The sequence below is a fragment of the Xyrauchen texanus genome, chromosome 16, assembly GCF_025860055.1.
Source record: "Xyrauchen texanus isolate HMW12.3.18 chromosome 16, RBS_HiC_50CHRs, whole genome shotgun sequence".
In the NCBI taxonomy this organism is placed as follows: domain Eukaryota; kingdom Metazoa; phylum Chordata; class Actinopteri; order Cypriniformes; family Catostomidae; genus Xyrauchen; species Xyrauchen texanus.
In genome coordinates, this window is record NC_068291.1 from 15,634,413 (window position 1) to 15,854,403 (window position 219,991).

Here is a 219,991-nt window from a genome sequence, read left to right on the forward strand (position 1 = left end):
ACAATTCATTAATTTTTTATTCCCGCAACAATTCATTTTTTTTATGACAGGTTCTGTAATGATACCTATATTTTTAGCATTATATGGACTCTTAACTTCACTTGGAGAAAATCGACCACAATAAAAGGCTTGTAGCTCCATACAAGGAAATGTAATCATCCAGCCGACAACTGCGCATTTTTCTAATAAATGTGGTATTTCGACGCAAAGTTGGGTGGGCGGAGTTTTTGCACCAGTAATTATATTAGCGCGTGCAATTATAACAATTAGACTCATAACTATGGGGCGACCGCTGTTGCCTTCAAGGTGTTCGGGCTACTTGATTCAGTTTACAAAAGGCTCTCTTTATTATATTAATCAGACTCGCTCCTCTCTGCTGGAGCACGGTTATCATGGTCAATTAACGCTAATTAGTAAGCGTTTCATGTTCCTCATATCTTTTTCTACTGACCAAGTTTTGTTTTTTTTTCAGCGCTATCTGGGTTGCTTGCAGTAGGACCTAATGAAAATATGGTAGGCCTAATAGTTTCTTGGATTTTTCTTTAGCATACCTGTTCATTTTATATATTTTTCATATTTTTTATGGAGGCTTATTTGTATTCATTTATTACGTTTATGCATGTTTATTTGATGAAACGTGTGAGCGACTGGAGTATATTTATGCAGCCTTACGCTTCAAGGTGCTCTTATGACATCTAGCGGGCAGTGGTAAGCATGAAGTTTGTGCAGGGACCGCTCAAAGAGCTAAACACAAATTGGTTTCCTTCTGAGCCCTAGATCACCAACCTAAATAAGCTGTCCTCAAGGTGGTGTACATATATATATATGTATGTATGTGTTTGAATAAAATGTAAATTTTTGTTTTATTCTATAAACTACTGGTAACATTTCTCCCAAATTCCAAATACAAATATTGCCATTTAGAGCATTTATTTGCAGAAAATGACAACTGGTCAAAATAACAAAAAAAGATGTAGTGTTTTCAGACCTTGAATAATACAAAGAAAACAAGCTCATATTTATTTATAAACAACACAATACTAATATTTTAACTTAAGAGTTCAGACTTGGTTTTATCAATATTTGGTGGAATTACACTGATTTTCAATCATAGCTTTCATGCGCCTTGGCTGCTCTCTACCAGTCTATCACAAAAATTCCAGCATCTTGGTTTTGTTTGATGGCTTGTGGCCATTTATCTTCCTCTTTATCACATTCCAGAGATTTTTTTTATGGAGTTCAGGTCTGGAGATTGACCTGGCCATGACAGGGTCTTGATCAAGTGGTCCTCCATCCACACCTTGATTTACCTGGCTGTGTTGCATGGAGCATTGTCCTGCTGGAAAAACCAATCCTCAGAGTTGGGGAACAATGTCAGAGCAGAAGGAAGCAAGTTTTCTTCCAGGATAACCTTGTACATGGCTTGATTCTTGTGTCCTTCACAAGGACGAATCTGCCCGATTCCAACATTGCTGAAGCACCCCCAGATCATCACCGTAGACTTTGTCAGTTCAAACTAGTCTGGGCATTCTCTGCTGACCTCCACAGAACTGCCGCTCACTGAATGTTTTTTGTTTTTTGCACCATTCGTAGTAAACTCTAGAGACTGTTGTGCGTGAAAATACCATCTGACCAGCAGTTACAGAAATACTCAAACAGCCCGTCTGGCACCAACAATCAAGCCATGGTCAAAATCACTGACATCATATTTTTCTCCATTCTGATGGTTGATGTGAACATTAAATGAAGCTCCTGACCCATATCTGCTGCCACACGATTGGCTGATTAGATAATCACATTGATGATTGTTGGTGCCAGATGGGCTGTTTTGAGTATTTCTGTAACTGCTGATCTCCTGAGATTTTCATGCACAACAGTCTTTAGAATTTACTCAGAATGATGCCAAAAACAAAAAATCATCCAGTGAGTTGCAGTTCTGCTGATGGAAATGCCTTGTTAATGAGAGAGGTCAACAGAGAATGGCCAGACTGGTTTGAATTAACAAAGTCTATGGTAACTCAGATAATCACTCTCTACAATTGTGGTTGGCACTGTTTTGGCAGCACGAGGGGGACCTACACAATATTAGGCAGGTGGTTTAATGTTGGGGCTGATCAGTGTATTATATATATATATATATATATAATACAAACAAAACACTTTGTGAAGGCAACTGACACACATTCATGTACATCCCAGTCTCAAACATCCACCAATTCCTTTCTTCCTCATGGATGGAAACATTTGACTCATTGGTATTAAAAAAAACAAAAACAAATAAACTTCCCCATGAAATTCAGTAAATTTAAGTTTCAATAGAAAGGAGTGATATCATTGCTATACACCACACTCACTACCACCCACCGTCCAAACAGAAACAAAATATTCACATATTTTAAACAAGCACTCCTTGATAAAGGCCCTATAGTCCTCCTTGAGGTATTAACACATGCCTTTATTCACCATTTCTCTCTTTAGGTAAATGCTGTTGCACAAAAAAACAAAAAACTAAAGGTTCTGCATCCTGCTCTAGAGCATATAAGTACTTTAAAAGAAAGTCACTGACAGAAGGAAAGGGAGAAGACAGGAGAAAAAGAAAATAGTAAGTCTGGGATTAAGAGGATATAGAAGTGCAAACAATGAATAGAAGGGAGGGAAGAGTTGGGGAAAAAGGGACAACCAGGAGAAAGGAAGCAGAGGAGGAAATAATGGAGAGAAGACTGGAAGGGAAAAGGGAAGGACAGAAGAAATAGAAGAGAAGAAAGCAGAAAGTAGGGAAGACAAGTATGTAAGGAGGGCATGGAGGCAGGATAAAAGAGGAGAAAGAGGAGATGACTGACACAGCATTCATAAAGACTGGGAGGAGGACAGAAAGGGTGTAAGGAGAAAAGAATCACAAAGAATTAATTAGGAGGACAAATATTAAAGAGAGACACATTGAAAGAAAGAATGGGTCAATAAGAATGAAGGAAGAGTTGACTATTTTGAAAGGTATGAAAAGTATGATACAGTTAAATTAACCATTTTTTTATGTAAACAAGCAGAACTTTTGCAAATTTGTTCTTACTGAAAGTATAAGTAACAATAAAGGGTTCCTTTTGCATCTACAGACAATCTTTAACATGTTGTTATTCAACATATCTAATATTCCATAAAAAATGAAAATTTTAATGAAATGCTAAGCTTTATGAATTTGACAGTATTAACATGCCCCACAAAAAACTTTGTAATAATAATAATTGTTGTGAAGGGCAGGTCTGGAGGAGGAGCTGTCTAAGGAGTAGCAGGGAGGAGGAGGAGACTGACTTGATCAAAACTTATATATATATATATATATATATACAGTGGGTACGGAAAGTATTATATATATATCAACCCTATAACTTGGCATTCCCTTGCACAAAGACTACAATCAACCACAAATGGATTGGGTTGGATACACCTGGTGTTTCATTGTGCCTGACCACACACCCACAGGAAGATGTCTACTATACCATATTTACCTCTGTATGGTACTTCATTTGTTAACCTGGAACAGGGATGACCATCATCTTTGGAAATCTGCTATTGCTGGCTCTTGGACCACCTCTTCCTTTCTGTAAGAGAATGTGCACTCCATTTTTTTGTGAAAATGTTCTGCATTTATTTTCAGACTATTTAATGTACAGTTGAAGTCAGACGTTTACGTACACTTAGGTTGAAGTCATTAAAACACATTTTTTAACCACTCCAGAGATTTCACATGAGCAAGCTATAGTTTTGGCAAGTCATTTAGGACATCTACTTTGTGCACAAGTAATTTTTCCAACAATTGTTTACAGACAGATGTTTTTCACTTTTAATTGATGATATAACAATTCTAGTGGGTAAGAAGTTTACATACACTAAGTTAACTGTGCTTTTAAGCTGCTTTAGAAAAAGTCTTTAGGCAGTTAGACAATTAGCTTCTGATAGGCTAAAAGGAGGTGTACCTGTGGACAGTGGTCGATTTGTAAAAACAAATTCAAGGGGGATGATGTTGTCAAATACTAGTATAAATGTAGTTTAAAATGTATCAAGTTCTTATAAATGAAATCTTTGTGTCCAATTTAGTTTCAATAAAAAAAAAAACCTTTTTGGCATTTTCTACAATAAATAAATAAATACATAAATGAAAAATTCAACTTTAAAATTGTCATGTGGTGTAACCATCAAATAAAAAGTATTATAACACTTTCTTTACATATTGAATACATGAGAGAATAACAACTTGTCCAAGGTAAAAAATATTTTTATAAATATTATGATTTTTTTTAAGTAAAAACTATCAAGAAGTTTTCTCAGGGATACACCACATGACTAGAAAAAAGGTGCCTTTTCGTAAATATTTCTAAATAAATAGATGTTTTTTTCTTGTTTTTTTTTTTACTTCACACTCAGTCTTGAGGTTCTAAAGATGTCCGCTCTGTTTTATAGTGTTTATGGTCAACATAAACAACAAAATTGCTATACATGGTAACACCACATGACTTTGATTTGGTGGACAAAATGTTTTTTTTAAATATAATCATATTTTAAAACTCAACTGATTTTTTAATTGAGTTATTAAGAAATAACAGTAAAAGATTATTCTGCCCTAGTCATGCCTCTGGACGCCACATTAATATTTTTACTTTAAGCTTCAGAAAAAAAAAATATTACTTTAAACTCAGAAATTTAAAATATGCTCATCATAGAAAATGAATTTTTTATTTAATAGATCTGGACAAAAATGAGCATCACTTCATTGACCCTTACACCTGGTCATAATATGCACCTTTTACCCTCTGTTGTTGTACTTTATGATGAATCATGTGAAAAGAATCCATGTTATGATCATGAAAAAGTTTTTTATCTAGATCACTCAACTATAGAATCAACTATAACCTCCGTTATTCCCTTCCCCCCTCCCAAACGCACCATAACCCTCAAAATATATATGCCTGTAGTCACAACTTTTTGATGAATATCCCTGTGGTCACAAAAGTTACAGGATCCAGCTGCACAGTGAGCTGTTTAAGCCCAGAGCCCGGAGATTCTCATCAAGCTTGGAGGGCACTATGGTGTTGAATGCTGACCTGTAGTCTACAAACAGCATTCTCACATATGTGTTCCTTTTTTCCAGGTGGGAGAGAGCAGTGTGTATTGTAGATGCAATGGCATGATCAGTGGAGTGGTTGTTGCGGGAAGCAAACTGCAATGGGTCCAAAGAGGTGGGCAGCACAGAGCAGATGTGATCTCTGTTTGACCTCTCAAAGCATTTGCTGATGATGGGGGTCAGAGCAACAGGATGCCAGGCATTTAGGCAAGTGATTTTGGCTTGCTTCGGTACAGGCACAATGGTTGATGTTTTTGTAGCACCCTCTACCCTCTCAGGAATGACGTACCTGAGCTCTTAGGGCGGGTACTCGGGTTCAAACTTTGCAGTCTCTCGACTAATTATAAGGGAACTTTCTTAACACCCTTTAACACAATACCCAATTTCCTCTCCTGAACTAGAACCATGCATTTAAAGTGAATGTGAATTAACCCAATGGAAATATTCAGGTTAATCTTCAACCAAACCAATTAGTAAAATTAATGAAATCACATCAAGTAAACAATTACAGTGTTTATTAAAAACAAATATGAATTTAAATGAAATGGGAAAAAATGAAACTAGAAAGATGATAAATAAACAGTAAACTACAATTACCTGTCTATTCTAGAGTGATGTCACATAAATGTAGTTGGAATATTTTAGAAATACACAATCTCTATGATTAATGTACTTTTAGAATGGTATGACAACCCACAGATGAATATGAATATTAACAATTAAGTATAACTTATGATAAATAAAATGCCTCTCAATATGGTTTTAACACTTTTTTAACAACCATCCAATCTATTTACATATATATGAACTGCCCTTTACAGAAAATAAATAACAATAAATCGAACGCTTCTTATGAAAATGCTATGGCAGTTATAAATGAAAATATAAACACATTAACTGACGTGGGCACACACACACACACACACACACACACACACACACACACACACACACACACACACACACACACACACACACACACACACACACACAGACGCTCACCCCTCGTTGCAGGCCTGTATCGTTGCTCGCGTGCGTTGTGGCCACAAAATAAAGAGATAATTGGCCGCTTCACTCCGAAGAGCCAAATAAACATTAAATGGGATACCTTCAATCCGTAAGTAATGAGTCCTCCCGTGTTAGGAAACTCCGATCACTCACTTCGTCCCTGATATGCGCGTCCTGGACTCTTTACGATCCCTCGTTGCCAGGGGAACCCTGAACCCCTCGGCGATTCAGGGCGCTACCTGGATGTGCAGTCGTGCAGCTCCTCCTTATCACCGTTATTCACGTTGATAAAGTAGCCAGCGAACCCTTGGTAAAACAAAATCTCTGCTGAATATAATAATCAGAAATAAATCAACCAATCCTGGTCGGATTAATCACTATTCTCTCACACATTCAGCACGGCGCGTTTCAACACACACCTTCATCCATCCATCCATCCTCTCTCCTTTCTCCTCTCTTTTTTTCCCTTCCCAACTTCCAAGACCCAATCATACATACATTACATAGGTATACGGCGGGCTTAATAACTTATGCTCCAATGAATAAAGGACAAACCCTAACTTGTTTGTAAAACCCACGTTTTGCACATGTACATTACAACCAAACTCTACCACAGAACGATGCTCTTAAAGGCGCAGATCCCATTTACACATCGTAAAGAAATATAAACTTAGTACCCAAGAAACATTATTTGAAAGGGTCTTAAATACTCCAGCTTAACTTTTAGGGGAAAATCACCAGGGTTACATTTTGAAGCATGTGGGGACTACAGACAGGGAGAGGGACAGGTTGAAAATGTCCATAAAAACACCAGCCAGTTGGTTCGCGCATGCTCTGATGACACGGCCCGGAATGCCGTCTGGGGAGCCGCGGCTTTACGGATGTAAAGGATATGGCCCAACATGATTCGGCAGCAGGCACGAGGCCGCAGACTGTGTGCTGTAGGTAATCACAGTAGTGCAGATTTAGGGTCATATAGCACAATATCAAGTCTGATATTGCTTATATACAACAGTTCAATGAACAAGTACATTTAAAAAAATTATAACGCATTTGTGCATGGAACTACTATATTACGCGACAGATCAGAATCTGCCATTGCTGGTTCAAACCAAATGATGCGTCCAAGCCTCCATTAGTAATTCAAAATGGTCACTTCAGAAATAGTATCACAGCTTGTGCTGTTTCTAACAAGTTATTTGATAAACAAGGATGTGTGTGTGTGTGCGTGTGTGTGTGTGTACGCGCGCATGTGTGTGTGTGTGTGTGAGAGAGAGAGAGAGAGAGAGAGAGAGAGAGAGAGAGAGAGAGAGAGAGAGAGAGAGAGAGAGAGAGAGAGAGAGAGAGAGCATGTGCAATCACCTGTTGCCACTCCCAAGCAGAGATGCTTTCAGCTTTCTTAAGATCAGTTTCATATATATATGTATATACACTCACCTAAAGGATTATTAGGAACACCATACTAATATTGTGTTTGACCCCCTTTCGCCTTCAGAATTACCTTAATTCTACGTGGCATTGATTCAACAAGGTGCTGAAAGCATTCTTTAGAAATATTGGCCCATATTGATAGGATAGCATCTTGCAGTTGATAGAGATTTGTGGGATGCACATCCAGGGCACAAAGCTCCCATTCCACCACATCCCAAAGATGCTCTATTGGGTTGAGATCTGGTGACTGTGGGGGCCATTTTAGTACAGTGAACTCATTGTCATGTTCAAGAAACCAATTTGAAATGATTCAAGCTTTGTGACATGGTGCATTATCCTGCTGGAAGTAGCCATCAGAGGATGGGTACATGGTGGCCATAAAGGGATGGACATGGTCAGAAACAATGCTCAGGTAGGCTGTGGCATTTAAACGATGCCCAATTGGCACTAAGGGGCCTAAAGTGTGCCAAGAAAACATCCCCCACACCATTACACCACCACCACCAGCCTGCACAGTGGTAACAAGGTATGATGGATCCATGTTCTCATTCTGTTTACGCCAAATTCTGACTCTACCATCTGAATGTCTCAACAGAAATCGAGACTCATCAGACCAGGCAACATTTTTCCAGTCTTCAACTGTCCAATTTTGGTGAGCTCTTGCAAATTGTAGCCTCTTTTTCCTATTTGTAGTGGAGATGAGTGGTACCCGGTGGGGTCTTCTGCTGTTGTAGCCCATCCGCCTCAAGGTTGTGCGTGTTGTGGCTTCACAAATGCTTTGCTGCATACCTCGGTTGTAACGAGTGGTTATTTCAGGCAAAGTTGCTCTTCTATCAGCTTGAATCAGTCGGCCCATTCTCCTCTGACCTCTAGCATCAACAAGGCATTTTCAGCCCACAGGACTGCCGCATACTGGATGTTTTTCCCTTTTCACACCATTCTTTGTAAACCCTAGAAATGTTTGTGCGTGAAAATCCCAGTAACTGAGCAGATTGTGAAATACTCAGACCGGCCCGTCTGGCACCAACAACCATGCCATGCTCAAAATTGCTTAAATCACCTTTCTTTCCCATTCTGACATTCAGTTTGGAGTTCAGGAGATTGTCTTGACCAGGACCACACCCCTAAATGCATTGAAGCAACTGCCATGTGATTGGTTGATAATTGCATTAATGAGAAATTGAACAGGTGTTCCTAATAATCCTTTAGGTGAGTGTATATAGGCCTATATATTATTATTATTATTTTTTTTTTATTATTTATTTTTATATCACACACATATAAAATTACACTTCTCTCTCCACTGCCCCTCCCCGAGGGTCCTCCAAAAAGGCCAAATAGCAGCACCAATTTTATTGAACAAATCCAAGTTTCCCTGCCTTCTATATGACATCTCCTTGAATGCCGCTACCCTGCCCATCTCTGTGCACCACTCTTGAAACTAGGGTTTTTTATGGACTTATACACTATACTAATGACCACCCCATCGCCTAAAACACAAAATGAAATCCGAGTGCTCAATACATCACAAACAAAACTCTGAACCCTCAACCAAAATTCTTGGATCTTAACACATCACCAAAAAACATGGGTTGTGTTCCCATCTTCTGATTGGCATCACCAGCAGGTGGGTGTGTCTTTAAAACCAAGCCTACAGCATCTAAAGGGGGTCCAATAGAATCTATGTAAAATCTTGACTTGCATATGGCACACCCTTGCATCCTAGCCCACACTCCCTCCTCCAATACCAAGTTTAAATATTTGTCCCATAATCTCTTAAAGAAGTTAAATCTCCATCCCCCAGACTCTGCCTTAGCAGGGAGTAATAGACTGATGCCTCATGACCAGGGCTGGACAGGGAAGAGAAATCGGCCCAGGATTTTACATAGTAACTGGCCCAAAAATAGTTGAGCATGGGGTTCGCTGTCCTTTTCTGCATATTAAGGCAGCGTTTTGTTGTCCATTCTGCATTACGCAGCGGCTAATTTAGCTTATTGCAGCCCCTTTGGCCCGTTTCGGGGCCGACTGACCGGACACCTCGGTTCTCCCGATGGCCAGTCCTCCCCTGATCGGCCCCAAATCAGAACCTCCGTGAAAGTCCAGTGATTCTATAAAACCAGCACAAAAAGAACACGCAGATTCATCAGACAGTCAACTGAATGTTCAGTGAGCCGGTCCATTCGGATGCAACATGAGAACAAGCAAATGTCTTACTCACTCCAATGACTTTGCAAGAAATACTTAGAAATAGAAAAAAATAAACTCCAGCTGACAGGCAACACCAGCACAAAAAAAAAAAAAAAAAAAGTGCAGGTTCCTCAAACTGTCAAACGGATGTTCAGTGAGTCAGTCCATTAGGCTGCAACATGAGTGCAAGCACTCATAAGCAGAATAAGCACAGAGAGTGTAGATTTATCCACAAAACCGTCCTGAAGGTATGTTGCTCTACAAAATAAACTTCAGCCACTAGGCGGAACCAGCACAAAAAGAACGTGCAGAATCTTCAAAAAGTCAAGCGAATGTTCAGTGAGCCGGTTCACCCGGCCGCAACGTGAGCACCACAACACGACCCAATCACTCCATTGACTTTATGAAGGACATCACTTGCTTTGGGCACGTGAATGTTTTAAGGCCATCCTTAGCATCTATTCTATCAGTGCAAAAGTGACCTTACGTTGATGTAAAAGTTTCTTGCATTCCTTGAATCTATCACGTTTCTGTCTTGTTGATTTCGCAAAGTCTTGGCACAAGAAAATTATGTGGTTCTTCCCAGAAAGCCTTCCTTTACTCCTCGCCACACATAACACTAGATTTTTATCAGATGATCTTATAAATTTGGTCAGAATTGATTGGGGCCTATTTCTCTCAGCGGATCACCGAGCTGGAACCCTGTGAGCTCACTCAATTTACATCTTATGGCCTGCTTTGTAGAGCAGACTCCGAAAGTGCCCATCCAGGAATTCTACATATTCTTTCCCTCCACTCCCTCCCATGATATGGACGTTATTCTGCTGACTACGGTTTTCCATGTCCTCTGACTTCTCTCAGACATGCTACAAATCTGCATTGGTTGCTAGCAGATTAGCAGATTATCCCCTCTTCTCTGATGACTAATCAATCCATTTCTCGACATCCCCCCCCTCTTGTGACCACATTAGTAAATTTTGCCTCCATGGCAGTGATCGAGCGACGTATCACAGCAAGATCCTCCAAGTCAGCAACGACCTTCGTCAACATTGCCGACATGTAAACACCTCTCGCCGCATTTCCTGCAACTCTCCAACTAAATTGACTCCCTGGTCCGTAGCCTTCTCAAGGGTGTCAGCCTGCGCACGTAAGTGTCTTTTAATGTTTTCAGAGCCCGATGACTTTGAATTCTTTGACATACTGTCCTCCTAGGACAGTTCTGGAACAGTGTATAGAATCTCGCCATTCACATATCTCATCCTCGCATGGTGTCACGTGACTCCTCTCAAATGTAGAGAATTAAATATTTTATATGCATTATTAGTTCTAAGGGGATGGTAGGCGGGGATGGTGGTTTTACCTTGCAACAAGGGGGGGGTGGCATCCCCTCGCATCCCCCCTCAACTCAAGCCTTGCCTGTGGATTTATTTTAAGGCCTACCTTCAAACTCAGTGCCTCTTTGTTTGATATCATGGGGAAATCAAAAGAAATCAGCCAAGACATCAGAAAAAAAAATGTGGACCTCCAAAATTCTGGTTCATCCTTGGAGCAATTTATAAATGCCTGAAGGTACCAAGTTCATCTGTACCAACAATAGTACGCAAGAATAAACACCATGGGACCATGATGCCATCATACTGCTCTGGAAGGAGATGCATTCTGTCTCCTAGCGATGAACGTAGTTTGGTGTGAAAAGTGCAAATCAATCCCAGAACAACAGCAAAGGACCATGTGAAGATGCTGGAGGAAACAGGTAGACAAGTATCTATATCCACAGTAAAACAAGTCCTATATCGACATAGAAAGGCTGCTCTGCAAGGAAGAAGCCACTGCTCAAAAACCATCATAAAAAAGCCAGACTACAGTTTTCAAGTGCATACAGGGACAAAGATTTAACTTTTTGGAGAAATCTCCTCTGGTCTGATAAATTTTTTTTTTTTTACTGTTTGGCATGTAAAATGACCATTGTTATGTTTGGAGGGAAAAAGGGTGAGCCTTCAAGCTGAAAAACACCATCCAAACCGTGAAGCATTGGGGTGGCAGCATCATGTTGTGGGGGTGCTTTGCTGCAGGAGGGACTGGTGCACTTCACAAAATAGATGGCAACATGAGGAAGGAAAATTATGTGGATATATTGAAGCAACATCTCAAGACATCAGCCACAAAGTTAAAGCTCAGAAGCAAATGGGTCTTCCAAATGGACAATGATCCCAAGCATACCTCCAAAGTTGTGGCAAAAGGACAACAAAGTCAAGGCATTGGTGTGGCCATCACAAAGCCCTGACCTCAATCCGATAGAAATTTTAAGGGCAGAACTTTAAGGGACAAAATCCCAGCAATTTATTGTGAGAAGCTTGTGGAAGGCTACCCAAAACGTTTGACCCAAGTTAAACAATTTAAAGACAATGCTACCAAATACTAACAAAGTGTATAAACCCACTGAGAATGTGATGAAAGAAATAAAAAGCTGAAATAAATAATTCTCTCTACTATTATTCTGACATTGCACATTCTTAAAATAAAGTTGTGATCCTAACTGACATACGACAGGGAATGTTTTCTATGATTAAATGTCAAGAATTGTGAAAATCTGAGTTTAAATGTATTTGGCTAAAGTGTATGTAAACTTATGACTTCAACTGTACATGCATGAACCCCCTGCCACATGACATGAGGATCGGGTTACATATGTTTATGGAGTTTTGAGACCTATTTCATGTCCTCTATGTGGAAAACAGATCAAAAAGAGGAGCAGATCAGAAAAGGGGGCTTCATACTAAAATATGATCAAATATAATCAGAGGGAATTAGAAATACAGACCTGCCTCTAATATAAGCTTGATATAAATAAATCTCTCACTCTGCTGCACACCGATTTAAAAAATGCTCCCCAACATAACAAGTAAAACAAATGTGTTGATTGCATTCTTTCTCTGCTATTGCCTTGCACTGAACGCCTTTAACCACATGTATCACCTGTACAAATTCAGTTTTACATGTTTATTTTAAACAGAATACACAAACCAAAGCGCCTCAGAATAATTAGCCTATAATACCAACATTTCAGACATTTTCAAAATGTCCCAAACTTAAAGCTAATGTTTGTGAACTAATTCACTAATTTGCACCAAAAACTCAGCACTCACTTTTCAATAGAAACTTTTTTCAACATAGAATATAGCTTCGCCTACCAAAGAAATACATTAAGCAGACAAATATACTTATTTTAACTGCGATTGAGCAAGAAATTACACCTTTAGTGTTAGACACGTCTTAAATACTCACCTGTGTTGAAAGTTACCGAATGGCGGAAGAAATATTGGCGGCAGAAAGTTCCAGTTGCACCAGCTATAGGCCTACGTAAGTTACAACTTAGCCTAGTTGTAAATAGGCCTACTCACGAAATTAGAAGTACCGGCGTCGGAAGTTACCAAATGGCGGCAGAAATATTTGTATTTATTTGTATTTATTTTCAAGCTGCTCTTCAGCATGAACACGTTCTGACGGTGCAGTTTACAGGGTGCGTCGCCCGGTGTCAAGTTTCAACACATTCAAAATACATAGAGGATATTAAAATGAATAAATACACATATTTTCCAGCCGGTTATATTAGTATGTATTCCTATATATTTGTTACTATATATTGTTATTTACACAGGACAAATATAGCCTACAATTTATCAAATCTACTTTTATTACAGGCTCTCGTATTTCAATGAGGATATACTTTATTACAGCTGACAGTTACGTTGCAGTTGGTGCAACCAAATTAAGCACCGATTTAGTTACAAACTAACTAGTAGGCTAGTTAATGAGCCCTTAGTGTGAACTTTACGTCCCAATTTATGTGAGCCCTTACGCGCAGCTGGTGCAACCCTACACTGGCCGTCCACAGCGTGACGTTTCCCCTCTCACTGACATGCGCAGAAGGCGGGGTCAGGGCATAAATCCAAATTTCAATCATTAATCCATGTAACTTCACTCTCATTACATGTACAACCTGGGCAATTTACATTTCTCCAGACTAAAAATAAATAAAATAAATAAAAAAAGACATCTGGTTATTAATGTATTATATTTGTGAGTGATTTATGGAATGTCCATGAGCCCATTTTTGAGTGGACTTTTAGATAAGGATGCTTTTGGGTAACCCGTCATATAGAGATTCAGTACTAATTTTGTGTATACTCAAGTTCTACTAAGTGTTTCGGAAACCCATCTTTATTTTGATAAAATAATCTTAAATGTTGCAAACTGGAATCCCAGCCGTAATCGTCTCTATGCCGAGTGGTCTAGAAAAAGCATGCTTAATAATGATAACAATAATCCATAATGAAAAATGATTAAAAATAGTATGTTACTCAAGAATAGTATTTGTATCATATATCATGTTGACAAGAACACTTGAATTAATAACTTAAAGCTTTGGAAACACACTTTGGGATATTTTTGTGTGCTTTATGCATCTCATCAAACGGCACAAGTTTCATAGAATGACTGAGTAGCTCATCCGTTTCTAGTCTCATTTAGCTCACGATATCATATATCCCGAGGAAACATTTTGCAGACTGTCATACTATTTAAGATTTCACTTGAGCCAGATTATTTAATATACATTTACATTATAGTCTTATTTGACATACTAAAACAGTTCAGTATAGGCCTACTCTTTTTCTTTTTTTTTTTTTATAGAGAAATTCCTGAAAGTCCTTTCCGTTAATGTTTCATCAATGCACATGTTTTTTCCTAAAACAAGAAAATAATGCAACACAGAAAACAATAACTGCATGTGCGGAATTGTCGAGTAGGACTACTTTATAAGAAGTTGCTATGGCCAATTTTCGCCATTAACCAGTGGACACCTCTAAAAGTCTGTCTTTGTCACTCCCCAAACCCAACGACTTTAAAAACTCCATTGTCCTGTTAAAGCCCATAAATTTGTCACCCGGGATTGATTAAACATCACGAGAATTGAGAGGCTGCAGATTTTGTCTAGGTCCCTTTGGGAACCACACAATGCTCCTTTCAGAAGACGACACAAAAAAAGTGTTTAAGGGAAGATGTAGCAAAGACAGCGCTTCGGTCAGTCCCTTCCATATGTAGTACAAGGTGGCCTAAAGAAGGGACAAAAGACCAGGTGACAAGGATGATACTAACTGGGTCGCAGGAATAATTGGGATATGTTTGGTGTCGAGAAAGCATGAGAAACACGCCTCTAACATTAATACCGCAGCAATGATCACTCGCTTTTAAAATAAATAATGGAGCAAGCAGTGAGGAGTTGCTTTTAACTTTCTAAAGTCATAGGCTACACTATAAAATAATGTCCGTAATTTTAACGGTAAAAGACTGTCAAAATGCTAAAGTTAAAAATAATGTAAATTGGTTACCGTGAAATAGGCCTATATTTCAAAAGACAAAACTGTTGTTTTACGGTAACATTTTGTAAATAAATTAATATTTTAATGTAAAAAGTATGATTTCTCTGTATGAGTAACGGTAAAAAAATGGTATCATGTTTAACAAGATAGTACATGTAATTTTACTGTAAATTATTGTTAAAATTACGGTAAAATTTGTAATCGGCGTTTCCAGAATTCTCTACATTTTACATTTCATTATATTTTATGGGAATAGTTATGCTTCTTCTTATTTTTAATATCAGTTATGTACTTTGGTGTGTTCTGTGTTATATTTGATGTAGTTTAGTTAATGTTTATTACAATATTTTAATTTCACTTTAAATTGCTCCTGGAAGAGCCACTGTTGATGAATGTTATCAAGTGCTCTTCTGTAATTACTATGGTGATGAACAATACATTATAAAGTGAAAAGAAGATGTTTTCAGTTTCAGAAGGCTTGTATATTAAGTTTATCGTGTAATAATATAAACAACGGTACTGTACTGTAAAATACACTGTAAAACAACAGTTTTTTTACAGGTTGTTCTGCAAAGTTGTTTATATTTTTACTGTATTTTTTACATAATTATTCTGGCAACCACAACTGCCAATTTTCTTTTTTATGGTAAAAACTATACAGCCTTTGTTTCTTTTCTTTTCTTTACAGTGTAGGCATATACCATTTATCACAAAACCCTGAACGCTGTTTGATACGTTGTTTTTTATTTTCTTTATTCACATATGCTTGAGATAAATACATGCTTGAAACACGGTATAGAAATAATCACTAAAAAGAGGAACATTTATGTGTGAGTTTCAAATTTAACAGGCGAGATTCAGCATCCTTTTTCATCATTGCATCTTATATTTCGTTCTTAATGTTTAACTATACGTCGAGTCTCAAATGATGTTTCTTTCGTTAAGATGGTCGTTTGGTCCTGTCCGTTGAGTGAAAGTGACGGTCTTAACATTACCAAAGCCACTCATCTCTTGCTGCTCTAATTCTCATACTTCTTTCAGTCCGATGTGAGATCTCCAAACACCAAGTAGCCGAACAATCGCACGGATTAACAGAATGGTGAAAGAATTCTGCTAAAGAAACGGATAAAAATGACTTCATATGGCCATACGAATTAAAAAGTTTCTAATCTTTTCGATTAAAGGATTTACGTGTTGCCTAATATCTGTAACCATCATTTGTAGGCCATTGACAATTAAACAGAACAATAAATTGCTAAGAGAAATGTTTATTCTCAGCTGTTTTTTGGTAAAAATAGGCTACACAAAGAACGAAAACTTTCCCGGTTCTAAAGTGATGCCGTCATCATAATTATAACACTAATCTATTCACTGTTGTATCTTTATAAAACACATAAACATTTCTTAATGATATATAAACTTTTGTTTCAGAACAATACAAGTAATTCAAAAAGTATCTAGGTAATTATAAACAGCAGTAGTAATAAACATACATTTTTTTATTTTTTTGTTTTTTGCAAAGCGCGTCTGATCAAAACATTAAAACTAGACCATATAATATGTGCAAACAGCATTTATTATCAACGCTGAAAGTTTACTCTAACCTAACACCTTATATAATAAAAATCAAATGTAATATGCTTCAAATTTAAGATGAAAATGCGCCGTCCTGTGGGGTAAGTCCATAAAATAGTTCGTGTGGTCCTCTGTAAAATCTCACCAAACACAAAAGTGGTGACGGGAGGCAGTTGTGTTGGCAAAGTGCTGCTGGTATGTGGGGAAAAGCGTAAAGGGTCTCTGCTGTTGTAAAGACTGGAAACCTTGAACTCCGATAAATGAGGATGGCACTGTTGGTGGAACGATGCAGCTTCCATTTTCGGCATCGATAGTGCAGCTCTGATACGGTTTGCCATCCCGGACTAGAATCGGCACCACAACTCTGCGCAAAACTGGAGGCTGACTGAGGTCCTGAGAATACTCTATCCGCGCTCTCTTCATTTTGTATCTGTGGTTTTGAAACCAGATCTTCACCTGCGTTGACGTGAGATGCAGCAGGTGCGCAAGATGCTCTCGCTCTGGAGCGGACAGGTAACGCTGCTGACGGAAGCGCCTTTCCAACTCAAAAGTCTGAGCCTTGGAGAATAACACGCGACGCTTCTTCCTCTTTTCATGTTCTGTATCCACGGAGAGCACATCCGGCCCGGTGGAGCCTGGTGAAGCCTCAAGGTTGCTCTCGTCTGACGCTAAAGAAACAGAATGATAATGAGGAGATAATGAGCCTTTATCCAACCCAACCCACCTACGTGTATGCGCTATACATTTACCAAATATTTCAACAGGAAATCTATCCAATGTGATGGTAAAATTTAGATTTGTGCATCTTTTATGTTGGGAAATGAATAACAGCATGGACATATTAAATGTTTCACCTGACTGATAGTCTATTTTTAAGGTTAATGGGAGCAGGCTATATTTGTATCTACTTACATATGCAATGACCTCTGTCTTGTTCAGTCCAGACGGAGAATGAGTCAACTGGAGAATGATGGGAGATGCTGTCGGTGTCATTTTCTGGCAAATCCAAAATACTTCTCACGGTGAAACTAAACTTGTTAGAAATAGCCATTTGTAGCGCTTGGTTGCTTTTAATTCCAGTAACGATTCAAAGTCTTGGAAAGCTATCATCGGTTGCGCAGCGTTGAAGTGATGTGTGAGTTTTCACATCAGACGCGACTCCAAGTGACAATGTGTACACTGATGTCGCAGTGTTTATATAAACAGCACTTGGTCGTTGCTTTGAGGCCTCTCCTCCTTATGGGTGCTAAGTACCTCAATGACTCCAGTACTTAAATCCCTGTAATGGTAGGTGTGAACTCGGCAAATAATGGCCCGTTACTTTCACAATGGCGCACACTGTAAAAAAAAACCCGTTGTTTTTACAGGAAAACGCTGGCAGCTGTGGTTACCAGAGAATTCCTGTAAAAAATACAGCAGCACAGTAGATAACTTTACTGGCGAAATATGTAAATTGATTTACAGTGAATGAAATCACGGGTGAATCACATTAAAAAACGGTTAATTCTACAAATGTTTTTTGTTAATTTTGCATAACTGTGTTGTATATAAATAGACCATTTCCTGTATTTTTTACATGTAATAATTGCTTATTGTGCATCAATAAATTATAAAATTAACAGGGAAATATCATACATAAAACTAATTTAAACTGCTAAAAACAACAGTAAAACTGCGCTTTTAAATGGAGATGTTCTGTATATTAAACATAAAATCTATTCATAATATGCTGTATTTTTATGTTTTAATAATGAAGTTATATTGTGGTAGATCTAAAAAATACATCTTGAGAAAAGACAAGAGAGGAAAATATCACTTTTGGGAAATTTATTCAACAGCCATAGTCAATAGTTGTAAACAATTGGATGCATTTTTTTATTTTTTTTCAAACAAAGTTTGAAAACTTTTCAAACGTTTTTTGAACAAAGTTTAAGTGCCAGGCGCACAACAACAACCCAATTCACAACAGCAACACACACTCTTCCTGTCTGGAATGTTCCACAGTATGGCATAAAACAATTGGATGCATTTTTTTTCAATGTATACAACATGCAAAGAAGCTACAATGGTTATTTTAATATGAATCCCAGTTGAAATACTCCAGAAGTTACTCCTCTTTAAATCTGGACATTTTTTTGTCACAAAGTTTAAGTGTCAGGTGCTCAACAACAACCCAATTCACAACAACCACCCACTCTCCCTGTCTGGAATGTTCCACAGTATGGCATAAACTTATCTATCTCCATGGAGACAATCAGGTGATGCCAACAAGGCCAAGTTACAGGTCAGATCTGTGGAGAGGCGAGCCCCCTCAAAGTAAGAATGCATGTTTGTTAAAGGAACACGCCGACTTTTTGGGACTTTAGCTTATTCACTGTATCCCCCAGAGTTAGATAAGTCCATACATACCCTTTTCATCTCAGTGCGTGCTGTAACTGTCTGACACACCCACCGCTATCCTAGCTTAGCACAAAGACTTGAAGTAAATGGCTCCAGCTAGCATACTGCTCCCAATAAGTGACAAAATACGCCCAACATTTTCCTATTTATATGTTGTGATTTGTATAGTCACAGTGTGTACAAATGACAAGGTCATATGAGAGACAGCCATCTTTTAACCGTATACATACTGGGAACTATATTCTCAGAAGGCTAAGCACTGCTACTTGGGCGGAGTGATTTACTCGCAGCGCCTGAGAAGCCCCGTGGTGAGGAGCAGAGAGTTCAGCTCAGAGTGTTGCGCTAATCACTCCGCCCAAGTAGCAGTGCTTCGCCTTCTGAGAATATAGTTCCCAGTATGTATACGGTTAAAAGATGGCTGTCTCTCATATGACCTTGTCATTTGTACACACTGTGACTTTACAAATCACAACATATAAATAGGAAAATGTTGGCGTTATTGTCACTTATTGGGAGCAGTATGCAAGCTGGAGCCATTTACTTCAAGTCTTTGTGCTAAGCTAGGCTAGCGGTGGGTGCGTCAGACAGAGTTACAGCACGCACGGAGATGAAAAGGGTATGTATGGACTTATCTAACTCTGGGGATACAGTGAATAAGCTAAAGTCCCAAAATGTCGGCGAAGTTCCTTTTAAGATTATTTTTTGCAATAAAAAAAGTTCTAATTGAATAAATGCAAGATAGATAAGTTTTATACCATACTGTGGAACATTCCCACAAAGAAAGAACATCTTCATGAAACAAGCAGGTGGTGGACCCTCTACCAGAAAAAGTTACATAGTGCATTTAAAACAAAAATTACTTATTGTGCCTTAACCATAATACACATTGTGGATTTAAAGCGAAAACTAACAGTACCTCTTAAACAAACAGTCAGAGTCCACAGAAAGAGTCCATACTTAGGCTTAACACCACTCGTGATCGGAGAGTTCCTGTATCAGGGTGAGGACTCGAGGGTTCACGCTGAGACGACGCTTGGAGTTTTTGTTCTCTACTTTGGTTCCTTTTTCTGGGTTTATGGAGAAAAAACACCTGTAGAATAAAAGCATATTAAGCATTTTAATTGATCAGTAAAAAAAAAAAAAAAGAAAAAAAATATGCACACACACACTGCTCAAGAAATAAAGAGAACACTTAACACAATGTAACTCCAAGTCAATCACACTTCTGTGAAATCAAACTGGAATTATAGGCAATTAGCAAGACACCCCCAATAAAGGAGTGGTTCTGCAGGTCCTGCAGAACCACTCCTTTATTGGGGGTGTCTTGCTAATTGCCTATAATTTCCACCTGTTGTCTATTCCATTTGCACAACAGCATGTGGAATTGATTGTCAATCAGTGTCCTAAGTGGACAGTTTGATTTCACAGAAGTGTGATTGACTTGGAGTTACATTGTGTTAAGTGTTCTTTATTTTTTTGAGCGGTGTGTGTAATGTAATATATATAGAGAGAGAGAGAGAGACAGACACACACATATAACAGTCTGAGTCCGGGTCCGAGCTTGGCCGAGACTCAGGCCACACCCAGAGGCAAGGCCAAGAGTCAGACCCAGACTAAGACCGGGCTTGAGTCCGGCTCTTAGTCTGGGTCTGACTCTTGGCCTTGAGTCCCAGCCTTAGTTAAGGTCCGGATTAAGACCGGGACCTCAGAGACAGACTCCCAGGTCTGAAAAATGAGTAAGCCATGTTTACTCACCTTTGAAGAAACTCCAGAGTTGAAGCCAGCTCAGATGGATAATGGATATTAAAACAGTAGTAACTCCCGAACATGAGGCACAATGCAGAAATGAAGGAGGAGATGTTTGTGTTGATAAGGTTCCGATCCAGACTCAGCATGTACCTTGTTGCGGAATAGCAGGACTGTCCTATGAACAAATTTAACAGGTTATATTAATAAGGCTGCACTCACATGACAAATTCTATAAACAGTGCAATTTAAAAAAAAGAGATATGAAACAGACTTACCACAGACAATAACAGTGGGTGTCAGAGGCACTTGCTCCAGTTGGACCTCTTCTGCCAGACATGTATCTTCTACATGGAAGAACATGGACTCCTCATCAAAGTAGCTGAGCAGAAGCAGGAGCATCTCTATCACATCATCTGAGCAGCCAGTCTGCAGTCCTCGCATCCTCTGAAGCCTTGCATAATTCTGAAGGAGCTTCTTGCTCTTGTTGACACAAACTGTGGTCATGTAGTTGAGAAGCCTTTTTCCCTTCAAATCCAAATTTCGTGTGAATGTCTCTTTGAGGTCAATCCCAGTCAGTTCCATGAAGTGGACTGACATGCCAAGTTCATCAAACCAAAACGGCCACTCCTCTCTAAGGCATTTGATACTTTTTCCCTGGTTGACATGTTGACGCTGGGTATAAAATGTGGACTTCATTAGACATTTTACCTCTTCTGGATTGGCATCAGAGTGTTGGAACATCACCTTGAGTTTTTCCATCTTTTGCTGCTGGCTCTCTTGAGTTTCTTCAAGGGGCAGAAATTTTACATTCCATTTAATGCATCCGTAAGTATCCTGCATTGCTGCTCTCTCTTCTAATGGGATCTCGTCTGTGTGGTCTGAGACATCAGTCTGATGTTTTCTTTTCTTATTTTGGGTGTTGAAGTGCGCCTCACATTTTCAATTCTGTTTAGCAACTGTTTGACAAGTGAATGGTAGCCTGTTCCAACAATATCACCATCTATTACATCCTGGAGAGATTTGGGATATTTTGCCACCATTTTTGTTGCAACGTCAGTTGAATGCTTTTTACCTACATGAGGGCATTTTTCCATCATCTCAGTCACAACAATCCGGACCATTTTCCTCCTCAGTTTTGGGCCTGGCCTTTTTCCCTCTCCAAAGAATGCATCACTTCGTCAGGAAATTTACTCCATGGAATTTCAAAGTTGTCATCCCAATGTGTGTCAACTCCTGGGCTGCTGGAGGAGGTTGACGATGTACTTTGGGGTGAAACAGAGAGCAATGACCGCGATTGGGAAGGTGAGGCTTCCACAGATGATAGGAGCTGTTCTCAGGAGTGTGGTCTTTAAATGACAAAAAAAATAAGATTATGATTCACACTGTACAATATTACACAATGTCCATGTCTGCTTTTGATTTTGAATAGTTGTGGGTTGTGTGGTGTTTTTACTTACATTTCTGTTTCCAAACAGAAAGAAGCTTTCTGGCTTGTACAGGTCTTAATGCAGTCATCAAATCAGCCTCCGTTACGAAGCGTAGATCATCATACGTCTCGACTCCAATGGACTGCAAGTGCTCTTCCAGGATGTTTTTGTTCACTGCTTGAAGTTGTGGTAGGACTTCCATGATGGCGACATCTAGGAATGTTTGCTCTGAGTCACTCATATTTGCATTGAAGAAAAAATGCCACCTTCGAACAGAACAGAAAAAAATATACAGTACATACACTTAACAGAGCAGGGACATGCATCAGGTAACACTTTTATTAATGTCAAACTATTTAGAGTGAGAAGTGAGCTTTAATTGGACTTTATTTTGCCACAATACTGTGTTTTAGTGGAATGACTTGGTATCCATCAAGAATGTATGACACCAAAGGATAGAAATCGGGCAGGTCATTAATGTTGATACACTGTAACCCAAGACTGTCCTTTGTCACAGAATACAGATGGTATTCTGAGAGGAAGATGCCTTTGTGGATATCCATCAAAACATACACAGATGTGTCATTTTGAATCAAGATGAGTAGAAGTTCACCAATCTCCATATACTCATAATTTCTGTACACAAGAAACTGTCCTTTTTATATGCAGTGCCTTTGTACTGAATGTTTGTGGTAACTGTGGTATTGCTCTCTGAAAAGGCTAACTCCCTGACTGCATGTTTAATAGCGTTACTGTAGAGGTTGGGATAAAACGCACAGCTGTCCTTCACTTGCAGTAGTTTACTGCATTCTTGCCCGGCTAAAAGATATGCCTGATACATCTGATGACGCTCTGACAAAGTTTGACAAATGTTTTTGAAGTTTTTCAAGTGTCTGGCACATCTTTTAAAATAACTGTGTTTACTTTCAAACCTAATTGTCCATAACCTAATCAATGGACCAAATTTCAAGAGCAGTGCTGAATAATGGCGCAAATAGTGGTGCTTGGGTTTTAGTTGAATTTCAGGAAACAACATCTTTCTCGACTCCAAATATTCTTGGATCAAAATGTCAAGATATGCTATCTGGGACAAGGAAATGTTCTGAGCACAAATAAGATCCACAATGTCTTTTAGCTGGAGAGCTAACTGCCATACTTCATCCTCATGGTTTTGCACTTTGTCACCAATCAAAACTGGTAGCAATCTCAAAAGGTTCCAGTTTTGAATGGCTTGCCCCGATAACTTGGCTCCGTCAGGGTTGACAGCACATGGCTTTGTGAGTGCTTCAGATCCTTTGTACTTAAACTGTTTGATGCGCCTGTTTAAGAGGGAGTATGTGAACCATTTTTGCTTTTTTATAATGTTCTTCAGGTACAGTGCTAGATCATATGACAAGACTCCTTCAAAGAGGTCATGACCTAAACATGGCGGGAGACCAGGCTGGGATACGTGAAAAGACTCAAGGGTATTAAAGATAGACTTTACCTTTATTCCTCTGACACCTTGGATGTTTTCAGCCTGGAGATCAGCAACAGCCGCGTCATACGTCTCTGGGGTGCGTGGAGGACCACAGACATTCGGATCAGCCTCAAACTCACTTCTTGTGATTTCACAGTACCTGCAAAAATAATGAGAGCGGCTGAAGTTCTCTGTAAACCCACCTATGCAATGAGAACCCAAGTTATCCCCAGCAATGCAGTAAAGACCCCTTTTACGGTTTCTCCATCTACATTTATTCCATCGGTCTCCAAGGATTTCAGATCTGCCAACAACTCTGAGAAAACTTTGGCTACTCCAAAACGCTTAAGGTCATTCTCAATACACAACAAGACTAAAAACATATTATCAGTATTTGAACGCAAATGAATGGGTAAATTTGCTAATGAAAGATAGACTGCAAGAACTTTGTGCGTCTTTTTAGCAGAACCCAGGGATTCACAACTTCAAATGAATCTTGGTACAAAATCAGTTTGAGGCTTTCAGGGTTTTCATTAAAGAACTGGTGACATTTGAAATTTTGTCCATCATATAAATCCGTAAAAACCTCTACATCAGGATCTCCAAACTGTTTTGACTGTGTATTCCTCCCTAAATGTGACTGCAAAAAGCTCTTCAGAGTTTCTGCCACTGGTATGTAGTAAGCACATTTTTCTGTCATGTTTTCATCCATTCCCAATGCCACTTTTTGGGGTTCGGTGTATTTAAACATTTTTGTGAATGTCTGATTTCTGGAGTATGTTGTTCTTAATTGTCCCTGATGACAGGCAGAGAACAAATCTGACTCTTTAATGCAGTCACAGATTTTAGTGACTGCTTCATCTGATAGGCTCATATCATGTTTTAATAAAGTATTTACTTTAGTTATTGTATAGGCTTGACCTAACTCATGCACATTTTGCATTTCCTCAACAATAGTCTGTATAGTAGAGGCAGGAATAAGCAGCTGTCCTTGCAGTTTAAGGTAAAAGAGACACATGTTTCTGAGATAAGACTGACTATCATTCTCTGGCATATCACTGGCTGCACTAGCTGTTGGCATGGCTTCATGTGTGTTTTCTGAATCATCTGTACTGGCAATGATATCTGGGGGCTGAGGTCGAGTTTCCTGTACATGTTATCAATACCATCTGGGGAGCATGCTTTATGTTTCCTACACATGTGAGAAGTAAATGATGACTTTTTTGTAAATACGTGCTTACAACCACTTACTGGACATGACACCGACCTGCCCTCTCCAATATGATCATTTAAGTGAGACACTAGCTCTTTCACCGTGTGAAAATGGCGGGCACATAATGAAACTGCGCATTTTAAATCCGCAACAACAGCTATAGGAGCAGCTTGCGGTGCAGGTGCATTGTGCACACGATAAAAATGGCCCTTGAAAGCTGAGTAAGTGGTAAATGTTTGACTACAGTTGGCGCCAACACATTTGAAAAGACAACGGGGCTCATTTCTATGCACTCTGCAATGTAGTACATAGCCTCTTAATGTATCCAATTTCTTTTTACAAAAGACGCAGGTGATCATTTTTAGTATTTTAAGTGTTTGCCTGTGCTATTCAGCTTAACTAAGTTATCACGCATTGATCTAGCTAGCTAGCTAACGTTAACATTAACGTTACTGGTATTAAATATCAACTGGTGCTAGCTTACACCATGTGCTTACACATTTTCGTTTGGTCTTGGGAAAAAAAAAAGTAGGCTAAATGTGAAGCTTACCTTGCAAACTTTCAATTTTCGGATTGAACAGCAGCAGACCCTCCAAAAAACTTGTGTTAAAATCGTAGATTTGTCCTAAAAACTTTTAAAATGACAAAGTGGTCCGAAGATTTCTGCTGTGCCTCTGTTTTCTCTCTAGCAATCGCCGCTGGCTCGCAAGTTAATTGACGTTAGCACAGCAGCTGCAGCAGCCGTGAACAAGGAGCTCGTGCTTCTCCCGCTCTCACTTCAGTATCCAATCAGAGACGAGCTTCAATTGCGCACTATGAAATTCAAAATTAGGCAGACTAGTGCACAATGAGAGAGGACAGGTACAAGTCTGTGGTTAGAGGAAGCACTGTTAGGTTGTTTAGCCTGTGAAAATGATACAATGCTCAAATTTTATAAATATAAATAGAAAACTAGGCTAAGTATTACATTAAAATTTAAAGACTAAAAGAAACGTAAAGCCTACAAGGATTATGGTTAGGACTGAACAGAAAATTATAATTTTAATTCCTTATACACACACTCTATAAATACAGTAGGCTATACAAATAAATCATAAAGTGATGTGAAGGCACTGTTTGGTTGTTTAGCCTGTGATAATGACACAATGCTCAAATTATTACTATTATTTTATCAATAGGCCAATGTAGAAAACCAGGCTATTACATTAAAATTGAAAGACTAAAAGAAACATAAGGCATTATACAAGGATAAGGACTGAACAGAAGTAGGCTATTACTTTATATCAATCATTTTAATGTCTTATACACACACTCAACAATAAAGCCTAAATTATAAAAACAATGTTATTATAATTGTAGCCTATTTTTATATATAAGATAGGCAACCTCTCAGGTTCACAATTAATTTTTTTGTGAAAACATTTTTATTACCTCAATTTGCATCGTTTCATCAATCATGATAAAAGTACAGCATAAACTTGTAAAGTGATTTACATTTGTATTTTTTAAGAACAACTGACTAAAACTTTATTTTTTACAATATTTGCATGTCAAATTAACAAAATTGTTTTGTTATGAGTATTACAGTATTTCTCTGTTTTTGATACCAATATTTGTAGTTTTAACAAATAAATTTGATTATAATCACATATTGTTGTTGTAAATATAACAAAAACATTCTGTTTAATAGGTTACAAAAAATCACTGTAATTCAAACAAAAAATATATGTTTTTGGGTTTACAATACTTTTCTGTAGGGATTTTACATAGTTTTTCTGTAAATTTCACGGTCATTTTTTACAGTGCAGGGTAACACTCTTCATCATTACTGATTCGTCCGAATTCGTGAAAAGTGGGAGACAGATAATGGTAATTGTTGAGGCTGAATCACGTCTTGGGTGGCAAGTGACAACAAGAGCCCCCCTTCTTTCCCCCGCTCAAATAACATATCGGATATTTGCATACAAAGTGATCCATTAGCGTCCAAGAGTTGGTTTTCCTAATTCGTTTATTGGCATATTGTCGTTTATATTGCAGGTGTTGGACACAAACACAGGCTAAATGTCCACTCTGTCGAGGGGGTGATATTTCATTATAATTCAAGAAAGCTATTTCGATGGGCTCAAGAGTAGACTACATGCTTTTGGCAGCCTATGCGACTGTAAAGGCAAAACAATGTGCATTGCAAGACATTATCGATTAGAAATTTTAATTAAACCCCAGGTTTGTCCATGTAGCCATACATTCGATTTTACTCTATAATATTCCTCTTTTTGCTCTTCAATTATAGCCTATAAACTGCAGGTTAGCAGAACTCAAAAAATGGAGGAAGTTAATACATTAAAAGTTGAAATAAGCAGAACTGTAAGATGTTGCACCACTCGTGCGTGTTGATTCCTCTTTAACTTGAAATATTTAGAAGTCAACTCATACATTGTGATGGCAATTAAAACGTAACTCTTTATCTGAATTTACAATTAACAAGTAATCTCAACTTAAGGAAACCTGCTTGCATATTGAATGCATGTTGAGTGGCAACACTATGCTTTAATTGCTCAATGAGTAAAGCAGTATAGAATTTTTTTTATTATTTGTACCTGTCCTTAAGCTCAAGCTCCACTATTTACCATAATAGTAACCCCCAACACTTAAACATAACAGAAACTCTTCTAAAACAAAGCATTAAACACCAACAAGTCACCGCCTTACATTCATCTTCCACAAAGACACTTTATATTACACTTTATTTTGAACAATTCCTCTCCCGTGGAGTGCCATCCAAAATTGAATTATTTTGGATTAATAATTATTTCCCCCCTATTCAAAACAATACATTATTTTCAGCATTAGGTTATATCAGTTAGTTTCATAATAGCAATATATATATATATATATATATATATATATATATATATATATATATATATATATATATATATATATATATATATATATATAATATAGGCCTAGTAATTATCGCAAAACCCGAAATAAGATGAAGAATTTACTTTAATTGGAAAGGGGTCCAGTGATGTAGACCACAGTATTAGTTATATGGGCTGTCGCTTTACTCGCGCCCTGGACCTCACCAACCAGCAAAGTGCATGGAGCATCCCACTGGGTTCAGAGACTGTCTCGTCTTAAAGCGGCTCTGGGTGGCTGCATAGACAGTCCCTCCCAAACAGAGTGGGTATCCGTTCTCGTCTAGTCATCCTGGGTGGTCGGGCGAAAAAAGGAACACAAACACATGCCAACCAGCGACCGGGAACAAAAGAGGGCAATGTAGCCCCGCGTCCGAGACCCGTTGGAAGCATTTGTTTCAGTCAAGATTTTGCATTTGTTCAGTCCTGAAATAATACTTGATTGACGCCCCAGCACAATGTCCTTTAACTTTCTCGAATAAATCCGTGCTTGTTCCTTGTTGTCATGGTTTTGAATAGGGTCGAACAGGATCCGGGCAACTATCTACTGCTGCACGTCTACTACTGCCTATTTAATAAGCCCAACTGAATTAATAGTTTTGCGTTTCCAAACGGGATCAATATAATGTCAGCTTGCGTTTAATCAAACACTTTAAGGAACAAATCAATATTTAATTACTCTAAATCACAATTTTAAATATAGCAACTCTCCGATTGCGAACTCTTCCGTATCCAAAATATTACATTAACAAGGACGAAGCAACATTTCGGAACTGACTGATTTTAAAAACAGATTTATAGGCAAGTGTCTATATTTATATAGCATTCAATCATTGAAATCATGTTACAAGTTTTCAAATGGTTAGAAATTGATCTGTAGCACGCAGTCTAATCCACAAATCACTGTTAAACTGTATAAAGAAAAGGAAAATGTTTGCCAAGCTCTTTGAATTTAAGCACACGCTAAATATAGCCCTGTGTAGGCACAGTTAAGTTTCTAATGACCTCTCGTATCTCCTTAATCTATTAGACACCCACACAGGAGCATGCTTCAGGAAAAGTGTGCACACTCACATCTCCAAGAGCTCTCTAGTGTCAAATATTTACCCTTGCTGTTTGACTTCTCAAACCCAAGGAGACACACGATAAAGGAAATCAGAATAATCTACAGAAATAAACGTTGCTCCTTGAAGCCTATACAACACATTTAAATATGTACAATTATAGCAGGGTGCTAATAGGTATTAGATCTTACTGATCGGATTTAAACTTATATTATTACATATACTTTTTCAAGTATTTAAAAAATACCTGAACAGCATCTTTACCACTTTGTGCATGTTTTGTGAAAAAAAAGAGAAAAAAAGAAAAGAAACTGATTGAATACCAGTACACGGATATTTTCAAGTGTATGCCCTTTGAAGTATTACTTTTATATTTAATAAAGTAATTCAATAATTATTTTAAGTGTTTAATAAAGGCATTTTATGTTTAAAAATACTCTGCCTTTAAAAACCTGTAACACCAAAACCATGTTTTAGACACACTTATTTAATATGATATTTGGTTTTAAATATATAACCCAAGTGTCATCTATTCTAGCAAGCAAAGTAAATAAGTTTGTTAGGTTTTAAGTGAAGCATATGCTGTTCAAAGTTCAGACAACATTAATTTGGACACCTGCTGGTTGTCAAACTTGGAATAAAGTGGAAAATGTCCATAATTAGGGATCATGAATTTTAGGAAAACGAACTAATCTTCACTAAGCAGAAAAGTGAAGTGAAAAGAGAAACACGCTCATGAATGAGAACATAAAATTACCTTACAGAGTACAGGGCAAAGGTCAAAAGTTCTATGATACACAAATCAACTGAATAATCCATGGCACTTAAACAAAATCAATTACGCTCGTGCAGAAGTAGGCCTAATGTATAATATACACCCGTGATCACATGGCTTTCGAGGAATAGCAGTTTTTAAAAGTAGTTCAATATGATACTGTTGAACTAATATGATTTGTACTTTATTTTAGGCCATAAATCAGATCCTCAAAGAAATAGATTAGGGAGAAATTAACGTTTAAAAGATCACAGTAGTGTAGTATCCCCTCCTGTAAACATTTTACGGGAAAAAATAAATACAAAGTATAAAATCTCGATTTGAAATTTAAATGAAGCCCCAGCTGTTTCTATTTAACCTTGCATCCATTCATTACACCTTTATATTTATTTTTATGCTTTGTAATAATAGGTAGGCCTACTAATTTTTTTTTTTTTTTTTGTAGCGGCCTAAGCACGCGATAGAATGGGGCTGTTCAAACTGAACGTGTTTTTGCGTCCGCTCGCGTTGTTTTTCAATCGTTTTCCATGTAAACGTTCATTAGATGGATGTCTTATGACAACTGCGTCACGTTTCACTGTGTTTTAGCATCTCTCACGTGAGTGCTGCATTTTACATGCCGTGTCAAGTTAAAATAACTTCAACTGATCTCGAGACTGCTGCTCTGCTCTAATTATTGTGATGCGTTTTGCTTTTTAGCGCGAGAACACGTCTGTTCTGAACGGTTACTGGAAGAAATGCTTAAGCCAATAGTTACATGAATGCTTTGGTAAACTGTAAATTTATATAAATTATCCAAAAAATATAAAATGCTTCTGGGGGAAGACAGTTACGCATTGGTTGCGGCCAAAGCCATATTTATTCACTCTCAAAAAACGTAATACATTGGTTTATTCTATTTGATCTTATTCTGTTTTTTTTTTTTGTTTTTTTATATTCTGTTATATAGTTTGTATGGCTAATTTATTGGTTGGTTTAGAGTCATGTAGATATGCTGGAAGAATTGTGAGCTAAGCAGCCACTTAAAACAGCACTAAGAAGTTAATTAAAAATGAACAAATTGCCTTTATTGATCAAAATAATGTCCTTATATTATCCCGATTCACTGGTGTAAACCTATAAACATGATTTGTATTTTGAGCAGTCGGGTTCGATTTGGCATGAAATTGCTGGCTTATGAAGTTCATGCTTGCCTCATTACTTCATGTCCACACAGAAGTAGTGCTGGCTGTCTCATGCTGTGGCTGGAGAAACTAACTGTTTAGTTCAGTTCAGTTCAGTAACACTCACATAAGACAGCATCATTGCTGTCTAGATGGATGTTTGTATGTTATCCACTTGGCGAAGTTTCTTACCTGCTATAATGCTTGGATCTGGCAGGATTGTTGAAGCTTATATTGCTTTTCATGCTTTTATGAATCAAACATTACTCGTGTGTTAACCGATCACGATGTATCTATGTTGTCCGCAGGGCTGGATTGGTAATCTGGCATACCGGCCATTTTCCCGGTGGGCCAAGACACTTTTGGGCCGAACAAGGGATTGGACATTGGGAGAACCAGCCGAATGGGCCGCGATAAGCTGAAATGAGCCGCATTATACAGAACGGGCCACAAAACAGTGCTGCGATATGCTGAAGGTGACAGCGATATGCAGCGATATACAGCAACCCCCCCACAACAAACAACAACTTTTGGGCAAGTTTCTATGTAAAATCACGGCCCTATTTCTCTTCCCAGTCCACCCCTGGTTGTCCGGTGAAATTACTGTGTCATGTTCCGTTCTGCATAATTCGGCAGCTCATCGCGGCCCATTCGGCCCATTACACGGCCCTCTAGGTTCTCCTGATGGCCAGTCTGCCTCTGATCTGCCCCAAAGTGTGTCGGCCCACCGGGAAAATGCCCGGTATACCAGATTACCAGTCCAGCCCTGCCATGAGTGTGTGTTGCATTTTTGAGGGTTTCATTACCTTTTTAAAGAGTGAATCTTTAGAACAGCAGGGGGCCCCGATGAGCTGAAGATTATGTATATTTACTAGAACTATTTATTTGCAATTTGCCAATTTTTATGCCAGTTACAGAGAAATGTCGAACACTTGTTTTGCAGTTGTTATTATTTATTAATTGCCAAATAATAAGAAATAATGCTGCATAATGAGACACATAGCTTTGAGGTGAGGGAACATTGCAGAATGTAAACCAGCAAGAACCCACAGGAGGAAAGATTTGTCCATAATTTGTCAATAAGTCTTGAAGGTCTTATATACTTGCCCATATATCTACAGTGCAATGTCATAAGCACAGGTGAGATCATGGATGGCTCCTCATTACTGTGTTCAATGTAAACTTTAAAAAAATCCAAGGAACGATCCAAATAGTCTTTCTAAAAAAAACAAATTATAGTAGGCCTATTTGTTATGGAACAGTGTTGTTGCTTTTCCTCATCAGTGCTGTTAATAATTTCTGGGCTGTCTAGCTGTTGGACAGATTTAACTTCTTTTGCTTTAAACTGTCATTAGAATTCAGATGGATCGCACACCTTTTGTGATATGAGCTGCGATTTTGAGGGAAGCTTGCTCATTCGCTCTGAGCTATCTTACCTCTGGAACTTGCATGTGCATTTGTGCAGCACAATTTAATTTGTTCTCTGTATAAAGTATCCTGTTTCTATTTTACAGTGTAAGAATCTGCTCCAAATGATTGAGCCTGTGCAGGCCTGGTGCCACGAGGCATTGCCCCCTTAGATCTGATTTGTGCCCCATCAGTTTAATTTTGCATTCATAGTCTACATAAACAGTCATTTACACTCTTAAAAATAAAGGTGCCAGGAAGAACCAAATAGGGTGTTTTGCATTGTTGCCATAGAAGAACCTTTTTTGGTTCCACAAAGAACATTTCAGTGACTTGTTATTTGAAGAACCATTTTCCCTAGTGCCACAAAGAATCTTTCCTGGTACTGCAAAGAACCTTTTCCAAAGGTTCTATGTTGAACCACTCATAAAAAGGTTCTTTATGACCTCAACTGATCCATTAAATACAGTATAATAATGATTCTTGTCTTTTGTCACCTGTGGGTTTCCTTATTTGGTGGCTGGGTAAAACAATCCATGTAAACAACACACAGCCTGCAAAATTTGAATTGCTGTTATGATGGCGGGCTTTTGACAATAACAGAAAAAAGGGAAATATTCACCTTATGCTCCAGAGAAACCTGCAGCCATCTTGTGTGCAGCCATCTTGAAAATTTTGTCTTTGAACTTCCATTATAGCAATTTCTATATAACTATAGTGTTGATGTTAAACTGTAATTAGCTAGCAAAGTGAATTTACAGGATATAGAGATGCCAAAAGTTATCATGAGTATTTTAAAGTGTTCAGGGGATGTCATAGCAACAGGAAGCAGAGTGGGCAAACTTTAATACAAGAGAAATACATTAATAAATACACAAGATCCTACCTTCACACTGTGAACATACTGATATGCCTCTATGCTCATGAAAAACCAAGAGACAATACTAAGTAATTGTAAGATTTTTTTTAAGTGTTAAACTGGGTCAGGAAGGGGTGCCAGTATATTCATAAACACACACATACTCACATGTAGGCTATACATATGAAAGTGTATGTTTTATTTTATGTTTACAGCCTTTTAATAATGTGGGGTGACAAATAAATGTTAAAAGTACAAATATAACTTCCTTTTATTGTACTTGCTTGTGAAATAATACGAGCCGCCACTGTTTGAAATTAAAACAATTACAATTTTAACACAAAGTATTAACAAGTTGAAACATAAAAGTGAAGCAGAATTACATGATAACAATTAGGGCTGTCAATCGATTAAACATTTTAATCCGATTAATTACACAGTGTCCCAATTAATTAATCAAGTTTAAGCGTATTTAATTGCATATACAAATATTTGCTGAGAAAGCCCCTCATATAACAATTATAGATATTTATATAAATATATAATTATAGATAGTTATCTTTACATATTTAAAAAGGATATATATAATAAAAAAATATTCAGATAATTAAAATGCATTACATTCTTGTGGCAGAAGAGTTAATCACTGATAAGACAATATAAAAGCAGCTTTAGAATACAATGTATTGTTTATTACCATATTATCAATCTTAAGTCAATCAGCAAAACCCCTTTTCACATAGTAGAGGGGTGGTGTAGACGCAAACCATCAACTCCTGGTGAAAAATACTTTCTGTGCTGTCACAAATAATGCATTTTGATTGACTCTTCACAGTAGCTTTAATACAATCCGGATATTAAAAGACAAAACACGGAAGTGTGGAGCAAGGTACAGGTATAGCACAGAGGATATGTTGATGTGGCACAGGTGGCAGTCCAAAGCTGTGAATCTAGTCACGGTGCACACAAAAGTTATGAATGTTTTTGTATTTCTTCGAGAATGAACAACATGACGTTGACGAGTTTGCAGATTAGTGTATGAAACTTTACTACTTTTTTGCCAATTAAACTGACATTCACAATTTTAAAATACACACACGCACTATGGCCTGGGTCCAAAATGGTTTCCTTAAATATGATTTGAACCCTTGTGCGACCTTGGGACATTTTTATCTTTTTCATTTTTGTTTTGTTAATGCCAATGGCATACATTTTGCCAAAGGTGTGTATTTTGGGGGGAATTTTGATATTTCAAGCTTAGTTCCTAAAATAAATCTATAATACACTGTGTACACAAAATAGTTACACTCAGGACCTTCTGGACAAACATTTCCCCATTGAAATGGCAATATTTGATCGCAGTGCCATTAAAGTATAAAATTATGAATTCTATGAAATTATGCTTTCCGGAGCCCTGGCTTTTTCTCATTATTAATCTATGGAGCAAATACATGCTTTTTTCCTTTTTTCTGTCTGCTGTATTATAGAGCACTGCAGGTCAATTGAATAAATGATGCAGCTAAAATTGTGTGGTTGTTTTGGTATGGATGTCAGAGTGTGATTAATATGTGTGTATTGAGAAATGTGTGTGTAAAAAACAACAGTGGCATTATGCAAACAAACTGCATTTAAAGGATTAAAATCCTGAAAATTAATGAATATTTGGTAGTTATGATCAAGACTGATGTTGGTTAAAAAAATCTGTCAGTAAAGTCAGTGAAAGTGGAAAATAATATTAATATATCATATTTTTTGGCAGTTTTTTGACCCGTACATTTTTGTCCTCTAAGGTCCTGGCAGTGTTTTTTTAATCTGACACTGCACAAAAAATAATAATGCATTAAAATCAATGTTGTTGCTAATTATTGACATATCCCAGACTGTGATAATCCATAAAAAAATCAATTTCCCCTTAGCATTTAGTATATGGAAAATAATGAATGCCCTCTGAGTAAATTTTTTTATTGACGAGGGTTAAGAATTCACAGTAAGCCATTTCTTGATATCTAAGGCAAATATGGATAGTTTGTTGAAAAGACATACTTAGAACAGGAGAAAAACAATGTCCATAATTAATGTAAAATTAATGGAGGTCCAGACTATCAACCCCTTCAATTCTACATTGTACTTACCCTTATAAATGTTTAGCCTATATAGTTCTTACATTGCTTATCTGTGGCTTTTGTAACAAGGAGGTCATAACGATGGATCCTCATTACCGTAGAGAATTCAATGTAGCTTGTCTTTCTAAAACAAATATATAAACCTTAGCATGAAAAAACTAAAAGCCTAAACACATTTAGAAACTTGAACCACATACACAATAATCAGAAGAAGAATAGTAATGACAGCTCAACAGCGCCCTTCCCATTTTCCAATGGTTTCCTGTGGTTAATTATGGAAATGCAACAAGCCCTAACAGTCAGCCATTGTGACAGAAATTAGTCTTGGCCCCACCTATAGGCTATCAGGGGTCAGGACACTACTGGTAATTGATTTAGCAGATACTGATATCTAAAGCCAGCATCACACTAGCTGACTTTTCCTGTAGGTGAGAGACAGAGAGCGCATTAGCGTCTGCCAGCGGGAGGTTGTTAATCACCTTACTGACATGACTCCTGCTGAGTTAATGGTTCCAACAACTGGAAAAGCACCAAAATGAATCTGTCACTGGGCCGGACACTTGATGAGAACACAAGTGCAACTAGTAATTTACGTAACTAATGAATCAGAAAGCAGAGGCTCAACAGGCGGTTTTAATTGAACGTAGTTTCTTTACTCACTGAAAGCTGCATATGTACTTACACGTTCTACGGCAAGCCCCAGAGAACAAATAAAAAAACTTTTTCGTAGTAATACAATTTCCTTCCTTCGACGAGCAACGACATAGAGGTTACAATAATACAAATTTAATGAAATCCCAGGTGCAGTTTATAGTGCAACCAAAATCCCAATTATTACCTGGAGAGAGAAAAAAAAAAAGAAGATTTGGTGCATAAGGACTTTTAACCATTAGCAAGACCGAATTCTCGCCAGATGAAGGGTTTTTTTATTTATTTATTTTATTTTTTTAATATATATATGCATTTACATTCACCAGATGACTTTTTAAATGATTATTCACCAGATATGAAGTTGGAGATTTGATGTATGCACTGATGAGGCACATTTCCTCCATTTGATAAGTTCTCCAGAACCACCCAACTAAATAAACACTTTGTGAAATAACGGTGTTCATTTTTTATAATAACCGATAGTTAAAAAAATAGCTATTGGCAAAGATTAATCAGCAAAAACGATTATTGCTGGACCACCACAATATTAAGTGTATGCTGGTTGAATCGTTAAACCACTGCTCTGGCTATCCTATCTCCAGTGTTGAGTAAGTCACTCAAAAAATACAGTAGCCCACTTCTCTAAAATGGCAATCAGAATACTGACTTTACGGATTACTTGATCAGTCACATTAAATAATACTTTTAAAGGTGTGCTCAGTAGGGGCCTAATTCTTTCTTTATTAAAAACGTTGTACATCTTAAACATATACAGCCAATGACGTCGCTGGACATCGTTTCCATCTAATATTCAACAATTACTTGTTTCTGTCACATCACAACAGCGTCCTATCTTATTTACACACTCTACTGATTGGTTAAGTTTAGATATGGGGTTTGGGTTAGGGCATAATATGAATAAGAATGTTCTTAACGCCTCGTGCGCGGAACTCGCGCTTACTTCCGCATTGGACATGCGAGATATTTTCACGTGATGTCCTATGAGTTATGCGAAAAACATAGTGCGAGAACATACGAAATAGTCAACTCTTAAATGATGTACGACTTTCATGGGATCAATGAAGACTCTAGTCATATCAGTAACATTATAAAAGCTTTTAAATCTACATGGAGAGGGTCTCCTCATGGGGTCAGCCATGTGATGATCTTATGGCCAGCCAAATAATTCTGGCTTCATCTCAGTAACCGCCCTGTTATTGGACTCTTTAACTCATGGATTAAATTAATCATGGCTGACTGTGAATAGTGAATTTCTACAATGGCACTGGTAACTGAAATCCTCTGAATATGAATAATGCTGCATCCAAGTCCAAGATGACATGCATAAAAAATTACTAAGAGCACCTTTAAGCTACTTTTTAAACCACTTTTCACAGAAAAGCTTGTTTTTCTGCTCAACAAATTCAAAATAATGTGTTTATTTCCTTCTCTTTCATTGTTTGGTGGCGCACTCCTTCAGCTGTCACAGAAATGCAGATGTACATATTCATGTAACAATTTTTTTTAATGTATTCTACATATATAATATTTTAGCAATGTGTAAGTAATGTATTAAAAGTAATTATCCTAAGTTAATAACTGTAATCTGATTACATCATTTTAATGTAATACACTACACTACTTTATGTAAAAAAAAAACATTATAAGATTACAGTTATTAATTACTTTGTAAATAGATTACACCCAACACTGCCTATCTCTGGAGCACATTTGTGTACGTTGCAATAGATCACGAAAAAACAAACTCATTCGTACCCTGCAGATGTGCATCTCATTTTGGAATTGCAATTAAAGTTCTCTCATCATTTACTCACCCTCATTCCATCCCAGATGACTTTCTTTCTTCTGGTGAAAACAAACAAAGAATTTAAGAAAAATATTTCTGATCTGATGGTCCATACAATGCAAGTGAATGGTGGCCAAACCTTTTAAGTTCTACAACGCATATAAAGGCATCATGAAAGTAATCCATAAAACGCCAGTGGTTAAATCCATATCTTCAAAAGTGAAATTATTACCGTAGGTGTTGTTAAGAAAAAGATCAATATTTAAGTCCTTTTTTACAATAAATCTCAATTTTCTCATTATTCTTCATTCACTTTCTTTGTGAATATCGCCACCTACTGAGCAGGGATGGTATAAAAGGACTTCCATATTGATGTTTCTCACCCAAACCTACTGTATCAATTCTGAAGAAATAGATTTAACCACTGGAGACATATGGATTACTTTAAAGCTGCCTTTATCTGCTTTTTGGACCTTCAAAGTTCTGGACACCATTCACTTGCATTGTATGAACCTACAGAGCTCAAATATTCTTCTAAATTTCTTGTGTCATAAACACAAAAAAAGTCATAAACATCTGGGATAGCATGAAAGTGACTAAATGGTGAAATAATTTTTGTTTTGGGGTGAAATATCCCTTTAACACTTAAAGCACAGAACTCAAATTGAATATAATCCATGGCCCGAAATGCCCCAAAATAAGAGTCTTTGTTTTATTTATTTTCATTGAATTATGTTGTCTTGTTATTTGGCATGAGACTTACAGTATTTGCCAAATACCTAAGTGAATTATTTGCCAAAGACCTCATCATTGAGATGAATGGGAATGCTAACGGATTGCTCAAATTGATTCGATATGTGCATTAACATTTAGGTGTGCAGATGTACAGGTGTACACGTTTTGTCTAGTTAGCCTACTCATCTAGTATATAAGATTATGTGCATGTGTATGAGTGTAAAGTGGCCACAAAAATGTCCTAAGCGGTGGATTCCAATCTTCTCCCTGGAATCTATGCAGCCTGAGCCGGGTTCGCCTCACCTCGACTGGACACTCCTCAATTCTGCAGTGTTCCTTTGTTTTCCCTACCACTTTTTACATTGACTGTTCAATAAACTTTCACTATCTGCTTTCCACATTTGGGTCCTCATCTGTTCCGTGACAGCATGATCACACTTTTCAAGCAAAACATTTGAAAAAATAAGCTTGTTAGGTTTAAATGATAAAAGAAGAGATAAACTGTTTAAAGTTAAGACAATTTGAACATTCAAGATCAAGGTTTATGTGTTTTAGTATTTAGCTTGCAATACTTCCCTTAACAAAAGGTCTTGACAATTTCAGGGCATAAAATCAACAAGTTTCTGTAAAAGCTGTGTTTCCTCCATGTTTCCAAAGCTTTCAGTTCATCCACACTAAAACATTGATCATCCCACAGGTGCTCTATATGGTTTAGGTCTTGGGTCAGGGAGGGTAATTCAACTAACTAGCCATATTTGCTTTAGATATCAAGAGATGGTTTACTGTCCATTCTTAACCCTTGTGCATCAATAAAAAAAGTTACTAAGATGTCATGAATTATTTTCCATATACTAAATGCTAAGGGGATTCTCTTATCATGTGGCTTATTGAGCACATTGCCATGGAGACATAGCGTGTGTGGAGGCTTCACACCATCCACCGTGGCATCCATGCTCAACTCACCACGCGCCCCACCGAGAACGAACCACATTATAGCGACTACGAGGAGGTTAACCCAATGTTTAAGGGGTCACTTGGAGTCACTCAGCACGCCCTGGGATACTACTAGCTAACTCCAGGGGTGGAAGCCAACATCTTTACCACTGAGCTATTCAGGCCCCCAAGTCCTTCATCTTTTAACTTTTTACAATACATCCAACTTTGTAGAATGTACATTTTATGTTAATCTGGTTTTATACCATTTAGCCACAACATTATAACCACCTGCTTAATATTGTGTAGGTCCCGCTCATGCCACCAAAACAGCGCCATTCTTCTCACCACAATTGTGTTTATCTGAGTTACCGTGGACTTTGTCAGTTCAAACCAGTCTGGCCATTCTCTGTTGACTTCTCTCATCAACAAGACTCTTGCATCCACAGAACTGCCCATCACTGGATATTTGTTTTGTTTTTGGCACCATTCAGAGTAAATTCTAGAGTCTGTTGTGTGTGAAAATCCCAGGAGATCAGCAGTTGCAGAAATACTCAAACCAGCCCGTCTGGCTCCAACAATCATCCATGCGATTATCTAATCAGCAAATCGTGTGGCAGCAGTGTAGTGCAGAACATCATGCAGATACGGGATTCCGTTAATGTTAACAACAAAATTTGATCTCAGTGATTTGGACCGTGGTATGATTGTTTGTGCCAGATGGGCTGGTTTGAGTCGTTGGGTGCTTCTCATTTCTAAAACGGTGCATCATTGTTTCCTTTCCTTGTTTTTCTTTCCTTGAATCTTAGTTCATCCCTATTAAAACTTTAGAACCATGTGATATTTTACTTTTCTTTTGAAAACCCATATATTTCAGAAAATGTGAAATATGTCCTTAAAGTTTTATATTCACAAAGCAAGCGTATACTACATTTTGCAAACATTTTGAACTTCTAATGCTTTTCAAATGAATTGATTGCCCTTTTATTTATTTACTTATTTTTGTTTATTTTATTCTAATAATTGTTTAGAATTAGTTTTATTATATACAGTTTTCTATAGTTTTATCTTCTTTATATTCTCTGGACTGCTTTATTTGCCTACTCTGTTATATTACACATTGTTACTTATCCAAACACAAATAAAGTTTAAAGAATCGAAGCAAGGTATATTTATATGCCCTTGCTTACTCAAGTGTCTCTGGCAGGTGCATTATCATGGTTTGCTCGGTCTGCTTTCATGATCTTTAAACTTGATTAATCAATACATTCGAACAAATCTTAATACAGCAAGATGCATTGTTGAAGTATGTGACATGTGAATCATTAAACCGCAAAGGTAAAACATAAATGAAAACTCTTGTGCCAAATGTGAAGGAGTGATTCCCATCCAATCTGTTGACCACAACCTCACTATTTACACTATATATATATATATATATCACTTTCTAACTCACTAACTACACTAACACCAACCAGAACAGCTCGGAACCTGGGAGTGGTGGTAGATGACCAGTTTATCTTCACTGCCCATGTCTCATCAACTGCATGGTCTTGCAGATTTACTCTCTACTACATCAGGAAAATCAGACCTTTTCTGTCTGAATATGCGGCACAGCTCCTGGTCTAATGTCTGGTTATGTTAAGACTGGCCTACTGTAATGCTTTGTTGGCTGACCTCCCAGCTAATACAATTAAGCCATTGCAGATAGTCCAGCATGCAGCAGCGCATCTGGTCTTCAATCAGCCAAAAAGGGCTCATATCACCCCACACTTGATTTCACTTCACTGGCTACCTGAAGCTGCCAGCATCAAATTCAAAGCTTTGACTCTGGCCTTCAGGACAGCCAATGGAACTGCACCCTCTTACTTCAATTCACTTCTCCAGGCCAATGCTACAACTTGCTCTCTGCGGTCTATGAATGAGCTGCGCCTGGTGGTCCCATCACAAAAAGACTCAAAGTCTGTTTCACAATCGTTCACTTTCTCTGTTCCATTGTGGTGGAATGAGCTTCCAACATCCACATGATCTGCTGATACCATCTCAACATTCAAGAACCAGCTGAAAACACATCTGCTCTGCAAGCATTGACAAATGTACACTAATTGCATTTACTATTGAACTTAACTTGCACTTCCTAAAACAATATGTACTATATATACATACATACATACATACATACACACACACACACACACACACACACACACACACACACACATATATATGCATATACATACTGTATGTACTTCTAGTGTCTCTTTCTTCTGCCCTAGCACCTATTCTACTCCAGCCAAATAGAGAGCTTGGCTCAATAGATGTTGTTGAACTTTGTATGACAAATTGCTTGAAATGTTCCTCATTTGTAAGTCACTATGGATAAAAGCATCTGCTAAATGACTAGATGTCATGTAAATTTAAGACAAATTGAAGAATTTAAGATGACTGCATAGGACACCAGTGCATCCTCACTCCCACTGCCAGTGTCTTCTCTCCTCATTCTTTGCCAATTTGCAGTGCATTTACAGAACTGATATGTCCTTTACGATTGTGGACTTTAGTCCATTTCTCATGTCATGCAATATTCAGTTCCCCCTGTAGAATCGTGTACCCCTTTGGACACTGATGTGAAGATTTTTGAGTAGTCTATTCAGTGCCTGATCAGTAATCCTACAATTTTGCTTGAAGATTTATGTAGTCCTAATCATGAAAATACATCAATCAGTGCTGTGTAAGCTATATATGGCATTTCACATAATATAACCAAAGCAACAATTGGTCAAGTTAAATGGTTCTCTTTGTGTTTTCAGTTGGCATGCAAACTGATTAGCCTGTGTAGCTAACATTCCATCCCTATATGCTTCAATTATCATACTAAGCTAACATATCCAGTATAATGTATTTTGCATAATTCTATAAATGCTATATGGAGACTGACTGTATTTAAGTGATCAGCTACAACACATTACTGATCAGACATTACAACAACTTTGGTAGGGGAACAGGATTCAACAGGGGAAATAAATATTGCATGACACAAGTGAGGTGCAGCTACAGCAGCTGACCCAGGCCACTGGCCTCACCAGTGGTACTTTGATGGCATATGTCATTGTGACGCAACGGTGGCACAGACGAAAGTCGGACAAAATATTGAATCGGCATGCACTGCATCAAGCCAAGTGCAGGCATGCATAAAGTTGAACACACCAAACTAACTGGCCAATTTATTAGGTACACCTAAGGAGGTCATAACATCTGGAGAGAGTTATCCTTTAGCATTCCCGTAGTTGATATGCTGACAATGCTTATATGCCGAAGGCACCACAAAATGTGAACCGTTCGAAGCCCTTAGATAAACATGACAACATATATGTTTAATTCAGGTATAATGGGCCACTTTTTGACAGTCATCTCATTGCAAACAAACAAAAAAGGTCCAATTCATCAGAATGCATTTTAGGCCAAATGGTGCCCTATGCAGTAAGAACAACACTCAACAGTAAAACATCTGAAATTGATAACTGCTAACACACACACTTTCTACTATTTAAATTAAAACGAGTGTCTAAATTAAGGGTCTGATGAGTGATGTAAAGGGTCAAGGATTTTCAGCAGCTGTTCAGCTGTATTTTTACAGGCTTCATTGGACAACTAAAGACAGAGAAGCCTAAATAAGCCCACAGCAAAATTTTGGTTTCACTAGCTCCCACTGTACGTGACGTTGACGTCCTCAATGGGAATATGTATCAAAACAGTTTTTTAATTATCGCTCAACATAGGCATAGTTATGCTGAACATGTTCTATGCACATAGCGGCTCATGTCCTTGTCTTCTCATCCCTGTACTCGCAAAACTTAAACAGCAGGAGGAGCTACTTTCCTATCAAAATGGGCACAGGCACTTGGTTATTTCCATTTCTCAAACCTAAATTGTGTGGAACCACATTAAATAATCTTGAGATTGCATTTTAAAGTTTTCCTACCCAACACATATCATGATAGGAAATAGGCCTACGATTTATGTTTTACTAGGTTATGCCATCTCATTTTATTTTAAAAGAATGCCAAAATTAGACAATACATTGTTGATAAGCTAAATGAACTTCTGAATGAATATTTCATTCAAAATGATATTGATATTCACAAATTTAAAGAGAAATGCAAAGTATTCAATGAATTATTTGTATTAGTTTTCTTTAAGTATAACATTTTCAACCTAACCCCCACCACAAACTCAACAGCGCTTAAAAAGTTTTAAGTCTGAGCACAATTTGTCGCCATTAAAGCTTGTTAACTATTTTACGGAAAGGAAAACCTAAATGTTGGCCTTTTTATTCAAAAACTACAGTAGGTTATTTTAATGAAATCAGTATTGAAGTCAAGGTGGAAAACGTTAGAGCTTCCGATGTGATCGAAGCTTCAAACTTTGTTCAAATGTTGTTGAATTTACAGGTGTAGTCACCCTTTTAGAGGTTAACATTTGCTAAACAGTTAATGGTGTCAATGCCATTTGGAACATAAAGGTTATGGTCATTAATTGATCCTTTTAAACTGCAAATAATAAATGCAGAGTAATCTAAAACAGACTTTTGTAAAACAAATTATATAAAATAGCAAAAATTCTGTCAGTCGACTTCTATAAAATATCTATCTATCCATCTATCTATCCATCTATCCATCTATCCATCTATCCATCTATCTAGCTATCTATTTATCTATCTCAAACCTTTTTACCTATGAAAGATATAGTTTTAATCCATGACATAGTAAAAAACAGAACAATATTATTACTGCTTAAAGTGGTTCACTCAAAAATTCTTTCATTAGCTCTTGCCATCCCAGATATGTATGAATTTCTTTCTTCTGTAGAACACAAACAAAGATTTTTAGAAGAATATTTCAGCTATGTAGGCCCATACAAATGCAAGTGAATAGTGACCACAACTTTCAAAGTCCAAAGAGCATATAATGGCAGCACAAGAGTAATCCATATGACTCCAGTGTTTAAATCAACATCTTCAGAAGTGATATAATAGGTGTGAGTGAGAAACATATCAGTATTGAAGTCCTTTTTTTTACTATTAATCTCCACTTTCACTTTTATATTTTTCTTCATTTGTTTTTCGCATTTTCCATGCAATCTACTGGGCAGGGGGGAAATTTATAGTACAAAAAAAGGACTAAAATATTGATCTGTTTCTCATCCACACCTACCATTTACAAGACAGTGATTAAACCACTGGAGTCTTATGGATTACTTATATGCTGCCTTTATGTGCTTTTTGAGGCTTCAAAGTTTGGTCTCCATTCACCTGCATTGTGGACCTTCAGAGCTGAGATATTCTTCTAAAAATCTTAGTTTGTGTTTAGCAGAATTAAGAAAGTCATACACATCTGAGATGGCATGAGGGTGAGTAAATGACCAGAGAATTTTCATTTTTTGGAGGGGTAATATCAGGCTACTTTAAATAACTGCACAACTCAAAATACTCAAAAGAAGCTTGCATTTTGAGTTGCTTCATATATGATTCCTTTATGCAATAACTTAATGCGTTTAGTCAATTGTCTTTTCAAAGGAACACATTCAGTAAGGCATTTAAATGTATCCAATCGGGATCAGTCCATCATAACGTTCCTCTTGATGCACGCTCACATGTATTAACTGGGGCAGGAACAGAACTGTAGATAAATGTAACTCAAAGACTTTCCCAAACAGAATAGACATTCAGAGCATAATGAAGGAATTGATCTGCTCCAGAGCGCAAGCCCACCTTCAGTGTACTGTAAGGTATAGACACATTAATGTATTTATTTGTTCATTAATTAATTTCTTGTCGCCGTACATGCTCGCTTATTTCATCCACTAGTCGTTTTTTTAAATATAGCAATTTGAGTTAACCTGACTTCCCTGTTAAGGTTGACCATTACGTTACAAAAGCTTCTCCTGATGCAAATGTAATATACAATATCTATTCAAATATACCAGTGTGCGTGCTGATATTTGTTCTGCTTCGTGGTGTTTTATATATGATTTATTGTAACACCCCCTCCCCAAAAATCATCCCGCGCCCCGTGCTTATCACATGCGCTATCGAAGAAAAGACCCAATACAGAAAATCAGGGCCCACTTATATGTAAAAACTAATACCACGGTTGGTTTAACAAAGAACTCGTTCTCTCCTGAGACTTTTGCATTATTATGCATCATTTTCCACATCGTAGATCCCGAAGCCTATTTTGATTTACGCTGTAACATTTGATTGACAGTCAATGAACAGTTAAAAACTACACACAGTTATTCTTGAGTAGGACATATTAGGCTGAATGGGGCAGATGTTGTAATAATGATAATCAGGAACTAACCTGTGAAGAGACATTACAATAATGCTTCAATACTGCATATTAATGATTGCGCAATCAATTCATTGAGCTCAATGGGGATGCATGAAGTCCTTTTCTTTACAATAAAATTAAAATGTATATTGGCAATTGTAATAATAACAATACTAGCTATTTTCCTCCTGAAAAATATTATCTACTTCGAACATTCATTCATTCATTCACCCATCCTGGACATCAATCAGTCAATCTATCCCATTTATTTTCCTAATGTGTGGATCACTGAACGCAACTGTTGCCGCATTATAGTGTATAAAGGACATACATATTTATTCCATTATTAATCATCGCGCAGATTAATGAACCAATTAATTGGCATAAGTACAAAATGCAGAATCATTTTCACAGCAAAGTACAGAAAAAGTTTTACGAAATTGAATTTTGATTGGGAAAAGCTTCTACACTATATCCTGTACTCTTCTTTGGCTTTTCAATGTTCAAGCGTTTTTTAGGCTACATTCATGGAAGAATTTATTTATTTTCAATGACGTGACTAATCCCAAATATCATATCACTTTTAGAAAATGCAACGAAAACGGAATTTATATTTTAATATGCTGTTTGTAATAAACGGATAAAAAATAATAATAATAATAATAATAATAATAATAATATATATATATATATATATATATATATATATATATATATATATATATATATATATATATATATATATATATATATATATTTATAACATACGAAAAAATATGTTTCGTAGAACATATTTTCGTATATATATATATTTCATTTGAACAAAGCAAGTGATTATGATTCCACAATATTCCTGTCTATTTCTTTGAACTGATTGCAACTCATGCGATGTCTCTGGCATTGGACACGTTTCTGTGCATGCTCACATTTGGATGATTAATAGATCACCCTCTTTGTCCAATATCAAATTTCAAAAGACCAAGTTACTGTAGTAACATGCTTCCATAATAATTACAAAGAATTTTCAAAGAAATTAAAATGCTAAATCACTTTTGTCTTTGGCAAAATTAATCAGTTCACATGGATATTTTTTTAGGCTGTCTTAAAACCTCTTTTCATCATGTTTTTTCAGAGGATGGTAAATAGAAATACGTATTAAGACAAACTCCACAGGAGAAAAGAGTATGATAGTGGCTCGAACCTCTTCAGTTTTATTTTTAAGGCCTGTGCCAACGGATAAATGGCCAAGACTACATTTATCAAAAAGTGTCTTATTCCCTCAGGTAATCTTTTAACATTGTTATTTCCCCAAAGTAGGCTATACTGCAGTTCACTCCTCGATTGGGCATGTTTGATGGCGAATCAGCTCTTTTTTTCCTTTTGGGAAGCTCGGCGCATCATGACCCCCCACCGTCGGCTGCATCATGATTAATGACATCGGCTGACTCTAAAGAACACAGAGAAGAGGAAATGACTGAGATCATTTCCGCATTCACTGTTCTCTTAATTTCAAGAAATTCTCTGAGCGTATACTTTTCAAAATTAGACAAACTACTCTAATGTACAAAGTCATTACTGTGAGAGGGTCAGATGCATTCAGGATAAAAGGAAATCGAGATGTGTATAATGAGTCAAAATAAACGTGACACCCCTCTAAGACAATGTGTATTTACGTCGTAGTCGATGTGCAACCAGGTTTGAAGATTAGTCGAATTATTTGAACTTTTTTACACGTTAACTGTGCTGTGTTTTTAACTTTATTGAGCATGTTTAAAGTTTTTTTTACAGCAATAACAATAGCAAAAAATAACAACAATAATAAGCTAATACGTAATAATAATAATAATGATATGTATGTATACTATTATAGTTTATATTATTATTATTATTATTATTATTATTATTATTATTATTACTACTACTACTGGCATAGGCCTAATATTTAAAGCAACGTTTATATTTGTCGATCACAATTTTTTGTTGTTGCTATTATTATTTAGATGTATAGACTACGGCTAACAATAATTCTGCACTCCAGAATAGGATCAAATCTTAATGACGTATTATGATGGTTGAAATGCGTAAATGACAGTGCGGTTTGATGAATATCTTTCCTAGCACGCACATTTCCAAATGAATTAATTCAGCTGTTTAAGCTGTTTGAGTTGTGAAGTAGTATATTTATACGAATCTAAATGTGTAATACTGTAAGCAACTAAACATGTTTATTTAGTCCGGCTATTTGATCAAATAGGGATGTATCAACAATTATATACAGGATTATTTGTGTGAAAGTTATTTATGCAGTATTTAATATATAAAACACATATCATCCTCGAAACACACATTAGAAACACGTAGACTTTGGCTATACAGTTTATTAATAAGGATGCACGCTGGTCAGTTGCGTCATCCAGATCTTACTTAAAACACATGACTTAATAAACTGACTTGATGCAAATCATGTCATGTTTGTAATTTTAAGTCTTAAAAAATCACAGCATGGGGAAGTCATTAATAAACAATGTTCCTCCACAATCAGTGCACCAATCTGACTGAGCTGAGCCTGTTCTAGTAATGGATTTAATGTAAACTGTATGTAGACTGCGTACTCTCATCCGCTATCTTCAGCACGCGGTGATAATCACGCATATATAGCCATGTTCTGTATGAGGTAGAACACATTCATTCAAGCCTACTGTGCTTAATAAATTAGTAACTCAACAACAACTTATAAATAACAACTGCTGTCAGGAATTGTTCATTTTATGTTATTCTTATCATAAAATATAAATGCAACCAATTTTCATTTCCAACTAGAAAAAAAAACAACAACTCTCAAACTGGTTAATAGCTTTTTCTATTAGGCTGTTATAAGCTATTTAGTATCCTATTAAAATGCCAGATATCAGTTTATTTCTTATTCTAAAATAAAGCATATTCAATTCTAAATAGTCTGTGTCGTGCATGTTTACATTCAATTTAGTGCATTTCTTATGCATCTACTCGTGTATTATTTTCATTGTTTTTATTACGAAAGAATGCATTTTTATATTTTTGTATTTCTAATTTCTATTTCCAAACGCTCACGATACACTGCACACACTTAATAGCGCAAATGTCACGTGAATCTCTCCCACGACAAGGCTAAAAGTGACTGCCTTTCACATCAGCCTTCACACCTCATTAACACATTCCTTTCTCTATCTTTCAGTGTTCAGTTAGTGCGCTAAATGAACAGAGCGTCTCTTCAACAACAGCAAAAGACGCAAGAGAACTTTCAATCCCACTAACATATTATTGCTGCATTAACATACCCTTAAATATCTTCTGGTAATCCTTAGAGAGGATACTCTAGGTTTGCCTGAGGCATCTGCTCTTCGCCCTTTCTATATGCATCTCCAGAGACACAGCATGCGATCAGTTTTAAATCATTTTCTTTCGGGGTTTCCGTCTCCATCATTCGGCTAGAGAGAGAGAGAGACAGAGAGAGAAACCATACAAACATGCCAAATCCATGGTGTTTACTGTGATATAATTTAATCCAAAAGTAAGCGTTTAATTTGAGTATGCAAATCTCCCTGCATGCATGGACCTTTTTATGCACACTGTTAAGTGGTTTAAGGTAGGCCTGTCTCAACGAATGGGAATCATTTTAGAGACTTTTCAGTGATACAGAAGAGCGGTGTCTCAACAATCAGCCGAATGGAAAAATCTGCCCTATTATAGGAAAATTGTTAGCAAAAATGTCATTGGAACAGTATAAATGAATTTCTTTTTGGGACAACACTGCACGCGCACGAACCATGCACATGATCTAACGCTAATTCGGTTCTTTACACACCCACATATTGTCAAGCGGATTGAGATAACTCTACGAGATCCGAACAAAGTAGAAAATGAAGCATCCTGCAGATTTGAGATAGAAATACTCTGAAAGGTAAAGCAAACGATGATAATGGTAAAAAGGAAATAATAATACAAATAACTTGCCAGTATCTTTGCAATGACTATCAGTCTGTTCAAACAAGGATGAGCGTTCATACACATACATATACACATTAGAAAATACACTTAGAAAAAAAGAGAAACTTTATCAAATTTGCATTGGCCTATATTTCTAGACCAATAATGCATAGCCCACATTTAGTGGCATACACCACAACATCTAACATAGGCTACACCAGACCATTTTGTTTACACTTTACAACAAATAAGTCATCTCAATTGCAAAGCAGACTTCACTGATCTATGTTTGGCTGTCATTGAATTATAGGCTAATCTAACAAAAGCATAGCCTATCTCATTCAGTGGCCTCGTAACTTTTGGACTGTCGACTAAATTGTACGTATCTCGCACGAATAAATTCATTGTGGCAGAAAAGTTAATGTCTTACGACAGGTCATACACAATAACGTTTGGGATATGTACAATAAATATCAACACTTGAGTGTTGCGGTTTTTTGTAAAATATCAAAGATTTAAATCACCTTAAAATAACACTGGGACAGTTCCATAGGCTTTTTATTATTATTATTTTCCCAGATCGAAAATAGCAAGTGCAACAATGAGTTCTAGAAATATACAACAAAATAAAATGCATCTATAAAGATATCGTTTATTATGTATTATTATTATTATTATTATTATTATTATTATTATTATTATTACGTGAACTACTTGGGGGAAAATCAGAACCATTTTAAAATGCATTCTCATGGCTCGTGATATAACAAAAATAAAACAGCGATCAGCGATTTTCTCCTTGAACTAGTCGACGAAATAATTAAGACGTATGCTTATGAAACAAAATGACAATGCAATGTTGCAAAAAACTTACCATTCTTAGATCTGGCTAAAAAGAAAAGCAACACTCGGGTAACCCTGTCCACTAGTTCAAAAGCGAGAGGGGAAGCTAGGCCAGTGAGAACGCCTGTCATGTCAAACCTGTCAGCCAATGAAACATCAACACAGGAGAAACGCGCAGTTTGATTGGCTGGCAGAATCTCGCCTCGGAGAGATGTGTGTAGGTCCAACCCATCATTTTCTGGGATTGAAATGTAAGCCTGTGCTCCCTGCCATCAGGAAACAGACGGCGAATTTTCCTCTCTTGCAAGTAATCGGTATTGCAATAATCGCATCCGTCTCGGACGCTCAATTTTCATCTACATCGGCTTCGGCACAGTAAAAACCTGCTAAACTGGACTCGGAACAGTTTAGATCAGGGCAGCATTCTGAAGTTTCTTTTATCATCGGGAGGCTGAACGCAATGGGTAAGTTCTTCGATCCATATTTCATGCTTTTTCTCGTATGGGAATTGGCATGCGTAGGCATTTTTGACAAAAAAAAAAACAAAAACGGTTACAATACTTAGTCATGCATGTTTCAGATCTCGATTCAAGCCGTCACATTGTCTGATGCTTTGATCGTCATTACGGGGAATAGAAAAAGTTGCTATATAGGCTACTTTATTGGCGCTCTGAGAGTGGCACTTTGCCGCGGATAAGCTTGATCTCGTCCAAAACTATGTAATATGCTATTTCTTTTATCATGACCTATGTGTCAAAGAATGCAGTAGCAGTGGGATTTCATTTTTGCATTTGCAGTGTTTGTGGACTAAGGATGTTAAAAGCTTTTGTTCCCCTTATTGCATTGAACTGAACAGAAACTTTGATTCAAAAACAAATATAAACAGACAAATAGCTTATCTAAAGTTATCTTAAGTCATTGCCTGTCATAAGGACGAATGACACATTTATCCATAACCTTAGTGTGACGCAGTTGATGGCCTAGTAAAAGCTAATGTTTTAATCGGTCTGTCTGTAATTATTATTATTTTTTTCTAAACATGTCTACATCAGAGCCAGCCTTTGGGGAGGTGAACCAGCTAGGCGGTGTTTTTGTGAACGGAAGACCCCTGCCCAATGCCATCCGACTCAGGATAGTAGAGCTGGCCCAGCTGGGCATCAGGCCTTGTGATATCAGCAGGCAGCTCCGCGTCTCTCACGGCTGTGTAAGCAAGATTCTGGCCCGGTACAACGAGACCGGTTCGATACTCCCGGGAGCAATCGGCGGCAGCAAGCCAAGGGTCACGACCCCGACCGTAGTCAAGCACATTCGGACTTACAAGCAACGGGACCCTGGCATTTTCGCTTGGGAGATTCGAGACAGACTGCTCGCCGACGGTGTGTGTGATAAATTCAATCTGCCCTCTGTCAGCTCGATCAGTAGGATTCTCCGTAACAAGATCGGAAATCTGTCTCAACAGAACCAGTACGAGTCGTCCAAACAAGGCCCTCATCACCAGCCACAACACACCCTGCCATACAACCACCTGTACTCGTATCCGACTCCAATCGGAGCCACTGGGACTAAAGTACCAACTCCGCCAGGCCTGCCCACTCTGCCTGGACACATGGCAATGCATAGGATATGGCCTTCCTCTCATTCTGTTACTGATATTCTGGGCATTCGATCAATAACGGAGCAGCAAAGTAAGCACCGTCTCAGTTTTTGGTAATAGAAAGTCACACGTGTTTGTGGGCATGCTGTTGGTCATGCAAAAAGGCACTGTTGGGTCTCAGGCCTATCAAAGTGTGTTTGAGATTGTGTGTATGTTTGTATGGAACAGAAAGAAAAAGAAAGCGATAGAGGAAAAGTCATGGAAGGGCCAAATGGTATTAAGATATTTCAAAAGTTCATAGATGGCAGTTTGGACTCAAGAATTTTGGACTAAACATTTGATTTATCATGTAGCAGCAGGTCAACAAGAGAAATAATAAAGCAAAAAGTAAACGAATTTGTTTTACAGGTGGGATTCAGGAGTGTTTGAAGAAGCTCCTCTTATTCAAACATTTACATTGAAACATGGTTTACGGCTTTTAGTAATAATCGGGCAGCAGATGTGGAATATTTTGGAGAAAGAATAGTCGGCACCTCAGAGAATTTGGCATCCTACGAGGTTATGCGAACAACATCGTACGATAACATACGAAATAGCCAACTCGTAAATTATGTACGACTTTTCATGATATCGGGTTGTTTAAGTAGGCCTTCAGAGAAATGTTTTTGAGGCAAAAATCACTTGGAATTCACACCGAAACGAAACATTTTTTTTTAGAATAAAAGCCATATGATTTCTCCCAAGCAATGGTGAAATCTGGTGAATATTAAATTGATCTCCGAAACTTTGCTCTATGGAAATGGATTTAAAAGACTAAAAGCAAAATCGGGTTACAAGTCAGTTGCCCCTCTGTTCACTTTGAGTGTGCTCTGTACAGTGAAGCGTGAAGGCCGCAGCCGGTCCATATTTAACTGCAGTTCTTTGCCTTTTTTCAAAGGGTTTGTTGACAATAATGCTTCAAAACGCAGGGGAGGATATTGCATTTAAGAGGTTTTTATAAACCATTAACGCATTTCAAAATGATTAGCAGATGTTTACGGCAGCTTTTGAAAACCGAAATAAAGTATCATGTTGACTCAATTCAATAAGGTGTATTCTGCAACTATTTCACCATTCAAAAGTTTTTTTTTAGCAAAAAAAAAAAAAAAAAAAAAAAAGAACCCAAGACAAACAAACAAACAAACAAACAAACAAAAAAGAATTTAACGTGCGCGCGCACAATCTTCAAACACACTTTGAGGACGGTTTGATTGGCATAATGTGTGCCACTAACTTCTGGACAGTTTGTCATCATTTAGAGTCTAGTTATAACCTGTATGCCTCGTACAATTCGTATGCATTAGTCAAACTGTAAAGAATAAACTAAAACATGCCGGCGTTATGGTGTATTCTTTCTTATTCGTTGTTAAAAAAAAAAAAAAGAATCTATATATAGAAAAAAAAGAGATGAATTCCGCGGAAAAACTACTTTGTGACCCTCTCAAGTTACAACACTGGTGGGCTTGCTTTTCCAATTTCAAAGTTTAGGAACCGTGTATAATATAATATCCATCATGCACAAAGGGGAAACGGTTAAAGTAAATCTAATTTGTCCTCAAAGGAAGACGCTTGGTAAATGTTCCTTATCATTAGCCTAAACGAAGGCATCCATGACACTGTGAGCTTCTTTTATAAACATGCGAACTTCATCATGATCTTAACCCTTGTGCGTCAATGTAAAAAAGTTACTCAGAGGTCCTTAGAGGACACCGATGTCCGCGTCAAAAAACTGCCATTATAATATTGAATATTAATATTATTTTCCACTTTCAGTGAGTACATTTTTTTTAACCAAAATCAGCCCTGAACATAACTACCAAATATTCACACATTTTCAGGATTTTAACCCTTTAAATGTCAGTTTGTTTATATAATGCCACTGTTGTTTTTTAAAACAAACAAACAAACAAACAAATATATAAAATGCATTATATTCCATACACTAAATGCTAAGGGGATTCTTTTTGGGATCTGGAATATGTCAATGATTGTGTGCAGTGTCAGATAAAAAAACAAAACAAAAAAAAAAAAAAAAAAACACTCAGGATCTTAGATGACAAAAATGTTAGCATCAAATATTATGTATTAATATTATTTTCCACTTTTACCAAGATTTTTTTTTTAACCATAATCAGTCCTGATCATAACTACCAAATATTCATCATTTCAGGATTTTAACCCTTTAAATGCCAGTTAGTTTGCATAATGCCACTGTTGTTTTTTTTACACACACCTTTCTCAATATACACATGCAAAACACTCTCTGACATCCATACCAAAACAACCACACATTTTTAGCCCCATAATTTATTCAATTGACTTGCAGTGCTTTATAATAGAGCAGACAGAAAATAGGGAAAAAGCATGTATTTGCTCCATAGGCTAAACGTGAGAAAAATGGCGCCATCTGGTGGAAAATAAAAACGTTTTACATTTTGAAGCCAGGTCTCCGGAATGAAAGCATAATATCATAGAATTCATGATTTTATGCTTTAATGGCACTGGGAGCATTTACTGGCATTTTTGCAGTTCTAATGGGATTCAATGGGGACATTTTTTGTCCTGAAGTTCCTTTGTGTAACTATTGTGTGCAATAGTGTTATAACAATGTGTTATAGATTTATTATATAAAATATCAAAATTCCCCCCCAAAATACACACCTTTGGCAAAATGTATGTGGTTGGCATTAAAAATGATCGAACAAAAACAAAAATGAAAAAGACAAAGGTGTCCCGAAGGTCGCACAACGGTTAACATATCGAAAATGAGTCTAAGCCGTTTTTACAATACAGAATGCACACGCTGGTATTATATCTAGACGTGCCACACCAGTAATGAGTCTGGTGAGTTTGAGATGGTTGGAATTGCAGACGGCTATACAGAACAAGTCTTCTGCAGTGGCAGTCCTGTACCCCACGCTTGTCCTATCTGACTCCAGTCTTCCATGTCTCTGTTTTGCCCCCAGTTAGTGACAGTCCGTCCTTTCCCAGCGCCAAACTAGAAGAATGGAGCACTAATAACAGGAGTAATTTTTCGCCAGGGAGTTCTACACTAGTCAATGGCGTGGATAAACCTCACTTAAAACCTGAAGCAAAATACACACAGGTAAAGACGCCTCATATGTTATCAGTGAGAAAGAATCAAAACCCATTCTGGAAGCAGCAGAAATGTTTGAAAGAAAACCTGATTCAGCCAATTAGTTGTCATTGTCAAGAATAGAGGAAATCCATATTTTTGGCAATTCCGTGTGTGTTTGTTGGACAAAGTATTCCCGTACATGTTTCAATAAGTGTCTCTTTGACGTGACCGGCAGGGCCCTGTGCAAAGATTGTGAGCCACTGGGCTTAAACATTTGGCTTTCATTTTAAAGTGTAGGCTTCATCGTTAACATCACAAGATTCTCTATTTTTAATACGAACGACAACATTTATTTCAGTGCGTTTTCGCACAGAGTTGTTAATGTGATGTGTTTTTTTTTTTTTTTTTTTTTTTAAAGAAGCAAAGGTTAGGTATAAAAAACCCACGAATATAAATGTGTTTGCATATTTAAATATTTCTATTATAGTGAAAACAGAGTTCTGCGAAATACAGACAATGTAATACATGTTTTGATCCAATCTTATGCATCGTTTCACGTTAATAAACATCTAAACTATTTATATATATTTGCTCGGGCTCTTTTCTGTTAAGGAAACTTTTGTAAAAGCTCTAGCCGTATTGAACTATGACGTGTCATACACCTTTTTTAAATTATACATATATATAAGTGTGTGTGTGTGTGTGTGTTGTATTTATATTTATAACATATTTATAACACTTATTTAATTTTCCGTCATAATTATATTTATTATTAATTTTAATGATAATAATAAAAATAACTTTTATAAAACTTTAAAATAATAATAAAAAAATATGTGCTCATTAACCTCTTATATATATATATGTTCTACTAAGTCTTAAAACAGGATATATATTCAAATAATAATAATAATAATAATAATAATAAAATCTTAACGGAGCGGTTATCTTTTTATTTATATTTATTTTGTATTATTATATGTACTTGTCCATTTGCAGCTTAAAACTAAAACAATATTGTGACATTTTTCTTAAATCATGGTTAGCCTGTACATTTGTCTTAAACAGATTATTAAATAATTTTAGTTGGCCCAGTCTATTATTTATCAGAACCTGCAGTTTTTTGGGGGGAAATCAGTACGAAGAAAGATCCATCATTCACGAGGGCAAATACTTATTATTCTATGATAAATAATGAATAAATGAACTACAATATTTAGTTCGAACTGAATTAGGATAAGGTCAAGTTTACTTCAGAATACATGATGCTGATTTTAAGTTCAATTAAATTAAAGTCAACTTTATTCTCTGCTTAAACAACTTTCCATCTCAAGTTGACAAAACTGAACATTTTAAGGCAGCAGGAACGCTTACAGTTTTAAGTTGAACAGTGATTTGATATAGAGTATTATCAGCCTCCTCATTAGATTGTCTCGTGGCTGGTTGTGCTACATTGACATGTGAAGACAAAGGTTCTTCCATTGGTGCAGAAACTCGAGTAAAGTGTTTGGTTTCTAGAGCGCGCGGTTGTGTTGCAGTTGAATGAGAGAGGAGAGAGCGCGCGGATAACGCGCGTGCCATCCGGCGCACAAGTTCAAATTATTTAGTCGCGCGCTGCTGGGCAGCAACAAACACAATGACTAATCGTTTATTGTGCGGTCTTAGAGGTTTATGTATCGTGGAAAACGATGGAATAAATCTTTATTACCGACGCTGAAACATTGCTTTGGCGTGTATCATGCGTGTTCTGATTGAAAACTTGCTTGAAGCTTGAAACAGCTTGTTTAAGACATGAAGATTGAAACCTTCAAAAAGATGATGAATAGCACTGACAGCTGAATGTTTGAGTCTGTCATTTTGGATAAATTATCAGATATCACGAATCAGACTGCATTACGCAACAGTTAACTGAGGATAGCAAATAGACAAAGCCTCTGAGAACAGAAAAAACACAAATGTTTAATTAACAGCCAAGATGACGATTTGAATGCGCATAGGCCTACAACATTATTCTTCAGAGAATTGCATTATAAAGATATATGTTATAGGTTACTTTGACGGTGAATTCAGGTTGGTTAATACCGAAATAATCACGAAAAGTTATTGCATTATTGTTCATGTCTCATTTCCAAGAGCAAACTAAATTTATCCTGAGTTAATAAAAATTATATATAGTCGACTGCACGTGTGTTTAACCTCTGCATTTTGTGAAGTTGAGCATAACGTTACAGAATAAAGCTTAGTTTAATACGTTTATTATTTGACTTCTCAGGACATCACACGGATCATTAACAGATACTATAGATAGAAACAAGACTTCATCATTTAGAGATAAAGGGGGCTGTCTGAAACAAAGTAAAAAAAAAAAAGGCTATATATATATAATATCGGAGGAAAACAAAAATAAAATGATTTGTTCATTATACAAACTGGGCATGAAATTTACGATTAAAGAAATTACGCAATATTTTCTGTTTTGTGAAGAAAATAATCTTTCATGACTCTAGACTTTTATTTTGATTTTCAGCTGCTCGGTGAAATTGTGCTGGTGTTATCAGGAAATATGAAGATTTATTTGAAAATAATTTAGCAAACATTTAATTCTACCTTTAGTGTAATAAAGAACAACAGAGCTGCAACTTTGTTACTTCAGTTCACATAAATATAATTATTATTATTAATTAGCATATTGCATAAATAAGAAAAATTGGCTACTTTCTAATTTGCGCAGGATTTGTTTTAGTCAAGATAAACAAAATTTCGAGCTCGGTAAAAGACACATTGTTAACGGTCTGTAAAAGTATCTACATCAGATAATGTGCATTTTGACTCCAGAATATTCACCGATAGCCCTTTATGTCACATTTTTAGCAGATACCGGCTGGTAAATGTGTAAACTATGGACAACTTCCCTTTAAATGATTTAAACCTTCTTGATCAGTGACCAAATAAGACGAAGGGACATTTGAAGGCTATTCTTTATTCCGGTAATATCCTTGAAAGTAACAGTCTCGTTTTTTCTAATTTGAGTTGTTTTATTGGCGTTTCTCTGTGTTCTTTACTATGTATTAAATTAATTCCATTTGACTGAATAATACTTGTAAGTGATGTGTCTGTGTACACTGAGGGCTAGGGGTCAAAAATGTCACAATGAGTAAATAAATCCTAAACTCTGAAACAAAGGGGATTTCATCTGTGGAAAATATTTCCAGTAGCCAGAGACCACCCTGCATCCGGGTGAATTCCTACTTCTGAACTGACATTGACATACAGCCAAAGAGTACAGCATCCCTGCGCATGCATTTCTCTTGAAATTGTTCATATCTGGTCCTTCTTCCCCCCGTTTACTACATCTCTATTCACAGATTCTCTAAGAAAGTCCAGGCTTCCAGCGCCATCTTTTTTATATTTGTATTCTTGCCCACTGCTTTCTTATCCTCACTATCAAAATAACTTTATCTCTTCGGCCACCTGTGTTTTATCCACTCAAGCACAAGTCTGACACACATTGCTCTCTATTTTCAGATGCCGAATGGATTGCCCACAGTGAACAGTTATGTCACAGCTCCCAGCATCCATCCTTACCACCCTCCCACCCAAGTGTCACCCTACATGGGGTACAGCGGCACCACGTCGGCCTATGTGACCGGCCCCACATGGCAGCCGCCCAATGGCAGTGCTCACTCTCCCCACAGCTGTGACATCACCGCCCCACTAGCCTTCAAGAGCATGGCTGCCATGCAAGACTCTTTCCATCCTGTTACGGCCTCTGCTCTGTGAGTTTTGAAGGAGTGTGTGGGGTCAAAGAGAGAAAGCAAAAGAACAGAAAGACAGAAAGAGAGAGATGGGGAAACACACAGCAATACGGACTTCAGACCGACTCTCTCTGGATGGACTAATGTTACTAATGTATGCCTTTACAATATTTATGAAAGACTTGTCAGACGAGCCATGTACCATTCTGAATGCCTATGATCTCCTGCTCCGTATCAGCGTCGCCCACTTGTCTGCACAGGGGGGGAAAAAAGAGCGTAAGAGTGAGAATATGCAAAGGCTATCCTCTCCGATCTGAACCAAGCCGAGGATTAACTAGTAAAGAACGTCAGATGTATATGGTGTTCAGTACACTAGCCTGAGTTCAATGTTGGTGCTTCTCTCAGTGAATATATTGTTATTTTATGTTTTCAAGAAAATGAGTCAAATATAAAAGATTGAATAAGCAATCTCATGTAAAACAACTGACCAGTTTGCATTTACTGTTTTTCAGGGTGTTATAAATTGCTAATGTCTAGATGTTCTGCTTTGTTTCTTTTTTTATTGTCGTTTTTTTAATATTTTTTTTGTCTTTTTGGATACCAGTTTCACTTCACTAATAATGTATGCCAGAGCTCTTGGGAAAAGTTATTACGTTTATTTATTAGACTGTAAGGTACGTTGAATGAAGTGCAATTGGTACAGGTATGGGGAGAAGAGGCAACATGTGGGACATTGATGCACATTTGGAAAACAGGAGCATTCATTCATGCAACATTAATTATCAGTGAAGCTGCACACTTCCAGACATTGCACAATGAAATTGAATGTATCTTATTAAAAGAGACATGTGTAAAAGCCTTGTTCAGTATAGTTTTATATGTTTTCATTTTTACACCATTTCATTTATTTATTTTAGCATAAAGTGATCGAAATGTGGTCAATGATAATTCCATAGCAGTCCTTGATGATACTATTAATACTATGGGCACCTCTACTACTACAACTAAAATTAATAAACAACTGTATAAAGACTATAATAAAAATAATAGATTTAAAAATATTGTATCTTTATAAAAAAAATGTCTTTAACTACATAATCTTACTGTAGCCCATATAATATTTTATATCCTTCACTATAGCTCATCAAAATTGTATTACTTTAAAATTAAGTTATTAATTATGCAGAACAAACTGTCCAGTCACTATAATTTCTGTGCAATATAGGAATTACAGCAGTGTTCACTGTTGCTCTCGATATTTTACTGAACAACCTCATATCATCAACTTAAACGACCTTGGTCTTTTTCCCCCACAAAACTTGAATATTGCCAAATCTCCGATTATGGTTTTGAATCAAATGGTCTCTTGTTTTACAACAACATAGAACTGGCCAAACGATGTGTCTTTTCACTTCTTTATCAGACCTCTACACAAATGAATACTAATCATGATGGATGGTAAACAAAAATGTCCCAATTTATTTGCTTTTGATGAAATTGAATGGAGCTCTATTTGATTCTCTTTAACTTGAATGCGTCTAGAATATACCAGGCTTGGAAAAACACACGTTTACACAAACACGTGCATTGACATGAATGCGCACACACAATTGTAAGCCCTTTCACTCAGGTGTTACATGAATGCAGACACATTCCTGGGGCCTTTTGCTTCAGAGCTTTGTCTAAAGCCAGAGTTGATGTATAATGATAAGCTTAAGACAGAAAAAAAAACTTATATCACTATGGACTGCAACTGTTTGAACAACCATTGCCTCTTTGTTGGTGCACCAAAAGGGAAAAAAGGCAAAGACACCACATTGTCAGCATTATGCATTAAAATATATTAAAAAGTGACTTATACGGAACAAAATGCCTTTACATTCAGGAACCAACTATACAGAAACACACACCACCTCCACACACTCTCCGTCCCCCTAATGTTACGATATACGCAGTCCACACATGTTGCAGTGCAAACAGTCCTCCTGGCACTGCAGTTGATTTGACTTGGAAAACACTTTCACCCCAACCCAGTGGTCACGGACCGTTGCTTTGGGAGCGATGTGCTCTTTTGAGCACATTTAAACCACCAAAAAAGGGCAGACACAAACCACCACATATAGAGTGCATTACATGTCACAGTCCACCCCTCAAACTCCCCAGACCCTATTCTATTCAAATGAAGAGCTTTGAATGGCATTTACCTATGCGCTGACAGCACAGATACGGACGTTGGCTTTACTGACAATCCAGATGCATTTACTGGACACACATATCACAGCCAGGCATTAATGCATTTAATACAGGGTCAACAGACGTAAACGCACTTAGAAAACAAAGACAGACACACAGAACACACCAGCATTTTTGAGAAATCTACACGGCCATGGTGCACTTCTGTTAGAAGATGTAGCTTATGATTTGTTTGGCGAATGTGGTCTATGGTCCATCCCAGAAGCATTTGTGTTTGTGGTAGCCTAAATAGTATCTGTGCCCCCCCCCCCCCCAAAAGGCACACCAAATGCAGATTAATCTATATTCACTTTGATCTTTGTGGAAAATGTTTAAAACAACATGGAAAAAATTATATATTTTTTAAGAGAGCACCGCACGCACGAAAAGTTATGACAGCAGGAAACATGACAAACACCTTAATCTTTCTTAAAGCCACCATTGAAACAGAGGAAAGTGAAAACACACTTGCCCACGCGCATACATCTGTTTAGAATTAATTCCTATGGATAGTCAAGTCAAATGTCACATGGTTATCTTTAGCTGACTGTGTGCAATCAGGCTGAAGACAGAAGCATGGAGCATGGTTACACTGCACAGGGACTGCGGGTGGACTGACCGAGGTGCTATAGCTTGATTTTAAAGGGCAGCTGACCATAAGCAGACCATTTTCCCTGGTGTATTAGGACAGTATGTTTCAAACACACAAAGTTATGGTCTAACTGAATGTGAATGTGGCTGTTCCACGCTATGCCACTGACTTAAAGGAATGTTCTGAGTTCAATACAAGTTAAACTCAATCGATAGCATTTTTGGCATAATGTTGCTTACCACAAAAATGTATTTAGACTTGTCTGTTGTCTCTTAAACATAAATCAAGTTTACAGTAAAGCACTTACAGTACAATGGAAGTGAATGGGGCCAGTTCATAAACTTTAAAATACACATTGTTTCATAAGGATATCCTCAACATATAAACATTACATACTTAACATTATTTTAGTGTGATCAAATCAGGGATTTACTGATGTTACGACACTTACCAGATTACCAGCGTTACATCGACATGACAACAAAGTTGTAATATTGGATATAACTTTACACAGGTAAGTATAGTAAGTGATTTTATCACACTAAAATCATATTAAAAACAAATAATGTTTACATTTCATGGAAATACTTTTGAAACTGTGTGTATTTTAATGTTAATGTATTGGCCCCATTCACTTTGTAAGTGCCTCACTGTAACAGCGATTTTTATTTTTTATATTAACAAGGGACCAGTCGAAATTATATTTTGTGGTAATCGATATTGTGCTTCAAATGCTGTTGATTGAGCTTAAAATGTATTGGACCAGTAATATTCCTTTAACAAGTACCACAGGGGAAGCCCCAACATTTACATTCATAATGAAGAAAGGTCAAACACAAAATTCAAAAGAAAAAGAGAAAGGGAGAGAATGGTCAAAAGATTGTATAACAAAAGACAATTCTTATTAATCAGATATAATGCTTCATGTGACTTGAAAGAGGAATTTTTAGCGGAAAGCAATGAGTGCAGTCTGAAAATGTGTCTGGTGCTTTTAAGAAACTTTAAAAGGCTGTTGAAAGGATTGACAGGGTACGACCAATCAAGAGCTAATGCGGAGGTTGAGAGGCTGAGGTGCTATGACAACCCAGACTGACATATGCACACTGGATTCCAGTATTAAACAGACTGTCTGAGATGGGTATAACAAACACCTTCGCTGTCCAGACCTTAGCGGTATCTTTTGAACAAAAACTAATGCAATTAGTAACTGTCATCTGTCACCTTTAGTCAATGAAGTGAGATTAAAACATGTCCTTAAAAGAGAAAAATGTACACTGGTCAGGGTGGAATGCAAAGGGTGACTGTCATATTGTTAAAGATAATCCAATGGGTTGTCTTAAACCTCTGAGCAATAAAGAGCTAAAAGAATAGGAGAACAAAAGGTGAACACAGCACAGTGTTCATATTTTTATTATGAGATCATAGAGAGGCAATCCTGACTGTTTACATTTTATTTGCATTTTTCAAGTTGTGCTGAGCTTTGTTGAATCACCCTGCAGAGTTTGGTATGGAGGGAAAAAAACAATTAACATAAAAAAATAAAAATCAGCTGACTCATCATCGGCAGTGATTGTCACCACAGAGTAAAACCACAGAGATTCCACCTCCCTCTCAACTGCAATTTGTTATTATTACTAACAAAGAATTACAATCCAGTCCAGATTAACAAATGACAACTCATTAAATTACAAGAAATGAAACTCGATCCCCAACATTAAGATGATTTCAATGTTGCAACATTTCAATAGTGATTTATATTGTGAAAGTGTTATTTCCAAAGGCACCAAAACAATTCCACAAGTTCCTCAATTTATTGTGGATTAGTAGCATTTAGAAGTACATTACAGACATGATTAAATGTACAATTTTGGGGTACTTATAATTGCTTTTAATTTCTTATAATTGCTGTTTTACAGTTATTTTTTTTCTTCACAAAACAATTTTGGATTCCCCAAATTTAGAGGAGATTTGAATGCCCATAATGTGATATATACACTGTAAATATATAAAAGGTAATTTGTACTTTTGTCAGTATTACTTTCACAAACAATACTTTGCCTGGTTAAGACTATTTTTCCATTTATTAAATCTAATTACATACATCAATTTAAAAAAAAAAAAAAATCATGAAAAAGACATTTCCAACACCTGCCATTTTCTTATCGTGACATCTTGATATAAAAGTATTTTTGCTCTGAATTTGAATTATCAACACTGTTAAAGCTATTAAGACATGAGACATAAAGCTGTTTAGATTTAAGACCTTGAGAGGATGAGATCTTGTAGTCTCACAATGGAAAGTCATGTATTAATAGACAAACATATTTGATAAAGTAACAGACCCGAGATGGCCTTCTAAAGATACAGTAGACGCTTCCCTCGGGCTCAGTGTAATTTTTGTGCTGCTTGATCAGAATTTTGTTTTAAGTTCAAAATGACGTGCCAAATCTATTTTGTACTCCATTATCTCTTTGGGTGTGGAGCACTGCAATGGTTAGTATTAAATATGCAGGCATGTGTACAGGTAACTCTCTCAGTTATTTCTCGGTAGTTGTGTTCTGACACCTGTAAAGAAAAAGTTGGAACATCAAACCGATCCAAGAAGGTGACTGTGCTGTTGCAATGTGACAACGGTGGGAAATCTAGTTCATTACAGGACATGTTTGAAGATGCAGATGAAAACTGAGCTTAAGCTAAGTGGAATGATAGTGATGATACAACCAGAGAAGGCTGTAGTACAGACCCCTGCAGCATGTTTGTTGAAGAGGTGTCGATTTTCACCAGTTCTTTTGCAGCCAGCCAGATACATATTCATAAACCAGCAACATGACTGCCCCTCCTATATTCAGGAAGTAAACATGAGTAACTGACATATGTGAATATAGGAAGGTTCTTTAATTATTTCACGTTACCTGGTCCAAGTCTCATAATCTTGGGAATTAGTCCTTTGTATAAGGCTAAATATCTGGAGAAAAAAGATGGGCATTAGATACATTTATAAGAACACGTAATAGTTTGAAAGGAATTGTTTACCAAAAAGAAAATTCTGTAAACATTTTTTCAACCTCATGGTTTTCCAAACCCCATTGACTTTTTTCTTGCATGGAGCACAATAGGAGATGGTTTACAGAATGCTATCACTGCTCTTTTCCATCCAATGAAAGTGAATGGGGACTGGATTTCATAAAAATGGTCAAAATAACTTGCTATATTCCAAGTCTTCTAAAGCCATATGATAGCTCTGTGTGAGGAACAGACCGAAATTTGAATCATCAAACGCTCGTGTCAATGACACCAAATACAATTAGTTCTAAAGTTTGAATAAGCACAAGCACAAATGAGATATGAGAGCCATAAATAACAACTGAGTGTGAGTGATAATGAATTTCAGTCTTTTCCTCACACAAAACTATTGTATGTCTTCAGAAGACTTGGAATAACAAGTCGAGAGGACTAGAGTTCTTTTAAAACGCTTTTTGTGGAACCTGGTCACCGTATGCTTTTGTTGTATGAAAAGATTAGCATGAGCATTCATAAAAAAAAAACACTGGCATAGCCACAGGTGGGCCACCTATTGGGCATTCACCCAATCACCAACCGTCTTAAGCCCCTGTTCCACCAAAAGCTTGCTGGACTCGAACATGAAGTGCTAAAGTCAGAGGTTGTTGGGCTGGATAATATTGGTATCAAAACTTTCAAAACAACAGCAGCTCAAAAAACATTATAACAAAGCTATTTACACAGTAAACATCTGTTGTAGTGATGAGGCATGCTTTCAGATGATGGGCATCCTGCATCGTCCAGCGGCTCCAACCACATTACTTTCCATGTCTAATAAAATATTTGTTGACAAATGACAACCTGTTTATCAAAACCAGATTGAGTTGACATAAGATGCAGAATTAAATAACTTTGGATGTTAAAATGCTCTCAAAACTCCTAAAACACTAAAAACGTTCACTTTATTTTTGAAGATAATATAATGTTAATTCCAAACATATGTATGAATTGATTATTAATTGTATTAATTATAACTGCTATTCATCACAGTTCATGTGCTACGAATGAGGCAGCGAGGAGAGAGGATCTAAATGCAGGACTTCTTTATTAAATGAACAAACAAATAAACAAAGGAAAAACCCTCAATGGGGAAATAAACATAAACAGAGAACTAGGGCAAGGAACACAGACCAGGCTTGAACTACATTCAACGAACGACAAGGAGTGAACAAAAAGCAGGGCTTAAATAACCAGGGAGTGATGACTGAATTAGACACAGGTGAGAACAATGAACAAAATGGCAGTGGTGATGGCAGGTGGATTCTGGGAAGTGTAGTACATTTAACAATGACAAGTGAAACCCAGGGCAGACAACAAGGGAATGGTGACATAGCCCCCCCTCAAAGGAGCGGCTTCCAGACGCTCCTCAGAGAAAAAATAAATGAAAAAAAAAAATATATAAAAAATCGTCCAAGGAGTGAGGGGGGGGGGAAGCAAACAGACAGACCAGAGGAGCACAAGGGGCAAACAGACAGACCAAGGGAGTACAAGGGGAAAACAGGCAGTCCAAGGAGGCACAGGGAGCAGACAGGAAGTCCAAGGGGGCACAAAGGGCAAGGACAGGTTCAGGTGGTCTGGGAGCTGGCCACCGGGCAAGGATAGGTTCAGGAGGCCTGGGAGCTGGCCACAGGGCAAGGACAGGTTTGGGGGACCTGGGAGGAGGCCACTGGACAGGGACTGGGTCAGGGGGCCTGGGAAGAGGCCACAGGACAGGGACCGGGTCAGGAGGCCTGGGAGGAGGCCAAAGGACGGGAACAGGGTCAGGAGGCCTGGGAGCTGGCCACAGGGCAAGGACAGGTTCAGGAGGCCTGGAAGGCGGCCACAGGGCAAGGACAGGTTCAGGAGGCCGAACCGTGGGAGGTGGAGCCGTTGCAGGCGGAGGCGTGGAAGTAGGCGCCGTAGGAAGCTCTAGAGGCGGAGACCTGGAAGGCTCTGGAAGCGGAGCCGATGGAGGTGGCACCGTAGGAGGCTCTAGAGGCGGAGGTCTGGAAGGCTCTGGAGGCGGAGCCGATGGAGGTGGCACCGTAGGAGGCTCTAGAGGCGGAGGTCTGGAAGGTTCTGGAGGTGGAGCCGAGGGAGGTGGCGCCGTAGGACGCTCCAGAAGCGAAGCCCTGGAAGGCTCGAGAGGCTTGAGAGGCGGAGCCAAGGGAGGCTCAGGAGGCGGAGGCTCTGGGGGCGGAGCTCTGGAAAGCTCGGAAGGCGGAGCTCTGGAAAGCTCGAGGAGGCTCTGGAAGCTGCGGAGCTCTAGGAAGCTCGGAAGGCTGGAGCTCTGGAAAGCTCGAAAGGCGGAGCTCTGGGAAGCTCAGGAGGCGGAGCTCTGGGAAGCTCAGGAGGCGGAGCTCTGGGAAGCTCGGGAGGCGGAGCTCTGGGAAGCTCGGGAGGCGGAGCTCTGGGAAGCTCGGGAGGCGGAGCTCTGGAAAGCTCGGAGGCGGAGCTCTGGAAAGCTCGGGAGGCGGAGCTCTGGAAAGCTCGGGGGGTACTGGCTCTTGGACGGTCATGGCCACTGGCACTGGCTCTTGGACGGTCGAGGCTACAGGCACTGGCTCAGGGACGGTCGAGGCTACAGGCGCTGGCTCACTGACATCGGAGGCTACAGGCGCTGGCTCACTGACATCGGAGGCTACAGGCGCTGGCTCACTGACATCGGAGGCTACAGGCACTGGCTCACTGACATCGGAGGCTACAGGCACTGGCTCACTGACATCGGAGGCTACAGGCGCTGGCTCACTGACATCGGAGGCTACAGGCATTGGATGGTTGGCCGTGGTTAGCGGAGGCTGGAGAGCAGAGGCCTTTCTTCTGCTCCTCCGGGCGGATGAAGTTAGCAGCGCTGGTTCATTGACCACGGCAGGCGTGGGGGTTGGCTCACTCACCGTGGCTGGCGAGGAAAGCCCAGAGGCGGGAGCTGGGATCTGGAGAGGTGGTTCCCCGGCAGCGAACTCCTCCAAGATGAGTCCCATGTACTCCCGCCAGGTGCAGTCTCCGGTCTCCGGGAGTTCCCACCACCGTTGTTTGGGAACACCGAACCGGTACGCCACCTTCAGAGTGTGGTCATCCCAGCCGGTGCAACTGGCCACGTTGGTAAAAAAGTAGGAGAACTCCCAGACAGTCAAGTCCGCCTGTGTCAGCTCCATGAGGAACCCTGCTAGATCCATAGTTGGTCGTTCGTTCTGTTACGAATGAGGCAGCGAGGAGAGAGGATCTAAATGCAGGACTTCTTTATTAAATGAACAAACAAATAAACAAAGGAAAAACCCTCAATGGGGAAATAAACATAAACAGAGAACTAGGGCAAGGAACACAGACCAGGCTTGAACTACATTCAACGAACGACAAGGAGTGAACAAAAAGCAGGGCTTAAATAACCAGGGAGTGATGACTGAATTAGACACAGGTGAGAACAATGAACAAAATGGCAGTGGTGATGGCAGGTGGATTCTGGGAAGTGTAGTACATTTAACAATGACAAGTGAAACCCAGGGCAGACAACAAGGGAATGGTGACATCATGCAAGCAGCTCATGACAGCATAAATAAGCTACTCTGAAATAAAATATTTAGAATGATAAAATATGGTCTCAAAACTCTCAAGACTTTTAAACATATTTGTTCCAGTTCGACAAAAATAAAATGATATTATTTCCAAATATCATATGCGTGAATTTATTGCAATGAAATGTCATAAGGCGCAGATAGCTTTAGAGTTGCAACACTGTGACATGATCAGAGAAAAAAAAGTTATTTTATTTACAGAATATTGTTAATTGATCTTTTAATATTCTTAAAGAAGACCATCTTTAGAAGCTAAATGTCCAAAATACTCCCCTGGAAACAATTAGCTACGGCTTTAAAACATCTCATTTTGTGTAGAAGACCTACTGGTTTGGAATGACATAGGGTGAGTAAATGATCACAGTGAATCTTTCCTTTAAGTTAGTGCTAAGTAATTTCTCCCTCTCTCTAGGTCGGACTGTCTGTGATGCTGAAAAAGGTATTGCCACTAATAGCTGACCCCGTTGTGTACCTGCCCTAATGCATTCAAGCTGATTTCTGGCGGTCTCCCTGTCCCAGCCTCTGTCCTCTGCTTGTGCTGGTGTTAATAAGGCTTAAGCCACTTCCTCTCTGCCCCGCTGTCTGATTAGACTGACCCGCTGAGCGCCGTGCGCCTCGTTAGGACCAGCTTAACGACGTCTCCCATAGGGACCACTAATTAGCCAGGACTGTGTCGTGTTAGAGGGCCGGAGGGATGGGGTACCTCTCAGCACCCCTAAAACTAAAACAGCTTCAGTGTCTCTCGCTCTAACTCACATACACGCACACACACTCTATGCCTTGCTCAAGATCAGGCCTGAATTCCTTGACTCTAATAATGAACGAGTCGCGATTGCCTTTGTACAAAGTGAACGGGGCCAATCAAGACCATGAAGAGCAATAAAACTACTGATTCTCTTTCACAGCTTCCCCATGAGGCATGTCAAATCACAGAATGAAAGAGAAAGAGAGAGAGAGAGAGAAAATGTGGGCGCTATTAGAGCACTCGCATCAGAATCAAAATGGTGTTTACATACATTTTTATGTGCGAAACATCACTCTTATTGCATAAAACATGCTGAAAGGCCACCTTGAGAAAAAACTATTCTTATCTGTTATAATAGGCTAAAACATTTCTAAAAAAGAAAAAAAAAAAAGAAAGAAAACATTAATGGACTCTTGTCACAGGCTGGTGATGTATTTCTGCCTTAAATTAGCAGCATAAATCCAGTGTAAATCAAACTTTTTTAGAATAATAATTTTTTTAACTATTTAATTTAAATTTAGACATAATTTCTTAGTTTTAATGTATATTATCCTGGGATTAACAACATAAATAATAACTTAAATTTGGCATCTTTCTCTCTTCTGACTGCAGTAATCCACCAATTAAATTAAATTCCAGAAATCAAATATTGCCCCTTAATAAAAAGTTAATTTCTGACACTGGTATAAATGATCTATTTGAACTGTTAACAGAAATGACCTAACCAAGGAAGCAATGTTCATGAGGAGTAGTGCATGAGCCAAATGTCGATACTGTTTTGGGGGGGTAAATATAATATATTTGGATAGTTAATGCATAGCATTTTTTATTCAACAGCAATATTTTATATTAAAATGTTTATAAAGGGAATGTGTATATTCTGGGTGCTTTGATAACCATTAATTTGACGTTTTTCCACTATTTGCAATCATATTTTTTTTGCCTTGATTTAAATAATCCTGCAGTGTGACAAACACATTTTTTTTCCTCCCCTTTTCTCGGTGATTTGGAATGCCCAATTCCCAATGCGCTCTAGGTCTTTGTGGTGGCGTAGTGACTCGCCTCAATCCGGGTGGTGGAGGACCAATCTCAGTTGCCGGCACGTGTGAGACAGTCAATCCAAACATCTTATCACTTGGCTCGTTGAACGCATTATCGCGGAAACCTAGAGTGTGTGGAGGCTTCACGCTATTCTCCGTGGCATTCACGCACAACTAACCACACACCCCACCGAGAACCACATTATAGTGACCATGAGGAGGTTAACCCAACGTGACTCTAACCACCCTAGCAACCGGGCCAATTGGTTGCTTAGGAAGCCTGACTGGAGTCACTCAGCAAGCTGACAAACACATTTTTACAAATATTACATTGATTAATATGAGGTCATAAAAACTGCATACATATTCATTCTAAAATAATTCTATATTTAAATAATTAAAAATAGTTTTTATGGAGTATCACATGCCACACTGTTGTCAACTTCCCAAAAGTATTTCATTTTAACAACACATGTCCCATTCATCTACATTCAACAAGCACAGACTCAATAAAACAGTCTTTTAATTCCAGTAAATGTATCCAGATTCAGAATAAATTAACAATCAAGCTTATATAAATCTGGACAAACTGACACATACTACATTCAAGTGAGCTAGTTTTTAAATTTGTCTAATTCCTGCATGAATTGCAGCTAATAGTCAGGAACAAAATAATCACACAGAGATTTAGAAGGTGCTAAAATTAGTTGGTTGTCAAAGCCTGCCCTCTTGTCCCCCATGGGCAGAGGATAAACATAAAATGTTGTGTAATATTTCTTGTAGCTGAACCTCGTAGCAGTTCTGGTTGAATTAATGCCTCTTGTCAGGTCTAATTTTGACACCTGTAGTTGTTATTGGATGGTGTGAACTCAGGCCTTACCCCTCCTCACGGTACACAAGGCCCATGGTCTGAAAGCAGCTGCAGTACTTGATCTCCCCTGGAACCGGCTGAGGACCCTGGATACGACTTTTAGCTACATCAAAAGGAATGTTCACACAGGACGAAACTGTTCCTGACACCAAACCGATAGCAAACTTCCTCATGAAATCCAGTCTAGGGTCCTGGCATAAGGAAAAAGAGATACATTGAAAGAAGAAGATTTTAAAGAGAGAGAGAAAAAGAGAAAGAGAGAGAGAGAGCTTTGCTATAACTTGAGAACTATGTTGTGTTTGTTTATAGGACAAGTAATAGTGATCAACCCACAAATTTCTTGTTTTTGACAAACGCACAAACAATGCTCTACTTCAATACTTGATAAATATTTATTGATGAAGTGTATCATTTCTGGATTACTTGCGTCACCAAACAGAAATAAAAAATAATGTCTTCATCCACCACTTGCCAGAGAAACAGTCCAAACCCAAACTGATGGCATTGCATGAACAAATGTTGCTGTATTGGCTGATCTGGATGCTCAAACAAACTACAGTACAGGCATCTACATATTAAGCTGGGCTAGGAGATAGTATTAAAACATCAAAAGAATAACATCACCTATAAAGTTAAAGTAAAAACAATAACTGTTTGATGACAGTTTTAAAGGAAGAGCCATAATATTCAAAAATATGAGATAACAGACCTTTTGATATGAAAACGCAAATGAACGAACAAGGAGATAACGTAAAGTGGATGAATAATGAGCTAATAAGGACAGATATGGAAATTGAGGAGGAGAAAGAGAGAGGGAGAGTAAAAGAGTGAGTGATCATGTTAGCCTATATAGAAAACACATATGGAACACTTGAACATGATTATAATATTCTGTACCTGAAATGTGTCAATATAGTCAATGATAAATGAACATGCAAAATTCATAAAAGTTTCCAAGTTTCTGGGATAAAAGCGCAGATCATTTTATGGTAGTGGGGTGCACATAAGCATTTCATGAGAAGAGCAAGGCTCAACAATTGGCTGAACTGGGTCACGTGACCAAGGGCAAACTTTGGGAGGGGATTTATAAACAGAGTTTATGTTGGTAGACTGGGAGGCATATGTGGACAATTTAGATAATTGGGCTGTGACTCGACACTGGCATATTACTGTACCAAAAGAAGCCCAAACCAGTGCAGCTCTGACATCTAATTGGCCAGGATATTTTTTTACAAATGACAGCAACCCCACTGAAACCAGCGGACACCCTGAATGACATGCTACATCAACAGCTAGACCTAAATGTGCAGTACAGGGGAGGAGCATTGCTTTGCACAAACAGCGCTCTGGCTGATGTATACGTTCCACATTAAACACTCCCTTCAATACCACTACATTTGAAGCACACTTCTTCCCCTATACTCACAAAGAGAAAGGATTTTTCAGTTTTAAAGCGAATTCTCCTTATTTCTTCTGTTAAATAGCTGATAAATGGTTTCAAAACACTGAAGGAGAACAATTGGCCATCAAGATGAATCAAAGTGCTTAATCCCTGCAGAATGACCAGCTGCTTTGAAAACATTGAGGAAAATCAGATGCTCCACCTAAAAACTCCAGCTCTGCCAGACACTTTTATCTTTTTTTTTTTTTTTGTAATGGACAGTCAAATCAGGTTTGGTAAACTCAGCTCTCTCACATGACTGAGCACTGGAGGCTTTTAGCTTCTCAGGCAATGACAATCTTAGCACCAGATGAAGAAGGAATACCAATCCTCAAGTAAAACTTTAACTGTAACCCCCTCAACAAATACCTCAGTCTGCTTCCAATTAGTTCATTTGAGTTAATCTAATGCTCCAGTTTATACATGTGGAGCAGGCGTATGGTAACATTTCCATTAAACAAAATTAACTTTTGTTTGGGAGTTGAGCCCTGCCGGATGTGTAATTTGAACCTTTGAGGATGTGATGGAGAGAAAACAGCGAAGGTATTAGTGAGGTTTATCTAAGCACCTCCTCTTCTTCTCCTCCCTCTCTCTCTCTCTGGTAATGTGCATAGCTGATCCCCTACAATAATTTGCGATGTTACATGTTCACTCATCACTCAGTGGATATATATTAAACATAAAACTCTGGATTTCAAATTAGGTTGAGACTTAAGCTACCTCCTAATTGAAAAGGGTTAATAATAACATAAGGTGGACTTCACTGCCCATAGCAGACTGGTATATGTCCTGTATATATCTCATAATTTCAGTAGGTGTTGTACCATGAAAGTTGCACATTCCATGGTATGCAACTTGCATAAGGGCCTGTATGAATCATATCCAAGGATTATAAGACTATATGTAAAGGAATATTTAGCTTGAATGTTCATATAAAACATTCACACATTAATACATTTCTGTTAATATATTATTCAGCCAAAACATCTAAATCATCTAAAACATTGCAACTACAATACTATGAGAATGTGCAATATGATTGAGAGGCAGAAAGGGTCTTTTTTTGTTGCTGATTACAGTGTATAGAGCTGTCACAGAGACTGGTGAGATAGCTCAGGACACTTATTTCATTAATATCTTTCAGGGAGTAGTAACATTTTTTGGATAACTTTCCATGGAAAAATCACTTACAGCACCTTTTATACAGCATAAACACTGGTTGGAATGGCGGAAATTTGCGATGTGCTAATTTGTCCACTCGTAGCCATTACACTGATGCACACATCACAAACACACACAGCAGTGATTCAGTGTCAGTGATAAAGTGATGGGAAAGGAGGACTTAATGCTATTTGTTGTACAAAAAAGATGGAACTTGTGATGGAAATCAAGTATTTTTTCAGCCTAAGCAAGGCTCATTTTAATTACCACAGAAGCACGTCAAGTATTAACTATCACCAAAATGCAGAATGGGAATTTTTTTCTGCAAGCGCTTTTCATGTGGAGTTCAAAGCTGCATTTGATGCTGGTGTTAATGCCCTGACGTGAATCATGAACACGTAACAAAGTGGATAGCCACAGTCTGCCGGCTTATTAATGTTTAATATTAATATTATTAATTATCATATTATATAATTATTATATTATATAATTTTATGCTTCTTCATTTGCACCTTGTACTGTATTCATAGACATTTCCATTGAGCTGGTCTCTGTTTCTCTACATCATAACTTTGCACTCAAAAAACCCATATTGTATATATACTTACATATATATATATATATATATATATATATATATATATATATATATATATATATATATATATACACATACATATTGCTATTTGCACTTCTGGTTAAATGCTAACTGCATTTCATTTGCTCTGTACTTGTATTTTGCACAATGACAATGAAGTTTAGTCTAATCTAATGAATTATTGCAAAAACAGTTGGTCAATTATTCTTGTTATGTGTTTCCACTATTTGAGTAATAGGTTTTAGGAGCAACATTATAGAAACACACACAAAAAATATTTCAGTATCATTGAGTGACCTGTGCTTCCCCACTCTTGAAAAGCACCAGCCACCACTGACATGATCATGTATTCGCCCCTGTTTACCTGACAAGCAGGTATGGCATCTTTAACATTGAAGTAGAAACCAAAGTAGATCATGTTGAAGACGCCATGCCGTCCAAGGGTGGAAGTGAGGCCCTTATTAAGCCCACGGAGCCCAAAGCCTTCAGTATTTATAATAGCACGAGCCTGTGCAAACGCAGAGGGTTGCTACATGGGGGAAAAGAGAAAAAGCTCCAACATAAGGAACCACAAAATGAACAAAGACATGTGACACCAAAAAGGAAAAAAAGATTGCAATATCTGGACATAACTAAACGGCTGCAGCATCTTACCACTTTGAATGAATCCCTGTTGGCTTGTAGGCTCACTTTCACTACTTCAAATGGATTTACAACCAGTGCCTCAGTTAGCCCTGACCCCAGGCCAGCCACAGAAAGAGCCTAGCAGATTGTGGCAGACAGAATTACATTACGAGAGAACGTGATAGCACATGACAAACGAGAAAGACAGAAAGACAAGTTAAAACAATAGACAAAGACAATAAAGTAAGCCACTTCGTGTCTAATTCATAACAGACTGTGTTTCTTAGATGAGCAGTTGATGCTAAAAGTATGTCACAGATAATAAGATAACTCAAAATGAACAATGCTACTGTGACACTTAGCCTTTTAGAAACATGTTTGTCCAGACGGAGAGCTTGACTTTAACCCACAAATGAATGAAACAGCCACTGTCAATCATTTGGAGAATGCAGAAAGGAAATGCAGACAGGACTGAAAGATGAATGATCCGTCTCAAAGAAAGTGACTGGGACAAAGATGAATTACTTCATATGTTGCAATAACAACTCTACTGTATGACGGGCCAACATGCCAACATGGCAAGCCAAATTTTCTTTAAAATCGTGTACAGGATATACATTTTAGATATAAACAATTACATTTTTGCTAGTTAAAAATGGTGATTCTTTATATCAGGAATGGAAATGCTGCTAGTGAAAGTTCACATTTTGATATCTGTAATTATATTTGCACTAGTAAATGCATTAATTATTGGTATAAAAATGAAAATTACTTGCGTAAAGACACATTCTTGATATTAAAAATGGAACATCTAGTTAAATAAAAATCTTGATGTGTAATTGCATTTTCCTTATTAGAATTTCACAATTATCTTTCACTCCTATTCTAAATGCAATTAGAGATATCTATAATAAATGTCTTCCAAGGTGAAATTTCATCAGCAATGCACTTCATACTAGTAAAAATAATAATTTTTACATCAATAATTACATTGTTACTAGTGCAAATGTCCATTCCTCATATCAACAATTAAATTGCAACCAATTAAAATTTTCATTTTTTAGATCTGTAATTTGGTTTTCACTAGTACAAATGTTAATTTCTGGTATCTGTAATGTGATTGTAACTAGTAAGAAGGCCTTTTAAGATATCTGTAACTACACTCAAATTCATTGATATCTGAAAACTATTTCCAGATATCTGAAATACCAAAACTAATGTTAAAATGCATTGAAAATACACTGAAAAAACATTGGTTGGTTTAAAGTCAATTGTGGACATTGGTTCCACACAATGAAAATGAGTTTCTTGATTTTAAGTTAAAATGTAGGATCTACTGAAAGACTTTGTGTAGTGAACATCTATATGAAGTGAGTTAACCTAGCTTAACTCAATCTTGCAGCTTGTTGCTAGCTATCGATAAACACTTCTTTTTTGAGTGCATAATTAATTTAGTTCTAGTTGGAATTCCAAATATACATATCAGCTATGTATTTTTTATCAGTAAAAATTATAATTTTTGGTATCAATAATTACATTGTTAGTAGTACAAATGTCAATTTCCAACATCAACAAGTGAATTAAACAAGTATGGTGCTCCTGAGAGTTTGCAGATTCCCAATCAGTCATTATACTGATGATCCCTCAGTATTTGCTTCATAAGAAAAGAAATGCACACTGATCTTTCGGTAATACTGTACCCAACCTCGATCTAACCATTAGCTTAACTCTTCTCCACAATGGTGACCTCCAAAAAAATTAAACGTATCAGAAACTCCTCTGAATCCCAACATAACAGAAAATGAAACATTAACAAGCTTCCTACTTGTTTAATTTTGTTTAGAAATACATTAAAATACTTCATTTAAAAATGTACTCCCCAAAACCAGTCCCATGTAAAGCATGCTGGTATCTGGAAATCCCCTGCCAGTTCTGCAATACATTGATACAACAAATATCATTCACATAGTCCCAACACAATTGGATTAACTGAATAGATGGACTCTACACAATGATATTAATTTGAGATCAAATGCTAAAGAACTGTGTTGCATTAGCTCATTTTGAATAAGTTAATTGAGCAAGTAGAAAAATCCTGTTGAGTGAACAGCATCCGTTAGAAAACTGAATCCATTTGAACATTTTATAGCATTGCGATCATATTACTTTTTGATGACTGCGTTGAATATCACCGCAATATGATTATTTTGTAATCTCAAACATATGAAGATAATTTCAAGGGTACTGGTTTAGAATTTTCAATAGAGCTGCTTTCCTTTTTTCAGTGCAGATATAAAAAATAGCATTTTCCTAGATGTAATTCAATTGCTGATGTCGGAAATTGACATTTGGACCACTAACAATGTACTTACTGATACCAAAAATGATACATTTACTGATAAATAGTCCATAGCTGATATGTATATTTTGAATTCAAACTAGTACGAAATTAATTAATTATACACACACAAAACATATATTTTTGCAGGTTGTTCTGGTTACTTGATTTCATTGCATTCTATCCAATTAAACGAGTAACATTAACGTTTATTTAACCATTTGAGTTTGGACTACATGAATACTTTATGTAGCATTGATGAAACTGGGCAGAGATTTCATTTCCTAACACGCTTTGCTTGGGACTGGATGGGGGGAACAAATGTTGAAATTAAGTGTAATTTTGTGCATTTTTGAGCAAGATGAGAATAATTGTTAATTAATTGTGGGGCGGCTGTGGCTCAGGTGGTAGAGTGGATCGGCTACCAATCACAGTGACTCCACATGCCGAAGTGTCCTTGGGCAAGACACTGAACCCCAAGTTGCTCCCAATGGCAGGCTAGCGCCTTGCATGGCAGCTCTGTCGCCATTGGTGTGTGAATGTGAGTGTGGATGGGTGATTGGGACACAGTGTAAAGCGCTTTGGTAACCTCTATGGTTAAAAAAAGCACTATATAAGTGCAGACCATTTTGTTAATGTTTATGGGGATTCCATTGTTGTAAAGAATGAAGTCTGTGCTAGCTTGAGGATGGACTTTCGCTTTCATGTGATGTTTGAGTCGAGTGCTGTTAGATCTATAATAGTTGCTTTTAAATTGATTTGAGAAATTGATAAACAGTTTCATGTCCTAGCACTTGCTCACCTGGCATATACTAATGATTAATAAAATAAATTAAGTTGGACCACCATAAGAAAATTTATTAAATTAAACATTAGTAAATTTAGTTTGTTGAACCCAATAAAGTTGAGTTAAAACTAATATAGTACATTGATTTAACCTCATCCAACTACATTACATTTGCTGAATAAAATTGACTTAATTTAAATGAAATTAAATTGCTTGTAAAAATAATTCTCAAATTCAAATAAGGGTACTGACTTTGTGTTTTGAATAAAAGTGAATGACAGATCAATGTGAAATTCTACTAGTGAAAAGTTTAACTAGATTTTTTTTATATCAATAATTTGTATTTCTGCAAGTAATTATGAAAATAATGATTTATTTTAACTAGTGCAAATTTAATTACTTATATAAAACATTTACACTTTCATTGCAGATATCAAGAATTAGCATTTTAACTAGTCAAAATTTTATTGTTGATATTTATAATTCATAATCTCTATAATTATAGCTATATAATTTAGAATTCATAGTCTTTTCAGTTTGTCATGGGGCAAACGCTTTCCCATTTTCATACAAACCAAAAAAGGAGCCTCATTCGGTTCAAAAAGGCAAAATATTTGGTCGAATTTAATCTTATGATTTGTGTCGCCCATTTCAAACACTTGACCTAAATGTCAGCAGGCTTCAGGCTTACTTGAAGGTTGACAAATGAGATCTTCGAGTGTGTTTGCATAAGATGAGCTGGGGATAGTATACACACACACACTCAATTAATACAAAATGTTAGTTTACTGCACTTGCACATAATGTATTTTTGTGTGTGTCTGGGGCTGTTTGTATATGCAAAGCCATGTATACATGCATGTTCGTACAGTGGAAGAACGTGGAGCCTCATTTCTTATTTTTAGGACTCTCTGAATTTCCCCTGCTTGTCAGAAAACAGACAAAGCTTTGAACAGGCCTGCAGCATGTTTACAAAGCCAGCCATCCACTCTTTCATTTTTTATTTGTGCTATTACAGTACACGTCTTCATTAATCATACTGAGGCATTTCAGCTGGAGGGAGAGAAGGGGGTGGGGCAACAGCTCAAATATGCTCTTAAATTCATTTATGCCTGTTTAGACCATCTTACTTAACTTCCCTGCCTCACACACTCCATACATCACACTCCATAAAGTGCCAACAGTCTCTGTAAAAATTGACGTCTCTAGTTAGACCGAGCAGAGACGGGAGTGATTGATAAGGCAGGTGAATATTTTGCCTCTTCTGGCTGCACAAAGAGGCTCTGGATGTGAGATGTACTGCAGGGCTGAGCCTTCGGGCAAGGGACATCCGTCAAGACTGCCAACACACTGATAGTCCTTTGTCAAAGTAATGGGCTATCTCTCACACGCCTCACCAAGCAGCATTCATCTCGATTACACCCCGTTCCTGTTGCCAGTATGCAATGTAATGAGGAGAGTCCTGCGCTTGACTGTGAATGTGATTGTGTATATAGTATCAATGACCATGTGTGTATCTAGCATGCAGATGACTTACCATTCCTGGCAATAATGGAGTAAAACTCAAGAGCTTCTTGTACTGCTCAAATGTGAAAAACTGCAGAGAAGATTAGGACAGGGTGTCAGTATTAGGAAGTGCTTTCAGACCACACACACACACACACACACACACACACACACACACGTTGTGTTTCCATGTTTTATGGGGACTTTCCATAGACATAATGGTTTTTATACTGTACAAACTTTATATTCTATCCCCTAAACCTAACCCAACCCCTAAACCTAAACCTCACAGAAAACTTTCTGCATTTTTACATTTTCAAAAAACATAATTTAGTATGATTTATAAGCTGTTTTCCTCATGGGGACCGACAAAATCTCCCCACAAGGTCAAACATTTCGGGTTTTACTATCCTTATGGGGACATTTGGTCCCCACAAAGTGATAAATACACGCTCACACACACACACACACACACACACACACACACACACACACACACACACACACACACACACACACACACACACACACACACACACACATGTTGTGTTTCCATGTTTTATGGGGACTTTCCATAGACATAATGGTTTTTATACTGTACAAACTTTATATTCTATCCCCTAAACCTAACCCTACCCCTAAACCTAACCCTCACAAAAAACTTTCTGCATTTTTACATTTTCAAAAAACATAATTTAGTATGATTTATAAGCTGTTTTCCTCATGGGGACCGACAAAATGTCCCCACAAGGTCAAACATTTCGGGTTTTACTATCCTTATGGGGACATTTGGTCCCCACAAAGTGATAAATACACGCTCACACATACACACACACACACACACACACACACACACACACACACACACACACACACACACACACACACACACACACACACACACACACACACACACACACAATGCTCACACCCTAAGCAAACACAGCTCAACTGTTGTAAATGAGGACACTCAGCAAGCTGTCAATATGACACTATGCAAATATAAATACTACTGGTAAGACGCCATATCATCCTATACATTAGAAAAGATTTGCTCAAGCTTGGCAGATATTAGATAACCATCCAGTTAGACTGATGGAGGCCAAAGCCTATAGAATACACAAAGCCTGTATAGTAAGTTTGGATTAACAGACGTGGAGCATTCAAGAAGAGTCACGGATCTCGTTTATCATCAATGTTAAGTCAAACCGTTAAAGCATGTTGAGTCTTTCGAATAATCTAATTAAACCCCTTCCACATGTTTTTTGGATTAGGCAAAATTAGAAAGTGGGACATTAATTATGATCAGCGTCTCCTCTCAGACACCTATGCTGAGTTGCCCGTAAACCAATGTCTAAAGCCAGACACAGTCAGAGCTCATCTGAACTTAAGAGTGTATATATGTACTGTTTATACATAATACTAAAGAGCGGCCGGTAGCAATCTCTGGCCATGTAGGTCAATATTGGGAGCTCTCAACAGCAAACACATGTGGCATGACGACAAACACAGAGAGGGGATGAGTGTTTTTGATCCTGCTGGCCAGGGCCATTGTGTTGAGGACATACATACGTGGTCTGTGTGTGTGTTTACACTCGGCAGGCCAGGTTGCAAAGATCAGAGCATGTATGGTTTAAGTGAGGAGTTCGAACTTGGAGTCAAATGTGGTTCCTGTTACCTTCACTGCTCTCTTTGGAGTCTCGGCCAAAATGGGGGGAAGGATTCCTTTGTAGAAGCCATACAATCTGTTGAGGGAAAGCGATCAGTCATCGGATCTAAGCCACGTGATAATGAACAAAGATTTCAAGGACAAGCAACACATATGAACATCTGAATGCCCAATCACGTATTGACGATCATTTACAGAGCTCAACAAAACAGCCATCTATCATTTTGATTAATTTTGTGCACCAAAGACACAAAAACGTGTTTGCATTTCAATGCAAGTTACATTCAAGAATAAATGTTTAGCAAGGCAATCTGCAAGCTAGGCCACAGGCTGAATGGGTGGGTTGCAAAAATAAGGATTAAATTAATCAGAGTTTAGAGCTTATTTAGGATTTGTTGATCTAGGCTATTTTAATTTGAGTTGGGTTGCACCACTTAATGTTGAACAGGGCTAAACAAATCAGTGACTAAAGCTTATGGAACTTGATTATAAACTTCACCTACAATTAGTTTTGATTGTCCATGGGAATTCACCAATGCAACTGAAAAAAAACCCAATAATGTTACTCTTTCACTTCCTTTTTGAGTGACAACCAGAAATGGCCTGGGCTATAAGTGGCTTGAGCATATAAAGGAACTTAAAAATGTAATTAATTTAAGTCATTATTATCCCCTACTGAGATAGATTGTTGGCATAACAGGCGTACCAAGTACGTAGGATGAGAAAATCTTACACAATCTTTTCACAAGCAATGATTGGCAAATATTTGCTACATCCATTAATGAAATATGGAAGAATAATCTAAGGTAAATGGACATATAATGGTTACTGCCATGTTAAATTAGGTCCATTTTCTTTTATTATAAACACTTTGTTAAATCAGTAACATCTTGAAAATGACCATAAACTCAACAGGTTTGATCCGGTTCCTTATTTAATCTTTTTACTTGGACAATTATATAGACTTTAAACTTTATTACAGGCTCTAGGCCCAACAACAGGACATACGTCACAAAAAAAAGAGAGAGAAAAAAAAAAAAAAAACCAATTACATAAACATATACATTACACCCTTTTTCACAAAAATCTTAAAAGGCACTCATACCAATGCTTCCATAGGTGTGATTGATATCGGACCGAGCTACACCTGGGACTTGTGAGCCTTACTATAATATAGTTTCTTGACTCATCAAGTCGACCCATAAACTTAAACATTAGGTTCCTCAAGAGGACCTGTAAACAGCTTAGCCTCAAGTCACAAAAAAGCTTACTTGCACTGCTGCTCCTGGGCTTCTTCAGCAGTATCCTCAGACAATCATTATATGCTACCTGCAGTTTACGCATGGTCTCCTTTCTGTAGTTGACCCATAATGGGGCGGCATACATAGGGGTACAGTAAGCACGAAACAAGTGCACTTTCATATCATCAGAGCAGTAATGAAATTTCCTGACTAACATGTTCGCTTGTACATACAACATTCGTCTTTGCCTATACATGTCAGCATCATCTTCCATCTTGTCAGTAATATGCCCAAGATATTTTGTACAGTTAGATACACAGATACATTGCCCTGACAGGTAAAACATAGGAAAGTGCAGCTTCTGATCTTCTCTAGTCCTACAAACCACCACTAAACTCTTCCTTGCATTGTACTGTACATCAAACTCACCCCCATACTTGGAGCATATATCCAACAACTGCTGGAACCCAACAGTACTGGGGGACATAACAACTAAATCATCTGCGTACATAAGGTGGTTTAACAGAGTGTTCCCTATTACACATCCCGTCTTACATATCCCCAACTGCTTTGAGAGATTATCCATATATAAGTTAAACAGTGCCGGAGACAAAAGCCCCCCCTGCCGTACTCCATTCCTTACACTAAATGGTGACGATAAGCGATTTCCCCATTTAACCTGCATGCTTTGTTTTGCATACCAGTAAGCCAGTATACGTATGATGCATCCCGGCACACCCCTAAGCATAAGTTTAGTAAAAAGCTTCTGATGATTTACTCTATCAAATGCCTTGGACGCATCAATAAACCCAATAAACATTGTAGAGCCCTGCCTCCTATAGGATTCAACAGCTTCTTTCAATGCATAGATGCATAGATCAGTACTGTGTTGAGACTTAAAGCCAAATTGATTTTCCGTGGTGTAAATGAGCCCACTGAGTCTATCTAGTAGCATCTTTTCTAACACCTTTGAAAGAATGCTAACTAGAGCGATGGGTCTATAGTTATCCATACTCCCTATTTTCCCCGCCTTGTCCTTAATGACGGGCACTAATGTGACGGTCATCATGGTGTCTGGCAATACACCATGAGTCATCAACCCTGTCAGGCAAATAGATAGAATGGCTGACACTCTGGGGCTGGCTAACTTGAGATGCTCCGCAGTGATGTTATCTTTGCCACTAGCTTTGTTATCAGCTAATTGCTCTATAGCATTATAAACCTCATTGGGAGTAAAGTGGATTACATCCTCCTTTAACTCCCCCACACAATAGGGCTTAATTTTAATGCAATTAAACAGAGTTGCATAGTGCTGCCTCCACAGCTCTGCTATATTTTCTGCACCAGATACCCCTTCAATATGGCAAGGCAATATTGTCTTGGCCCTATTTGTAACTTTCACCTCCTTACAAAACTCAGTGACATTGTTGCCAATCAAGTTTCCAGCCATAGAGTGAGCTCTTAAGGCTTCCTCATGCTTTCCAACAAAGCGCACTGCATATTTATATCTAGCCCTGGTTAGTTTTTTATGTTCTAACTCTGGCCCCTGTCTGGGTTTACCAGCTATAACCCAAGACCTATGAGCTGTCTTAGCAGCTTCATGGTGGTCAACTACATACTTATTCCAGCCAGGTTTGATATTCTTAACCTTTCTGGGGTGTGTGCATAGAAGACGACTAGCATCATCTATAGCCCTCACTAAACCATTGTACATTTCATATAGGTCATTACAGTGAGTGTCATCATCACAATTAATATTTGAACATAAAATAGCACCCATGGGTAGCTGTACTTCCCTTAGAAGAACATCCGACCTCCCACAATAGTACAATACATCCTCTCTATTTAGTTCATCCCAATCCACTTTGACCATATTAGCACCATCTTCTGTCAAACTACTGCAGTCAGGTAAGTTATCCACATTTATAATCATAGAGACAGGTAAGTGATCAGTTGTAGTCAAGTCATACAGAATTTCAACTTTTTCCCAGACTTTCATGAGCATCGGCTGTACAGATTACATGATCCAGCCAAGATGTCGTGTTCCATGCTTCACTAACGTAAGTATAACTACCGGCAGGTAGGAAATTCATACTGGAAAGAACCAGTTTACTATCCTGACAAAACTGTAACAAGTGCTGACCAAAGAGAGATTTATCATCAGAAATGTCTGCATTCAAATCACCCATCACAAATATATTTGCATATGTACACTCCTTAATATAAGAGTTCAAAAAGGCCAATCTATTCATATATTCATCTTCATTTTTATAGCAGTCATATGGGGTATAAACATTTAAAATAATAAAAACATTCATAGAATGCACAACTTTAATTGCAATGCACCAATCCACCTCTAATCTGATAATACTGATCATTGGATCATATTTCTTACGCCACAAAATGGCCACACCTCCAGGTATTCTCCCACGCACCAATTTAGTGCTTAAATCTGTTGTGGATTCTCCTGCTCCATGAAAATCACTATGGACAGAATTGAGTTTATCAAGATCCTGTTTGGCTAAAAATGTCTCTTGCAGGCAGATAATGTCTGTGGTCTCCAGTAACTGATCAACCACAATCCGATGTGCTCTATCTCCGGCACTCTGTCCTAGGCGCAAGCCTCGTGAATTGTAAGACACCACTCTGAGCACTATCACTGTTTCTAGTACTAGACACCGGCTAGCCCGCCCAGGCCCAAGGCAGAACTCTCCACCCGGCTCGAATCTCCCTCGCTGGTCCGACCCTCCATGCCATCCTGGGTCCCCCCCCAGGCTTGAGAAGTGGACACTCCCCGAGCCACCGCATGTTTATTAGTCTGGAGAACAGGCCCCCTTCCCAGCCTCGTTCCAGGCTGCTCAATAGCACTCAAGCGTTGGTTTATGTCCATCGTATAAATGCTGCCATTTTGGAAATGTAAACCTCACCAGCTGCAAGTCTAAAGTTAATCTATAATTAAAACAATTAAACAAGGTTTAACGTTTGATGCAATTGAATTATTAGATACAACCTGGATACTCTAAGTTTAAAGGAGTAGTTCACTCAAAAATGAAAAATCTGTAATAATTTACACTCATGTCGTTCCAAACCAACATGGCTTGGTTTTTATATGGAACACAAAAACAAAGTTTAAGGAATTTCACTCTCAATATTTTCAATACAATGTAGTGGACAGGGTCTCATTTTACAGCTTAACAAAGACCCAAATGTATCATCAAAGCAGGTCAAGCAACTCGTGCATATTTCAAGTCTTCTGAAACCATAAGATGGTTTTGGTGAGAAGTCATTTTTTAGCAAAAACTTTGACATCTGTTGCACGTTTATGAGAACTTGTTTACAGTGGCTCGTGTTCAAGTACAAACTTGCGTTGAACACAAGTTCTCAAATAGGAACACGAGCCACTGTGAACTGGCTGAGACCAGAGAAAGCTTAATCCTTACTGGTTCAACCCTCCTTAGGTATCAAAGTGGCTTAAGTAAATGACCAAGTGTCTTGAGTACATTACTTAAACATGACATGTTTGCAACCGTTCCACTTCTTGATCAGTGAAGCCATACACAGGAACACTGAATCCTGCTTTTGATGTGCCAATTCCATGGAAATCCACAAAACAGCTTCAGTTGTGCTGCACTATTGTTTCAAGTGTACCGTTTCCAAACCAAAACAGGTTGAACTGGTCCAAAAACACAAACAAGCACTTAAATATGAAAAACAAAAGCTTTCAATGAAAAGAGCTACATTTTAAGGTTTTCTTTGTCTAAAAAGTTTGAGACAATCAAAGAATCTCTTGGCATTTCTGCCAAAATGACAAGATTCTTCAGCTGCAACCATGCAATTATGAATGTGTTTGCTGGAAAACGGTGCTGTGATGACAGAATCCTTTCAAAGAAAATAGCTTCAAGGGATACTAATCAAAATATAGAGTGTAAGTCGGAATTGCAAATAGACATGCAGTAACCCTTTTCATGGCTACGATAGGCAAATAAACCACACTTTTCAACTGATTATCGTCAACATCTTTTCTCATTTGAATATACATAGAAAGCTTAAATAAGTTTTGCCTCAATTAATCTAGATATTATCATATCTAATAGCATGGCAACTTGCATAACTGTCGCTGATATGGGTTCAACAGTGTAACAGCAAAAACTGTACATCAAACTTTCGATGAGTGTTTTTTTAGACAAAAAATGATGTGTGATAGTTTCATTTTTCATTTTTTCAGGTTTATCAGAAAGTCATAGACATTCATGGCCTGCTGAAGCAAACATCAAAATAAGTTTTTTTTTGAGTGACCAGTCTGATCAATGCTTCAGCACACTCACACCACCCTCAAATGCAGACATGCACTCTGAGAATCAGACATTGTTTGGAGAGCACACGATCCTTTACTGAAGCTGAAACCCGACTCTGTTTTGCTTGCTGTCAATCTAAAAGTCAGGACAAGCCCAAGCAAGAGAAACACCTGAGCTTTTATTTTAGCTCCTCATTCTCTCATTCAAAAACCTTCCAGTATGGTAGAGCTAACATTTACCTAGAACTGTGGCTGTAGTTTCGGTTTGCAAAACTATTATGTAAAAAACAAAAAAGTTTGTTATATGGTTTTTGGTTTGACTTGATTGGTCAGAAGGAATGATAACAAATGGTGACGCTTGAAATTGCCATGTCATAAATTTTGGATCTTTTGATCCTTTTTTAGAGTTGTACCACCTAAGCCTTCCTTGTTTGATGCACAGATAATAACCATTAATTTTTTTTTATTTGTATAGTGCTTTTCACAATACACATTATATAAAAGCAGCGTTATAAAGAAACAGATTAAGTACAGACATGACTATTATATACACTCACTGAGCATTTCATTAGGAACAATATGGTCCAATTAAAGTGCCTGTCATGGCTTTCTGCTGTTGTAGCAAATCTGCCTCAAGGTTTGATGTGTTGTGCATTCTGAGATGCTATTCTGCTCACTTCAATTATACAGAGAGGTTATCTGAGTTACCGTAGCCTTTCTGTAAGCTCGAACCAGTATGGCCATTCTCCATTGACCTCTCTCATCAAACAGGCATTTCTGTCCACAGAACTGCCACTCACTGGATATTTGGGGTTTTTGGCACCATTTTGAGTAACTTTAGAGACTGTTGTGTGTGAAAATCTCAGGAGATCAGCAGTTACAGAAATACTCAAATCAGCCCGTCTTTCACCAACAATCATGCCATGGTCCAAATCACGTAGATCACATTTTTTCCCCATTCTGATGGTTGATGTGAACATTATCTGAAGCTCCTGACCCATATCTGCACAATTTTATGCACCGCACTGCTGCCACACGATTGGTTGATTAGATAAATCATAATTAGGTGTACAGGTGTTTATAAAAGTGCTCAGTGAGTGTAGATGTTTATTAACAAACTCAAACAGAAACTTTCTCTAAAATGTAACCTTTTTTTACTTTGCCTGTCTGCGGATTTCATGAATTCAGTCCCAAGGTATCTGATAACTAATGCTTTTCATGTAACATCCCATTGGTGTGTCTAATAGGGTCGATCAAACCCTTGGAGAGAATGAGAGCGACTTTTCAATATACCTTCAAGCGTGTATTGATACTGAACACACATGTGTGTAAAGGGTGGACAGAGTGGCGTGACAGCCGCATGTGAACTCCTTTCAATTTATGGTGAAAACATGCCCCAGTAGTCAACAAAGATGTTCTCGGCTGATTTAGTTGGGGTGTAAATATTATTGTTTCTGCAAACAGAGATGAGGCGATTAGTGTGAATGCAAGGCCAATTTGCCCAAGCCATGACCGCCACTCAGAAACCTCTAATTACGGCTAATTACATCTACACATCTCATCGGATGACAAATAATCTCTATTTCAGCAACATCATGATGGGTCAGATGTCACAAGCTTCACTTGTCAGGCACTGGTGAAATGGCAACAGAGCAGCATTGCATCAAATGAAAGTGTCTGGGAGTATCGAGAGTGGGACTGATGGCGTTGGCTTTTCTCAGAATGGCGGGAGTGTCTGACCAAAACGGAAGCCCCCTCCCCTCGCCCCCCTTGTGGAGCATGCAAACGCTGGCCACATGCTTCCCAGGTGTGGTCAGTCCAAGAAACATCAGGTGGTGAGATAAAGCTCCAATTTGTTACACATACACTCAAAACCCCATTTGACTATGCCTGGTTTGACTATGCCTGAATACCAATTTGACTCTAAATGTAAGCACGCAGTTGGCCCTCATAAGCAAATGCTCACACATTTAGATATGTGTGGGTCCAGCTGCCAGTGTTTGTAAAGGTGTGATTTGTCTTTGATTTACATAAAACCCCATTTCTCCCATTCAGCACACAGCCACATCCTTCAACATAACAAAAGGAGAGGAAGGAAATGGTACATTAACCAAATTGGATAATAGGGAAAAAATGTTTGATCCCTGTTATGGGACCGACCCTCAATGAATCATGGACAGATGGAGAAACGAATGGGGAATATTTATGTTTTGCTGTTTATCTCTTGTAAGAATATGCGTACAGTTGTAATCTTACACTGCTGAAAATGCGGCTTGCAGCGGAGGCCCAGGTGACTTTGAGAACTTCCTGTCCTGTCCCTCGTCAACAACCTGAATGCTTGATTTGCAAATATTGTCATTTGCTGTGTGAGGCTTTAACCTTGACATTGTTTTGGGATGCCGCAACGGCTCCAGGCTCGTAAATCAAGAAGTGAGAAGAAAAGAGGCAGAGCCGTTTCTTGTGCTTTTGTTACAAATCAAACATGACAGAGTGGAAGGACATCAATTAATCAGCCATAATGAGAGATTTGCTTTAGTGATAATTGCTGAAAAATTGTTCAGCAAATGCAAAATCATTTTTATCAATTCATAAATGGCATCTGTGTTTGACATTTTAAGAAAGAGAACATTTTAAACAAATGTACTTATACGTAGTCATTATTTAATTATTTGTTTTCAACTAAAGTTGAAATTAAGGAACTGAAAGTAAATGGGTGAGGATTATTTCAGCCTTACAGATAAAACACTTAAATAGACAATCCACTCATAACACTTTGCAATAGATATATTAGCTGAAGACTGGGAAGTCTGGGAAATGGACTGTAAAGTGCGCTGAAACAAATGACTGGTTAGATTTACTTCCTTTTTATTTAGCAAGTTTTTGCACAAATAATTTTTAAGTAAACGTTAATGGTATAAAAATAAGTAAAATCTACTTAACTTTTTGATATCATATTGGTTAAAGTGTGAGTAAATTTAACTTAAACATCTTTGTAAATTCAGTAACATTTACTTACAAATAGGGCTGCACAATTAATGAAATAAAATAGAAATTGCAATATGTCCTCGTGCGATTATTAAATCGCTAAGGGTTGCGATTTAGTTAAATAAATATTCTGCTCACTTCAAAGCTTATTTGTGCTGCTCTGTCCAGTTAGGTTAGAGCATTATTACAGTGTTTTCAGAGTGAATACAAATAATTCAATGAAATGGTGACAAACTAACCAAAACTTTCACTTTAAGTTTAGTTACACCAATGGGTTATTAGTTCAAATTAAGTTTTACATTACGCCTCGTTCTTTAGGACTATCTTATATCCAGTACAGAATAGTTTGCATAAGCCTACTTGTTTTTAAGGCCTAGAATAAAGAGTAAATTTTTATATTTTGTGTTTATTTAATTATTTACCCAACCAACAGTATTTTTGACAGCAAAAACTAGGCAGCATCTATGGTATTACCAACAGTGAAATTCAGTTAACAAGAACTACATTTCCATCCAAGGATTTTTTTGCGACAAACTATTTACTGATATAGCTGATGGAAATGCAAGTTATCGCTAAAGTGTCGACATAATGTATTTCCGTTGAACTCTAGCGCATCGAGTCAATACTTCAAATGTCACGAAAAACTGGTTTAGAAACTTTTTGTCAAGAAAATTGGCATTAACGCAAAAATGTTGTATCGCATGACAGAATTTACCACAATCGTTAGCCTGTGTTAATTATGACAACAAGGTATACATACTTTGAAAGACAATTTACTGTATGTGAAGCATTACTCACACTGTTATGGATTGGTCTTAACGGCATACCTGCACAGATCCGATGCTACAAAAACATCTGCGTCATCACACTTCCAGGAGTGTCAACACAAATATCTCGTATCATGCACCTGTCATCGACAAGTGCAAGGAGAAAAAATTAATTAAAACATTTCTTTGCGATTCATTTAATCGTGGTAGCCATCCGTTTATTTATTAAAGTAGCTTTTTCACACCATTCAAAAAAAGACAGCAGACATGGAATTAGCCCATAATAAAAAAAACATATAATTTCTGTGCACAAAGATGTTTTAAATTAAAAATAAATAACCAATACTTGGAGAAAAGCATCAGTGTTCTTTTTTTGGAACACTAACATATTGCCTGATTCTATAAAAATATTGTTTAACTTACTTTTGAAAAAATGCTGGCAAAATTTCCTGAATTTAAATAAATTAGCCTACCAAATGAATAAAGCATTAAACAAAATAATGAATTACAAACTAAAAAAAATTATTTTGTTAGGCCTATGTAATTGGCTTTTCTTTAACTTAAATTAGCCTTACCCTGTTCTGTAGATGAAAAAAGTCGTCTGAATGACATTCTCAGAATGTTCTACACTTTTTTCAAAACTATAAACTATAAGAACTATTTGTCCAATGCGCTGTTCACTTTCAGAAAATTAGCTTTTGAACATCTGAAAACATTGAAATATATTAAATGTAATCCTCTTTTCTTTGGATCGCATTTGCTGAGCTTCTTCAGAAAATGTACATTTCATTATGATGCTAAAATAAATTTTAGATGACAATCAAGTTAATTTGGTCATTAAAAGTTGCTGGACAAATATGCGGGACATAATGCAGTTGTGATGGCGATGCTTTAGATTAGATGATTGTTTAAAATAGCCTTTTGAATATCAGGAATGTATCATATAAACCCTGATATTACACCGCATTCATTTTTCTTTAATAGCTGTGCACACAGCATATACACATCGATGGATGGTCCTTATACTAAAGTTTCCCCCACTACTTGGTGCAGGTTGCCAGCTTGAACAGGGCCACAACATTTCACTATTGGGTCAGAACCGGTGGCATCCTGAGATAGGTGCAAAATCTATTTTGCAATAAACCAAAACTTATGCGACGATGTGTTTTTTTAAGCATGGTGTCATCATGCACACCATTTTTATTGATAAAAGAACATTTCAATGGAAACATGAAGATTTTTTTATGCCTTTTCACTTTGTCAATAACAAAATAGCATGAAAAGTGGATGGAAACTAGATTAATGACATTGAGCAGAAAGCTTACATAATGAATAACCAGTTTTGACAGAGATGCTGATAAAAAGTTAAATGATCAGCATCGGATGATTAGAAGAAAAGAAAATTGGAGATCGGTATCGTATGTTAAAATCCAAATTGGAGCATCCCCAATACTTAAGTTGACTGTTTTTCAAAAACAAATGATGATGATAAGTGGGCTGTGGCCCTACCACAAAATTGACAAAACACAAGTACAAGGTGGATGGGTACAATTTGAATATCTGTTGAAAATGACTGTGGACTATGCGCCATTCTAGTTTTGCTAGATCTCAATGCAGTATTTGACACAATTGAGCACATCATCCTTCTGAAGCGTTTACAGCATTGGGTTGCAAGTCAGCGTAGTGCTCTTAATTGGTTTCCCTCTTACCACAAAGATATGACTTTTTCAGTTGAGATTGGAAACTTTCCTTCATCTTCTGCATCTATTACCTGCAGAGTACCCCAAGGATCCATTTTAGGCCCTGCTCTATTGTCTATATATATATTTCCTTTAGGTGCTATTTGTCACTAACAAAGATCTCATATCATTGTATATGCATATCATGCTGTATCTTCCGATAGAATCAAATGATGTCTCTGCCTTACAATCTTTGTTTGATTGACTTGAGGACATTAAAAGCTGGATGGCACCCCAATTTTCTCCAGTTAAACAAATCTAAGTCAGAGGTACTAGTTTTTGGCCCTCCTAATTCCATTACAATGGTAACCAGTAATTTAGGACCTTTATCTTCAAACTTACACTCCTGAGATTCAGCTCTAAAATTTGCTAGACAAACTCTGTTTTCAAAGGTAGCTTTTATCAACTTAGGACTATCGCTAAATTAAAAAGATTTCTTAATAGGTGAAGATTTGGAGACATTGATACATGCTTTAATTTCTTTGAGACTTTCTTTGAGATTAATCTAATGGACTTTACTTGGGTGTTTCTCAATCCTCTCTGCCACGCCTTCAGCTGGTTCAAACGCTGATGTTAGGCTTCTTACTGGTGCCAGAAAAAGAGATAGTATCTCTCCAGTGCTGGCTTCTTTCCACTGGCTTCCTGTCAAATACAGAATCCAGTTCAAAGTTGTAATGTTTGTTTACAAGGGCTTGAATGGTCTGGTTAATTAAGAGTTAATTTCTCTTCATCATTCCTCTAGACCTTTACTGTAATTAAATAGTTTACAGTTAACTGTTCCCAGATCAAGATAAAAATTGATGGGTTACTGAGTCTTTTCAGTTGCAGCACCAAGGCTTTTGAATAAGTTGCCTTTACATATTAAGTCTGCTCCAGCTCGTGATGATTTTAAACCACTTCTTAAAACACACTTGTCAAGTGTAACATTATTACTTTTACTGTTTTGTGTATTGTATTTATCTATTTTTGTAAATGTTTTGTTCTGGTATTCTCATAATGCACACCTTACTTTTTAACTAGATTAATTGTACAGCACTTTGGCCAACAGTTGTTGTTTTTAAATGTGCTATTTAAATAAATGTCTGACCGACTGACTGACTGAACATGAAGAAGACAGTGTTTTTAATTTGTTTCACGGTTTATTAGATATTTATTTATTTTTGGGTGAATTAAAAAAAAGGTCTCAATTTGATTCTTTTTAAGAAGTCTCAAGTATGAAAAACCAGTAGCCTTTTGGCAGTTGAACATGTGAAAAACACGAAAAACATTTTATTCGCATTATATTCCCTGTACAAATCGCAATATTTTTTCCAAATAATCGCAATTGGACGCAATTGGACAAATTGTGCCGCCCTACTTACAAATATGATCTACATAGTACTTCAATGAACTCAGTAAATAAAAAAAATAAATAAAAAAAACAACAAGTCAAGTGAATTTTATTTGTATAGCTCCTTTCACAACACACATTGTTTCAAAGCAGCTTTACAGAAGATTAGCATTAACAGACGATAAAACTGTAATGTCTATAAAGTCGATGAATCATCATTGTGTAATTAGATAAAATATGACTGTTTATCATGTTTAAAAATAAGTAATTAAATAATAATTGTATTAATAACCCCAGTTAGCAAGCTGTAGGCGACTGTGGCAAGGAACACAAAACTCCATAAGATGTTGATTACTGGAGAAAAATAACCTTGGGAGAAACCAGACTCACTGTGGGGGCCAGTTCCCCTCTGGCTAACATTATGAATGTAATGTAAATATTACTTATGTATAGTTAAAATCATGGTTTAAAATTATTAAACTAAGTAAGTGTTAAGGGTCAGTGTTTAAACATCGATTTTGTTTGAACTGTAAGATTAATGACTCATTAGAACACATCACGTTTTAAATTTTCCTTTCAAACATATGTTTAATCATAAATCATGCATTAAGGGAAACTTAATGCATGCTAGAGATAACAAACAGAACCGCACACGCAGACCTCAACAATTGGTGCACAAAACATCATGACGGTGACAAAATCAGATTTTGAGATGAAAATTAAATTAAGACTACACAAAACAAGAATTTACCAAACGCAACAAAAAAATTAACAATATAAATGCTGTAAGTTAAACGGGCAAACAGTGAAACCATGCAAGCTCATTCATTATTCAAGCCCAGTGCATGCTGGAAACACCAGCTTAGAAAAGTTAAGTACATTTTACTTATTTTATTTACCAGTGAAATTTACTTAAATTAGCCAATAAATATGACAAGATTTTTTACTTTAGGATTAATACATGATGACAAATGTAAAAATAAAAAAACATTATAAATAGAATTTACTTAGAAGCTCGAGCATTCATTTTTACGCTTGAATGTAGAATTTACTAAATTCTTTTCTGATAAATTTACTTCACAATATATATTTCTTTCAGTGTGGGAGAGCCAGGATATTAATAGAAAATAACTTGAGGTATAATTTTGGTTCAATAGGTCTGTTCAACACTTTAAACATCACAGATATGTAAATCTCATTTATGTTGCTCTTCTGCATAAGTCACACAGATCTGCCTTCTCCGTCTACAGTAGATTTGTTTATGTTCTGTTATTAATCTCATAACTACTGTAGGTTTAATTCAATGAAAGTGGCATTTCATGATATGAAACTTGTATAAGGTAAAAACAGGCCTGTATGTAAATGCATGTATCGTTAAAAACATTAGACTTCCTTGTATGTTTATAGAAAACAGCATTCACAGAACATCGTTGTTTGGATAACGGTTGGCAAAACATGTATGTCAAAAAGACGAATTTACTATGACATTTGTGTTTGTGTTTTTGATTTACACATTTCATGAAGAACATATAAGAATCCTTTTCAATTGTAATATTTCGATTTTTTTTTTTATACGGGACTGAATCAAGTCTTGTTTGCAAACTGAGCTCTGACAGACAGCAGACAGGCAACCATTGTAAAATGACATCACATCTGGTCAATTAGGAGTTTTACTTAAAGGGATAGGTTCACCAACATTTTATAATTCTGTCATTTACACACATGTTATTCCAAACCGGTATATTTTCTTTTTTCAGTGGAATACAATAGATGTTAGGGAGAATTTTAGAGATTGATTCTTTTAGTCACCATTCACTTTTATTGCACATCTGTTCATTTAATTGATTCATTAAAAGTTTTGGATAAACTAAACCTTTAACCTTTTTTTCTGCGATTAAAAACCCCCCACCCGAAACAAACATACACAAACTCACTTACAAAATAAGACCAAAATAAACTGTTCATTTAAGCGCTCAGTGGATCATGATTGGTGCCTACGCCACTTACCTGCAGCTCAAAACGCCAGAAAAAATGGTCCTATAAATTGCTAAACAATACACATACTGTGAAATAATTAAGAACAATCAACCCATTTATATAAGGGATCTAAAACAGTTAGTGCTTCCCTCTATGATGATTCACACATGCTACATCATAACACAAGAGAATTTTCATAACATCATTTCAAACGACTCAGAGCCAATTCACAGATGGATCTCTTGCTCTGAACTAATTGGTGTGTGGAAGTCGAGGAGCTCGGGTTTCTAACACACAGGAGGAGGACCGTACCAAAAAAGGACCAAGAGCAAAAGTGTTTATTTTCAATAATAATTTCACAACAGTGACTCCTACCACCATTTGTGTAAATTAAAACTAAGTGGTTCCGCCTGGGGCTGATCATACTACTGCTACTGGCTACTGTGTGGTGATTCCAGTCACATCACAATCAGAGCGAGGGTGATAATTGGTTTGCAGAAAAGAAGAGCTGTAATCTGCAGGGAAGGGCTGCAGGATGCAGCTGATGACAGCTCAGCAGAGACGAAAAGTACGTTTGTAAAGCTGGTGAAGGATCTCACAGTGGTGGACTGTCACACATGAGCGAGAGCCGCAGGGTCAGTGTCACCCGGGCCTCACGAGCACATATTTTCTCACACCTTGCAACGGACCCGCTTTAGATCCACCGTAAAGCTGTCATCTTGCAATAAACAGACCTCTAAATCTGCACACTGTCTAGGATCTGAAACATGTTGCTGAGTTGTTTGCATGTCTTTGTGTGTCGGAGGGAGGAGAGGATGTAAAAAAGCGAGAAAGAATATAAGAGACCAAATCAGTGGCAGAATGATAAAGAAAGACAATGATAATAACAAACATTTATTTTACTATTTTTAATGTAACTTTTTTATTATTATTATTTAATTTAACTTAAATGTATTTCATTTTGTGCCTTTTTAAAACTCAAGGCAACATTTATTTATTTAACTTTTTAATTTACTTTTTTAATGCTGCTTTAAAACAAAAGCAAAAAAATACAAAGAATACATGACAGCAAAGGGACTTATGCCAGAAAATAAAACAAAAATGTAAAACTTCAAAACTGCAATTTGCCTGTCTATGTATGTGTCGGAAAGGAGGAAGAAATAAGAGACAAAATAAGAAGGAAAGAGGACAGATCAGTGGGGAATTGAAAAAAAGAGAAGGAGAGACAGAAAGAGATAAATCTTAGCCTCCACCACGCAGAGGCATATGTCAGCTTTTCCTACAAACAGAGGTAGCTAGCATGGCACACATTGTGCCGGTGACTGCCAAATACATAAAATAAACCTATGACTTCACTGGACATACAGACCACTGCATATTACATGGCAAGTGGGATTACATTTTGTGATTTCCTAAAGTTTCCTAAAGCTTTAAACATTTCCTGTCACCAGATGCATGTTGTTGTTACAATGCATTCGCTGCACACAACAGAAATCAGTGCCTGTTTTACACTAAATGCAACACCTAAAATAGTAGATGCCATGGAAACAGAGAGAAAAGAGAAACCCATAGCAGTAAAAGTTAAAGACAAGGTGAAATAAAACTAGTGACATTCATCATATAAAAAACATATAAAAAAAAAATATGCAGACGAGCACTCAAAGAATAGTTTTGATTTTTTAATCACATTTTTTGTTAAAGTTTTAATTCTAATGTTTTTAATTAGCTTTTTCTGAATAGTATAGGAAACTGATTTTTTTTTTTTTACTTACCCCTCATTGCGAAATATAGTTCTGAAACAGTCTCCAAGGCCTTTATAACTAGTTGGATCACCCCTCCCTCTCTGGATTTGAAACCTAAAAAATGAAATAATGATAATTAGTCATTTTTCACAATTTTAGTTATGTTTCACAATTATAGTTAAAAGACTTGATTCACAAAAAAACACAATTTTACAAAATTCTTAATTATTAAACCAACTTTTCCAACCACTAAGCTAATACAGAATCGGATAGTTAACAATTGGTTAATAATTGCTTATATTATAATGAATCCATCCAAAATACTATAGTTAATTATGTTATTTTTATTACTGTAAAATTAAATGAATAGCGATCTCTTAAAATCAATGAAGCTTTCAGTCATTTTAATTTCTTTTTTAATGTCAACAATGCTTAGTACCAAATTACCATTGTTTTACTGTATTACAATAACTGTAATATCTTTCATGGTTATCATGATATATTTCGGAAGGTATATTCTCATACAGTATGTAAATATTCTTATTAATGGAACATTTGAAATACATAGAATTGCACATGACCTTTAATGATATCACAAGCCTTTTAATGTAAAACTTGTCATTGAGTAATTTTACCACTGATTTAATGAGTCATGTTCTTCTAACTCTATAAAAACAGCCAATTCATTACATGCAAAATATAGTTGCACATTCCACAAAAATAATAATAATAATAAAAAAGAAATTTAATCAGCCAACATCGACCCTACACTGATCTATATTTCTCAGCATAAATAATTTTGAGAGATCATAGAGCATGACCAACATATGGTATCAATTATCTGCATCCAAGAAAAAATGTGGGACATTTGCTAATCTGTACAAAGTGTAGACACATTTCTCAAGCGTCTATCAAAAGCCAAAAGCCTTTCTGTTCTCCTGCCTTTACCTCAAGGCCGCACTGACTTGCCCGGTCCCTCTAGCACAGCGGAGAAGTCAAACATTTACTTAACCCATCCTTCCCAATTAACTCTGCATCTCCCATAACCAGGACTTCTAGCTGCTATCTCTGCCGCTTACATCCTAGTAACCTCTAAAAAACAGTTCTGCAGTTCCATGTAAATGTTTAATATGATGCAACTGGTCAAGAGATGTTTTTGTAGTGACCAGCATGCTAGTAACTTCCTAATAAAGGGAATTCTGCACTGCGTAAATGTTTAACGTGGTATCAGTGCTGAGTACAAGTTTGGGGAAAAGGTTTTACTGCTTACCCCTCCCAATGGTTAATGCAACATTGATGTGTTAGCACTAAGAAGTGGACAAAACAACTGAAGGACCTTTGGAACTTTGACACTACATGTATTATTATTTGTTTATAGTCCTACATACCAGGAAATTTTACAGTTGTCCAGGAAGGGTATCTTTTTGGGCACTGGAAGACGATAAATAAAGCAACCTTTGGCCTCAGTGTAAAAAGATTAACCAAAAGCAAGCTCTGAGAGGAAGACACAGAATGAGAAAGATTCTCCTCATATGGCTTTGACTGCCAGGTCATGAGGTCAGCAGTAAGTCATCCAGGAGGGTGCCTGATGGGGCCATAAAAGTGCCCTGGTTCCATCGGATGAGGGGTTTACTGAGGTGAGCAGCCTTTCATATCGCCAACAGATTAACATCTTAGAGGGGTGTCCCCAGCATCCAATTTTGTAGATTCCCAAATAGCTTGTAACTTGTGCCTAAGAACCAGTAAAAATAGGATCATAAACGAATGTCCAACACCATATTAAAGAGACAGAAGAAAAAAGGTACTCTGAAACGGCAGGCAGTCAAGTAAGGGGGAATGTAGGGACGGGGGTACAGAACTAAAAGATTTAAGACCAGTGGTGGTTGTAAACAAATTTAAATCGGCCTTAATTAAAGGCACATGAGAGCAAGGTAAAGGAACCAAGGCGGCTTATCCGATAATCACCCGAGTGTCCATGTTCAGTGGTACTTTGGGATGGCCCAACCCGCACTAACCCAGAGGTGGCAGGACCATAGTCCACTCTCAGTTGCCTGACTCCACTTCTGACCTTGGGGTCACCTCATTTCCTCATGCCCCTTGCCTACCCTGCCATAAAAGCCTTGGACCCAACGGCACGACCCAGGGAGTAGAGGATAATGGGGAAGACGTGAAGAGCTCTTGGCAGTAGAAGATGCCAAGGGACTCTCAGAAAGCATCTACATGTTGCTCTCTCACACTGAAAAAAGCTGAGAAGAAAACACAGAGGCCATGGAAACAAAAAGATCTGTAGATAAGGTGTGCTTTTTTTTATCTTAATAAGGATTCCCTTATTCAAAAGATCAGGAGAGTCCCTTTAGGCAGATATGGAAAGAGTCACAGACCTGAGAAAAGTAGACGAGGGCTGATTCAGCTGGCCTTGAAGCCAAGCTCCCGGTCGTAAAGTCAACAGACAGAGGAACTGAGGAAAGCCCAAGGGTTTTGTTAAAGAATCCCTTTCAAACTAAACCTAGAAAGAAAAGATATACTTACAGGTGACGATATCTGTGAGTTCATCAAAAACCACCACTAACCTCCAGTACCCTGTTTTTATAGGACCAGAGAGCCATCATGAACGGCAAGGTGAGGGTGAAGGTAAGGCCAAAGTGGAGCTTCTATGGGTAAAATGAGCCACCAGGGGGTAAATAACCCTACCATCTCAACCTGACCCAGTAACTCCCTGTAAAAGAGCTAACTCTGCACACTCATTCAGGAAGGTTAATGAGACTAAAGAGCAGGAGAACACCTCCTCTTTGTATTTTTATAGGCAGGAGTGAAGTTTTTCAGGGCCAGGCCGAGTGCTTGGGCCTTGTCCCTTCTCAGACCCCATATGTAATGGGCCAGCACCGGGTCCAACAGGGGGGGCTGTGCCCCTCTAGAAGACAAGCTGATGGGTTGAGGCCTAATAATGATGGCATTAAAAAAAGTCCCGTGAGAAGGGTGGGAAGTTACTAGATTGATCAAAAGGCTTGAGTTTGATGGGCTTGCCTTTAGAGGGGCAGGCCAAACTTCTAAAAAGGTCTCTTAATCTCCCCTTGTTAAATATAGGGTTATTCCTCCAAAGAGCAGAGTGGGAATTGTATTATTTTATTTATGACTAGAAAATCAATGTCATTATAAACAAGACCCGATGAGTGAAAAACCATCCCGCAAGTACTGCGTATGAACCATTTATAATTTTTGCGGGACTTTCTTTCTTGTTATTGGACTTGAGACAGGAAAAATTGGCACTTGGCATTCGATGTTGGCCGTCTAAAGTTTCCAGTCTCTAACATAATTAATCAAATATTGCATGGTATATGTAAAGGCAATTATGAAGAAGATGAAATATTGAGAATTAATATTAACAAGATTTATTTTAATTGTAAACTACACTGTAACTCTTTACAATAAGGTTGTTTTCGTTAACATTAGTTAGCGCAATTGCTAACATGAACTAACACTAAACAATACCAGTGCAGCATGTATTAATCTTGGTTAATGTTAATTTTAACAAATATTAATACATGTTTAGATTAAAAGCTGTATTTGATAACATGAGTTAAAGGAATATTCCAGATTCAATAGAAGCTCAATCGACAGCATTTGTGGCATAATATTGGTTACCACAATAATGTATTTTGACTTGCATCTTTAAAATAGCAAAAATCTGGGTTTCAGTGAGACACAATGTAAGTGAATGGGGCCAATCCATAAACTTAAAAATATTAATTATTTTAAAAGTATAGCCACAAAACATAAACAATATGTATGTTAACATGATATTATTGTGTTAAAATCACTTACTAACTTTGGGAATTTTACAACTTCGTTACCATGATGATATAATATCAACAAGCCCTAAAACAACTTAAAACATTATTTAAACAACTTCACATCTCAAATAATATATGAGTTTTAACAGAAGAAGTAATGTAAGTGCTTTTATAAAATGTAAGTTTCACATTTCTGTCTTTAAAACCTCAAAAACAAAAACACCCCATTCACTTCAATTGCAAGTGCTTTACTGTAACCTATTTTTTGCATTTTATTTAAGAAAAGCAGGGATGAGTGGAAATAATTTTTTGTGTATAGAAATCAACAATATGCCACAAATGCTGTTGATTGAGCTCAACTTATATTGAACCTGGAAAAATGAACTTAATCCACTGAATTATTTACCAATGTATTTAGTCATGGTCATTGTCATGGTATTTATTGATTTGTATTATCTTTAATCCTTGGCAACACTAACAATCAGTAGTAATATGTTTTCCATATGATGCCTGTGAACAACACCTTTATAAAGAGCTAAATTGAAGGGAAAATTACAGGTGAAGCATGCACATGAGCGAGGTTTCTTTGACACTCTATCAGCAGTACATAAGAGAATCCAGAAGGCAGCATTAAAAGGAAATCTATTTTTTACAGCCAGACAGTTAATTTTAATGAGCAGGATCATAAAGATGGCAGACGTCCATTGCAATGGTACATGAGGTTAAACCTCTCTAACCTAAATTCTCCAACATGGCAGATGCCGACATCCAATCAAACTCAGAGCAGAAGTGAACCAATCATTTTTAAGATAAGACCTCCATAACCATGCTACACATGAATATTAAGCATTATTGCATAACTACAGTAATCGTATTGGATTGTACATAATTGAATTCTACGCAAGCAAAATATAATTGATGCTTGAGTGGCATGGTGGATCTAAATGCAAAACTAATGAAATGTGAAGCTTTTGGAAAACCACAGGAAAAATATCTCTCTTAAAACTGCCTTGATTCACAGAAGACATGCACAGCTGCTTTCCACTGTTCTGATGCCTGTTCAGGCAAAGTAATATCACTGGGTCCATGGCTTGAAGTTGCCCATAAAGCTAAGCTTTCGGAGGCAAAAAGAGAAAGAGCAGGAGAAGATGGAAGATGGGGCAAAATGGAATTGATAAAGTCGTGGCGCTTGTGACACCGCAGGCTTCCAGGTCTTGGTCTGGGTTAGGACAGCTTGGGTTTCAGTGGCACCACAGGCCCCACTGTGGTTTGGGGTAGTGAAGCTGTCCCTCAAGAGGATCTGTGGGACAAGGTTTAACCCCAAAAACCTCAGGTTGGGCCTCAGGTTGCCAACCTCTGGCTGACCTCTTTTGAAAACATAGAAATCTTTGTGCCTCACTTCGCAAGGACAGTCCTAGCACATCTGAAACATCTACATATTAAAAACAGCTTTGATCAGTACAGTTATTCAAGAAATAGTTCACCTGAAAATGAAATTGATGTAGTTACAAACTTCCAAAAAGTTCCAAAAGCCAAAATGACAAATCTTTCCATAAGAGTCAAAAGAGAAATTTATAAGAATGTATTGGGTTCTCTTTTCCATGCCAAATTACAATGAAAGGGAAGTGTGGCCTTCAAGCCACAAGGAAGACACAAAAGTGGTCCATTTGACTCATGCACTATTTTAGAAATATTCTCAATTAATATTGTTGTATTTACTGGACCATTTGGAGTATGGACACAGTTGTAGTATCTTTTGAAAGAAAACACTTTGGGGTTTATTTCCCAAGTTTCAGAATTAATATATGTTGTTATTTTAAGTTAGAGAATCTGAAGTTTATAGTAATGGAAATATTTTGTGCTGAACATGTTTTTATACTCTAAAAAAAACAATATAAAAGTACCAAGACAACCCAGAAATACAATGTTCTCAAAGCCACAAGTCTAAAGACGTTAAGTTTCAAATTTAAAGATAATCGAACAAAAAATGAGGTTCCTGCTAGCTTTTTTTCCCCTGTAAATTTGCTGGAAGCGTACAGAGTAAATTTAAGGTCTGTTCATCTGTTGGACTGTTTTGATGATGCTCAATTGACTAAAAACTTTCAATACACTGTAATGCACTAGTTGTACAGACAAGTTATATGAAACTTTTATGGTGCATGAAAAAGAGCAACCAGTGCATTCTTCAAAATTTCTCCTGTGGTTGTCCACAGAAGAAAGAAAGTCATTTGCATTCAAATGAGTAAATGATGAATCCTGCAATATTTTGAGTGAACTCTTCCTATGATTGCAATAAGGGTTGATGAGAAAATTGACTTAAACAACAAACATTGCTGAGCTAGTAATGTCAGATTAGGATAGTCAGGATAGTCCTGCTCAGTTCAGCATATTTACAGCTGCTTTGAAGTAAGGAAATGGCTGGCTCAGGATGGTGGAAACTCCTTAGACAGCAGGAGACTGGCAGGCTGTTAAACTGGCGGCCAGGACAGTGCAGAGTGTGGTCATCAATACTCTACTTGTTGGTTTTTCAGCAAGAAACATGAGTCTCTGAATTACAACTCTCCATTTGCAATTTTCTTACCCCCTACCTGGTAGGAACACGACTGTTGCAAAACTAAAATGTGAAGGAGTGGGTCACAGATGCTGTGAGGCGTCTGACAGACGCTGGAGACAAATGAGTTTTTATCAGGCACTTTACTGCTTCTCTAAAATGGGTCATTGAAGCACAATGGGACATTTTTGCTTTTTTTTGTATGTTTGCAATGTAATGCATTTGGCTGTTTGTGACACCTCCTTTCAGCAGACATGTTTAAAACCTGGTCATAATGTGCAATGGCAGTAACATTAGCAGGAGGTCACACAGCCATCACAAGACCTGTAAATGTTTCGAAATGCTGTTGTAACAATTGAAATAGATAAGACAAATAGCTTTTTCTTAAGAAAATGTGAGATGCTTGTCCATGCAAAACCAAACCTCTCAATGTTAGAGTGTTGTGGGTGGTTTCCTTACTGGTTAAAGTCAAAAGAGCCCACCCCAAAGTCTGTATGACTCTGGTCCCTAGATCTGGATTGGGTCCATTCTTTAAGCTCCTGGACCTGAGTGTGACTGCTGTGTGCATTTTCCATTTCCCTTTTTGATTTGTAGCTACTAACACCTAATAAACATTAAAAACAAAAACAAAAAAAACAAAAAACATATTCTAGACCAAATAGTTTCCTAAAAAATGATGTAAACATATGTGGACAGTGGGAATTAATTTGAAATAAAATCAGATTTTTATAATGTTTGGAGTGGAGTGTTGGTTATTCATGTTTTTGAGACATTACAGACATTACATCAGAAATTAGCAAAAATTTCAAAGTAATGACCAGCATCATCCAATCACTGCCAACCATAAATTCTACATTTTAAATTCTGAATCTAAGTACTGATTATCATTGTCCCATCCCTGCCAAACATGTTGAGTGGTCCAAACATCATCTGCAGCCTGAAACTGAACTGTTGGTCGGATATTAAGAATGAGTGCACTTCGCTGCATAGGAAAGCAATTGGATGCATCCTTGCTCCCTATTTAAAGAATGACATCCAGCGTGCTGTCTGTCTGTACTGGTCTCAGAACAGTTCAAATGCACCTTATTTATGTCCTAACTCCATATAAATATTTTAGCTTTTGGATGAACCTATTGATTCTCAATGTGATAATGCACAGTAAATATAGGGGACAAATGGGCTAAAGTACAGATTAGTGTACCTTGTGTGTAGCCATAAATTGCTCAAATTAAAAAAAATTACATTTTGGATGAAAGTAGACCCTCTAATATTTTGACTCAAACAGGTTTCACTGTAAAAATGTAATTAGGTTTCTTACCAGATGTAGTTTTGTTTTTCATGATTGTCATTCTAAAAAGTGTAACCCTTAACAGACAGCACAGAGTCTTCTGAACTGAGGTCAGTCAGTTTAAGTTCATTAAAATGATGCGTTCCATATAGCAAAGCCAAATACAATGTCCACGTATGTGTACGCAGGGACGAATGAGGGTAAGTGACATTTTTTTTTTTTTTAGTTTTGTTTACCATTTTACCACCCACAAGGCAAAAATTGTCTGATCACTTAGAAAAGTAATATCCCAACTCACCTAAACAAGATGCATGACTAAAGGTATCATTCATGTCTTCTTAACCACTTCCAGGTTAACATAAAAAGTTACGTCAAATAAAAATGCTGAAATATTCATTTACTGTATATGCAAGGGCAATTCACATTGTAGAGACAAAAATAAGAACTGGCTTTATAGATAGACAGCGAGCTGTTGATTTCATTGGTCTCGGAGTACAAGCAACATACAAAGCCACAGCAGTCAGCAGAGTGAAAAGAATGGGAATGTGTACTACTGTATCACAAGTAGTGTTAAGAAAAGTACCGGTACTTTGGTACCAAGTCGGTACTAACATAAAAAAGATGTAACGATACCAGTGTTTCTGCAGTACAGGTATTACCGAGCACTGACTCAATCCGATACCAGCACGCAATATGACTTACACACAACAGCTTTAAAATGCTCACAGGCTTTTAACGAATTGTCCTAGTGTGATTTATTAAACCACTGAAGGCTGCAATCTTAGCGTGGATGAGCTGCGTTCTTTAAATGATTGTTTAAATCCAACCGCTCAAACTCTGTAAACTCCACATACATTGAGAATCATTCACGTTGTTTGAGATGACAAAGCAGAGAACTTATCTATTGTGATCACAGCACATGTAAACTACATATTTATATAATTAAATCACAGCATTTGCGCTTTAATCACAACTCAAACTTTATTTATATTGCATTTAAAACAGAGTTAAATGGTAAATGGTCTGCACTTATATAGTGCTTTTTTTAACCTTAGAGGTTACCAAAGTGCTTTATACTGTGTCCTAATCACCAATTCACACACACTCATACACCAATGGCCGCAGAGCTGCCATGCAAGGGGCTAGCCTGCCATTGGGAGCAACTTGGGGTTCAGTGTCTTGCCCAAAGACACTTCGGCATGTGGAGTCATGTGGGCCGGGAAGCTTCGAACCGCCAACCCTGCGATTGGCAGCCGACCTGCTCTACCACCTGAGCCACAGCCGCCCCTGTTGACCAAAGTGCTTCGCAGTGTTTTGCGAACTCTTTATCTGGAAAAGTGAAGCTTCTGGCAAAAAACACACATCATAATAAAAGCATGATTCAAAATAAAAGCTAGATGCTTGAAATTTAAGAAATTAAATAAAAAAAAACTAAATAAAAATATATTACAATTGTATAGTAAACTGTAATATTCTCTGTTATAATAATAATAATAATAATAATACCAATAATAACACATTTATCACAAGCAAAACAGCTGTTGAATAAAAGTTTGGCAAAAAAATGCAATAACGTTAAAAAGTTAAATTTTCACTTATTAAAAGTTTTAAGAAGTAATTTAATAGACACCATTTTGATGATTACATTTAAAACATGTTCTGGAAAATAATAATATTTCTTAAACTATAATTATAAAAAAAATAAAAATAACTAAACTTATGTGTTCAATAGCACATGATCATATTAGCATATTTTGGCTGTGGAAATTGTCGAAATTGGTATCGAGAACAATGAATCAACACGAATCACAGCTATCAGTATCAGCAGATAAGGTCAAGCAAGGTCAAGGAATGGACATTCTTGGACTTGAGTACTTATTTTTTTATATGATACCAGAACTCAGGGCCATATAAATACAGTCATCATCGTCTTTATTTTTATGTGATTTTAGTCTTTGCTGATTATCTCAAAACATTATTACAGTTACTATTTATTCTACCCATCCAGAATTAATAATACTAAAGACTCATGACACCCGATTCTCCAGAGATCAGTTTTTAAGTATAGCACTCATATTGCTCTCTGTTCACCCCACTGAAGATGTTGGCCAAAACATGTCAGTGGTAAGCCACTAATATAAAAGCTTTTTAATTCCCTTTCTAAACCACAAATAGTAGTGCTTGGAGTTATTTGGAACTGGCTTTAGATTTTCCCTTTGTAATGAAACATGCCACAACCCAATATGTTCTATAAAGTGTTTTTTTCCATTGAAATTGCAAGTAATTATTCTCTGGTCACTGATCTGATTGGTGTACTGACTTCCTAAGCACGGACAGCTACAATCTGATACCTGTGCGCATTCTACTCCATCGGGGCCGCCAGCAAGGGCAGGGTGGGATTAAGTAATCACTGGAGCACAGCTGAGTACTTCCACTGGGCCGGATCAGCTCTCGGGTCTCAGAGCTTTGAGCCCTGCTGTTTAAAGGCTGGTTGAGGGATTCCATGAAGAGTGCACCAGGGTTCAGCCAGCAGTCGGGGGTGGAAGCTTGTGGGCTCCTCTCACACTGTCACCCAGTCCTGACAGGGCAGAACATCATCTGTCACTGCCCTCGTCAAACAGCCCCTTCTAGCCCCCCTCAGTGAAGCTCCCTTTCAAGCGTGCTGGGATCTGACGAAGGTTGTGTCATCATAACGACCGCCGTGAGGTAACCCCAGGTTTTTTTAAATCACCTACTGGTGGGGGGTGGGGGCATAGATAAGCGTGTGGAGAGATTCTTGAGAAGATCACTCACCGTGGACAGACACAGAGACACAGGCTGTGTGCTTGCTTTTGTGCCAGTAACATTCACTTAACGGAAATTGATTATATAAAACACTTGACCTTGTTATTTTTATTTTAAATACAGTGGAGTTCAGTATATGTTGAAAATATGTGATTTAAAATCTAATTTAAACCTAGAAATAAACAAAGTTGAAGGATTTTGAGAAAAAAAAAAAAAAGAAAAAAAAAAAGAAATATTATTATGACAAATGAATAAGAAATATTTCAGATTCCTTCTAAGTCACTAATCAAAGCAAACATCATTGACCATGTTATTTAATTTGTATGAAAAGTCCAACATGATCTCATGTATTCTTATGTAATTTGTGGTTCTAGCACATGTACAGAACATTTGACAAGTTTGAACAGACACTTAAATGTACAATATTGATGTATTGACGGCATCTTAAATGTGATAATTTTACACACATACAACTTTAGAGATCCTCATTAAATCAGTTAAATTAGTGGCAGAAAATATTTGCAACCCTATTTAAATACTTACATACAGCACTGCAGTGTTTATTGTGTTTATTTAGAGTCCCTAACCCTAACACTACACCAACTCCCACCCCTAAACCTAAACTTCCATTACGAATATTAACCATGGTTTTGTGCAACTGCTGTGTGCTTGCTGGTCTGCTGATGCCTTTAACACTTGCGCACTGTCACCATGTCAACAACTGTGTCTTCCGCTGAAAGCGTTTAAACGCGCTCCTCCCACTGGGCCTCATGGGATTTGTAGGCCCCTTGGCTTAAGCCTGTATAAGCCTGTGCATTAATACACCCCTGGTCTCCCAAGACTTTCACAAAAGGAACGATACAATCTACACACGAGTGATGCTGAGATGCGGGAGAAAGCCATTAGTCCTCATGCCCAGATGAGGAAGGGAAAATGTGTGATCGACAGACCCTGCCCATTTCCCGGCTATCAAATCCTTCTCTCAACTCCCCGACCTTCACCCTGACCAAATCACTGTTATGAAATCAACCATTATTTCCATTTTTATTCATAATTCTATGTAGTGCCAAAGGTCAAATGGTGGATTTGAAACTGTGTCGCTGGCATGAAAAAGCACATTCATACAGCCATTACATCCTATGCAACAGATGCTACAATAATACAGCAGTTTGTCATACATTTCTTTGTTAACACCAGACTATTGGAGTGAAAATAGCCACACTGTGTGGCAGATGCAATTTACACCTGGTGCAAACAGTCGCTCTGTATTTATAATTAATGAGATTCATTAAATGTTCAGTGCCACCACTTTTATTTAACGCAGCTGACACACTTACCAAATGGTTTCTTTTTTAATTTCTGGTGCCATATTCAACCCGTCTCAAAAGATTATATACTTTACCAACCAAATAAAAGATCATAAAATAAGGGTTGTCAATGGTCCCATATTAGCCTGGAACATCTCGTATTGGGCAAAATTAAGTCCCATATTTAAGAGGCAAAACGTTGAAGGGATCCCCTGAAGCAAACAAGACGCTCTTAGAAACATTCTCAGAGGCTGGGATAACATAGATCATCAGGGTTTACATAAACTTGTGGAGTCCATGCCAGCTTAAGTGCATGTCAATTAAAGAAAAAGGTGGACATACCAACTACAAAGGAATACTCTAATTCAATTAAACTTTTCACTCAAATTGTTATGCTGATAATATCATTTGTAACATAAATTATATGAGTAATAACTAGAAAAATGCCAAAAGAAGCATTTTCACAAGGGAATGTTTGAGGATTATGAATTAAACTGCAATGTACATTTTATGGTAGTCACTTAAAATCATTTTCCCCCCCCAAAATATTTAAAAACGTTTTGGGGCGTGCTTAGGGTGGTATGAAGCAATGTAACCGGAGCCCTTCAACAAGAGTAATGTAAGCTCATTCCTGATCTCTAATGAGTGCAGCAGGGCGGCCGGCATGCTGATCAGAGTCAGATGGGGTGCCCCGAGCAGCCGCCCCTGCTGAAAGTGCCGCCTGACACCCTTTGTTACCTCCAAGTGAGCTGAGACCAGCCCATGAACCATGTAACTAGGTGGTTTCCAGGTTAATGAAAAGCTGTAACTCCAGTCTCACTGTCTCCTTAGAAGTCTAACTAACCCGCGAAACCCCCTACCCACACCCCAGCCCAGCAAGTCCACTTTTGAAAAAACTGCGAAAATCTGACCTAGAAATGAGCCCTGTTGAACGTGAGCGCATATGAGACACACATAGACCTGTCTGCTTTTAAAAGACATTTATTTGTGAAGGATTGCTCTCGTCTGAAAATACGGCAATGGCTTATGACAGTGAGAGGAGTTGAGACATATAATTTTACGTTCAGCTGGAAGTGCTTGTTCCTGAATATAAACACATATGAAGAATGGTAGTAAGACTTTAAAGTAAACATTGATTTAACCTTACAAACAATCATGGCCTTGAAATACATCCTCTTAACATTCTCTTAATCTACTGCCAGATGTTTGTTTGCAAGTTTGTGTATGTGTGTCTAGGAGCCGCGGCCCCTTCAGCCATCTAATTGGTCTCCACCTCTCCATGGTTCCAGCACCCTCATTTGAACAGGGTAAATATGTACTTCTAAGTATACATTTTGTCAGGTTACCCTCAGAAAAAAGCCTTTGATTCCACTAAGGCGGCTTGTTGAAGAGAGCAAGAAACACAGAAAGAGAGAGAGTGGAAAAAAAAAATGCTTCACTCCAGTTGGCATCCAATTTGGAGCAACAGACATTAAAGCGGCAGCCAGTCGCTAATAGGAGCCATTCCTGCAACTAACGTCAGAAAGGAGGTGTGCTTGGCATTAGAGCTTCAGCAGCTCTCTGAGACCTATGCTAATAGATTTCAGCTCTACTAACCCTTCACTCGCCCAATTAGCTTGCTTTAGTGTGACTGAAAAGCCGAAAGAGTGTGTGTGTGTGTGTGTGTGTGTGTGTGTGTGTTTGGGGGGTGACCTAAACAAGTGTATACAACAATTTTGTTTGCATTTTTAAAGAAAGCATTAGGGATTCAAAGTACTTACTGTTAGGGAGTTCTGGTTGCCATGAAAACCAATGAAAGAGAATGACAGCCACACTCACATATTATACGGAGTTGGCCTGATGCACTCTCACAAACCCGCACACAACAAATACATAAAACTACTGCTCTTTACACACGACTTTTACCACTTCTTGAGGAGGAGCATTACAAAGAAAATAGAGAGTGCACTTTTAACCCTGACTCTGTGAGGAGAGAGTGGCCTAACCTATAATAAACCTCTAACCCAAGCGCTGGATCCTAAATCACTCATCAGGACTCTGGAGTATCAAATATCGCCTCATACATGCGTACATGCACAGCCGCAAACAAACGCATGCAAATAGACAACAAGAAACACAAACACCCCACTTTGACAACTACACTTCCTCCTCAGAGTATAAATATCTCATTATCATTTCAGGAAATTTACTGAAAAATGGTAGCATAAAATGTGAAACTTCAGAGTGTGTGAGTGAGGTGTAAGTCACAGAGGCAGAGGTCTTGGCAGGGCACCCAGAAGCTATAAATTTTTAGCACCGGCCTACAACCTGTTTACTTCATACTGAGCAGATCTACTGTGAGGGCCCTGATGCCACCCTGATGCCACTCCATCGCACACATTATTTCCTTTGTTCTTCCCCTACATTCTCTTGTTCTTTCTACATACTAGGGGTTATAGAGACTAATCGATAAGCTATGCAGATAGCATGACACATGTCAGCCTCTTGCATAACAGTGAAATAGAACGCAACAGATAAATTCCTATCTCTGAATATTGTCAGATTAAATTAATGTTGTTTAAACCAAAGAACTAGTTGTTCCCATCAAAAAGCAGAAACCAATTAGCTGTTCCAACCTTTTAAACTTAAACGACACACTGTCAAAATAGTTGTTTTAAAACTGTTTTAATATCCGAGAACTGACATAGTCATCTTATAAAAATATTATAAAAACAACATATTTTTAAAACAATGCAGAGGTTGCATCTAATGAGGATTTAAACAGGGTGGTGTAAGAACATTAAAAAAATTGTGTACAAGAATCCTATAGAAGGGATTCTATATTTGAAAATGAATTGAAACCTGAATAAATGAGAAATGTTCAATAATAATTGTGTGTGTGTATATATATATATATATATATATATATATATATATATATATATATATATATATACACACACACACACACACACACACACACACACACACACACACACACACACAGTGCCGGTCACTTGACTGAAATGTTTCTCATGATCTTAATAATCTTTTGATCTGAAGGCGTATGCTTAAATGTTTGAAATTAGTTTTGTAGACAAAAATATAATTGTGCCACCATATTAATTTATTTCATTATAAAACTACAATTTAATAATAAAAAAAAAAGTTTTTTGAAATTGATGACGTGGATCAAATATAAAGAAAAGCAGCTAATAAGTGCCCAACATAGATGGGAACTCCTTCAATACTGTTTAAAAAGCATCCCAGAGTGATTCCTCAAGAAATTGGTTGAGAAAATGTCAAGAGTACATGTCTGCAAATTCTAGGCAAAGGGGGACTACTGGGAAGATGCTAAAATATAACACAGTTTTGATATATTTTGGATTTTGTTTAGTCACAACATAACTCCCATAGTTCCATTTATGTTATTCCATAGTTTTGATGACTTTACTATTATTCTAAAATGTGAAATAAAAAAATTTGTGTTTAAAAGATTTGACCGGTAGTGTGTGTATATATACATATACATATATATATATATATATATATACATAAATACACATACGGTTAGTTCCGGTCCTCGATTCTGATTGGACGAGAGACGTTCCATGAGCACTGATGGTCTCACACCATCAGTACTCCGACGCTTCACTGTGTGTGTGTGTGTGTGTGTGTGTGTGTGTGTCTATCACTCCGCTTGTGTTTGTGCAGTTCTAAACTAAAGTGTAAGAGCAATGCAGATGTGTTAAGAGCTGTGGTTTGTCTTTTTTGTTTTTTGACATTACATATGTTAGCCAACAGGTGGTGGCAAAAGATAATTTTGTGTATTATAGAGCCAGTTAGGTGATGTAAAGGTAATCCGTGTCAGCCGTTTACATACAACAGCTCTTCGTGATCACTTGTATTACTACTAAACTAAAAAGCTAGGAAATAGCTTTAAACGGCTTTAAACGAACAACTTCAGCATTACGCCTCATCACAGCTGAGAGACACAACAGACTGATTAATTACACAATGGGTGCTGTTTAAAATGGCGGAGGACATTGCGGTTTCTATAGTGATCGACTCTTGCGCACCGGCTACCGTGAAATAGGGAGAAATACCATGGGTGTGGCAACAGGTGATTGCATACGCTCCATCTCTCACATACATACACACACACAAGCTCACTCACTCACTCTCTCACACACACACACACACACACACACACACACACACACACACACACACACACACACACACACACACACACACACACACACACACACACACACACACACACACATCCATCCTTGTTTATCCAATAACTTGGTAGAAACAGCACAAGCCATGATACTATTTCTGAAGCGACATTTTTGAATTACTAACGGAGGCTTGGACACATCATTAAGTTTAAACATTAACATTGTCTTTGTGTTTGTTTTAGAGTTGCCACAGTATACAATAGACCGGCATGTCTTAAGGTCAATATTAGGTCAAAAATGTCAAAAAAGAAACAGCTTTCTCTAGAAACTCATCAGTCAATCATTGTTTTGAGTAATGAAGGCTATACAATGCTTGCAATTGCCAAAAAACTGAAGATTTCATACAAAGCTGAACACTACAGTCTTCAAAGACAAAGGACAACTGGCTCTTACAAGGACAGAAAGAGATGTGGAAGACCAGATGTACAACTAAACAAGAGGATAAATAAGTACATCAGAGTCTCTAGTTTGAGAAATAGACACCTCACATGTCCTCAGCTGACAGCTTCATTGAATTCTACCCGCTCAACACCAGTTTCATGTACAACAGTAAAGAGAAGACTCAGGGGTGCAGGTCTTATGGGAAGAACTGCAAAGAAAAAGCCACTTTTGAACAGAAATAAAAAGTTATTGTGGGCAAAGAAACAGACATTGGAAAACAGACAATTGGAAAAGAGTGTTCTGGATCTTAAACCCATTGATCTTTTTTGGGATCAGCTAGACTGTAAGGTGTGTGAGAAGTGACCGACAAGACAGTCACATCTATGGCAAGAGCTACAGGAAGTGTGGGGTGAAATATCACCCTAGTATCTAGACAAACTGACTGCTAGAATGTCAAGGATCTGCAAAGCTTTTGGTTGCCAGTGTGTGTGTATGTATATACACTCACCTAAAGGATTATTAGGAACACCATACTAATACTGTGTTTGACCCCCTTTCGCCTTCAGAACTGCCTTAATTCTACGTGGCATTGATTCAACAAGGTGCTGAAAGCATTCTTTAGAAATGTTGGCCCATATTGATATGATAGCATCTTGCAGTTGATGGAGATTTGTGGGATGCACATCCAGGGCACAAAGCTCCCGTTCCACCACATCCCAAAGATGCTCTATTGGGTTGAGATCTGGTGACTGTGGGGGCCATTTTAGTACAGTGAACTCATTGTCATGTTCAAGAAACCAATTTGAAATGATTCGAGCTTTGTGACATGGTGCATTATCCTGCTGGAAGTAGCCATCAGAGGATGGGTACACGGTGGCCATAAAGGGATGGACATGGTCAGAAACAACGCTCAGGTAGGCCGTGGCATTTAAACGATGCCCAATTGGCACTAAGGGGCCTAAAGTGTGCCAAGAAAACATCCCCCACACCATTACACCACCACCACCAGCCTGTACAGTGGTAACAAGGCATGATGGATCCATGTTCTCATTCTGTTTACGCCAAATTCTGACTCTACCATCTGAATGTCTCAACAGAAATCGAGACTCATCAGACCAGGCAACATTTTTCCAGTCTTCAACTGTCCAATTTTGGTGAGCTCTTGCAAATTGTAGCCTCTTTTTCCTATTTGTAGTGGAGATGAGTGGTACCCGGTGGGGTCTTCTGCTGTTGTAGCCCATCCGCCTCAAGGTTGTGCGTGTTGTGGCTTCACAAATGCTTTGCTGCATACCTCGGTTGTAACGAGTGGTTATTTCAGGCAAAGTTGCTCTTCTATCAGCTTGAATCAGTCGGCCCATTCTCCTCTGACCTCTAGCATCAACAAGGCATTTTCAGCCCACAGGACTGCCGCATACTGGATGTTTTTCCCTTTTCACACCATTCTTTGTAATCCCTAGAAATGGTTGTGCGTGAAAATCCCAGTAACTGAGCAGATTGTGAAATACTCAGACCGGCCCGTCTGGCACCAACAACCATGCCACGCTCAAAATTGCTTAAATCACCTTTCTTTCCCATTCTGACATTCAGTTTGGAGTTCAGGAGATTGTCTTGACCAGGACCACACCCCTAAATGCATTGAAGCAACTGTCATGTGATTGGTTGATTAGATAATTGCATTAATGAGAAATTGAACAGGTGTTCCTAATAATCCTTTAGGTGAGTGTATATATATATATATATATATATATGAAATTTGGAATTATGAGAATGTTGAAGAAAAGTTAAACTGTAGAGCTTTGCATTCTTAAGCCAAGTGTTGTTCACAGGCTGACAGAAGCTATAAGCGAGTGGAACATTTGCACCACTCTTGACAACACTAATAGCATCTGTGGAGATATGCAAGCTTGTATTTTTCACCCACATCATCTCAACTGCGTGGGGCACATTCTGGCAGCTGAATGCATGTCCTTTAAAAGGGGAACATCAATTCACCAGCTAGTCAACTAGTGTTGTGTCCTGTGACATACTATTTTTTGCATGACAGAAATATACTGCATTGCTTGGTATACACATCTCTTTCACTTTTAGAACCCCATGCATCAAAAGAAAGGGTAGGATTAAATGAAATAATGAGGTAATTATGTGAGCAATTTGAGAACATTAAAAAGCATTACGTAAACATTGTGGGGAAATGAGTAAATGATGCATTTCATTTTCCACAGAATATTTTCAGCTACTGCCTTGAGCGCACACAGAGTGGAACACAGGCCTTGCCAGCACTGAATTGAGAAAAATTGAGAATGGGAATGTAAATGAGAAAGAATTGCATGATAAATTGTATTTACCTGGTCTTCACAACATCCAGAGGGTGCATCAAGCAAATCTCCACCAGACCTATTGAAGAAAAAAACAGTAAGTAATTACATGTCTGTCACACTGTAAAGTAAATCAGTCATTAAATGAGACATGAGTACAACTAATATCTTGCAATTCATTCACAGGCCATTAAGCTTTCATTACCAAATGCCAAGCTTTCTTTATTTCTCTTTCACTCTCTCGTCATATTTCACTGAGCTGTTTAAGTAATATTTTGGTTTAATCTGATTTAAATCTGGTATTTAACTTATTCATTCAGGCCATTCTATCCTTATAGCATTGCGTAGTGACTTTAGCTGCATAATCATTCCTAATACAGCTTAATTTACTCAAAACACAGCGCTTGAAAGAACTGCAGGATCCTGCCAAGCACAAAGTCCCTCGAGACTGAAACGTGCAGCCTAATCCACAAATATTTCACCACGTTAGAAATGAGACGTATTATACACCATGATCCATACATTTTGTAAATACAAATAAAAAGTCACAGATGTCTGCAAACCACGTGTGTGCATGATTTCATTCTCTGTCCGACTGGGTGCGATTTTTGTGCTTCTGTCTTCGGTAAACGGAGGGTTTTCCCCTCACAAATTCCTATGTAACAGACCCCCGAACTCGCATCCGACAGGAGCTGCTTGGCCAGCCGCCACCTTCGTCACTCTGATCTTGTTTTTGCCTTCCTGCCATTCTACTGCAGCTGACAAGCATGCAGTAAGGGATCTGGCAACAAAATGGCCTCCATGCAGAGATGTAGGAAATTGCGCTCGCCTGGCCTGCAAGTCATTACCATCATCCATTTTATTCTGTTCCAATGTGCTGATGGACTTAAAATCCCAAAGCATTTTGAATCCTATTTTATCTGGACCAGCCCATAGAGACGCTGCTGTAATGGCCCTTTTAATGCCAAGATTCTATATGTGCTCAGGCCATGTCAGAGGGAGTTGAGCAGTGTTTAAAATGCTGAAAAATGGTGATTTCACACTACAAAACACAGTGAATACTTTGGCTCTGATGTTACACTGCAGATCATGTTTCATGTTATGATTAGTTGTTGTCGGTAATTAACAGTTGAAACCGTATCTGATGGGCCACAAAATATGTTAACAGTTAACAGCAAGATTTAATGTCTGTTCTGCGCTAAATAGTACATGACAGGAAGGCGTAGACAATGTTTTGGTTCAAGGTAGCTGTAAACACACTGATACGACTCTTCAAAAACAGACTGAGGAAGTACTACATAAGTGAAATGAGTGTGATCTGTCTCAATAAGAAAGTAGATGAGGTATTTTTTCACAATTATGTGTCTGTGAAGTGATTCTCAGCTCCTTTTTGCTGTTTAATTTACAGAAGGCTTCCTTCACAGATTCCTCAATGTGTACACAGCTGCTGTGAAATACAGTCCTATTACAATTTCCTCCATTAAATGCATTGTCCAAAAACAAGACATTGCCTCCTTGGGGATTTTTCAGGAAAGCAATTACCATGAGAAATACCAGAGACGAACTACAGTCCACCATTGTGACTTAATCTAGACATTGAAACACTGGCAGATTAGAGGGCAACTATCATAAAGCAAAAGATACTGTTACAAAAGAGTCTTTTTAACTGAGGATGTAGCACAAATTAATAAATTATACTCTTCTTAAGCAGTATCTTTGTCTTCAGTATCCAGTAAAAATCAAAACAGTCTTAAAACGAGTTACATTTCCTTGAGGAAAATCTAAAAAGCCATTCCAAATGGGTAAGAAAAATAAACGTATTTCCTTTAGAATTTAGTTTATTTTTCTTACTAAACTGGCTTGTTACCAAACAATTCATTTTTGTATGCTTGTTTTAAGCATGAGCCTCAATAAATTGTGTTATATGTCTCTGAAAAAAGCAACATGATCACACGGGAAGTCAGGATGTTGCTTCCCAATGTTCCAGTACACTGACATCAGCACCATTTTTGCAAAGGTTCAATCGTGTTTACCTTCTGTAGCGTGAACTGTGTTAACCGCGGGGTTGACACCGATTCCTGTTTCGCATTGAAATCAGTAATCGCATTCTCATAATCAGTGACAAGTGCAATTCAGAGGTTCCATTTTCTACTAAGAATACATTTTTACTCACTGATGGTTAGGTTTGGGGAGGAATGCATATTAAAAATATCCATTGCTCTTCACTGTTTTACATCCTTTAAAGCTAAAGACAACTCACTTTTGGCACCCCTCTACGGGCATTTCATCCAGAAACTGGAGCTTACATGAGAATTTATGTTTAAAAACCCTTCCCGTTTCAGCCACTAGGGTCACAGCTCCAAATTTCTATAAGCACAGTTTAGCTCAAGAAAAGTCAATCTAATATTTATGAATTGACTGTGACATCAGTTTGAATAAAAAAATACTTAAAAGCTAAAGAGTAATTTCAGTGCCAAAAACTTCACATAGCAAAAATAATGATGGCCCCCTGTCTGCCACTGCTCAGTTAAAAAGATAGCCCACCCCAAACTCACACTATTGGTTGAGACAATGATTTGTCAGCCTAGACAGGATGCTCAAACAAACTGAGCCATGTTTTAATAGAACCACTGAGCCACCATGTTTATGCCTTTCAGGGAATCTAAAAATTGTTTACTTATAGTTGTCTATGCATATTAAGCTGGATTACACATCGGCTTTAATATCTTCCGTAATTGTGCTTCTTAAGTAAATGTATCTTATTTTCAGGATCTTTATTTATTTATCACTAGATATCAAGACAGAAATACTGGAAAATTTTTTAGTGTAGTAGTAGGACAGGGTGAAGTGCTGTGGTTAATTTCATGTCCTACTGATATCAGATGGTGGGAAGCTACATCGAGAGGGGGAAAACGAGGAGAAAGTGGGAAAATTTGGTATGTCATAGTCTCCCTGTCTCTCAAGGCAATATTACGGAGCAACATTTATCATTAATTAATCATGGCTGCTAGGACATCACAGGGGTAAATAATGTTACACACTCGGGAGACACGTTTTCCATTTCAGGGCTCTCTATCCATCCAGAAGAAATAAAAGAGAAGGAGGCCTGGGAGAGCCATCACAGCACAGCTGGAGGAATACACCCATCTATACTAACTTCATTCAATCATAGTGTCGCTAATAGTAGGTGTTGTGGTATGTTAAGGGACACATCCTTTGAATATGCCATATCACTTGATAAAGAGGTGAAAAATTAAACACTCTCATAACAGTGACTGCGTTATGCCCAGGGAATACAGAGCAATCCTGAATTCAAAGATTACAGACTGAAACAAGGCTGGGTTTGGGGTGACATTCTTATCAACCTATCATTTCCTACTGATTTTAAGTCAAGAGCGCATGTGTGAGAAGGTCTGGAGATACCTGGATTTGTATAACTAGAGTATGAAGGAATATAAAGACAACTTTATGGGTCTAAAGTCCTGAAGAGAAAATCAAGTGTCTCAGAGCAGTGGTAGCACACATGCGCCAACCGCCTGTGAATGCATGCATAGTATGGAGTATACTTTGAAAGGTTGGCTTTCGACTGTATGCAGACGCTGAATGGAAATCAAAATTGAAGTATACCTGGAGCTTTAACATTGGAATCAGGGTTATAGTTAGGGTTAGGTCTATGTTTGTTTGGCAGGAATGTGGTTTCAGGACTGTGGAGTGGGACATGGTCATGTGTCTGTCACTGGGGAGAGAGGAAGCAGTAAGGGCCATCACCTGGTGATTGTTAACACTAAACACTTGTGTCTCAATACAGTGACGACGGAGACAGGCTTGAAAAGGCTGCCGAGAACGCCGGAGAGGTCTGTCAGAGAAAGACAGACCAGTGACTCTTCCTCTGAAACTGTGCTTGATGCTGAAATGCTGTACCTTACTTGTGAAGCTAGAAAGAGTGCCGTGTTAGTACTGCTGAAAAGCCAAGTGACTGTGTTTGTGAAGCTGAAAAGTCATTAAAAGTTGATTTACCTGGACTGCAACCCGGACTCCTGCTCCTTTATTACTGGAACCTCTACAAGGACCAATACAAGAAGTAGATCCAGGTGAATGTCCAACATGCAAAATCACAGTCACAGTTGAGGTAAATAGTTGCTTTTTCACCATCGGGCCTGGTGAACCATGGCTTCCAACTGGTCAACCGAGACCAATGGCCTTGGACCTTGAGCTACGAGACCAAAATCAATCTGCATTCCCATCGGGCCAATAGCATTGCCCTAAAACCTGCCCTTAAGTCAACATCACACACCCTGCCCATTTCACATGCAAGAGGGAAACTCAAGTTGAGATATCAGACTCTGTAGACAAGCCAGCCCTCGAAATGAACACACATTTGTACTGTGCCCGCAATTTAAAAAAATAAATTCCATTGTGCACTTGATACACAACTGGGCAAGTTTGGTGACAATATATTTAATATATATATATATATATATATATATATATATATATATATATATATATATATATTAAATATTTTGGTGACAATATATTTAATAAAGTTTTTGTTTAGGCACACGTGATCAACCCAAATGTTCAGAAGAGCCCTGATTTAGTCTACTGGTCAGTAGTTAAAATTTTCCATTATCCATTGATTTGTTGAGTTAAGCTGGTAGCTATATAAGAAAAATTGGGAAATGAGTCTCTTGGTGCTAAAACCTCTGACCTGACTCAGCAAAACTCTGCCTTTGACATTGACCCCGCCTCAATCCAAAATGGGCCTTCTTTGGATAAAAGGGTAATCCGTGGGCCAAAGAACATTGGCTGTTTGCCCCGAGGAGGCAGTATGAAACACTGGAAGAGACAGTGGGAATGTAACCGGCTCTAGCATGCACTAGCATGACCGCGTTAGGCCCGATAGTTGAAATGCGACTTATACAATGTAAAGGAAGCCTGTATCAGTGTGAACCCTGTTGCCGATAAGGGCTGTATATGAGGGGCTCATAGAAGGTTATAGGTAGCAAGCAGCGAGAGGCTGAGAAAGCCTGCCACTCATTTAAGTCTAATAACTCCATGTTTGGGGTGGGGGGGAAGAACACCCTAATTAAGAAGTTGTCGTCTTGGAGTTTTCCAGAGAGGATAAAATGCACAAACAAGGTGTGAAGGGCAAATAATAAATGACAGCCATTATTGGCATTCTTCATGTGAATAGATGTAAGTGAGCAAACAAATGAACAAATATAAAGACAAAGAGAGGGTGGGGGGCTAGAGATGTATACACTGAAAAGGGAAAGTGAGACATTTCCTTCACACCACTACACAGGTAATTAAAACCCTTAAAGTGGATGCAAGCTGTGCTCTTGAAATGAGAGAGGCCCTGAGCTTCAGCCACACTATTAGAGGAAATTACACGATGATGTTGTTGGCCAAGAAGTTATTGGCTGAGATGGGGAACATGATGGAAACAAGATCATTTTTGTAGATTGGACAACAATCACACAGCTCCGCTCAGCATGTTTCTCTGTGTTAATTCAATGCAAGTTTCAGCAATGCTCTTGAGCAACCTTACACCCCCTTTTTTTTTTCTTTGCTGCTCACATGGAGTAGGGCATGTGTGCAATATTTGCATGTTTTCTTTGACAGCTGAGGGCAAATTAATGCTGAACTTGACCCATATGATTAGCGGGTCAAGATAAAAGACATTCACCATACAAATGCAAGGGATACAATTTAATGCCTTATCAGATGTTAAATCAGACATAGCAACATGAGTGAGTAATATGTACCAAATTCTATTGGATGGGAAATATCAGCCCACTTTTATAGGACTACATCCTGATAAAGGGTGAATCAGCTAATTGTACTGGGTCTGTTTATCAGCCCTAATATCTACCTAAAATAACAATGCAAATGCTGACCTTTATATATCAACACAGAATCAATACAAGCTCTTGGCTGCAACAACAACTATGTAGTCTGACGACAACCTTATCAAATAAATTGTGTCACTCATAGTCCATCAAGAGGAGCATAAACTAAGAGTCTGCTACTCCAAACATCACAGGTTTTCCCATCCAAATGTTGAGTTGCACCCTGGGATTTCTGAGACTGTCAGCACATGCTACTGTTTGATCATGTCTCTCAAGTGGAGTGGAGAAAGCGTGGAAAAATAGAAACTCTCTCTGCCTCTCTGAAATACATCTCTGTAATATTATCATTAAGCAAAAGTGCAGGGAGAAATTTACCTGCCATCTGGTTGGTGTTTTAGGCTTAGTTCCGCCTCAGTGAGTGACAGATCATTGAGTTCCATTATTTGATGTGTCTTTTGTTTCTGTCATCCGTGGCTTCTACATCTGCAGTTACATGCGAACAAACAGCCACACACACTGCAACAAATTGGCAAGGCGAGGCAAATGCCCTCAAGACGTACTCACTCGATGTCGCAAAACCTCACTCGGTAACAAAGAATCAAAGCAATCATGACATAATTTATAATGACAAGATGCACGTGTATTATGTTTAAAATAGTTAACATGCATAGAAATGTTGGCATAAGTTTCTACTGAACACAGGAGAGGGAAGATAATATAGGAAGTAAAGCTGTAAATCGATTAAAATTTTTAATCGAATGAATTACATGGTGTCCCGATATATTTATCATAATTAATTGCATATACAAATATTTCCTGAGAAAGCCCCTCATATAACAATAATAATTCAATATATAATGATTAAATAATTATATATAGTTATCTTTAAATATTTAAAAATTTCAATGTGCACCTGCGTCAGAAATGCTTGTGTAGTGTCTCAGGTGTGTTGCGTCATAAACATACAATTTTTAGGTCACTATGTCAAGTTAAATATAGTTTAATAATTAGAACACATCTTGAGATCCCTTAGTTCTAATTTGCGCTCAATCAAGTGTTTTGAATGCAAGAACGTAATGCATGTTTGTGTTGTTGCTGCTGAAGGGTTGTTTTGTTCACTGTATAAACTGTGTGTTGGCCATACAGCTGAAATTTCAATTACTGCCCTCTGGAGTAAACAGGTGGTACTACAAGCTTGCATTTCTCAGGAATCTTCCTTATTACAGTCCGGGGGCATTGCGATAAAAAACGTTTTAACATGTTATTTTTAAATAAATAACAAAATTGACGACTGAAAAAATTACTTTTAAATCAACAGCACTAATATGAAGTAATTTAAGCCAAAAGAATAGAATTAAACAATAATCACACTGTGAATTTGACGACAGTGGGTCTAAAGTTTTGCTGCTGAAATCGGTCTGTGCTTACAAAAAATCACTGCCCCAGTGGCCAAAGCTGGATGTGTTCTTGAAAGTATGGGCTCATGTGAGCTCCAGTTTCTAGGTGAAATGTCCACAGAGTGGCACAAAATGAGTTGTAATTTTAGTTGTAAATAATGTAATATTGTCAACAGGAATGCATATGTTATCAACTGTATCCCTAACCCAAAATCCAACCCTAAACCTAACAGTCAGTGAAGTAAAATGTTTATTTTAGAGCAAAAATGCTACCTCTGAATGCCAGTTACCATTGATTATGTGTACACGATTACTTCCTGATTTCCACAGGACCAGATTATGTGTCTCCGAGGTTGCTCTTGTCTGAATTGAAGCAAAAATATCTGATAGGAGATGCCGTTTGTCAGTAATTTGGCTGATAAGGATGACTTCATGGTACATAAACTTTCAGAAGCAACACATCGATTTCAAATGTGATCATGTTGAATTAAACAACCAATTGCTAATGTGTGAGGCATGGCACACAGGTTTGCTGTATCTCTGTTGTGGTATTGTTGTAGTATGTGTTGCCTCAGGCATTGCTCATTTGTTGGGAACAGGCATTGGTCAATGTGCTCCCACAGTGTTAAGAGTAAGAAAAAGACAGTCGATACACATCTTAGAAGATACCATATTGACTCAAGAGACCGGGCAACTGTTCAGTGTGCATTTATAATGGTCTGATATCTTCCCTGATAGGAGTCCATACATCACCACAGTTGAGATCGCTATCTGCAGTTGGTCTTGGCTCAGGCAAGAACCTCACTCTTGCTCCCACGCAAAAGTGAGAAAGGAAAATAGCGCAGTGACAGTAAATGATTGCTCAACATGCACAGGTGTCATCAATCATCCCGAGACAGAGACTTAGCAAGTAGATTTCCCAAAAGTTTCAGAGTAAAGGTTAGATTAGACGTCATGAGAAGGAATGGAGTTTCACATCAAGTAAAGTGTTGCAAAGGTTGGTTGTCTGCAGCCAGCTGCAGTTGTTACTGAGGCTAACTACCATTATTAGTTTTACTAGTCTAACAGCTGCTGGCATTGCCTCAGCAGCCATCCAGCTACTTGGGTTAAAGTCACACTTGAGTTACTTCAAACCATGCAGAAATTATTCTTGGTCCTGTCTACTTGGAGTGAGTGAGATAACAACCACAATGTCTTGTATTGGACATTCACATATCTTAGTAATTAAGGAAAGTGCTAATTGCTTCCTTGTTGTTACATTGTCAGTGTTAATAGCCATGCATGACACACTGGAAATGTCATGTTGTCCAGCCATGCATGAACTAGCAGTGCTGGTTTTGATGGATCGCTACCCACTACATTCCTCAAAAAAAATGTTTTACCAAATCATTTTAAAAAAACATTTCCTCTGTGCACATAAATCTTGTTGACAACAATATTATGACACCTCACAAACATAGGCTGAACCTTTTCTGCTGAGAGGGCTTATACGCGGTCTTTACAGGTGTTATATCCTGAGTCTGTAATCTGGGAGTTGCATATCAGGCATGTCTTTTTACGTCAATCCACAGCAGCGCCATTTGGCTGCGTTCCTGATTCCACCAGTAGCTAAACGAGCACACCCTTATCATCGGTGACACCTCCACACTAAACTTCATGAATAAGGCTTCTGAAAACACACAGACACAGGAATGCTAAACATACAGGCGGTATGACCGCACTGCACCATTTTTCATCCTGAGTAACAATGAACATCTGATTAGCCATCAGAAGCTCAACACCTCACACCGGCATCAGGGAAAACGCCATAGTACAGGAACTAGGTGAAGTGTGAGCAATGTAGATAACATGCTCACTAGAATCTGTTTGTATGCATATACATACAGAAGTGTGCATGAGAGACAGAAACATTGATAGATAGTAGTCATTTGATTCTAATCCTACAAAAATTAATTGTCATATAAAAAGGATGACCGCAAAGAAGGTTATATAATGGATGGTTCCAGTCCAGGATACTGACACAGTGCACCAGCTGTTCTAAAATACATGATATCAGAATCAGAATGAGCTTTACCCATGCTTACACATACAAGGATTTTTTCTTGCTTACAGAAGCTTTCAGTGTACAAACAATAAAAAAACAAGAGAGATATATAATAATAATAATAAAAAAAAGTGAAAAGAAATATAATAATAAGTATATATAGAAATAAACAATAAGACTATATATATATATATATATATATATATATATATATATATATATATATATATACACACACACATGTGTGTAAGTTGGGAATAATGTACAGATTTAGATGTTTCTGAAGGAAATTGGTACTTTAATTCAGAAAGTGGCATTCAACTGATCACAAAGTATAGTCAGGACAATACTGATGTTAAAAACAGCACCATCACTATTTGAAAAAAGTCATTTTCGATCAAATCGAGGCCCCATTTCCAGCAGCCATCACTCCAACAACTTTTCCTTGACTTATCATGCTAAATTGCAAATTTGGTACTAGAAAAATCACTTGCCATTATTTCAAACAAAGTTGAAAGCTATTTGGATCATTAAGAGAAACTTAATATTGTCTTTGTGTTTGTTTTTGAGTTGCCACAGTATGCAATAGACTGGCATGTCTTAAGGCCAATATTAGGGCAAAAATGGCAAAAAAAGAAACAGCTCTCTGTAGAAACTCATTTGTTGATGAATAAAGGCTATGATGACACTACAGTCTTCAAAGACAAAGGAAATCTTGCTGTGGAACGCGGAAGGCAAGAGGATAAGTACATCAGAGTCTCTAGATTAAGAAATAGATGCCTCACATGTCCTCAGCTGACAGATTCATTGAATTCTACCCGCTCAACACCAGTTTCATGTACAACAGTAAAGAAAAGACTCAGGGGTGCAGGTCTTACGGGAAGAATTAAAAAGAAAATGGTAAATGGTAATGTAAAACAGTTAAAGGATGGGAAAGGAGGAGGCGAGAACCGGCTTGACGATATAAATAATAGTTTTAATGATAAACTTAAAAGAAGACATAAACACACATGACGGACATGTAAGACAGTTAAAGGATGGGAAAGGAGGAGGCGAGAACCGGCTTGACGATATAAATCATAGTTTAATGGAAAACTTAAAAGACAACACAAACACACATGACGGACATGTCCGCTAACGATCTCTCTCTCCCGCACGGCCCTCTGCAGTCAGCCTTTAAACCTCACGGAGGCATAATTAGCCTAATACGGGACCGGGTGTGTAGGATCACGACCCGGCCCCGCCCTCCGCCCTGCCACAGGTAACTTTTTCATTTACCATTTAAAAAGAAATAGCCACTTTTGAAACAGAAAGAAAAAGTTAGAGTGGACATAAAAACACAGACACTGTACAACAGATAATTGGAAAAGAGTGTTCTGGATCTTCACCCCATTGAGCTTTTGAGGTATCAGCTAGACTGTAAGGTGCGTGAGAAGTGCCCGACAAGATAGCCACATCTATGGCAAGTGCGACAGGAAGTGTGGGGTGAAATGTCACCTGAGTATCTGGACAAAGTGACAGCTAGAGGATCAAGGATGCCCTAGATGCCAAGGATCTGCAAAGCTGTCATTGCTGCATGTGGAGGATTTTTTGATTAGAACCCTTTGGAGTAGTTTAAGAAGTTCTGACATTTATTTTCACATTATTAATGTCCTGACTCTACATTGTGATCAGTTGAATGCCACTTTGGTGAATAAAAGTACCAATTATTTTCCATGAGAGCAAAATATGTACATTAATCCAAACTTTTGGCTGCCAGTGTATGTACAAATACAAATCTGTTATATAATACAGCTTTGATGCAACACACCTGTTCACTTACTGTGTATATCACTGTAACATGAATAGAGGCCAGGTAAACTGTTAATCTTAGTTGGTTAATATATGTCATGTCAGGGACTATATATTCTGGCAGAAGGATGGCACTTAATGAATTTGATAACTTAAGATATAGTTCACTCAAAAATGAAAATTCTGTCAATATCAAACACCCTCTTGTTGTTCCAAACTTGACTTTCTTCTGTGGCACAAAAAAGGAGATGTTAGGCAGAAATACAATCTCAGTCACAATTTACTTTCATTGTATGGGGGAAAAACATTATGTATTGAAAATGAATGGTGAATGAGGCTCATTCTGCCTAACAACTCCTTTTGTGTTCCACAATAGATGGGTTTGTAACTACATGAGAAATTATGATAGAATACAAATGTTTGGGTGAACTATCCCTTTAATAATGTTTTAATTAATACTTTAGTAACCATTTTATTAAAGCAATAAAGCACACAATGCTGTTCTTTATAGTGAATATAGTCAAAATGAAGAGGTTGAAGCACTCCACTTCATGTCAAGCATAACAACGCCCCTTTGCTGTGACTATAATCACAATACAGCATGGCTTCTCCTACCTCATTGCTAAATAATAACTTTTATTGGCGGAGCAAAGCATGCAATTTTTATTTCAGTAGTAAAAGCTCATGTACTGTACATCACTGACTGGATATTAAAAGTAAATTAAAACAAAATGAGAAAATCAAACAGAAATCAAACAAAACAAAAGGCAGAAAAACTATCCATTAAATAACTAAAAACTAAAAGTTAGTCACACAGGAACTTACATATAATAAAAAGACATTTAAACTATTTAAATATGGTGACATTTGTCGTCAGATGGGGTGTATATTGGAAGGAAGAATGAAGAGCATGAACGAAAGACAGGAGGAATGATAACACAGAAGTAATGTTATAAATATGAAAATGTGTTTTGAGTTCAAATCTAAGCACCTTGCACCAACAGGACACAAGTTGAATACAAAAATACACAACTACACCAACTATCAAAACACAGTGCTCTTTTTAATTTTTTGTTAATAAGTTCTACACTATCATGACCTTACATAATCCTGAATTTACTTAGTTCACTAGTCACTCGTTCTTGCAGCTAGACAATACCTGAGATCAAATTTCACAAAACACAGACGATAAGATTTGTATCAAAGGATGCAAATAACACTGACTGCATTTAAGCAGTCAACGTGAGGTACAGAAAAAAGGTTGGCCAGGTTAGATGCAAATTCTGCATTAACTGGTGCTGAAAAGGATGCTCGAGATACATTGGCAACATTTAGGTTGATATCTATTCTTTGGAAATGTTTTAAGCAAATAAGAGAGCCTCCAAGTTCTTGCTAAAACTAAATACAGCTACATTTAATAGTCCCATAGACTATTGCCTGAGATGGGCAAAGGATACAGTTCAGTTCAAACTCCACCTGTCGAGCTAGCTTGGCAAGCTAGCGATAACAAAATTATCCCTAAACCTAGCTGTAACCTTTGTAGCTCAACAATTTTGTTCAACAATCATCGTAGCCATGCAGATGAACAGCTATTAGCAATTGTTTAGTGAACTCTAACACCTGAATAAGTTAGAACAACAAAGCACAATATATGCAAAAACTCTAGCCCTATTTACATTAATATTTCCACGGAATATACACGGATGCAGCTGTTAGTCAATGCACCAATTCCGCAAACTAACCCAGCCGGTTTTGTGGCGCTTTTGTGCATTTGAACTGTTTGTCTGTGTTTTTGTTTAAGCCAATTTAGTGATTTTCATGTTGGTTGGGCATGCAGTTGGAGACCTACCTCAAAGAACATGCTTATTCAATGCAAGATTGCATACTGCTCAACACATTTCGACCAAATCCTCAATTAAAAAGAAACAATGCTGTTTTAAAAATAAAATTATAAAATAAAATTATAGCTTAACTTGGATAATGCAACTAATTATTGTAAATAGAAGTGTTTAACTGCAAAAAAAAAAAAAAGGAATTAAATGTATTAATTAATAAAATAAATAGTAGATGAGCACCTTGTGCACAGTACTGCTGTGCAAAGACAAAATATAGTAAGCACATTTGTAAAAATTGAGTTATGCAGTACATTTTCTCTGAGACTATGATCTGTCACGGCTCAACTATGCTCAGATGAAAAAATGGCTAAATGTTTGCCTAAAAGTTAATGCAAAATTACAAAAACATGCAATATTAGTGAAATAAGTCTCCAAATCAATGTCACCCATCTCCCCTCCCTAAAAATGGTTTAGTCCAGATGTCCCACTAAGACAACAACAAGAAACAAGTGTCAAGAAAAAGAGAAAACAACTCTCTGCCCTTGGCTGGATAAGTGTTATTATATTCTTTAATTAGAATTTATTGGAATATTGATTATGCTGTTAGACACCTGAAAGACTGAACGTTTTATAATATTCCTTGTGTGTTTCTTTGTTCTTATTTTATTAATGACCTTTTAGGTCTTGAATAATTGCTTAAAAACTTAAAACAATGTTTACTTAAGAAATTATTGAAGGCTAAATGTCATTGCTTTGATATAATATTTATATGAAAATTAAATACAAAATAAATACAAATATACATTACTTTTGGTATCGAAAAGCATACAATTTCACTTAAATTGGTAATGAATACTTAAATTTGTGTATTAGTCTGAAGACTTTTCAGGATAGTTGATGATCAGCTGTTATGTTACAAATACAACACAAAAAAACATACAGTACTGTCTAGTTCGGTTGGACATCAAAGACATCAAAGTGACTGAGCAAAAAGGTCCAGCATTTACATTTTGGTTCAGCCCAGATGTAATAAGGTAGCCATGTTATGGTGCAAAATCATGTGAAACATATGCTTTGTACATTACAGTGTTAGCTATTTAACAATTAGAAAAATGTATCCATAAATATATCCAAGTAGAGAGTGCTACCAGAGGTTGGTGGTAACATGCTACATTTACTCCATTACATTTTCTTGAGTAACTTTTTTGAGAAAATGTAATTTTAAGAGTAGATTTAATGGGGAGTACTTATTACTCTTACTCAAGTGAAATTTGAATGAAAAGAAAAAGTACACTTACTTCATTACAATGGGAGCGCTACTGTTGTTACATTACTACAATAAGTGTTAATAAATGCGTAATTGGAGAGATTTTTGAATGGGACTTGAACTTTACAGTGGCGCTCTGTCACTTGACTCAAGTTCATCACTGCAGCAACAGCTGTAAGTTCTCAAAAAACAAACACTTTCTTTATTTCACTTTTGAAATTTTCTTATATTAGTGCTGCAATACATCAGTGAATATAAATCCATGTTACTAACCTTCAACAATGAACGCGAGCGATGTCAGGTTGCAATGCCATTAAACAGTGTCTTTGATTATAATGGGAGCAATTTGTTTTTGCCGCATCATGCCGCTCATGTATGATGTAGACAGAATGCAATTTTGCTCTGCTGATTGCGTGTTTGATAATGCAGCACAAGCATACAGCCACATGCATTATAAAGCACGCGCGCAATGTGCTTTTCCTAAGTACAACAGAAAACAAGCTCTGAACTAAAATATACCTAAGCGTGCTTCTAAACACAGAAATACGTTGCAGCATCCTGGTTTCTTTCATAACCTCTGCTCCCTGATGGAGGAAATGAGACATTGTGTCAATGTAGTAACCTTCCATCCCCAACCCGTCGCGATGGCTGACCAGGACCGTCTGACTCGGCTAAGCGATTCGGTTCACAAGGCCTCTGCCCTGCATGCAGAGATCGAGACCCTTCTACGGAAGGCTGCGATAGAGACTGTGGATGGCGGGTGACTCTACGCCAGGGTTGGGCCGCTGGCAGTGAGATGCCCCTGGCGATGAGCAGACCAGGTGCGGGATCTTGATCTGCGATGGGGCAGGATATGTTGAATAGCCTTCGTCTGCTTCGTAACCACCGAGAACTGCTGCACAAAGTCCTCATCGATGTCGCCGAATAGGCCAACCTGGGAGACGGAGGCATCAAGGAATCGTACCTTGTCAGCTTCCCTCATCTCGACTAAGTTAAGCCTTAGGTGGCACTCCTGGACCACCAGGGTAGACATGGCCTGCCCGAGAGTCCGCACAATGACCTTCGTCGCCCGGAGGGTGAGATCGGTCACCGAGCACAGCTCCTGCATCAGTCTCGGGTCAGAACTACCCTCATGCAGATCTCTTCATGCCTTGGCTTGGTGCACCTGCAGGAGAGCCATGGCATGCAGAGCGGAGGCGGCCTGTCCAGTGGCACTGTAAGTCTTAGCTGCCAGTGACGACGTAAGCTTACAGGCCCTGGAAGGTCTGCCAGGTGGCGGCGACCCCATGGCAGCCCCACCATTGAAGGTAGTGAGAGCGGAGGAGCTTAGAGATCAGGTCTGGGCAGTAAAAGGTGCCTTCCACGACCTTGTGAGCTCCTCGTGCACCTCTGGGAAGGGACCCCAAATCACCCCCAGTGCTAACCGACGTGGCCTCATACCCGTAGGTAGAAGGACTGAGGCGAAGAGCCGCTGGGGTAGCTTTCCCTCTGACGAAGGAAAGCCACGACAACAATGTTGCCATGGTAATGTTCTTGCAGCGCCCAAGCACATGAGGCACCGATCGTGCCCATCGGAAGCGGAGAGGTAATAACCATTACTAGGAATTATACACAGACGGAAAGGCATCTTTAAAAAGACACTTTCTTTCAGTGCCACTCTTTCAGAAGGGAAATATACTCTTTTAGAGCAAGAATATATTCTCTTAGGCTGATGAAGCACCCAGGGGCATTCTCTGCACTTAACCGGTGGACAAGGGGGAGAATACTCTGTAATGCGCCATAAATCCAACAGATTTTCTTTTTTTTTTAAGAGATGACTGGAATGGCAGAGGGATTCAGCTCGCTGAACACAACCGCTCGGCTCGGAAGAAAAAATCTGAATGAGTGGTTGCGAGCCTTATATACCCATATGTCCGGGAGAGTGGCTGCAATTTCCACTCGCCAATTCCCATTGGCCTTTTCTCAAAGATCAGAGGTGTTTGGGGCGCCCAAGGGCGACCCCTAATGTCACTGCATCAACACAACGTTGAGTGAGTAACAGATAGGGAACTAATGATCAAAATTATTTTGTAAATGTATATACCGTAAGCTGCAGAATATACTGAACTAAGAATCCATGAAAGACTTAAAAAGTTGTGAATTATAATATTATAAATAATAATAATATAATTGAGTCTGAGAGACATGTAGTTTTTTCTGAAATAATTGCTAAATAGGAACGTTTCCAAGCTTTTCTTCTAATTTTCAAACCCAATTTGTCAAGCATCCTTAAAGTGATAGTCCACCCATAAATTAATATTCCATCATCATTTAGACTCACTCTCGTTGTTCCAAACCTTTGTGTCTTCATCTTCTCTGGAACCAAAAACAAGGTGTTAGGCAGAATGTTAGGGACTAACAAATGGAAGTGAATTGTACTGAGGATAAAATTCTGTCTAACATCTCCTTAATTGTGTTCATTGTGTCCAAGTTATCCTGATTTAGAACATGAGGTTGAAAAAATGATATTATAATTTTCATTTTTAAACCATCACTGTATTAGTGTGTATAAAAGATGACATAGGTGGGCTAAAGCACATAACTGTTAAACAGAAGTTTGTTGGTTCGATCCCCACGGCCACCACCATTGTGTCCAGGTTGCTCCGGGTGGATTGTCCCTGTAATAAGTGCACTGTAAATGCCAAATGCATAAATGTAAATGTAAATGATACATGCACACAAGGTGTTGAAATGAATAATCAGATCTTTGTAATGTAACTAGTACTCACTACTTGAATAATCATTTACTTTGATACTTTCTTATTCAATTAATTATCATCATTAGTAATTTTACTGCTACTTGAATAATACATTTTTAAAAGACTTAGTATTTAGTACAGTTTTTGGCTACTCTAACCATCTCAGAGTGCTACTAAAGTGGGAACTAAAGTTAATTTTCTCTATGGTCAAGGACTCAAATTAGTCCAATAAAAAAGAAAATAAGCATGGCACTCATATTATATTAAAAAGCTTTTATTATTCCATGGCTGCAGACAACTTCGGGAGAATTAAATGTTTTGTCTACAGTGTGATATTTTTTATGTAAATATAATGCTATAGTTATAATGCTTTTTAAAAACTAATTTCACTGTTCAAGAATTACTTTCTATTTTATATTTCTGTTTACAACCCAAATTCCGAAAAAGTGGCGACAGTATGAAACATTTTAATAGTAACAAAAAGGAAAGATTTGTCAATTATATTCACCCTTTGCTATATTGAAAGCACTACAACTAAACATCATATGATGTTTTACCTTGTAAATTTGTTATTTTTTTAATCCCTAATTTGGAATGCCTGGTTCCAAATGCACTCTAAATCCTCTTGGTGACGTAGTGACTCGACAATCGTCAATCCAGGTGGCGGAGGACGAATCTTAGTTGCCTCCACGTCTGAGACCGTCAATTCGCGCATCTCATCACGTGGCTTGTTGAGCGCGTTACTGCAGAGAAGTAGCGCGCATGGAGACCCACACTATTCCACGCGGCATCCAAGTACAACTCACCACGTGCCCCACCGAGAGCGAGATCAACATTATAGCGACCATGAGGAGGTTACCCCATGTGACTCTACCCTCCCTAGCAATCGGGCCAAATTGGTTGCTTAGGAAACCTAGCTGGAGCCACTTATTCGAACTCGAGACTCCAAGGGTGGTTGGTAGTCAGCATCAACACTCACTGAGCTACCCAGTCCCCGTTTATTGTTTTTGTTTTTTTAAATGTACAGTAATTTCAAATTGCAACACACTCCAAAAAAGCTGGGACAGTCGAGATTTTACCACTGTGAAACATCACAATTTCTTCTAATAAGACTTAAGCATTTAGCCACTGAAGACACAATTTTTAAAGTTTAAAAAGTGGAATTTTCCCCCATTCATCCATTATGCAGGTCTTCAGCTGCACAAATGTTTGGGTCTTCATTGCCGTATTGTGTGCTTCTTAATGCACTACTCATTCTCAATTGGAGATGGTCAGGACTGCAGGCAGGCCCATCTAGCACCCGCACTCGCTGCTTATTCGGCCAATATGTGGTTTGAAGTTGTCCTGATGAAAATTTCGGGACATCCCTGGAAAAGATGGTGCTGGATGGCAGTATATGCCGCTCCAAAATTTTTAGATATCTATCTGCATTAATGGTGCCCTCACATATGTGCAATTTGCCCATGCCACAGGCACTGTCTCACCCCTGGCCCAAACAGACACTGGCTTTTGGACCTGATGCTGGTAACAGCATGGATGGTTTTTTCCTCTTTGGCCCGGATAACACGATGGCTGTGTTTCTCCAAAACTATATGAAATGTGGACTCATCGGACCAAAAAAACACAGTTCCACTATTCTACTTTCCATCTAAGATGAGAATGAGCCGAGAGAAGTCGGCATCGCTTTTGGTCAGTGTTGATGTACAGCTTCTGCTTTGCATAGTAAAGCCTTAACTTGCATCTGTGGATGCAGCAGCGAATGGTGTTGACCAGGGGTGCCCACACTTTTTTGTGTGATGATCTACTTTTAAATGACCAACTCAATAAGATCTACCAACTAAAAAAAAAAAAGTTTCATTTAAAATAAGAAAATGCTCGTTGGGACTACTGCATGTATCCCTACATGGAATTCATATTATAATTAATAAAAAAATATATAATAATGTTCAATGTTGATATCATTCAGTTTTAAAACTAAACCCAAAACACCTACAGCACAATAGATTACAATAGCCAGGGCATTTACCTTATTCTGATGACTTGCACTGAATGGAATCAGACAGTTTTGCCTAATCCGGGCAGTAGCATCGCAATTTCACGCTCTGTTCTCAGAAGTCCTTGAAAGGCGCGTGTGCGCAAACCTAGTTGCCATGACAACTGAATAAACAAAACCTTGCCTGGTCAATATTTACTCGTCTAAGTGCAAGTCAGACAGAAACTAAAAGAAGGAAAGACATTATATTTATTTTATTAAAATTTTACGAAAGTACATTTAAATTTTGTGCGATCTACCACCTTTGCCTTTGCGATCGACTGGTAGATCGCGATCGACGTATTGGGCACCCCTGGTGTTGACTAACAAAGGTTTACTAAAGTAATCTCAAACCCATGTTCATGATATCATTACAGATGAATGATGTTTTTTAAGGCAATTAATTTTGAGGGATCAGAGATCACGTGCATTCAGAAGTGGTTTTCGTCTTACCCATTACACACCAAGATTTGACCAGATTTTTTGAATCTTTTAATTATATTATGCACTGTAGAGGGTGAAATGCCCCAAATCCTTCCAATTTGTCTTTGGGGATCATTGTTCTCAAATTGCTGGATTATTTGATGAAGAATCTGTTGGCAAATTGACAAGTCTCAAATGATCCTTGCTCTTGAAGGACTAGGCTGTTGTTGGAGGCTCCTTATATACTATGATACTATTGCCTCACCTGTTTAACATCTCCTGTTTCACATTGCCTTATTTTAACTTGTCAAATTGTCTTAAATTGCCTGTCTCAACTTTTTTGGAGAATGTTGCAATCATCTGATTTGAAATTACAATGCAATTCACAAGATAAAACATCATATAATATGTAGTTGTAGTGTTTTCAATATAGCAAATATTAAAAATGACAAATCACTACGTTTTGTATTTATTAGCATTTTTCATACTGTCCCAACTTTTTTGGAATTGGAGTTGTATATTTAAAATAGGCTATATTAATTTCTGAACCTATATCTTAATTATTTGTAGATAGATAGATAGACAGGTAGATAAATAGACAGACTTTATATTCCTATATGTAGGTAAGTTACATAGTACTCTTCATGGGGTGTAGGATATTGGGTGGTGGGGGACTGAGGCCCACATCAATATTCTTTCAGGGGACCCAGAATTCCCTAGCTACAGCCCTGTTACCAAGTGAGTATGTACTTGGCTGGACAACAAAACAAATTCAAAGCCATTTTTCTCAGTTTAAGTGTTGGCATAGTTACTGTATTTTGCCTTTGTGGGAAAGTTTGCAGTCACACGGAGCACTACATTATCAGTGAAATAGTGACATTAGTGTGTGTGTGTGTGTGTGTGTGTGCTTATACATTAGACAATGTCTCATGTCAGTCACCCCAGAGGATGAGCTGTGTCATTACTGTCACCTAGTGGACAGTCATGAGTGAGTGAAAGTGGAGGGGAGAGGGACAGAGACACACTTGATTTATTATGGTGTCCAAATAAACAGACCCAGGACTTGCTATATTTTGCAGAGTAAACTGCCATCTTCACACACCATCAAAACCTGAGAAGTGAAAGTGTTTTGGTAGTTGCGTGTGAGAAGCATGGGTGGAGATGAAATGAGAGACTAAACGAGTATGAGAGGAGAATTCATGTTTTTCAGTAAATCCGCTGTGCTCTCTAAGGATTGACCTAATCATTTCTTCTTATAAACTAACATAGCTCATCATGCATCTATTTCAAACAAAATTTACCAAACAATTTCTCAAAATGACTGGAAAAAATTCCAAAAGCATGAAAGAGTGTAGTCTGTGTTATTTGAACCATAACTGTTCACAAAAAAAAAAATCAAGTACATACGGAGAATATCAGAGCTGGAGATGACATGTGACATCTTCAAACTCATGCACCGTATATGACCTGGACAGCGGCTCCAAAAGGCTTTGTCCACTGCTTCAGAAAAGCTCACCTATAGTCCATAACAGCTGATAATGAACACAATTATGGGCCGGGAACAGCAATAATAGAGATTTAGTGGGGCAGTAAATTCTTTAATTACCTGTTAACACCCTGTGTCTCTTTGGACAAGTGCAGGAATACGGTCCCTAAATCTGCACGGAAGAGAGGCACCACTAGGGAGAACTTATGTGAGTGAGGACTCATCACTGCCGTCCAATCACTGTACGTAGATTGTGAGGATTATAGAGCTCACCTTATCCTCTGTAAATAATGGAGTGAAATAAATCAACCGAGGAACAGCGTCAGAGATTTACTAGGTTTCTCAGCAAAATTGACACCAAAAGTGACAAAAATACCCCAAACATTTTTGCTACAGTGCATTCTTTTATATACGTTTTGAAATATATGTTTACTAATATTTCATTCTAGGCATCTAGTTATAGGTAAATATGCCTATTTGCTCTAGTAGAGGTGTCTGATTTTGAAAGTTTAGTGGTTCTTCATATCTTTGTAATGCACTGTAAAAGCATTATAATGCATTAGTAATGTCTCACAATACACCTTATAATATGTTATAACTTCTCATAAATAACTGTAACCACAATTATAATACATTATAATACTTTCATATTCACAGTTATATCTTAGAGCATAATGCATTATAACAGAAGCAACATCCAATTTTATCTGCCATGCTGGAAGTTATATACATTACACATGCACAAAATACAAAATGACACACATTCAATGTAAATGTTGAGATATTATGAAAAACACTTGTAAAGTTAGAAGGTTAGACTATATCAGAAACTCTCGCAGACGTGTTGAATGTATGTTGATCCCACATGTATTTAATCTTCTTGCGTGTAAACACACCCAAGAAAAAAGAAAAAATTTAACCGTTTCTATACTGGAATCCATGCAATAAACTAACGTTTGCGCATCTTGTTTGGAGACTTTATAAATCATTTCCTTTATATGTGTTTGATATGTAATGTATTGTATGTTACAATTTTACGTTATGGCTTTTTATAAGAAGATATTGCTTTTGTAACTTTAATTAAACAAGGCAAAGACCACCTATAATATAATCACATCATAAAGCCTTTTGACTGTTTACAATATACAGCACTTATACGATTACATTTATTAGCTTCTGCTGCATTAAAATTGGATTTAAAATTAGCTTGTGTTATAGTACATTATACTATAACTATGAATAGGGGAAGTCTTATAATGTATTATAACTGTAGTTATAATTATTTATGAGAAGTTATAACTTATTATAAGTTGTATTATGAGACATTATCACCCTTTACACCATTACCTTTTCAATTCATTATAAACATGTGACTCATTGAAAGTTTTACCAAAAAATCAACTCTGAATTTAATAGAAAAACAGGGGTTACATCCAAATATACTGTGAGGATAGACAGTTAAGAGCTGTACATAGCAACTAGTCAAAAATTTTAAATACACTCACTGAGCACTTTAATAGGATCACCCGTACACCTACATATGCATGAGATTATCTCATCAGCCAATCGTTAGGCAGCAGTGCAGTGTCTAAAATCATGCAGATATGGGTCAGGAGCTTCAGTTAATGTTCACATCAACCATCAGAATGGGGAAAATATATGATCTCAGTGATTTGAACCGTGGCATTATTTTTGGTGCCAGACGGGCTGTTTTGAGCCTGGGATTTTCATGCACAACAGTCACTAGAATTTATTCTGAATGGTGCCAAAAACAAAAAACATCCAGTGAGCGGCAGTTCTGTGGATGAAAACACCTTGTTGATGAGAAGTCAACGGAGAATGGCCAGACTTGTTCGAGCTGAATACGGTAACTCAGATAACCACTCTGTACAATTGTAGTGAGCAGAATAGCATCTCAGAATGCACCACACGTCAAAACTTGAGGCGGATGCTCTACAACAGCAGAATACCACATCAGGCACTTTATTAGGACCAAAATATATTCATTGTATTTATAATGTACAGCCTATTGTGTTTTGTATGTGACGCTGATTTGAGGTAATAGCCATAATTATTCACATTGAGAATTTATTTCCATTTCCAATAATTGATTCAGTAGAAGTATTTGACATAAATGGATGGCATGCTTTTTCTTTTATATTGTATGCCCAAAAAAATGGCATCATAAAGAAATGTCCCAATGGGCACATACTTCCCCATAAAATAATATTTCATCCAAAAATAGTGCACCTTCCTCCACATAACACATCATACAAATAATGAACACAGATCTGTCCAACATTTAAGATATAAGTGGTTAAAGCACAGGGCTGTTAATCAGAAGGTCACAGGTTCTAACCCCACGGCCACCACCATTGTGTCCTTGAGCAAGGCACTTAACTCCAGGTTGCTCCGGGGGGATTGTCCCTGTAATAAGTGCACTGTAAGTCACTTTGGATAAAAGCGTCTGCCAAATGCATAAATGTAAATGTAAATGACATTTCTGTGCACCTTCATGTTGTCCTAAATTTGTATTTCTTTCTCCCAAGGAACACAAAGGTCAAGGTCAATTTATTTATATAGCACATTTAAGAACACTTGTGCATACCAAAGTGCTGTACATATGCAAATGAAACAATAACAGGACACAGAGGAATAAAAGACTAATAATAAAAAAATAAATTATAAAAAAAAGAAATTACCCATATAGTCTACAATAAACATTCATGTAAAATCCAAGGAATACAGATACGTCTTCAGGCGTGATTTAAGTACACGTAACAGTAATGGAAGGGGCAGACATAACGTCCAGAGGTACACTGTTCCATAGTCTAAGGCCAGCAACCGAAAAAGCAAGATCCCCTTTCAACTTTAGGCGAGAGCGAGATATTTGCAGGAGAATTTTGTCAGAAGATCTGAGGGAGATGTAAGGAAGAATGTTTGGGGAATCACAATTAACTTTCATTGTGTGAAATAAAAGATGCAATAGAAGTAAATAGTGACTGGGGCTGTCAGTCTCTTATATTCTGGCAGACATGTCCTTTTGTGTTTTCTATGGAAAAGAGCTTTGTTAAAAAGTTCTCATTTCATACTCCACGGAAGAATGAAAGTCAAATGGGTTTGGCACAACGTGACAATGCGTAAAATATTTTTGGGCAAACTTACCCTTTAAACAAAAAGTTTATTTCTGACATTCTAAACTGTCCCTTGCGTGGTAGTGCAGAATAGGTCAAAACTGCACTTCAAACTGTCTTGAAAACAGCCCCCTGCCTGCAAGGTGTACTGTCAGATCAGAGAATGATGGGAAAGAACAAATGGAAATTCTTCAGGAATTATATGATCTTGCCTTTCCCCAGGTGGTCTTTTGAGGAAACTATGAAAATATTCAGGGAAATAAAGATCTCTTACAAACACGCTCATGCAATTGCAATTTAAATATATCTATCCAGCACAGCTGATCATTATACAAGCAAGAACTGCCAAGATATGTGTGTATCTACATTGTAGTGATTAAGAGCGTGTGTATGTTATTATGGTAGCATTGTCCTGGGCCCCCATGTGTCCCCTCCCCTGGTTTAGCGTGAGAGACTAAAGCAGGAAGGCATTACTGAAGTGTAAACGCACTCAGCCAGCACTGGCCAAACACAAGAGAAACATGTTTCACCCCCCGGTCTCAGAGAGAAAGAAAAAGAGAAAGAAACACACACACACACCCACACCCACACCCACACCCACACCCACACACACACACACACACACACACACACACACACACATACGTACGTACAAAAACTTTAAGGATCATTAAACTGTTAGGATCTACACAAGTCTGTTTTACAAAGTACAGACACACACACACTCTGTTACACAACCTAGTTAGCTGCTTACCTAGACAGCATTTTGAGGCATATCCTAAGTGTGCGCCAACGTGAAGGTTGTTTTAAAAGGTAGGACTACTTATTTATGCTGCCTCCTGAAATACCTTCTTTTGGCCAAATTCTAAGGCAGCACTGCATATTTCCACCACAGAGAAGGCAATCCCAAAATACATTGCCATAAGCTCAGTGGAAAAAATGTATTTATTATGTTGTCGAAAAAATGGTCAACTGCAAATAAACGTACATTTCATAAAAATACTGAAAAGTCTCCATAAAAATAGTTCTGTGTAATTAAAGGATTATTTTACCTAATATGTATTTTTATTCTTATTAGAGAACCATCAGCTTAGCAACATGCTTAGTAACAACAAAATCCGAAATCAATTTGAGTCAAGTCTCGAGTTTAAGAGCAGTATTTATGTGTTACTATTTGGACTGCATTCCAGTTGCATGAAGAGTCATTTGAGTTGTGTTCCTTCCATGAGTGCTATTTGAGTTGCATTTCTGATGCTTCAGCACGATTTGAGTTGCATTGTTTACGTGAAAGCTATTTGAGTTGCGTTCCAGTAGCATGAGCACTATGAGTTGCGTTATTTTTGCGTGAGCGCTATTTGAGTTGTTCCAGTTGCGTGAGCACTATGTAGTTGTATTCCAGTTGCGTGAGCACTATGTGAGTTGAATGAGCACTATTTTACTTGCTTTCCAGATGCGTGAGCGTTATTTGACTTGCTTCCCAGATGCGTGAGCGCTATTTGACTTGCTTCCCAGATGCATGAGCGCTATTTGACTTGCTTTCCAGATGCGTGAGTGCTATTTGACTTGCTTTCCAGATGCGTGAGCGCTATTTGATTTGCGTTCCAGCTAAGTGATCGCTATTTGAGTTGCGTTCCAGATGCATAACTTTTATTTGATTTGTGTTCTAGTTGTATGAGCACTTGAGTTGCGTTAGTTTTGCACTAGCCCAATTTCAGTCGTGTTTCAGTTGCGTGTACACTATTTGTTTGGGTTCCAGTAGTGTGAGCACTATTCCAATTAAAGTGTGGTGAAAAAGTATTTGCTGCCATTATGATTGTGGAACATCAAGGTGTGTTTTGGCAAAATTCAGAGAAGCCTTCATGTTCTTCTGAGATAGCAGTGGGATTTGCCCCACTCTTCCATGGATGGCATTTATGACCAGTGTTTTTCTGATAGTGGAGTCATTAACAGTAACCTTTATTGATGCAAGAGAGTCCTGCAATTCCTTGGATGATGTCCTTGGCTTTATTGTGACTTCCTGGATGAGTCGTCACTGTGCTCTTGGAGAAATATTGGAAGGTTAGCCACTTCTGGGAAGGTTCACTACTGTGCCAAGTTTTCTCCATTTGGAGATAATGGCTCTCACTGTGGTTCTTTAAAGTCCCAAAGTCTTTGAAATTGCTTTGTAACCCTTCATAGACTGATTTATTTCAATCACCTTTTTCCCTCATCATTCCTGGAACTTTTTTTTTTGACCTTGGCATAATGTTCTACTGGGTGAGACCTTTTAGCCAACTTCATGCTGCTGAAAAAGGTTCTATTAAGGTGTTGATTTGATTGAACAGGGCTGGCAGTAATCAGGCCTGGGTGTGTCTAGTGCAACTGAACCCCATTATGGGGATTTGGGGATTTAGTAACTAAGGGCAAATACTTTTCACACAGATTGCATTATTTGATTTGCAGTCCAGTTGCTCAAGCACTATATGATTTGCGTTATTTTTGCTCAAGCACTATTTAAGTTGCTTTCCGGTTGCATGAGCGCTACCTGAGTTCCGTTATTGTTTTGAGCACTATTTGAATTGCATTCCAGTTGCATGGGCTCTATTTGAGTTGTATTCCAGTAGCGTGAGAGCTATTTAGGTTGCATTCCAGATGTGCAAGCTTTATTAGAGTTGCGTTCCAGTTATGTGAGTACTAGTTGCATTCCAAATGTGTTGAGCTGACTTGAATTCCAGACGCTTTAGCACTATTTGAGTAGTGGTTCCAATTACATGATTGCAATTTGAGTTGCGTTTCGTGTTGCGTGAGAATTAATTGATTTGCGTTTCAGTTCAGCATGAGCACTATATGAGTTGTGTTATTGTTGTGTGACCTCTATTTGAATTGAATTCGAGTTAAGTGAGCGCTATCTGAGTTGTATTCCAGTTGCGTGCTCATTATTTGTGTTGTATTCCAGTTGCGTGAGCACTATTTGTGTTGTATTCCAGTTGCGTGAGCACTATTTGTGTTGTATTCCAGTTGCGTGCGCACTATTTGTGTTGTATTCCAGTTGCGTGAGCACTATTTGTGTTGTATTCCAGTTGCGTGAGCACTATTTCTGTTGTATTTCAGTTGAGTGGGCACTATTTGTGTTGTATTCCAGTTGCGTGCGCACTATTTGTGTTGTATTCCAGTTGCGTGCGCACTATTTGTGTTGTATTCCAGTTGCGTGAGCATTATTTGTGTTGTATTCCAGTTGCGTGAGCACTATTTGTGTTGTATTCCAGTTGCGTGCGCACTATTTGTGTTGTATTCCAGTTGCGTGCGCACTATTTGTGTTGTATTCCAGTTGCGTGCGCACTATTTGTGTTGTATTCCAGTTGCGTGAGCATTATTTGTGTTGTATTCCAGTTGCGTGCGCACTATTTGTGTTGTATTCCAGTTGCGTTCGCACTATTTGTGTTGTATTCCAGTTGCGCGAGTACTAATTAAGTTGCATTCCAGATGTGCAAGCTTTATTAGATTTGTGTTCCAATTGTGTGAGCACTAGTTGTGATCCATTTGCATGATCGCCATTTGCATTCCAGTTGAGCGAGTGCTATTTGAGTTGTGTTCCAGTTGTGCGAGCACAATTTAAGTTGCATTCCAGTTTTGTTAGTGCTATTCGAGTTGCTTTCGAGTTGCCTTTCCAGTTTCACATCACAATTTGAGTTGTGTTCCAGTTGCGTGGATGCTATTGTAATTCTACTTGTGTTCCACATAGGCAGCTGCCTATGTACTGTATGCAGCAGGCAGCGAGGCAGCTCACTAGGTTTTGCAACAGAGCAAACATTACAAATAAGCAGTGCTGGCAAGCTGTGGTGGTGATTTGGGTCTGATGAGAGAGTGTTATTATGTTACATACTGCGTGGTTTGATGCAGTAATTATGTAATCAGCCTTGTGGCCCGGCCCTTTGTGTGTCCAAGCAATTGTGAATGCATGCATGTTTGTCATGGAGAGACAGAGAGAGTGTGTGTGTGATTTATTGTCATTATTGGAATCAGTATAATTAATTGCTGTGAGCTTTGGAGGGAATGCCCTGTGCGATCCGATGACATGGCATTCCTGACAGTAGCTGGCACCAGGTAATGTGGGATCACTCCATGTGCTCCACTTGCCAAGTGCACAGGAAAAATTAACTCATCATCGTAATCCGTGCTTCACTTGTACATTAAGTGCACACAATAACGCACGTATACCCTGAGACAAATACATATATTCACTGAACATGCATTAAAATGACAAGGAATAGAAACATAATCCTGATGTTTTCTCCTACCACAGCCACAATAATATTTAATATACATTTAAACTAAAAGTACAGCTTCCTTTCAAACTGCACCATTACTGCTGAGCAGCAATATTCAAGGGACAACAAAAAAAAATACTATAACCACTAATGAAATTCAAAATCACGCATGAAAACAAGAACCGTAACACCATAATTGAAGGGTCAGGATCCTAATACTGGACACCCTCCAAGATGGGCCGATTATGCACTGGGATTTTTTCTTCCAGCAATTTGTCAAGGGAATCAAAAAATATTTCAAACTGTCAGAGTGAAATTGCTCATGAGCTTGTGGTATTACAGCAGAGTAGTAAAGTAAGCAACGGGTTAATATGAAAAGCTAAGATGGGATGTACAGAGTGAATAGATGATTGCTTTTACACATACTGAAGAATGATCATAATTAGACTTTTGGGCAGAACACAAAGGGGCTCAGAATAAGTGACTGGCTTAGTACATTGAAAGCAGTCTTAGTTTAGCTGCAACTATGTTGATTAAATTGCCTTTAAAGAGAAAACTGACACAAAACTATTACAATTCTGTTATCATTTACTCACCCATTTTTTCATGTCACATTTGTTTTGTCTGACACTATCGGTTAGGTTTAGGTTAAGGTTTAGGGAAGAGAGGTTGGTTTTGTTTATTTAAAACTTGATAGAGCATTAATCTTAAAAAATATAAGAGATATACCTTTAAGAATAGAGAGGAACTTGGCCTCTAAAACCAGTGAATGGTGGCCTGCACTAGTAAATGATGAAAAGTGAGATCAGTGAAAATTCTTCTATATGTAACTGTGCGGTTTGAGACCTGGACAGAGGTAGAGAAAGAAAGAGACTGTTTGAGCTCTCTCCCTCTGCCTCTGGCAGATGTGGACAATGAACTCTTGACACAGCCAAAGCCACTTTATGTTCAACACGTGTATTTGTTACTGTCTCTGGCAGTCAGGCTCAATGTGTGTGTGAGTGGAAGATGAGCGTAGCAGCAGGATATGTGGCAATCTGGGAGGTTGGCCATAATGACACACAAGGGACAGATTAACTTCCTGTCTGTCAGAATTCCATCAGAGAACAGCTGATTTACGGCCTCCACTGACCAGACTGCCAACCCTATACCCAAAGCAAACACATGTTTTTCTAGCTAATTAAATAGGGAGCATAGATGTCTATTGTTTTTATTTGAAGCTAATTATGACTAACCCAAACCGTACCCATAACTGTAAAAAAACAAATATATACAGTTCATTACTATTGTGTTAAATATTTTTTATAAATGATACAAATGAAGAATTTATATAAAAAATATTTATTTTCCAAATAAATCCACAACATATCAGTTTTTTTGAAAACTAGCCCAAACTGTCCTCAAAGCAGAGGTGGGTAGAGTAATCAAAAACTGTACTCAAGTAAAAACTACTTTATTACTAAATGTTCCTTTTAAAAAAAAAAATTGCTCAAGTAGAAGTAAAAGTACTAACATAAATAATTACTTGAGTAAGAGTAAGAAAGTATCCAATTAAAAGAGTACTCAAGTAGGGAATAATTTGTTACTGTCACAAATGACAATGGAATTTAACTCCCCTATATTCCATTACATAACAAATGTGTGTTACCGCATTTATTATTATTACCAAATTATTATTATTATTAATGGATATTCTGTCATCATTCACCATCATGTTGTTCCAAACCCATATGGCTTTCTTACACACAATAAGGAGATATAAGACAGAATGTTTGCCAGAGTCACTATTTACTTTCAATGAAGGTTTTTTATTTCACCATATTTAGAATGGTGACCGAGACTGTTAGTCCGTAACATTCTGCCTAACATATTCTGTGTTCCACATAATACAAAGGGTCACACGGGTTTGGAACAACATGAGGGTAGGGAAATTATGACAGAATATTCAATTATGGCTGAGCTGTCACTTTAAAGGTTGAGCTTTCTGTCTTATATCACCCAAAAATGAAAATTCTCTCATCATTTACTCACCCTCATACCATACCAGATGTGTATGACTTCCTTTCTTCTGCTGAACGCAAATTAAGATTTTTAGAAGAATATTTCAGCTCTGTAGGCCAAAGTTTTGATGCTCCAGAAAGTACATAAAGGCAGCATAAAAGCAATCCATAAGACTCCTGTAGTTAAATCTATATATTCAGAAGTGATATTTCTCACAGGTGTGGGTGAGAAAGAGATCAATGTCATTTTTTGCTAGATATTCTTACTCATTGCTCAGAACGGGACGATATGCAGAGAAGAATGTGAAGGTGATCTGTTACACTGTTTCTCATACACACCTATCACATCGCTTCTGAACATACTGATTTAACCACTGGAGTCTTATGGATTACTTTTATGCTGACTTATGTGATTTTGTTTAGCTTTAAAATGTTGCCACCCATTCACTTATATTGTATGGACCTACAGAGCTGAGAAATTCTTCTAAAAATTTTAATTTGAGTTCAGCAAATGAAAGAACGTTATTCACAGCTGGGGTGACATGAGGGTGAGAAAATAATGAGAATTTGCATTTTTGGGTGAACTATCCCTTTAAGGGCTCTTGTCAGATCTGGATGAATTTGTCAATAAGAAGAGAGGTTGGGAAAATGTCTAGTAATTATTACAGTGAAAACGTCCAACAAGGACATTGTATATAATGCTGAAATATAAACCAAAGCAAGATAATACTTTATTAATGCCTACTTTCGCTTTTTCATAGCTTTTAAAGTCCTGCTTGGATTCTTATTTCAGTTTAGTTACAGTTTTCAGTGTTGAAAGAATATAGATCATTAGTTCTGTACAGCAGTACTGCCGCTTTCTAAATGCAGAGTACGTAGCATACATAGGGCACCAACACCGTTATGGAACACTCGCTGTGTCTGAACCCACTCCCTATCCACTATATAGTTTTGTAGGAATGTCTGAATTCTGAGTGAGCTGCTCGTTCCCTTTTGTTCACTCATTCTTACCCACAATGCACTCTAATATCGAGTGTACATTTGATGTACACTCGATAACAGTTAATTGCCCACAATCCACCACATGGTAGACATACAAGCTAGAAGTTTACTGCTTCCTTCATTCCTGCAATGTTTTATTTCATGCTAAATGTAAATTACTTCTTGACAAATAATTACTTGATTCAAATAACATAACATATAGAGTGGTAAAACTTATTTTGAAAAAATTTGTTTACTCTTTATATTAACACCCAGTATATGTAAAGCAGTTCAATGGAAAGGAGGATGAGATAACCAGCTTGATAATGTAAATAAGTTTTATGAAGAAATAAACCAAAAGACACAAACACACATAGGATGGACAGCTGCCCATAAACATTCTCTCTCTGTCGCACCACCGTTCGCAGTCGGCCTTTATCCCTCTCGGAGGCTTCATTAGCCTGATATGGGACCGGGTGTGTAAAATCATGACCACATTTCTCCCTCATTCGCTCAGGCCAGGGAGCCCCCAGCATGAAGTACACCCACCCCCATTTCCCTGGGGGAGGGCGTGCCATATGCCCCGTCTGCCGGCAGGTCATCCCTGACTTCCTGAATCTGGGAGGGGAAACAATAATGAAAAAATGTAGCAAATTCACTTCCATTGTAAGTGCCTCACTGTAACCACGATTTTTGCTTTATTCAAAGAATAGGAGGGAAGATTCAAAATTATGTTTTGTGGTAATCAACATTATGCCACAAATGCTCTCGATTGATCTTAAGTTGTATTGAACTCGGAATTTTCCTTTAATAATGCTTCATATGTGTGCACTTTTTAAATTTAATTAAATTAAATAGTTTTATAAGTTACTATTGCTGAATAAGTAATATTAATAATTTATAACATGGATGGTAAAATGGCTCATGTGGAAGTTTTACTGCAAGAAAGTAAATTTTTGCATATTGTTATAAACGCATAACATTGATCATCATGATATATAATGCATTTGTAAATGAATTATTAGTCGTGAATGAACCCCTTTACAATCCCTAAACAAAAGGAACATCAGTGTAAAGTGTCACCAATTTATGCATGTTTTGGATACGATTTTTACATCCATTTTTGACCATAAAACAAATCCTTACGGAAGTTTGTCTTGATTATATTTTAATTTGTTTAGTGTGTCAACTTAAATGAATTGTGCCTAATACATATTACAACATTGTAATTGTGCTAATATTGTATGGTGGTGTATCATATATTCAAACATTATTAATAAACGTAATTCAAGGCTTGATTTCACTAGACTAATATTTGCAAATTAGTCTGACATATTTCTTTTAGAGTAAATATATCAGTTTTACATATTTATACACCAAAACCTTTTCAGACTCAAGCATTAAAAAAAAAAAAAAAAAGAAGAGGCTTTAACACAAAAAAATTATTCTCTGTAGCCAAATTATATAACTTTCATGTCTTGTTCTCTATACATGTCCACAGCAAAGTTAATGCTGAGTTGTGAAACCCTCAGACTCATACTTTAAATTTCTGTGCATTCTACACTGGCAGCATAACTTGCAAATGAGCTGAAGTGGCAGTGGGCAGCTGCCCCATCCCCAAGAGGAGAGGAGAACAGAGAGGCCCTCTCTCTGCAGTCACCTGAGCTCATTATGCTGAAAGCACTCACAGGCCAAACAGACACACTGGCTGATGTGAGGAAATGGCAGTGTGATTAATGTGGCCTAAATTGAGCTACGTATGCCGAGTCCCCCGTCCCTGTTAAACCAGTCGCTGGCCATCAGCCTCAAACCGCCACACCGTACCCATGCATCTCACTACACACACACACACACACACACACACACACACACACACACACACACACACACACACACACACACACACACACACACACACACACCTGGCCACATCACACAGGCAGACATGGTTCCATGCCACTGCCCAAAGCTTCCCGTTTGTAATGAATGCGTCTGACATGGGAGAGCCCGAGAAATAAAAAGCACATTTCACAGGATGATTAAAGGAGGAATGATTTTGTTTTGTTTGTGCTAATTACATGATAGACATATCAAAAGACTGCAGAGTGCCTTTAGCTCATGGGCCATCACGTAAAAAGCTACATAATGCCAGCAAGCACAAAGCCTGTGCACACACACACACATCATACATGATGCTGCATACATAGAGAGAGTTTCCCAGGGAAATAGAGCAGGGAAAAGCAAGTGAGAGAGAGAGAGAGAGAGAGACGAGAGAGAGAGAGAGAGAGAGAGAGAGAGAGAGGGCCCCAGTACCTGCCTATATATTCTTCTCTCTCCAAATGTTTATTTTGGACCAGACTGGTTGCCAACTGGTTGCAATTGACCCTCTACAGGGACGAGTTAGTGAGCGAACATGAAACTTTTCCTTTAGGGAGTGAGAAGGAGGGGAAGCCACACACATACTGCACACTCCGACAGGCAAACATACATGCAAATGAGGACACGGATGGACCCCCCAAAAAAAACCCAACAACAACAAATAGAATAAATTAAATAAATAACAGGGAAGAAATGGAGACAGCATGCTCATTTTACAACCAAATAAAATTACTTATTTTAAATAATATTTCTGCATATACTGTATATACTCTGTACATGTTGTAACAGTTTAACAGGAAAGTTATCACACGTATTTTGTCAGCATGCCTTAACAAAACTGAGAGGGAATGACCAAGAGGGAACATAAAGTCCACACGCAGTAAACAGCACTCGATGCAGTGAAATCACCGTAACCTGCAGTAAACACATAATTCTGCCAGACGTTTAACACTACTATAAAATATTTTGTAGCGGCCCATGAAAGGTTGGTGCCTTTACCATAGGAACTACAGATTGCAGTCATTTCAATTACTCTGTTTTACTCCTGAAATTCAGAGTGTGGTTCTGATAATACTTTATGATAAACTGCTTGTGCCCCTCATCTTTGTCTCTTTGTATAAAAGTGTCTGCTGAATGATAAAATATCATGCAATTAAAATGAATAAGCTAAATCATTTAAATTGGAGAAACTCAAGGAATGTTCCAGAAGAAATACAATGTAAGATCTATCAACAGTATCTTTGGCCTGCTGTTGATTACCGCAGAAAACTTATTTTGACTTCAGTTTAAATGGAGGCCTAACAGGCAAGCATTCTGTAAGGTTTTAAAGCAGAATTGTGAAGCTAATAATTTTTAAAACACAAATAAAATGTATGTTATTTCAGCTGTTAATTTCCATAAACCTGTTAAGGTGTCTATATCATTACTTTGAGGTGTGATGAACGAACTCCAACCAATGTTACTCCTGTGCGCAGAGTTTGCCATGATAAAAGTACTGCCAGATGGTAATGTCACATGCCCTCCATGGTATCCTTGTGCATATCATGTAAATGTTACCCCGACAGGTTCACATGATTATGGCATGTGTTTGACTCGATATACTGTTACTTTACACAGGCAAGGTTGGTAAACTATTCTAGAAGCCTAATGCAAAATCATGACAATCATAAAACCCAAAGAGGGTCAATTGTTTGGTATAATTTTAAAGAAAACTTAAAAAGATTATGATATATTATGAGACTCACAACTGAAAGAAACTGCTAGAGAAAAAAATAGAGCCAAAAATGTACTATTTCGTATTTTCTGATTTGGCACATATCTCTCGGTATAAATAAGGTGGCTCAATTTTTTTTTGTTTTGATACAACAAAGCAATCAAAAGTTATACCATTAAAAAATAAATTTATCTTAGTGTCCAAAAATGTCTCCAAGTGTCCAAAAGCCTCTCCAAACAAACAAAGCATAATTATTTTATATAAAAACAAATTACACATGCAAATACAACGACTAAAGGCACTGTAGGCTCTCTCTTCAAGGCAGGAAGGGATGAGTAATGAGATCTCACTCAGTTCCATTCTGTTTCATTTGAGTCATTATTGAGTCTGTGTCATGTACTTGGCACCATCTCCTGGTGGCCTTATGTAATTAAGAGTAAACAAACCTCTCTGCCCATATTTGGATGACTTCCACCTCTGGTTGCAGCGATCTGAATCCTAATGCGATTGGTTTAGTGTTACATGACGATGGACAACGTACCACATCATTTTGTACGATCTAGGAAAGCTAGTGTTTTTAGCCAGATAGCACATTATGTGCAGTTAGCACACAGTGCTTTGTGTGGATTAGCTACTGATCATTGCATCCGATTATGTTGTGCGTGGGCTCGTTTTAACAGGAATACCCTCCTCAAAGTAATGTTATGTTTGTTGTTCCGTTTATTTTTGTGAAGTTATATGTGACAACGCGGCTAATATGTGATATTTTAGGTTCTGTTTATTTTTTGTTAATTTATACGTGAAAACATAGCTTTTGAGAAACACCTGTTTACACGTAACATGCATGTCCAAGACATATACATGGGTATTAGCTACTCGCTATATTTTTTCTGTGAGTAAAATAAATAGGCTGGTTGTATTCTAATCTTTGAGAGCTTTCCAGCTACATTTGAGTATACAACTATTTGATCAGTTTGACGTTTTTACTGATTCCAATAATTTGTTCAGTGCAAAATTATTAATAAATTATCAAAACAGAACAATTCTGATTTGTCTGCAAATTTCAAAGCTCTTGTTCAGTTTTGGTCATAATGCCTACGTGTATTGTAGAGTACTGCTTCCAAGCTAATAAACTATAAAAAAAAATTGTCGATTAAAACTGTGGTTATTTAAATTTTGATCATTATCTTTTCTCAGCTTAAAGGGTTAAAGGGATAGTTCACCCAAAAATTCTGTCATCATTTACTCACCATCATGTTATTCCAAATCTGTATGACACTCTTTCTTCTGTGGAAGATGTTAAACAGAATGACAGCCTCATCTACCAATCACTTTTATTGTATGGAGGGGGAAAAAGAATGGTGACTAAAGCAGTCAGACCCAAACATTCTGCCTAACATCTCTTTTTGTGTTGCACAGAAGAAACAACAACGGTTAGTAAAAGTTCACCACAAAAACAATCTCTTTAATATTTTAAAGATATTTTCAAGTTAATTGTAGACTTAAATGTTGGACAGATCAATGCCCATCACTATTGCAATGTGTTAAATGGGGCTTGGGGTGGCATGTTTTGCATGGATAACTAGAATTAGAGTCTTTGCCCCCAAGCTCAGTCACTCAATACCCACAACCTGAGTTTACAGTCTGAGAAACAGAGAGAGAGAGAGAGTGAGAGAAAGAGTGAGAGAGACAGAGGCTGAGAGCAGGGCTGGCCCTGTAGACTAAATAAAAGCTCTTAATCCTCATAAACTGCTCCATATGAGCATTACATCCCTGACTCCACACGGGACTCCTTTGCGAATGGAACTCATTTTAGGGTTAAAACATTACCAGCACTGCTCCTCTCCCTTCCCAGGAATGAGCTGACTGCCCTTCACTCCCTCCCCCACCCTGATGACAGAATACGCTTATGATGAAAAATGTCCAGGAGGATGTAAATGATGGGGTTGGAAAAATGCAGAGTTTGTAGTTTGTGAATTCAAGGATATCAGTGCTGCTGTGCAATATTTGCATTGGCTGCTGGGAATATTTCACCTTTGCCATAGTAGAGTGAACTGGATTAACAGAATTATCTTTGAATCCACAGGTATAAACGGTAAAGCAAGTATAAGTCGGGTTTAAATGCAACCAAATCCATTTGATCAAAAGGCAGCAGGAAGACTCAGTTTGCATGTGACTGCAGGGTTCTCATTCATTCATCAACTGTCACACAAATGAATGGATGGGAGAGAGAAACATATGTATGTGTGCCCGGTCCGGCCTCACATGCGGCAACCCAGCAGCCAACAGTAAAGTGGCATGTCTAGTCACTGGAACACAGTGCCCACCCACAACTGACTATTTTTGCTTACAGTTGCTTGCACAGACAATCTTTATAAACCATCCCATAGAAATGAGTTGGAGATTTCTGTGAAGAGTATGATTATCAGAAGAAAAAAAAAATGAATAAAGTGCTAAAATTTTATGGATATAATTCTGGTAACACTTTTATTTTAGGGATCGGAAATCAGACAGTAATTCATGACTAATAATTACACTTGTAAGTGACTAGTTATGGACATGTTTGGCATTATGAAGTATTTACTAAGCCTTTATTGGCTTATTTCTTATTCTTGCTTTATAGCCCCTTTTTGTCAAAACAAATATTTTATTAGCTGAAAACAAAACATCAGTTGCTAGAATGATGCAAATTACATCCTTAATAGGTTCTCATTACTCAAAAGTGCTTAAAAGTATAAAATACATGTAGAATGCATATAGTATTTCAACAAAGCAGGGAAGGTTAGGTTTAGGGGTTAGTGTAGGGTGTCTGTGTGACTCTAAATAAAAATGTTGATGCCCCTATACTGTATGGTAGTATTTATTAAGGGGTGCAAATAGCATCCAACATGATTTGCACTTGGTACAATGAAGATGCTTTTTAAGACAAAAATCTCTGCCTTCTATTTATTTTATACTATAAGCTGCACATTCACACAGTGCAATGAGAACCTATAAATGATGTATTTTTCACCATAGCTTTTGGTATCTTTTGTTTTTACCTAACATGTTAAATTCATTGTTAGAAAAAAGAAATGTAAAGAGGCTATTAGGCAATGATAAGAAATCAGCAAACAAAGGCTTAATAAATACAATATAATTCTAAACAAGTCCGTAACCAGTCTCTTACGAGTCCAATTATTAGTCATTATTTACGGTCTAATTGCTGATCCCTAAAATAAAGTGTTACCATAATTCTTATTTTTGCTGGATTGAGGTATGACCAGGATCAGAAATTAACAACTGCTTGGGGTAAAAAATCTAATAAATAAAAAAATCCCCAATTTCTTAGGTCAGTTATCTAACTTTTGAGACATTTCATAATATTATATTATAAGCATAAATAGTAAAGGCATTTAGTATCAGTTTAGTAATGATGTCTTGTACATTATTTATAGCTACTTTTGTATTTGATGCTGATTTAATGATAACACTTTACAATAAGGTTTGATTTGTTAACATTAGTTAATCCATTAGATATCATGAACTAACTATGATTTTTATTTACAGCATTTAATAATATTTTAATGTATTAATCTTCGTTAATTGATCAAAAACTCTATTAATTAGTCAAAACAATATTGTTCATTGTTTGTTCATGTTAGTTCATAATCCATTAATTTATGTTAACATACATCTAATGCTAAAATGTATTAGTATATATAGAAATTAACATGAACCAAAACTAATAAATACTGAATAAGTATTCTTCTTTGTTAGTTCATGTTACATATTGTGTACTAAACTAATAAAGTTTTTATAATAAAATAAAAATAACTACTGCAGTTCAGATTTGTATTTGCCCTATCAGAGTTAGTTTTAGTTTATTACATTTTATTTATTTTATTTTATTATAAAAATCCTAAATGTTGAGCTGGTTTCTAAAAACATATTCATTATTGTATTCTGAACTGTGCAGTTACAATCACCTCAATTATGACCTGAATTAATATGTAAATTAATTAACATTACTAAGATGTTATAAAGTGAATTTACCTGTGAGCAAGTATAGGTGTCCTTATTGATGTTATAACATGTTCATTTGGGAATAAGTGCTGACATGTAAGGAATAATTGACGACGGATCATTGAATTATTAAATAATAATACACACCCGAGGTATGCATTATTTTTCAATAACTCAACAGGCTGGAGTCAATTATTCCGCTTCTACCACAGTTACCACACCTAAATACATCGCTCAGGGTTTTATATCAAGACATTTTCTGGTTTTCATCCGTAAAATGCTCTTGTATGTAAAACTACTTTCTTTCGCCATGAATTCAGCGTATTGTTTTGATACAGACTCAGCCTCCGTTGCTTTACTGGAGCACCTACTGAAGAAACAAGGAAGTGTGTTTGTTTGTGTGTGTGTGTGTGTGTGTGTGTGTGTGTGTGTGTGTGTGTGTGTGTGTACGCATGAGTGAAATCAAGAGAAAGAAAACAGAGATTGCATGTTGGATTACCTTTTTGTGTCTCTCCTCAGCAGAAACATCGCTTGAAATCACCAAGATGTAAAGTTAAGTATACTTCTCAGTGTATCCATTCTTGTATATAGTTTTCCAGTTGCTTCACAACTGTTTTATTAAGTCACGGGGGTCCGTTGATATCAAGGCTCTGTGCCCCACTCGCAAGTATGTATGCATGTATTTATGTATGTATGTGTGTATGTGTTAGAGTGTGTGAGAGGGGAGGCGGAGGGCGATGGTGCTTAAATTTCACAGGTAATATAAGTTGTTTCAGATTATATAGAAACTGTTGTATTGACAATTTAAACCAAGGCTCTGTTTGTTGGTCAAGACTCAAATCTCTATGTGTGTGTTTGTGTATGTGCGCGCGTGTGCATGCATGTGCATATGTCAGTGTGGGTGAGACAAGAGAGAAAGATGTTTGTTTGTTGGTCATGACTTGACTATGTGTGTGAGTTTGTATGCATGTGTGTCAGCATGTGTGTGTGTCACTATGAGACAAGAGCGAGAGAGAGAGAGAGGGGGGGGCACGTGAGGTCGAAGTTCAACTGAAATTGAAATACATTTAATATATTAAAGACATTGTTTGTCATGCTTATCTGATGAACTTAGCCAATGTCTTTGTTTTAATTAGTTATTTTGTAGTGGTAGCCTGTGGCGAAGTGATATAGAATCATTATGCGGTCAAGACCTGGAACTACTTCAAAGACGTGCGTTTACTTGAAAACGAATTGCACACCTTAGAACTTCCGTCAACCAATCAGAATGAAGCATTCAACAGCCCCATGGTATAAGTAGATTTAAACAAATTTTACAGAAATGACTAAAAACAGGATCTCCACAGACTTACAATAGTAAAGTGCAAGTGCTTTTCTGACAATATGATGGACAACAACAAAAGTTGCTAAATTAGGATTGGTCTGTAACATTTGTAAGGCAGGGCTTAGCTATCAGTCAATTGACAGATGGCACACTAAGTGAAAAGCATATGTACACGTGTGTTTGTGCTCTTGAAAGCTAGAAAAAGTGATGGAGAAAGAGATTGTGAGGGTGAAAGAGTGAGATGGAATGAGTGACTAACAGAAAGAGAATTTAAGACTGAAACTCTCTTGAATCGGCATGTGTGAACTGTTCAGGTAAGTCCGTCAGACACAGGAAATGTATTAACATTGACCACAGTTTACTCTGTTAACCACACTAAGGCCCTGTGGGACATGCCTGCAGGACAGCATCTGTTTACATACACAAAAAAAACATGCATGCACACACATCAGAACACTGTCCAACTTCTCATACATTTATTACCGACATTTTTTATTGATATAAACATCAATACACCATCAATTAACACCCAAATAAACTGCTGCTGCACATGTGACAGGTCGTAAACAATTATTTGTGGAACATTGCTGTCAAATATATGCTCTGTGTGAGTTAATATTTCAGTGTGAAGAGAACGCAGTGAGCACACAGTCTGACTAGTATCCCGCCTAAAGGATTCAGGCCTATGCAAACATCATTCACCACAGCAACATTCCTCTGCAGTTTAAAGAGGTGAGGGCACAGTTTGAGTTACTGTATGAGTCTTAGTATATTTACAAATCAGGTGGTTCTCACCATCAATTATTTTATGACAAGTAGTCAATGAAATGTAATCATTAGACCACCAAGCAAAAAAAGGAAAAATATACATGAGAAAATAAGACTGATCATTTCCTGATCATTTTATTTATGTATAATTGTATTATTGTTTAGGGCTGCCTAAAACGTTTTTTGTGAAAAGTAAAAAAAAAAAAATAATAGCATGTGTTATCAGTTATGAGAGACTCCAAACACCATTGGTTCTGACATGCTAAGACTGAATATGCGCATACACTAATGAGATATCAAGGTTCATTGGTTGCTCTGCGGCAACTGCTGCAGCCTATAGACGAGCTTGGGCGAACTCGCATCCAATGAGAGGCGTCCGCGCGCTCACTGCATCAAAGCCCGCCAAAAAGGGCGTGACTAGAGTGCATATAAGCGTAGTTCGTAGGCTGGAACCCTGATTTTCATCTCTTCAGCGAAGCTCTTCGCATCTCTGAACTGGAAGCCGCGTCGCCGTTCGAGGGGCATCTAGCAAGCGTGGATAGCGCTCAAAGAAGCCGGCCGTCTTCGCCACCTTCAGCCATCCTGCGAGCTACGCCATCCGGCGACGTATCCTTTTTTAGAGCAAGCTAAGTTCCTCAGCGAACTTCACAAAAGAGTATCGAGCGTCTTTTTAAAGATGCCTCGCACTTCCTGCGGCTCATGCCGCGCTCCTCTCAGCGCCGGAGACCGACACATCATCTGCACTCTCTGCCTGGGACGCTAATTCCGCCGCCTATTCCGCGCCTATTCCGCCGCCGGCCAAGCCGCATCTGCTCTGCATTCCATGGCCGTCTTGCAGATCCTCCAAGCGGACCTTCTTCGGGAGTGGGATGAGAGAGGCAGGCACCCAGAGGCTGTTACAGATCTAAGGAGCGCGACGGACCTCGCCCTTCGCGCCACCAAAGCTGCAGCCCAAGCTATAGGGAAGTGCATGGCCTCGCTGACTGTAACCAAGAGACACGTGTGGCTAACGCTAGCCGACATGGGAGAAACTGAGCGCTCCACGTTCCTCAACGTGCTGCTCTCTCCGTCCGGTCTCTTCGGTTCCGCGGTAAGTGGCATTGTTGACCGTTTTTCGGAAGTCCAGAAAGCCACCCAAGCCATGAATCTCTTCCTGCCTCGCCGCGCTAGCTCCTCTGCAGGCCGCCCACGTAACCAGCCTCCTGCACGAGCATCTTCACAGCGCCCAGCTCAACAAAGCCAGACTTCCCAAAGCCACCCCAGATCGTGCTCAGACAGCCGCCGTAGACCACCACCCCCCCGCGGGCCTCGGCCTAAGATTGCGCTGAAACCTGAACAACCGAAGTCCTCCTAGCTTTGTTGAACAAACTACGGCTCAGTCCCGCCACGGCCGGACCACCGTCAAAGCTTCGCCCCCTGTCAGTCCCCTTCTCTCAGGCTAATGCAGTGGTGAATTTAGCAGCCAACAAGCCGGTGACACTGCCCGCTTGCCTGCACTCAAACGCAGTTTTCACGGCGACCCAAATAAATCTTGTAAAGAGCAAACATGTCTTATGTGTAGAAAATGTGCCCACAACCCTGTGTTCGCCCCTACACACAAGCATAACACATCCCGTGCCCCTATCAGAGCACGCTCACATAAAGCGGTTACGAACCGCTCGAGCGCTAGAGTCATTAAATGTGCCCACGAATACGTGCGCGCGCCCATTCTCTGCCCGCTCTGTTACACGGCCAGCAAACATTCCTCTGTGTGTAAGTCCCGTGCCCATGACTATGCTTGCGCATCACGTAACAGATGTGACTCTTTCCCCATTCATTCCAATCGGGAAGTCACTCACAAAACAGCCTGTTCATGCTGTCTGCGGGCAATCATGCATAAACACACTAAACGCGCTCACACATTTTGTTCAGCGCTCTGTGTGCGGCAATCAGAGCCAATTGGCCATTCACCCTCTAGCGTTACGCTTCAAAGCGTGGGAAGCTATTCCAGGGATATCCAAGTGGGTGTTAAGCACAATACAACAGGGCTATTTGCTACAGTTCGATCGCTGCCCTCCTCGCTTCAGAGCGCGGCTCGAAACCACTGTGAACACGGAAGCAGCGTGCATGCTTCGTTCAGAAATAGCAAGCCTTCTGTGCAAAAGGGCCATAGAGAAAGTGCCACCCTCTCTGAGCGAGTCGGGGTTTACAGCCGTTATTTTCTTGTTCCCAAGAAAGACGGCGGCCTCAGACCCATATTAGATCTCAGGGTTTTGAACAAGGTGCTTGCAAAAGACCGTTCAAAATGCTTACAATCAGGAAACTCCTCGCGCATGTGCGCCAGGGGACTGGTTTATTTCTGTCGATCTGAAAGATGCATACTTTCAGATTCAGATAAATCCCCGTCACAGGCCATTCTTGAGATTCGCCTTCGACGGCCAGGTTTATCAATACACCGTCCTTCCGTTCGGCCTGTCCTTAACACTCCGTACTTTCACGAAGTGCATGGATGCGGCGATCGCACCCCTGCGGAGTCAGGGTTTGCGAATTCTGAACTATTTGGACGACTGGCTGATTATGGCTCAGTCACATATGGAGCTTCTGTCTCACAGAGCAGTTCTCCTCAGCCATCTGAACAGTTTGGGTCTTGCAGTCAATTGGACCAAGAGCTCACTACAGCCCAGTCAGACAATTTCCTTCCTTGGGATAGAACTAGACTCCGTGGCAATGACGGCTCGCTTATCTACACAGCGTGCGCGCCGTGTTCAGCGACTAGCCGCATCTTTTCAGATGAACAGCCTCACGCCTCTGAAGAAATTCCAGAGAGTGCTAGGTTACATGGCCTCAGCCGCAGCAGTACTTCAGCTGGGTTTACTGCACATCGCCCGCTTCAGCATTGGCTAAGCACCCAGCGTCTCGCCAGGCTTGGGCCACAGGCCGCCAGCCCATCAAGGTGACTCAGACCTGTATTTCAGCTCTGCAGCCTTGGACAGTGGCCGAGTGGTATCAGCGAGGAGTGACAATGGGAGCTGTATCTCGCCGAAAAGTCATCTCGACAGACGCGTCCAACACGGGTTGGGGCGCGGTCTCGCGAGGGCTCTCCGGTTTTCGGCCTATGGTCAGTTCAGGAAAAGCTCCTTCACATAAATTGTCTGGAAATGATAGCGATCGAGTACGCGCTCGTGCGCTTTCTCCCGGTCATTCAGGGTCACCACGTCCTGGTCCGTTCGGACAACAGATCTGTGGTATCCTACCTAAACCGTCAGGGCGGTGTCAGATCCAGGAACCTTTTCCATCTGACGGAACACATACTGAGTTGGTCCCAGTGCCACCTGCGCTCGCTGAGGGCGACGCGCGTGCCAGGCCACCTGAACGACGGCCCGGACAGACTGTCCAGAGACAATATTCCCCCAGGGGAATGGTCCCTGCACGCTCAAACAGTCCAGGCGTTATGGCACCTATTCGGCAGAGCAGAGATAGACCTCTTTGCGTCAGAAGAGAACTCTCACTGCCCGATATTTTTCTCAAAGCGAGGATGCGCTGGCCCAGGACTGGCCCAGGCGCCCGCTTACGCCTTCCCCCGTCTCGCTATTGCCACAGGTAATGCAGAGGATCAGGGAAACGCGTCACTCGGTGCTCCTCATAGCCCCGCGTTGGGAGAATCAGACATGGTTCCCGGAGCTTACGCAGTTGTCACTGACAGCGCCGTGGCCCATCCCAGTGAGAGCAGATCTCCTCTCTCAAGCTCGCGGCACAATCTGGCATCCCCACCCAGAGCGCTGGGCGCTGCATGCGTGGGTGATCAACGACTACCCGTCGCTCTGCCAGAAGGAGCAATAAATACTATCATACACGCTAGAGCCCCTTCCACAAGAAGACTCTATGCGTCAAAATGGTCTGTGTTCTCAAAATGGTGCACCGACAGAGACCTGGACCCGCGGACATGTGGGGTGTCGTCGCTGCTCGTATTTCTACAAGAGCTGCTGGATAAGGGCAGATCCCCATCCACGCTCAAAGTGTATGTGGCAGCCGTTGCGGCGTTCGCTGAACCCCTGCACGGCCAGTCATGGGGAAAAAACGAGCTGGTCATCCGCTTCCTTAGGGGAGCTAGAAGGATGAACCCCCGCGCCCCCATCGGTTCCTATCTGGGATCTTTCTATAGTTCTCGAAACTATGAAAGCCCCCCTTCGAACCACTTCAATCCGTGGATTTGAAATACCTTTCACTCAAAACCGTTTTTCTGACTGCCCTATCATCAGTCAAACGTGTGGGAGACCTTCACGCGCTGTCTGTCAGCGCTGCGTGTCTTGAGTTTGGACCAAGTGACTCCAAGGTCATTTTAAAACCTAGACACGGCTATGTTCCCAAGGTGATCGGTACTCCTTTCAGAGCACAGGTCATTTCCCTATCGGCGCTACCAGCATCCGATAGCGAACGCGACGCCAATCTCCTTTGCCCAGTCAGAGTACTGAGATTGTATACCGCGCTCCGCCGCTTTCAGATGCTCTGAGCAGCATTTCGTTTCGTTTGGAGGGCGCACCAAAGGTCTCGCCGCCTCGAAACAGACACTATCTAGATGGATAGTGGACGCTATTGCTGCTGCATACGCGTCAAAAGACCTGCCATGCCCGTTGGGCATTAGGGCTCACTCCACTAGAGGCATGGCATCCTCGTGGGCACGGTCCAGCGGGATTCCCATTCACGACATATGTGTGGCAGCGGGATGGACTTCCCCCTCCACATTTGTCAGATTTTACAATATGGAAGTGCCCGCTCTGCAGGCAAAACTACTAGCGGTTTAATACGCTACAGCTCCCCTGGTGAGCTGCACTGATGGGACACATTCCACACAGACCGGCACCGCCGCTCTGTCGTTCCCTTCCCACTATGTGCTTATATATTACACAAACACTGACCCGCATTCTTGCCGGCCAAATCTTATTTCCCCACTCATAAGGGCTCCCGGGTTCCCCTTAATTCCCTGGGGCTCATACAGTGGATGCTTGGCGCGACGCCGTTGACAATGGGTTCCGTAGCGTAAGCTAGCTTACGCAATACGAGAGAACCTCTCGTGAAGAGAACGTATCGGTTACCTAACGTAACCTCGGTTCTCTCTAGATGAGGGAACGAGTACTGCGTAGCCGGCCGTGCTCGCGCCACGAGCGACTTTTCGCTTCAGTCAATGAAAACCAGGGTTCCAGCCTACGAACTACGCTTATATGCACTCTAGTCACGCCCTTTTTGGCGGGCTCTGATGCAGTGAGCGCACGGACGCCTCTCATTGGATGCGAGTTCGCCCAAGCTCGTCTAGTAGCCTGAGAGAAGGGGACTGACAGGGGGCGAAGCTTTGACGGTGGTCCGGCCGTGGCGGGACTGAGCCGTAGTTTGTTCAACAAAGCTAGGAGGACTTCGGTTGTTCAGGTTTCAGCGCAATCTTAGGCCGAGGCCCGCGGGGGGGTGGTGGTCTACGGCGGCTGTCTGAGCACGATCTGGGGTGGCCGCCCTGTCGGCGCTGGGAAGTCTGGCTTTGTTGAGCTGGGCGCTGTGAAGATGCTCGTGCAGGAGGCTGGTTACGTGGGCGGCCTGCAGATGCCTCTCTGTCTGCCTCTACTACATGACTCAAGTCTTTGGAATCCATTCAAAAGATATGCTCAGATTTGTTCATTTTGGCATAATTATTTCCAAAATTAGATTTTTGTAAATCACACTTTTACACCAGTATGTTGCAGCAACTGAACATCTTTTATGTGTTTTGAGTAAGTCATCAAACTTAGGCAGTCAAATTGAAATTCGTCGAACTTAGAATAAAATGCACATTTGAATACTAAAATGAGAAATTGAATTTTGAATGTGTGCCAATCACTGATGATGACTTACATTCTTGGGCTAAAACAGGTGCAGTGCAACAATTAAAACAGAATGTGCCTGTCTCAGGACATTTTAAAAGTTGAATTTCCTTTTAAATTGACACAGCATCTAAAAAATTATCGTTACTGCACAAGATGCTGAAAAAATACACAGCGTAACAGTCAAAGACGTCCATGTAGCGCATACTTGCATAGAAAAAGACAGATGCATTCGAAGTGGTTAGGTACACACATACTAGAGTATGGGATATATGAGTTGGGGTTTGGGTTATATCATATGGTTGTTAAAATATGCATTCCTGTTGATTTGTATTAATTCATTAACAACCAGTTTTCATTTTTAATTGTTTTTAGTTTTTTGACTATGAATACATTTCATCTTGTCATATTCATTCATATTTAGTCAGTTTTACTCTGACTTATATGGCATATAATGTGCAAAATGACAAAGCGCAAGTCAGACTGTAATATATATTTAGAAAAATGTATAAACATTTATTAATTTAAACATGTATGAAAGATATAGAATAAACAGATATAAAAGATACATACAAAAAAGCTACAACTGTCCATGATGTGAAAACCTGACCTCCTGAAATAATTAATATATTTAAGTATTAGGTACTTTTCAAGTTATGTTTAAATAAGTTTCAAGTGAATTCTTCCTACTTTCGTGATTGTTTTTCATTTTTCCACGTTTTAGCCAGTTTAGAACATTGCATTGCATGTAGTGTTTTTTTAAGTCGACACAGCGCAGTCAAGGCATTCTAACTAGCACGTAACTTAGTTCAAGTTCACCTGTTCATTTGTTTCATTATCTGTGCAGATGTAAGTTGTAATATTACATACTGTATATGTTGTAAATATAGTGATTAATCTCATGTATAATCAGGATGGGTTTGAGTGAGGTAATTGACTTGTTTGTAAAGCAGTTTGTTTTGTTCGTATTCAACTCTTTCTGTTCACGCAGCTTAAGTGGGGAAATCATATTCGATAATTGGATGAGCCTATGTGAATATATTTTCTTCTAGATGTTTCTTTTAAACACAGAAGTTTCTTCTGTTTGTGCCATGTTATTATCTTGGATTAGTTTGTCTCGTCATACTTTTGTCAACAGTATGTTTTATTTCATATAATTATCTTCATAATTTATAATTGTAATAATGTTCTGTCTCGTGTTAGTTATGTTTAATCTAAACTAAACAAACAAATAAAAACATATCGCTCTGCAAATCGCTTTTTGCACCAGTCTGTGGCCATTTCACCCAGAAACTGGAGCTATTATGTGCCCGTACACTCAACAACACTTCCAGCTTCGGCCACTGGGAGCATTGGTTCAAATTTCTTTGAGCACAGACCGATTTCAGCTAAAGAACTTTCGACCTACTGTTGCCGAATTCACAGTGGGAACAGTCTGAAAAAATGTCATGGTGCTCCTTTATGGAGCAATAACTTGTTTCCTAATATAATAAGGCAACACTTAAACAACATAACACATTCAATAAAAATAATATGATAAAAAGGATCAAGATGATGCTAATGAGACGAGCTGGGACAAGATAACAAATTAAATGATTAACATCTACTAATGTCCTGCAGGATGCTCCCCCATCTGTGTTCTCTTGCACTGTGATCTGACAACTCTCTCTCAGACTGGAGCAGAAGCCCTTCCTCTCCCCCTCTTTCTTCTCTTTCCAGGAACTGCATCTCTTCCATGGCTGGAAGCTTGTAATTTGTAACAGACCCTTGAGAAGCCCACCTCATATCTGGACAGGGGATCACTAGCAAATCATATCAGAGAAAAGGACTGTTTAAATATAGCTCTAATTACCACAATTATTTGTTGCCATCTCTTTTTTCTCCCTTCCTCTAGGCCTTGCGCTAGTATGCTTTTTTTTCCTCTTTCTCTTGCCTGCTTTTTAAAAAAACAGTGTCCTTTCATTCAGAGCACTTCCTTCTTTTCGTATTCAGTAAATCCTAGCTTGTGGTGTGGGCTGGGGGGGGCTGACAGTTGCATGACAAGGAATGTTTCCCTTTGTAAGAACCTACTTCCTCCTCGCTCAGTTTTAGCCTAATTGAAACATTTCCTATTGGGCTCAATCAAGAGGGCAATTACCTAATTATTCGCTTATGCTTTGCTTGGTCCTGTACGCTGCAAGGTATGAAAAAGTGTTATCAAAGACATTAAGTTGCGCTGTTTCCATCCTTTTTTTTTTTTATAATATATATATATTTTTTTTAATATGTAGTCAAATGCTGTAAACTAAAAATGGGGCATATGAATTGCCTTTTTAAAGAAGCAGACATAAAATGTGGGGGCAGGGGCTCATATGGAGTGTAGTATCAAAAAGATTAAGTTTTTGAAAGTAGTTGAGTCTACATTTAACTCTTCCTCTCAATATATAGTGTTGAGATGAGGTGGTGTTATGATATGAGAGGGGGAGGCTCTACTATAGCCGAAAGAAGGCGTTTTATGGACTCATAAGGAAATGTATTATCAAAGAGGGAGAGGAAATACGACGGGGAGGCATTAACGGAGCTGGAATGTTCTGTCCCGTCTAAACCTTCCTCCAACACATTTAATAATTAGACAGCTCATAAAACATACATTTATCATGTATAAAGAGATTTTCTCACTTCCCTTTAGGCTAGGCGAGACCCAAGAAGAAGAAAAAAGTGTTCTGAACCATAACAAACATGTCCATTCAAGTGATGATCCAATCTATCAATCATATAAAAAAGCCAATCTCTGGAGAGGGGGAAACATATATTTTTCCATCATAAAATATTAAATAAATATTCCAAAGCCATGTATAGATAATGTAAACACATCAGCCTATAAGGAAGCTGTATGTTCTCAGCTGTAACTTCATGTCCCCCTCCTTTCCCATCACCGGTACACACCTGAGCTTCAAAAGGTCATCGCTTCAACAAGTGTGGGCTATTGAGGTCTTAAATCAATCATTTAAATCTATGGCTAAATCAGCGAGCTGTCTGGGTTTAAGCACACATGCCGTAGCTTAATTCACCCGAGTGAAGGAGCACAGCGGCCGTATTTCTGCCAACATGTGCGCCACTGTTGTCTAAACAAGCGCTGCGAGGCAGGCTGCAGAGGAGGGAGCTTGCTGCAGGACATGAAAAGCAGTTAAGAGAACGTCCATGCGGACATGTGCAACAGATACGCAAACACACACTAACACGGGATGCAGAGAAGACTGGAAGTACTTGGCTTGAGGTCATGGAAATGGGTTATAATGCAGCCTTTCACTGGGGAAAATGAGAGGACCTGCTTTCCTCACATACAAGTACACTCATACATACAATGATCAGCATATCCATACACACATACACGCATGTAGGAATGATGGAATGCTCTCACACAGACTGGGTGGGCCGCTTGACTAGTGAACCCTGGGATGAGATTTAGGGAGTTAACGAATTTGTCCTACGAACAAGTCAGACATTTACACACACACACACACACACACACACACACACACACACACACACACACACACACCAAGGTTTTGGCATACCTATTTGTTCTTTATTATAATTATTATCTACATTTTAGAATAATAATAGTCAAAACTATAAAATAACACACTTTAACTATCAAACTATAGACACCCTTTGCCTAGATTGCAGCTCTGCACACTCTTGTCAATCTCTTAACCAATTTATAAGGTATTTAACCCATGAGTTCCCATGTACTGTATGCTGGGGACTTGTTGGCTGATTTTTCTGGAATATACTGTCCAATTCATATAAATAATAATAATAAAGAAATATAAACAAAATAAAAATACTTGTAATTAATTACATTTTATTTTTTATGTATATTTGTCTACAAAACAAATTTCAGGCATCATAAGCCTTTAGATTAAAAGTTTTTTAAGATCATGAGAAACATCAATTCATTCAAATGTATCCTACAGTAACTTTTGACTGGTACTGTACACACATGGCAATATTTAGAAACATATAATCAACTGGCAAGCATATTCATGACGTCAACTTCAAAAAGGATCTCCTTTAAATATAGTGGGAGATAATTAGATTAAATAATAATTTATGTAAATAAAAACTTGACAACGGTCTGATTTACCATATGTGCCTCCTGATGCAGATTTTCCAGTCAGATAAACCACAATTCACACCACAGTTATCGTGCGTGTGTGTGTGTGTGTGCATGCGCATCCATGTCGGCCACTGACTTAATGTTTAAAGTCAGGAAAAAGTGAGAATGCAAGGGAACAGGATGGAAAGAGTGATCGTGGAATAGAGAGATGAGAGAGAGACAGACAGAGAAGGATCGCCCAGGTGGTCTTGTGTACTGTGGCCGCTGGGCAGCATTCTGACATGAGGGGGGGAACTTGAAACCCATGCAAATGTGATCACTCCCGTTCCCACTGATTGGGACGGCCGCGTATGATTAAATATAATTGCAAAAAAACCTTTTCCAAATGCCTCTGCAGTTTCAAAAAAATAGGAAGGATTTAGAAGCAATTCTTTGTCTTTGAAAGAGAGTGGGGCGAGCTAGTGGGTGTGTGTGTGGTGGTGGAGGTGGCGGGGGATCCATGAGGTTAAATGTATGTGTGTGTGTGTGTGTGTGTGTGATTGTGCACTGTAATGTGCGTGTGAGAGGGACAGGGCTGTTTTCATTGTTGTTTTAGAGAGCTGGTTGCTACATGCAGGGAATGGGGAGAGAGGGGAATATTTGCTGGCAGAAGTTCTTCAAGGTTCAGAAGCCGCCTGTCACCCCGGCGATGATTGATGGCTCAGGCGGAACGCTTAAGTCAACAGTGCATGAGCACGTCCAGGACGTCCCGAGCGCATGAAACCACACCGAGGCTCCACTCAGCACCCATTTAGAGGTCAGCAGTCTCTGAGGAATGACAGCTGAGCCCTCACATTATCTTATCAAAAACACCTCACACGGTTAAAGGCTGAGCCACTGTATTCTGGAGAATGAGGTCTAATATTGTGTCTAGGTGTCTAATATCTGAGGTCTAATTAGAACACTCCCATTAAAATCTATGAAGCTGCAAAGTTGCGCGCTTGCAGTGTAGACAGAAGCAATGCGAAGGGCATTTACACGGACAGTGATCAAATAGTTGGAGATCGCCAAGTCCTTTCAATGTTGTAAACTAGTAGGCATTCCTACTCGCCTGCAGCTGTATCATGAGACTGATCATGTAAGCTCTACTGTCTGCACTCATTGGTAGTTGCCTTATTACATTGTGCTTGGTCACATTGCCAACAGTTGCTGTCCCTCATGTTTTCTTAAGTCGCACACTTCCAGTGTAGAATAAAGCTATAAACTGTTACCACCTTAAGAGATTTACAATTACTGTACAGCCCAACCTCCTTTTGCTTTTATACAATGGCAGCAACACCAATGTAAATAAAAGACACCAGACTTTTCAAAATTCATTTCATTAATTATAATAATCAAAATGAACATTTCTTCCATCAAGTAACATTGTTCACGAACCAAACTGTAGGCTGTTTACAGTCGTCAAGAACCACTGTAATGCAGCGCATTCATAAAGAATTACACTGATGTGGTCACAGGTGTGTGTATTCTGGCTACTATAAAACAGATAGTTCAGACTCTAAATTCTGATTGGATGATAAACAAGATCAATAAACAAGAAAAGTCGCTACATTGCTAGAATAAACCTTAGTTTATTATAACAGAAGCTCTCTAGTTTTCACATTGTGTTGCTCACTGTCAGTGTAGACGTGTTGTCAGAACTACACATGGTTGTCAGATGATCGAGAAAAGAATGAGACGGAGACAGAGAGTATGTGTATGTGTGTAAGTGTGTGGGGGATGTTCCTTCTCCATTAGTCGAGCATTAACGGGTGTGAGAGACGATTTAGGGGGTCCGGGGTCACTGAGAGGGGGAAGCAGGTGTCCCTAACTGATCTATGTGCAGTTCCACTTCAACACCTAGTCATTAAACAGACGTGCACACACATGTATCTTCCCCCTAACTCAACTTAGGTGTTTTACGTTCTGCCCCAAAGACTTTGCCATATCTCCTCCTGATTTAAGAATAAGAAAGTTTAACAAACATGAATAACTATAATAAGCACATAAAATAACAAAACTAAATTTGCTCTTAATATATTTTTACTTTCCAGATAAAACTAAGCTCCTAAATAATAAATCAAACAAGCGACAGCAATCTGGTCATCTCATTGCATGTTTCACTCATTGATGATATTTCAAACCTGGTTGACCTGTTGACCTCACAACATATGATTGCAAATGACTTTGGTTAAATGTTCTAGGATGATTGATTTATAAATGAGCCATTCTCTTACTCTGACCAGGCTTTAAAAATCACTCAGAACAGAATGAAGCAGTTTTAATGTCAAACTGAATAAATACTATGCATTAACTGTTCCAAAATATATTTAACAGCATTACACAAATTCTCATTTATAAAGTTTATTTATTTTGCAGCTCTTCTACTTATGTGTTTACATTTCAATATATATAATTATATTTATCCATGAAACCAGGACACATAATTAATTAATACATTATTAAATTGTATTAAAACGGGGTGATGCATGTGTTCGTCATGTCTCTCTCTCTCTCCTCCATAACACATTGAGCACTGTTTTAAGCATGTACTGCAGTTGTTTCATTCAAAGAGCTCTGGTGTTGACACACTTTGAAAGGCAACATTGCCGAACAGACGCAATCCGATCCAGAATCCGGAAAACGAAGTATACCCCGGCCTTTATCAGTCTCTTTTAACATTCTGTCTGTGGTTAAATATCTGCTACAGAGTTCATTGCTTTCTCAGATCAGCTTGGGCTGAATTATAGATTGAAAATTGTTATTCCTCTGAAAATATCCATACTTTAAAATCTTCTGAACACTCTAGGCAACTAGGCAACTACAGCACATTGTAAACACAAAAAAAATGAAGCTTTTTTGCTACACCTGCCAATGACGAGTGAATTGAGAAAATTTACCAGCCACGAAACTATATTTTGCATTATTTTTATAAAAAAATTTTTTTAAAGCTTTCTTGCATTTTTGCGACAAAACAACACAATATCAGTCACATTATCGTATATAAAATGAGACTCTGTCTCTCGGTGAAACCACACCAGTCATAAAAACGTGAAGACACATTATGGTTTTGTTTCTCATATTTTCATGCAAGAAATATTCCAGAGAGAGGAAAAAAAAACTTTGGGAATCCTAGATAAACTTCAGACCAGTTTGGTAAAAGTTGTTAAAAGACATGTAAATCCAACATATGTTATCTGCTTAGCAAGTGGTTTGATTTGAATCATGCACTTCACTTCCATTATTAAGGGTCAGATTATGATCCTTACAATTAGACCTAAATCATTTATTATGTTGCAGCACCTTTTTAATTATTTACTTGCCAAAATAAGAGAGAAAATAAGACATCAACTGAAAAGGACAGTCACTTTAAAGGCGGAGTACAGTAAAATGATTGTGAGGAGAGATTAAAAATAACTTTTTTCTTTGAAATAATGTGCAGAATTAGACCTGGAACATGTATTAAGAAAGTAAAAGGTCAATTTTGATTTCATGTTGACTTTAATCAATTTGCAGGAATTTCATTATATTCTGGAGGCCAACAACTCCTCCTTTGTTTTAGTTTTCATAAAACCCTGAAAGGACTATGAGGTATTTTGTGTGACTTAGCAGAGGAGTTTAGAATGCAGAATAAGAAATCCAGAAGAGGATGGAAAATGTACAGAACTATATCTTTATGATCTGTCCTGTAATCTTGATGGTTGACAACACTTCACAACATGTCGCCAGTGCTCCGTTCCAAGCGGTATAAACATTTTATGGACACCTTAACAACTCTGATCTCTTATCAGTCACAGAACCGTAGAGATCAACAGGAGGAATTAAAATGCATAGACGCAAATCTAAGCGGAGACTAAACTCCACGTTCCCATGAGCCTGTATTTAAACAACGTAAAATTCAATTCACTAGATTTAATTTGGAAATGTGACCCATCTGCAGAGTAACATACATTGTAATATGCACAAACGAGTGGAAATAGCTCTCTCTCCACACCAAACAGAGAGAGAGAGAGAAAGTAGAGGCAATGTTGCGGTCTCTGAAATTTTCATCAGTATGTTTGTCTTCCCCTCCAAATGAATGGCAGATGCTGTGAGAAGCTGTGAGTAACAGCGTGGCCTTTCTGAATGGCCTTTAGATGAAGGCAGGAGAGAGAACACACACATACACTATGTCCCTCACACACAAGCATACAGAAACACACAGATTTATGTTCCTGATATCTTATTGCTGCAATCTCCAGTTGATTAAGAGCAGACCAGGCTGCTAAGCAGCGAGTATGCTGAGATAAGCCGTGCAGGGCGGAAGGACTCAGACTCCTGAGTCAAGGCAAAATGCTGGAGGTCTTGGCTTTAGCTGTGTGGCACAGTGAAGAATGCCGCCACAGGGGCCTTTTTAAATCTGACCATGGAGAGAATCTTTGCCTCGACATTATCACTACAGAACATCACAGTAAACACAAGAGCTTGGCACGTCACTACACACAGATTTTATGCATTGCTGGGGGCTAGTCCAGGAAGGACTAAAGAAATGAGGGCTTGGGAAGTATTCTGTAGTGCAAGGGCCGAAAATATCACCTCTGTAGGTTGTAGGAATAATTTAAAAAGGAGGGAGGGGGAGACACATTGGAGGGGTCTTATCATTTATTTATTTTTTAAATTTTTCAGTTTTTGGAGCCAAGCCCAGTAATTTTGCTTTTAATTGCCCTTTCTCACCCATTACACAGCAACCTTGTCTCATAGAATCAATACTATACCTACATTTTTCAAGGTAATTCTTGTGGCTTGTTGTACGTACCAAATTCACACAAATCACAAGTTAAACGGCAGACTAATAGACCATAAACACTTACTTTTCTACCTGTTCCTCACACAAAGCTATCTTATCAAATGAAAACACTTTTCCTATAGTGCATGACTTGTAAGGCAATACATTTTAGCATCAAATTACATGGTAGCTTAACTGATAGAGCGCTGCACTTGCAAAGCAAAGGACGACATTACAAGTCCTGAAAAGCACTCGAGGCGACACGTGAGCCGAAAGTGTCATATAAGCATCATTTTGCATTTTGATAATAGAGTATGTCACCACAGTCAAGTAATTTTCATGAGATCAGGCTGTTAAATGGGAATTTTTTTGTAACTGTGCATTTAAGATTCCTATAATATGTAAATCGGAAGAAAATGCAGAGCAGCAGGTGCTACACACAGCCAGAAAACTGCACAAGATTTGGCAGAATGACCCACATTTTACTTGAATTATTAGTTTTTCTGGTGTTTAAATACACTCATTTAGCACTTTATTAGGAACACAATGATCCTAATAAAGTGCCCGATGTGGTCTTCTGCTGTTGTAGCCTATCTGCTTCAAGGTTCAACATGTTGTGCATTCTGAGATGCTATTCTGTTCACTACAATTATACAGAGTGGTTAACTGAGTTACCGTAGTCTTTCTGTCAGCTCGAACCAGCCTGGCCATTTTCCATTGACCTCTCTAATCAACAAGGCGTTTCTGCCCGCAGAACTGTCAGTCACTGAATGTTTTTTGTTTTTGGCATCATTCTGAGTAAACTCTGGAAACTGTTGCTGGTGAAAATCCCAGGAGATCAACTGTTACAGAAATACTCAAACCAGCCCGTCTGGCACCAACAATCATGCCACGGTCCAAATCACATTTTTCCCTATTCTGAATGTTGATGTGAAAATTAACTGAAGCTCCTGAACCTGTATCTGCACAATTTTATGCACTGCACTTATGACACACGATTGGCTGATTAGATTGTGTAATAATTAGGTGTGCAGGTGTTCCTAATAAAGTGCTCAGTGAGAATAAATGTTCCTAATTCATGATCACCAGCTTGCGACTGAGTGGGACAAGTTTCATTGTCATTGACATGTAATGTGGATGGTCATTTGTACATATCTTCAAATGTTTTAATATGTCAGAATCAGAAAGATTCATAAGTATAGAACAAGCCGTCTTGGCAGCTTAGTAAAAAGAAAAAGGTAACTGTCAGTGGAATAAAATCTTTAGAGTAAAAAATGCAACCTCAGCATTGCACTCACCATCGTTTATGTGAACACGATTACTTCCTGGTTTCCATGGGACCAGAACTCATGTCTCAGAGATTGCATACACAATGTTTAACAGATTTGAATTGATGCAAAAATGTCAGATGGGAATGTCGCATGGCAGTAATTCAGCTGAATGGGTTCGATTTGAGGGTGCATGAACATTCGGAAGCAGCTTGTCATTTTCCTCATGTTGAAGTAATGCAATAAATGCAGAACATAAAAGTACATCTCTGCAGTTTAAAAATAATATCCAAGATTTCTGTACTGTAGTCTTAATTCTGTTTTGTTCTGAAAAAGATCCACACCAATTTTTGGCCTGATATGTGAAATGCACAATAATCATTGTCAATCAATGACAATCAATGCATTTATGTGTAAGCCCAAATGTGCCGAGCGATTTCATGTGAAGCAGACCCATGAGTCTTAATAAGCTATTTTCTTTTCCAACCCTCATCTACATCTTCATCTCCCTCTCATTTCTCCTTCCTGTGGCTCTCCTCACAGCCGGGAATGTGTTTCTTCCAGCTGCAGCCCATGGTCTGATTGCCTTTGATTTGGGTTAAGTGATTATTACCCCCCTGTGGTATGGGAGGGGATGCTCGCACAGGCTGAAAGTTTGGGCACATCTCACTGAATCTGTGATGTTCTCATGATCTTAAAGGATGTTTGATCTAAAGGTTTATACTTAAATGCTTAAAATTAGTTTGTCAACAAATATGCCAATACATTAATTTCCTAAAAGAAAATGTTTTAAATGGATGGGAAAAGTGAAGGAAAAGCAGTCAACAAGTTTCCACCATACACAGGATCTCCTTCAATAGTGTTTAAAGAGCATCCCCATTGGATATCTCATGCAGTTGGTTGAGAGGGTTAGGTAGCAAAAGTGTTATCAATGCAGAGGGTTGCTACTTTAAAGATATTTTTGTTTTTTTAAACATTTTTGGTCACTACATAATTACCATACTTCTACATGTGTAGAAGTTAATTTCATACTTCTGATGACTTTACAATTATTGTAAAATATGGAAAAGTATAATAATGTAGAGTGAATAGGTGTGTCTACATGTTTAACAGGCACTGTGGAAATCATGTTGTCAAATTCATATCAATATCACAAAAATAATATTTAATAATGATAATGATTTGAAAAGAAGTGTTTTAGGTTATTGTAAATTTTTAAGCTATTTTTTACAAAATGTAGGTACCTTAGATAGGAGTATTATGAGAACATTTGGTGAGCATGTACATTTTTTTGTTGAATGATCATTAATTAATTGTTTACAGTGAAACCAGTCTTTGCCAAAATAATAAAAATTTTTGAAAGCGGAAGAAAATCTGCACACTTTTATTAACATGCAGAAGAGTAAACATAATCAAGACCTGAAGATTATTAAATATTCACTTCAAATTAAATCTTCAAAAAAGATGATTGCCTGCAGATGCTTTTGTAGCCTATTTTCCTTCCTTTATCTTTGCAAAACAAATGTATTTGTGGGAAAGTGTCTCAAACCTCTGACCATGACCACACAGCACATCTGTGTGAATGTGTGCATGTGAGTGTGTCTTTATTCATGTTTGCAGGCATGATAAGCCTTAGAGATTGCAGCCTGTGACTGACTTATAATGCAGAGCAAGCATGACTGCCACCAGAGCCACTCTCACAGAGCCAGTTACATAGAGAGTGGAGGGTAAATCAGTTATTTACGATAAACCGTCTCTCACTGTGTAATTCTTAATTTTTTACTGCAGGCTGGGGTGAACACAGTGCATGTTGTGTTACTGTTCCATGCTTCACACCATAGATAAACTGAGCAGATTTAGAGAGTACATTTCAACACTTCTACCAGGACTTATGTTAGAAACACCTCAACTTCAGCCCAACAGTGTCACCCGTAAAGATACAACACTGGAACCCAATACACTCATTTTCTGCACAAATGCAAGAGGATGGTTGATATCTTCACTTGACAATAAAAATAATATATACTTCTTAAATAATTTACAGTACAGTGTAGTCAATACAAAAATATTTATGTGCACGTGACAGAAGTATATACATTTTATGTGAATTAAGGCATTGCAATGCATTAAATGTGACCTTAACGGCAAAAAAATAAAAATAAAATTCCTACAGTAAATCAATAAAAATTTAATTAATTTGCGTACTAAGATTTTTTAAAATAAATTAATACATTCATTTCCTTATCGTTCATACCTTTTCATGTGACAACGCTGAAGAAATGACACTTTGCTACAATGTAAAGTAGTGAGTGTACAGCTTGTATAACAGTGTAAATTTGCTGTCCCCTCAAAATAACTCAACACACAGCCATTAATGTCTAAACCTCTGGCAACAAAAGTGAGTACACCTCTAAGTGAAAATGTCCAAATTGGGCCCAAAGTGTCAATATTTTGTGTGGCCACCATTATTTTACAGCACTGCTTTAACTTGCTTGGGCATTGAGTTCACAAGAGCTTCACAGGGTGCCACTGGAGTCCTCTCCCACTCCTCCATGATGACATCATGGAGCTGGTGGATGTTAGAGACCTTGTGCTCCTCCACCTTCCATTTGAGGATGCCCCACAGATGCTCAATAGGGTTTAGGTCTGGAGACATGCAGTCCATCACCTTCACCCTCAGCTTCTTTAGCAAGGCAGTGGTCGTCTTGGAGGTGTGTTTGGCGTCGTTATCATGCTGGAATACTGCCCTGTGGCCCAGTCTCCGAAGGGAGGCGATCATGCTCTGCTATAGTATGTCACAGTACATGTTGGCATTCATGGTTCCCTCAATGAACTGTAGCTCCCCAGTGCCGGCAGCACTCATGCAGCCCCAGACCATGACACTCCCACCACCATGCTTGACTGTAGGCAAGACACACTTGTCTTTGTACTCCTCACCTGGTTGCCGCCACACATGCTTGACACCATCTGAACCAAATACATTTATCTTGGTCTCATCAGACCACAGGACATGGTTCCAGTAATCCATGTCCTTAGTCTGCTAGTCTTCAGCAAGCTGTCTGCGGGCTTTCTTGTGCATCATCTTTAGAAGAGGCTTCCTTCTGGGACGACACCCATGCAGACCAATTTGATGCAGTGTGTGGCGTATGGTCTGAGCACTGACAGGCTGACCCCCCACCCCTTCAACCTCTGCAGCAATGCTGGCAGCACTCATACGTCTATTTCCCAAAGACAACCTCTGGATATGATGCTGAGCACATGCACTCAACTTCTTTGGTCAACAATGGCGAGGCCTGTTCTGAGTGGAACCTGTCCTGTTAAACCGCTGTATGGTCTTGGCCACCGTGCTGCAGCTCAGTGTCAGGGCAATCTTCTTATAGCCTAGGCCATCTTTATGTAGAGCAACAATTCTTTTTTTCAGATCCTCAGAGAGTTCTTTGCCATGAGGTGCCATGTTGAACTTCCAGTGACCAGTATGTGGGAGTGTGAGAGTGATGACACACCTGCTCCCAATTCACACCTGAGACCTTGTAACACTAATGAGTCACATGACACTGGGGAGGGAAAATGGCTAATTGGGCCCAATTTGGACATTTTCACTTAAGGGTGTACTCACTTTTGTTGCCAGCGGTTTAGACATTAATGGCTGTGTGTTGAGTTATCTTGAGGGGACAGCAAATTTACACTGTTATACAAGCTGTACACTCACTACTTTACATTGTAGCAAAGTGTAATTTCTTCAGTGTTGTCACATGAAAAGATATAATCAAATATTTACAAAAATGTGAGGGGTGTACTCATTTTTGTGAGATACTGTATTATATCAAACAGATTTTAATATTAAAGCACAGAATAGCTCATTCTGCCTTCATAAACAAAGTACACGTACATTAGTGTGAGAAAAAAACATCTTATTACATAACTTTGTCTTTGCTTTGATAACAGCCGAGGAGACTTGCTTTGTTTTGTTAGTTCATATTTTATTAGTTAATTCCACGGTTATGAAGACCAACCCTGTTTTCTGTTTTCCTTTACTATTGACAGATTACAGTTATTCAGTCATGATATTTAATTTATTTTATCTTTTAAAGATTGTCCTTTGTAATTGACTGAAGTTAGATAATTAAGTCGCAATCTATATCAATATATGAAATGCAAGCCATAAATATTTAATGTTAAATAAATAATTTGTAATAATTACAATTGACATTTTGTCTCATTGACTGTAGTCCAGCAACCATGAATGGCATATGCACATTAACAATCCCATTTACTCCAAAAATGTCTGTTTTGGATGAATGGAACTCTTAAGGAAACTGATCTCCAAACAGTTTGAAAAGCACCTTATTTTCATCCTACCTCTGTATACAGACTCCGGAGGCAGCATTTTCCTGGTTTTGGATGCAGCCTTGAGATCCAGACAGATTGGAGATTTCCTGACAGATTAAATGGCCTGGATTTGACTGCTTGGATTGACATGGAGCGACCATCATGATTTATGAAACAGAGGAACTTTTGATCCTGATCCTGAAGTTTTTATTTCTGGCTGATAGAATAGGTGCTTCAGAGGAAGATTTTAGATAAGCGCTCTACTGGAAGAAAATGCTGGATTTTCACGAGGTTCATTAACCTCATGAAAAAGATAAATCTGTTTTATCATTAGAAAAGAAAGTTAAAGGTGACAGGGAACTGTTGAGGAGTGACTGTAGTGGAAAGTAAATGAGCACTTCACAGGATGCTGGATCTGCTCAAATTGTGTGAGGTTAGGTTATTACATCTGTTTAAACGAGATATGTGCATATTTGCAGACATTATATGATATTAGTTTCATTGATATTTGCCTTTTTATCATTAGACAAGACAGTTAAGAGAGGTAGAGTGAAACAGGTGAGCACTTTAACATTATGAGCTCAAACGTGTCTGCTGCAGCTCTGATATGCAGATCATTTAAATGACACTGTGTTGCACATCTGTCTATTATTGTATGACACTGTGTTGCACATATGTCTATTATTGTAGTGACACTGTGTTGCATATCTGTCTATTATTGTAGTAACGTGTTAGTACAATAATAGACCAATGTGCGACACAGTGTCACTGGCATGTAACAACAAAATGAACAATGACTGGTTGTTTACATGTCTCAGTCGCTTCACATGCAAGCAGGCAATTCTCGAAATCCTCAAGAAACAAATCGCCCAAAATGGAAAATGTATCAGCTGATGCAGATAATTAAAAAAGTCAGAATATTGGCTTAAGGTGATATATCGGTTGAACACTAATTATTATTATTATCATCATCATCACCATTATTATTATTTATATTACTATTATTATCATCATTATTAGTAAACAATGCAGTAGGAAGGCAGCGGGTAAATAGCATTTTCTAATGGTGTCTACACACCTGTTTAACCAGAACAAAGATCATTACAAATTGTTTTCCACACTGGCAATGAAGAGCTCTCTTCTGTCTTTCTGGCTCCATTAGGGTTCTAAAAATAAGACCAGTAAAAAGAGAAAACATCAGCTGGGGAAAGTGTGCAAGACCACCAGGGCAACTTTCTCTCCCCTTGTATTTGTTTAAACTTTCACAGCTTGGCTCAGGTTCTCCTGGGCCATCCTTCACTCCTTGTTTTCTGCTACTTCACACCTAAAACCAGTGGGCAGCGGAAGCCTCTTCCTATAGCTCACCCCCTAAGCCAAGGTTCACCCCAGGCCCTCAGTCATGTCAGGATCCTGAACCCTCCCTGGCTTCACCAGCACAGTTCAGAGAAGGATTGTTAAGGGTTAGGCATGTGCAAAACAACATATTTTCAAAATCGAGTATTCAGTGTGTTATCTGAACAAATAGTCGACTAATCCATCTTAAGGAATAAATAAGCTGGTCTGACACTGGTCTGATTCATCGGTTACAAAATACAATAAGGTTCCAGAAGTTAACAACATACTTAACGGTCTTGCAATTCATTAAAATATCAAAATTACTACTATTTTAATTAATATACTGTATTGAATTATTCTGTGAATTTTTGGTAGGTATTTTCACAGGGATCATTGCGGTGTCGTACAGTTCGTGCATCTGATGTAATTAAACAATTAACCCCCCACCGATATGAATAACTAATTATGTCAGACGCACGTACTGTATGACACCACAAGAATCCCTTTGGAAATACCTACCAAAAAGAAATATATGATGATATTTTAATTTAATGCAAACAAGATTTTAGGGTCAATAATAGGATTAGAGGTCACATGTCTGTGATGCATAGTATATGATAGAGCTACTGTATAAAAACGACATAGCTCAAATTGTGTATTGTTATATGCCTTTAAGAAAATAAAATCTCTTATCGCTATAATTTATCAACTTGGCTTGTGAATTTAAAGATATTGAGGGAACATTTAAGGATAGAACAGGAATACTTAACTCCGGTCTTGGAGTGCCAATATCAGTTTAGCTCCAACCCTAATTTAACACTCCTGAACAAGCTAATCACAGTCTTCAGTATTACTTGAAAATTGCAGGCAGATGTGTTTGATTAGTAAAGTTTGGGCTGTGGACAGACTGATCAAACTGTGAATTTGATAACAGCATGTCAGAAGTTTTGCTGCTGAAATTGCTCTGTGCTTACCAAATTTTGAATCACTGAGTGATTCTAGTGGCTGAAGCTGGAAGAGTGGTTAAACTTATAGGCATGTGTGAGCTCCAGATTCCAGCTGAAATGTCCACAGAGTGACACCAAAAGAGAGTTGGACATTAGTTCTAAATAAAAAACACAAAACACTTATTTTATTAATTCTACACCCTTACCCTAAACCTAACCGTCAGTGAGGGTAAACATTTTATTTGAGAACAAGAATGCAACCTTAGAATCCTGCTCACTATTGTTCATGTGAATGTGATTACTTCCTGGTTCCCATGGGACCATAACCCGTGTCTTGGACTTGCTCACGTGACATACTATCAGTAGCGCTAGAGGAATATCTGTTCACATTTGAATTGAGGCAAAAATGTCTGACATGGATGGTGCTTGTCAGTAATTTGCCTGAACGGGGTCAATTTCAAGGGACATGAACTTACAGAAGCAACATGTCAATTTCCCCTGTGACCAGGAAGTCCATCTGCCTTGGGCCTCTGTTCTTCTGCCTGGCAGCACCACTACAGGTCTGCAGGCTGGAAAAAGTATAGGATGGGAAAGAAAAGGAGCTGCGGAAAAGACTTGAGAGATGGATGAGCTTGCAGGGTGGCCGATGCATCTGGAGTCCTAATGCCACGGCGCAAGGGGAGGCAATGAGCAGTGCTGGCCACTGAAGAGTAAACATAGGCTGTTGTTTTATCTTCCCTTGCGATACCCCCACCAGTCGTTTACACTGGGCAATAAATGGATTTCACTCAAAACATATTTGGGACATGATATCATCAGCCACTGGTAAGGAAAAGCGCTTTTAATGGTGCTTAGTGTCAAAACACAGGCCTGTTCCTACATGTGTGGGATAAGATTCTCCCTCTCTCACTTGGTTTCTCTTTATTTGGCTCACTCTGGTCTTCTATTCACACACTGCAATCTCATTCCAGTGTGTGGGCCCAAGAGCAGATGGTGGGAAGTGAAGGTGAGCACTGGATCGGCCGGTCTGGGCTCATGTCTCAAAACTCAGGCAGCTTTTATGATCTGTGTTCACTTTCCTCCAGTAAAATTCACACCAGAGCCTTTCCAGTGGTGTAGCATCACCGGCCATCCAGCCAATGATAACAGACTGATGCGCGTGGAGAAGCAATCTAAACACATAAGGAGAAGCTCTCTGCTGCAGAAATGCCCGCAGGCCCCTTTTCTCAGCGTCATTTCTTTACAGGGGCCTTTCAAAGCTTGGCTTCACCTTGCACTCAAGGAACCCCTCTAGATTTCCACTAATGACTTGCATCATAAATTAGAGGTGTTTGCTAAGGCAAGCATCACTATTACTATAGTTCATACAAAGATTTGGAGAAAACCCTAACTGTATGTATTAAACCTTGGTGTTAATGGTCCTGCACCATTTGTGAATGATAGCTAAAATTTTGTGACTTGTTCAGGAGAGGCATGCTATTCGTTTTCCAGGTGATCAGACTTACGAGTTTGCCTGACAGATGATCTATGGGTGAAAAAATTGAAAAAGGGACCAGATGTTTTGGGACATGTGGGTGGGTTCTTTTGACTTATAAGTACCCACCTAGCAAGCACCCAGAACTCCATAGCAACCACTAAGAACACCTTAGCATAGTGGTGGTGAGTTTGTTTCAGGCAAGGACTACTCATATTTCCTTTATATAATGTACAGATCTAGACGTACTAAATTATTCCACAACATCTATTGGATGAGGCCTGTTTCATCAAGGTAGGTTTTGACAATTAGACAGACTGTTTGAGAAGACAAAGAAATGAAGGAAACATGAAAACAATAAACTTTGGCAAAGATGCCCTCTGTTCAAAAGAAAGAATTCACCTAAACGTTAACATAGACCACAAAGGATACACAAAGACAGGGAAAGGGAAGAGCTTACCTCGCTTTAGGCCTATACCAGCCCCTTATACAAACACAAACAGAGGCTCACAATAAACACAGAAAAGATGGAATGCTATTCAAGTAGGGTCATGAAGGGATGAATAAAGATCAGAAGCAGCATCCATATATATGTTATGATGGGGTTTGAAGGCATCTTGACTGCCTTGAAAACCAGCAGGAAGTGACAAAGACAGTGAGGTCTCTTTCTCAACCGACATCTGTTTCATTCCCATGCCACAACAATTTACCAGACTACAAGCACTGAGCTGACCCAAAGCTCGCCCACAGAGCTGCATCAGAAAAACATACTAGTGTGTAACGTTTCCTCCTAATTCAAAGTAATATGAGTGATTTGCCTTGCTAAATCAAAAGCAAGTGCACATGAAATGAATTTGGACTTCAAAACAACAGTGTAGAGACCAACCCAATCTCATGATATGTCATAATAGTAGGAGATGGCAAATTCATAGGAAATCGTACAAGTTGTCTAGTACAAACACAAATGTACAGCCATTTAATGCCCTAGAGAGAAATGTTTTTTAACCAGCTAACAAACAATGTTATTAAAATTTATCCTGAGTTGTCATGAGAATTTTTCCTGAGTTGTCATGAGATGGTGTTGGGCCAATGGCCCCTTCGAATTAAAAACACTTTACAAGACTTTGAGTGACTTGCTTCACTGAATCAAGCCCTGTAACTCTACAGTTACCCTGTAGACCCTGTAGAGCATACACTGTATACTGTCTATACCAGTAATACTAAGGACAAAGGTCAAATCTGCCCCCTCAAGAGGTTATAAGTCGCCTGCCGTTGAACAGTAACTCTTCATAAAGAATTATTATTCATCCATTTTCCACTGAAGTGCTCTGATACTTTATATGGTGAGTTCCATTCGCTCAGGAAGCCAGGGGGCGCTCACATGCATATCTCGTTCTAAATATGGTCATAGAATATGAAAGTACTTATATTATGCCTAAGTGCCCAGGAAAATGACGATTTGACTAATGATACATGTAGTAAATAAACAGACAATTAAGAAAATATATTGTTTTTCTATATTTTCCTAATGGCCTTTGGTATTTATTTTTAGGTTTATTGACAGTTCTGGAGCTGTCATGGCAGTAGAGCTGCACAGATGTCATCTGCTGTACATTGGATATTCTATGAATAATGTGCTTTTCTTCTATGAATGGAATCTACATGAAATCAGTAAGAGCATCAAAACAACTAAATTATAATTAGAAGATAAACAATAAGCAGTAAACAATGTGTAATTTGTAATGTTTATTCTGCATTTATGGCACTAATGCTAATGCTATATGCAGCCATGGTCTTGAAAAATGTTTTATAATACAACATAATTCTCAAATTTGACATAGAACATTATCGCAATTGTGGCTTTAGCTCCATTGTGTCTCTATGCATCAACAAGGTGTATCATATTATTTCATAAAAACATGTTATGGAAATAAATTGATCACTTGTACATTGATTTAAGCTTTTCCAACCAAGAGTCCACTTTTATACAAAGGAGTGATTAACTACAGACACAAATTGTAATGTGTGCATTTGTGTGTAAATAAGACTTACAAATACACAATTTAAAGGGATAGTTCACCCCAAAATGAAAATACTCATCATTTACTCACCTTTATGTCATCCCAGATGTGTACGACTTTCTTTCTTCTGCAGAAAGCAAACAAAATTTTTTTAGAAGAATATCTCTGTAGGTCCATACAATGCAAGCGAATGGTGACCAAAACATTGAAGTTTTAAAATGCACATAAAAGCAATATAAAAGGCAGATGCTATTTGCATACAGGCACAAATAATGGTAGGTGCTGGTAGATAATAGATGCACCCTTGATTAAACAGGGGCATCACTACAGCATGTTTATTGTTTTCCCACAGACACACCAACACCTACCCCTGAACCTTCCTTTACAAAAATTAACCATGATTTTACTACAGTAACCATAGTATCACCATTGTATTTTGTAGTCAAATCATAGTAACCACAAAATTAAACATGGTTACTATATACATTTCATATTACTGTAATAACATAATGAATTGCATCAAATCTATAGTTTCCACCAAAAACATGGTTACTACAATATAACTACAGTAAAAACACCTTTATATATTTTTTTATGAATTATTCTAAGTGGTATTAAAGAAAATATTAAGAGGAGACAGGAAACAGAATGGGAAAAAGTGTGTGATGAACGTGAAATCGAACCTGTGTCGACAAGGCACAGCCTCATTGGCGTTACACCCAGGCCACTGAAGCGACACTCACAATGCAGTTTGTCATAAATTCTGTGTTTATAATAGACTATTGGGGTGTAAACATCTGTGCTGTGTGGCAAGTATTATTTACTCCTGGGTGCAAATAGTCTCTCCGTAAAAGTAATCCATCAGACTCCAGTGGTTTAATCAATGTCTTCTGAAGTGATCCAATTGATTTTGGGTGAGAACAGAACAAAGTATAACTCTTTTTTTCCACTATAAATCTTGATATAAGCAGTCTCCTTGGCGATTAGGATTTAAAGCTTGAATACACTTCCTTGCGTCATCTAGTGCGCTGCGCATACGTCAAGCACTAGCAAGTGTAATTAAGCTTGAAATCATGATTGTGCCTTGAAACTGCAAAGGCAAGATGTACAGTAAAAAATGTGTTACATATTGTGCTGTTCTCACCCAAAACACTAAGATCACTTCAAAAGATGTACTGTATGAAACCAATAGAGTCGTATTGTGGAGCGGAGGGGGGACCGGGCTCGATATTCTGACCGGCCCCGCCCCCCTCCGCTCCACACGTATGTATTACTTTTATTCTACATTTATGTGCCATTTGTAGCTTCAAATTATTGGTCACCATTCACTTGCATTGTATTGATCTATAGAGTTGAGATCATCTTTAAAAAAAGTTGTGTTTGTGTATGTGAGTATTTTAATTTTTGGGTGAACTATTCCTTTAACACTGATTTGTTTTGGAAAAAGAACAATTCTGATTGTTTTGATAAAAGTGAGGTTATAAGATGACCAAATAAGTTAAGTATACAAGGTTTTAACTGGTCATTTTATTCACTGGCCCATGGTCAACCAGCAATGTCTAAAAGTAGACTATAGGCTTTGCAATTTGAATATCCCTGGACTATACTATCTATTGTGTAAATTGTGTGTACTGTGTATAATGTATATTGAGTATACCTCCTGCACTACTCATTTACACCACCCCCAAAAAATTACAAGGTATAAAACATATTTCATATTTACTGTATTGTTTAACGTCCATATTTATTGCAACTAGTTTTTAGTGCTTGTCTGTATTTGCTACATGTTTTGCACCATGGCTCAATATGTCACTGTATTACATTTCCTTTATAACCACATACAGTAAGAGTGAAATGACAATAAACCTATTTTGACTTGGAATTTTTTTATCAAACGTGTGATGATAGTCCTTGTTGGTAAAAGAGGCAAGAGGTTGGCCTTACATTTTTGCCTTAATTACTCAATGCTGGGATCATGGATTCTCAGAGACCATGCGTTCAGTTCCTGTGGTGTAGCTTTGAGAAATTCATGATTTATCAGTTTAACTGATCTCTCTTGGATACACGAACACACACAGACAGCGATCCACGTTGAAGACCACAGTGGTGCTGGCGTGTGCAGGGGGCGGTGTCTGCCATGGCCTTGAATGGCTCTGTCCGCATCAGTGTAAAACTGGTCCTGACAGAGCGGTGCTGGAGGAAAGACGGCTCTGCCCCTCACTCGCTCTGTTGCTCTAGGAGATGCTATCATTCCTCCCGCAGACTAGATTTCTTGGGTGACTTCAAAGCTTGTTCACTTAAGTGTTTAGAAGAATGCGATGGAAACAGGAAAATAATGTTCTGATTTCTGTAAACTTTATAACATCTGCTTTTGCTTAGAGTCGCTGCAGCGCTGAAAGGCGCCTCCTCTCCGCTCTTTGCTCGGGACATTTTTTCCCACAGTTTAAAAAGCACCTCACATGCTGTGCAAAATCAAAGAATGGTGGAGCATGAAGCAGGAACAAACTCAAATGCAAAAAAAAAAAAAATGGAAAAAGGAAAACAAAAAAGGAAGCACAAGAGTCAAAGAATTTTAATTTTTTTTTTGTTGCAGCTGATAATTTGATTAAAGGCATGTTAATTGAGTGGAGTGATCATTATTTGTACCCTACTTAATCCTCAAGAGAGATTGCAGATAAACGCAAATAAAAATAAGGATCATAATCTGTTTATGTGGTCTTGAGTAATCTCAGATCAAAACAGCCTTCATAAAACTCATGTGGAAACACTTAAAAAAATTTTGCAAACATCTGTGTACATTTGCGTTGTCAGTGCTCATACAAAATGAGGATGTACAGGTACAACTACAACCAACCACACACATACACTCACTTGACTTCCTTATGTGTACTGCAAGGGCAAGTACCTCTGGCATGCAAAAAAGTCCCATTGCAATTTGTAGGTCGGTCTCCGCTTGCTTAAAGGGTAGCATGACAAGACTCCTATGTATACACACTACATCCGATTCATAAGCCGGAGGGCTGCTTCTTCTTTCCCTAACTCAATCATGCTCAGGTTTCACTCTCACCCATCCGAACACACTCACTTCCTCCTCCTGACCTCCCCAATCCTGGCCGAAATCTACAGCCTAACATATGCTTTAAAGACTGCAGAAATTTGTTCCACAAAATATCTGATACATATATTGACATATAGATTATATGATAATCTGACTGTGAGTCTTTAGCCTGTGTATCGATATTCAAAGCTGTACGTTCATCCAACAAAACAAACATTTACAGGCCATAACTCACTAGTAACTCGACAAAGTCACAGACAGACTAAACTTGAAAATACAAAATTTCTAACTCCACTTAAAGGTCACATCATACTTGCATCACGTATGCTAACCACTAGGCCAAGGCTCTAACTTGCTACCTCTTAGTAGCAAAGAAATTGTCTAACACTTGCAATGTAATCAGTTCTTTAAAAACTGTTAAAAGCACAGCGTTTATTTAGTCAACAGTTGCATAACAAGGGACAGTGCTAACTAGGGCTGAGTATTGACACGGATTTCCCAGAGCTCTTAATTGGTTTCAATTCCTATTCGATTTGCTTGATTCATTTGGGTATATTTTAGTTTTAATGTCCATTCTGCTTATTGAAATAAATTCTCTCTCACCTAATGCTGTTAATTTTACAGCGGACTTCCTAACTTAGTACATTAGGTAAATATTACATACATGTTATTTTATCATTAGTCTTGATAGTTTTTTAACAAATTACACATTTCCATCAATAAATATGTGTTGAAATCACAAACAGTATTTTTAAATACTCACTGAACACTTAATTAGGAACACCTGTAAACCTACTTATTCATGCAATTATCTAATCAGCCATCTGTGTGACAGCAGTGCAATGCATAAAATCACGCAGATACGGGTCAGGAGCTTCAGTTAATGTTCACATCAACCTTCAGAATGGGGAAAAAAATGTGATCTCAGTGATTTCGACCGTGGCATGATTGTTGGTGAAAGATGGGCTGGTTTGAGTATTTCTGTAACTGCTGATCTCCTGAGAATTCCACACATAACAGTTTCTAGATTTTACTCAGAATCGTGCCAAAAACATAAAAAATCCAGTGAGCGGCAGTTCTGCAGTCCAAAACACCTTGTTGATGAGAGAGGTCAACGAAGAATGGCTAGACAGGTTTGAGCTGACAGAACAGCTAAAGTAACTCAGATAACCACTCTGTACAATTGTAGTGAGCAGAATCGCATCTCAGAATGCACAACTCGTCGAACCTTGATGTGGATGGGCTACAACAACAGAACAGCAGAACAACACTTCGGGCACTTTATTAGGACCATAATGTTCCAAATAATGTGCTCAGTGAGTGTATGTTTATTGTTTACATGCATGGTTTGTAGTATTTAAAAGTATTTACATTGGTATGTAGAACAAAAGTTAAAACGATACTGTTTCTTTAGGAATAGCAGCTGTTCAGCGAGTGTCACAGAAGTGCTTTGGTAAAGCGCATATTAATGAGAGTGGAGTTGCACGACTTTGTTTCTGCATCTGTGCATGTGTGATTACAATTCTATGTTTCTTAGTTTGCTGTTTTAACAGAAAGGTAATTAAAAGAGACATTATTTAATGACAAATACACTGTGTGGATCTTTTCTTGAAACATATATTACACAGAACGTGTCAAACCAAACTTTTTCAATCAATCAGACACATTTTTAGTTGCATATCCTAGCAAAATGTGTCTGCATATTTGAGTGATTTCATGCATTGTAAAGTGTTACTCAAAGTAAAAGATTAATCTTGGGATTTTAAGAATCAATATCAGTATCGTTCAAATGAAGATTGCGATTAATCAGAAAATCTATATTTTTACCCAGCCCTAGTGCTAACCCCCTTGATTTTAGCTACAGGCTAGCCAAGTAATGATTTTCCAGAAAAGTTTGAGTGCACCTTTCTTGAAGCCATTTTGAGCATTCTCTGCTCGTGGTCATAACCCATCCCATCAGCCTGTCATAATGCTGTTTTTTTGCAGATGACATTGCTCTGTGGGTAATGTACATGTTTGAGGTTAATCGCTAACACATGTGCTGTGTTTCTACACAAACATTTGAGAGGGTGCGTTATAAACAAAGCTCTGCTCCGTCTTTCTGGAGGACGATGTGGCTTAGGAGGTTAAGCGTGTTGAATGTTGCCAGGTTCTGTCTGTACGCAATATAACACAGATCCGATGTGAAGCTGGGGGTACGAGTGTGGTCGTCACATGTCTTCATTTAGCATAACGTTATAGTAAAGAGGAAGTAACCCTACACACATGTACAGTGAGAAGCACACCAATCTGAGTGGAGGTCATTAGCATGGCTGTCAGGGGCACGTGTGGATGGGGTGAGTGATTAGGGGTCTTGGCCTTCTGGGCAATACTCTGCAGGTCTAAGGATTTGAAAAAGTCATTTCCTCACTTTCCTGCTTCAGGAAAAACAGCAGACCAAAGAAAATAAATGTAGGGGGAAAAGGGGAGAAAACAAATTAAGGTGAGTGCTGAGAGTGTGCCACTGGCAAAGTAAGGGCGAAATTAAGATACGGGACAGGCAGATGGAGGGATAGGCAGAGAAATAGAACATCTGAATATTGGCAATGCTACCAAGGAAGTAACACTTTAGTCATTCAAAATGTTCATAATCATGTTATTGAAGGATTTTGCATATTAATATACCTTACCGTATGTAATATTTTTTTGTATTTTAGAATGTCCTTTAGTTTTGGAACAGAACATAATTTTTAATTAAACACAGTAATACATCCAGTAATAATCCAGTGGGAATGCCCCCTTAGGAAGCTGCTTATACAGCCATTAAAGACAAAGTGTCTCATACTGCATATTGTCTTTTATTATAGAATGCAAAAATTTTTTAAATAAGAATAAGAATAATGCAGGTGCTATTGAAATTGATGCAGTCATTAAGTAAATCTGATTTACACAATCCAATTTCTAGAGCTCTAACAATAGCTGCTATACTCCTTGCTAGCTGTTGAAAGAGTCTGCCCATGCCTACTCTTTGGGGAATTCAACAGAGCTAATGCTCCGCTAACTGCTCATTCACTCAGTAAACATTCATTTTATAGTCCGTTAGTCTCTGAGTGTGTCTGTCAATAGAGATCTAGAAAGACGTTGAAGAGAGATGAAGTTATTGTGACATCTCCCATCACTTCTGCCCAGCCAAGTCCGTCCCCAGCCCTCCCTGTCCTTAGTGTCTCAGACTTTGACTTCCTGTTCCTGCCTCTTGGTACAATGATAAATGGCTGCAAGCTCCATTCAATTATACAGCGAGTGCGAAGAGACAGGAACAATGGGAGCTGGCCTAAACAGTGCGACGCAGGCCCGCTACATTCTTAGCAACAATTTAGCCTAATTAGCATCAACTCCAGCCCCATCCATCATACTCCTCAAGAAACATAAACAAACTGTCAGCTCTAGCGTAACAAACAGATCGCCCAGCTACTTAACACAAATTATTCTTACATGAAACGCAGCTTCTCAGGCAACCTTCCCCCCTCCAGGCCATCTGGGGGAATGGAGGGCTATTAAAATTGAAGACATATGTTCCAGTCAAGTTCAACTCCCTAGACTGTTGTGGCTGATGTGGTGACAGTTTGCCTAGGCATATGGGGAAGAGGGGTTAGGGTGGAGTTGTCTGTTGCAGGAGTTAAGGTTTTGGATAAGGATGATGGGTTTGGAACAGGTGTATTGGGATTCAATCAATCAATCAAGGGTTTGAGAACATTATCATTGCTTTTTAAAGGTTTGAGCAGCAATTGCAAGCTTTTGAATTCTCTGGTTGACATTTTTGAAAATGCTGAGAGTGCTGGGAAATAATAAACCCATTGCTATTTTTTCCTTGTAACATTTGGCAGTCATCATTATATAGGCATGGACGCCTACCAACATATAAAAGTCAGGCATGAAATAGAGGGATCAGTATTATTCTTTTTTTTTTCACCATTCTGTAATTTATAGTACAGATCTTGTTGATGTTTCTGAAAGAAGCAAGTCTATGACAGACTGTTTGGTTGGAGACAATTATTCCAGCAATTGTCATTTCAGTGCAGGCAATAGCATAATACTAATGTATTAATATTCAATTAATTAAAAAATGAGTGCAAACAAACAAAATAATCACAACTTAAAGGAGTCAGAAACTGCTTTATCATGTTCAGCTAGAAAGATTGAACATAATTCAAACATAAAACATGATTTGATCTAAGCATTCTTGGAAAAAAAACAATCATAATATATACAATGATCAGCAACAATATTAAAACCATCTGCCTAATATTGAGTAGGTCCCACTCGGGCCGCCAAAACAGTGCCAACCCGCATCTCAGAATAGCATTCTGATATACTATTCTTCTCACCTCAATTGTACGGGGTGGTCATCTGAGTTACGGTAGACTTTGTCAGTTCAAACCAGTCTGACCATTCTCTGTTGTCCTCTCTCATCAACAAGATGTTTCCATCAGCAGAACTGCCACTCACTGGATGTTTTTTGTTTTTGGCACCATTCAGAGTAAATTCTAGAGACTGTTGAGCGTGAAAATCCCAGGAGATCAGCAGTTACAGAAATACTCTTAACCAGCCCATCTGGCACCAACAATCATCCATGCGATTGTCTAATCAGCTAATCATGTGGCAGCAGAGCATAAAATCATGCAGATACAGGTCAGGAGCTTCAGTTAATGTTCACCTCAACATCATAATGGGGAAAAAATGTGATCTCAGTGATTTGGACCATGGCATGATTTTTGGTGCCAGACAGGCTGGTTTGAGTATTTCTGTAACTGCTGATCTCTTGGGATTTTCACACACAACAGTCTCTAGAATTTACTCTGAATGGTGCCGTTACTTTGAACCGCCCTGTAAAATTGTGTTGAGAAGAATAGCATCTCAGAAAGTTCATCCGAGATGTGGGTTGGTGCTATTTTGGCAGTACGAGGGGGACATACACAATATTACACATGTGGTTTTATTGTTGTGGCTGATCGGTGTATATATATATATATATATATATATATATATATATATATATATATATATATATATATATATATATATTCATTCAAATATGCCTTCAGCGCAGACGGCACTTTGTGGTTTCATTAAACTTAAATTCGACGCATTGTTTTTGTTCACATCTCGGCTTTCACAATCAGTTTAGGGAATTGCTAGTAGACTAAACGAAACTAATTAACAGTAATGAATTTTGGGTACATTTTTCTGACAGAACCAAATGTCTCTGAAACAATCAGAATAAAATGAGCAGGCCAACTCAATTGTGTATAACTTAAGTTAAACCAGGTAGCAGGCTACTTGAGAAGTGTCAAGCAGAGCCCGGTTTTAACATCATGCAGAGCTCTCCAAATTTGTCACTTTTCCATTTCCTTTTTGATGTTATGCAGGGTGTGAAATGCTTCACTAATTAACTAAGAAGCTTGGCAGGAGTGCCTTGCTGTTTTTAGGAGAGCGATGGCAAACCTCACTCATCTCGGCTAAAAGAGACTGCACTAAATCAAGAGTGACAAATACACATTCGCCCCTCCCCCAAACCTAAGAAAACTAAACAAAAATGCAATGGAACCAAACAAAAATGACAGAGTGCTGTTCATTTTTCTTTTCCTCTTAAATTGCCTTTTTTCCACATTAAACATACAAATGCTAAGAGGAAAAACGTGGGATTCCTTGCCAAGGTGACAGAGGCAGCTTATTCTAAACAAGTTGATTCACTGACAACGCCAGCATGATGTCATCTGCCGTTTGCTCATTAGTAATTCCTGGGTCAGGGCCAAAACTAATTTTCATTCATTTGTGAGGGCAAATACGAGTCTCGTTTTTTTCCCCTCGCTCTTCTCAACATTTCAAAGTGCGCTCAGATTAGTGCAACATGAAATACCAGAATAGGAGAAAATAATATGGACCTCTAGCATGACTAATAAATGGACTGCGTCTACCATTTAGGCAGCTCAGTGCCTGAGACAGAATGACGTTTGATTTACCCACACGCAAAACGCTCATTTTACTCTCATTTTTCCCACCACACTCACTTTTTTTTCCATTTTCAAAGACAGGTCTTTCAGCTCTGCCCCTAGTGATGATGGATATCACTTATGAGCTGCTCAGCTTCTGGTTTATAAAGCTTAAACTTATTCAGACTGTTACAGCTGGCCCACTTTAAATCAGGTGTGTGACCTAATGGGGAGTTGGGATACAACACATTTCCACATTTTCAGTGATCAATTCACGTTTTCTAGCTCTTGGCCTCCCCTGGACTAGTGTTCCATGTTAGTGAATTGCAATTTTTTTTATACCTTGCTATAACTTTTAAGTTTGTATATTAACTTGGAGTTCATGAGACCTTCAGCACAACACTCTCTCATGACAAAACACCACTGGGGCATCTTTTTGCCTGTACCACCAAAACATTACTCCTGGTTTATATTTTAAATGTCAATATGATGCTGTATTCAACACATTTCATTGCATTCCATTACTTTATAGAGGCTACATTTTCAAATTAAATGTTTTGAAAATTCTGTCATCATTTACTCATTGATTGTCATTTTTTTTTATTTATTTATTTTGCCATGGAACGCAAAAGGAGTTTCAGAATGTCTGAGTTGCGGCTCAAAAATGAGAAAACCATAATAAAATGTTCATATAGTTCATGATTCGAAGCTTGCTTACACTTCCTTGCGTTTGACGCATGCATAGAGCTCATGTCCAGCGCATGTACATGAGCAAAGCACTAGAAGTGTTGGTCCCCATTGACATGCATTTTATGGATTTATTCAAATCATATCTCCATCTAAATATCTTCGTTTGTGTTCCACAGAAGAATGTCATATGAGTTTGTGTCCACACCATAACTATAACAACACAGAGGAAAGATATCATCGGGATCTCTTTCAGAATGCTTTTTCCAGCTGATGAATGAATAAAAATACTGACAGCCAATCAAACTCCATCCAACTTTAAAGGGCTTGAGACGCAACATGCTCTCTTCTTCAGTATAACACATTCCAGCACAGGATTGCCACATGAACGAAATGGTATCTCCTGCTCAAGAACCGGAAATGTTTCTTCGGCATTTTTCTTCAGCATTAGCGGAGATGAAATAATGAAAAGCTAACACTGTCCGATAGCATAAAATTACCTCAGGTATCTAGTGCTAATGTCGACAGCATTGTCTTGTCTACTTTGAAGGTGTATCTGTTGGTTTTTCTTTAGGGTTCTTTGCAAAACTTAGAGCAGTAGCTGCTCATCTACATACATTTTCTTGACCATATACATAACTTCAAATATTATGAGAGAATTATAATTTTTTCGGGGAACTGTTCTTTTAAGATTAACTTTTTTCCTCACAGGACCTTGAATGCTGCATAAATCGTTATAATACCTTTATAGTTTATTTTATTTTTTTGTAAAAACGTCACTATGATGACAACTTAGACTGCCCTATTCAGCACAACTAATTTAATTTCAAACATCTCAGAGCAAAACACATGTTCAATAAAGCTTTTAAACTATAAGAACCAAGCAATTTCAACCACTCAATATACACTAACCAAGCACTTTATTAGGAACACCTGTACACCTATGTATTCATGTGATTTTCAGCCCTCTGTGGCAGCAGCGCAATGCATAAAATCATGCAGATACAGGTCAGAAGCTTCAGTTAATGTTCAAATCAACCTTCAGAATGGGGAAAAAGCTGGTTTGAGTATTTCTGTAACTGCTGATCTCCTGGGATTTTCACGCTCAATAGTCTCTAGGGTTTACTCAGAATGATGCCAAAACCAAAAAACATCCAGTGAGTGGCAGTCCTTCAGACAGAAAAGCCTTGTTGATGAGAGAGGTCAACGAAGAATGGCCAGACTGGTTGGAGCTAACTGAACTGATTGAACCACTGATTTCACAGATTATAATAAATCAGTAAGCCACTTGAGGCATGGAATGATATTCCGGACATTATTCAAAAGGAATTGCAAATTATTTGCAATTGCGTTTTCAATTTGTGGACGCATAAAATGTGACATAATCCAAACGCAATTGCAAATCACGTATTACGGTTTGCATTTTCGTTTAAGCGAACGCACAGTGACTGCCAGATTTCAAATGGAAAAGCAAAGTCCGTTTGCAACTGTGTTTCCCATATCTTACGAGTTTTGGCCCTGTCATATTTAAATAGCAATTTCAATTACCACGTCTGCTTTTTCACTTTCTCAGCGTCGCGTATGTAGCCAGCCAAAACTCAAATGGAATACTATTTTTTTTTTTTTTTATTGCAATATTAACAAACAGAACAAGACGATACATAGAAGAAATATAAACAATCTTTCAAAACAAAAGAGAAATTATGGTTCAGAATACATTAAGAGAGGAAATGTGAAAGAAATAGAAATATATTCAACAATAGTCTAAAAAGAAAAGAGAGTACGAGAACAAAGAAAAAAAAAAGAGGGCACAAAAGAAAAAAACATTAAGAGAGAATATTAAACATGGCACTAATTCTGGATGTTTTCATTGCTTTCTTGTTAACAGAAGTTGAAATTGTATTTAAATACATCTTCAATTCTTCTTTGAAAAAGCTAAAGTGGGGTTTACTTTTCATATATTTACATTTATGGGTATGAAACTTTCCAATTTATAAAAGAAGGTTTATACAAAAACATGCATTAATTAGATTCTTGTCTTTAACATAAAATCCAAAAAGAATGTGTCTATATGATAAAGAAAAGTTACATAAAACCTTTTGGACAATCAGAGCATCAATATTGTTCCAGAAAGACCGAGTAAAAAGACATTCCCAAAACAAATGATCAACAGTTTCAGAGGAGGCTTCACAAAAGAGCAGGAAGTATCAATATCATTTCTACATTTCTTTAAAAAGTATTTAACTGGATAAAATCTATGAATAATTTTATAGGATATTTCTTTAACTTTATTAGTTAGAAAGAATTTCTGAGGATGTGACCAAACATATGACCATTTAATATCATCAAAAAGGTTATTCCAATAAGAAATGGAGGAAGGAATTGAAGTAACAGGGTCCAAAAATAATGACCTAATTTTATAATTGGATTTATGTATTGAAAAACAAATAGAACCAACCACAGTAGATTCAGGGCTAGGGGAGAAACAGAAGTCACTGTAGCACTATTATTGTTTCTAAACAGCATACAGATTTCCAAAGAGATGGCCTTGAAAACTATATTAAATTCTTTACTAGATACTGGGAATTGGTATCCTGAAACAAAATCGGAATAATTAAATAAATTACCTTCACTATCAAATAGCTGGTTTACTAATATCACCCCATTATTGAACCAGTTTTCAAGAAATAAAGATTTCCTCTTATGAAGAATATTACAGTTGTTCCAAATTAAAAAATTGTGTAGCGAGAAATTATGCTTGTAAATAAGTTTCCAAGCCATAAGCATCTGCTGATGATAATTGGAAAGTTTGACAGGAAGTTTACTAATTGAATAATTGCACATTAAAAGTAAATGTATACCTCCTAATTGAGAAAAAATATATCTTGGGATTATACTCCAAACAGAAGATTGATTGTGAAGGAAACGTTTAAGCCAATTAATTTTTAAGGTATTGTTAAGAGAATCAAAATCAATGAAATTTAAGCCACCTTTATTATAAGAATTCAAAATAACTGATTTTCTAATACTCAAATGGAATACTAATTCCCTTAGTATTTCCATTTCCGATGCCTTACACAGAAACCTGTCAATCAGGGTCAAGGGTGGGATTATGCTATGGGGTGTGTTTGTCTTGGGAAGTGACGTCACTCACAGTCGACGGTCAAGAGGTGATGCCTTGAACAGACGCCGGTTTATCAAATCAAATCAAATCACTTTATTGTCACACTACCATGTACACAAGTGCAACAGTAGGTGAAATTCTTGTGTGCAGTTCCGAGCAACATAGCAGTCATGACAGTGACGAGACATATACCAATTACAATAAACAACATACTTACACAACACAATTTACAAATCAAATGTACACATACTTACGCAACACATATACAATGTACAGTAAACAATACACACAATACACAATACAATAAGTAGGAGTATATGAAATATATATATATATATATATATATATGAAGTAGTATATTGAGGAGAATATGTTGACAGTCCAGTGTGAGATTATAGATGAATAAAGTGCAGTGCTAATTATTGATCCTGATAGACTGTGAGTGATGTCACTTCCCAAGACAAACACGCCCCATAGCATAATCCCACCCTTGACCCTGATTGACAGGTTTCTGTGTAAGGCATCGGAAATGGAAATACTAAGGGAATTAGTATTCCATTTGAGTTTTGGCTGGCTACATACGCGACGCTGAGAAAGTGAAAAAGCAGACATGGTAATTGAAATTGCTATTTAAATATGACAGGGCCAAAACTCGTAAGATATGGGAAACACAGTTGCAAACGGACTTTGCTTTTCCATTTGAAATCTGGCAGTCACTGTGCGTTCAGCTTAAACGAAAATGCAAACGGTAATGCTCGATTTGCAATTGCGTTTGGATTATGTCACATTTTATGCGTCCACAAATTGAAAACGCAATTGCAAATACAATTTGCAATTCCTTTTGAATAATGTCCGGAATATCATTCCATAAAAGAGTGTTGTTAGGCACGACACAATTTGATCTGTGGTAAAATCACTAATTCATGACCATGAACGGTTAATTGAGTTTATAAATAAAAACATTTAATAATAATTGCATGTATTAATAATAATCACAATAAATAGTGATTTTCTGCCAGTTTATTACCCAAATGGATTTTTATGGTTATCGAGTAACTTAGCAACTTGGTGGTATTAGAATTCAACTCATGTGTATTCACAGGTGTTAAAACATGGCTCATCCATTCAGATTTTAGAGACATCATTTTCCATTTTATGACGATATTTTACACCATTGAGTGATTTCAGATTAAAATGATCCATAATGTTATTTCTAGTGCCGGACAGGTGAGGTTGCAAAGAATGTAAAGTTTAAGCACATTACTGACAACATCATTCATGATTGATTTTGGTAAAGGAAAGAAAGGCTCTGAAATTCAGGTGCTGCTCATCTGGCAGAGTTCTCAAAGAAAGAAAACAAACCCTGATTCACTTTCCCGCAAGCTGCCCCAAAACTCCAGCACAGCACCAGGATGTTTGGCTAACAAAATGACTTTGCCGCTCTTGCAGCCATTCTGCCTAATTGCCCCCGGGACGATTACTGTGTGCCTCTCTTGAGCCATTTGGCAACAATGTAAAGCCATCATGTACCTGTGGGTTATATTATATATTTTTCATAATTATGAGTTAGGATTGTCATAAGATCATTATTGCCCTATACAAGACTTCAATGCATAATGCACAGTATTTTTTTAGGATCTACACAAATAAATATCATGGAAAAAATTACCAAACAAAACATTTTCCTAAGCAATGAAAACACAAACAGACCCACAAAAACGGCAGCGACCTGCACATAATCACAGTAAGACATTTCCTCTACAGCGGGCATTGCCATTAACTCACTGCCATTTATAAACACAGAGGGGGACAAACAGCGAAAGCACAGGCAATGTCAGCCTGTATCGGGCTGGATATGAGCTGATAAATTGGTGGCTGTGGAAAAAGTGCCCCTTGGGCTCCATCCATTCAGCCGACTGAGGCAGAAAGCGCCATTTTCAAAAGCACCTCAGAGCTTGGCCATGCATGACAGAGCCTGACACCAGAACCATACTGGATTCTGCTCTACATGGGTGGCAATGGGCTCCCAGGGAGGAACAAGTGCTTACAGAGGAGATATATCTCCCATCTCATCTGCTCCACTTTTACCCTCATACTTACACACACCTGCTGAGCCATCAGATTATGAACATTACATGCCACAAAAATACAGGGTGAGCACCTATACAACATACTGCTTACATGTTTATATCATTTTATCTTTTTAGCCCCACCAAATTATACAGTGGCCACAAAAAGTATTAAGACACTTATGTAAAAACAAAACCACAATACAAATGTGTGCCGAAAATGTTTTCCGTAGTCATATTCTGCATAATGTTAATGGCCATTTTTTATTGATACAGAGGCCCAAAAAAGTATTTAGACAATTAAAGCTTGCATACAATCTATACATCTGTTTTAAAACAAATGATGCTAGAACTATTCTTTTAACAAATTTCCAATTTTCTTTTTACATGATTGTAAATTCTATTTTTGCATTTACATTGAACCAACTGGTCTCAAAGTCATTTTTACTGGCTGTGTAAAGTCAAATGCCCTCAAGTTCACCCTGGTGTCCTAACAGAGTAACCAAAGATATAGTTCATCACATTAACTGTGGATTTGTTCCAATAATGTTTGACATACAAAAAGTGTCCAAATACTTTTGCTTAATGTGAAACAGTATATCTGTTATTCGCTGTTTTATCATTTAAATCCTACCCTAATATATTTTTGTGATTTTTTTGTAATAAATTTTTTTAATTAAAAATAGCTATATTTCTTTAAAATAAATGCACCTTGGTGTAATATTTTTATTTAACGCAACAATAATTGTAATCTAATGCAATTCCATACATTTATTTTGAATGGAATTGCAAGAGATTTCATCCAAAAATTTAAATTATCTCATCATTTACTCGCCTCATGCTAATATCTCAGCTCTGTAGGTCCATACAATCCAAGTGAATGGTGACCATGTCATTGCAGTCTGCAGGTACGATCATGATTTCAAGCTCGATTACACTTACTTGCACTTAACACATGCGTAGAGCACTAGATGGAACAATAGGAAGTGTAATCGAGCTTGAAATCGTCATCGCCAAGGAGACTGTTGTGAAGATGTACAGTGAAAAATACATTTGTATAATAAGTTAAAATAAGTCTGTACTCACCCAAAATCAACTGTATCGCTTTCAAATACATTAATTAAAATGGAGTCTGATGGATTTTGTATTTATTTTTTTGCTGATCTTTTTGGACCTTCAAAGTTTGGTCACCATTAACTTTCATTGTATGAACCTACAGAGCTGAGATATTCTTCAAAGAAAATTGTGTTCAGCAGAAGAAAGTAAAAAATTTGGGATGGCATGAGGGTGAATAAGCATTTTCATTTAAAGGGTTAGTTCATACAAAATTAAACTTATATTGTCATATATTCATTGGCTCAATTGACTGTCAGTCCCTACAGCATAAGGGTGAGCAAATGATGACAGAATTTAAATATTTGGGTGAAATATCGGTTTAAGTGTCAAAATGGGGCCACTGTGTATTTCAATAAAGTGCCATAAACATCAGAAGGAACTTGACTGTTTTATTTAGCAAATATTGGGTATTGGGTTGTTCATAAGCATATGATTTTAATCCACAACACTCGCAGTCTCATCTGTGCAGACTACAGAGCAACCAGTGTGTTCTTCCAGAGCATTTTTCTGCATAAAGCATTTTGTCATGTCTCAGAGTCCGCTGCCGCCCCAACGCTGCCACAATTGGTAGACTGATAGCTTAACCTTTCCACCATACTGAACTTCAAAATGAGCAGAGAGCCCCTGGATCCCTCAGAATGTGTGGTCCCCTCTCTGCACCACTGATTTCTGCATGCATGTCTCATTCTGTACAGCTATACACTGCTCAAGGACAGAGAGATGCTTTTACACTTGCATATAATCTCACTTATTTCTCTATCAAACATCCAGCGAGTTTGTTTGCCGTTGGTCTGAGCATGTTCTCAAGACTTCAGTTCCAGAAAAAAATTTACTGGTCAGCCATGTCAGATTGCGGTTAGGATGACCTGTACCACCTGCCATGGTGTTGCTCAACTGTTAGATGGGTAAATGACAGATTGGAGTGCTTTTGGTATGCTAGCTAAAGCACTGGCTGGTTCCGCTTGTGGGAAATTAAATCAGTGTTTTTTAATCACGTCATCTAAAGTCCAGAAGGGACTTTGAAGTCCTCTTATTCTGAGACTCATTCTGAATGAGGCAAAAGCCATCATAGAAATCAAAGCAGGAGGAATACAAGGACACAAAAAAACAGGAAGTCATGATTTCACCATTTTTTGAGGTGATGGAAAATTCATATGACACCACCAGAAAATCAGTCAGTAGGATTTGCAAGGAAAATTACAAACAGTATGTGGATTTTTCCAAACCACTTCTGTTGCACAACGCATCTACAGTTGTACACAAATAGTTTCCATATCAGGATTAAATTACATCTTTTACAATGTTCCTACATAATTATAACTAAATAAAACCTTTCTACTACTATAAAGAGCTTAACATTTTAAGCGTGTTCTGTTGTGCAAGCTTTGCAAAACCTCCATATTGAACGTCATGCCTTGAAAGATTTATAATGCTTGGAAAGGAGCAAAGCCAGGGCGTGAAGCTTCAAAATAGCTCTCTACTGCCACCTATATTGGAGCTCAAGTAACTGCAAGCATGTCGACTGACAAACACTCCATTGGGACAGAAAAGAGGGGGCGTAAAATCAGTAGAGCAAAGTAATTACTATAATATTATGACAGCCTAAGATTTAGAAGCTGACCAAAAATTTGAGTGGACATGGTTATCCGGGTACAATGCAGCCTTTTTCAAAAAAGCTGGAAAGAAAAATCCTCAAAGTCAGTATATAATCACAGATCAGATCAATCTAAAACAACTCTGGTGGTACAATTGTTTGGTTATAAAAAGCTGCTCTTGCCAAATCTTCTTCTGGATTTGGACTCTGTCAATCACGCTAGGAAAGTTTATGAACCAATCAGCATCAAAACTGTGCCATAATCCCCTCCCATTACCCTGCCAGTGCCCACCCAGTGCCACTCAGTAACATGAGGAACAGGAATTCAAGACATAAAACTGGGGCACTTTTCCATGACCCAACATAATTTTTTATATCTTTATTCCATTATATAATTGACCTTATTTCAAACTTAATAATGGAAACTGCTTCATTTCTCTGCCCGTCCCTTCTCGTTCCCTCTCGATTGTGACATCTGTGTCTGTCTTGATTTTATTGAATGAAGCGCTCCTTTTGAAAGGATAATAAATGTGTAAACAAATTCAAAACAAGCCTTTCCTCTCAGCTTTGGTTCTCATTATCAAATTGTGCGGCTGCCCTTGCCAATGTCCCCCTCCTAGGCAATGTCATCCTTTTACCACTCAAGATCAGCCATAATCAAAAGTGTCTATAAATCTGAGCTTCTCTAATTAAGGTCTCCTCACCAAACACAGAAGCGGGAGACCGGGCCCAGATCTCTCCCTAAGAGCCTCAAATTGGTTCCCAAGCACAACAAATCACATTATGATTTCAGCTCTTGCCCAAGCACAGTTCATCTTGAGTTAGTTAACCCAGTGGAAAGCGCTGTCTCCCTGCTACAAAACTGGTAGCGAAAAGTAGAGTGGCACACTGAAAAAGCCTGCATTCCCAGTGCAAAAAGACCTGCTGTCACTGAGGTAGCACCACACACGAGCACAGCACTTAGAAATATGTAAAGCAGACCATGATTTTTTTTCTTTTTAAATAAATTGATTCTTCTGTGCGATGCGGTGTCTGTTTTCAGTTGCTGAAGTATTGACACTTGCCTTTCTTACAAATCATTTTATACTTGTAAGTAATTTTGGCTTTAAAATGGCCAAAAGGAAACATTTCTGTCTAAGTTTGAGGTTTTGAGCTTTTGTTAGAAAGATTTGATTGTAAGGTCTGTAATAAGTGTTCAGTAATGAGAAGTGCTAGAGAAAGCATATGATAAAACGTAATCTGAACAATATCTTAACAAACTGTGAGAATGACTAGGGTCTCAATGTCATTGCATAAGTGAGGGATTGTTGGATGAACAAAGTTAAGGGAATACAGAATTTATTTAAATAGAAATCATAACATTATAAAAGTACTTACTGTAATAAAGCATCCTTGGTGATAGTCAGGACATTACTGATGTAAAAACAGTACCATCTCTATTTGAAAGAAGTTAGTTTTGATAAAATCTAGACAGGCCCCATTTCCAGCAACCATCACTCCAACACCTTATCCTTGAGTAATCATATTAAATAGCTAAATCACTTGCCATTATATCAAACACAGTTGAATGCTATTTGGTTTGTTAAATTAAGCTTAACATTGTCTTTGATTTTGTTTTAGCGTTGCCACCGTATGCAATAGACTGTCATGTGTTAAGGTCAATATTAGGTCAAAAATGACAAAAAAGAATGAAGGAATGAAGGCTATATAATACGTGAAATTGCCAAAAAATGAAGATTTCATACAAAACTGAACACTACAATCTTCAAAGACAAAGGACAACTGGCTCTTACAAGGACAGAAAGAGATGTGGAAGACCAGATGTACAACTAAACAAGAGGATAAGTACATCAGAGTCTCTAGTTCAAGAAATAGACGCCTCACATGTCCTCAGCTGACAGATTCATTGAATTCTACCCACTAAACACCAGTTTCATGTACAAAGGTAAAGAGAAGACTCACGGGTGCAGGCCTTATGGGAAGAATTGCAAAGAAAAAGCCACTTTTGAAACAGAAAAACAAAAATAAAAGTTAGAGTGTGCAAAGAAAAAGACATTGGACAACAGATAATTGGAAAAGTGTGTAATGGATTTTAAACCTATTGAGATTTAGTGGGATCAGCTAGACTGTAAAGTGTGTGAGAAGTGCCCGACAAGACACTTATGGCAAGTGCTACAGGAAGCATGGAAGAGTATCTGGACAAACTGACAGCTAGAATGCCAAGGATCTGCAAAGCTGTCATTGCTGCATGTGGATGATTTTTTGATGAGAACTCTTTGTAGTTTAAGAAGTTCTGGCATTTTTTTATTTTTTTCATTGCATTTTTAACGCTATTAATGTCCTGACTATACATTGTGACAAGTTGAATGCCACTTTGTTGAATAAAATAAGAAAATTTATTTCCATAAGATCAAAATATGTACATTATTCCAAACTTTTGGGAAACTTATATATATATATATATATATATATATATATATATATATATATATATATATATATATATAATATATATATATACCTGTATATATACACTCACCTAAAGGATTATTAGGAACACCATACTAATACTATGTTTGACCCCCTTTCGCCTTCAGAACTGCCATAATTCTACGTGGCATTGATTCAACAAGGTGCTGAAAGCATTCTTTAGAAATGTTGGCACATATTGATAGGATAGCATCTTGCAGTTGATGGAGATTTGTGGGATGCACATCCAGGGCACGAAGCTCCCGTTCCACCACATCCCAATGATGCTCTATTGGGTTGAGATCTGGTGACTGTGGGGGCCATTTTAGTACAGTGAACTCATTGTCATGTTCAAGAAACCAATTTGAAATGATTCGAGCTTTGTGACATGGTGCATTATCCTGCTGGAAGTAGCCATCAGAGGATGGGTACATGGTGGCCATAAAGGGATGGACATGGTCAGAAACAATGCTCAGGTAGGCCGTGGCATTTAAACGATGCCCAATTGGCACTAAGGGGCCTAATGTGTGCCAAGAAAACATCCCCACACCATTACACCACCACCACCAGCCTGCACAGTGGTAACAAGGCATGATGGATCCATGTTCTCATTCTGTTTACGCCAAATTCTGACTCTACCATCTGAATGTCTCAACAGAAATCGAGACTCATCAGACCAGGCAACATTTTTCCAGTCTTCAACTGTCCAATTTTGGTGAGCTCTTGCAAATTGTAGCCTCTTTTTCCTATTTGTAGTGGAGATGAGTGGTACCCGGTGGGGTCTTCTGCTGTTGTAGCCCATCCACCTCAAGGTTGTGCGTGTTGAGGCTTCACAAATGCTTTGCTGCATACCTCGGTTGTAACGAGTGGTTATTTCAGGCAAAGTTGCTCTTCTATCAGCTTGAATCAGTCGGCCCATTCTCCTCTGACCTCTAGCATCAACAAGGCATTTTCAGCCCACAGGACTGCTGCATACTGGATGTTTTTCCCTTTTCACACCATTCTTTGTAAACCCTAGAAATGGTTGTGCGTGAAAATCCCAGTAACTGAGCAGATTGTGAAATACTCAGACCGGCCGGTCTGGCACCAACAACCATGCCACGCTCAAAATTGCTTAAATCACTTTTCTTTCCCATTCTGACATTCAGTTTGGAGTTCAGGAGATTGTCTTGACCAGGACCACACCCCTAAATGCATTGAAGCAACTGCCATGTGATTGGTTGATTAGATAATTGCATTAATGAGAAATTGAACAGGTGTTCCTAATAATCCTTTAGGTGAGTGTATACACACACACACACACACACACACACACACACACATACATGCATATATACACACACTCTCATTTTCAACTGCTTTTATTTTTAGCAAATTTAACATGTTTAAATATTTGTATGAACATAAAAAGATTCAACAACTAAGACATAAACTGAACAAGTTTCACAGACATGTTACTAACAGAAATTGAATAATGTGTTCCTGAACAAAGAAGGGGTCAAAATTAAAAGTAACCAGCTGGATTAAGTACTGCAGTGCATCTCCTCCTCATGGACTGCACCAGATTTGCCAGTTCTTGCTGTGAGATGTTAACCCACTCTTCCACCAAGGCACTTGCAAGTTCCCGGACATTTCTGGGGGAATGGCCCTAGCCCTAACCCTCCGATCCAACAGGTCCCAGACGTGCTCAATGGGACTGAGATCCGGGCTCTTCGCTCTTCGTTTCTTTTTTTGCTGAGTTAAATATATACACAACGATCAACCACAACATTAAAACCACCTGCCTGCCTTGCCTACAAGCGAGGCTTCGGGGCTGAATGGCTTAAGACATGCTAGAAGTTTAAAGAATGGGAAGCTTCTGCCAACCATGACATAAGCCCGGATCAGTCTGATTCCTTTCAGTATAAGAGTGACCGTCCAATTTCCCTGATCCAGCTAGACATAAAAATATTGTCAAAAATCCTGGATAACCGATTAAGTTATGATATCTCTTATATATATAAATCAGGAGGGGTTTATTCGTGGATGCAGCTCTTCTGATAACATTAGGCGTTTCATCAATATCATGTGGTCAGTGGTGAATGATCAGCCTCTGGCAGCTGCCATCTCACATGATGTTGAAAATGACTTTGATATGGTAGAATGGGATTATCTTTTTAAGGTTAAGGAAATATATGTGTTCGGGAACACTTTTATTGAATGGACTAAGTTAATTTATAGACATCCGGTGGCGGCTGTACAAACAAATGGATTCATTTCAGATTATTTTACTCTGCATAGTGGCACCCGGCAGGATTGTTCTCTTTCCCCATTATTGTTCTGTCTTGCCTTGGAGCCATTAGCAGCTACGATAAGAAAGGAGGATGATTTTCCAAGGGATGTGGCGGGAAGTATGGCACATAAGCTTTTTGATTTACACAGATGATATTTTATTATTCGTCTCCGACCCATTAGATCTATGCCTTGCCTTCACAGAATTATTAATACCTTTTTTAAGTTCTCAGGATATGGTGCCAATTGGTCTAAATCTGAAGCACTGACAGCATTCTGCCATACTGCAGTTACAGTGGCTCAAACAGGGCATTAAGAATTTGGGCATTATAATCCGAGCAAATTTGTGTGATTTAGTTAAATTTAGAGTTAAATTTGACACCTTAATAAAAAGGTTTTCGAGTGATGTGAGCAGGTGGGCTTCATTACATTTATCAATGATTGGGAATGTTAATGTTATTAAAATTAATTGTATTCCAAAATTCAACTACCTGCTACAATCTCTCCATGTAGACGGCCCCCTTTCTTATTTCCAGCAATTTGATAGCATAACAAAGTCCTTCATTTGGAATGGTAAGTGTCCTAGATTACATTTTAATAAATTGCATAGGCCGATCAAAAAGTTGGGCTAGGCCTACCGAAAATTTTTTATTATTATTATGCATTTGCTCTGAGACATTTTGCTAATTGGTCGATTCCACCTGAGAGCCCCTACCTTGTTTTGTATTGAATGGAAAGTTCTTGCCCATATTTCGCCATTGCAAAGCCTTTCTATCAAACTAATCTGAGAAGTTACACCCCGTTTTCTCGCATTTGCACTCAGTATGGACACAAGAATATGGCTGGACCCTAAATTATGTATTGATAAGTCCCCTTTCTGCTGGTCAGAGAGGATTGTGAGGGGGGTTAATACACTCAGTGACCTATATGAGAGCAGGGTTTTGAGATCTTTTGAAGATTTGGTTCAACATTTCTGGATTCCTAGATCTCAGTTATTAAGGTGATACAGCTGAGCCACCTGCTCTGTACTATTTTTAAAGTGGCATAAACTCAGAATGGTGATTACTGCTTTTGGAAAAGGTCATGAGGCATCAGTTGCTAATTCTCTGCTAATTCACAGTTTGGGATGGAGCTTTAACTTCTATCAAGAAATTATTGGAGAAAGATTTAAACTTGGAATTGGAGGATGAGTGTGGGCTAAGATTCTAAAAAACGTCAAATCTGCCTAGAGATGAAAGGGTGTGCCTTACGCAATTCAAGATTATACATCGATTCTTAAAGACACACCCACCTGCTGGCAGTGCCAATCGGAGAATGGAAACACGGCCCATGTTTTATGGTGGTTTGTTGATATCCAGGGGTTTTGGATGAAGGTTCAGAGTTTTTTGTGTGACGTGTTGGGCACTCCAATTTGCCCCAAATTGTTTTGGGTGATGTGGAGGTCATCAATGTGGGGAATAAAAACATAAAGAATTGGGTCCTGACCAGTGTGATGGTTGCCAGACAGATATTTTTGAGGAGATTGAAGTCGGCTGAAGCACCCCCATTTTAGGAGTTTGGTTCTCGTCCAACAACAGCCAATCACGAGAGATTCGAAGAGATGCAGCCAATCAATACAGTATTTAGTCAGCAGCCAATAGCATTTGTTAACAAAAAGGATTGGGCCCCGCCCCTGAGTGTCAAAAGCGACTTGTGTGCAGAAAAGAACTTGCGCGTGTGTGCAGATCTGCGCGCGCGTGTGCAGAAAAGAACTTGCGCGTGTGTACAGTTAGGCGCGCTTGCAGAAAAAGTAAATGTATGTTGTTTTAAAGGATTTTTAGATATTTATATTGGAAAACAAGATACAAAATAATAAAAGAATTTTAAAATTAAAAATAAAAAGCGTATAATGAGGCAAAGACTACCTCTCTCACCTTTCTCTTCATCTTTAACTCACAAAAAAACAAACTTTCTTATTAATAAAAATGCATATTGCCAATTTCCTTCACGATAAGAAATGCACAGTAACATATATTACGATTCAATAAGCCGTGAGCCATCATGTTATAATCTAGCTGGATTAAGCATGCGCGCTCAAGGGATGAGCATCCCCGCTACAAGAGTGTGCATCAGCCGGGTCCAGTTTCAATCTCTCCCCCTTAGATCGGGACACTTCACGCAACTCACAGAAGAGGTTCTGACCACACATAGAAATGCCAGTTTTGGACTTTGTAGTTATTTACATTTACCGTTTCCGTATTATTTGAAATTTCATAAAGTTTTGCTTCAGCGGAGCGGCAGCTCTAGCTCCACTTTTAATTATTTTGTATTTTGGTATTATAATTCCCTCATACTTTGCGTTCTACATCAGATGTTTAGAAAGTTTAGAGTGCATATGGACTGTGAGGTGTGAAATTCTTCCTCTCCTAACCGTGCGTTCACACCAGAAGCGGCGAGAGCATCACAGCTCATTACTCATGTTGACTGCACTTGAATTTTCATCTGACGCCCACACCGCCCAAGACTCGCCGCGCCGCTTCTCGCTACCGAGAGACGCTGGCTGTCATTGAAAATGAACGACTTCCGGTCGATTTGACGCTCTCACCGCCTCTGGTGTGAACGCATGGTAAGTCAGGCACGAACTGCAGTGCTGCTCTCGCGTGTCATAATGTGATCACATGTTACGTTAAATGAGATCAAACAACTATTCGACAACAAAAATTGTCTACAATTTTTTATTGTTTACTCCAAATGGTGCCAAAAAAAAAAAACATCCAGCGGCAGTTCTGCAGACGGAAATGTCTTGTTGATGAGAAAGTTGAACAGAGAATGGTCAGACTGGTTTGAACTGACAATGTCTACGGTAACTCAAATAACCACTCTGTACAATTGTGTTGAGAAGAATATAATCTCAGAATGCTATTCTGAGATGCAAGTTGGCGCTGTTTTTGCGGCACAAGGTGGACCTACACAAAATTAGGCAGGTGTTTTTAATGCTGTGGCTGATCGGTGTATATGTACACACACACACAAAAGTGCGTGCACATGAATGTATACCGTACTTTATTTACTCAGACAGGATAACCCTAAATCACGTATTCTATCCCTAGAGCATTTTTTGCTGTTGTTGTTTTTGACAATACTTATGTTTATTTATATTAATAATTCTAATAATAATTCATGCATTTTTACTGAATAAAATCACCAGGTTTGTAATGTTTTTTTTTTTTATCTAGTTTCTTCAATTAGATTCAGTTAAAAAGATATTACTTGTTTACCTAGATCTGTGATGTTTTTTACTTTAAAGTCCTCCAAGCTGTTTAGTTATCCTTTAAACGAGACAGCAGACCTGCTAAAAACAGCAACTCTGGGCAGAGATTCACCAAAGGTTTCCAGACAATATAAATTTTAAATGGGACAGTGTTTTTTTATGTCAAGCCAAGCAAAGCCTTCTGCCACGGTAAAGAAAATTATAGCACAGTGGATTGAGAAGTGAATTTAAACAGCAAGTTGAAGAGATGAGACAATAAACGTCTTTAGGAGATTATTTTTAGACAATGCTTTATGGAAACATTTTAATACAAGACTTTTTGATTATTACAATGTTGTGGTAACTCAATCAAAAGCTCTTGCCCAGCCAAAGGACCTCTCAGTATTCTGAGCTAATTACAAGGTCAGACAACAGCCAACTGGACACGAATCCAAGAAAAAGTGAATGCTGCTTACATGCAAAAACATGTATACACACACGCAGTATCATCTACCATGCAGTTTCATTTTCCTACTGGGTCATTCAAACTATGGCCCTTGACTACTTAGACTAAGTGCTCAATTAAGCATTGCTTGTTAGACAGTTTCCTTTCCAGCTATGTTATTGCTGCCATGTGCTGTATTATGGTAATGCATGTGATACAGTGTGTTTGTCTAGTATGACTGTAAGCGTCTTCCTAGTTTCGATTCTTTGGAAATCTTTGACATTACAGTGACTTTTTCCCTTGATTAAATGTTTGTGTTTTCATGTTGTCAGACCACTAGATTGTATGCTTAATGTGAGGGATTGTGGGAAAGGTTTGAAGAATATGAAACTTAAAGTCAACATGAAACCGCTTTCAAAACCCATTTTACTTCCGTAGTGTGATGTGTTTCTGAGAGAAACAAAATAATTAACATAAATATTTTTATTAATTTATTTATTTTAAGGAAAGAAAGGACGCTAAGTGATTTTGATCAAAATGGAATATATAGGATCATGAAAAGTGGGCATTAAATGTTTCCAAATGTTAAAAATTCTTTTGAAAAAGCTTTCATTATTTTCTCTATTGCTGCAACCTCTAATACATATATGTTAACAGATTTAAACTACAGCATTCATTTTTGACATGATTTCAGAAGGGTGGCATTATCTAAAACAGTGGCAAAAAAACAAAGCCTAAACAATGACTGTTCAACATTACTTCTTGCCTAGGTGAATTCAGCCAAAAGGAAAGAAGCATTTCAGAGGCAGACCAACTTATTAAATTTTTTTGAAACATTAAAAAGTCTTAAGTTTTTTCATTTGGAATAATGTGCACACGATGTATCGGTCAAACATCGGCCGATAGGAGCAATTATTGGACATCATGCGTATTTAAGGTAGAGCACAAGGATTATCTGATAAAAATGTTCTCCTTCAGAGCCACAATATCATCTAGATTCGTAGTCTGGATACCAATCTTTGATTCATTGTCAGATTTGTACACCCTCACAGTGGTTGGATCGTTTGTTTGCTCCCTTTGTGTCGACTCAAAACGCATCTCTCTTGGATTAAAAAGCTTAAAAATTGAGTCACTGCTATGGCGACTGGACATGACCACCTGGGTAGTTCAACAGTAGGCAGACATCACCTTGTCATAAACTTTTTAGGAGGTGCAAGATGGCTGAGACTTCCTTGACTGTCCCTGTTTTGGATTCAGTGTTTGTGTTAAAGGTGCTCACAAGTTCCCTGTTCGAGCCACTAGATACAGCAAGCTTATGCATACTCATTTAAAACTATGCTGCTTCTCACTTTGGTTTCAGTTAAACATGTCGGGGACCTTCAAGCATTGTTAGTCGGTGACTATTGTTTAGAGTTTGGACCGGGCTTGTCAAAAGCCCCTCTCAATCCCAGGAAAGGCTGCATCCCAAGATTTTGACCACTCCATACAGGGCTCAGGTTATCATCCTTCAAGCTTTCGCCCCTCCTCCATTCACTTCGGACAAGGCAAAGAAGCTGCACACAAACTCTGCCTGTAAGTACATTTTTTGTACAGATCAGCTCTTTGATGTGACAGATTAACTCTTTGTCTGTGCCGCAGGCCATTCAAAAGGTCATTTCCAAACAAACAAATTCCTAGGCATGCAGTCATATAGGAGGTTGCTTTAGCTAAAAAGGGAGAAGCTTCATCATTCATAATTCAGTTTGTGTGAGGCAAGAACCTAAAAAAAATGTCAATCTTAATTTAATGTGAGCCAGAAAGGAGGCTATTCAGAATTCAGTGCATGTGAGTTTAGAATGTGCTTTTTGCTTATAGCTGAGACCAGTACTCTGAAACATTTCTTTCAAAATTGTGTAATTAATTATCAGTGATTTGAAACACGGTAGCATAAAAATGCACATCCACCAGAACATCAGAAGATGTTGTTCAAAATATTTGGATAACATTATCAGGACAAGATATTGTATCAGTGCATCCCTATTATAAATAAAGTAAATTGGGTCAATTTTGATTTCATGTCTACTCTACAGGCAGAGATAACAACCTCACATTAAAAATGCCACAATTTCATTATCGAGAAAATTAACCTCCTCTCTAAACATTTTTTTAAAATAAATTTTCAAAATGAGCAAATTTGCTTGACATACACAATATTCCCCAACAGCACATTTTTAAACACTTAAAAACAATGTAATGTTTTATCAAAAATTGATGTGGTTGGCATTAACATCAATTATGTATTTATGATTGGTAATAGACCATATTGTATTTGTTGTTGCCAATTCAAAGCCAACTTTTCCCTCTGCTCTGATGGGCTTATTTTAATCATTTCCCCTGGAAAACAAGAACAAGCACTGGCCCAGGGACAGCCTCCCATGTCGAACAATCATAATCACACAACCCTTACCATAACACTGCAATTATCCTTATTGCTTACAGCAACACAACATGCATGATGGGTAGAATATGCATGCGTATGTGTGTCTGTGTGTGTCGCAGTCTACAGTAGAGACTACATCTGTCCCGGCTCCTCTGCTAAGTTTAGCATGCGACACTCATAAATCATGTCATTAAGATATCGTCCCCAGTCCCTGGCTGACTTGTACATTACTCCAGCAGACTAAACTTCATCCGTTCAAGAGAGAGGCCTCCCAATCTGACACACAGCGGATTCAATAGTGACAATCCACATCACATGCAAACAGTAGTTCAACAGTTGTTTTTATAGCTTCCCTACTTAGGATGTAGACATACGGATCAGAAGGGGCAATATTTTATCACCGGTACAGCTACATCAGATTGTATGCATTTGATCACATGATATTAAGAGTAATTATGTGGTTGGTCCCGGGTTCTAGCGCATGTACCTGTGGGAGGTATATGATCTGTTTGCAGAGTTTATGCTCCTTGCTGCATATGTTATAATTATACTTCATGCCTGGTTGCAGTCAACTGATTTCTTGTGACATTATGATCCTGCACATTTCCTCCAGCGGTAATTAGTCATAGCAGTCAATAAATCTCCTCTGTTTGTTTTTGTAAAGTTTATTATGGTTTAATTTAGTTTTTTTTTTTTTTTGCCCCAAATTTAAAACATCGAAGAGCAGATATTACAAACACAGTCATCTTTTCTTATCTGATACTACGATTGCTTAACTGCAAAATTATCGTTAGAGCTTGAATGAAAAAGTGCATTTCATAGAATCACTTAGTATGTCCTGTGTGTGTGTGTGTGTGTGTGTGTGTGTGTGGTAAAAGATGGTTATTGGGAGGCACAGAGAAGCATCCTCCAAAATCAACATTACTTCAAACATGAGGTCATCTAAACATCTGTCCACAACATGTCCAAGTGGAGCTCAATCAAAGGCCTGTTGAAGCATGTACAATTGTCTCTGGAAAAAAATATTATGCCTAATTCAGCTCTGATTGTAGTGGCCAATCGTGAGCCGAAGTGGAAACAAGTAGTTTGCGGCATACATCTAATGTCAGCGAATATTCCTTTCAGGGTGACCCTCTCATTTGCCTTTATTTATTTATGCTTCTTTTCTTGTTCTTCCCGTTTGAGGCTGTGAATTTATTTGTTCGATGCTGCCTAAACTTTATTTCACAGTTTCAAACCAATTAAAGCGAGAGAGGTCTGAGTGCGTTTTAAGTGAGGGTCTGTTGCGGAGGGGTGGACTGAGTTAAATTATACTTAGCCTGTCTGTCTTTGCCCGTCACACTCCATTTGCAGTCGGCGGATACTTTTACACAGAAACTAATCATAACTAAAACATTTCTGTGTAAATCTTACCAAATTACTCTGCATAAAAGGGGCATGGAGAGGAAATGAATACTAAAAACACTTAAGGTAACATCTGACCATTTTTTCAGACCTTCTGACAAAAACCAAGATAAATGAAGAAAAGAAAATAAGTTTCCATTATGAAAATGTATAAAATAACCTATTCTTTTTTATCAATGGAGCAAATGCAAAGTTTGCAATATCCTGCTGAATTAATTTGGGCCCATTTTTCACAACTCTATTTACTGCATATCATCTAACGAGTCAGCTAATGGAGGCAGAATTTCCTAAATTCCTGAATAAACGCATGTTAGTAAATATTATCGTATTTCTAAAGAAGTCATGCAACCCAACAAGAATCTGAGCCTGATTTAACACAAATAACTGAAGAACAAAGAGGCTTTGTTAACAAAAATGTAAACACACTTTTTGTTTTTGATGCAAAAGTTTGAGAAATTATTTAAATTGCACATTTAACAGATGGGTTAAGGATGATGGCAACATTTACAACAAAAAAAAAACAACAACAAACATACCAAGTCTAATTAAAGTGCACCAAAGATACTTTAAAAGTTTCTTCTACCATGTCAGCTACAATGCTACCCCCTTGTGGTAAAAGACTTAACATGATAAGACTTTCTCAATGTAATTACAGTGTAGTCTACAAACTGAACAACTGTAAACTATAACACACACCATAGGCCCCAATTTCTCCCTATATGTCTGCATGGACAGGCTGTGAAATAAAACGAGTCCTGGCAGGAAATATAAAACACACAGCAGTGACATTAACTCTGTGTTTCATTTGAGAAAATGAAACCATTCCAAGCCTAGAAGAAGCCAATTGAATACCTTTGACCAGTCACAAACAAATTAACATTGCTCTCTCCACAGCCTAGTTAACAGGCTGCTGGAGGGTGAAAGAAAGAAAGAAAGAAAGAAAAGAAAGAAAGAAAGAAAGAAAGAAAGAAAGAAAGAAAGAAAGGATTGCTTAATACATGAAGCCTTTCTGTGCAATGATTGTGGCAATTAAAATTGTCTGACATAAACAGTACAAACTCTTAATTTATGCAATGCTTGAGTTCTAGCCTGTAAAAGTATTCCATAGTTAGTGTCATTTCAGTCCCGTGAATTTGAGCCACATATTTCTGTAAACATGAAGACGCAGACTGACATTCATGGCACAGAAAGCTGAGTAAAGTGCTACCACAACGGACCCTGCTCATCAAAGATGTGGTCATTTTGTCAAGCTCAGAACACATATTGAAGCCCTACGCAAAAATAAAAAATGCAGTTGGCATTGCTGCAGTTTACAAATGCAGACTTTAAGGAGGCGTTCACACACGACGCGTCTTGCGTCCGCTATTTTTTTTTTATAACATAGTCCTACAGAATGCGTGTTAGACGCAACTTTGGCTCTTGCGTCTTCTTTTCTTTCTTCTGTGTCTGTCTGTCTGTCTGTCTGTGTGTGTAACCCTGAGTTGCAAGAGGACGCGTTTTGTTCCGCTTCGCTCCTTCTAGCTGTTTTAGAACGCAGCAAGACGTCCTGTGTGAATGCCCGACAAAAAACAGTCATCACTTTATGTAGGAAACAAATGTAAAAACAAAGCAAAATAATAGGCTAATCCCCTTCTTCAATGCTATTCGAGTCCGTTTTCTATGACTTTTCCACGCACGATTCATAAACTCAAATGAAGTAGCCGTTAATCTATAAACTAAAGCAATCTTTTAATGCCATAATGTAATTATTTTACACTTAAAGACATGTGGAAAGAGAACTACAAAGGAACGATTTACAAACGGAACTACTGAAGTGCTCGTGTGTATCCCGCGTCCAATTCCAAAATCCAAGTGAGACATCCGGTGGTTGAAGGACTCTTTGAATCTTTCAAATCTTTTACAGCAACATTTCTTCTCTTTATCCAGCCAAAGTTAAGAGAACATTTGACAAAGGACACGTTACACACGTAAACGCAGCTTTGAATGTTTGCTAACCGGTGTTAAATGTTTAACAGAAGCGCGAAGCTACAGAGTTTGTAAACAAAACTGTGTGAAAGAGAAATTATTTTTATCTCTTAAGTCTTACCTGCTGATCCACCTGCAATGATTTGATGAGACGCCTCTCTCAGTAAACTCTGCTTTTTAGACGTCATTTTCTTTTTCTGGTCTGTTTGGGGAAAAACAAACTGTTATAGCACCGTTGGCATAACAAATTCTCTGGGCACCCTTTTAACATATTACTTAATCTTATTTTGTGATTTATATATATTTTTTGTTAATAATTCGGCTCAAGTAAATAGTTTAAACTGATAAAGGAATGTCTATTTATAGTTCAAACGTGGACATAGTAATATGATATGTGCTGCGGACTAAAGGTGTCTCTTTTTAGCCCTTACTTTAGGATGGTATTTTCAGTTCAAATTGTTTATTGTTGTCCCACTCTTTGCGGAGATTCAGCGCACGTGAACGCGGAGGACTTCGACGCTGATTCGTCTGACACGCGGCGTGCTGGCGCGAGCTGAAACGAAAGAGGGCGAGATTCGCGCGCGCTCCCAAGCAATGCGGTTTAATTTTAACTCTGAATGAGGTGTACACACTGGGGTCATAGTCACTGGCCAAATGCTAGCGTTTTCTGTCCTACGAGCCTTACAGACGAAAAAGAACAATGAATAAGCTATTGCTTGTTTGCTGTGGTCTGTAATTAAGTAGGCCTATTTGGGCACTAATGCTACACTTAAAAATGCATGAATTTCATTGTATCAGATATCAAACCAAATGGCATCTGCAAACATTATGGTAGACCTTTTGCTCCGAAGTAATTAAATGTGTTTTAGCTATTTTTGCACTTAATTTTAACCATGGTCATTTTGGTGCATGTGAAGACCCTCGAGTTCACACAGGTGTCAATAGCGTCATTTTTATATCACAGAACTTGAATTTGAAAACCCTCCGAATACATGATCGTGAAAAAAGACTGGGTGTAATTTGATGTTATCGAAAAAATGTTGCTGTTAATTTTAAATATTTAAAAAATATTTTGTGTGAATTCACCTAAAAAGAAATCAGGTTGTGAAATTCAAGTTTATATTATTCAAGGTGTGGATTTCAGGTCATGAAATTCAGGTCTCAATATTCATGTTTTTGCATACAGGATGAGAAATTCAGGTGGCAAAATTCGAGGATGACATCCGGTAATGCAAGGAAGAGCAAGAGTGTTGATGTAATCCATCTCTCTCTCGGACTATTGAAACCGCTCAAAAAAGTCATTTTACACAACTACAACACAAAAAGGTATTCTTTAGGGATACTTTGTTTCATTAATGTTTTTTGAAGAAAAGTTACATTTACCAGTGGAAACGAATAGCCTAAACAAACTACCTCTTTTTAACTGCAAGTCTGCAAAAAAATAAATAATAATCTGTAGTTGAGAAGTATTAAATAATAAATATAAAAAGATACATTTCTATAAATCTGTGAAATGTTTGTGAGATCAAAAATGGTTGAACATTTATATAACTTATATATACACTCACCTAAAGGATTATTAGGAACACCTGTTCAATTTCTCATTAATGCAATTATCTAATCAACCAATCACATGGCAGTTGCTTCAATGCATTTAGGGGTGTGGTCCTGGTCAAGACAATCTCCTGAACTCCAAACTGAATGTCAGAATGGGAAAGAAAGGTGATTTAAGCAATTTTGAGCGTGGCATGGTTGTTGGTGCCAGACGGGCCGGTCTGAGTATTTCACAATCTGCTCAGTTACTGGGATTTTCACGCACAACCATTTCTAGGGTTTACAAAGAATGGTGTGAAAAGGGAAAAACATCCAGTATGCAGCAGTCCTGTGGGCTGAAAATGCCTTGTTGATGCTAGAGGTCAGAGGAGAATGGGCCGACTGATTCAAGCTGATAGAAGAGCAACTTTGCCTGAAATAACCACTCGTTACAACCGAGGTATGCAGCAAAGCATTTGTGAAGCCACAACACGCACAACCTTGAGGTGGATGGGCTACAACAGCAGAAGACCCCACCGGGTACCACTCATCTCCACTACAAATAGGAAAAAGAGGCTACAATTTGCAAGAGCTCACCAAAATTGGACAGTTGAAGACTGGAAAAATGTTGCCTGGTCTGATGAGTCTCGATTTCTGTTGAGACATTCAGATGGTAGAGTCAGAATTTGGCGTAAACAGAATGAGAACATGGATCCATCATGCCTTGTTACCACTGTGCAGGCTGCTGGTGGTGGTGGTGTAATGGTTTGGGGGATGTTTTCTTGGCACACTTTAGGCCCCTTAGTGCCAATTGGGCATCGTTTAAATGCCACGGCCTACCTGAGCATTGTTTCTGACCATGTCCATCCCTTTATGGCCACCATGTACCCATCCTCTGATGGCTACTTCCAGCAGGATAATGCACCATGTCACTAAGCTCGAATCACTTCAAATTGGTTTCTTGAACATGACAATGAGTTCACTGTACTAAAATGGCCCCCACAGTCACCAGATGTCAACCCAATAGAGCATCTTTGGGATGTGGTGGAATGGGAGCTTCGTGCCCTGGATGTGCATCCCACAAATCTCCATCAACTGCAAGATGCTATCCTATCAATATGGGCCAACATTTCTAAAGAATGCTTTCAGCACCTTGTTGAATCAATGCCACGTAGAATTATGGCAGTTCTGAAGGCAAAAGGGGGTCAAACACAGTATTAGTATGGTGCTCCTAATAATCCTTTAAGTGAGTGTATATATATATATATATATATATACACACACACACACCGATCAGCCACAACATTAAAACCTCCTGCCTAATATTGTGTAGATCCCCTTGTTCCACCAGAACAGCGCCAACCTGCATCTCTGAATAGCATTAGCTATTCTTCTCAACACAATTGTATAGAGTGGTTACCTCAGTTACCGTAGACTTTATCTGTTCTAACCAGTCTGGCCATTCTCAATTGTCCTCTCTCATTAACAAGGCGTTTCCATTCGCAGAACTGCCACTCACTGGATGTTTTTTGTTTTTGGCACCATTTTGAGTAACTTTAGAGACTGTTGTTGTGTGAAAATACCAGGAGATCAGCAGTTACAGAAATACTCAAACCAGCCCGTCTGGCACCAACAATCATGCCACGGTCCAAATCACTGAGATCAAATTTTTTCTCTCCATTCTGATGGTTGATGTGAACATTAACTGAAGCTTCTGACCCATATCTGCTGCCATACGATTGGCTGATTAGATAATCGCATGGATGATTGTTGGTGCCTGATCGGGGTATGTATATATAAAAATATATTCAATTAATTTCTCAATTTGAACAACAGATTGTGTTTTACCATTACATCCAAGATAATATGAATCAGCATATATGCCTCTTGTTGTTACTGTAAATGTGTAAAGTAATACAGACCTATGGCTGACTGAAATAACAGACGCCTTTACCTGTTTTATAAGTGTTTTGCATGTCTTGGCTGTTTAATAATATTTATTTGAATTATATTTCACCTTCTCATGAACATTTGTACTAGTGCTGAATGAAAATATAGTGAACTTCGAATGTACAACACATTCTGTTCCTAATTTTTTACATTACCTGCCTGGATTGCTTTAGTTAGCATGCCATCTCGCTTTTTAATATTTTTTTATCAAACTTCTGGATAGTCTAATCTCATATGTATTACATATGTAGACTACTGATGATTTGCCAGTGTCTTATATATTATGTTTATTTTCAGGCAGACCATGTACCTTCATGATAATACAAATCTGGGCTCCATCTATATACTTTAGAGAAGTGTTCTGTAATCTGAGTTAAAAAGCAGCTCTTACATTCATACAAACATGATCATCACAGACGTTTTGTATTTAAATCAGACCACAAAACACAAAAACATTTGAAACTTCCGAATGAGAGATGTTTATGGTGATGTACCGCTGAGATTGGCCGGTGTTATGGATCAACTGGGGATCGAGTTATCTGCTCATGAAAATTTGTAATTGCCTTTTCAGCAGATTCAGTCAATGTGAATTGCCAAGGAGCAAAGAAATGATGTTTTGCACATTATTAAAAATGTAGGCTCTCTCTCTCTCTCTCTCTCTCTCTCTCTCTCTCTCTCTCTCTCTCTCTCTCTCTCTATATATATATATATCTACTGCTATATATGTATAATATATTGCATATATTCATTAATTCGTTTAAAAATACTTTTTTAGCTGATTCCATCACTGTGCGATTGTCCGAGAGAGAGATGGTTTTCATTAACACTCGTTTGCTCTTCCTTGCATTCCCGGATGTCATCCTCGAATTTTGCCATCTGAATTTCTCATCCCGTATGCAACAACATGAATATTGAGACCTGAATTTCACGACCTGAAATCCACACCTTGAATAATAAAAACTTGAATTTCATAACCTGATTTCTTTTTAGGTGAATTCATACAAAACATATTCAAATATAAAAAATTAGGGCTGTCAATCGAAACCAGTGTGAGGCTTTGTATTATGTGGAACACAAAATATGTTAGACAGAATGTGAGGGACTGACAGTCTCGGTCACCATTCACCTTCAATATATATATATATATATATATATATATATATTAGGGCTGTCAATCGATTACAAATTTTAATCGAATTAATTACATGGTGTCCCGATTAATTCATCGCATTTAATCGCAAATACAAATATTTGCTGAGAAAGCCCCTCATATAACAATAATTCAATATATAATGATTATAAATATTTTATCAATATATGATTATACAAAGTTATCTTTAAATATTTAAAAATTATATATAATAAAAAAATATTCATATAATTATAATGCATTACATTCTTGTGGCAGAAGAGTTAATCACTGATAAGACAATACATAAAGTGGCTTTAGAATACAATGTATTGTTTACTACCATATTATTGATCATAAGTCAATCATTAGCATACAGTTCACAGCAATCCATTTCACAAGTGAATTTGTCAATCAGTTGGATATTTATTTTGAGGGCTTGTTTAAGAGCCCGTCAATTTTTAATTTTTTTTTTTATTAATGCTTACAAAACTTTTACATCTCGATCCAAGAGGTATATTAAAACAAACAAAATGGAAAATAAATAAACAGTTTCGATAAAAATATCAAATTGTTTACATATTTCAATACACTTTACAACTTTCTTGTTACTCAAATTGGAAATTGTTCTT

General features: G+C 38.1%; 4 protein-coding genes and 1 long non-coding RNA gene across 7 annotated transcripts; 1 reads left to right on the forward strand and 4 right to left on the reverse strand.

Annotated features, from left to right (window-relative positions):
- Positions 1 to 16,839: 16,839 nt before the first annotated feature.
- Positions 16,840 to 17,749, reverse strand: LOC127656550 (homeobox protein Nkx-2.8-like). Its single transcript, XM_052144928.1, has 2 exons — positions 17,611 to 17,749; positions 16,840 to 17,366 (listed from the first exon to the last, which is right to left on the reverse strand). The coding sequence occupies exons 1-2, from the start codon at positions 17,747 to 17,749 to the stop codon at positions 16,840 to 16,842; spliced, it is 666 nt and encodes a 221-aa protein (XP_052000888.1).
- A 2,312-nt stretch (positions 17,750 to 20,061) lies between these two features.
- Positions 20,062 to 21,642, reverse strand: LOC127656736 (uncharacterized). The gene is made up of 3 exons (XM_052145212.1): positions 21,123 to 21,642; positions 20,854 to 21,022; positions 20,062 to 20,188 (listed from the first exon to the last, which is right to left on the reverse strand). The coding sequence occupies exons 1-3, from the start codon at positions 21,604 to 21,606 to the stop codon at positions 20,062 to 20,064; spliced, it is 780 nt and encodes a 259-aa protein (XP_052001172.1). The 5' UTR covers positions 21,607 to 21,642.
- Positions 21,643 to 22,346: 704 nt separating this feature from the next.
- On the reverse strand, positions 22,347 to 25,773 carry LOC127657374 (uncharacterized). Its single transcript, XR_007972272.1, has 3 exons — positions 25,497 to 25,773; positions 23,761 to 23,893; positions 22,347 to 22,540 (listed from the first exon to the last, which is right to left on the reverse strand). It is a non-coding gene; the product is annotated as an uncharacterized LOC127657374 (long non-coding RNA).
- A 25,028-nt stretch (positions 25,774 to 50,801) lies between these two features.
- On the forward strand, positions 50,802 to 59,899 carry pax9 (paired box 9). The gene is made up of 4 exons (XM_052145775.1): positions 50,802 to 50,989; positions 51,578 to 52,210; positions 55,125 to 55,264; positions 58,763 to 59,899. Exons 1-4 carry the CDS (start codon positions 50,986 to 50,988, stop codon positions 59,015 to 59,017), a joined length of 1,032 nt encoding a protein of 343 aa, XP_052001735.1. The 5' UTR covers positions 50,802 to 50,985; the 3' UTR covers positions 59,018 to 59,899.
- A 3,293-nt stretch (positions 59,900 to 63,192) lies between these two features.
- slc25a21 (solute carrier family 25 member 21) lies at positions 63,193 to 215,327 on the reverse strand. Of its 3 annotated transcripts, XM_052146139.1 has the most exons (12): positions 215,179 to 215,327; positions 214,869 to 214,949; positions 115,956 to 116,004; positions 97,313 to 97,396; positions 81,217 to 81,283; positions 79,570 to 79,629; positions 74,938 to 75,045; positions 74,648 to 74,812; positions 71,093 to 71,274; positions 64,729 to 64,781; positions 64,560 to 64,655; positions 63,193 to 64,381 (listed from the first exon to the last, which is right to left on the reverse strand). In XM_052146139.1, exons 2-11 carry the CDS (start codon positions 214,933 to 214,935, stop codon positions 64,594 to 64,596), a joined length of 897 nt encoding a protein of 298 aa, XP_052002099.1. In that variant the 5' UTR covers positions 214,936 to 214,949; positions 215,179 to 215,327; the 3' UTR covers positions 63,193 to 64,381; positions 64,560 to 64,593. The 3 variants fall into 3 exon arrangements, with proteins under 3 accessions (XP_052002099.1, XP_052002098.1, XP_052002100.1); XM_052146138.1 differs by having other exon boundaries at positions 63,193 to 64,655; XM_052146140.1 differs by lacking the exons at positions 214,869 to 214,949; positions 215,179 to 215,327 and adding an exon at positions 119,943 to 120,088 and having other exon boundaries at positions 63,193 to 64,655.
- Positions 215,328 to 219,991: the final 4,664 nt, after the last annotated feature.

What these genes read in the sequence shown, in the direction of transcription:
- LOC127656550 (XM_052144928.1), bottom strand. Translation starts at nt 17,749, where the DNA reads ATGGCTATTTCTAACAAGTTTAGTTTCACCGTGAGAAGTATTTTGGAT. An exon ending in AGACAGAGGTCATTGCATAT is followed by an intron (nt 17,367 to 17,610) that starts GTAAGTAGATAC and finishes CTGTTTCTTTAG; the next exon opens with CGTCAGACGAGAGCAACCTT.
- LOC127656736 (XM_052145212.1), bottom strand. Translation starts at nt 21,606, where the DNA reads ATGGAAAAACTCAAGGTGATGTTCCAACACTCTGATGCCAATCCAGAA. An exon ending in ACCCACTGTTATTGTCTGTG is followed by an intron (nt 21,023 to 21,122) that starts GTAAGTCTGTTT and finishes ATTTGTTCATAG; the next exon opens with GACAGTCCTGCTATTCCGCA. An exon ending in ACTCTGGAGTTTCTTCAAAG is followed by an intron (nt 20,189 to 20,853) that starts GTGAGTAAACAT and finishes TTTATTCTACAG; the next exon opens with GTGTTTTTTCTCCATAAACC.
- pax9 (XM_052145775.1), top strand. An exon ending in ATCAATAACGGAGCAGCAAA is followed by an intron (nt 52,211 to 55,124) that starts GTAAGCACCGTC and finishes TTTTGCCCCCAG; the next exon opens with TTAGTGACAGTCCGTCCTTT. An exon ending in CTGAAGCAAAATACACACAG is followed by an intron (nt 55,265 to 58,762) that starts GTAAAGACGCCT and finishes CTCTATTTTCAG; the next exon opens with ATGCCGAATGGATTGCCCAC.
- slc25a21 (XM_052146139.1), bottom strand. Translation starts at nt 214,935, where the DNA reads ATGACGTCTAAAAAGCAGAGTTTACTGAGAGAGGCGTCTCATCAAATC. An exon ending in ATGCCATACCTGCTTGTCAG is followed by an intron (nt 71,275 to 74,647) that starts GTAAACAGGGGC and finishes TCCTTATGCCAG; the next exon opens with GACCCTAGACTGGATTTCAT. An exon ending in GATTATGAGACTTGGACCAG is followed by an intron (nt 64,656 to 64,728) that starts GTAACGTGAAAT and finishes TCCTGAATATAG; the next exon opens with GAGGGGCAGTCATGTTGCTG.